General features: G+C 44.1%; 1 protein-coding gene across 1 annotated transcript; it reads right to left on the reverse strand.

Annotated features, from left to right (window-relative positions):
• Nucleotides 1–68432: 68432 nt before the first annotated feature.
• synpra (synaptoporin a) lies at nucleotides 68433–205916 on the reverse strand. The gene is made up of 6 exons (XM_068052267.1): nucleotides 205835–205916; nucleotides 204667–204857; nucleotides 198987–199111; nucleotides 134495–134693; nucleotides 78907–79098; nucleotides 68433–68803 (listed from the first exon to the last, which is right to left on the reverse strand). The coding sequence occupies exons 1-6, from the start codon at nucleotides 205914–205916 to the stop codon at nucleotides 68489–68491; spliced, it is 1104 nt and encodes a 367-aa protein (XP_067908368.1). The 3' UTR covers nucleotides 68433–68488.
• Between the last annotated feature and the right edge of the window lie 82442 nt (nucleotides 205917–288358).

Here is a 288358-nt window from a genome sequence, read left to right on the forward strand (position 1 = left end):
AATAAGCAAGCTTTAAAGTTTGCCATTGTGACCACTGACATCATTTCCATGCATGATGTGCAGTTGCACGAATGATGTCACTTGGTCAATGGCTCAGTTTGCTGCCAGTCATACTGGAGAGACAGATGTTACAGAAGCAGAAGACTTCAGACTACATGCAAGATGGTGAGTTTTGTTAGCAAACATATTTATTGAAGTTCACAGATTCTGGACGCGCCCAATTATCAATCTCCGCCTTGGTCTCCCTTGTTCGCTGCTCGTCACATCGGTCCTCCATTACTGCACTCTGATTTTCCATACGTGCTTGTCCTTGTGTCCTCATTGTCTGAGGATGTCTCATGCTCCCGTACTACTTCATCTTGCAAGTCCTCCCCACTCTGTAGTGTGATGTTGTGCAGAAGGCAGCAGACTACAACGATATGCGCAGCCCTGTCTGGTGCATACTGTAGGGCTCCACCAGATCTATTGAGGCAGCAGAAGTGCATCTTTAGCATACGAATGGCCTGCTCTATGGTAGCTTGAGTGGAGCTGTGACAGGCGTTGTAATGCTCTTCAGCATCAGTGGGGGTGGTTCCCTCACCGGCGTCAAAAGCCATGTCATCAAGGGGTAGCCCCTTATCCCCAAGAATCCACCCGTGAAGGTGAGAGGGGGGAGTGAAAAGCAGTGGCACCTGGGACTGGCGCAGGATGTATGAGTCATGGCAGCTGACTGGGAAGCAGACCCACACTTGCAGGAAGCGCTTTCTGTGGTCACACACTAGTTGGACATTGATGGAATAAAACCCCTTTCTGTTTATGAAGGCAGCTGGTTGGTCCACGGGAGCCTTGATGGCCACATGTGTGCAGTTGATCACACCTTGGACCTGTGGGAATCCAGCCCCAGCCCCAAATCCAATGGCCCTCTCAACCTGACTCTCAGGGGATGTCCTGTAGCAAACATAGTCGTCGCCCTCCTGAACAGAACATTGGTCACCTCCTTGACACAGTGGTGCACTGCGGATTGAGAGACCCCACACATGTTGCCAGTGGATACCTGGAATGATCCAGAGGCATAAAAGTTTAGGGCCACAGTAATTTTGAGGGCCACAGGCATAAGGTGACCACCAAAGCCCATTGCTTACAAATCATCATTCAGCAGTGTGCAGAGGTGTGTGATGGCCTCTCTGGACATCTGCTGTTGTCTCTGACACTGGCGCTCCAACATCTGCAGGTATGTCATCTGAGTCCTATAGACTCACTGGCATCTCTGGGCTCCTCTGCACCTTGTTCTTGCTGCTGCCTGTGTCTAGGAGTTGCCTCTTGAGCTGCACCTGACTCTTGAGCCACACCTGCCTCTTGGGCCCACCTCCAAGGCCTCATCACAGCAAGGGAATCTAAGAAAACAGGGTGAATCAGAGCAACCTCTGTCCTCCTTGTATCTTTGATTCCTTCAAAAGGTCAAGTACACCTTATGGGCAGAGGTTTGTGTTAATTTCTGGTTCAGCAATATTCCGGCATGAGCTCTATGCTATGGCCTGATGTTGCCCTCACAACCTTTAAATAAGTGCGAGCCAGGATGACCATCGGAATACCATTGGAGTTGCCTGCACTGCAACCCCAACAAAAGCCGCCTATACAGTTTCCCAGTTCTGCCTCCACCCCCAAACAGTTTATCCACTTGCAGAGCTCCCCCTTCACCCCCGTCAACTGTATTCACTTGCAGAGTTCCCTCTTCCCCCCACAATGATATCCACTTGCAGAGTTAAAACCACCCCTCACATCTGCGGATTAGCCTTAGTGGCAATGTCCGATTTTGAAAAGAATTCAACAGCATAGCAAGGCATAACTTACCTAACCTTTGCAGGCACCAAGTCTTTGGCCTCGGTGGCACCAGCTTTTTAAGGATGGGAAAGTGAAAACATGTGAAGCAAAAGATTGCCAATGGATGGTAGAATGTCGACGAATTGCATTCTAATTAATGTAAAACATTATTTAACATATTTAAAGTACGGTCCTGGTCGCAGAGCGGCAAAGATGCCACCATGGAACTTCACCGCCTCCGGAAAATCAAAACCCGGCATTACAGCGTCAGGTTCTGTGGCGGACAATTCTCCTCTGATTTTCCAGCATCCCCTGCCATAAAACCTGCCTTCAGGCTGAACACAAAATCCAGCCCACAGCTCTTCTCTTTCCCCAGAAAAGCCAAAGATTTGTAAATAATGAAATTTTCATTGCCTCGAATAAGAAAATCTGTGACTCATTTCCCTGACTCAAAACCTATCACTAATGTCATATGAAATGACATTGTATAAACTGACATAAATGCCTAAATACAGGCACATAGAGTCATAGTCATAGATTCATACAGCACAGAAACAGGCCCTTCGGCCCATCGTGTCTGTGCCGTCAAACACCTACCTATTCTAATCCCATTTTCCAGCACTTGGCCCAAAGCCTTGTATGCTATGGCATTTCAAGTGCTCATCCAAATACTTCTTAAATGTTGTGATGGTTTCTGCCTCTACCACCTCTTCAGGCAGTGTATTCCAGATTCCAACCACCCTCTGGGTGAACATTTTTTCATCAAATCCCCTCTAAACCTCCTGCCCCTTACCCTAAATCTATGCCCCCTGTTTATTGACCCCTCTGCTAAGGGAACAAGTTTCTTCCTATCTAACCAATCAATGCCCCTCATAATTTTGTATACCTCAATCATGTCCCCCTGAGCCTTCTCTGCTCTAAGGAAAACAACCCTAACCTTTTCAGTCTCTCTTCATAGCTGAAATGCCCCAGCCCAAGCAACATCTTGGTGAATCTCCTCTGCACCCTCTCCAGTGCAATCACATCCTTCCTATAGTGTGGCGCCCAGAACTGTACACAGTACCTCAGCTTATATTTTGAACTGTAGGTATTACTCACTGTGAATACATACAAATACTTCTGGAGGATAATATAACTTCTGCTTCCAATTATTTTAGTTTTAAATATTCTTAGTTTTGTAAACTAGGAGAACATGATGCAATTAATTGAAAGAAATCTGAATTCATACCATCTGAGCATCCTGATTGCAGTTGTAGTCGTCCTGCTGTACAAACTGCAGCCCAGTCCTTTTACGGTACCAGAAACTTCCCCGCGACAGTCTGTATTATGGAGTGTAGCCCATGGCATCTTATGTTTCAATGGTCATTTGCACACTACTCCAATAAATTATTCTGAGGCTTTCTCTAAGAAAAGTAATGCTTGTACAGTGGTTTGCAAACAAGCTTTGAAAGGTAACAGATCTCAATTAATCTCAATGAAGTTGCCGCTGTGCAGTAAGACAGGTCAGTGTTGACTAACAATGTTTGGGAACAAATCATTCAGCATAAAAGCAGTATTTTAATACACACATGGGTAGACAACAAATACAAAAATTCTATTCTACATGGGATTACAGGTATAATTGAATCTACCATAAAATACAGTGAAACATCTTACTGTAGTTATATTCAATGTTAAAAACTGAGGGGGTGATTTTCACTGAATATTTTAAGTGTTAAAGAGCCTCTGAGGTAAGCTGAAGTGAAGGTTTAGCCTGCGTTTAATGCAAGAAGCTATCATAGTAAAGGGGTTGAAGCCGGTCACGAGGAACAGGCACCCAGAGGCTTGTTAAACAGCTGATTACCACTTAATGTGCCTGTTCGTACTCATTAAAAAGGCTGCACAACATTTTGGTGGCTAGTACTTCAACTAATGTCCTTTCCTAACAAAAACCAGCTGATTGGACTAAGCACAGCAGTGATGTCAATTTCAAGCACTATTAACAGGATACTCACCTTTCACTGTTCATTGCTGCAGAAGTTGTGCTGATAAGATCTTAAGCACATCAATTTGCTGATATTTTAATTCAAGCACAATTTGATGTTTTTATCAATTTTCTAATTAATCAGGATCTACTGCAACCAGTATGGTATGCTGAGTTTAATCAGAATATAAGACTTACGAGTTATACAGCAAAAATATACAACTGTGACAAGTAACGGGTACCAGTCCAGGTCGAAAAAGGATGGCTTCTTATTCATCTTTCTCTTTTCTGCTCAGTGCCTCGCGTCTTCATGACTTCTCAAACTACTCAAGCATGTGAGCATGGTCCTATCCATAGGAATTTCTCTCCGCTATCTACTACAATTGTTGTATGATTGCCTTTAAGAGTGATATAATTTGAAGATCTTAGTATGCTGATGAGATAAGTACCAGGATATAGTCATATGACTCGGAGCCAGAAGAACACCAAGAGGAAGGTTCTGTAAATAGTTAGTTCTGTGCTGTACATAGAGTTTAGCTGTAATAAACCTGTTTTGAGATCTTTACCAACTGGATTCCACGCATCTCATTTATGTTGCATCAGACAACGTAAAAGAACTCATTACATGGTGGCAGCTGTGGTGAGAAGATGAAGTCCAGGTTTGAAGACCACAGGTCAAACAGCTTTGAAAATGACTATCCTACAGCCACTAGAGAGAAAGTTCAAAAAAATACTGGCTCAAACAGTAAAAATGAAGAAATTTACCTCAAGCTGTAGAAGACAGAGCTCAGGACGACATGCTGCAAATAAATCAGGTGAGTCATTGTGCCAATGGGCAAGGGATACTGCTTTAAAAAAAAATCGAATCCTTCAAAAAATTGGTCACTTTTCAAAAGCTCCATGTAAAAAAAAGGGAAAGACCAAATTCCCTTCCCAGGCTGATCGAGGTGGGTGCCAATACAGGAGGCATCCATTAGAAAAAATGTGGGAAAACCCCGATCTCTGCAGAACCTCATCCACCTAGCCAATGTTTTTAAAAAAAAACATTCAACCACTCGTGCACGAAGAAGAGCTTTCATTCACAAAGCCACAGTCTTAAAAAACTCAGAAAACCACTTGAGCGTGAAGACCATCAACAAACTTCAGCAGCTCGTGAACAGCTTTGTAAACAGAACAGGCTTAAGTGCTGGATGCAAAATAAACACACAGCACTAGCAAACACCTGCTCCTGTCAATCAAAGCATCTAGTTTAAATAACAGAGAGTTTATTAAAGGGGAACCAGTGCAGAGCCACAGAACAAGTCTTAAAGCAAATTTTAAGCGAAAGAACATCAGAAAGATGGATACCAAATTCCCCTGCATGAACTGGAAGGCCATGAATCTCTTATCTGAGTTCAAATTGTTCCAACAAAAATGCAATTATGCCTCACAGACCAAGTCATTGCAGAACCAGAAAAATAGGCTGTAAAAATACCAGTAGCAGTTGGAAATGAGGGATTACATAGAATCAACACCTCTGGATTATCTGAAGAGGACCAGAAAGATACCGCAAAGCTATGGAAAGTGCTAGACGATCAGCTCCGATTGAGAGGGAATTTTAGAATTCACCGCCTGGAATTGATGTCGTACAGGCAACAGCCATGGGAATCAATAGACCAGTTCATCAGTAGATGCCATAGCAAGGGCAACGAATGCTATTTCTCAGAAGGTGAGATGTCAGAGCGATGAATGGAGTTGGTGATTTTATCAACACCCATTGAAGCGCTTCAGAAAGACCTCATGGGGGAAAAAAAAGGTCACAGCATTGATGTGCGGCTGGAAAATGGCAGGAAATATGAAGCCATTGTAGCTGGACAACAGCACCTGCAAGTACTAGCTGCAGCCAACAGTATCAGCACTGTAACCAGGTCAAAAAGAGCAAGCAAGCTGTGTGGTAAGTGTGGTTTGTTCCACACATGGTAAAATTGTTCTAATTTCAAGACCTGTGCAAGGCGTGCAGTGCAAAAGGACACTGGGCCAGTCTATGCATGAAATCTGGTAGAAGTCATAGTAGAACACATGCAAACAGAAAACAGGGCAACAGCAGCAAGGAAAGCACCAGAGTCCTGTGCAAATGCAAGCCGATACACAAAGTCCACAGCGTAACAGACCTGAGACAAGATTCAGAGCGGAACCATTCCCAGTCAGAAGATGAGCAGGCATTCCGTATTTTGAACCTGATACATCGTGTTGACAGAGTTAAACAACTGGAGGCTTTCGCCACTATTAACATCATGTGCCCAAAGAAAGCTGGCAAACATATACTCAAGATTAAGACTGACACCGGCGCTAGTGCAAATATCCTACCAGTCTGAATCCTGAAAGATATGTATCGGAAATCAATGATACCACAGACAGCTGTCAAGTTATCTGCATACAATGGGTCACTCATCCCTTGCAGTGGCATATTAACAATGCAATGCAGCTTTGGCAAATCAGCATGGAAACCACAAACATTCTACCAAGTATACACGAGCGGACCAGCAGTGGGCAGGACTACCAGCATACCACCATCAACATCGTAACTATCCACGAGAGCATTGCCAAGGGGAAATCTCCAAGGACCGAAACCCACTCGCAGAGTCTGGCCAACATCAAACAGTGCAGTCTGGAAACCCAGCAACAGCACAACTATGCCGCACCTTCATTTCTGCTCTCTAGAGAACTGCCAGCACCACAACAAGCCAGAACAGACAAGTATCTCCATAAGACCAAGTAGAGGGTGGCGCAGTGGTTAGCACCGCAGCCTCACAACTCCAGCGACCCAGCTTCAGTTCTGGGTACTGCCTGTGCAGAGTTTGCAAGCTGTCCCTGTGACTGCGTGGGTTTCCTCTGGGTGCTCCGGTTTCCTCCCACAGCCAAAAACTTGCAGGTGATAAGTAAGTTGGCCATTGTAAATTGCCCCTAGTGTAGGTAGGTGGTATGAGAATTGAGGGTAGGTGGGGATGTGAGAGGGAAATGGGATTAATGTAGGATTAGTATAAATGGGTGGTTGATGGTCGGCATGGATTTGTTGGGCCGAAGGGCCTGTTTCGGTGCTGTATCTCTCTATGACTCCTCCCCAACAAGTCCTCAACCTTGAGCCCCAAACCTTCAGATGTGGAGGATGAGGAGAGACGAAGGACATGCAATGTCCTGAAGAGGCAGAGGAGGAATGAGTTGAAGGATTATCTATTGGCTCTTCAAGATGAGGTGCCAGAACTTTCCAAGAATGACAAGGCCTCAAAAGTGATCATCTTGAGAAAAGGAACTGATTATGTTAGCAGGTTGAAAGCAGAGCAACAGAAACTGAATGCAGAGAGGGAGAAATTTCAGAAAGAACAGTAACAGATGAGATACAAAATTCTGGAGCAAGAGTTGTCAAACCACTGAGATGATATATGGACTTTTGAGCCTATATAGTTATGAATTTTATAATCTATATTCCATGTAAATAATTTTGACATTATCTAATGTTCTGTGTTTTTACTTTCAGCGTATGAGATATATCTTTGAAAAGAAAGGGGATGTTGTATGATTGCCTTTGAGAGTGATATCTCTTTAAGATCTTAGTATGCTAATGAGATAAGTACCAGGAAGTTCTCGGAGCTAAGGTCACTCTGCAACTGTAACACCTAGAGGAAGGTTCTATAAATAGTTTGTTCTGTACTGTACATAGAGTTTAGCTGAAATAAACCTGTTTTGGGATCTTTAGCAAACTGGACTCCACACATCTCATTTGTGTTGAATCAGACAACATAAAAGAGCTCATTGCAACAATGGTTTTCTTCAAAAACCTATCCTTTATACCCTTTTTCAGGGGTGGACCTGGGTGTTATATTGACAGGATTTAATTGTCCTGTAAAGGTGCATCTTAATATAAAGTGTCCAATGGTGCTGTAAGCATAAACAACTGATTAACAGGGAAATGCGAACAGCTGTTCATAAGGCCTGCTATTAAGCCACTCATAATGGCTTAACCATTCTAATTCCTTATCAGCCTATTGAATCATGGAGTGATTCACTGAAGTAACTTCTATTTCCACACACTAATTAATTTTTGCACTTCAGCAAGCATAATTAATTTAATTAGGCAAAATTAACTGAAAATCCTAATACAGCTTTGAAGTATGGTTATTTGTTTTACGTATCTATCCCATTCCTCTCCCACTACTGCAGAGGGCTCGTCTGACCATGGACCCTTTCAAGGCTAAGTACAGTTATCATCCCCGAAGAATATTCATTCTAGAGAAACAAAATCTTAAGCAGTTTCCTGTAAAGCAAAAATTACAGCTCTAATCTATTCCTTTACTTATTTCTTTAATTTAATCAGATCCTCCCTTAATTCATTTTAGTCAAAATTCCTTTCAGTTGTTTCCTCATAGCCTCATATCCATTCTTCCAATCCTCACTTTCTTCTACTTTGTTCTGTACCTTCTATCATTTACTTTAATCTTATAATGCTGCCCAACCTGGAATTGGGGTAGTGGGGGTCTGGGGGGGTGGTGTTGAGGGATGCAAAATTCATTACTATCTTTTCCAACATTCCTTGCCACAAAATCCTTGACTATTGTTGCACCATTTTGCTGTAAAATTTCTCATAGGTGTAGTTACACAAGTCTTTTGGAATTTGAATTGCTAACAGATTAAAATATTACTGGACAATTACATATTTAACATTATTGTACAGACTCCCATGAGTATGGTTTGCTATTAAACCATTCTCAGGGCCTTCCATTATCTCAGGACATGATTTTATTCCCTCATCCCACAAATCATTGTTTTTCTTTACCTCTCTTTATTTCTTGATCTGCACAGAACTTGTTTAGCATAGTTTCCAGAGCTCAGTTTTCTCTTTCTACAACCCCAGATGACTGTGGGTGTTGAGAAGTATGGAATTTGTGTTAAATACCAATTATTCACGGTAGATCTGTAAAAATTTGGCCATAAAATGTGATCCCTGACCTTTTGCAGGAGAGCTGCTTATTCTAAATTATTGGCGTGCCGTAAGTACATATGTTTCAAACAACATATCATGCATGGACTTAAAGATTCTCCAGCTCTCCCTTTACCATCTCCATCCATCTTGTGGATCGTTCTTGCTAAGTATTATTTCTCCCTAGCTAAAATCTCCAGATTCTGTCCCTCTTTAATTTTACTCCCTCTGACAGATAGCAGTGTGTTTAATTCTATCTGATTATTTTAAAATTAGTTTCTCTATGGAGTATTTGTTATTTTCTTGATACACAAGAACTACCCAGACTGTCTCACTCTACTGGTCACATTTCAAGTTGTGCTGTTGTCAAGTAACTGAGCATGTCTGGAATGTGTTCTTCAGTGCAGGTTCACCATGCATTTCTGCATGTTAGTTGCTTCACATGTAACAAATCACATCTGCGCACTCATACCAGTGTCCTAATATCATAGCATACGTGCCATGTGATACAAGCCATTGCTAGTGCTTCAGATGATCTTCTCAAAAAATTGGAGATCTTTGCTTATCTCCCCCTGCATTGTCTTGATGTCTCAGGTAGTGGCCAGACTGTCAAATGTGGTTTTCTTAAAAAGTTCATGGGAAGGATACAAATATTCCCAAGAGAAGGCTATTAATTTACAATTCTAAATTACCCTTTCCTAACTCTCGCTGGTATCTGCATTGATGTCAGATTGATATGTTCCACTGAATTACACCCAGGTGAATTTGTTTTTTAAATTTCCATTTGGTGCTGTGTTTTTCCAGTATCTATCTTCTATCCTCAGTGGGGATCCCATTAATTACTATTCTATTTTATCATGGAGAAACTTTACTGCCCACGTGGTTCCAGTTATTAGCACATTTTGTTTATTCTTTATTTTAGCCAATTTTTTATTTCCCAAAAATAACCCATTTATCATTTTAAAATTACCCCAAATTCAACTAGTAGTGTTGTTGGACTGACAGCTTTTGTCAGTGTTCAATTTTATTTTCCCCGCCAAAAGAAATTTTCTTTCTTGATACACAAGAACTACCTAGACTGTTGTTCATTAGTTCTGTTTTCTGGAAATGTGGTTATCTCCTTAAATTTCAGGTAAAAATTCCCTCGCAAGTGCTTGAAGTAGCAATTCATATCAATTTATCCTATCAATTCCAATCTCAGGACAATGATGCCCACGTTTGGTGGTTTTACATCAGCGTGCTCACAACTGTTTTGGAGATGACTTCCATGTCTCCACTTCTTCAGCACTTTGTCTTGGATGATAACGAATGACCCTAAACAGGTTAAGGTCAAGTCTTTGAAAGGAAATGCCTTAGTCTAAATCATCACTATGTTGTGACATTTGATGCCAGATAGGTTCTTAAATTCTCCTGCTGCACTAAGGGCTGAATTTTGTGAGGCCAGCAGGAGGAGGAGTGGAGGCATGGAGGCCCAGAAAAGAGGGATGCACACATTGACCCAGAGACTCGACATTGTGACATTGGTGCTGGATAATGTCAGTAGTGCGAAAGCTCCAAGGCAGTGTCGCTTCCCCAACGCAGTGGGACTGCAATTTAAATTGGTAAACAGCTTGTTCTAATACAGTAGCATTAAAGAGATTGCAATTCTATGGGAGTTTTGAATTTAGTCAACGGTGTGTGGGGATCATGTACCTTCTAATCCCCAGCTATTTAAATGTGGTGACACCAAGGCAAGGCCTCAGTGACGCTAACAGCAGGCAGCCATGTGGAGCAGTAGATAAAAGATGAGGGGGGAGCAGAGGCCATTGTCGGTCTGCAGTGCTGGGCACTCTGAAAAGGAGTGCATAGTATCAGGTGTAGGATTGGGAGGGCGTAACATAGGGAGCCAGAGTCCAGTGGCCATAATATCATGTGCCAGGGCTGGGTGGCAATAGTAATGGGTGCCAGGGGCCGGTGGGCTATATCTCAGGTGACAGGGTCAGGTGGGCATAATATCGGCTGCTGGGCTGTCTACAAGGGTGGGCACTGAGGGGCATTAGCACGTTTATCGAGGGGATTAGCAAAGGGAACAGTGCCAAGGCAAGTTAATCTCTGCAAGGATAATGCTTCGGAGGGCTACTTATCGGCTAACATGGGTCTCATACACCCTGTCTTTGTGGACCCCTTTGCAACAGCGACTCAGACGGAGGGAAGGCCAGGATGCAGCTGCACCTGCCCGTGAAGCTCCATGAGGAGAGTGACAGCAACCAGTGATGTCAAGAAGTGCCTACCTGTGCCAGAGAATATACCACGGTCGCCTTAGCTACCTCCAGATGTCCGAATGGTAGTGTCAGCAAAGACTGCGGCTCTCCAAGGAGGCTGTCAGTGACTTATGCGCCATGCTACAGGATGGGTTGCGACCTATGGGCCTGAGTGAACACCCAATGATTGTGGCCCTGAAGATCACCCTGGCACTCAGCATCTACGCATCTGGCTGTTTCCAGGGATCCACCAGAGACATGTGTGGGGTTTCCTAAGCAGCAGCCCACCACTGCATCAAGGAGGTGACCGAAGCCCTGTTCAAGAGGGCCAGCGACTATGTGAAGCACGAGACCAACCAGGACTGTGAGGTGGAGAGAGCCATTGGCTTTGGAGCCATTGCTTGATTCCCCAGGTGCAAGGTGTGATTGACTGCACGCATGTGGCTATCAAGGTTCCTACTGAGCAGCCAGCGGCCTTCAACAGTAAGGGTTTCCATTCAAAGTTCAACTTTTCTGCGACCACCAAAAGCATTTTCTGCAGGTGTGCGCCCGCTTCCCGGGAAGCAGCCACAACGCCTACATACTTTGACAGTTCCAGATGCCACAGCTTTCCAGGCCTCCCTGCTCGCCTTCAGGGGTAGATTCCTGGGGTCAAGGGCTGCCCATGGAAGACTTGGCTACTGACACCTGTAAGGAGCCTCACACTGCAGCAGAGGAGAGGTACAACACTTGCTGCTGCTCCACCCGAGCGATGATCGAGCAGGCCATTGGGCTACTGAAGATGAGATTCCGGTGCCTCGATCGATACAGTGGAGCCCTGCAGTATGCCCAGAGAGGGTCTCGCAGATCTTGGTGGTCTGCTGTGCTGTGCACAATCTAGCGCTGCAGAGAGGGAGGCCTTGCTGAAAGAGGACATGATTGACCGCCAGTTCTCAGCTGACGAGCAGGATGTGGAGGAAGCTAATGAGCAAGCAGCACTGGATATTGAGCCCCTTGTTCTGCAGGCCAGGCACATTGTGAATCACACAGGGAGGCAAGAGACAATCTCTTACATACTCACTTCCTGCCACCCTGATGGCCCCTCAAAGTGAACTCAATAAAGACTATTCTGCCTGTCGCCTCCTTCCTATCTCAATTCAGTGCCTAGCGCCCAACTTCACCACGCGCTCTGGCACATCTGAGACACTTACCAAAGGTGGCCTGTGCCTACACTGGCAGCCCAATGAGGGAGATAGGGTTGAAGGCAGCATCTCAGAATTCAGGCATAATAGAATGAGCATTTCACAACAATGAATGTTAACTCTATTTATGACAAAAGTGCAGAAAACAATATAAAGGCCAAATGCAAAACACCCATGAATCCCCAAGTGGTAGGTGCTCTTCTTTATAAGTATCTGAGTGCTTCTACAAGGTGTGAACCCTGCACTAGCAGCTGGGCTGGAGGCAGGCTGCTGATCAGGCTGATCCTTGGCCTGGGATGACTCTGGCAGGTGTCCTCTGGCTGCCTGAGACCTGGAGGGCTCCGGCTACCTGAGGGCTTCCTGCACAGGTGCAGGACTCTTCTCAGTTGTTGTAGCTACTGGAGTTGGGCTCACTGGCAGAGGGGCTGAGAAACTGCTGTCCACACTCAAACTGGCCTGAGGGGAGCCCCCAACTGTGGAGATCAGCTGCTCCTCTTCCCTTTCAAGGCTCACTTAAACCTCCCTTCTCACCTTGCCACTGCTGCATTGAGCTCATGGCCAAGGAGATGGTGTTCAGGTTTGTGTGCATCTGTGGGATCTGGCTCTCCATGAGTGTTGTTATCCTCTCGATGGAGGAAGCCATTTGCTCACATGCCTGAGACATTGCAGCACTCATGGCATGGATGGACTCATCCCATTGTCTGCTCATGGCTACGCATGACCTCTGTCATCTCCGCCAGATGTTGCCTTACTGAAGTGATTTATGACTTTAACCCCTTATAGGGACTAAACCAGATCAAGTGTACATCCCTGTGTGTCTCCTTCAGTCTAAACTAGACAGATTCCCACAGACACTTGTTTGGGTCCGAAGAACTGAACTAGTTTTCCCTCAAAGAAAGAAAACTAACAGAGAATATTACCATCTCTCAAATAGCCTATTTTTTTTAACAATTATAGCTAAGTCATAAATATCCCAGATATTATAAGGGTCTGGGAAACTCTCTTCAATAAGTATCTCCCCACTTAAGGAGACACAGAGACAGAGTTCTTGTAGTTGTATACAGAATGTTACATGAGATGATTTATTAACTTTTATAAATTTATTAAAGAATTGAACATGCAATATACTTTAAGTGGTTAAGTATACTACAACATCAAAAATTACTAAAAGATGTATAACATAATCTTATTTCTAACATAGAATCCAAAAGTTCAACCATGACAATGTTACAGCAAAATATCTTAGAATATCCATCAAAATTCAAAGTAAACTGTTACCTTAAATTCCCCGAGTAAGCCTCCTGCTCAACAAGACAGAGCATTCTCGGTTAAGAGAACAATTCTCTTGTCACGCAGTCAGTCATTCTTACCATGGGTTGAGAAGCATTGATGAGGAATTCAATACCTCTGATTTTTTATTCAAAACTCTCATGTTTATACTGTTTCTAATAGATTGTCTCATCTTCGGGAATGTAGGTGTTACTTCTCTGTGGATGTTCCTTCCTCTTTCGTTATCCATATATGATTATAACATTCGCTATTATTCCCAATTAATTATTTGCTGAGAAATCCCTTCTCATGAAATTGTGAGCTTTTATCTGTTCAAAATGTTTGTAGTGCTTTATAATAACACTAAGACTTTGTTTTATTGGTTACTTAACTTCATAAATGTGTTTTATACTTAAAAGTCTTTCAATCAAACTTGAACAGTAACTGTTTTTTTGGGTTAAATTGGGTTTATGTGGCATCTGTTTTTGTAGGTAACATTCCATTTTGTGATTGATCATCTGTGATGGTTCTTTGATGCTACCTTGTACCATCTTCTTAAGTCAGTCTGTCTATATCATTATCATTATCAAATAATTAGGATTATAACTATCAGTATGAATCACATATAGCATGTCTCGGTATGTTTCATCTTCTAATTCCAATGTAGTCGAGACATTGGAATGGATTTTTAAACTTAAAATGCGTTTCTGGTACACATTCCATTGTAGCAGGAATGTTCATGGATTTTTAACTCCGCTCTTGAAAGGAATTCCAGTGAGTCTTGAAAACTGACCATTTATTTAATCTTTAATTCCAAGAGTTATAATATATTAATTATATCTAAATTCTACCTAATTAAGCCTATTATACCTATATTTCATCACATTACCTCTGCAACTCCAGCATGCCTTGCGCTATTGACACCAGAGGTTCATGCTCAGCATGGGCCTGGTGTGGCCTCCCACAGTCCGCCCGCCGACTATCAGAGGCCTCGGCTGTCTCAGCCTCAGCCAGCTGCTCGGGCATGTGTGTGGTGCATTCACCAGCTTGTGACCCTGAATCTAAGCCTGAATGCATACCCCCTGAGGTGAAAGTATCTGTTCTGGTGGAAGGTGCAGGAGAATAATGTGTATCCTCTGACTGTTCCTCCTCCTCAGACGGCTGATCCCCTGTCACAACATCAGCATGAGCTTCCTGCAGTTGACAACCTGCATGAAAGAGCACAAATATTTGTGGGTTAGTTTGTTCAGGTCTCCTCATGCCATCCATGCATGATGTGGATCTCCAGAAATCTGCTGGAGGACTCATAAACACAATCCTCATTCTCTTGTGTGGAGACTCCTGTCTCGCCATCTGCTATTAAACAGTCACCCTGGGCCCCTGCTAGGTCCTGTGCCTCCTCCTCATCTGATGACAGAAACCGAAGATCTGAGATGCCTCCGCCAGTCCTCTAGGTCTCGCTCGTGTTATGACCCATTTGTCTTGGAAGTAGAAAGAGGGACATAGTAAGACTTCTCAAGAAGAACAACAGGACACTTATGCTCATGACAGCCCCTCTTCTCCTAATAGGGATTCCTATATGGCTCTTCCCCAACGTCCACTCTCAGGAGACATAATGGGGATGAGCTGTGAAAGAAGGTGGCCTATCGCTGTGATACAGCCATGCATCTGCCAGGATGTGGTGAAGTTTAACCCTCTTGCCACTGCCTTTGTGGTCACTCCTCCCCACGCCCTCCCCCCCACCCCCCCCCCCACCCCATGTTGCTCTCCCTCCCACATAGCCACATGCAAGCCCCAAACAGGAGAGAGGTATGGAGCACTCACCTTGGCGGAACAAAGGAGGTCATTAACTCTCTTGCAACACTGGACCCAGTTCTGTGGGGTGATCCCATGGCTGCTGACCTCCTCTGCGATCTCCATCCAGTCTTGCTTGGTCAGGCTTCTTGCCATCGCTTGGAAAGAAGACCTCCCTCCTTTCCCTTGAAGCCTGGAGGAGAATCTCCAGGGAGGCATTGCTAAATATGTGGCAATGGGACCCACTTCCAGGTCTGCCGCCGGGACCCACAACAGGGTCACAAAATTCATCCCTCAGCATTCACGTGGAGACCTGTTTAAAAGAAAAAAGAATCAAGAATCTGCTGTGACTCTGTTTAAGAGCCCAATGGGTTAATTTGTCCAATTATATCTATCAATTTGGAAAATTAAATTTTAATAATGCCCCCTCTATGTATAAATTTATCGAAACTTAAAATTGAATAATGCCGTATACATATAAATCCACATTTAGCACTATAAAAGTTGTTATGCAGAAAGGGTTAACTTCTCTGCTTGTTTGCAAGAGGGCAGAGACCTTTTTTTTTAAACTTGTCCAAATTTTATTTTTTATTGGAAATCCATTAAAGTAGCAGAAATCATTAATAACATCATTAAGCTTTAAAATAATTCTCACCAGGGAAGATGGCATTTTAGATTAAACTCCAATTGTTTTAAGCTTTTTAGAATTTTTAAAACTCTATTCCAATTAAAGCAAAGTATTTTGAAAGCTCAAATTGAATTTCTACCAGAGACCTGAGCAGAAGTAATTTCAAGGCTGAAGCTTTTCTTTTATAAAACAAATTCTTTGGTGCCTGTCACAGTTGCACAAGTAAATTTTAATCAAAATAAACTCACACCAGCATCTTTAATTTAAAATGTTTTTTTAATCCCAATTCTGGGTGCACAATCTTAAATTGAAATGAACACACTCAACATGTTTCATTTTTCTCAGCACAGCCGCTGGCAGCATGTTAGATCAGCTCCAGTGATAGTTTCAACTTTTAAATTTCTTTTCTTTTTCCCGTTGAACTTTTGTCTCAGCTGTTCTTTTTGATTCCCTAACTCTCTGTTTCCCCCCTCACTTGCTGAATTCCCAGAGCTTTTGCTGCAGCTAGCAGCTTACAGCTTAGATTACATTTTTTTCTCCAGCTTCTGATGCTCTTTTGCCCTCTCTATTTCAGCTCTCTGACAGTTGTTAAACCTCTTAATTTTCTTTGCATGTATCTGGGACTCTACATCACCCCAGACCTTAGAGCAATTTTTCCTGTCGACGTGCTTCAATCCAATCACCTCCTGACCCCCTGGGATCCCTAACCTATCCCCTAGGTTGTTTGCAACTTCTTCCGAAAAAACAGACCTTCCATTTGTTTTTGGTTACAGCAACGAAACACTCCCACTGTAACCTGTAAGCCACAAGATTTCCTACCTGATCGCAACACCTGACATCTTAAAACATGTATAGACGGCGTCTGTCTTAATCCTTATCAACAACAATAACCCATTTACGGCTCTTGGCTGGTTCGCCAATTTGTTAAGACTTTAAGCTTGCTTATTTGCTGATATTTTAATTTAAGCACAATTTTGTTATCAATTATCTAATCAATCAGGATTGACTGCAACCAATGTGGTGGGTATGTTGAGTTTAATCAGAGTTTAAGACAGGAAATGATGCACTATGTATAGCACAAACATAAAACTGTGACAAGTAACCAGTACTAGACCAGGTAGGGCAGGAACATAAGCTGATATGAGTGGACAGCTTCCCTTCTTCTTTCTCTTCTCTTTTTGGTGCCTTACATCCTCATGATGTCTCAGGATACATAAAATGTTAACATGGATCTACCCTTCTCTCCACTGTCCACTGAGATGGCTTCCTTCAAAAACTAATCCTTTATACCCTTTATCAGGGTGGATCTGGGTGTTATATTGACAGGATTTTATTGTCCTGTAAAGGTTCATCCTAATATAAAGAGTCCAATGGTGCATTGTGTTCTTTGTTTAAACCATGGAGTAAAAGCCCACCCTTATGTTATCCACCTTCCATGAGCTTCTATAGCCTTTGCACGTACCTTCTGACTTTGATCAACCAGGCCTTTACACCATCTTCATTTATCTCATCCTATGCTGTTCCCCATGATCAGTTCCATAACTCCCTTGAAACATCCCATCTCCGTCCTTCAAACTAACTTTCAGGGGCTTCATTGTTCGTATTTGTCTGTTATCAGTTGTTCATGCTTAGAGCCTTTCATAAGGCTTGCTAAAGCTGTTCATAATAGCTATCCAGTCTAACAGTTCTAACTCTTTATCAGACTCTTAATCTACTATAAATTCCACTCTCAATCATCAGCAAAGTGTTGGAAGGTGTTATTGACATGCTATCAAGCGGCACTTACTCAGCAATGACCTGCTCACCAATGCTCAGTTTGGGTTCTGCCAGGGCTACCCGGCTCCCAACTTCATTACAGCCTTGGTCCAAAGGTGGACAAAAGAGCTGAATTCCAGAGATGAGGTGAGAGTGACTGCCCTTGACATCAAGGCAGCATTTGTCCGTGTGGCATCAAGGAGACATAACAAAATTGAACGCAATGTGAATCGGGGGAAAACTCTCCACAGTTTGGAGTCACAAAGAAAGATGTTCGTGGTTGTGGGAAGCCAATCATCTCAGTCCCAGGACATCGCTGCAGGAGTTCCTCAGGCCCAACCATCTTCAGCTGCTTCATTATTGACCTTCCCTCCATCATAAAGTCAGATGTTGGGATGTTCACTGATGATTGCAGTGTTCAGCAACATTGACAACTCCTCAGATACTCAAACAGACCATGACTGCATGCAGCAAGACCTGGATAACATTAAGGCTTGGACTGATAAGTGGCAAGTAACATTTGTGCCACACAAGTGCCAGGCAATGACCATCTCCAACAAGAGAGAATCTAACCATCTCCCCTTGACGTTCAATGGCATTACTATCGCTGAATCGGCCACCATCAACATACTGGGGTTTACCACTGACCAGAAACTGGAGCAGCCACATAAATACTGTGGCTACAAGAGTAGAGTAGAGCAGGATTTTAATGTGCATTTAGACTGGACAAATCAAATTGGCAAGGGTAACATGGCAGACAAATTTGTAGAGTGCATCAGGGATTGTTTCTTAGAACAATACATTGCAGAACCTACTCAGGAACAGGCTATTTTAGAATTGGTAATTTTAGAGTTAGGATTAATAAGAGATCTCGTAGTTAAGGATTCTCTAGGGGGAAGCGATCATAATATGGTAGAATTTCAAATTCAGTTTGAGGGTGAGCAACCCGGGTCTCAAACCAGTGTCTTCAACTTAAACAAGGGCAATTACAGAAATATGAAGAAAGAGTTGTCTAAAGCGGGCTGGGAAAATAGACTAAAGGGAAAGTCAGTAGATGAGTAGTGGCAAACTTTTAAGCAGATATTTCATAACACTCAGCAAACATTTATTCCGGTCAGAAGGACCACCCATGGATAACAAAGGAAGTTAAGGAGAGTATCAAATCAAAAACAAAGTGGTACAAAGTGGCGAAAGCTAGTGGTAGGCCAGAGGATTGGGAATTTTTTGAAACCAGCAGCGGATGACTAAAAAACTAATAAAGAGGGAGAAAATTGATTATGAGAGTAAATTTGAACTATTTGCCATTCCTTCACTGTCACTGGGTCAAAATCATGGAACTCCTTCCCTAACAGCACTGTTGATGTACCTACACCAGATGGACTCCAGTGGTTCAAGAAGGTATTTCACCACCACTTTCCCAAGGGCAATTAGGGATGGGCAATAAATGCCAGTCTTTGCCAGCAATGCTCACATGGAGTCATTCACTAAAGTAACTTCTATTCCACTTTCACACACTAATTAACTTTCCCATTTTGGCAACCATCTTAATTAGGCAAATCTAACTGAAAATTGTAACAGAACTTTGAAGAGTGGTTATTTGTTTTAAGTATCTATCCAGTTCCTCTCCCACTATTGCAGAGACCTTGTCTGGCCATGGCCCCTTTCTGGGCTAGGTACCGCTGGCATCCCCTAAGAATAACCATTTCACTAGAAATTTTCCGAGGCCTTCACCTAAAAAGAGTGCTGTGCTACTCCACCTTCTTGGACACTTTATAGGAATTTCCAGGAGAAAGTGAGTGCTTGGTCATCGGTATCTTGCTAGGGGACTCCAAGTCTGGGCAAAGAATGGGAGCAAGATACGAAGCCAGGCTGAGGAGCACCAGCTGCTGCAGGAGAGAGAGACTGGAGGGAAAGGTGCAGCCCTTCCCAGTCATGGGTACAGGACTGTGTTTGAAAATCTTATTTTAAAAAGCTCTCACAATACCACCTGATGTTTACAAAAAGTAATAAATCAGAAAAGCTTTACATTACAAAAGATTAAAAGTACCAAACGCAGTTTGTCTTGTTTCCTGTCACATTAACCTTTTATATTCACATATAGCACCTGTTCAGGCATGTTAAGTGGTAAATGCTGGAAGTTGTGACTATTGTGGCTCTCATGTTAATACGTGTATTTTGGCATCTCTCCTACAAAGAAGGTTTCGGTGAAATTTTGATTATGTTATCACAAAAAAAAATCGTCCAACAACTTATTTCTGTAATTGAAATTCATCAGGTCCAAAATAAGGTTTCAAACAAAATTTAAAAATTAAAAACTACATATTTCACAGTAATTTTATTAGGAAATGTATTTTGTACATTTCAGTGTCTTCTTCGAAGGGTTCACTTGAAGGTTTCAGCCTATGTCAAAAACCTATACTTTGACTAAATTTTTTTTTACCTCAGACAAACTGGAAATTGAGGAGTTTAAATTGGATAGCCGCTGAAAACAGATGTGTGGATCACGATGCACAATAACGCATGTCCATCGGATCTTCATGCTGTCTGCTTATTTACATGATTGCTGCATGCAGCCTGTACTAAGTGCCCTGTTGATTGGCTGAATGCCTCAGCGGGGGACCCAAAATCGATATTTGCGAGTAGTACTTGCAGCTAACCTGCACTGTTTAAAGAGCTGGCGCACTGTGGCCGGAGCAGGTGCTGGGAGTCATTTTACAAGTGCCTCTAACCTGGGAACAAGTGAAGAACAGCTCAATATGGGAGAGAGCAGGCTCCAAGGTTTGCTGACTCTGTATCAGAGGTCTTGCTGAAGGAGGTAGACAGGAGGAGAGAGGTCCTGTATCTGCACAGGCCACAAAGCCTTTGAGACACATGGTAAAAAGGCAGTGGGAGCACTTAGCTGTGGACATCAATGCCAGAATTCAAGCTCTGGGGCCTGGATGCAGTGCCACGAGAAGTTTAATGACCTCACTCAAGCGATCAAGGCCGGTGAATGTATCTTCAAATGCCATAAACTACCAACTGCACCACTAGCTCAGCTACTACTCAAATCACCACACCTCCATCACTCACCTACCAACAATTTATCAATCAGGACTCATAACTAACATTCATAGCTTCACCTCATCTTCAACATTTAGCACTGCTGCAAGCCTCATACCCACATCTCACACCTTGCCCACAATGCCAGCTATTCAACCATGACGGTGACATCACCCAAACATATTGCACCATGCTCACTGACACACTTCACTCCCTCTTGCCGGCCAAAGTGATGCACAACCGGGGCAGCAGCAACTAACTGAAGTGGGGACAGGCATGGCTGCATTTCCTCACCCCAGTGGAGCAGGCGGTACTGGCCATTATTGAAACGGCCATTGTAGAGCCCGTGGCTAGTTGTGGGACTAAAGCAGTTGAAGATAACGGTATCCTCATACCCAATCCTCCTTTTTACACCCCACATCTCCCTCATCCCACAATCTCTCTGACCTACAAGTTGCAGATGGTGTAAGTGTGCACCTATTAACTTTCATCACATCACGGCCCCACCATAGCCTTACACCTTTGCCTTTCTTTTTTCAGATACCCAAGAAGAACAACCTGGCCAGGCAGTGGAGAAAGTACAAGAGAGTGATGATGAAGACACATCATCACTTTATTTAACACTCACAGTCACCAGCTCAGATACTGAAACATCACGTATCTCAGAGAATGGATTAGAGGTGGGAGCTGCACATGCTGGGCTGAATTTTATCAGCTCTCTCGGGAAAGGCAGGGAGGCATGGCGGTGCATAAGATAGCGAGAGAAGGCGGGGGTGGGCCTCTTCCCACCACTGCTAGTGTTTTACCAGTGGCTGATGGGAGCCCCGCTACCTGGGAAAGCCTCTAGTAACTCCCTGTGGGCTGGTGGGTGTGGTGCTCACCTGCTTGGGCAATCTGTGGCCCATGGAGGGCCCCCAGCAGCAAAGGCCATCCCTACGCTAACACCAACTCCCCTCCCTCAATAACCACCCCCCCCACCACTCACCGGGGCCTGCCTGACGGGCCCTGGTGAGCCTGTCACACTTATCTGCTCTCTGAGGCTCCATGGCAGCTCCTGGTCCTGGGCCTCCTGCAGTACCAGCAGTTGCATCCACTCCTAGTGGCGCTGCTGAGACTACTGAGTTTCTAGCCCTCTGATTGGCTGGCAGTTCTTAGAGGCAAGATCCCCGGTGCCAGGCTGTTAACTGCCTCAGAGCTGTAGAATGCGTCTGGGCGTCCCCCAAAACGGCAGACGTGCGGTTCCCTTTGCTTTTCTGGCCCAGTGTCGAGACTCCCACCACGTGCCCCAAAATTTGTTGAATTGTAGCAACAGCTAGAAGAAATTAACCAGCAACTAATCTGTAAGTAGTTGATCCCTTTAAATAGCATTAGTGGGGGATCTTTCTTGTTGTTTAACACATGCTCAGCTGTGCGAGATTGAGGGGGAGTTAGCTAAGGTTTTGAGCTGCAAAATTCCAGTGTTGGTGTCAAATCAACATTGCCTGCTAATTGACATCATGATTTGCCTGCTGTCTATACTTCTGGTAGATATTCATTGAATGCGAGCTAACGCCTGCACCAAGATGGCATTTTGGAACTCTAAGGGCACTCATAGTTCCCAAATAACAGGCACTGCTGAGCCCAATTTCTCACCCGGAGTTCTCAAGAGGTATCAAGAATTTTTCTGTTATGAGATGCTCCGTCAGTAAAGGCGTCCAATTAATGTGTTGCTTTATAGTTTCTACCATTCATTTAGTATATTTAATTTATTCCATCTTGTCCCATTTGTCATGGGTTTCTTTGTGTTATCTAGAAGTTTTATTAACAGCTATACTGATATACACAACGCAGAGCAAACTATATACAAAATCTTTGTCCAGGGTGTTACAGTGCAGACTGACCATGTCTTCTAGTCACATGGCTACATCCTGGTCCTTAGCTCATTAGCATACTAGGTCCTTCACTGAGACATCACTCTTAAAGCGATCATACAACATCCCCTTTCTTTCCAAAGATAAGTCTCGTACACTACAAGTAAAAACACATAAACTTGGACGATATCAAAATTATTTATACAGGGATAGAGATTATGAAATTTATGAGTGCAAAAGCTTAAGAGTCCATATATCGTTTTGGTGGTTTGACAACTCTTCCAGATATTGTTACGGTATAACTGTCTGCGGATGTGGATTTCATCCTTGGCTGTTTTTGGTTTGCAGGCATCTTGTCAATGTGTTGGTTGTTGTCCTGTTGTTCCATCACACCCTCATCGTCAGAGTGTGTTTTTTTGAGTCTGCTGTGTGCAATTAGAGTATTGCACTCTTCTCTTAATTGGCTTCGGTCCCTCCTCAACACTGCTCCGTTAGATGTTGTAACTTCATAAGACCTAGGCTCACTGCATACTTTGGATACCTCCGTGGGTAACCATGTTCTCATTGTGGAGTGTATGACCCTGACCTTTTGTCCTACATGTAGCTGAGGTAGTTCCACCCCTGCATGTCAGTCATGAACCATCTTCATTCTCCTTTGTTTTTCAAGCAGTGTCTCCTGCATCTTGGAGAATTTGGACAGATGATGGCTTGGCAGAATCGTTCTCACTTGTCTGCCAAACATGATCTCTGCTGGTGACGGTAAGCCCATATCCATAGGTTTAGCTCTGAGGTGGAGCATGGCAACATGAAGATCTTGTTTTGTTGTCCTACACCTTAGGATAAGCGATTTAACTGTACGAACCATTCACTCGGCAAGCCCGTTAGATCTAGGGTAATGCGGTGAGGACGTCACATGGTCTATGCACCATTTGGCACACATATCCCTGAAAGGTCTGTGGCTCATTGTCAGAAATAACTTCTTCAGGTGCACCGACCAGATTGAATACAGCACTCAATGCATCTGCCACAACCATGCTTGAAGTGACTTTTACCTGTCTGACAATTGGACATTTGGAGAAATAGTCAGTGACTAAGATAAAGTCGTCTCCATTCACAGTAAATAGATCAGTGACAATTTTGGACCAAGGGACTGATGGAATCTCGTGAGGGTTTAGAGATTCTTTACGTTGTTGTGGCTGGTGGCTCTGCATGCCTCACATATCCTCACTAATTTTTCACTGTTGATCCCTGGCCAATAAAGAGTGGGCTGAATTTTATAAGCCCACTGCCGAAATCAGTGGGGTGGGCAAAAACAATGGCGGCCCACCCGCGCAGGCCGCACGCCAAAGAATTGCCATGATTTCAAGTGCAGCAGCTCATTTAAATAGAAGGGGCTGGCTGCCCCCACCATCACGTGGGGGAGGGGGGGGGGGGGTCTCTGTCCCCGGCAATGGCGTCAGCTGCCTGTGCACAGGCGCTGCTCCCATTTTTAAAAGGCTGTTAGCACTAGGGGTAAATTTAAATATTTAAAGAAACATTGAATGAAAGAAAATAAGTACATTTCTTTTGCCCCACTCGCATCCCCCCAATATCAATTAAATTAATTATTTGCCCTTTCCCCCCAACAACGTGACCTTCCCCCCCCCAAAACTACAAACTTTCAACTATAACACTTCCCACCATCCCTTACATCCATGCCGTTCATTTGACCCTGTCCCCAGCACTGAGAAACTTACATCCTCCCCCCACTCCCCACCAGTGTTGCGCCTCGTTTACCTGGACGAGGATCCAAAGGCACTGTAGTGCCGGCTGTCGGGGTGAAGATTGCGGCAGCACTTCTGAGGCAACAGGAAAGTCATTAATGTAGGTAAGTAAATTTATTTGAATATTTAAATTATGGTCCCATCGCCCAGTGGCGAGGGTTCCTCCACGAGGCTTTGCCTCCGCCGGCAATATTGTGATGGGCCTGCTGGCGTCAAGGTCCGTGGTGGGCCTCATCCAGGGGAATCTTCTTGACCCCCCTGCCACGGATCCAGTCCAGTGTCTCCTGCCCATATGGCCTTGGTGAAGTTGTGACAAGATGTCCTGTCAGAGAGCTTTGGGCACAATCACATGTTTTCCTTTGAAGGTGACGCCTCTCAAGATACCGAGTTCATCTCTATAAGGCCAAAAGCACTTGAGGGTTTCTGGCACCTCTTTTACTGTATCAGGCCAACCTTCTATGATGATTCTCCACAGTGCCTTCAGTTGTGGGTCATTGGCTCTTTCTGATTACAGTTGGTCATATTTGAGCTGACCAAAATACAATCAATCAATTTTAAGCACATCTTCCACCTCGATGTTCATGCTGTCTACCTGTAGGTCCAGTGGGACTTCTTCATTCTTGTTCGTATTTGGCAATCTGCTCTGCGTATCCAAGGTGACCATTTTGGTACCCGGTTTGTCGTAGACGTTGAAGTCGTACCTCTGTACTTTCACTAAAAGTCACTGTAGTCGAGGTGGTGCGCTTGTCAATGGTTTGCACCAGATCATCTCCAGTGGTTTGTGGTCAGTTTCCACAGTGAAATGCATACCGAACAGGTAGGTGTGGAACCTTGTGATCCCAAACACCAGAGCAAGTGTTTCACACTCTATGTTTGAGTAATTAGATTGTGCTGAGGATAATCTTTTGGATCTGAATGCAATTGGTTTGCCATCCTGAAGAATGCATGCTCCTAGCTCTTTCTGTGAGGCGTCGACTTCCAGGATTGTCTTCTTCTTTGGATCATAGCACTGCAGGATATAGGTTTCTGCTGACAATGCTTGTTTGAGAGACTCAGATGTATGCTGATGATCCTCCTGCCATATATATGGTATGTCTTTCTTTAAGAGATCTCTCAGTGATGATGGTCTTATGGGGTAGGCATATGCCTTACATCTGCGACTTTGCCTGGGTCAGGCGGATTCTGCAACTGGAATAGATGGAGCCAAAGAAATTGATCTGACTTACATTCACCTGGCACTTCTTGCTGTTAAAATGAGCCCTTTGCGATGGGAATCGTCTGAGGACATCACTGCAGGAGTTCTCAGGGTAGTGTCCTAGGCCCAACCATCTTCAGCTGCTTCATCAATGACCCTCCCTCCATCATAAGTCAGAAGTGGGGATGTGCGCTGATGATTGCACAGTGTTCAGCACCATTCGTGACCCCGCAGATACTGAAGCAGCCCATGTCCATATCCAGGCTTAGGCGGATAGGCGGCAAGTAACATTCGCACCACATAAATGCCAGGCAAGAGAGAATGTAACTATCAACAGCATTACCATCGCTGAATCCCCCACTATCAACATCCTGGGGGTCACCATTGACCAGAAACTGAACTGGACCAGCCACATAATGCTGTGGCTGCAAGAGCAGTACAGAGGCTGGGAATTATCACCTCCTGACTCCCCAAAGCCTGTCCACCATCCACAAGGCACAAGTCAGGAGTGTGATGGAATACTCTCTACTTGCCTGGATGGGTGCAACTCCAAGAACACTCAGGAAGCTCGACACCATCCAGGACAAAGCAGCCAGCTTGATTGGCACCCCACCCACCACCTTCAACATTCACTTTCTCCACCACCAACATACAGTGGCAGCAGTGTGTACCATCTCCAAGATGCCCTGCAGCAACTCACAAAGCTTCCTCCGACAGCACCTTCCAAACCCACAACCTCTACCACCTAGAAGGACAAGGACAGCAGATGCATGGGAACACCATCACCTGCAAGTTCCCCTCCAAGCCACACGCCATCCTGACTTGGAAATATATCACTGTCGCTGGGTCAAAATTGTGGAACTCCCTTCCTAACAGCACTGTTGGTGTACCTACCCCACATGGACTGCAGCGGTTCAAGAAGGTAGCTCACCATCACCTTCTTAAGGGCAATTAGGGATGGGCAATAAATGCTGGCCTAGCCAGTGACCCCCACATACCCCGAACGAATAATAAAAAAGATTTTGATCATGTTCTTCTTTGCTTTTGCCCATTACCACAATATCATCGGCAATGCATATACATCCAGGCGTGTTTTCTATAATTCTGTCCATGTGCTGCTGAAACAGATCTTGACTGACAGATAAGCCAAATGGTACTCTCTGGAAGCAATATCTTCCAAATGGTGTTCTGAAGTTGGTGACTTTCTGAGATTCCTTATCCAGGTGTACTGACCAATATCCATGTTTGGCATCCAACTAAGAGAAGAATTTGGCTCCTGTGAACTTGGGATTCAATTCCTCTAGTGTTGGAATCTTGTGGGGGCATCTCTTTAGAGAGAGGTTTAGACGCCTCAGATCTAGACATACCTTGATTGTTCCATCCTTCTTTAGTACGCATGTGATTGAGCTGCACCAGTCTGTGTGATGATGCACATGACAAATGATGCCATTGCATTCCAGGTCATCTAACTCACGCTTAAGCTTTTCTTGTATGTGCAGCTGCGCTTCCTTGGAGGGTCAATTTACGACCTGCCTGCGCCTGTGTGGGAGTAGATAGCACGCAAATTTCATGTTGCCTCCTCATTTAAATGATTGGAGCGTGCAGTCCAGCATAACTTGTGCTGCTGGCTGCATGCTCAACATGGGGCCTAAGTGCGTGCAAGGCTAGTACCTGTTCTAGTTAGCCTCCAGCTCTTAAGGGCAGCTTGTTCCTCTTAAAGGAAAGCTACACTGGATAACAGAAGGTGGTTACAAATCGATATTGATGCAAATCTGAAAGAAGATTAAGAAGCACCAGGCCAGGAAGAGTGTTCTCAGGTTCACAGGTGCAGCGCGGAGGCCTTAGTGACTGAGGTGGACAGCAGAAGAGGTCATAAGAACATAAGATATAGGAGCAGGAGTAGACCATACAGTCTGTCAAGCCTGCCCCGCCATGCAATATGATCACGCCTGATCTTGGGCTTCGACTCCACTATTCCGCCCGCTCTCCATATCCCTTGATTACCTGGGAGACCAAATGGTGATGGCCACTGAATGGATCTTCACATTGCATCTCATACCCACCGCATCACCAACTTCTCATACTGCTCAATGCACCACAGCTCCATCACTCATCCATCAGCATTCACTAGCACTCAGCACGTAGGCCTGACATTTAGACACTCCATCACACCCTCACACACACCTATCAATGATGCCAGCCTCATACACACCTCCTATTGCCTCCATGTACCTCCAGCAATTCAGCTATGGAAGCCCCATCACCGAAACACATTGCGACAAAATCACTGACATTCTGAGCTCTCTCTTGCAGGACAAGGTGGCCCAAAACAGGAGGGGGCACAAGAAAAACAGTGATGGGTCAGCTAGACTCCATCCACTGAGCCAGATGGAGGAGATGGTGTTGCAAATCATGGGACTGGCAACGATGGAGCCCATGGCATCTGGCGTTACCGAGACCATTGATAATACTGGTAAATTACTGCTTTATGCTCCTTCGCAACTCCCTCCTCATCCTCATTCTACTATCTGGGATGAAGTAAATTCTGCAGATGGTGTGACCATCTTTCTTCCTCATTCCCCCCACACACTCACCCCAACCTTACCCTTCTGCTTTTATGCTTTCAGATACCCAAGAACTTTCAACTGGCCAGCCCCAGCATACCCAGGAGGAAGATAGAGAGCAACCCTACACCAGTGATGAGGAAGCAACCTCACACTAGCAGCCACCAGCTCAGATACATATCTTAAAGGTGAGTATAGTCGGAATCTGCACTCAGTGAGTCACAGGGCACAAGTGAGCTGCAGCCAAGCCAGGGAGAAAGGATAGCTTGTATGCGGGCCCACTGGAGGGCAAGATCAGAGACATGTTCTGCTACAGGAGCGTCAGATGAGGACTTTACGAACATATGAACATACAAATTAGGAGTAGAAGTAGGCCATTCGGCCCCTCGAGCCTGCTCTGCCATTCAATAAGATCATGGTTGATCTGTTTGTGTTTTGAATTCCGCACTCCCATCTACCCCTGATAACCTTCGATTCCCTTGTCTAACAAGAATCTATCTACCTCCGCCTTAAAAATATTCAATGACCCCACCTCCACCACCTTCTGAGGCAGAGAGTTCCAAAGTCGCACAACCCTCCGAGAGAAAAAATTTCTCCTCATCTCTTCCCTAAAAGGGCAACCCCTAATTTTAAAACAGTGGCCCCTAGTTCTGTACTCCCCACAAAAGGAAACATCCTTTCCGTATCCACCCTGTCAAGACTGTTCAGGATCTTACAAACTTCAATGAAGTCTCCCCTCACCCTTCTAAACTCCAGTGACAAAAGCCCAGTCTGTCCAACCTTTCCTCATAAGACAACCCGCTCATTCCAGGTCTCAATCTAGTAAACCTCTTCTGAACTGCCTCCAACATATTTATATCCTTCCTTAAATAAGGAGACCAAAACTGCACACAGTATTTGAGATGTGGTCTCACCAATGCCCTGTATAACTGAAGCATAACATCCTTACTTTTATTTTCAATTCCTCTCGTAATAAAGGATAGCATTCCATTCACCTTCTTTATTACCTGCTGTACATGCATACTAACTTTTTGTGACTCCTGCACTAGAACACCTAGACCCCTCTGCACTTTGGAATTCTGCAGTCGTTCTCCCTTTAAGTCTGCTTTTTTATCCTTCCTGCCAAAGTGAACAACTTCACATTTTCCCACATTATACTCCATCTGCCAGATTTTTGCCCACTTACTCAACCTATCTATATCGGTCTGCAACCTCCTTATGTCCTCTTCACAACATAGTTAGCCTCCATTTCATCACTCCCCTGATCTAAGTCATTGATATAAATTGTAAAAAGTTGAGGCCCCAGCACCGACCCCCGCGAACTCCACTCGTCACATCCTGCCGATCAGAAAAGGACCCATTTATGCATACTGTCTGTTTTCTGCCAGCCAGCCAATCTTCTATCCATGCTAATATGTTACTCCCTACAACATGAGCTCCTACTTTGCACAGTAACCTTTTATGTGGCACCTTGTCAAATGCCTTCTGGAAATCCAAGTACAGTACGTCAAACGGGCTCCCCTTTATCCACAGCACATGCCACTCCTTCAAAGACCTCCAACAAATTGGTTAAACATGAATTCCCTTTCACAAAACCATGCTGACTATTCCCAATTACCTTGAGTTTTTCTAAGTGCCCAGCTACAACCTCCTCAATGATCGATTCTAACACCTTCCCTACGACAGATGTCAAGCTAAATGGCCTATAGTTGCCTGTTTTCTGCCTCCCCCCTTCTTGAATAGAGGGGTTATATTTGCTACTTTCCAGTCTGATGGAACCTCACCAGAATCTAGCGAATTTTGAAAAATTAACACCAATTCTAACGAATTTTGAAAAATTACCGCCAACTTTGATAGGGTGGCGTACAGAACACTGATGAACATGCACACTGAGGTATTTGGTACATTGGGATCCCTGCCAGACAGCCTTCAGTCACTATCAAGAAGCATGGAGGAATACGGTTCCAGCCAGCACAGGGCATCGTGCAGAGATTGGAGCCTGTCCTTTCCAGCGTGGAAATGGTGACCAACTCACAACAAGCACAAGCAGACCCAGCTGTGATGCTGCATCTGGGGGCTGATGACTTAGCTTCTACTGCAGCACAGGCAATGGAAGCTGTAGTGGAAGCTCAGGTAGAGCCACGACGGTTCAGACTGCTGCCATCATGGCTGCAGATCTCAGTGCTCAAAGGGGCTTTCTGGCTTTTACAGTAGTCCAGCAATCTGTCCTCCAACAGATTACTAGGATTGCTGAGGTGCTGCCCTGGGGGAGTGGCAGTGGCTCTGTGGAGCACGAACCTGCTGTCCTCTCTCAGGATGACAGCATTCATACTCCCACCACTATTCCTCCTCCAATGTACTTGCTGTTCCCTCTCAGCCAGCCCAGACTGCTGCCACCTATGCCAAGGTGGTACAGTCCAAAGCCACTTCAGCCACTGTGGTAGCACTGTTTAGGATCAATAGGCCAGGCAAAGGCACCTACAAAACAGGTACTAAGGGAATGCGTAAGGGTGAGTAGTTCATTTCTGTTTGCATAGTTGGTTGTGTTGTTGGATAAAGATGGTTTTTATTGATGGCTTTTATTGTTGGGTGGTGGCCAAATGGACACTGTGTTGGGGCATCTCAGACAGATGTGATGATGGGTGTGTTGTGTCCATGGTAGTCAGGGGGAGCAGTTTCATTGAAAACAGAGTCTGATAATGAGTTCTCTGACAGCCTGTCCAGTCAGAAGTGGTCTTGAGTGCCTCCTCCCTGCCTGTTCCTCCTCCTCCTCCTTCCGAGGTGGCTTCCTGATTCCTGGAGGCAATGGCTGCATCCTCATAACAGCAGACTACCACAAACTTTGAGACCTGCTCCGGCATGTACTGTGTGGCTCCCTTCAAGTGGTCAAGGCAGCAGAACCATTGTTTCAACAGGTTGATTGCCTGCTCACTGAAGTTTTGTATGGCTCCTTGGCTCTCTTTACATGGTGGAATGGTGGAAGGATTGGGGGTCATCAGCTATGTGTAGATGGACGTAGCCCTTGTCCTCAAGTAGCCAGTCTCTGGTTCCTCAAGGAGGCCCAAAGATGGTGGGTAGGGCTGACTGGCACAGGATGAATACATCGTGGCTGCTGCCAGAATAGTGGGTATTCACCAACATGATGTTCTTGGTATGGTCACACGCCAACTGCATGTTTACAGAAGAGAACCCTGTACTACTCGTTATTGTCATAGGGGCCTGCAGAGCCACGTGAATGCAGTCGATGGTACCCTGCACCATCGGGAATCCTGATTTCCTGGCGAAGCCATGTATCCTCTCATCCAGCTTGTCCCTCCTGAGCAGGAAGATGGTGTACCGTCCTCATTAGGAGTAGACCTCAGCGACCATGTCCGACGTTGTAGATGTCTCCTGCTCCTGTTTGGAAGAATCCGGACACATAATGATTTAAGACAACAGTGACTGTCAAGACCAATGGGAGGTCTGTCTCTGCCCTGGTGTGAGGCTCCTGGTCAGGTTGTAGGAGGTGGCACCTCTTGGATGACCAATGAACTTGCGTTGCAGTAGGCATTATTCTTGTGTCAGGTGGAGGGAGGAGAAGTGCTCCCGAAAAATCCTTGGTGGGAAAGATATTCTGTGCAGATTTCACCTCCATCTCCCTCTTCGCAGAGCTTGCCCTGTCTGCAATCTCAACTCCATCTCATGGGCACTGCAACCACAGCCCCACACCTCGGGCAGCAATTCCTGTGTCTGCCCTCATTTTAAACACCAACTTTCAAAAAACACCTCCAAAAACACAGCACAGCACTTCCACAAACTCAATCTAAGCAGAAGTAGGTCAAAGCACCTCATCTGCAAGTTAGTGCCTGGCCTGAGTGCTGGGTCCCTGTTGCAGCTGAATGCCTCCTCACTGGGGAGTAACAAATGAAAATGCTTAATGGACCTGTGTGGTTCAAATTTGCAAATAGAGCATTAAAGCAGCAGGAATAGCTGAGTAATGTCATGACAGCGCCAGTTGGGAGGCTTCTGGCGCATGCAGAGACATCCATACGAGTGCCCTTTCCAGCATGGTGCACCATGGAGGTGCAGCATGCCACTCGGAAGGCCTTCTTCTCCCACAGTCCAGTCTCCGGGATCAGAATTTCATGCCCTCTTAATTGTTTTTGTAAAAATTGAATAATTTGAACGAGATTAAAAACAGTTCAGTGATAATTATAGACAATTATTTATGACAATGTATGAGAGGTGTTTTTAGAATTTTACACATTCTACAGAACTCATTTATAACAAATCAAAGCATACTAGATTATTTAACAGATTCTGTGCAGATTGGTACTCCTCAGAGATTTGTACACAGACTTAATTCATTCTCATTACTTTGCTGATCTTTCTAGCTTCTAGTGATATATAATTCTTTATTGCCTTTGATCAATATGTGAAAACTTTTAAATAGAAAGACGATTTTAAACTTGCTGATCAAAGTCATCCAGTTTAGGTCAGATATCTTTATGTCAGATCTTTGGTACTAATATCCGAATGAGCTGGCAGCTGATTCTTCTCCAGTTTTGGGGGGGACAATGTATAGAAGGATGGTATCTTTAGAATATGGACCATTTGATTTATCCCATCCACATCTATACTTTCAGAAAATCTGGAACATTGAAGAATAGGTTAAGTAGGCAAGTTCAGGAAAAGGGAATAAAGGGACATAGGAACACCAAGGGCACATAGGTTTGGAACTACTGCTTATAAAATGGCTAAATACCAACATGGATTGGATGGGAAGGACAACTTTTCCATGTTATGATTTCTATTAATGTGGGATGCACATCACATTCCCATTTTTTCTCCAAAATATACAGGTTAAATTAACAAACAGATTTATTTACAAATCGAGTAATATACAGAAGCAGTAAGGCATATAAAGACACTAAAACTGCAATACTTCAAATAATACCATTTTAGGACATATTTATTACATGCCTAATAATTGAGAGTAAGTATTTTGCAGAACCCCATGATGCAAAAGTGCACATGATGCTGCAATTCATCAATCCATGGAGTTTAGATCTCTAGAAAGAATTGAAGCTGAGAGACTAGAGCTGCAATTTGTTGTCATGGATACCTTTCAAGTTACAAGACAAAAGTCCAAAGGCAATATGGAAGCACAGCAGAACTCGTGTATTGACGAGAAACTGTAAGCATTAGCATATTAAGCACGGTTTATCCTCCTCGGTTCCCTCCTGAGATCTTCATCACAGACTACGATCTTCAGCCAATTCAATTCCATTTCACATGATTTCAAGAAATGACTGAGTGCATTGGACACAGCAAAGGCTCTGGGCCCTGACAACATACCAGGTGTAGTGCTAAAGACCTATGTTCTAGAATTATCCACACCCCTAGCTAAGCTGTTCCAGCACACCGACAACACTAGAATGTACTCGACAATGTGAGAATTTGCCCAGGTGTGTCCTGCCCATAACAACACGACAAATCTAACCTAACCAATTACCATGTGATCAGCCCACTCTCAATCATCAGCAATGTAATGGAAAGGGCTATCAACATTTACATACTAATAACTTTCTGACTGATGCTTTGTTTGAGCTCCTCCATGATCACTCAGTTGCAGAACTCATTACATTCTTGGTCCAACCATGATATGAGAGCTGAATTCCAGAGGTGTGAAAGTGACTGCCCTTGACATCAAGGCAACATTCAATCGATTGTGGCACAAAGGATGACTTGTGAAACTCTAGTCAATGGGCATCAGTTTAGGAAACTATCTAGTGGCTGGAATCATATTTAGCAGAAAGGAAGATGGTTGTGCTTGTTGGAGGCCGATCAGCTCAGCCACCGGACAATGCTGCAGCAGTTCTTCAGGGCAGTGTCCTAGGCTCAACCATCTCAGCTGCTTTGCCAATGACTTTCTCTCGATCATTAAGTCAGATGTGGGGATGATTGCACAGTGTTCTGTTCCATTTGCAACACCTCAGATAATGGCAGTCTTTTCCTGTATGCAGCAAGACCTGGACTTGGTCTGATATGTAGCATGAAACATTTGTGCCACACAAGTGCCAGGCAATGACTATCTCCAACAAAAGAGCCTAACCGTCACTCCTTGACATTTAATGGCATTTCCATTAACAAATCCCACCACCATCAAAATCCTGGGAGTCACCATTGGCCAGAACGTCAACTGAACCAGCCATATAAATGCCATGGCTACTATAGAGCAGGTTAAAGGCTGGGTATTCTGCAAGTGGCTCACATCCTGGCTCCAAAAAAGCCTTTCCACCATCTACAAGGCACAAGTGAAGAGTGAAATGAAATCTTCTTCATTTGCTTGATAAGGTGCAGCTGCAACAACACTCAAGAAAGTGACATCGTTCAGAACAAACATTTCACCCACTCCAACACCAGCGTGCCATAGCTGCAGCGTGTATTATCTGCAGGATACTACGCAGTCACTCTCCAAGGCTTCTTCAACAATACTTCCCAAACCTGTGACCTCCACCATCTAGAAGAACAACAAGAGCAGCAGGTGCATAGGAATACCATCTATCAAATTCCCCTTCAAGTCACACACCATCCTGATTTAGATATGGATTGCCATTCCTTCATTGTCACAGGTCAACATTCTGGAACTTGCTACCTAATGGGATTGTGAGAGTCCTCGGACAGTGGTGGTTCAAGAAGGTCTACTTCTACTTTCTTAGGGCAACTAGGGATGGGCAATAACTGTCAGCCTTGCCAGTGATGCCAACTTCCCAAGAATGAAAAAAAAACTGTCATCCTGCAGATATTTGTCTTTAATGGTTCAACCATCAGAGTAATTGAATTTGACTATCTCACAGTCTGTTAGTTCAAGTATTTGAATTAGGTTGCGACAGCCACATAATTATTCTAGACATAATTAATTTAGTTAGCATCTAGGACAAAGGATCTGTGTCCTTACATACAAAACAAATAACCTATTTTGAGTCTCGTAAATAGCCAGTCTCCAGTTTCTATTTTCAAATTTGAAACAATAGTGTAGTGATTATGGTACTGGCATTATCAACCCAAGGTTGCGAGTTCATATCCCAATTTATAAAATTGCATTCAAGAAATCTGGTGATTTTTGGACTCGCACCAGAAAATGACCATTAAAACTGTTGAATTTTCATAATAACTCAATTGGTTCACTAATGTCCTTCCACCACCACCACCCCGCCCCCCCCCCCCTCCCCCCCCACAACAATCTGGTCAGGCCTACATGTGATTCCAATCCCACAATGTGCAATTGACTCTTAAATGCCATCACGTCCATCAAGAATGGCAATAAACAATATGCTACCAGTGTTAACAGGACAAATTATCCCTTGCCTTATATTTATTTTCATCTGTAGGACAAAATAATGCTTCCAGTGTGAAATCTGTTTGCATAGTGTGACAATGAACTCACAATAATTAAAAGCTGCTCTTCAAAAAAGTAATTAACACATCGATGCTATCACATCTCAAAAGATGGGACATGGAACAGGCTAAAGTAAGGGAGGACATAAGTGGCTGGGGAATAAATAGAGTTATAGAACAGGAGTGTAAAAAGATGGTTAAAAATAGCGTGAAAGGAACTGCTATTAACAATTAAAGGTAAACTGTCTGTACAGCAATGCAGTATAGTGTCCATAATAAAACAGGGGAATTGGAGGCAATAATGCATTGCAAGGAACCCTATACAGTTGGGATTAATGAGACATGGGGACATGGGCCAGAGTTTTATGCAACACCACCCCCCCCCCCCCCACCCCACCTCGGGAGCAGGCTGGAGGCGGCGAGGGGGGTGGGGTGGGGGTCGGGCGGGGGTATAAAATCGAGTGGGAGGTGGGGGTGCCGTTCTCGTCACCTACCCGCACCCTCCTGCCATTTTTCCAGCAGCAGGGGAAGTGACAAATGAGCCACCCGCCCCAGGTCAATTGAGGCCCTTAATTGGCCAATTAATAGCCACTTAAGGGTCTCCTCCCACTGCCACTGGTATAATACCTGGTACCTGGTGGCCTCCTTGCGGGCTCGGTGGGGGGCCCTCCTGATCGGGCACCCTGTACCCCACAGAGCACCCCTCAGCAGCACAAGCCACCCCCACTAGAGCACCTCCCCCCGCTCTCTTGATTGATCCCCACCCGCCTTGCCGGGGCCCAGTCAATTGTCTCTGATGATGCTCGAAACCCCACTCACCTTTGTCGGGGCTGGCATGCCTCTTGCTCTCTGGCTGGGTGCATTCCCAGCAGTGGCCACCACTCCTGGTGGCACTGCTGAGACTGAGGAGCTGTTGGCCCTCTGATTGGCTGGCAGCTCCTGGAGGTGAGACTTACTGCCACAGAGGGGCTGAAGTCCCCACCAAGGCCCTGGGCCACGCAAAATTGTGCATCTGCCATGACGTAAAATTCTGAAATAATGAAAGGGAGATGGAGGAAGAAATATGCAAACAAATTAGGGAAATAAATAATAATCATAGAATAATAATCATGGGGATTTCAACTACCTTGAAAATAATTGGTCAGAAACGGTGGCTAAAGGAGTAAGGGAATGTTCCTTGCTGCAATATGAACAGGATTTCTTTCTAACCCAATATGTAAGAAGGCCACCAAGGGAGGATGCAGTACTGGATCTGGTAATGGGGAATAAACAAGAGAAGTTAAAGTAGGGGAGCAGTTATTCAATAATGACCTTAACATAATATGGTTTAGAATAATATTTGGGAAGGATATAAGTATGACCAGGCCCAGGGTAATAGATTAGACTAAAGCTGATTTTGAGGGGCTAAGAATAGAAGTTGGGAAAATATAATAGACAACAATATTGACAAACAATGATGTAGGACAGCAATGGGAAACATCTAAAACAGTGTTTAATGGAGCCCAGTAAATATATATTCCGCTGGTAAATAAGAAGAAATCCAACAATAATGAGTCACTATGGATGAATGAAGACATAAGGGACATTTTGTCAAAGCTTTTCATCTTGCACTCATCAGGACAATTCAAAAGAATACCAATATAAGGGAAAGCAACAAATTTATACTGTATGAGAAGTGAGTGATGATTGGTTGGCAAGTGGACTCTAACAGTTAACCGCCAAGCTTTGTTTGAAATTTAAACCAGGCAGCTTGACTCTGATTGGTCAAGGCATTGCCCTGAGGAAACATAGTGTCCAACATTAGATGTGATTCCACGATTGGACAACATTTGCTAAATAATCCTCAGTGTGCTAAGAATTATGCTGACAACCAATTTAAGATTGTCAGTCAGGCTCACAGTGTGGTGCATTTGCGTGTACTGGAAGCTACATATATTAATAGACAGGGCCCTGTTCTTTGCAGACAGAAAGAACATGTACACACATTGTGCCTGTTTCAGTTATACAAAATAAGTGACAGACATTCGATGGTTTGTTCCTCAGGGCAATGCCTTGACCAATCAGAGTCAAGCTGCCTCATTTAAATTTCAAACAAAGCTTGGCGGTTAACTGTCAGTCGCCATAAATTGGTGTATTCTCCATGGCAATGCCTCTACCAATCAGAGTCCACTTGCCAACCAATCAGCACTTTTTTCTCATACATTATAAATTTGTTGCTTTCCCATACATGGGTGTTCTTGTGAATTATCCTGATGAGTGCAAGATGAAAAGCATCAGTTTTCAGCAATACTCAAGTTCTGTACTACCAAACGACTAAACAGTGGCGGCACAGTGGCGCAGTGGTTAGCACTGCAGCCTCACAGCTCCAGTGACCTGGGTTCAATTCTGGGTACTGCCTGTGTGGAGTTTGCAAGTTCTCCCTGTGTCTGCGTGGGTTTCCTCCGGGTGCCCCGGTTTCATCCCACATGCCAAAGACTTGCAGGTTGATAGGTTAATAGGCCATTATAAATTGCCCCTAGTATAGGTAAGTGGTAGGGAAAGGAAGGGACAGGTGGGGATGTGGTAGGAATATGGAATTAGTGTAGGATTAGTATAAATGGGTGGTTGATGGTCGGCACAGACTTGGTGGGCCGAAGGGCCTGTTTCAGTGCTGTATCTCTGAACTAAACTAAACGACATAAGGCAAAAATCAGGGGCAAGGAATGGGTCACACAGTAATTTAAGAAGAGAGCATGACAAAGGCAAATGCAAAGAGTCAAGGGGAGAAGTTAACAAAACAATTAGGAAGGTAGAGATGAATAAAATATTATACAGCACATAAATAAACAAAAAGACATTTGGGATGGGATTAGGGCCACTAAGGGGCAGACAGGACTAAATCACAGGCGACAATAGTGAAATGGCAGAAATATTTAATTTTGCTTCAGTATTAATCAGGGAGACAGATCAGGTGGGCATGACATTTGAAGATTTGATTAGAAATGCATTGATGCACAAGCGCATTTGTAATGAAATGAGGAGAAATATTTAATAAACTAAAGAGGATCCAGTTGGATTGATTCTGCATAATTTAAAAAGAGATAACAGTGGCACTAACACATATATTTTATAATTGTTAGAAGAAGGTGTTGAATTGGTGAGAAAACAAACATCTAGAAAGGAAAAATATAATGAGTAGTCAACATGGATTTCAAAAATCTTGCTTGACCAACTTCATTGAATTCTTTGAAAAGGTAAATGAGAGTAGACAAAGGTAATATAGTAGAGGTAATACATCTAGATTTCCAAAAGGCCTTCAATAAGGTAACATGTAACAGACTAATGAATAGGATCAGAGAATGTGGAGTAAGGGAACTGTTACTACCCTCACCCCTTCCCCTCCCTCCCAGAACTGTGACAGGGTTCCCCTTGTCCTCACTGTCCACTCCATCAGCCTCCACATCCAAGGGATCATCCTCCGCCACTTCTGCCACATCCAGCATGATGCATTACCAAACGTATCTTCCCATCGCCTCCCCTGTCAGCATTCCGAAGGGATCATTACCTCCGTGACACCCTGGTCCACTCCTCCATTACCTCCAACATCTCGTGCCCTTCCCACGGCACCTTCCCATGCAATCGCAGGAGGTGTAATAACTGCCCTTTTACCTCCTCTCTCCTCACTATACAAGGCCCCAAACACTCCTTTCAGGTGAAGCAGCGATTTACTTGCACTTCTTTCAACTTAGTATATTGTATTCGCTGCTCACAATGTGGTCTCCTCTACACTGGGGAGACCAAACGCAGATTAGGTGACTGCTTTGCGGAACACCTCCACTCAATCCGAAAGCATGACCCCGAGCTTCCGGTTGCTGCCCATTTCACACACCCTGCTACTCTCATGCCCACATCTCTGTCCTGGGATTGCTGCAGTGTTCCAGTGAACATCAACGCAAGCTCGAGGAACAGCATAACATTTACCGATTAGGCATGCTACAGCCTGCCGGACTGAACATTGAGTTCAATAATTTCAGAGCATGACGGGCCCCCTTTTTTATTTTTAGTTATTTTTTATTTTTTATTTTTTCTTTGTTTATTTTATTTTAGTTTGTTTCATCTTTTTTTTTACCATGTGCCTGCCCACTGTTTTTTTTCATGTTTATGCTTTGGGCCAGGACTGTTAATTTTTATGTCAATTAACACCCTCTTTGTCTTTCAGCACCCATTAACATACTGTTTGCCTTTGCTCCATGACCTTCTGGTCAGTTATTCTCTGTGCCCGGCCTATCATCACCTTCCCTTTTGTTATCTCTTGCCCCACCCCCACTTTATTTGCTTAAACCTTTTACATTTCTAACCTTTGCCAGTTATGATGAAAGGCCACTGACTTGAAACATTAACTCTGCTTCTGTCTCCACAGATGCTGCCAGATCTGCTGAGTATTTCCAGCATTTCTTGTTTTATTTCTTCTTAAACCTTGTTCGCTGTAGGGGACTTTTCTCTCTTGGGGTTCATGTGTCTTCGTTGGATTCAGAGGCTTGGAAGAAAGAGATGGGAGCAGACAGGAGAGATCTTCTTAGTCCAGGAACCAACAGCCACTCTCAGTTCAAACTTTTTGTACAAATCAGAAAAACCCAGCTTGCCAAGCAGGTTAGTCATGTGACTAACTGGTCTGACCACGTCTTGGATTGTATCACCTTAGCAGTCTCTGGAATGCTCCTCTTGGTGATCAAGGTCCATTGTGGGTTGAATGTGTCAGGGAATGGTCCTTTGTACTTCCAATCACTGTCTGTTAATATGCAAATGTCTTTTCCAGCCACGACTGATCTGTTTAACAAGTTCTTTCTTCACTCCAGTAACAGTTTAAAATCAATGTTCATGGCAAAATTAATGTGCCTCATTCTTAGCAGGTGGGGGCCTAGCATGACACCTCTACACCCAGCAGAATTAAATGCGATTTGAGAAAAGGCACATTTCATTAAAAGGGTCGAGAGAAAATATAAGCTGCAGAAAAAAACCCATGCATTTCTCTCATTCATTCACAAATCCTAAAACTTATTAAAATCGCCCCTTTTTGGCATCCCAATAAACATGTGGTTCTTTTTTGGGGAAGTTTCTCTTCTGTTTGCTCATTTCCATGGCTGCCGAGGGTCTTTGTTCCTGCTGAGGTAATTTTTTTTCCCCAGGAGAGTCAGTAGTGGGTGGGTCTATCCTGAACTCTCTTTCAGTGCTTTGCTGAGTCATGCAAATGCTTTTGACTTTAGGGGGATGGGTGGTTTTCTTTTTTCTGACTGTGGGGGAGGATTCTTTGCTACTCTCCCCTTTGTCCCAGAGGACACTCCTGCCTGCAAATATTTGTGCAGACTCTACTGCATTCCCTGATGGCATGTCGACTAGGTAAGACATCACCCTCATGGTTTCTCTGCCCCCTAGAGGTCTTTCCTTGTCTTTGTAGGTTGCTGTAAATGCTGTTAGCAACTCTTGTGGGGTGCTTCTAGTGGCTGCATTTACATCGGAGGTTATGGCCAGTCAAACCACTGTCTTATACAGGCTTTGGTCTTTCGTACATCGGAATGTACAGCCACTCTAGTCTCATGAGCCCTTCTTAATATTTCTCTCAAGTACCTCTGTGGCACCACTAACTGGTGAACTACTGTCCACTCCTTGCTCTCAGGTCTGTGAGGAGAACTCCATTTCCTCATCAGTGCCTCATTCTTTGAATAGTAGCAATCAGGGACTCCCTCTGCTTCACTTTCAGACTGGACAGCCTGTGCTAACTCTTGCAATATTGAGTCAGCTCACTGAGGCTCAGTTAGGGAAAATTCATTTAATTCATTCCCTGGGTCTTCTAACTTTCCAAAGAAAGTCTCGGACAGGCAGACCTCATGGTCATCTGCCTGCAATGCCAATGCAATCTCCTCTGGGGGAGCTGGTTTGATCATGGCCTGATCCATTACACATTCAGGGAAACTGCAGGGGTCCGTCTCCCGCCACTGCCCTGTCTCTCTGACATCCTGCGGTCTTTCACGACTGGGGGGGGTGCTACCACCTTCACCCCTGCCAGATCGTTACCTAGGAGCAGGTCAACCCCATCCACAGGCAAACTAGGGGCACTCCCTACAGTCATCGGTCCCGCAACTAGGTCAAACTCCAGGTGCACCTGCTGTACAGATACAGGCATACACTGCCCTCCAATACCATTCACCACCATTATGGTGTTCACTGCACTCTCTGGGGGAAAGGTCAGACCTTTTCCCAGTAAAAGGGATCTAGTGGCCCCTGTGTCCCTGAGAATCACTATGGACTTGCTTGCCCCACTTGAAGGGTATTGGGTTACTCTCCTTTCAGACACAAAACCCTGATAACCTTCAGGAATCCTATTAAATTTTCCTGCACTTGCAGCCGCAAGCTTCCTAGGTCCCACTCATACTGCAATTAAAGCCAAAGCTTGTTCTGCTGTGCTTTCCATCAGGGTCCCGTCTTCACTGAGTGGGTGTGCCCTGATTAAACCTGCTTTATTACAACAGAAGCACACAGGTCTCTGGGTCTCACTCTTTCTCACAGCACCTTCCTTTTTGGCTAGAGGAGGGCCCCCTGTGTTTCCTGCTTTTCTTTCTCTCCCATGACTGCTTGGGCTCCTATCACCTTCCCACCCTTTGTCTTTTTCGGATTTGTGGTGGTGACTAGGAAAGGTTCTCCCCTGGGAAACCAACTTATAAATTAAAGCAAACTCATCGGCCAGGCTCTCTGAACCCACTGCTCCTCTACATGGGTCTTTATGGAGAGTGGGAGAGAGTGTTTAACTTCCTCTAACAGAATTACTTCTCTGAAATTCTCATAGCTGAGCTGTACTTTAACAGCCCTCAGCCACTGGTCAAAAGCCAGCTGCTTACATCTTTCAAACTCCAGATAAGTTTGATTAGCTTGCTTCTTGAAGGTTCTAAACTTTTGGTGATAGGCTGCAGGTACTAATTCATATGCCCCGAGGATAGCATTTTTTGTCAGTTCATAATCTGATGAACCTCATCTGGCAACAGGGTATGAACCTCATGGGCTTTTCCTGTTTGCTTGCTTTGTAATAAAAGAGGCAAGATCTCAGCTGGCCATTTTAGTTGCCTTGCTAGTTTTTCAAAGGAAAAAAAAATGCTTCGATATCGTCCCCACTGAATCTTTGAATTAGTGGAGCTAGTTTTAACAATTTTGTACCCAGCCCTGAATTACGCTCATCCATATTGGCCATGCTTTCACTGGGGTTACTCTGTCGCCCCCCTAGTTAACTCAAGCCGCTTCAACTCTCTTTCTTCGCATTCCTTCCGGAATATTCTTTCTCTCTCTCTCTTCTCTCTCTCATTCCTGCTCCTGTCTTCCTCTCTCTCTCTCCTCTCTTTTTCTAAATGTTCCTTCTGAAAGGCTCTTTCTTTCTCCCTCTCCTCTAATTCAAGTTTCCTCTGTTCCAATTGTATCTTTGCTAGCAGTACTCTGTCGAGATCTACTTCTAACCTTGTTTCTGCTTCTTCATATTCAAGGGAAAAATGGTTGGCCACTAGCCTTAGGAGTTCAGACTTCCTAGCCGTGTCATGTACAGTGATCCCACACTGCTCAGCCATTTTCCTCAACTCCTCCATATACAGTGCTTTTAACTTATCACAAGTTACTTCACCATCACTTGGGGAGCTACTAGCTTCACCTGCAGACATGTCCATATTCACGCACACACAACCACAAGAAAACCTATATTGAAATCTTGCTCTTTTTTGGCTGGAAACAATTTAACTTCCCACTTCCAATTTCTCTCATTTGTTTGTGTGTCAATTCTGGATGCTACCACCCAAATTTCTGTTATGAGCAGATGAGAAAGGTGTCTAGAGGTTCCTCTCAGCCATCACCTGGTCTTAACCTAACAGGGTTTAATTTTAAACACACTGTGTTTTTAGCTCCCCCTTGGTGAATTCTTGTTCACTGCTTTCCAATTTCAAGGCAAAGAAACCAGCACAAACAGGCTTTCTTAGGTTTAAAGAAGAAAGATTGAAATTTATTAAACTTAAACTCTAATTCGGTTGACGCCTATGGATACACAACATGCCCCACGCTAGCATGCATACACGATACACACATGCAAATAGAGACAGAAAAGAGCAGAAGAAAAAACTAAAGTGAAAGGTTTGAGGCAATATCTGAAGAGTTATTGTTAAGGTTCTTCGAGCTTACTGTAGAGTCCTTGATTGTAGGTAGATCTTGCTTTTCACTGGGGCCCAGTATTCTTCTTAAACCTTGTTCACTTGGGGTTCATCTGTCTTCAGTGGATTCAGAGGCTTGTGAGAAAGAGATGGGAGCAGACAGGAGAGACCTTCTCAGTCCAGGAACAAAAAAAATCTCAGTTCAAATTGTTTGTACAATTCAGGAAAACCCAGGTTGCCAAGCAGGTTAGTCATGTGATTAAGTGATCTGACCATGTCTTGGATTGTATCACCTTAGCAGTCTCTGAAATGCTCCCCTTACACACAATAACTGGTGATCAAGATCCATTGTGGGTTGAATATGCCAGGGAATGGTCCTTTGTCCCTTCAATCACTGTCTGTTAATATGCAAATATCATTTTCAGCCACGGTTGATCTGTTTAACAAGTTCTTTCTTCACTCCAGTAACAGCTTGAAATCAATGTTCATGACAAAATTAATATGCCTCATTCTTGGCAGGTGCAGGCCTAGCGTGACAGGACAATTAGCAGAATAAATAGCCAGCTGGCTGAAAGACAGAAAGCAGAAAGTAGGGGTAAAGGGTAGCTATTCAGAGTGGTAGAAGGTGGAAAGTGGGGTCCCACAGGATTGGTATTGGGACTACTGTTCCTTACAATTTATATTGATGATTTAGACTTTCAAATCAGAACCACAATTTCTAAATTTGTTAATGGCATCAAATTGGAAGGGATAATCAACACAAGGATGACAATAGGGGATTGTAATTTGCTTCTTAATGGACAGTATGCCTAATAGATTTGAATGCAAATTCACATCTATATTTACTCCTCTGGATCTTAGATGTCCTGCTGCATAATATAGAGATATGGGAAAAGTAGAACCATTATTTCTGTTTCTCATGCTGATTCGGATAAAAATGATTATCTTTAGTATCATCATGATGCAGTTTTAAAAAACATATTTTCAGGACATCTTTTTTAAAAACTAAGTATACTGGCCTTGAAATGCCAAACTGTTTCTGCGTTGTTTCAGTGCACAATCAGGGCAGGAGAGAAAGAGTGAGCCGAAGAGAAAACAGTGCCAGAGACCCACAGATAAAAGTGGGGAGTCAGCGACAGAGAGAGAGAGAGACTGAAGGAAAACACTGCTGGAGCCCAACAGAAAGAAGCATCAGCGGGGGTCAGAGAGAGCACTGCAAGAGGAAATTGTAATGTATTCCAATGTTATGAGCATGTCCAGTGTGTGATGACATCAGTAAACATGTGATCTGGCCATCTTGGTGTCTGCTTTCTTTATAAGTTCCTCCCAATATACAACAGATTTTGGTGATGAAATGGGATGAAAGTGCAAAATTATTTGCAGCAAAGAGCAATAGAGACCGTGATGAACAAAATAAGATAGCTCTCAGTGGCCTACCTGCTAGGATGGAGGGGATTTTCCATTAGATTTTGTTGCGTCTCATTGTTTTTGAAAACGTGTGGCTGCACTCAGTTGCATGGATTCTGCAGGATCCAAGTGTCCATTATATTCAACTACCGACTGTACTGGCTTTGATAAGTTTGTTCTGATTAAACTGACTTAGCTTCTGTATCACTGTTACAAACAGCCACAGTAAAGTGTTTACTGGGTCACTTACTTTTGAAAATAGGACAAAATACCCACTGGATATATCGGAAGGCGAAGAATGTATGAAAGAGCTCGAGAACTATTCAGTTCATACATTGAAAGGATGGACATGTTCTTCAGAACTAATAATATATTAGAACTCATAAGTGAAAGTGAAGAGGCCCAGACTCAGAATAAAGTAATTCTTGAGCTCCAGAAAGCAACTTCGCTAATGGAGATTGGCCCAGATGTGTATACCATGCTAATAAACATTCTTACTCCCAACAAGGCGAGAGATATGCCAATCAAAATAATTATCACCAAGCTGGAGGAACATTTTAATCCTAAGCCACTAGAGATAGCAGAAAGCTACAAATCTGGAACCAGAAACCAGAGAAGTAGTGAAACAGTTGGCGAGTACATTGTGAACTGAAGAATTTATCATTACATTGCACTTCGGTACATTCTTAGACCATGCATTATGAGACAGATTCATATGTGGATTGGTGGATGAAGGAACCCAGTTGAAGTGAACAGACACACAAAATCTTATGTCTGAGCTTGAGTGTAAGATTGCTTCTACCATGGAGATATCTTTAAAGAATGCTCGGGAATTAATTGTCAGAAGGCGTCTGCCAATCTAAAGTGGGGAAACATGATCAGACGAGTGCTGTCGATCAACGTTTAGTGAATTGTTATCACTGTAATGGTAACCACATGGTACAGGCATGTTAGCACAGAAATGCCAAATGCTTTAATTGTCAGAAGATAAGCCATATTGCAACTGCTTGCCAAGTGAAGGCTAAAGAAGAACGGAGAACTCTTTTTGGTATTAATGGAAAGCAGTGGCACAACAAGGGTGGTGTTCACAATCTTGAACTGAATGCAGTGTGCTTAAGTGAAGAGAAGCCGGTGCTATATGGCATTTATGCCACTACAATCACTGAAATGACACAGACTTTTGTACAAAGGTTTTCGTAAGTCAAAAGTACATCAACATGCACATTGATATGGCTGCAGATTATTCCATAATGAGTAGAGACACATCTGAGAGCTAAGTCAGTGACATATCTCTAACAGAGCACAGTTCAGTTGAAAATCTACTCTGGTGAGATGTTAGAAATGTGTGGACAAATAGAGTGCAATGTCCAATATAAGAGATAGTTCCTCAAGTTTCCATTGTTGTAGTGAGATATGTCAACAAAGCAGTATTAATGGGCAAAGACTGGTTTTGTAAGCTGACAGACTGGAAGTATGTTTTCCAAGTTGAGACAACCAAGATGTTTGATCAGCTATTGAGTATGTACAAAAATATTTTCGAGAATAGCTATGAAGGTATAATCGGTGTGAAAGTGCACATCTGAATCAGGCCTGAGGCAAAACCAGTACATTGCAAGGCTAGGCCGGTTCCTTATGCTCTCAAAACACAGGTTGAAGAGGAACAAAAGAAGCTGGTTGGAGTCGTACCTAGCGCAAAGGAAGATGGTTGTGGTTGTTGGAGGTCAATCATTTCAGCGGCAGGACATCACTGCAGGTGTTCCTCAGGGTAGTGTCCAAGGCCCAACCATCTTCAACTGCTTCATCAATGACCTTCCTTCAATCATAAGGTCAGAAGTGGGGATGTTCACTGATGATTGCACGATGTTCAGCACCATTATCGACTCCTCAGATACTGAAGTAGTCTGTGTAGAAATGCAGCAAGAGCCGGACAATATCCAGGCTTGGGCTGATAAGTGGCAAGTAACGTTTGCGCCACACAAGTGCCAGGCAATGACTATCTCAAACAAGAAATCTAACCATCTCCCCTTGACATTCAATGGCATTATGATCACTGAATCCCCCACTATCAACATCCTGGGAGTTACCATTGACCAGAAACTGAAATTTGTTTGACAAATTTGTTATAGTTCTTTGTGGATATAACAGAGTGGATAAAGGAGAACCGATAGATGTAGTGTATTTGGATTTTCAGAAGGCGTTCAATAAGGTGCCCCATAAAAGGTTATTACACAAAATAGGAGCTCACGGTATTGGGGGTAATGTGTTGGTATGGATTGAAGATTGGCTAACACATAGAAGGCAGAGAGTCGGGATCAATGGGTCTTTTTCAGGTTGGAAAGCCGTAACTAGTGGGGTGCCTCAAGGATCGGTCCTAGGGCCTCAACCATTTACTATCTATATTAATGACTTGGAGGAAGGGACAGAGTGTAGTGTATCCAAATTTGCTGACAATAGAAAAATAGGTGGGAAGGCATGTTGTGATGAGGACACAAAGAATCTGCAAAGGGATATAGATAGGTTAAGTGAGTGGGCAAGAACTTGGCAGATGGTGTTCAATGTGGGAAAATGTGAGGTAATCCACTTTGGTAGGAAGAATAAAAAGGCAGATTATTAATTAGATGGAGAAAGACTACAAAATACTGCAGTACAGAGGGATCTGGGTGTTCTTGTACAGGAAACACCACAAGTTAGAATGCAGGTGCAGCAGGTAATTAGCAAGGCGAATGGAATTTTCGCCTTTATTGCTAGGAGGTTAGAGTTTAAAAATAGAGAAGTCTTGTTACAACTGTACAGGGTGTTAGTGAGGCCACACCTGGAGTACTGCGTACAGTTTGGTCCCCGTATTTAAAGAAGGATATACTAGCATTGGAGGCAGTACAGAAAAGGTTCACTAGGCTGATTCCTGAGATGAAGGGGTTGTCTTATCAAGAACGGCTAAACAGGTTAGACCTCTATTCTTTGGAGTTTAGAAGAATGAGAGGTGATCTTATTGAAACATATAAGATTCGAAGGGGGCTTGACAGGGTAGACGTTGAGAATATGTTTCCACTAGTGAGGGAATCTCGAACAAGGGGACATAGTTACAGAATAAGGGAACACACATTTAAAACTGAGATGCGAAGGAATTTCTTCTCTCAGAGGGTGGTGAATCTCTGGAATTCTCTTCCTCAGAGAGTTGTGGCGGCCAGGTCACTAATTGTATTTAAGGAGGAGGTAGATAGATTTTTGAAATCTCAGGAAGTCAAGGGTTATGCGGAGCAGGCCTGAAAGAGGAGTTGAGGCCTGGGACAGATCAGCCATCATTTTATTGAACGGTGGGGCAGGCTCAAGGGGCTGAATGGCCTACTCCTGCTCCTACTTCTTGTGTTCTTGTGTTCTTATGAACTGGAGTAGCCATATGAATACCGTGGCTACAAGAGCAGGTCAGAGGCTAGGAATCCTGTGGCAAGTAACTCACTTCCTAACTCCCCAAAGTCTGTCCACCATCTACAAGGCACAAGTCAGGAGTGTGATGGAATACTCTCCACTTGCCTGGATGGGTGCAGTTCCAACAACACTCAAGAGGCTCAACACCATCTAGGACAAAGCAGCCCACTTGATTGGCACCCCATCCATAAACATTCACACCCTCCACCACTGACGCACTGTTGCAGCAATGTGCACCATCTACAAGATGCACTGCAGCTTCTTAGACAGCACCTTCTAAACCCGCGAACTCTACCACCTAGAAGGACAAGGGCAGCAGACGCATGGGAATACCATCACCTGCAAGTTCCGCTCCAAGCCACACACCATTCTGACTTGGGATTATTTGCTATTCCTTCACCGTCGCTGGGCCAAAATCCGGGAACTCCCTTCCTAACAGCACTGTTGGTGTACCTACCCCACATGGACTGCAGCGGTTCAAGAAAGCAGCTCACCACAACCTTCTTACTGGCAATTAGGGATGGGCAATAAATGCTGACCTAGCCAGTGACACCCAAATCCCATGAATGAATAAAAAAAAAGCTAGAGAAGAACGGTGTGCAGTGAAAACTGATCACAGTGATTCGACAACCCCAATTGTAGCAGTGCCCAAGTCAGACAAATCCTTAACACTCGGAGGTGACTACAAAATCACAATCAACCAGGCAGTGGATGATGAGCAGTACCAACTACTGACCTCTCAAGAGTTGTGTGCCGAGTTAACGGGATATGTAGTGTATTGTTCATGCATTGATCATTTGAAATGTAGTGTATTGTTCATTTGAGGCCACTGTACATGATTGGTGTAGCATATGCAGTGTGCCACTAGAGGGCGTTGATAATAAAGTTTCAGTTTACAGCAGCAATCCATAAGGTAGTGCCTGTGTTTCTTCCAGAGATTTATAATAGCAAATCAACAATATGAGGTCTTACAATGGCTATGAGGACAGAATCTGCATTTACTTTATAGCCAGTTGTAATTTGCTGTGCTTTCAGTTGTGAACTCCAGGTAATGCAGAATGTCAAATACAGACAGTGTTGGGGTTTGTGCACAGCAGGCCTTGTTTCTTTGTGCAGCTAATACAGGACAGGCATTTTGTCTCAAACACTAATGCAACAGTAGTTTGGTTTGCTTAAACCTTAGAGAAGAATTTATTGCAGGATTATTGCACCATTATTACTTTTGACAATGTCAATGTGATTGTGCCTGCGGAACGCGATCCTGGATCCTTGATCACGCACTATCGCTGCACTGATAATCAAGATGATGATGGCTATGCCCAACCTATCACATTTTGACGTGCACTCTGAGCCCTCATCTGTGTTCCCTCACTGGCAGAAGTGACTGCGACGATTCGAGACCGCAATGGTGGGTTTTAAAAATCGCCGATGATAAGAAAAAAAGAGCCTTACTTCTCCACTACGGAGGTGAAGAATTGGAAAATATTTTTGAGACATGCCTGTGCAAGATGACGGAGCAAAAATTGCACTAGTAACTTATTTCACGCCCATGAATAATGCAATATACAAAACAATTATTTTCCGATGAACCAAGCAAGAAGCAAATGAGATAATTAATCAATATTGCACACGATTGAGACAACTGGCAACCAGATGTGACTTTGGTGATGTTGAGCAGGAAATCAAAACACAAATAATTGAAGGTTGCCTCTCTAGTCAAATATGCAGAAAAGCACTCGAGAAAGACAGAAAGCTGCCAGAGCTGCTGGAGTTAGCAAGATCATTATCCCTTTCCGAATCCAAAACTGCTGAAGATGTGGCTGCCAACAGCAACTGCCACACTTCAAGCTCAACTCCTGTGAACCACCTGCAAAACAAAGACAACAAACTCGCAAACAGGATCATGACTTGTTCAAACAATGCTTTCACTGTGGCCGTGTTTTTCCACACCAGACATTATGCCTTGCTGCTGACAACTTAACCATTTTGCTCATGTTTGTCACTCATCAGCAAAATCAACTGTTAAGACCAACACTACCAAAGGGTGCCACGTAAGCATACCACAACAAAAGGGTGAGAGAATGAAGTCAATGTAGAGAAAGATGACCCTGAATATACTTTTGTGCTCTCTTCCGGACATAAAACCAGCCTCATGTGACAGTGACCATTGGCTGCTTGAAAGTAGATGCTCTCATCGATACAGGAGCATCTGTAAATGTCATGGCAGATAAAATGTTTAACAAACTTCAGGACTGCCCCATTCTTTGCAAAGCAGGGAATACAAAAATCATCCCCTACAACAGTAACAAAGCAATGAAAGTTCTTTGTACTTTTGAAACGCCAGTCGCATTCAAAGACGCCAGAACGTATATTGTATTCTATGTCATATCTGGAGAAAGTGACACGCTCATCAGTTTTCACACAGCAACAGGGGCGGCACAGTGGTGCAGTGGTTAGCACCACAACCTCACAGCTCCAGGGACCCGGGTTCAATTCTGGTACTGCCTGTGTGGAGTTTGCAAGTTCTCCCTGTGACCGCGTGGGTTTTCGCCGGGTGCTCCGGTTTCCTCCCACAGCCAAAGGCTTACAGGTTGATAGGTAAATTGGCCATTGTAAATTCCCCCTAGTGTAGGTAGGTGGTAGGGAATATGGGATTACTGTAGGGTTAGTATAAATGGGTGGTTGTTGGTCGGCACAGACTCGGTGGGCCGAAGGGCCTGTTTCAGTGCTGTATCTCTAAATAAAAAAAATGAAATAAAACAAATCTGTACATGATTAGTCACATACACAGTTCCTACGCAAACCAACAACATATTGGACACGATGGGCTGAATGGCCTTCTGTGCTGTAATTTTTCTATGGTAACAACGTTCTTGAACTGTATGCTGACCGTTTCACAGGTTTCGGCAAACTGAATAGTGCAGCATGCAAACTGCATGTAGATCTGCGTCCAGTCAAGCGTCAACATAGACGAATATTGTTTCATGTCAGAAAGCAGACAGAGAAGGAATTTCAGTGCTTGCTTGACCGCGACATCATTGAGAGTGTTAGGGATGAACCCACCCCTTGGGTCTCAAGTTGTCAACAAACCCAAGAGCAAGAACAAGATCAGAATCTCTGTGTCGCTATGCAGTCACCAAACCAAACAATACAACAAGAAAGACATTTGACACTGACAATTGACAATATCATAGAGAAAGTAAATGGTGCCAAACGTTTTGCTAAACTGGACCTCAATGTAGGCTATCATCAAATCAAGCTTGCAGGAGAATTGACATAAAAGCAAAATACTGCGGATGCTGGAAATCTGAAATAAAAACAAGAAATGCTGGAACCACTCAGCGGGTCTGGCAGCATCTGTGGAAAGAGAAGCAGAGTTAACGTTTCGGTTCGTTCTGAAGAAGGGTCACTGACCCGAAACGTTAACTCTGCTTCTTTTTCCACAGATGCTGCCAGACCTGCTGAGTGGTTCCAGCATTTCTTGTTTTTATTATAGGAGAATTGACATATCTTACAGTGTTCTCCACTCACATTCGTCTCTTTCGAGACAAGTAGCTCAACTTTGGAGTCAACTCAGCAGCTGAGCTATTTCAGCACATGATTCAGTCTGCACTGCAAGAACTTGAGGACACGCTGAATATTAACAATGACATTCTTATCTACGGTCGCACTGAAAGTAAACCAGAGATGCGCCGACATGCATGTTGACAACATCTTAGAGAATGCATCCTCATCTTGAACAAAGACAAGTGCCTGTTCGATCAAAGCTGAATTGAATTCTTTGGTCATGTATTCAGTGGTGAAGGAGTATCACCTGATCCATGGAAAGTCAAAGCCATTGAAAACGCTGCAGATCCTATGAACGTGCATGAAGGTTGGAGTCTGCTTGGGCTCATCACATACAGTGGTTGTTTCATTCCTGACCTCGCTACACTGTCTGTCCCCTATGCAATCTGACAAAAGAGGCCACCAAGTGGAAGTGGACAAAATTGCACAAGCAAGTTGCACACTTGATCAAACAACGGTTGTCAGAAAGTTGTACAAATGCCTACTTCGACCCTGAGACACCACCCAGATGCGAGCCCGGTTGGCTTAGGTGCAGTTCTTGTGCAGAAAGACAAGACACATAACCCATCAATAGTCGCAATAGCAAGCAGATTAATAATATCCATAGAGCAACGATATTCGCAAACACAGAGGGAAGCACTTTCAATTACATGGAGTTCCTACACTTTCATCTCTAGTTGTATGGAAGTGAGTTTGAAGTGATAGCCAATCATGGGCCACTAATGAGCCCGTCCAACAATCCGCAGCGCAAGGATGGACAATAAATGCCGAACTAGCCAGCGAAGCTCACAAGGGATGTGCGGGGAGCAAGCTAGGACAGAAGGTTGGCCATGCATATGACATGATCTGCCGTTGTCTCAGCCCTTGCTACCCACTTTGCAGCCACTGCCTGAACATGTCGCAATCCCTCCCACATGGCCACATGCAAGCCCCAAAGATGAGATGGGTATGGAGGACACACCTTGGTGGAATGAAGGAAGCCACTGACCTTCTTGCGGCACTGGACTCAGTTTTAGAGGGTGACCGCACGGCTGCTGACCTCCCTCTGCGATCATCATCCAGGCTTGCTTAGTCAAGCGGGAGAAACAGGAGCTCCTGCCTTTCCCTTGCAGCTTGGAGCATAATCTCCAGTGAAGCACCACTGAACCAAGGGGCCACCCTGTGTCATCCATCTGACATTGTCCATCCTGGCTGCTGGTCAGCTCCTGTCCATATGAGGCCTTGGTCAGCAGCACAGTGTTTCTAGTCAGGTGGGGCAGCAGCACAGCAGCACAAAGGCAAAGCAGCATCAAGCTCAACAAGTTTTTTTTTTAGATTAGAGATACAGCACTGAAACAGGCCCTTCGGCCCACCGAGTCTGTGCCGACCATCAACCACCCATTTATACTAACCCTACACTAATCCCATATTCCTACCAAACATCCCCACCTGTCTCTATATTTCCCTACCACCTACCTATACTAGTGACAATTTATAATGGCCAATTTACCTATCAACCTGCAAGTCTTTTGGCTTGTGGGAGGAAACCGGAGCACCCGGAGAAAACCCACGCAGACACAGGGAGAACTTGCAAACTCCACACAGGCAGTACCCGGAATCGAACCCGGGTCCCTGGAGCTGTGAGGCTGCGGTGCTAACCACTGCGCCACTGTGCCGCCCCTGTGGCAGCAGTTCAAGCAGGGCTGGAGGTGTTTTAAATATGGTGCCAGCACCTGTGTTCATCTCAGCTAACAACACCAATGGTGCTTTGTCCTCCAATGGGACAGGCCCCACACTGCCTGCATTCAAATGGGCTGGCTGCCATGTGAGTGGGGTTGGCCAGCTGCACACATGACATGCAGCGACCCCACCCTCATTTGGTGCTGCCGCTGGGACCCGAGATAGGTTGATAAAACTCAGCCCCTGATTTTAAAAAGAGTCAACAAACAGACTTTGCATGGTTGGACAGAGATTTTTTAAAATTAGTTCATGGGATGTGGACATCGCTGGCTAGGCCAGCATTTATTACCCTTCCCTAATTGCCCTTGAGAAGGTGGTGGTGAGCTGCCTTCTTGAACAGCTGCAGTCCTTGGGGTTTAGGTACACCAACAGTGCTCTTAGGAAGGGAGTTGCAGGATTTTGATCCAGCGACAGTCAAGGAATGGCGATAAAGTTCCAAGTCAGGATGGTGTGTGTCTTGCAGGGGAACTTGCGGGTGGTGGTGTTCCCATGCATTTGCTGCCCTTGTCTTTCTAAGTGGTAGAGGTCATGGGTTTGGAAGGTGCTGTCGAAGGAGCCTTGGTGTGATATTGCAGTGCATCTTGTAGATGGTACACTGTTGCCACTGTGCGTCAGTGCTGAAGGGAGTGAATGTTGAAGGTGGTGGATGGGGTGCTGATCAAGTGGGCTGCTTTATCCTGGATGGTGTCGAGTTTCTTGAGTGTTTTTGGAGCTGTAACTGTCCAGACAAGTGGAGAGTATTCCATCACACTCCTAACTTGTGCCTTGTAGTTGGTGGACAGGCATGGAGGAGTCAGGAGGTGAGTTATTCACCACAGAATTCCCAGCCTCTGACCTGCTCTTGTAGCCAGGCGTTTTATGTGGCTGGTCCAGTTCAGTTTCTGGTTAACGGTAACCCTGAGGATGTTGATTGTGGGGGAATTCAGCAATGGTAATGCCATTGAACATCAAGGGGAGATGGTTAAATTTGCTGCTGTTTGAGATGGCCATTGTCTGGCACTTGTGTGGGTGAATGTTACTTGCCACTTACCAGCTCAAGCTTGGATGTTGTCCAGGTCTTGCTTTGTATTCTGAGGAGTCGCAAATGGTGCTGAATATTATACAATCATCAGCGAACGTCCCCACTTCTGACCTTATGATTGAAGGAAGGTCATTGATGAAGCAGCTGAAGATGGTTGGGCCTAGGACACTACCCTGAGGAACTTCTGTAGTGATGTCCTGGAGCTGAGATGATTGACCTTCAACCACAGGTCTAGAACCAAAGGACACAATTTCAAAATAAGGGGGAAGCCACTTAAGATAGAGATGAGAAGAAATTTCTTTACTTAGAGGGTTGTGAATCTTTGGAATTCTCTACCCCAGAGGGCTGTGGAAGCTCAGTCACTGAGTATGTTTAAAGCTCTGATTGACAGATTTCTGAATACAAATGACATGAAGGGATATGAGGGTAGTGTGGGAAAAAGGCATTGAAGTACATGATCAGCCATGATCATATTGAATGGTGGGGAAGGCTCGATGGGCTGAATGGCCTACTCCTGCTCCTATGTTCCTGACCATCCTCCTTTTTTCCAGGTATGACTCCTACCAGCAGAGAGTTTCCCCCATGATTCCCATTGACTCCAGTTGCTAGGGTTCCTTGATGCCATACTCAGTCAGATGCTGCCTTGATGTCAATGGGCAGTCACTCTCACCTCACCTCTGGAGTTCAGCCCTTTTGTCCATGTTTGGACCAAGACTGTAATGAGGTCAGGAGCTGAGTGGCTTTGGCAGAACCCAAACTAAGTGGCAGTGAGCAGGTTATTGCTGAGAAATGCCGCTTGATAGCACTGTTGATGATGCCTTCCATCTCTTTGCTGATGATCGAGAGTACACTGATGGGGCGGTAATTGGCCGGGTTTGATTTGTCCTGCTTTTTTGTACAGGAAATATTTGAACAATTTTACACATTGTCGAGTAGATGCCAGTATTGTAGCTGCACTGGAACAGCTTGGCAGTTGTTATTTTTCCAAGTGTGCATATTCTTAAAGATTTGTTTGTTTTTGAAGTTGTGTCGTTAGTGTACCTGGAAATAGTTCATTACACTGTTTCCCCTTTTCATTTTTTAACATGGATTCCTACATTATGAACATGCCCAGTGCATGATGATGCCATTAAACATATGATTTGGCCATCTTGGTGTCTGCTTTCTTTACAATATATAACACAAATCAACAAAAACAATCAAGGAGTTATGTCACAGCACAGCAGGTAGGTGATTGGTTATTTGGAGAGCCCCCAGGTGAGGAGTGTGTAGCTGATGGAGTTCGGTAACAGAGCAGCAGAGCGGAGTGAGTGTGAGCATCAGGGAGCAAGTTAAAAAAACAAAAAGCATGATTTGTGCAAGGGAGGGAGCTGACTGTTGAGTTTTTTTTATATGCCTTTTATTCGTCTTTACTTTATTTCTGTTAAGTTTAGTTAATTTAATAAATAGAGGCATAGCAGGGACCCTCAGTCACATGACATGTACATTCATGTAACATGTGGGGACTTCATTGGCTGGAGCAGTTCACACTACAGGTTTCAGAGCTTGAGCAGCAGCTGGCATCACTAAAGTGCACGCACGATGCTGAGAGTTTTATGGATAGTTTCTGGATGTGGTCATCCTTCAGCCTAAGGGTGTGCAGGCAGAGAAGTTATGTGTGATAGCCAGGCAGTCAACAAGGACCAGGCAGGTAGTACAGCAGTCCCCTGAGTGCATCTCACTCTCCAACCAGTATTCAGCTCTGAATACTGGTGAGAGTTATGATTCATCTGGGAGTGCAGCCAGAGCCATGTCCAAGGCACTATGGCTGGCTCAGCTGTACAAGGGGGCAGGAGGAAGATTGGGAAGGCAATAGTGAAAGGGGATTCTCTAGTTAGTGGAACAGGCAGGCGTTTCTGTGGCTACAGATGTGAATACAGGATGGTATGTTGCCTCCCTGATGACTGGGTCAAGGATGTCACTGAATGGCTACAGGCTACTCTGAGGGTAAACAGCCAGCAGTCCTGGTCCATATTGGTACCAATGGCATAGATAGAAAGAGGGATGAGGTCCTGCAGGCAGATTTTAGGGAGCTAGGAAAGAAACTAGTAAGAAAGACCTCAAAGGTAGTAATCTCTGGATTACTCCCTGTGCCATGTGCTAGTGAATACAGAAATAGGAGGATAGAGCAGATGAATGCGTGGTTGGAGAGATGGTGCAGGAGGGAGGGCTTCAGACTCCTGGGACATTGGGGCCAGTTCTGGGGATAGGTTGCAACTGAACAGAGCTGGGACCAATGATCTTGCAGGATGGTTTGTTAGTGTTATTGGTAAGGGTTTAAGCTAACTTGGCAGGCGAATGGGGACCAGGAGGTAACATTAGACAGGAACAGCAAGGTGCACCAAAGAGCTGGGAAAGACAGAAAGCACTAGAGTAGGCAATAGTAAGGTATTCGGTGGGGTCAGAGTAAGACGAAAAGTAATAAGGCATAAATTGGGTTTGCTGAGCTTGTATGTGAATTCATGGAGTGTGGTAAATAAGTTGAGTTGCCACTACAGGTAGCCACATGGGAATATGATGTCGTGGTGATAATGGAGACCTGGCTTTAAGCAAGTGAAGGGGGGGGGGGGGCGGGTGTGGTGGTTGATGGCAAAAAGAACAAAAGGGAAGGTGTGTGATAGGGCAGAGGGAAGGAGAGATTAAATAATATAGATGTCATGGGACAAAGGCAAAGAGAGTGTTAATGTTTGTGGTGAAAGACATAGCGTTAGTCCAGAGAGTATTAATGGCAGAATAATGAGCAACTTTGTCCAAAAGCACAACATGAAAAACAGGCACATGGCTAAAAATACAACAAAATGAACTAATTTTAAATTTAAAAAAAAAATTTTTTAAAGGCCAGACATGCTCTGAAATTGTTGAACTCAATGTTGAATCCGCAAGGCTATAGAGTGCCTAATCGAAAGATGAGGTGCTGCTCCTCGAGCTTGCATTGATGTTCATTAGAACACTGCAGCAGGGTATGAGAGCAGGGGGATGTGTTGAAATGGCAAGCAACTGGAAGCTCGGGGTCTTGCTTTCGGACTGAGCGGAGGTGTTCAGCAAAACGGTCACCTAATCTGCATTTGGTCTCCTCAAAGTAGAGGAGACAACATTATGAGCAGTGAATACAGTATACTAAATTGAAGGAAGTACAAGTAACTAGCTACTTCACCTGGAAGGAGTGTTTCGGGCCTTAGATCGTGAGGAGAGAGGAGGTAAATGGGCAGGTATTACACCTCCCGCAATTGCATGGGAAGGTGCTTTGGGAAGGGGACAAGATGTCGGGGGTGATGAAGGAGTGGACCAGGGTGTCATGGAGGGAATGATCCCTTCGGAATGCTGACAGTGGAGGGGTGGGATGGGAAGATGTGTTTGGTGGTGGCATCACGCAGGAGGTGGCGGAAATGGTGGAGGATGATCATTTGGATGTGGAGGCTGGTGGGGTGGAAAGTGAGGACAAGGGATAACCACGTCACAGTTCTGGGAGGGAGGGGAAGGGGTGAGGGCAGAAGTGCGGGAAATACTTCAGACACGTTTGAGGGCCCTGTCAATCACAGTGGGGGGAATACTGGTTGCAGAAAAAGGGAGACATGTTAGAAGCTTTGTGTGGAAGGTTGCATCATCAAAGCAAATGCGTCGGAGACGGAAAAACTGGGAGAATGGGATGGAATCCTTACAGGAAACAGGGTGTGAGGAAGTGTAGTCAAGGTAGCCATAGGAGTTACTTCCTGCTCTCATCCTGAACCGGAAAACTTCATCAACTTTGCTTCCAATTCCAATCTTCCAATTCTCCGAGATATAGGGGTGGTGCCAAAGGGCTGGAGAATTACAATTGTTACACTATTGTTCAAAAAAGCATGCAAGGATCAGCCCAGCAACTACAGGCCAATCAGTTTAACCTCAATAGTGGGAAAGCTTTTAGAAATGCTAATTTAGGACAAAATTAACAGTCACTTGGACAAATGTGGATTAATTAAGGAAAGCCAGCATGGGTTTGTTCCAGGCAAATTGTGTTTAGCTAATTTGATTGAGTTTTTTGATGAGGTAACAGAGAGAGTTGATGAGGATAATGCAATTGATATGGTGTACATGGAATTCTGAAAGCTGTTTGATAATATGCCACATAACAACCTTGTCAGCAAAGTTGAAGCCCATGGAAGAAAAGGGACAGTGACAGCTCAATATGAAGTTGGCTGAGTGACAGGAAATAGTGGTGAACCAGTTATTTTTCGGACTGGAGGAAGGCATATAGTGGGCTTCCCCAGGGACCAATATTTGGACCACTGCTTTTCTTGATCTATATTAATGACCTAAACTTGGACATGCAGGGCACAATTTCAAAATTTGCCGATGACGCAAAGCTTGGATATATTGTAAACTGTGAGGAGGATAGTGCTAGACTTCAAAGGTGGACACATGACAGATGAAATTTTATGTTGAGAAGTGTGAAGTGATACATTTTGGAAGGAAGAATGAGGAAAGGCAATATCAAGTAATACGTGCAATTCTGAAGGGGGTGCAGGAGCAGAGGAACTTGGGAGTACATGTGCACAAATTGTTGAAGGTGGCAGGGCAGGCTGAGAAAGCAATAGGTAAGGCATACAAGATCCTGGGTTTTATAAATAGAGGCATACAGTACAAAAGCAAGGAGGTAATGGTCAACCTTTACAAAATAGTGGTTCGACCTCAACTGGAGTATTATGATCGATTCTGGGCACTGGACCTTAGGAAGGATGTGAAGGCATTGGAGACGGTGCAGAAAAGATGTACAAGAACAGTTCCAGATATGAGAGACTTTAGCTACGTGGATAGATTGGCAAAGCTGGGGCTATTCTCCTTAGAGAAGAGAACATTGACCGGAGATTTGATAGAGGTGTTCAAAATCATGGGGGGGACTGGACAGAGTAGATTGGGAGAATCTGTTCCTTTTGGCGGAAAGGCCAAGAACCATAGGACACCAATTTAAAGCGATTGGCAAAGGAACTAGAGGCTTCATGAAGAAAACTTTTTTACGCTGCAAGTGGTTGGGATCTGAATCTGTCCGAGAGTGTGGTGGAGGCAGATTCATTGTGACTTTCAAAAGGGAATTGTATAATTATACGAACATACATACGAACATACATACGAACATAGGAATTAGGAGCAGGAGTAGGCCGCTTGGCCCATTGAGCCTGCTCCGCCATCCTGATCTGATTGTAACCTCGACTCCACATTCCCGCTTACCGCGATAACCTTTCACTGCCTTGCTTATCAAGAATCCATCTACGTCTGCCTTAAAAATATTTAAGGACTCTACTTGCACTGCCTTTTGGGAAAGAGAGTTCCAAAGACTCACAACTCTCTGAGAGAAAAAAAATTCTCCTCATCTCTCTCTTAAATGGTTGACCCCTTATTTTTAAACAGTGACCTCTAGTTCTAGATTCTCCCACAAGGGGAAACATGCTTTCCTCATCCACCCTGTCAAAACCCCTCAGGATCTTATATGTTTCAACCAAGTCACCTCATACTCTTCTAAACTCCAGTGGATAGAAGCCTAGCCTGTCCAACCTTTCCTCATAAGACAGCCCACCCATTCAAGACTTGCAGGGCTACAGGGAAAAGACAGGGGAGCAGGGCCAGCTGAGCTGCTCCGCACAGAGATCCAGCATGGACATAACAGGCCAAATGGCCTCCTTCTGTGCATTCTTTGATTGTATTCTCTGATACTATGAACCAGCTGTTCGCTCTGTTTGATATAATTAATGCTGTATAACACATAAATGTGGAGATAAATTCAACCTGTTCTAAATGAGATTTAATGGCATTTTGTTACTAATGGCCCAACCAAGCTGTGCCACACTAATTGATATAGTAGACATTGCACATTTGGGATTTGTAGGATTTGTGTTTTATAGGCTGTGCTGTGAAATATTAGAATGCTACTTCTTTGCAATGTAGCCATAAAAGGCACATCAGTTTGTAACACTGACCATGTTGCCTAGTAATCAAATGCAATCAAACTATTTATCTTGTGCTTTTGTCAGTTGAAAATAGGTGAACTGTGATTTTTTTTTTACTAGAAGATAGCCGTACAAATATATTTACATTTATTACTTATAGACAACTAACCAAAATCCCAGGGTTAACAGTCTCATTTCTATATGGAGTCTGCAGCAACGATAGATCATTATTGCCAGCAGGAGGATCCCATAAAATAACTGAAGCCAATGTTGTTAACACAAGCATTCCTTTTTCTCATACTTGAATTGAGCTGTTTTACTAAGTTTTCATTCTAACTGATAATTTCATCGTTCATTAAGCTGCTGATGAGATGACACTAGGAGATTGTAACATGGTTTTGAATGTACAGTATTCCTAATAGATACTAATGCAAATTCATATCTATATTTAGTCCTCTGGATGATAGATGTCTTGCTGCATAATATAATGATATGGAAAAGTGGATTTTTAAAAATTTCTCATGCTGATAATATTTGGATAAAAATGAATATCTCTGTTATCATCACAAAGAAGTTTTAAAAATCTATTTTTCAAAAGCTAAGTATACTGGGCTTTAAATGCCAAACTGTTTCTGCATTACTTTAGTGCATAATCAGGGCAAGAAACCTTTTTAGGCATCAAAAATGGGCATTTCTGCTCCAAAATTCCTTCTCCTTTTTGTCCCTTCCCATGATCTTTCCAACAAGCCCCAAGGGATCTAATTTATATAAATTATAATGAGGGCCAGTGGCACTGCAGCCACAAGTTTTCATTGCAATAAACTGTTTCTATTGTAAATATGTTATTATAACAAGCTGTTTCAACATCCTATAGCTAAAATGTAGAGAGAAAAAAGCTCAAATCTCAGTAAGATCAGAACAACTTTGTCCTGAGTTTTTGTTAATGATGTCCATCTTCATTTCTTTGTAATTTGTTAAATCTCAGATAAGGGCTTACTATAATTTTGTATCTTTGGCATAGAGAGAGCCGGCTCTCTCTGAAGGTCAGAGCTCTCTGCACAGTCGGGAGTCCGTGAAGGTCAAATCTGATCATCACTAACTTTGTGGAAGATACAGGTTGTATTAATTGCTTGTCATTTAATGTAACACTGTAGCAGTCATATAAGAACAATAATAAAAACAGGAAGTGTTGGAAATACTCAGCAGGTCTGGCAGTATCTGTGGAGAGAGAAACAGAGTTAAGGGGCTGAATTTTACTAGCTCCCGATGGGGGGGTGGGGTGCAGAAAATTCTTCTGGGAGAGGCCCGCCACGACCCCCGATGCTAGGAAGGCCTTGCCACATTTTACCGGCGGTGACAAGGCCTCTGTGTGGCCTCCCCGCCACTCAGCGGCAGGGCCTTCATTTTAATATGCTATCATATTACATGATATTACAATTAAAGAATAATTACCTACCTGGCAGCGACAGCCGTCCCACGCTGATTTTGCGGCCGCCGGCTAGAAACCCCGCACCTTCGGAACTCCGTTCGGAGTTCTGAGGCATGACACTGGTGGGGAGAGGGAAGAGTGAAAATTTCAGGGTGGGGGTGTGGGGAGGGAGTGGGGAAAACTGCTCCGATTGGGTGTGGGGATGATGGGAAAGGGTTGAGGGTCAATGGTGCTGAAGATGGGGCGATGTGGTGAAAGGTCATCATTTTAAAAATTGGTTTTCCGGGGGGAGGGGTTATTTTATTTATTGATAACTCTGTGGCGGGGCGGGGAGGGGGGATGGTTGGAAAGTATCACTGAAATTTTATTTTTCATTTCAAGGGCGGTGTCACCTTTAAATATTTTAATCTACCTGAAGGGCTTGAAGCCCTTTACAAATGACATTGGCGCCTGCGCGGTGGCCGCTCCGCCCCCTCCATTTAAATGAGTCCCCGCGCAAAATATCCCGGGGTCTCAGCACTGTCGGATCCACCCGGACACACCACCGAGATCAGAGCACACCGCCTTGATTTGCGGCATGCTTGTAAAATTCAGCCCAACATTTCAGTTCTGTGACGGACCTGAAACGTTAACTCTGCTTGTCTCTCCATCGTTGCTGCCAGACCTGCTGAGTATTTCCAGCATTTTCTGCTTTTATTTCAGATTTCCAGAATCTGCAGTATTTTGCTTTTATATAAGAACAATACTCTCAGTAGTCAATGTATATGAAAGTTAGTTGTTTAAAACCAGTTGGGTCAGAATGATGCAGAAGTTATTGCTGTAGGACTAACAATACTTTGTTGCAATTCTAACCATGGTAAATCTGCTTTCATTGGCACCCTTGGGTATGCCAGGGTTTAAGATTTAAAAATAACAAATATTAAGAGATTGATTGCTTTTAATCTGAGGAAGTTGGAGAATAATTGGTTATGACCGAGTTATCAATGGTAGCCAACCCCATAAGCAAAGGAAATAAGAATGATATGCACCAGAGAATTAATGTTTTACAATCCTCACAAAAGTGGAAAATCGTTAGGGCTGTGCACCCCCTTGATTAAGCAAACAGAAAACCTAGAACAGCTAGGGGAGTTTGTTAAAACACTAACCAAAGTAGTAAATGTATGTTAAAGCTCGTTGTTTAAAACCACTCAGGCCTGAATTACACAGAAGTTATTGTTTCAGGACTACTAACAATCCTTTGTTGCCACTTTTACCACAGAAAATCTACTTTTGCTATGCATGATAGGTGTGCTCATTTTCATGCCAAATATATTGGTGCTCAAACACATACAATCTAAATATTTGCAATAAGTGTATTTTCATGGGCCAAATTTCTCTCTGAAGAGCATATATTTTATTTGCTGGGATAATAAGAAGTTATGCAGTACATTCATACTGTCATGCAGCTTTTGTGTTTTAACATTTTACAGTAATTCTATTTCTTTGCAACAAGCAAACATCACTACTGTTAGTAACTCATCCCAAGAGACTGAACTATGCATCTAGCTGCCCAGTATCAAAAAGCAATGAATGGTGCAGTGTTCTGACAGCGAAGAAGCTGGCTGGCTTTCAATGCCCATTTGAAATCTGAGATTCGCATAGTGTAATGTGAAAGATCAGGAATATTATAGGCTTTCTCACCTACACCTGCTTTGTGTGGAATTTGAATGTCAAATGCACGATGAAGCTTTCCCATTAGGGTAGATCCTGATTTTGTGCATTAGTGTAATACAGGTAATAGTGAATCGCCAGCCTGTTTTACATATCTTCTGACGCCATCACCACTTTTAGATGATCGCACAAACTCAGGATCTACCCAATCCAGTTCAACATGGCCAGGTCATTACCTTGAATTGCAGAATAGGCATCAAGTGAACAATTTCACAGATACATGATTTTCTGGCCTCAGATCACAGAATTCCCACAGGTAATCTACCTGAAGGGATTGAAGCAATAAATGCCAAATACTTCTTCACTCTGTAACCTAGATGTGTGTGTGTGTGCGTGTGTGATTCTTGTGTGTGTGTATGTGAAAGTTGGAGCTTAGTTTATTATTTTTACTTAGATCGGATTTTGATTTTTAAGTACAATAAACTAACCTTTTTCTTGTTTAAACTCAAGAAAATCTGTCCGATTGGTTCTTTTATGATCATAGTACTTAAAAGGGTTAAACACTCACTGAATTGGTAAGCACATCCACTGTTTAAAAAGAAAAAAACCCTGTTGAGGTCAAACAAACAGGGACAAGAGGGGTGCCTTTTGACCACTCCTCACCTGATCATAACAATATATTATTTCTTATAAAGCTGCAGAGGTCAAACTAAGTTAAAGATTAATACTGTACTGAGCTTTTTTTATTTTCAGAAAACTAGTTAGAGGTTACAATGTTGGAGGAAATAGTGTTGGAACGCTTATCGCTACTCAAAGATCCATAAAGAAGTTTGAAAGAGACCTCCTCATCTAGAGTGCAGTTGGTATTTTTTGATTCATTCTGAGACAATAAGGAGGCTGAAAATTTCCTCAATCATTTTGTCAGACTCCTACTGCAAATCTAGCAAGAGTCCAGCAGAACCCACTAGAAAAAGGCAGGGACCTGGTAATGCCAAGTCCCAACCAAATCCAGGATTTCCTGATCAGTCTAGTAAGAAACTCCACATGCTCCTTACAAGGCCTATACGTCCAAGGAATTGTAGGTTGTGGCTCGACACCCTACTTTGAAATTCCCACTAACCTGGTTGGTCCGTGGCATAAGCGGCCATGATGGGCACAATAGCACATCACGGAGGGCCAAGCAACTTCCCCTTAGTGGTGGGTAGGTGCTGGATTTCAGGTTGCATTGGGCAGACTGGTGCCAGAATACAATTTCAATTTAGTAATAGAAGCCATGCTCTCTTTCCCTCTCTCTACATATATTAATTCCATCCAGTTTAACCATTGTAAAAAGATTAGAATTTTGATCATCCTCTACAAATATGATTACTATTATATATTAATAGAAAATGAAATTATATTGCTTTGCTTTTACATTTTGTGATGTAAAAATCTGTTGAAAGTCACGGGCTGATATTTGCTGGAACAGCACATCTCACAGCATATGCTGTTAGGTGGACTTGTTCGTGCAACAATCAGCTCAAAAATGTTATGCCCCTAACTTGTTGGAAATGTGAGCTGATAACATTGTGGCAAGGGCAACAGTGCATCTGGGAGCTTAGTGAAAGGCGACAGCAACAATGTATTTCCTTAATCAGTGAGATTTAAGGATTGAGAAATGAACAAAGGAGTGAGAAGAAAGGTGAATTAAAGGGGTGGATTAGAGTCAAATCAGGTAAAGAAAGAGAAATAAAGAAAGGGAATGAAAGATTGGCTTAAGAGAAAAAAAAGACAGGAAAAAAAAGTAAAGTTTAAAATGACATTTTAGAATCAACAACAATCCACCCTCAGAAAGAATGAGATTCAACAATTTCAATTTTTCACTTTCTGGGCCAAAAATGTTGATTAGCAGTCATTATCAATTATCATATTGATAAAAGGGTACTTACCTCAATAATTACTAGACTTAACTTCCTGTGGTGAGTTCAATGGTCAACTAATGTGCAAATCCAGCAAATTCTTAACAATACTGGAGCGACTAAGGTGCTTGTGCGAAGTAAACAGTGGTGTAGCATAAATCAAGCAGCAAGTTCTGGAGATTCATGACTTTCACTCTATCTGAATCTCCAGAACTTGCTGACCAATTTGCACATAAACTGCAGTGTACGTCCTTCACATGCCATTAACTTTTCAGCAAATGTTTTTAAATTTACTTTTGACAGAAGCCAATGCTAATAATGAGCACACTACCTTAACTTGAATGCAGTACTGTACTTTAATTTGATAATTTGAAGTGGAAATCACAATGTACTGTACTTTTAACAACCAAAATAATCATATATAGATACAATGAACATCAAACAATGATACTGTTGCTTTACACCAATATTAAAACTTCTGAGAAGGTTCAAACAAGTACATAATTCAGCTAACAACATTTTAGAAAATATATGCAGAGCTTTTGATGCGAGCAATTAATAAAGATTCATTTAAGTTTAAATTTCTGTATTAATCTGTAAATTACTTCATTAAAAAAAATCTTATCTCAGCCAAATGCTTTCTGATTTGTCAGATTATTGAATAATATATTGGTAAAAACTGAACAAAACAAACTGGATAAAATTCTGATCATTTTAGGCAACTTTGGTCTGGGCAGTAAATAATTCCCTGGTTAAGAAGAAGGTTTCTTGTAGCGCTATAAATCATGTTAAAATAATTGGGTTTGATAAAGAACAAACAGAAAATTTTGGTCCATAATTTGCTGTAGCAGGACATCTAAGGGCATCTGTCATTAGTTAGCCTCGCCCATAAGTGTTAGGTTTTTATTTTTTTGGGTGGCAGGTTGCTGAAAATGTGAGCTGACAATGGTGCAGCGAGGGAAACAGGGCATCTGGAACCTGAGTGAACTGGGCAAGCAACATGTGTATCTCCTTAACCAATCAGATTGAAGGAATGTGAAATTAACAATGCTAAGAACTGAGAAGGAAGTGTAAAATAGAGTGGATGCATTTAATGTCAAATCAGGTACAGAAACAGAAATAAAGAGGGAAAGAAAGATTGGATTAAGAGCGAGAAAATAAGAAACATAAAAAAAGTGAAAATAATTTTAAAATTTCACATTTTTAAAATCTCCAACAATTGAAGCCTCCACACTTGAAATAATTTTCAGCGTCAGAGAGGGTGACTGGCAATAACGAACAATTATCACATCGTTAAGAGGGAATGCCGACTGAAATGGACAAGATTTAACTTCAGTGGTGAGATTAGCTTGTACCTAATGCACAAATCCTGTAATTTCATGCCAGTTACCGTATTTCAATGGTGAGCCAGACAGCGAAATGCTGTTTTTGTGAAATTATTGGTGGAGCATTGCCTCTCGGAAAACAACTTTTGTATTTTCAGTTTAACCCTGAATCTGTCCCTTCCCTGAAGTTGCTGTACCATTTGTGCATAAATAACAGCAAGCACTATTAGCCTCACTGTTATTTTGACAGCAAATTATGGTCCATTGTGTGCTGTTTTTGAAAATACAGTCTCTTTGTATGTTGTTATGCTGACATGAGGATTATAATGTATGTATTTTGGAAATCATGCAGCTAATTTTAAGGTTTATCAACTGGATTACATTGTCCGGTCAATGGTTTTGATCACAGATGGTAGTGATTACTTTGAATACATTCACACACTCACTTTGCAATCATTACCACAACACCACAGTAGCATAATTTAAAAAGACAGGAAGGAATCATAGTTACTTTGTGCTTTGATAACTACAGCTTATGCCAAAAGATCGAGCATAATATATTAACTGTTTTACACACATACAGATTCAGTATTTCTACAACCACTATTTCATTAGTGTGACAACACAGTGACACTACACTGCAGGCAGGTACATAACTTACTGTACCAAGGAATAACAGGGAGAAATAGCAGTGGCAAGTTTTAGAAGCTGGTTGTATTTACGTTCATAAAAAGTTAAGCATTTTCCATAGTAAGGACCTTTTCAGTATTTTAGGGTTATCTGATGCAGTTTTTCTCTGCTGTAGTGAATTTAAAGATATATTACAAAAACACCACCTGCATGCTGAAAAAAATTCACACTTACACCTCCACTAATAAATAACACATATAAAGTAAACAAAATAAGGGTTTTTGAACAAAATGCAATTTTTAAATTGAATATAGAAATGCAAATTCCATTCTATTGTAATACCTGTAGGTACAGCATAAAAAAAATTTTTGTTTTACTAACTATAAGGGTGAGATCTTACCCACAGTAAAGTGGGCCATAATATACGAGCTGTAACAACATCATGCACAAGCTATTTTTAAGTACACACAATGCAATATTTAGTAGTCACACAAGGGCCACTTATTTATTCCTCATGAAAATCCAAAAAGATTAATTCAATTCTAACACTATTTGCTCAGACGGAATCTACCACAGATGGCAGGAACAAACAGCATGCAAGCAAAACACATTTTGTGCATTTCAACAATTTTACAGGTTTTACCATTTCAATACAACATAAAAAAGACACTAACCATGGAGGGATTTTATAAAGTGATATTTACTTAAGGTAACCATCAATACTTACATCACCATGCTAGTATTTGAACATGTGGACATTATTATTAACAAGTGATTGAAATCACTGCCACTTTCTACTGATATTTCTCATTATCAATATCACAGTAATACCTAATGCCTTATTATGAATTGGCTCTAACAGAAAGCTTGGTGCTATGGCGATCTCTGATAAAAGATCCACAAATACCAGACCTAGAACACGTTACATTTGATTGGTAAAAGAGGTTGGAGGATTCTGGCCATAACCACCCTGACTGTATCCTCCAATCTGGCCATAGGAAGCTTGTTGCCCATAACCTGGTTGCTGTCCATAGCCTTGTTGGTTGTATCCAGCAGTTTGACCGTAGCTTTCTTGATCGCATGCCCGCTGGTTGTAGGGTTGGTTGAAGCCACTTGGAGCTGGCTGCTTTTCCATGGTGGTTTGAGAGTGTCGCTGACCTGAAGTGTGCCAGCCAGTCTCCTTGAACACAAACCAAATATTTCCAGCCCACAGAATAAAGTTAAGAAATCCAAAGACCTAAGGAAGAGAGAAAATGTGCAATTTGTATAGGTTTTATTTTTGTTGTTAATAATTTTTTTTGTAATCTTAAGCTAATAACCATTGTGGTTCCGAGGACAAGTTGAACCTGAGAAGCAAAGCTCTTAAGAGAGATCTAGGACAGGCATCTCCATATGAATAAACAATGCTTGATGGCAATGGACTGTCACTGTGTATGTAGAACCAGCAAGATTGGCATTATCACTCTTAAGTGATGAACTATAAGCAAGTTGTCTAAGTTGCTCTCAAGTGTCACAAGTGCCATTTCACCCTGCTTCACTTAGTAAAATCCCCAAAATACCATTATTACCAAGTTCAAGGTGGTGGGTTTGTATTTTGACCATGCTTGGTAATCTTAACTACCAGTTAATTTACAAACAAGAATTTCTTTCTTGTAAGAATGAAACTGAAGATAAGGACTTTAAACAAGTCAGCATCACGAGTTTATAGTGAGTGACTGAACTGCTACACTATCATATAGCTGAGTGTCTATACACATGCATAATATATAAATACTTATTTTAATTTTCTTAACAATAAATCTTCTCTAGTACTCTAACTCTAAAATATAGCTTCAAAGATAAAAGTATATAAAGCATAAATAATTATTTGGAAAATAAACTAGTCTTTGTTGACTGTGTACATTCATGATTCCAAGTGAGACTGAGTAGCTCCACCACCTGTAATTGCTATTATTACACCATCAACCAAATCAGACCTTGTAAGACAACCAAAAAAGTGCAGGACAGCAGGAAAACAGTGATGCCTTTACAAAATTACTCCCAATATGTACATACTGTAGGTGTTATGTGACCTTTAAAACAATTTACCACACTACTTAACAAGTGGAAATGACAAATATAATTTTAGCTCTCAGCATAATTATCTTTAGGAATTGAAATAACACATAATTAATTATTTCCATTTCCACCAAATCCCTACACCAAATTCTAGTTGTCTTGTTATTCAGTCAAGAATTCAAGCAGTAATTTTGGGCATCTAATATTAAAGTTGATTTCTGTTGTACAACTGTACGAGATATGGGAATTAGTGGAATACTAATGAGCGAGACTGAGGTGGCCCTGCGAGGAGACAGAAACCGGAGAGCGGGGGTTCCAGCGGCTTAAAAGAGGCTGCGAGAGGCTAGGGAAAGAGCAAGACCAAGGCAGACCTGCAAGGGGACAGGCACCACTCAGCGGGAGTTCCAGCGGCTTAAAAGAGGCATACTCTCTCACACTCTCACAGGGACAGCGAGAGAGTTTCACAACTGACGTCACAGTTCAGAAAGTGACGTATTGCAAGGGGAGGCAGCTGATTGGTAAGTAGGAACAGGTGGGTATTCCTACCCTTTTTCACTACTTTCAATAGCTGAAGTAAAAGTAAAGGTAGGGATTTTAGATCGTAGTAGGAAGTGTTTGGAGTGGAATAAGGTCCCTATCGTAATTAGTACTCTAAACTAAAGGGAGTAACTAAGGAGCTTAATCTAAGGCTAAGTCATGGCAGGAGAACTCAGCCCCATGGCATGCTCCTCCTGTGCTATGTGGGAAATCAGGGACACTTCCAGTGTCCCTGGCGACTATGTGTGCAGGAAGTGTGTCCAGCTGCAGCTACTAGCTGACCACATTGCACAGCTGGAGATGTGGACGGACTCACTGTGGAGCATCTGTGATGCTGAGGACATCGTGGCTAGCACGTTTAGCGAGGTGGTCACACCGCAGGTAATGGCTGCAGAGGCAGAACAAGGATGGGTGACCACCAGGCGGAGTAGTAGATGCAGGCAGGTAGTGCAGAAGTGCCCTGTTGCCATCCCCCTCTCAAACAGATATATCACTTTGAATACTGTTGTGGGGGTTGGCCTCCTAGGGGAAAGCAGCAGCAGCCAAGTTCATGGCACCACAGATGGCTCTGCTGCACACGAGGGGATGAAAAAGACTGGGAGAGCCATACTGATAGGAGATTCAATTGGAAGGGGACCAGACAGGCATTTGTGTGGCCGCAAATGAGACTCCAGGATGGTATATTGCCTCCCTGGTGCTAGGGTCAAGGATGTCTCAGAACGGCTGCAGGACATTCTGAAGGGAGAGAGTGAACAGTCAGAGGTTGTGGTACACATTGGTACCAACGACATAGGTAGAAAGAGGGATAAGGTCCTGCAACAAGAATTTAGGGAGCTAGGTAACAGATTAAAAAGCAGGACCTCAAAGGTTCTAATCTCTGGATTACTCCCAGTGCCACGTGCTAGTGAGTATAGGAATAGGAGGATAGAGCTGATGAATGTGGGCTAAGCAGGTGGTGCAGGGGGGAGGTTCTTTAGTTTCCTGGATCACTGGGTCTGTTTCTGGCAAAGGTGGGACCTGTACAAGTCGGACTGGTTGCACCTGAACTGGAACGGGATCAACATCCTTGTTGGGAGATTTGCTAGTGCTGTTGGGGGTGTGGGGCGCGGTTTAACTAATTTGGCAGAGGGATGGGATACAGAGTGGAGGTACAGTAGGGGGTGATGCACAGTCAAATATAGAACATAAGAGCAGGGAGGTTATGATGGAGCTATATAAAGCGCTAGTTAGACCACAGCTGGAGTACTGTGTACAGTTTTGGGCACCACACTATAGGAAGGATGTGATTGAACTGGAGAGGGTGCAGAAGAGATTCACCAGGATGTTGCCTGGGCTGGAGCATTTCAGCTATGAAGAGAGACTGAAAAGGCTAGGTTGTTTTCCTTAGAGCAGAAAAGGCTAAGGGGAGATATGATTGAGGTATACAAAATTATGAGGGGCATTGATAGGTTAGATAGGAAGAAACTTTTTCCTTTAGCGGAGGGGTCAATAAGTATAGATAGGCATTATGGTCGGCATGGATGCGGTGGGCTGAAGGGCCTGTTTTCATGCTGTACGACTCTATGACCGGGGGCATAGATTTAAGGTAAGGGGCAAGAGGTTTAGAGGGGATTTGAGGAAAATCTTTTTCACCCAGAGTGTGGTTGTCATCCGGAACACACTGCCTGAAGGGGTGGTAGAGGCAGGAACCCTCACAAAATTTAAGAAGTATTTAGATGAGCACTTGAAACGCCATTGTATACAAGGCTACGGGCCAAGTTCTGGAAAATGGGATTAGAATAGTTAGGTGCTTGATGGCTGGCACAGACATGATGGGCTGAAGGGCCTGTTTCTGTGCTGTATAACTCTATGACTCTATGACATGTTTTTGAGAGGACCAAGACGAGGATATTATTCTGTTATTGATGATCATTATTTCAGTGTAAAAGAACCTTAATTCATGAAGCCTATTGGCCTGAGTCTTCCTTTCCCATAAGTTGAATATACCTAGTAATGCATTACTGTCATCTGGTACAGTATTCAATCTGTGCACATTAATAGAAGAAAATGTGAGAACAAAAAATGAGTACAGCATTGACAATTCCCATAAATGCAGTGGCATGTGTACATGATCTATAAGGAACAAGTTGTGAGTTGTTTCTGTAAAATTATTGGTGATTTGTATCCTGATATTTTTAGATATGGAAGAGATAATAACTATTTTCACTAATGTGAATTTTCATTCTAAAGAAAATGCACAAGTTAAAATTAGGAACCAGGTGGGACAGGAGTTAAAATCAAGTGGACTATTTGTTATTCCATTCCCATGCTACCCCCAGCAGGTTTAACCCTGCAGTTTTTTGCTTGCGGTTGATGCGCCCACTTGACTCAGGCAGGAGCCTCATTAATATATACTAATTAGGTTTCCATTGCATACATGTCTGACATCCAGTACTGGATAAGTCAAAATTTCCTCCAACTAAATTCTGAGAAGGACAAAGCCATTGTCTTCCAACTCTGCAACAAACTTTTTCCCTAGTCACCAAATCCATCTGTCTTCTTGGCCACTGTTGGAGGTTGAACCAGAGCATTCAATACAAAAACAAGAAATGCTGGAATCACTCAGCAGGTCTGGCAGCATCTGTGGAAAGAGAAGCAGAGTTAATGTTTCGGGTCAGTGACCCTTCTTCGGAACTGACAAATATTAGAAAAGTCACAGATTATAAACAAGTGAGGTGGGGGTGGGGCAAGAGATAACAAAGGAGAAGGTGCAGATTGGACCAGGCCACATAGCTGACCAAAAGGTCACGGAGAAAAGGCAAACAATATGTTAATGTATTCACACCTAATCTGTACTAATGCTTTGTCTTTCAACACACCATTAACATATTGTTTGCCTTTTCTCCGTGACCTTTTGGTCAGCTATGTGGCCTGGTCCAATCTGCACCTTCTCCTTTGTTATTTCTTGCCCCACCCCCACCGCACTTGTTTATAATCTGTGACTTTTCTAATATTTGTCAGTTCCGAAGAAGGGTCACTGACCCGAAACGTTAACTCTGCTTCTCTTTCCACAGATGCTGCCAGACCTGCTGAGTGATTCCAGCATTTCTTGTTTTTGTTTCAGATTTCCAGCATCCGCAGTATTTTGCTTTTATCAGAGCATTCAATACCTTGGCTTCCTATTTGACCCTGAGATTAGCTTCGACCCCATATCTATTCCATTGCCAAGACCGCCTACTTCTACCTCGGGAACATCACCTATCTCCACCACCGTCTCAGCTCATCTGCTGCTGAAATTCTCTTTGTTACCTCTGGTCTCGACTATTGCAATGCTCTCCTGGCCTGCCTAAATTTGCATCCTCCATAACCTTGAGTTCATCCAAAACTCTGCTGTCTGTATCCTAACTCGCACAAAGTCCCGTTCACCCATTAGTCCTGTGCTGGCTGGCCTACATTGGCTCCTGGTATGACAGTGCCTCGAGTTAAAACTTCTCATCCTTATTTTAAAACTCCTCATGGCTTCGCCCCTCTCTATCTCTGTAAGCTCCTTCAGTCCTACAACCCTCCAAGATCTCTGCACTCCTCCAATTCTGTTGTATTGCACATCCCCTATTTCAATTGCTCCACCATTGGCGGCCTTGCCTTCAGCTGCCAAGGCCCTAAACTTTGGAATGCCCTCCCTAAACCTCTCCATCTCTCTACCTCTCTCTCTGCCTTTAAGATGCTCCTTGCAACCAAACACTTTGACCAAGCTTTTGGTCGCCAGTCCTTATCTCTCCTTATATGGCTGAGTATCAAATTTTCTTTGTTAACAGTCCTGTGAAATGCATTGGAATGTTTTACTCTGTTAAATATGCTATATAAATGCAAATTGTTGTTGCTGTACATGAAACTCCGATGGATAAGGACATCCCACTTGGTAAAGGCAGTTAAGGAAGAAGTGTAAAGGTAAAAACTAAAAAGTAAGTATCAAACTTATCTTTGTGGGGCCAGGATTCCTCTCCTTCCCACCTGGGAGACCCTGCTGAGCCCCCTTCCATGACTTACTGGAGTGCTGGCAGATGGGCAGTTGTCTCTTTACTCTTGCTTCAGGTGGGTGGCTGGCTGACAGGTTGCAAATGAGACCTGCCGTTAATATCAGCTGGATCTCCCATGGAGACACTTGGGTAGACATCCTGAAATTCCTGCAGGCTTCCTGCCCAAGAGCTTATTCCCCGTGTGCATCTCAGTGGCCCACTATGTTCATTTGACTTATCATAACTTGGTACCACAGAAGATAAAGAAAAGTCAATTGCAGACAGGGAAATGCATTATGTGACCGAAATCTACTTATCACAGAATTGTTACAGCACAGAAGGAGGCCATTCGGCCCGTCATGTCTGCACCGGCGCTCCGAATGAGCAATTTAGTGTCATTCCCTTGCCTTCTCCTGTAACCCTGCACATACTTCCTTTTCAGATAACAGTCTAATTCCCTTTTGAAGGCCTGGATTGAATCTGCCTCCACCACACTTCCAGGCAGCACATTCCAAATCCTAACCACTCGCTGTGAGAAAAAGTTTTTTCTCATGTTGCTTTTGCTTCTTTTGCCAATCACTTTATATCTGTGCCCTCTCGTTCTCGATCCTTTCATGAGTGGGAGCAGTTTTTCTCTATCTACTCTGTCCAGACCTGTTCACCCTATCTCTACAAGATCATCCAATGGCAGACCAAAATATGGACATATCCTCAACAATAAATGATTTTATCGTGACTGATCCAAGCGGATTGATATTGAGCTCCTTGGGCACAACAGGCATGGACTTTAACCGGAAATGCAAAGGAAGTTCCACAGATTATCAGGATGGGATGGACACTGACAAAGAGGACCAACACAGCAGGATGGAATGTACGGACCAGCATGGGAGAATGAAAAATGCCAGAGAGGCACATAGCAAGATTGATTCTGAATACCTCTATCAAAGCTCCTCTCAGCCTTCTCTTCTCCAAGGAAAACAATCCCAACTTCTCCAATCTATCTTCATAACTGAAGTTTCTCATCCCTGGAATCATTCTCGTGAATCTTTTCTGCACCCTCTCTAATGCCTTTACATCCTTCCAAAAGTGCGGCATCCAGAACTGGATGCAATACTAAAGCTGAAGGTGAACTAGTGTCCTTTACAAGTTCAACATAACCTCCTTGCTCTTGTGCCTGATGCCCCTATTAATAAAGCCTAGGATACTGTATGCTTTATTAACTGCTCTCAACCTGTCCTGCCCCTTCAATGACTAATGCACATACACCCATGTCCCTCTGCTCCAGCATCCCCTTTAGAGTTGTATCTTTTATGTACTATTGTCTCTCCATGTTCTTCCTACCAAAATGAATAACTTCACATTTCTCCACATTGAACTACACCTGCCACTTATCCACCCATTCCACCAACTTGTCTATGTCCTTTTGAAGTTCTACACTATCCTCCTCACAGTTCACAATTGTTCCAAGTTTCGTATCATCCACAAATTTTGAAATTGTGCCCTCTACACTAAGGTCTCGGTCATTAATATATATCAGGAAGAGCAAGGGTCCCAACACTGACCCCTGGGGAACTCCACTACCAACCTTGCTCCAGCGCAAAAAACATCCGTTAACCACCACCCTCTGTTTCTTGTTACTCAGCCAATTTTGTATCCATGTTGCTACTGTCCCTTTTTTTCCATGAGCTATAACTTTGCTGACAAGTTTATACTGTGGCACTGTATCAAATGCCTTTTGGAAGCTATTGTACACCACATCAACAGCATTGACCTCATCAACCCTCTCTGTTACCTCTTCAAAAAACTCGAGCATATTAGTTAAACATGAAACAAAAACAAGAAATGCTGGATTCACTCAGCAGGTCTGGCAGCATCTGTGGAAAGAGAAGCAGAGTTAACGTTTCGGGTCAGTGACCCTTCTTCGGAACTAAGGTCTCGGTCATTAATATATATCAGGAAGAGCAAGGGTCCCAACACTGACCCCTGGGGAACTCCACTACCAACCAGTTCCGAAGAAGGGTCACTGACCCGAAACGTTAACTCTGCTTCTCTTTCCACAGATGCTGCCAGACCTGCTGAGTGAATCCAGCATTTCTTGTTTTTGTTTCAGATTTCCAGCATCCGCAGTATTTTGCTTTTATTTTAGTTAAACATGATTTTCCCTTAATGAATCTGTGCTGGTTTTCATTAATTAACCCACATTTGTCCATGTGACTATTAATTTGGTCCTGAATTATTGTTTCTAGAAATTTCCCCACCACCAAAGTTAAACTGACTGGCCTGTATTTGCTGGGCTTATCTTTGCATCCTTTTTTGAACAAGGGTGTAACATTTACAATTCTCCAGTCCTCTTGACACCACCCTGAGTCTAAGGAAGACTGGAAAATTATGAACAAGTGCAAGTTAATGTGACTTCTGATATTTTATTCTCCTTTGACTTCTTCCTCTATGCTTCTCCCTTTTTCATTCCTCTTGACCATTTATTCATCAATTTTTCCCTGAAGTGTTCTTTCATTTTCTTCTGCATATATTTCTGCATTTTTCTCCATTTCCCAGCCTGCCATTTTAAATTACCTATCACCACAAACTATTGACAGCCCTCATTTCAAGGAAAAACAGATAAATCACAATAGAAATTGCATTTGGAAAGAACTTTTTTTAATTGATGCAGCATATTATGGATGCTTGCTGCATTTTTGCACATTAAAGGAATTTCTCAGGTCTGTTGCACTTAAATTGAACTACATCGTTCTTTGACTGGAGAATATCCCATTCTTGACAGTAAATAATGTAATTTTCTCAGTAATTTGAAACTATATACTTTGGAAACTATCTGAAGTTGAAATAATACAATTTGAAATGCAGACAGTTCTTTTCAGTGTCCTTTAAACAAGTCCACCTCCCTGGACTACAGTCTACCAAGATAACAATAATATAAAAAGTACTCAAACACAGCAAGCATATGCTGCACAAATCACATTAATTTAATATTCTGATCTGTTCTGAACTTTGTTATCATAATAGCTTATGTTGAAGTATAAGCTGTGTTAATTAATGTAGCAAGCCATTTCCTCTTCCATATTACTCTACAAGACATCTGGCACATTTAGTGGTGTAAGGATTCAAGCTTACTAAATTAGCAGTGGTGTTTAATCATCTCTGTAACGGCACCATTTTATGATATTATCTAGACTGGTATATAGTTTCTTGAAACTGCATTCAAGATTAGTTACTAATCAGACAAGCATTTTCTTTCAAGAAAACAGATGTTTGACCAGATTGAATTAGTAAGACATCATGCCTCTGATATCTCCACCCCTCCTTTCTCTGGGAACTGAACAGCACAGTGAGCCCAAACTTTGCTGTATCATTCAGGTCTCGGAGTGTCTGTATTTCATGGGTTGGGTCATTTGCAAGACTCTGTCACACCCCTGGTGCAAATCTGTTCCCTGAAAGAGACCATACTGTGAATCAGGGGTGGGAAAACAGGTGCAGGCCTCTCAGGCCCTTGGTTACAGTACTGGCTGCTTCCCTCGAGACCTTCTGGCTGGTGTGGCTGCTGTTGGAGAACAGCCACAAGACCTCTTGGCCAAAAGACCTATTATAGATGCAGCCCCAGGTTCACCTTGTGCAATATAAAGGGTTTGGAGATCCAATATAATGGTTCCCCATCTCTCTCCCTCTCTGTAGCACCGGGAGCTGAGTGTATTCAGACATCCAGCTTGTGGAATACTTGAAGAAGAAAAACTGCAGATCATAAAGAACATTGCCTCAAAATTCTTTGTGAATTCCTCTGGTCCTATGTCATAGATTGGTGAGTTGAGGATCTTTGCCTACGGTTCTGCATGAAGTATTTTCTAAAACTCAGCTGTGCCATTAGAGCAGGAAAGAAAGAACATAGAGTAACTTTAACGCCAGTGGAAGACCATCAGAATTTCCATCCATCTCGTACAAGGCAAATGATGGCCAGGTAGTGCAGCCAGAAATGGCCCTTGCTAAGCTGGGAGTTAATGTTCCTCAATTTCAGTGGGCCCCTGCATATAGTGATAGTCCATACGCTGAGTGAGGGGTTCATGTGGGCCTCACTAACGGAAACCCTGGACTCTGAAGATACAGAGGAACCCTTTTTGGAAAATTCTACAGATGAACCCTGGTGCTTAGTAGACCAAGGGGAGCATGGTGGGGTCTGCAGGCCAGGACACACCCCATCGCCCCTCACTTCTGAGGATGGGCAGAGACCAAAGTTTCCATGGCCTTGGGACACATGGGTTCCAGAGATTTACCCAAAGTAATGCTGTTCCCATTTAATCCAAGCTCAGGAAATGTCCTCCCATTGACCCCATAAACACAATGGTGTCCCCCAGCATAAGTGCTGGGATCATAATCTGTGGATTTGGGCCTATCGCTTTATGAATAATCTTACTGCTAAAGTGACAAATGTTAAACTGGGGTTCCTTTTTTTGTTATGTTTTGTATTGACACCCCTCCATTTATTTTTATTGTCTTTAAATCACTCAACCATCCACTTCCCAATTTATTGTTATTCCCTTCTTTCCCCACTGGCCCACACACACATGTAATTTCTTGACCTTTAATCCCAGAACTTTGCCGGTGTTGATCAATGCACAACTACCAAGAGCTATGCAAAAATTATACCTAGTTACTCTTTATTCTATCTTTCCTGCTGCAATGGTACAGCTGAATTTGGGAAGTTACTTCAAATATACATTAATATTAGTTTTCAACTTACAACAGATGTATTTAATCCTGACATTGCAGGATTTCTGACAGGCAAGCATTTATTGCCCTGCTGTTTGCACGCTGACATTAGCAAAAGCACTTCATCGGGATCCGTGGCAACCTTGACATCAGAGAGTCCTTTTGCCCAGGCTGATGATCCCACAAGCCACATGAATGAGAAGACCACAGTCACAATGAAATCCTGGAAAAGATTTTTAAAACAATCACTTAAAAATTGCATATGTCTTGTCTTAAAAACACACAAGTGCTGCACATTGTCAAACATGGTGTAATCAAATAAATTCCATTCATATTATAAATATGGTGATATTAATAAATGTATAAATGTAGAGTTTTGAATCCTTGAGCATCCATCTGTTCCCATGCATAAACAGGGAGGAAAACTGGCCCATAATCTCCTCCAGTCACTTGATCCTTTGCTATTCAGTTTGCTTCTTTCCAGTTGCTATGGTGACTGTGGAAGTCTCAAGTTTGACCATGAAAACTGTGACGGCAACAGAAGACACGAATCTGAAAAAGAAAAACTAGGAGAAGAGAGACATAGAAAGAGAAACTGGAATTGATAAACAGTGAACGAAAACCTGGTTAAAACAGCATAATCACAAAATTGTAATACAGTCTAAAGACTGGCGTCGGTGTATAAGCCACTTTTGTGCTTATGGTATTTGATACAAGAACTGCTTAATTGCATTCTATTCACTCAAAATCAATACTTTAAAAAACATTATATAGTGAAACACTGCTGGATTATGAGCAAAAACATGGCTGTTGATATTGGCAGGGGTGGGTGTGGTAAGAGGGCAGTGAAGTGGGTGCGTGGAACTTCGGTCAGGTAACCTGGATGTCCAGCTTCCCTGCAAGCTGTGAAATTTTAAACTCCAGAATGTGCAACATTTTTTATATCAGGATCCCCACCTGATTGACAAGCTTGACAGGGAGCACTCCAGAACAAGCTGCAGCTGTAAGTAACCTCCAGCTGCTAGAAGGAACATGGGGTGGGGGGGCAGAGGGGGGTCCGGTTCCTCGCTCTGGGGGGTTGGGGGGAGTCCCTTCCCAGGGAAGGAGGTAATCTTGGGGGCACCTGGGAGGGAGGTGGCTGGGGAAGCAGTGCTGCTCCTATTGCCCCACAAACAGTGCTGCAAGGTATTTAATTTTTCTCCTAAGCTATCCTTGTCTCCCTTGAGCTGCTGGCTTTCCTGAGGCCTGAGAAATCTGGCTGATCAGGATCAAACATGTAAAGCATATATAAGGCTGGGAGCTTCATATTTAATATTCAAATGGATAACCTGCCTCCTGGGAGTGAATTAGCTGCCCACCTCCCTGTCCAGCCTCCGTTAAACCTGGATGTGAGCAGGTTGGAGTCGAGTTTGAGATTTTTAAAATGTTAACATCTAACCTGACCCCAACCCACATGTTTATTCAGGGTTAAAATTACCCCATTGTTCCTACTCAAATTTTTGCAAGAATTATAGTTAACTTTAGAAGAAAATCCCTATGACCCTGAAATTCCATAGGAGTTCTAGCAGTCTTTCACTGTAATGGGCAAGAGATCAGCAGACACCTGTTAAAAGTGGAAATTAAGGACCTATCTAAGCAAATAATTCAACTTCAAAACTGTAGGACTAGAGTACACCCACAGCTCAATGATAGTTGTTAGTAATCTATCAGAAGCTTGGAAACACAGTGTGTTATTTTAGTCAAAGACATAAAGATGATTCTTCAGGCTGTCAAATATCAAACAGCAAAACAGCAGAATGAAAGGAAATACATCAGACCCTACTGTCCTTGCAAACTATTGCCCTCTCTCAACCTCCTGTCTCTCTTTAAAGACCTTGAACATGTTGCTTCTCACACCCATGCCCAACTTTCCCACAATGCCACATTTGAACCCCTCCAATCAGGTTTCTGCCTTTGCCACAGGACAGAAACAGCCCATATCAAAGTCACAAATCACATCCAAGGTAATTGTGACCATGGTCATTAACAACGAGCTCAGTAGACTCAATGTGGACATTGCAGCACTTCAGGAGACTCGCCTCCCCGCGAGTGGCTCTCTAGCAGAGCAAGACTACACCTTCTTCTGGCAGGGCAGGGATCCTGAAGAACCAAGACAGCATGGAGTGGGCTTCGCCATCAGAAACTCCTTGCTCAGCATGATAGAGCCTCCCTCAAATGGCTCGGAACGCATACTGTCCATCCGACTGCTCACCACCTCTGGTCCAGTACACCTACTCAGCATCTATGCTCCAACACTCTGTTCCGCACCTGAAGCTAAAGACCAGTTCTATGAACAACTCCATAACATCATTAGCAGCATCCCCAACACCGAACACCTATTCCTGCTGGGGGACTTTAATGCCAGGGTTGGGGCCGACCATGACTCATGGCCCTCCTGCCTTGGGCGCTATGGCGTTGGAAGGATGAATGAGAACGGGCAGAGACTGCTTGAGTTGTGTACCTATCATAACCTCTGCATCACCAACTCGTTCTTTCACACTAAACCCTGTCACCAGGTTTCATGGAGGCACCCAAGATCACGTCGTTGGCACCAGCTAGACCTCATTGTCACAAGGCGAGCCGCCTTAAACAGTGTTCAAATCACACGCAGCTTCCACAGTGCGGACTGCGACACCGACCACTCCCTGGTGTGCAGCAAGGTTAGACTCAGACCAAAGAAGTTGCATCATTCCAAGCAGAAGGGCCACCCGCGCATCAACACGAGCAGAATTTCTCACCCACAGCTGTTACAAAAATTTCTAAATTCACTTGTAACAGCCCTTCAAAACACTCCCACAGGGGATGCTGAGACCAAGTGGGCCCACATCAGAGACGCCATCTATGAGTCAGCTTTGACCACCTACGGCAAAAGTGCGAAGAGAAATGCAGACTGGTTTCAATCTCATAATGAAGAGCTGGAACCTGTCATAGCCGCTAAGCGCATTGCACTTTTGAACTACAAGAAAGCCCCCAGCGATTTAACATCCGCAGCACTTAAAGCAGCCAGAAGTACTGCACAAAGAACAGCTAGGCGTTGCGCAAACGACTACTGGCAACACCTATGCAGTCATATTCAGCTGGCCTCAGACACCGGAAACATCAGAGGAATGTATGATGGCATGAAGAGAGCTCTTGGGCCAACCATCAAGAAGATCACCCCCCTCAAATCTAAATCGGGGGACATAATCACTGACCAACGCAAACAGATGGACCGCTGGGTTGAGCACTACCTAGAACTGTACTCCAGGGAGAATGCTGTCACTGAGACTGCCCTCAATGCAGCCCAGCCTCTACCAGTCATGGATGAGCTGGACATACAGCCAACCAAATCGGAACTCAGTGATGCCATTGATTCCCTAGCCAGCGGAAAAGCCCCTGGGAAGGACAGCATTACCCCTGAAATAATCAAGAGTGCCAAGCCTGCTATACTCTCAGCACTACATGAACTGCTATGCCTGTGCTGGGACGAGGGAGCAGTACCCCAGGACATGCGCGATGCCAACATCATCACCCTCTATAAAAACAAAGGTGACCGCGGTGACTGCAACAACTACCGTGGAATCTCCCTGCTCAGCATAGTGGGGAAAGTCTTTGCTCGAGTCGCTCTGAACAGGCTCCAGAAGCTGGCCGAGCGCGTCTACCCTGAGGCACAGTGTGGCTTTCGTGCAGAGAGATCGACTATTGACATGCTGTTCTCCCTTCGTCAGATACAGGAGAAATGCCATGAACAACAGATGCCCCTCTACATTGCTTTCATTGATCTCACCAAAGCCTTTGACCTCGTCAGCAGACGTGGTCTCTTCAGACTACTAGAAAAGATCGGATGTCCACCAAAGCTACTAAGTATCATCACCTCATTCCATGACAATATGAAAGGCACAATTCAACATGGTGGCTCCTCATCAGAGCCCTTTCCTATCCTGAGTGGTGTGAAACAGGGCTGTGTTCTCGCACCCACACTTTTTGGGATTTTCTTCTCCCTGCTGCTTTCACATGCGTTCAAATCCTCTGAAGAAGGAATTTTCCTCCACACAAGATCAGGGGGCAGGTTGTTCAACCTTGCCCGTCTAAGAGCGAAGTCCAAAGTACGGAAAGTCCTCATCAGAGAACTCCTCTTTGCTGACGATGCTGCTTTAACATCTCACACTGAAGAATGCCTGCAGAGTCTCATCGACAGGTTTGCGTCTGCCTGCAATGAATTTGGCCTAACCATCAGCCTCAAGAAAACGAACATCATGGGGCAGGATGTCAGAAATGCTCCATCCATCAATATTGGCGACCACGCTCTGGAAGTGGTTCAAGAGTTCACCTACCTAGGCTCAACTATCACCAGTAACCTGTCTCTAGATGCAGAAATCAACAAGCGCATGGGTAAGGCTTCCACTGCTATGTTCAGACTGGCCAAGAGAGTGTGGGAAAATGGCGCACTGACACGGAACACAAAAGTCCGAGTGTATCAGGCCTGTGTCCTCAGTACCTTGCTCTACGGCAGCGAGGCCTGGACAACGTATGCCAGCCAAGAGCGACGTCTCAATTCATTCCATCTTCGCTGCCTTCGGAGAATACTTGGCATCAGGTGGCAGGACTATATCTCCAACACAGAAGTCCTTGAAGCGGCCAACATCCCCAGCTTATACACACTACTGAGTCAGCGGCGCTTGAGATGGCTTGGCCATGTGAGCCGCATGGAAGATGGCAGGATCCCCAAAGACACATTGTACAGCGAGCTCGCCACTGGTATCAGACCCACCGGCCGTCCATGTCTCCGTTATAAAGACGTCTGCAAACGCGACATGAAATCGTGTGACATTGATCACAAGTCGTGGGAGTCAGTTGCCAGCATTCGCCAGAGCTGGCGGGCAGCCATAAAGACAGGGCTAAATTGTGGCGAGTCGAAGAGACTTAGTAGTTGGCAGGAAAAAAGACAGAGGCGCAAGGGGAGAGCCAACTGTGCAACAGCCCCAACAAACAAATTTCTCTGCAGCACCTGTGGAAGAGCCTGTCACTCCAGAATTGGCCTTTATAGCCACTCCAGGCGCTGCTTCACAAACCACTGACCACCTCCAGGCGCGTATCCATTGTCTCTCGAGATAAGGAGGCCCAAAAGAAAAAGGTAAACTATTTCTCCTAATCCTTCTCACCCTCTGCAGTTTTTGACATGGTTGACCACACCCTCCTCATCCATTGTACAGCTGGGTGGGACAGCCCTTGTCTGGTTCCATTAATGGCTTTTCTGTCCACTCCTGCACTGTAAACTCTGGAAGCCCCCAAGGATCTATCTGTGGCCCTCTCCTATTTCACCACTACTTACTGCCCCTCAGTAACAACATCCGAAAACACAATGTCAGGTTCCACATGTATGCTGATGACACCCAGCTCTCCCTCACCACGACCTCACTCAACCACTCAACTGCCTCTGACATGTCACGCTGCTTGTCTGACATCCAGTATTGAATGAACAGAAATTTCCTTCAGCTAAATATTGGGAACACTGAACACTTTGACCATGCCACAAATACCATTCCCTAACCACCAACTCCATTCCTCTCCCTGCCAATCTGAGGCCGAACCAGACCATTCTCAACTTGACTGTCATATTTGACCCCGAGATGAGCTCCTGACCCCATAGCTGCTCCATCACCAAGACTGCCTACTTCCACCGCCATAACCTTGCCGGTCTTCACATATGCGTCAGTTCATCTGCTGCTGAAATCCTCATCCATGCCAATGTTTCCTTTCAACACAGCCATTTTAATGCTGTCCTGGCCGGCCTCCCATCCTGCACCCTCTGTAAACTTGAGCTCATCCGAAACTCTGCTGCCAGTTTCCTAACTCGCACTGAGTCCTGTTCACTTATTACTCCTGTGCTCGCTGGCATACATTGGCTCGCGGTCAGGAAACACCTTGATTCTAAAATTCTCATCTATATTTTCAGATCCTTCCATGGCCTTATCCCTCTCTATCTCTGAACTTCTTTCAGCTCAATAATCCTCTGAAGTCTCATTGTTCCACCACTGGGGCCATGCCTTCAGCTGCTTAAGCCCTAAATTCTGGAATTCCCTCTGTCTCTCTACCTCTCTTTGGTCATATGTCTTAGTATCTTCTTAGGTGGCTCAACATCTAATTTTGTTTGATAATGCTCCGATAAAGCACCTTGAGACATTTTACAATGTTATAGGCACTATATAAATGCATGTTGTTGTATTGAAATAAATCAGGTACTGCAGGGAGTGCGTTTTGAGATGAAACATTGGCTGACAACATGGTCAGTTATAATTTATGCCATTATCAAGGCAAGATGGTGCTATCACTGATGCAAAATATTGCAACTTTTCTTGAATCAATATCGAAACTGTCCATAACTGTCCATGTTATATATTTATAATATTTATCTATTTTTATATATAGAGTCAATTTAAGTTTAGTTACTGCTAGCCTCCTCTCCGAGATGAGAAAGGATACATATTATGTTCTGGTATGCAAAACATCATTTTAGTGGCATTAAACTTATGCAAACTACTTGACACAGGCTGTTTGCCTTGTTTGGGAACCAATCAAATTAAGGTAAAGAGCTTGGTAACATGTGCAAATAGCCTGAGGTCTTACACGTGGATGGTGTCAGGAATTTAAAGAAATCTGCAGGGACAAACTAGGGTGCACAAACCTAACCCTACATGATGTGGAGGTAGGAGAGACGCCTCCTGTAAAACAGAACCCTTATTGCCTAGGTCCCAGGAAATCGACCCAGGTTCCAGAGGAAATTCGGTATATGCTGGAAAACAAGCTGATTGAGCCCAACCAGAGTAGCTGGAGTTCCCCAGTTGTGCTGGTGCCCAAGCCCGATGGCTCAACAAGGCTCTGCATTGATTACAGGAAGGTTAATGCAGTGACCAGAGCTGATTCCTACTCAATTCCCCACCTGGAAGACTGTATTGATACAGTATGGAATGCCACCTACATAACCAAGATAGACTTGATAAAAAGGATTTTGATAGGTTCCCTTAGCACCCTGAGCCAAAGAGATCTCAGCTTTTGTCATCCCAGATGGCTTATTCCAGTGATGCCTTTTGGATTACGAAATGTCCCAGCAACCTTCCAAAGGCTCATAAACCAGGTAGTGGCTGGCATAACCAACTCTGTAGTGTACCTGGATGATCTGTTAGTATACAGTGAGACCTGGAGGACCACCTGGACCAATTAGCAGCCCTTTTCTGAAGGTTACAGTCAGATGGCCTAGTGGTAAACCTTGCAAAAAGTGAATTTGCTAAAGCTCAAGTAACCTAATTAGGGTATGTCGTAGGTCAGGGGCGAATGCTGCCCAGAAAAGCAAGAGTACAGGCGCTGACAGATTTCCCCGTCCCGTCGACCAACCGGGAAATAATACGATTTTTGGGGATCTGTGGGTTTTACTGCAAGTTTGTCCCAAACTTCAGCACTATAGCTGCCCCACTGACAGAGGTACTGCAGAAAAGTGTGATCAGAGAGGTGACAAACAGCTTTCAAGAGGCTATAAGCCATTCTAACCAATGAACCAGTGCTTGCAGCTCCAAATTTTAATAAATCCTTTAAAGTGGCAGTTGATGCTAATGTCCTAGGGTAGGTACTGTCTTGCTCCAAGATGATGAGTCCAGCATTGAGAGACCAGTTGGGTACTTCTCCAAAAAATTAAACTGACACCAAAAGAGGTATTCCACTGTGGAAAAGGGAACACTGGGAATGCTGCTAGCTCTTCAGCACTTTGAGGTCTATGTCTAAAATGGATATAGGAAGATTATAGTCCATACCGATCATAACCCCTTAACCTTTGTGGAGAAATACAAAAATTAAATGCAAGGCTATTTTGATTAGGCCTACTTTTAACCCTATCACTTAAAAATTACCCATATAGCAGGAGAAAATGTGACAGTTGATGCGCTGTCCAGAGTTAAACACAATACAGAATAATAGCAGATGAAAATTAAACAGAGCCTAGCTATGGCAATGTGAATTTGAGAAGTTATTGTTTGAGAATGAATGTGTGTGCACAGTTTCGTTTTTACCTAAGACCTTATAATGTAATACTCCTGTCATCACATTTCATTCCGCGTGGTGGGGAAGTGTCAGGAAAAACATGCTATACTGAATGAGGATTTTTAATTCATTGGTTGAAAACCTACATTAAACTTTTAAAAGGAAAGCTGGAATCCTACATGCAACTTTTAAAAAACTGGCAGCTAAGATGGCCACCACAATTTGCACTGAAATACCCTCACATTCCAAGACATCGAAGTGGAGACATGTGTCTAAAAAGCTCCCACCCAGGACAATGGCTTGAACAGTTGAGTAAATTAGCTAGAATCACCCTCGTTAGCAAGACATTCAAAGCCATCTTGGAGCATTCACTAGTGGAGACGTACCTCCAGGAGGTAAACATTGAAACAATATGACCTGAGAGAGATTTGGGATTATTAGACTTTGGACCTCATTAAAGTAAAAACCAATACTGAGAGAACCATGTGACAGTCTCCTCAGGCTGTGAGAACTTGGAATTTTTGTTACACACAGCAGACAAGCTTTGAGAGCTAACCACTGCAGGACCCCAGTAGAGTTGTCTCTCTCTCTCTCCAGGTAACACTGCAAGTTTTGAAACCTGTCTGCAACTGCAGAACATCCAATCCTACCATTGCTACAGACAGAGACCCTGGGAGAGAAAGCCACCTACAACACTGTCTCCAAGAAAACCCTAAACCAGGTGGACCAGTTGCAAGCGCACTTCTATCTTCCAGAGACTTCAGAACCACTAATTCAGCCGGAAGACAACTGAATTACCAGACCCCACAGACTGTGGATTATTTTTATTTGTTTTGGACTCTAATTCAACCAAACTATTCTTCATCACTCTGTAACCTATGTGTGTGTGTGTGATTCTCACACGTGTCTGTGTGCGCGTGTGAGAAAGTTGGAGTGTAGTTTATTATTTTCACTTAGATCTGGATTTGAATTTCAGTACAATAAACTAACCTCTTTCTTGTTTAAACTCAAGAAAACCTGTCCGATTGGTTCTTTTATGATCATAGCACATAAAGGGTAAAACACTCACTGAATTGGTAAACACATCCACTGTTTAAAAAGGAATAAACCCTGTTGCGGCCAAACAAAGAGAGAACAAGAGGGGAGTCTTATTACCCCTCCTCACCTGATCATAACAATGGAATTTAGGAAACCATTGTGTTAAATTGACGAATTTGTTTGAACTATATGCAACACATTTTTTTCCTTCTATAGCCCAGTTTTCAATTTCAAAGGGTACAGGACAGAATGCTCGCTCTTTGTCAGTTATTCTCAGGTACTGAGGTATATTTGCTAATGACAGACATTAGATAACTCCATAGATAGATACAAGACATTCTGGAAATACTCAGCAGGTCTGGCAGCATCTGTAGAGAGAAAAGCAGAGTTAACGTTTCAGGTCAGTGACCCTTCATCAGAACTGGTAAATATTGGAAATGTCTGATGAAGGGTCACTGACCTGAAATGTTAACTTTGCTTCTCTCGCCACAGATGCTGCCTAACCTGCTGAGCATTTCCAGCATTTCTTGTTTTTATTTCAGATTTCCAGCATCTGCAGTATTTTACTTTTATTGATTATCCATAGATAGATAGATAGACAGACAAAGATAACTCTAATTAAAATCATTCAAAAACACGACTTTCATAATGCAAGTAAAAAAAATGCATACTGCAGTTATGTGTTAAACACTGACTACATTGTACAGCGAGCTCGCCACTGGTATCAGACCCACCGGCCGTCCATGTCTCCGCTATAAAGACGTCTGCAAACACGACATGAAATCGTGTGACATTGATCACAAGTCGTGGGAGTCAGTTGCCAGCATTCGCCAGAGCTGGCGGGCAGCCATAAAGACAGGGCTAAATTGTGGCGAGTCGAAGAGACTTAGTAGTTGGCAGGAAAAAAGACAGAGGCGCAAGGGGAGAGCCAACTGTGCAACAGCCCCGATAAACAAATTTCTCTGCAGCACCTGTGGAAGAGCCTGTCACTCCAGAATTGGCCTTTATAGCCACTCCAGGCGCTGCTTCACAAACCACTGACCACCTCCAGGCGCGTATCCATTGTCTCTCGAGATAAGGAGGCCCAAAAGAAAAAAAAGAAAAAGAATATTCTGATCATATTGTTGTTCTTATTGCAAGGCTTCACTCAAAAAAAACAAGAGGGACACAGATAAATATGACTCATTTACCTTTTTGTTATAATATGCAAAGAAGAACAAAATTATTTCCTTACAACTGAAGAACAATTCACAAAAATATTCTGAACAAAAGCAGACAGTGCTATTAACCAACTGAATCACTTGCAGTTAGAGAAAATAGCAACTACTTTGACATAATGCCATTGACTTACTGATATCAGGTGACTTCTTGCTTATTAGAGGAATTGGTACGCACAATATTTCAACCTGAAGATACATTTGAAGTAACTTTTGATGCAGATTATGTTGACCAGAATCAGTTTCTCATCTATCCTCTAGATTTAAATGTCAGATTCAATTATGTACAAATGGTTCTTGCTACTAAATACTGCATATTAATTGATGTAGTGTACAATTTTGCAGTATCCATGATATCAGAAAAATACATCTCAGCTTTGGCTCAGTGGTAGCATTCTTGCCTTTGAGTCAGACAATTGTAAGTTCAAGACTCATTCCAGAGATATGAGCATATTATCCAACCTGACACTCCAGCACAGTACTGAGGGAGTACTGCACTGTTGGAGGTGCCATCTCTGAGAGGTATTAAATCAAAGCCCTCTCTGGTGGACATAAAACAAACTATAGCACTATTTAAAGACAAATAGGGGTGTTTTTCTGGTGTCCTGTTCAATGCTGGAATACATCCCAAGAAATAATTTTTAAAAATGAATGCTGGAAATATGACACTGCTTGAAACACTGCTGCACATGGCAATACATGATATTTATGATGCTGCAAAATGTGTGATTAAATTTAATGAGAGACTAATGAGATAAGGAATGAATAACAAAGGATATCAGACATGTGCTTGGGCTGTGACCTCACTTGAGCCTTAGCCTATTGCCTTCATGCCCAGAATCTTCTCATAAGGAATTGAGATGCAGCTTTGGTGGTCCTATCTAGTCCTATTTACATGGACTGTATCTAATCCTGTGCAGTCTTCTACTGCAAGCAACTAAAAGAATATGTTTTGGAAAAAGGAATGAGAGATGTATATGTGCTATGTAAGGTCCAGATCACTAGTATCTTACTGATTATGTATTGACATGTAGCATTCAGGTTCCTTGTGTTTGCAGTGTACTTAGTGCTTGTTGCTTGCTGCATTTAACAGCTGATGTCGCTATGGCAACATTAGACAGTGGGCAGGAACAACATGACTCTTTGTATTTAAAACTTTACATTGTTTGCTTATTTTCTATCATGCTCTCAGTGATGAGAGAGATTGAATTTGTTTCATTCATATGTATTGGTGGGGCAGGGATGGTGATTAAGGAGTCTGGGATGTTGGCAGATAGATATGAATCTGTGAGTATGGCTATGTCAGGCTGTTGCTTGACTAGTTTGTGGGACAGATCTTCCAATTTTGGCACCATCCCCTTACGTTAGAGAGAAGGACTTATAAGGGTCGACTGTGCCTTTGTCATTACCAATGTCTTTCTGAACAGCACTAACAGTATCTTCACAATAACCATGGCTCTCAATTTCTATTTTGATTTCCTACAGACTCATTCTGGGAATGCGTGCAGTGTCATTCAGTTCTCCAGAGCTAAATCAAGGAGGGGACAGGTGCTTTATTCAATAAGGCCAACATTTTCATAACATTCACCACCGAATAGCAATAGCAAGGGATGGCTGCACAATCTAATGCATTTCTAGCTTTGCATGGCTACAAGTGGTAATTGATTGAATCCATGCAGCCATTCAAACCTCTGCCCAAAATAAACGACCTACATGAACAGAAGGGTTTTACTTACAGTATTCTTGTGGCCCGTGTCCGTCAGAACAGAAACATGAAGCTCAATGCCTAATTCATGACAACTCCCAGAATGCATTTATTTTGTGCCAATCATCTGCACTAGCCTTCTTTGAAGGAGCAGGTAGAGTGGATGGATGGCTGCTTGGAGGCCAAGTATACCTTCTTCAGCCAAACAACAACACCATTACAGCAGCCATTAACAAAACATGACCATGCAACACCAGGATCATTTCTAAGTAGTGCTTCAAATGTTTACAGTAGAGTCCCACCATAATATCTCCAGGATCAATATAATACACTGCATGCTCCAGAACTTTGTTCTGCAGAGGTTCTGCCCACGCATAGAGGAAGAGCAGAAGACACGCCAGGGCAGGAGGGAGGCAGTGAGAATGGGGAAGAAGCTAGTGAAACTCTAGTGACTGATGTGCCAGATGCTGGGTAGCATTCTGTTGACCCTAGGCTTCCTTGAACTGTGCATTGTAAGGGCCCTGCATGTCTGAGATTTTAATGGTGACTGGTGTGATCTGCATTCAGTCATCAGGCACTTCTAGCAGGTCCCATAGATTCTGTCCTCCTCTCCCTGATTCCTTGCAATAGTGCTTCCAATTCTTGGTCCATAGAATTGGCTTTCCTCACTCTATAATGTCCAATTCAGCAGCAATTTTCTTGAGTTAACACCTGCCTTTGCTTACACACTACAATTGTAGCATCAGCATGAAGTAGCTTCATATTACAATAACACTGTAGTTAAAGTATGAATGCAGAGTTAGGGCCCTCCTAACATCAGAGTGAAGCAGAGTTTGGGTTTTGACACTCTACATGCAGCAAATTTAGGATTAGTGCCACACTGCACCTCTCTTCACTGATTCTAAAGATGTAGTGTGATTGCCCTGTTATTGCTCCTATTTTTAGTTGACAACTTGAGGATTAGTGCTTGTCCCTTTTCACTGGCTCTGCAACTTTATGGGAGATATAGCCCGCATTTTAGCCCACAGACGGAAAACTACAAAATCTTGAGCAAAACAGCAGGCTTTATTACTTCAAAAAACCCTCCATATCACAAGTTCACCCTGAATAATGCATGAACAGCAGCTTCTAGATTTAGCAGCCTTTTCATTTGCTTTCATTTTATTACTTTGTTGAATGTTTCTTTCAACAGTAAGTCCTGACATCATTGGCATTATTGACTTGGAGGAGTTACTTCACCTTACAGGGAATTCAATCAACATGCACAGTAAAACTGATAAAACCACTGAAGCATTCTTACCTAATGACTGTATTTACTGACATTACTTCAGCTTCCTTACACTGCAGTTTCAACACCCCCCAATCAAACAAAAGTATTTGAAAATTTCACAGAAATAGACAAAGAGGTGGGAGAATGTCGTCTTGATCCCTATCTTGTTCAGCTGAGCCATGCTGCTCTGCTACTGACTGAAGGAAATGGAATCATACAGCATAATACAGAGGTGCAAAAATGTATGAGAAATATAATTCAATACTAGGATCCTCTATAGGCTGCGAATAGCCAAAACATATGAAAGAATATCTCTTCTCCCATATGCCCCACTACGCACTTTGAGTGAGCGGAAGACATGGGGTGGATTTTTAAAGCCCACAGAGTGCGGGTGCAGGGGCACGTGTGATTTGAATATTGCAGTTACTGAGGTTGGCAATGGGACTCGCCGCCTCGGGAACATGGACGCTGGCAGTGAGGGAACAGGTCGGGGGCACGCCTCCAATTATTTGCCTGTTGAGCTCATTGAAGAGTTCATTAACAGGCTTGTCAGCAGCAGTTTTAATTTTTAAAGGGAATGTAGAAGATGCCATGGGGGGAGCACGACAGGATGTTCAAGTTATGAACACTGTGGCAGGGGGAGCCATGAGGGCTATGGGAAAGGCATTCAGCTGTGGACCTAGATGGCATCTCGTAGTCGGCAGCTCATCAGGCCATCTGGCAGGTCACAGATGCCATTTTCAGGAGGGCGTGGTACTACACCCATTTTGACACAGATGGGCCTGCGCAGGCACAGAGGGCATTGTGTTCAGCCTTCATCGCTGGATTCCCTCAGGTGCAGGGAATCATTGCTTGTGCCCTTGTGGCCATGAAGGCACCCAGCGACTGGTCAGTGAGATCCATCAACAGGAATGGCTTCCACTGCCTCAACATCCAACTGGTCCTCGAACACAACAAGATCTTCCTCCACATATGTGCTCGCTTTCCTGGCAACTGCAATGACTCCTTCATCCTCTGCCAATTCAGGCTGCCTCAGTACTTCACTCCATGCCCCAAAATGCATGGATGGAGGGACAAGGGAAATCCCTTGAAGAGATGGCTACTGACCCCTCTACAGGAGTCCCAGACAGAGGCACAGAGGCGAAACAACTAATGCCACCTGCTCAGCAGGACAACCATTGAGCAAACCATCGGCTCTCTGAAGATGCGATTTCAGTGCCTGGATCGGTTGGGCAAGGGTCTCTGTCATTGTGGTGGTTTTCTGTGCTCTCCATAAAATAGCCCTCCAAAGAGGTGTGGATCTTGAGGACAGTGAGGCCCTGGAAGGAGACATCTCATCGGGGAGGAGCAGGAGCTAAGACAGGAGGAGGAAGAGGGGGTGCAGGGTGATAACACTGAATAGAGAGGTGTCCCTACTGCACAATGAGGTGGCCTCCTCCTGCCACCCTCTGGGAAGAAGACCTTCCTCCTCTTCCTCACAGCCTCCAGCATTAGATCCAGGTGGGCATCGAAAGGGGAATGAGGAATTGAAGGAAATTAGTATTCGTAAGAAGGTTGTATTGGAGAAATTAATGGGGTTGAAGGTTGGTAAGTCCCCAGGACCTGATATTCTACATCTCAGAGTGTTGAAAGAGGTAGTTATGGAGTTGGTGGTTGCATTGGTGATCATCTTCCAAAATTCCATAGATGCTGGAGCGGTTCTTGCAGATTGGAAGGCCGCAAACGTCACCCCACTTTTTAAGAAGGGAGGGAGACAGAAAACAGGGAATTACAGACCTGTTAGCCTTGCATCAGTCATTGTGAAAATGATCGAATCTATTCTAAAGGATGTGATAAATGGACACTTGGATAATAATGATCTGATTGGGCAAAGTCAACATGGATTTATGAATGGAAAATCATGTTTGATGAACCTGTTGGAGTTTTTTGAAGATGTTACTAACAGAATTGATAAAGGGGACATGGTATACTTCGATTTTCAGAAGGCTTTTGATAAAGTCCATCACAGGAGGTTGGTTAGCAAAATTAAAGCACATGGGATAAGAGATAATATACCGGCATGGATTAAGGATTGGTTAACAGGCAGAAAGCAGAGAGTAGGAATAAGTGGGTCATTCTCGTGTTGGCAGGCTGTGACTAGTGGGGTACTGCAGGGATCAGTACTCGGGCCCCAGCTGTTCACAATATATACAACGATTTGGATGTGGGACCAAATGTAGTATTTCTAAGTTTGCGGATGACACAAAACTAGGTGTGTTGTGAGGAAGATGCAAAGTAGAGCATGGCTACCCGACCCGAACCTGACGGGACCTGACGACATGTGTTGGGTCCGGCATTCGGGCTCGGGTCGGGTCGGGCTGGGTCGGACACAGTGACAGCCCAATATATCAAGGCAGGAAACACTCCGCATTAGTCTGCAGTGAGCGATTCCATCAAAGGTAGAGCACAACCTCTTTAATATAATCAACTTTATTCCGGTGGTTGGGTCAGGTCGGGCTCAGGAAAAAATGAAAGGACTTGGGCCGGGTCGGACTCGAGTCGGATGTGGTTCTTTCGGGCTTGGGTCGGGTTTCATTTGCAGACCTGAGCAGGCCTTTAATGCAAAGCGGCTTCAGGGGATTTGGACAGACTTAGTGAGTGGGCAAGAACATGGCAGATGGAATATAATGTTGAAAAATGTGAGGTTATCCACTTTGGTAGGAGGAAAGGTGCAGAGTATTTCTTAAATGGCAAGAGATTAGAAAGTGCAGATGTACAAAGGGACCTGGGTGTCCTTGTCAATAAGTATCAATTGTCAATGGCACAGAACCATGGTTAGACCGCACTTGGAGTACTGTGTGCAGTTTTGGTCCCCTTACCTTAGGAAGGATATTATTGCCATGTAGGGACTGCAACGAAGGTTCACCAGACCTGTTCCCGTGATGGCGGGACTGTCCTATTAAGAGAGAATGGGGAAACTGGGCCTGTATTCTCTGGAGTTTCGAAGAATGAGAGGTGATCTCATTGAAACCTATAAAATACTTAAAGGGATAGACAGAGTAGATGCAGGTAAGATGCTTCCCCTGGTTGGGGCATCTAGAACCAGGGGACACAATTTCAAAATAAGGGGGAAGCCACTTACAACAGAGATAAGGAGACATTTCTTTACTGAGGGTTGTGAATCTTTGGAATTCTCTACCCCAGAAGGCTTTGGAAGCTCAGTTATTGAATATGTTTAAAGCAGAGATTGACAGATTTCTAAATACAAATGACATAAGGGGATATGACGATAGTGTGGGAAAAAGGCATTGAAGTGGATGATCAGCCATGATCATATTGAATGGCAGGGTAGGCTCGATGTGCTGAATGGCCTACTCCTGCTCCTATGTTCCTAAGCGAGGGTCTGCTCTGCCCCTAGTGCCAGGCTTCCAGCTCCCCTGTGACATCTCGCTTCAGGAAAACCAGCAGCCTCAGTGATGGCTGCAGGGGAAGTCTACATGAGCCCCAGATTTGATCTGACCCACTGCCAGAGGATAGGATACCCATCTCATAGTGTCATAGAGTCATTTAAGCCACAGAAGGAGGCCATTGGGCCCATTGAGTCCATGCCAACGCTCCACAGAGCTATGGAGTCATTCCCACTCCCCGGCTCGATACCCGGAACCCTGCAAGTCTATTTCTCTCAGGTGGTTATTCAACTTCCTCTTGAAGTCATTGATCATCTCCGCTTCCACCACTCTTGTGGGTAGCGAGTTCCAAGTCATTACCACCCGCTGTGTAAAAAAGTGCTTCCTCATATTCCCCCTGCATCTTTTTCCCAAAACTTTCAGTGTCCCCTAGTCCTTGTATCATTTGTAGTGGGAACAATTTTTCCTTGTATAACGTATCTAAGCCTGTCATAATCTTGAACACTTCTATTAAATCTTCCCTCAATCTCCTTTGTTCTAACACACCCAGCTTTCCCAGAACTCCTTCCTGAAGTTTGATGACCAGAACGGGATGCAATACTCTAGTTGGGGCATAACCAGAGCCATATCAATTAAGGGCTTACTCATTTGAAAATTGCAACCTGAATCAGCTTCCCAGAGGAGGCAGGTTTCTGCCCCAAAACCAGACCCGGTTCCTGTTTCCCGCCTCCATAATGAAAATCCACCCCATGATGTGGGGGTGGTAGGGGGGAACGGGAGTTCAACTGCCAGTCCTGCCAATTGTAGGACCCCAATTGCAATTTTAATGTACAAATGGGCATAGCATGTGCCATACACACTAGTCCCTGTTCTACAGGACGCTGAGCGGCTTAACTGGCAGTCCTTAAAGGGACCACTGGAGGTCACTTAGGAAAAAGATTTTGTTTAGTGTAAAAACATTTTGTGGGTCCAGGAAGAATGGTAAAAATCTTCTGGCCTGCTGCTGGCCCATTCTCACTGCCACTCCCCTCCACCCGGCTTCATGCAGAAACCAGTAGATTTTATGTGGCCCAAAGCCAGCGAACTGCAGTAGAGTATTCGTGTGGTGCTTGCAGATTGCCAGTGAAATTCAAATGAAGTCCAAACCTACAAACAGGTTCAGGCCTCCTTGTGCACTGTTGACTTCATGCTGATTTTGGGCCAAGATTGAACATCCATCCCATAGAGTGTCCCATGGCCTCAAGTGCAGGAAATTATGGATACAATACAGACTGTAATACCAATTGAATAGTGACCCATACATATCTCTAGATGACTAAATTGGCTGTGGCTCATCTGTGTCAAAGGTTCTCAGTTCAGGTCCCATTCCAGGACTTGAGCACAAAAATTGAGGCTGGCACTCCAGTGCAGGGAGTGCTACACTGTTGGAGATGCTATCTTTTGGAAGAGATATTAAACTGAGGCCCTATCTTCCCTCTCATGTTGATGTAAAAGATCCCTTGGCAATATTTTGAAGAAGAGCAGGGGAATTATCCTTGGTGTCCTGGCCAATATTTATACCTCAACCAACACCACAAAATCAGATAATCTAAGAATTATTGCATTGCTGTTTGTGGGAACTTGCTGTGTGCAAATTGGCTGTCGTGTCTTACATTACAACAATGATTACACTTCAAAAAGTACTTCATTGGCTGTAAAGTGCTTTGAGATGTCCAATAGTCATGAAATACCCAAAAGATGTAAGTCTTTCTTTTGGGGAAGGCTAACAAGGCAAGGGAACACACAATAAATGGTAGGACACTGAGAAGTGCAGAGGAACAGAGGATCCTTGGAGTGCATGTCCACAGATTCCTGAAGGTGGCTGGACAGGTAGACAAGGTGGTGAAGAAGGATACTTGTCTTTTTTAGCCGAGGCATCAAATATAAGAGCTGGGAGGTTATGCTGGACCTGTATACAACACTAGTTAGGCCACAGCTGGAGTATTGCATGTGGGTCTGGCCACCGCACTCTAGGAAAGGTATAATTGCATGACAGAAGGTAGAGAGGAGATGTCCGAGGATGTGCCTGGATGGAGAATATTAGTTATGAGGATAGATTGGATAGGCTAGAGTTGTTTACTTTGGAACAGAGGAGGCTGAGGGGAGACAACTGAAGTGTAAAAAATTATGAGGGGTCTAGAAAGTGTGGATAGAAAGACTCTATTCTGCTTGGTTAAGGAGTCCATAACCAGGGGGCATAGATTTAGGGTAAGAGGTAGGAGGTTTAGAAGGAATTTGAGAAGAAATTTTTTCACCCAGAGGGTGGTGGGGATCTGGAACTCACTGCCTGAAAGGGTGGTAGAGGCAGAAACCCTCATAACATTTAAAAAGTACTTGGATATGCACTTGAAGTGCCATAACTAAAAGGTAAACTAAAAGTAAACCAAGAGCTGAAACGTGAGATTCGGCTGGATAGCTACTTGTCAGCCGGTGCAGACACAATGGGCCAAATGGTTTCCTTTTCTGTTGTAAATTTCTATGATTGAAGTGCAGTTAGCCAAACAGATTGGCTGTGCAGTCAAGCTACTGACTTACATTGATCATAAATCTATCACCCTCTTCCATATAACACAGCGATGCTACCAGTCAAAGGTCCTTGACCTACTGTTGTGATCAGCCAAGTAGAATACTTGAAACTGCAGAATGCCCCTCCACTCAGAGTCTGTAGAGGCACGTTCAAATTAATGTTGCTAACAATGTTAAATTTCTAGTAATTGTTGACTGAAGGAAAGAGGATTTTTAAATGTCATGAAAAACCAGTCATTTATTTTCTTTTTCCATTAAAGGCATTAGTTTCTATTTCTTGAAACTAGAAACGAGTTACAATTTCAGAATTTAAAATAAACACAAACCTCAGGTGCTGCAAAGCATCTCTTAAGTTGAAAACTTTCATTTTCTAGAGTGTTCTGGCACTTATAGTGCTGAATTTTATGCAGCTGGCAGGAGTCCCGATGCTGGGCCAAAAAAGCGAGAGGAACCCCGTCTCGGCCATTTGGGGGACTCCTGGCTGCATTTTACGGCGCGCAGGCAATTTACTGACCAGTGCCGGGGTCGCCATCCCGGGATTGGGATCCTGCCTCCAAGAGCTGCCGGCCAATCAGAGGGCCAGCAGGCTAGCAATCCCAGCAGTGCTACTTGGAGCGATAGCCACTGCAGGAACTGCAATAGTCACCTGACCAGGAACAGCCATCGGGCCCCAGATCAGAGTTTAAGTGGGGGGGGTGGGCTCTTCAGGGCCAGTCAGGCAGGCCCTTGTGAATGGGGGAATGGGTGGTCGAGAGCAGGGAGGGTGAGTGGTGGCACAGGGGTAGCCTTTGCAGCTGACGATGGCTCATGGAGGAGGGCCCATCCCCAGCCCACATGGAGGTTGCCTAGAGTTAATGGGCGGCCTCCTCACATGGTGGAGGCCCCCCCCACCCCCGCCACTAGTAAAATGCCAACGGCAGCAGGAAGGAGCCCTTAAGTGGCCATTAATTGGGCACTTAAGGGCCTCAAATGGCAATTGGGCGGGAAGGCCATCCTCAGCCTTCCCCGCCCTGGACTAAATTCCACGGCGCTGGAAAGGCAATGGGCGCTCCACCTCCCCCCGCCCCCACCCTCCCCACCTTCCCTCACAGTTTTATGGACTTCCCTGCAATCCTGCCCATCCCTAAAGGGCTCATTAAATTCAGCCGATAGTCTCTGACTCCTGATTTCCTTAATTAGTGTAGAAACTGGTTTTACATTTTGGGGATTTTACTCTGGATATTTTCCTCAGGTTCAGCATTTTAGACCACTCCCATTGGCAACCTTCCACTCCCTATGACCAGGAGCATGCCATTACCTCCTCAGTACCAAAGTCATTTGTAGAAAATCCAGAGATGGAACAGAAAGCTTTATTCACTGTGTTTCGGATGCTGAATATATCACCTGCCCTCGTATGATCTTTCTTGATTTCAGAAATGGTAGAATAAACACTTTAATAGATCTTGGCTTAGGCTGTAAATTGTTGACTTCATCTATTAAAAAGTAAATAGATACGTGTACAGAGGAGATGACTATTGATTTATAATAGTTATCGGCTTATAATCCTCAGAGTCTTTCTACCCATTTATTGTGGCTTCCAGCTCTTCCGCAAAATTTCTCTATTCTGCAGAGTGGGTTCCCTCTTGCTGGTAATGATCCTGCTGGGAGCTCACACCCTGCATATGAAATGACTCCCAAACCAAATTAGAGCATTATCAGAGTTCCGTGCGGAAGTCCTGCTCGGTTGGAACATCACCACTGGGTGTAGAATCTTGTTGATGTCTGTAATCAAAATAGGCAGGTCTACCTTCTGTGGGTGAATCTTGTTTTTAGCTACATAAATACTGTGACATAAAGAAAGGACACAATACCATGATACGTTTTAGACAAAAATGCTTCATTTTGTCATAGGTGGCTTACCTTGTGCCAATTCACTTATTAAAATATTTTGAATATGGTGTAATTTAATTTACCTAGAGCTAGTAGTAGCCCATTAAATTGAGTCTTTAATTCAATGTAATCAGAATTAATTAATTAGACTTCATGTGATATAATGCAATTACAACTAACCAGTTGGTAATTTTAGAATATTACGCAATGCTTATATTGTCTAAAATACATCATAAATTGCATCAAAATGGATGATTAATCATGTCAGTGTATAGTTTAAAGCAGTTGGCAGAAAACATAATCAAATATATATCTGAAAAAGATTTTGCTACAGAGTACAAGTTACACATTTCAAATGAGATTTATAGCCTTGCATGCATATTAAGCAGCTGAAAACATGCCAATAAAAATACTGGCCTGGATTCTGCCAGTTAGCTTTGTCCTTGATAATTGGCACTTTAGTTATTGTGTGCTAATCCATTACAGCTGGGTTTAATAGCTTGTAGAAAATGCAGATGTGTAGTAATTACTGTCAGTGATGTATTGCCATCCATCAGTGGGAGCAAAGCAATGTACGTGGTAAATATTCATCTGACAACCTTTGACCCCACAACTGGTCTTGTTTTTTGGAATGTGAATAACTACTTAATATCAGCCTGTGATTCTGGCTTATACATGATAGTTTATGAAGCAGAATGCCACAGCGGAAGTGTGCTAGGGCTATAATCCAGAGGCTAATGGATTAACACCATTTTTCATGCAGATTTCTTTCAAAGTGATTTCTTGTAAGGCAAGCACTTCCCTTTTTGCCTAATGATATGTGCATGCTGGTAACATTAGGGATCAGAGGGAGAAATTAGTTGGTATAGTACTGCTTCGAGTGGCACTACACAGATCATGTTAGTTCCCTGGGGGCAAGCAGCGCCGCAGGTAGAGTCCCGCGTGCTGCTTATCTCGGGGGAACCAATGTAAGTCTGCGGAGTTCCACTTAAAGCGACATGACGAGATTGAATTTTTCCCCCTCAATATTTTATCATCGGCATGTTTTTCAAACCCAATCTTAACATTCCCCACCTTCTTGATTTACCTCAATTTCTTACTATGCTTTGCTTGCATTATGGCTATTGACCCTTAAACGAGGTTTCTCATTAAGAAAAAGTGAGCCCTCACTATGGCCAGGATTTTACAAAGCTCCTGATGTCCAGCTCCGTGGCTGGGGGGGACGGAAGATCATTCCGGCAGCGGCCCACCATGGAGCCCAACGCAGGAGGGCCAGGCCCCACCTTCCCAGTGGCAACGAGGCTCCATGGCGGTCCCCTTGCTGCTGGGCGACGGGACCTAGATTAAAATATTCAAATTAGCAGAATGCATACATTTAAATAAAATTGACTCCAATCTTACTGTTGGGCCGCGATCTTCTGAGCAGTGGCTGGCACTCACGCACCTCCACTTTCCTGTCTGGGGAAAGCAGGTGCCACAGTGGTGGGGAAGGGGAAAACTTAAGATTTTTCATGCAGGGGTGGGGTGGCGGGGGAGAATGGGGTCAAATTTACATCATTAGTATAGTGGATGGCAGGAAGGGGTGACCTGTGCACTTTGTTCAGTTTGGGGAGAGGAAGGTCAAGTGTGGATGGCAAGTACTTTGGTGGGGAAAGGGCAGCAGATTTGTAATCAATACAATGGGGCTATAACTTTAAAACTTTAATTTAGCCGGCAGGGCACAGGCAGCTAACGCCATTACAGGCGTCGGAGAGCCCGTCCTCTCCACGTGATTGGAGGGGGTCCGACTGGCATATTATCGTGGGCCACTGCGAGGAAGATCGTGGCGGCATGGCAGCGTGGGTCATCATTTTGCAGCATAAAATCCAGCCCTATGTCTTGTGACATCTTTGCATTTTTAGTCTGGCTTTCCTGATTTTCTTTGACTAGTGCCATGGGATCTTTTACATCCACTTGAGCAGTTAAGCAGAGCTTCTGTTTATAAAGAGCACTTCATCTTATTAATAGCACCCTGGCAATGTAGCACTCCCTTAGTACTACAGTAAGTACCTTGAATTCATGATCTTCTGACTTGTAGGTAACAACTCTACCAACTGAGCCAAGGAGTTGGCCTCTGAGAAATGGAGAGAGGCACAGGGGTATAGTGAAGAACATCAGAGAGTTGGGCTGAGACAATTGAAAGCTATGCCACCAATAGTGTGAAGAGATGGTGTTTTCACAGAAAACTAGAGTCAGAGGACTGCTTGCCTGTCAACTCAACATGTGATTGTTATTAAGTGTTTTCTATCAGAATATGGATATGTATACTTGTGGATGATAAAGTGGTAATCTAGTCTTTCCATTATTTGTAGAACTAATACTTTATTTAAAAATGCAGGTTCATGTTCTGAGGAGGTAATAAGCCATTTTCAGCCTAATTTTCAGCATGTGCACCTGGCTTTCCCTAACTGTGCTTCTGACAAGCAAAGCTCCCCTTTAGGAGCACAAAATTGGACAATTACCTTTATTATTATTGTCCTATTAATCATAGATACAAGAGGGTAGCTTTTCTGGTCCCAGAGAAATTCAGTTCAAAATGGGTAGACACTGGTGCAAAGCAAACTAGAAATGCAGACCCGCGGTGTCGCGGGGCCGGTAAAATTCAGCCCACTGTTATTAAACTGTTTTTCATGGCGCTATTAAGTTAATAAATTTACCACTATAATTAGCTTTTAAAGTTTGCTCTGAAGCCCCGGTTCAGGATTGACAAGATTTGTTTCATGTGCTACTGGCCACACATTTAAAATACACTCATTATAAATAATGCAGATTGAGAAGTAGCTTCTATTGGAAATCATGATGTGAGGCAGAGGCTCAATAGCTGCTTTCCAACAATATAAAAATCTTATCTGATCTTAAAAAATAAACTTATCACAGGACCACAGAAAATGACAAATTTGCTTCAAGTAAATGCTTATCCATTATTGGAATTATTTTCATTTGTTTTCATAAATCAGTTCAAAATGGGTAGACACTGGTGCAAAGCAAACTAGAAATGCAGACCCGTGGTGTCGAGGGGTTTTATTTTATAAATAACGTCTTTAACTGGATGTTGAGCCAAATTACATCGAACTCACATACCTTCCAGCAGCTTTGGCATAGACATGAAAACAAACCCTTCAACTAGCCACGTAGGCATTAAACTAGTGATGTGGATCAGCTACCAGTTATATGAACCACCAATTTTCATTTCGCTTGATGTCAATGCAAATAAAAATCATGTGGTTTCTATAATATATGGCCAATCCACAGTCCCAGTTTTAGGCCTTTGGGCAAATTGAAAGTATAACACTTTATCTCTTAGTGGGGAAAGGATATGGTGAATGAGACCAGGAAAATGTATGAGCATAGCTGAAAAACATAAAAATGGGAGTAAAATCAAATGTAAAAGTTGCCACTCTGAAACTGTTACATAGTAAAGCCTTTGTTTGAACATACTCTGTGAAGTAGTGACATAGCCAAACACTTCAGCCACTCCTTTCTATTTTCCTATTCAATTCTGTGCAAATTAATGCAATATTACATTGTTGGTAAATGACAATATGTGTACATAATTGGCCTGTTCTAACGACATAATAGCATTCATTTATTCTAGGAGGTTGTGCACTGAATTCTACCAGCCCCTTGACTTCGGGGTCGTGGCAGGGGGGCCCGTAAAATACTTGTGGGAGAGGTCAGCCACGACCTCCGACACCGTGAAGGTTCCGCCACATTCTATTGGCGGCAATGAGGCCTCGGTGCAGCCACCCCCCCACCACCCCCCACCGCCGCCAAGCAGCGTGGCCTTCATTTGCTTACTCAAACTTATTCAAAAAAATGTTAATTAACTTATCTGGACCGGGCGGCTGTCCCACGCCGATATTGTTGCCGATGGACGGAGGTCCCGCGCCTTCCAAACCCCATTTGGGGATTCAAGGCGAGACACTGGTGGGGAGGGGGGAGAGTGAAATTATCAGGACAGGGGGGGAGCAGGAAAAACACTTTTTATTGGCTGCGCGAGAGTGGGAAGCAGTTGAAGGGCAAATGTAACGAGGTAGGGGGTGGAAAGTTCGGGTTGGGAATGAAATAAATTATCAACATGTAGGCCAATAAAAAACAAATGGGGCGGCGGGGTGCCTTGGAAAAGGGCCTCCAGTTTTAAATTACTTTTTTAAAGATGATTCACAGAAATGTACCTTTAAAAATTCACTTTGTTCCTCAGGGCTTGCAGCCCTTTAAAAATGACACCGGCACCTACACGGTGGCGCCAGACACCGCTGCCGGGGATCGAGCGGACGCCCCCTCTACGTCATCCGGGGCGGCCACTCCGCCCGTCCCATTTAAATGAGCCCCCACGCGAAATATTTCAGGGGCTCAGCGATGGCGCATCGGCACCTGAAGGCCGCCAACTTCAAAGTAATAAAATACAGCCCTATGAAGCTGAATATACAAAGCATCCAAGAGAGGAGGAAAATATATCCTTCTGCAAGGATGCATTTAATGCCTATTTTGCTTTTTGGCTTGATGTTGCTGACCAAGAGGGTGAGGACTGAATTAGAAACAAATTCAAAAGTAAGCAAATACTTGACAGTAAAAGTGACAGCAGCACTGAACATGAATATTGCTCTCATTTTAAAACCTGCTGCCACTTCCTAGGGCCCTGGGCATGTTATAACCCGCTTCGGTAGATTGCTATATTAAATTATTTTGGCTAACAGTTGCCTTTTTATAGCAGAAGATTACAAATTATTTCATAGAAGTAAGACAGCAGCAGCTCGGCACAGAAAGAGGCCATTCAGCCCATCATGTCCGCACTGGCTGAAAGAACGAGCCGCCAATTTGGCAGAGGGCAAACAAAATGGCAAGGAATGGAATGTCACCGCTGTCCTGGCCCCCTCCATTTTGTCTGGGGTGGAGAACGCCCAGGACAGTCTTCCCGCCCCAGGCCATTTGAGGCCCTTTAGTTGCCAATTAATGGCCACTTAAGAGAAGCCTCTGGCCTTCGCTCAAATTTTGTGGAAGACGGAGGGGCCTGCCACCACTTGGAGATGCTGCCAGGTTTCACCTGGCAGCCTTCTAGCGTGGATGGGGAAGGGTCACTCCTTTGGCAGAAAATCATGGTCCCTGGAGGGGCCCCCTCGGCAAGACCGCCCCCACTCTCACCAACCTCCCCCGCCCCACCAACCCCGTCACTGGTGCTTGTCTGACTGGCGTCGGCGACCCTGACCCCACTCACCTGAGTCCCGGAGTCTCCTCCATCTGCAGAACTGCAACCCTCCTTCAGTACCAGCAGTGGCCGCTACTCACAATGGCGCTGCCAGTACTGCAGAGCTGCTGGCCTTCCGAATGGCTGGCAGCTCTGAAGGCAGGGGTTCATCCCTTAAAGGGACTGAGTCCCCGATGGTGGACAGTTAATTGGCTGCCCACCGTTAAATTGCAACAGGTGTCTGAAGGAGGGCCGAGGCGTTTTCTCCCTTGTCTTCCGGCCCGCTGCCAGGATCCCCATTGCCGGAATAAAATCCAGCCCTGTGAGTCTTACCAAAATCTAGTCACAAGAGTGCGTTCAATGATTTCACAGGCAGTCTGTGATACATACACCTAAATAGCATTAGTCAATCTGCCTGGATGCTGCCACTGGATGTTGTTACAAACTCTTGCATAGGAGGAGAGAGATAACAAGGTAACATTACGTAGAATTACACAGCACAGAAACAGGCCATTTGGCCCAATTGGTCCATGCCAGTGTTTATGCTCCATAGGAGCCTCCTCCCACCCCTCTTCATCTAACCCTACCAGCAAAACGTTCAATTTCTTTCTCCCCCATGTGCTGATTTAGCTTCTCTTTAAATGCATCTGTGCTATTTATCTCAAATATTCCTTGCAGTAGCGAAATCCACACTGTAAGCACTCTCTGGATAAAGAAGATTTTTCAGGATTCCCTGGTGGATTTATTCGTGACTATTTTGTATTTATGCTCCCTAGTTTTGATCTCCCCCAAAAGTGGAAACATTTTCTCTATGTTCTCACAAAACAGAGGATTGTAGAAAAGCCTGAATGTTAGTAAGAATTTTTTAGGGGGGAAAATAACAGAGGGTAAACCAAGCAAACCTAATTAGTGTAGAATTCCAGGGCGTTCACCTGGTGGCCTGCTATTACATCAGTTCAACAGGAGACAGAGAAATAGTGAGAATAGCCACTTTCAACTGTACTCTGAGGCTCCCATTGATCCCCCACCAAAGTTACAGCAACAGATTGGGTGAACCCTGGTGGAATTTTATGGTCATTGTTTCTGTGTACAAGATTACATTCTTACTTGGTTGTCCAACAGCCAGATCAGTATAAGGCTATTCCGGATCTAATCTTTAGTAATGACCCAGCTAAGGTGCATAAAGTAGAATTGGGCAGCATCCATAATCCAGTGATCAGAATTTTATTAAACCTGGAATGCTAAAGAAGGGTGTGAAAAATTCAGCAATACAAAAATATTATATTTTAAAGAGGAGACTGTAAGGAGATATAAAATGAGTTTTTAAAAAAGTTAACAACATTGTGTGTGCCTAGGCAGGTTTTAACTCAAGTTTTTCCTTGTATTTGTATTTTTTTAATTTCAGTCAGCATCCTAGTGAATCTGGGCTGTACTTTTTCAACAACAACAACTTGCATTTATAAAATGCCTTTATCATAGTGAAACATCCCAAGGCACTTCACAGAAGCATTATCAGACAAAAATTGACCCCCCGAGCCACATAAAGAGCTATTAGTACAGGTGAACAAAAGTTTGGTCAAAGAGGTAGGTTTTAAGGAGCATCTTAAAGGAAGAGAGAAAGATAGAGAGGTGGGGAGCTTTGGAGAGGGAATTCCCGAGCTTAGGGCCCAGACATAAGAAGGTATGACTTCCAATGGTGGGACAAAGGACGTTGGGGATGCACAAAGGCCAGAATTGGAAGAATGCAGTATTCCCAGAGGGTTGTAGAGAGGAGGTTAAAGAGATAGGGAGGGGTGAGGCCACGGAAGGATTTGAATGCAAAGTTGAGAATTTAAAATTCGAGCCATTGCTGCACCGGGAGCCAATGTAAGTCAGCGAGCTCATGGGTGATGGATGATTGAAAGGGAGTACCACAAAACAGCTACTAAGATTCTAGATTTAGGCAAGACTGACTTCAATGGGATGAGACAGAGACTGTCCACAGTAACTGGGCAAATCTGTTAATGGGTAAAACGACAGAACATCAGTGGGATGTGTTAAAAAATAATGTGATACAGAACCAGTTTATACCCTAAGGGGCAAGAACTCTACTTTCCAAAAAAAACAGCAAAGGACAACTAAAGAGGTAAGAAACAACATAAAACTAAAAGAAAAAGCATGCAAAAATGGAAAAAATAGCTCAGATCCTAGTGACTGGGGAAGATACAAAGAACAGCAAAGGGTGACAAAACAGAAAGTAAGAGCTGCAAAAAGGGAGCATGAAAAGAAACTTGCAAGAGATATCAAAATCAACACAAAAAACATTCACAATTATATTAGGAAAGTGTGGACTCTTGAAAACTGGTAACAGTGATATTGGCAATGAAAATAAGGAAATGGGAGACATATTGTGTCAATATTTACAGTAGAGGAAGAGTTCAATACGCCAGTCATCCCAAGGAAACTAAGATTGAATCAGAAACAGGGAGCTGAATGTGCATCACCATCCTTCCCCCAGGCCATTTTCCCAGAGGCAGGATGGGGGTCAAAAAGGCTACCTTCTGAATTAAAGGCCTGTTAAGGCCTATTGCCAAATCCAATTGGTCTGGGGGCTCCCCAAGGCATCGGGGATTCGGCCACCTACCTGGAGGTCGCCTCCTGGCAGCAGACCGGGGGCCGGAGCTCCAAGCAGGCTTTAAGTCCCTCCTCGTCTGCCTAGCTATAGTTGTGGCTGCAGGCTGCCCAGTGGAGGGGTTTCCTCTCCATAATCATGGCCCAGTTGCTGAGTCCATTTTTTAACTTAAAAGTTAAAAAAGTTGGAGAAAGGGTGCCTCAAAATGGAGGTGCCCCCTCTCTCTCTCTTACCTGAACTGCAGGCTGCTGCTCCTTCTGAGCGAGAGGGCCTCCTATTGGCCTTCCAGCTTTGAGAGCCCACCCGCCATCCTTAATTGGATAGCAAGCCCATGTTCTGGCCACTAATTGGCCAATTTGGGGAAAATCAATGCCGGGTGACCGTTTCCCACACAATGGGCTGAATGTTACCAGCCCCTCGACGCCGTGAGTCATGTCATCCGGGGCGGCCACTCCGGGGGGGGTGGGGGCCCGTAAAATTCTGCCGGGAGAGGCCCACCTTGACCCCAACGTCGAGAAGGGCCCGCCGCATATTATCATCTGCAGGGGGATATCAGTGCGTCTTCCCCGCCGCTCTACGCGGCACCCCAATTACCAAATGTAAAACGCTACTTACCTCTCCTGATTATGCATCGCACCGCCTCTCACTTCACACTTCTGCATTTTACGTTGAATGGGTGGCTGTCACATGCTGTCCTATTCACGAACATGAAAGCCGCCGGGACTTCAGAAGTAGGAGTACTGGACAGTGAAGTTAAATCCAGATATACAGGGGTCTGAACTCTGCATACTTGATGGGGGGGGGGGGGGGATGCTGTTACAAGGGTCTGAATTCTGCATACTTGAAGGGAGGAGGGAGGGGGAGATTACAGGTGTCTGAGCTCTGCATACTTGAAGGGAGGAGGGAGGGGGGGATGGGATTATAGGGGCCACGTCTGCAGAGGCGTAGGGAGCCACTGCGATTCCGCCCTCCGTAAAGGTTGTCCGCTCTGTGCCATTGATTGTCTCTGTCAGTGAAGGAGCAATGGCACTTGAGTCACCCTGTATGTGGGGAGAGTGCCAGAGATGGTAGGCGTGTGAAGCTTATATGTCTGGTGGGCCAATCGATGCAGCTTGTGCAATCTTTATGTGGTCATGCGGTGTCACTCTTAGTGGGAGCTAAGACAGGCAATGCCAATGCCATGCCACATAGCTGCTGCATGAAAGCACCTGATGTACCACTCAACATCAATCTCTGTCCTGTCAGGAACCTTCGAAGAAGTGAAGGAACTGAGTTGAAATGCAAATTGAAGATGGGGATGGTTCACCCTATATTCATTGATGTGCTTCTTGTGTGGATCCATATGCGCTGCAGGCAAAACCAACAGGCAGTTGCAGCACACATAGAGGCCCCCAGTTGCGGGCAGCAGCCCCCAGTTGCGAGCAGCAGCACGCAAGGAGAGCTCGCCACTACAGATCGCATCTACAGGTCCCGCATGACATACCTGCAGATGTCAGAGTGCCAGTGTCAGAGGCTACTAAAGGATGTCGAGGGAGGCGGTGACATATCTCTGTGCCCTGCTGAATGATGACCTGCAGCCTCGGGGCTTAGGGGGCCATCCTATGCCTGTGGCCCTCAAAGTTACAGCGGCTCTCAATTTTTACGCTTCTGCATCATTTCAGGGGCCCACCAGAGACCTTTGTGAGGTCACACAGTCAGCAGTGCACCGCTGCATCAGCGAGGTCGCCAATGCCATGTTCCGGAGGGCCGGTGACTATATCCACTTCATGATGAACCCTGAAAGCCAGGCCCAGAGGGCCACCGGTTTCAGCTCCATCGCGGGATTCCCACAGGTGCAAGGGGTCATAGTTTGGACCCATGCAGCATTCAAGGCTCTTGCCGGGCGACCAGCTGAATACATAAACCATAAGGGCTACCACTAATTAATGTATTGCTCGTATGTGATCACCGGAAACGATTCATGCAAATCTGTATCCGCATTCCACGCAGCTGCCATGATGCCTTCACCCTGCGCCAGGCCCAGCTGCTGTTGCTGTTCACTGAAATGGCTCAGATGGAGGGGTGGCTTCTTGGAAGCAAGGGCATACATGGCTCCTGACACCAGTGAGCCACCCCACCACTGCTGCAGAAGAGAGATACAATACCAGCCACAGAGCGACAAGAGCCACCAATGAGCAGGCGATTGGCATGCTGAAAATGTGATTCTGCTGCTTCGGGTGGTGCCCTGTAGTATGAGCCAGCAAGGGTAGCTCGCATCGTTGCTGTCTGCTGTGCTCTGCACAACTACACACTCAATAGGGAGCAGGCCTTGCAGGATGAGGAGAGACATGAGCAGGACTCATCCTTAAACGATGAGGACGCTGAGGACTTACAGCAGGAAAGACACATGGGAGGACAGAGAGCATCCCGGCGCCGCATGCAGGGCGAGCAGCGAGCTAGGGATGCACAGCAGCGCCTCATTGATCAAAGGTTTTCCACGCCATAGGAACCACCATGGGCTCTGCAAGCCACACAGCACCCTTGTTCACCTGTTGTGCAGCAGTTCGCATCTACAACATCTTTGCGTCCACCATTATTGGCTGGAGCAGACTGAGTCATTGTCCATGTTACTGCATCCGTGGAGGTGTACATAAGTGATACTGGCATGGCAATGATGTTATTCCATACATTGGCAGTTCTGAAAGGCCAATGATGTAATGGGAGAAGCCACAATCGGTACATGCTGGCACACTTCATTCACACAGTAAAAGCAATACACGTTAGTGAAGCAGATTTTGATTTCGGCCTTTCTGCATTGTTGTGTCACCTATGCAGACCCACTTGTGCCACGGTCCTTTTGGAAATACTTTCAGATGCTCCTACGCGGTGCCACTTCTGCACTAGCAGCTTGACTGTAGGAAGGCTGCTGATATGATTGCCCTTTGGCTGTGGATGACTTTGGCGGTTGTACCCTGGTTGTACCCTGTGCGCATGAGGCCTAGAGGACCCCCGCTAACTGATGGAGTGATCATTCATCCTTTTCCGGCATTGGACCCTTTGACGCCGGATGGCCCCATAGCTACTCACTTCCCCTGCCATCTCCAGCCAGGCTGCCTTGCTCAAGCGAGAGGGCCTCTTTTTACCATTGCTAGGGAAAAGGACCTCCTGCCTTGCCCACACAGCCTGGAGGAGAGTGACCAGGGAGGCTTCGCTACACTGTGGGGCCACCCTAGAGCACCCCTCTGTCATGCTCGGCTTTTGGTGTGGTCCTTTAAATGCAAAGATGACTCCACCATATAACTGCTCGAACTTCTGGCTGCAAGGTTTGTCTTGCACATTTTGAAAACCAATGCAGGATCAGTGAGGAAATCTGTGCTGTTGTCATGGTTTTTCATCTATTACAGATTGACACATGTTCACGAACACTTTGCTTCTGCAGCAACTGATCATAATTATTGGTGTAATATTTCTAGTTGGCAATGCAGCGAGAATATGAACATACTTTCTTGTTTTTTTACAACGATCATTTAATTGCAGTTACATGTCTTTTCACATAACTGTTTGCAGAGAAATGAATACAGATTCCAAATGCATATTAGTCTGGCTTTTCACAGTCAGACGATTAGAAGCCCATTGTATGGAGATATTCTTCAATTATGGTTTTATTTCTGTTGCGTATTTGTCTTTTATGGTACATTTAAGTCTCATGTCCTGGAATGTGCAAAATTAAGATTATTCACCCAGGTGCAGCACGCATACAAGAAGGAATGCTACACTTGAGTGGAAGAAGAGGATCGCAACTTCACAGGACACTGGGACATAGCAGGGTAAGTATGTGGCAGAAAAGCAGAAATTGTTGGGGAAACTCAGCAGGTCAGACAGCATCTGTGGAGACAGAACTTGGTCACAGACCTGAAAGTTAACTCTGCTTCTCTCTCCACAGATGCTGCCTGACCTGCTAAGTTTCGCCAGCAATTTCTGCTTTGCTGCCAGATTGACAGCAGCCCCACTCTTCAACAGTGAGGTAAGTATTTCTTTGGCAGCTATCAGGAAACAGGTGCTGGGGTGCTTCAAATACATAGCTGACAAAAGGTCCCTCACTGCGCCGGATGTCCCGCCTCTCCCCATGCAATATGGGGGTGGGGGGCGTCACATCGCATTGATGCTAATGAGCCCCGTGCATAATATCGCGGGGGCTCTGTGGTGAGCACTGAGTGTGGGCACACCACCGAGTTCAAAATGTGCTGCCGCGAAGTGTGGCGCACTAATAAAATCCAGCCCAATGTGGGGTCATGACCCCCATTTGACCTTACATTGGGGTCCCAACACAAAACCCTAAATCCTGCCCAGGGACTCTCCAAAATTAATCTAAGGAAAATAACAGTAATGAAGAAAATAATGGCACTGAAGAGTGACAAATCCCCAGGACCAACTGGTTTCCATCCCAGGGTTTGAAAGGAAATAGTTAAGAACTTTGCAGGTGCCCTAACTATAATCTTCCAAAGTTTCTTGATTCAGGAACCATTCCTTTAGATTGGAAAATTGTGCATGTCACGCTATTATTTAAGAAAGGTGAGAAAAGGAAACCAGAGAATTCTGACCAGTTAGCCTAACATCTGTTGTTGTGAAATTGCTGGAGTCTCTAATTAAAGATAGGGTGTCTGAACACCTTGAAAATTTTCAGCTGATCAGAGAGAACCAGCATGGATTTGTAAAGGGTAGGTCATGCCTCATGAACCTGATTTAATTTTTTGAAGAGGTGACGAAAGTAGTGGACAGGGAATGTCTATGGATGTTATTTATATGGACTTCAAAAAGCTATTTGATAAAATCCCTTATAAGAGACTGTTAGCTTAAGTTGAAGTTCATGGAATTGAAGGCAAATTATTGACCTGGGGTCAATTTGCCAATTAGTAAATTGGCTGAGTGATAGGAAACAGAGAGTAGGGATAATGGATGGAGGCTGTAATTGGCAGGATGTGACTAAAGGATCTGTGTTGGGACCACAACTACTGTATTTATTAACAATAAGATGATGGATTAGAAAACTACATATCCAAATTTGCTGATGACACAAAGATAGGCAGCATTGTACGCAGTGTAGATGGAAACATAAAATTACAAAGAGATATTGGTAGATTAAGTGAATGGGCAAAACTGTGGCAAATGGATTTCAATGTCGGCAAATATGAGGTCACCCACTTTGGACCTAAAAAGAACAGAACAGAGCACTTTCTAAATGGTGAAAAGCAAGAAACAGTTGAGGTCCAAAAAGACTTGGGGGTCCGGGTACATAGATTATTAAAATGTAATGAATAGGTACAGAAAATAATCAAAAAGGTTAATAGAATGCTGGCCTTTATATCTAGTGGACTAGAATACAAGGGGGTTGAAGTCATGCTTCACCTATATAAAGCCCTGGTTAGACCACACCTGGAGCATTGTAAGCAGTTCTGGACACCACACCTTAGGAAAATATATTGGCTTTGGAGCGAGTGCAGTGTAGATTTACCAGAATGATACCCGGAATCCAAGTGTTAAATTACCAGGAGCGATTACACAAACTAGGGTTGTAAGGTTGTATTCTCTGGAATTTAGAAGATTAAGGGGTGATTTAATCAAAGTTTTCAAGACATTAAGAGAAACAGATAGGGTAGATAGAGAGAAACTATTTTTGCTGATTGGGGAGTCTAGGACTAGGAGGCATAGTCTAAGAAGTGGAGCCAGACATGTCAGGAGTGAAATTAGGAAACACTTCAACACACAAAGGGTGGTAGAAGTTTGGAACTGTCTTCAACAAATGGCAACTTATGTTAGATCAATTGTGAATTTTAAATCTGAGACTGATATATTTTTGTTATCCAAAGGTATTAAGGGATATGAACAAAGGCAGGTTATGGAGTTAGGTCACAGATCAGCAACGATCTCATTGAATGGTGGAACATGCACAATGGGTTAAATGGCTTACTGCTGTTCCTAAGTTACTATAGATGCACTGAATGATGGACTGCATGACTTAGAGATCATCTGGAGTGGCCAATCATATTGCAAAATATACAGGGCAGCATCTCAAATGGACTGAAGGATATTTGGTTAATTGTCTCACAGGGATGTGAGGTTCTTTGATCATCAGTAACCTGAACTGCCCTCCTAATACTGGTGCAGAAGTTGGAGTGCACACCTCAGGGATGTGTCACCTTATGGCAGCAACACAAAGGAACACTTCATCAACTCCCTGTGGAAACCTTTATCCCATAGGACCAGGCTGCCAGGAAGCCGATGACAAGGAGACAACCTGTTCCCTGACAAAGAGCTAACTTGTCCCCTGACAAAGAGCCAAGCTGTCCCCTGACAGAGTTAACCTGTCCCCTGAAAAAGAGCCAGCCTGTCTCCTGTCCATCTCAGGACTTGGGAGACCCTGCAAGAAAAGCCACTTCCATCCCAAGAGGTTGTAATATCTTGCAGCAGCTCAGGCCTTCAGGTGACATGTGGATATGAATAGGGCACAGAAAAGGTTGTATGGTAACAGGAGGAGTGCATGATGACAGAAAAATAATGTTTTGTAAATAGTTGTCATAAATCACTGGAATATTTGATATAAAGACTGTTGGGTATTTGGTTTGCTTGTATGATAATGGGGAACAGGTAATATGCTCATGTTGAGGCTCAGGATTAAAATATGATGACTAACTGAGAGGAGTAAGGAATTTACTTAAATCATAGAGTGGTTGGTGAGAGGAGGAAGATCTTTGATGGGCTGAGGCTTCTAAATAATGTATTTTATTCATCTGTGAACGTGTGTTGAATGAATTTGTTGCTCAGAGGTCTAGCAGCCATTGCCACTGCACCTGTTTCATCTTCTTCATGGGCCAGGTCTACAGTATCAGCAGTGTCATCATCAGGCTCTTTGGCATCCTCTGGGATATCTGCCATCCATCCTTTCCTCATTGCACACAACATGCTGCCATCGTCCACAGATCATGATGGATGCAGGCTGCCAGGCATTCCCAGAGTTATCCCAACATTGAAGGCTTTCATTTAAGCATCCCAATGGCTCGCTCAATTCTGGTCTTCATCTTTATGCAAGCATCATTGTAGCACTCCTATGCAGCACTGGAGGTCCTAACAAGAAGCATCATTGCTCATGGGGATAGCAGGCATCCCTCATCACCAGGCAGTCATCCTGGCCCTTTGCTTCTGCTCTTTAAATAAACCTGTGAGGCTAGGCTGATGAAATATAAATGCATCATGACAGCTCGCAGCTTGTCATGAATTCATCAGCAAGAAAGCTATGCCTGTCATCACACATAAGCTGCACATTCAGCAAATGGAAACCGTATATAAATATGGGGGTTACAGTTAGGGTACACAATATCACATGGGTGAAATTAATAGGCCGGACAACCCTGAAGAGTCGAACAATTCTGAAAATATTATGGACCTCTCAGTCATCTGCGTGGGAACACAAGTGAATTGCATAAATTGAGCTGCACTGGAATCATGAGCATTGGTGACTTGCCTGATAGAGGAGTGCACAGCAAACTGGTTTAACTGCCGAACATTCCCTGTGGCTCCCTGGAATGATCTTGTGACATGAAATTTGACAAATGTGTTACTTTCTGTGCCACAGTGAGAGTCGTCTCTGCTATGGACTTTGGTGGCAAATCAGGTTGCATCAGCGAACAAAGCTCCTCTAAAACTTCACGACTGAGTGGAATCTCCTGAAACAGAGCTCCTGGAAAAATGCACATTCAAAGAATGCGATCCCTGTTCCCTCCTCCAACTGCTGTCACTCACCTCCCCGATCACCTCTAGTATCCCTGACCATCGCTATCTCTTGACCCATTCGTACCCTTCCAGACCCAAATGAACCCTTCTTTCCTGGTCACCCTTCCCCACTTCATCACTTACATGAGGTGTCACAGCTGCCTGATTTTCAATCCCATTTGGCCCACGAGCTGCCTATCGATGTCCACAGCTCACAGGTTCGATGGAAATGAGCCTCGAGGCCCAATATCAAATGCACCTCGGGCTTCACCATTCAGATATAGGGATTGTCCAAAAATAGGCAAGCCCAAATTTATTATTCATTAGTTGATGTTCCATAGTGTTTCTCACAAAAACTCCCATTTCTTACAACTGTCTTTGTCTTATAATCCTTATTCTTTCTGTTTTGCTCTCTGTTTTAGTTTGTTTTTCATTCTTTGTCCCTACCTGTATGGCTCACACAATTTCTTACTACTACCATTTATCTCAGTTTTTCTTATTTTCTCTCTCTCTCTTTCTTTTCCTGCATGTCTCTTCTTCACCATTTCTTTTCTCTTCTATATGTTTTCAATTTCCCTGTTGATGTTGTAAACCTTTTGTGACAAATGATCCCTACCTGTTCCAATAACATTTGTCAGTGGTTAATATTTGGATGATATATTTGACAGCCTAGTGACAGAGGTGAGTAATATGCCCACCAGCAGAAAAAATGAACTAGCTGGCAGCTTCACTAAAATTAATATAGAAATGCAGTCAGACAACTATAACTGCCTAAGGTTTATGGAGCATAAAGCTGCAAAATAGAATGTCTCCTCCAGTTACATTAGTGATTTTCAGTGGAAAACAAAAGATTTTTTTTACACATTTCTTATTGACAATATATTTGTATGATCTTTGTTATAATATAAAATGAAGTTTCTTTTGAACAGATAGGCTCTGTTTGAAATTGAAAGCAGGAAAAGACTATCTGGATACCACCTTTAGAGAAAGTGGTTTATTTGCATTCAAGGGGTGAACATTATTACGACCGACCACTCCAGTCAAAGCCCCCAATCAAAATATATGATTCTGATTGTGGTGGTACCAACGCACTGTTAATTCAATCCCGCCACTCCACAGATCGGCTAACATATCATTTAAAACTTTCCAAATTAAAGAAAGACCCAGCCAAATTGTATCATCTATTAACCCCCGAATTAAGCTAACCAAACCAGGTGTCTTTAAATCAACAAATTAACTCTTTAATTAGAAGAACTAAATTCTTAAACACTATGAAGATATAAACAACATTTAAAATAGAAAAAATTAGAGTCCTTGCAAATTTACAGTCCAATGTTGCTTGAAGTCCTCACAGAATGTTGCTTTCCTTCTCCAGCGAATTTGAACAATTAACGACTTGCAAAGACTTTCAACAGAATCAATCCAACTTTAGAGTTTTTTTGAGGGATAAAAGATTGTCACAGTCTAACTTCCCTTTCTTCAATTTAAATTACCATAGATCTCTGTTTTGGCTCTATGTTTTAGAATTTTGAGAGATAATAATTAAACAGACTAAAATCCTATTCCTTCAGTTTAAATGGTTGAGAGCTCTTTCTTCAGGTGACAACACCAGCTGTGTCTGTATGTCTCTATGTCTGTGTTGTGTTAGAACAAACTGTCTTCAACTAAAAGCCAGTTCAATACTGAATTGTAACAAATGTATCGCATGAGTCTCACTCCCAGTGGCTGTTTCTATGGTAATGAGAATGCACCCTTTGAATCGCAGTCTCCAAATGGCTGTGGCTAAGGCACTGAAAATGCACCTTCCTATAACTCCTGAGGCTTGCTGGTCCTTCACTGATCCCTTGCAAGCCTTAAAGGCAAACCGCATATTCCGAAAAAAAAACTACAGGACCATGACAACATAAGAGGGGAGAAATTGGCTTGTGTTGCGTCACTTCTAGAATACTATCCTGGGGGCAGGCAGCACTGCCGGCCGCTACCTGCATGAACCATGTATGTTCTTAAATGATTTACCTCTTGATCTGATTTATACTGCCCACTACAATGGACTTCTGCAGTAATTTATTACACAACTCTGTTACTTTCCAAGCAAGAAAGTTCTATTAGCCCTCTCTTTTTATTCCTAACTTTCTCATTTTTAACTTGTGTTTCCTGGATCCTTCTCGTAAATGCCAATTTGCTTGGATTAGCTTTGCCGATCCCTATTGATAATTCGGAAAACTTCACTGTGAAGACATTTCTTCATAGAGAACAAGTCAACTTTCTTTTACAATTTAGATTCGTGATACCCAGAATTATGCTGGCTGCTCACTTCTTACCTGCTCAGTGGAAATTACAAATGCTGAATTTGAAGACTATAAGCTGCAATTTAGCTGGAATTAGCCTCAATATCTAATTTTCACAGTATTGGAAAACTACTCCATAACACCCGCCATAATCATCAGCCATAGCCTTCCTCCCAAATGCCAGCAATTCCAAACTCTTGAATCTCCCCTTGCTGGTACTATTACCCTCTCTTTTCTCTCCCTTCCCACCCATCTCACCCTGTTTCATCTTTTAGTAGGTGCCCACCATTCCCCTCCTCTTCACCCTTCTCTCTCCTTCCTGTTGTGCCCCCTCCCTCTGTTCCTTCCTTCCCTCTTTCTCTCCATCTTCCATTCTCCCTTTCAACCCCTTTCTTCTCTCCTTCCTCCCTGTCTCCTTCCTCCCGTTTCTCCTTGCTCTCACCACTCTCTTCCCGCCTCTCTCCCTCAACCCTTTTCCTCCTCCCTTTTCTGTCTCATCTGCCACTTCTCTTTCCCTTCCCCTGCCTTGGCTCAATTATCTCCTATCCTCTAACTTTGCTTGACCTGAAAAATGCACTTGGTCTTGACTCCCCATGTGTAACACCAATGTAGATTGACTATTAATATAAAAAAAAGCTTTCGTTTTTGCTTATTACAATCAATCTGACCAAATTGCATAAGATTGGATACTTGACGTACATGCATGTTTCTATGCGATTCTCTCAGTTAGTAACACAACATAAGTATCCTTTAGATCAAGCACAGTGAACTCCATTCCAGTGTCATGTTTCTAACATATTCTTTTAATTAAGGGCGGCACAGTGGCGCAGTGGTTAGCACCGCAGCCTCACAGCTCCAGGGACCCGGGTTCGATTCCGGGTACTGCCTGTGTGGAGTTTGCAAGTTCTCCCTGTGTCTGCGTGGGTTTTCTCCGGGTGCTCCGGTTTCCTCCCACAAGCCAAAAGACTTGCAGGTTGATAGGTAAATTGGCCATTATAAATTGTCACTAGTATAGGTAGGTGGTAGGGAAATATAGGGACAGGTGGGGATGTTTGGTAGGAATATGGGATTAGTGTAGAATTAGTATGGATGGGTGGTTGATGTTTGGCGCGGACTCGGTGGGCCGAAGGGCCTGTTTCGGTGCTGTATCTCTAATCTAATCTAATATTCCACCTAAACCCATTAACTGTATGACAAGCTAATCCATTCTACAGTGACACAGCTCAGTTCTTTCGGGGTTGGAGAGTTAAGATTAGTACTGTTTCATGCTGAAGCATTTTATTCTCTGGTGATTACATTAAGATTCCCTTACCTCATCTGATTTGTTAGCTTCAATAGCCACCACTAATTAGCAATCTTCAATATTTATATTTAAACTAGATTAAAAGCTTGCTCTCCGTGGACGTTACTATCCCAGGCACATTACCAAAGAGTTTTCAAAAATGACAAAAAATGATAGAAAATAACCTCCACTAATAGTAATGTTTAATTGAAGTGGAAACATGTATAGAAAATTGACTTATTGGCAAACTATAGACTTTGATTTAACTCTGTAACATACCACCAATTTTATTTGATTGCTAGTATGGCAGATAACAACATTTTGAGATTGTAATATTTATTGCAAAAAATCTTTTAGCATGTCTGAGTCAAGGTTAGTCTGTTCCTATGCATTACTTTCTGTTGCTATGTGATTGTATAAGCAGAATACAGTGTTTTTTTCCTCCAATTTTTGTCCTGTCTTCAAGGCAATCACTCATACTAGGTGAGAGATCCATAGGGACAGGCATCCCTGTGCTACCTCCTTGGATATGGGGGTGTTGCCAGCGACTGAAGAATTGCAAATGTTACATCCCTGCTTAAAAAAGGGGAGAGGAAACCTAGCAACTACAAGCCAGTCAGAGACAATGGGCTGGAATTTGTTCCCAGCCCGATGTCGGGTTTCATGGCGGGGGGCGAGGGAGGGGGGGGGGGATGTGCGGTAGACGGAGAATTGGAGTGGCAGCGGACCGCCAGGGATCCTGAAGCTGGGATCGCAGGGCCCAATCTTCTCAGCAGCGTGGAAACTCCATGGCAGCCTCTCCGCCACTCTGCAGCGGGACCTAGTTTAAATATTGATATTACATGCTTGTATTAATTAAAATCTAATCTGCAGCGATCTTACTTTCAGTTTCTGATCTTCAGTGCTTGTGGCACTCACGCACCTTCTCTTTCCCATCCGGGGAAAACTGGCACCGCCGAGGTAAGGAAGGGGTCAACTCTGCACTTTGTGTATAGGAAAGGGGGAAGGGGCAACTCTGCACTTTGTGTATAGGGAAGGGGTGAAGGGAGCAACTCTGTACTTTGTTGAACTGTCTGCAGGGCTAGCAGCCTTTTAAAAATGACGCCAGCACCTGCTTCCGCATCGGTGATGCTGTGAACGGTGTCGCCAGTGCTGTCCCCACCATATGATTGGGGGGGGGGGGCGGCCGCCATGAATATGTAAAGTGGCCGCCCGCTGCAGAATCACACTGGCGTGCTGGCGCAAGTCCCGTGAGGGACGGCTGCCATTTTCTGCGCACACTACAAGATCCAGCTGAGTAATCCAGGACAAAATTAATTGGTATTTGGAACAGTATGAGAATAATTGAGAATAATAAATGAAACTCCGCACAAATTTGTTAAAGGCAAATTGTGTTTAACCTACCTGATTGAGTTCTTTGAAGAGAGCGGGTTGATGAGGATATTGCAATTGATGTTATGTATATGAGCTTTCAAAAGGTTTTGATAAAGTACCACATGATAGACTTGTTAACAGAATAAAACCCATGGGATTAAAGGGACAGTGGAAGAATAGAGACAAAATTAGCTAAGGGACAGAAAGCAGACAGTAGTGGTGAGCAGTTGTTTTTTTAAAGTGGAGCGGGATATACAGTGATGTTTCCCAGGGATTGGTATTAGGACCACTGCTGTTCTGATATAAATTAATGACCTGGACTTGGACGTACAGAGCATAATTTCAAAGTCTGCAGTGATATTAAATTTGGATATATAGTAAACAAGGAGGAAGGCGTTAATAGATTTCAACAGGACATAGACAGACTGGTGAAATGGGCAGACACATGGCAGATGAAATTTAATACAGAGAAGTGTATTAAACATTCTGTTAGGAAGAATGAGGAAAGGCTAAATGATCCAATTTTAAAGTGGAAACAGGAAGATGGTTGACAAGACTGTTAAAAAAAAATGGGATCCTTGGCTTTATTAATGGAGGAATAGCATCCAAAAGCAAGGACATTATGTTAACCTTTATATAACACCGGTTAGCCCTTAGCTGGAGTATTTTGTTCAGTTAGGGCACCACACTTTAGGATGGATGTCATGGCCTCTGACAGAGTTCAGAACAGATTTACTAAAATGGTACCAGGGATAAGGGACGAAAATAAAAGTAAAATACTGCAGATGCTGGATATCTGAAATAATAACAGGAAGTGCTGGAAATTCTCAGCAGTTCTGGCAGCATCTGTGGAGAGAGAAACAGAGTTAACATTTTGGTCTGATGAAAGGTCACAGACCTGAAATGTTAACTCTGTTACTCTCTCCACAGATGCTGCTAGACCTGCTGAGTATTTCCAGCACTTTCTGTTTTTATTCCAGGAATGGGGGATAAGTTATATTGAGAGATTGGAGAAATTGGAGTTGTTCACCTTACAGCAGAGAAGATTAAGAGTAGATTTTCTAGAGGTGTTCACATTCATGCATAGTTCAGATAGAGTAAATGAGGAGTAACTATCTTTAGTGGCAGAAGAGTCACTAACCAGAGGGCACAGACATAAGGTGATTGGCAAAAGTCCCAGAAGTGACGTGAGGAAACAATTTTTTTGACAGCAAGTTGTTGTGATCTGGAATGCACTGCCTGAAAGGGTGATGGAAACTGATTCAGGGCTGGATTTTACAGGCCCCACCCCAGATGTCGGGAGTCATGGCGGGGGGGTGGGGGTGGGGCAGAAAATGTCTCCAGGAGAGGCCCGCCACGGACTTCGACGCCGGGAAGGCCCGGTCCGATACTGCCGGTGGCGGCGAGGCCTTGTGGCGGCCCCCCTGCTGTTCAGCGATGGGAGGCCAATCTAAATATTTAAATTCATTAAAATAAATGAATTAAATATTTACCCACTGCCACTGTCCATCCAGCTCCGATGTTGTAGCTGGTGGCCAACACTCCTGCACCTTCGGATCTCTGTTCGGAGATGTGATGCAGGACACTGGTGGGGAGGGGGGAGCAAGTAAGTATATCAGTGCGGGAGGGGGAGTGGGATCAAACTAATATGATTGGTGGAGGGGATGGTGGGAAGGGTTAAAAATAAAGGTTTGTGAACTTTGGAGGGGGAAGGTCAGGTACACAGATAAGTATTTTTGGGGGAGAGGGCACGGAATGATGTGTATGTTAATTGGGGGGATGGGAGAGGGGCTAGAAACATTCATTTAATTTTTTTAATAAAGTTTAATCGGATTTTTCTTTAAATATTTAAATTGTCATCCGGGGCTCGAAGCCTTTTAAAAATAGTGTCAGCGCCTGCGCAGTGGCGCTGTGCGCCACTTCCGGAGATAGAATGCCCTCCATGTCATTGGGGGTGGGGGGGGCAGTCCCTCCCGGCTATTTAAATGAGCTGCCGCATTTAATATCGCGGCGAGTGGTGCGCATAGTTTACGGCCACTGCCAAGCTCGGCGGCGGCAATGTAAAATTCAGCCCTCAATAGTAATGTTCAAAATAGAATTGGATAAATACATGAAGGGAATAAAGTTAGAGGGCCATGGAGAAAGAGCAGGGGAGTGGGATTAATTGGACAGCTCTAGCAAAGAGTCAGCACGATGGCTGTATGTGCTCTATCTTTGCATGACTGTAAGTACCATTCTTCATTTGGGAAGCTCGACAGTGAGCACTGGCAGCGTATTCACCAACAAAGGGAATTAAGCCTCAACCTGTTCCCTGTCTCATACAATGTACAACAGCACACACCCTAAAGTAGGGGCCAATGGATACCCTTATTATATCCAAAAGCCAGTGAGGCCAATTGTGTGGGCACTCCACTGACTCCTCTGAGATCAGCTATAGGCAGGAATTGAACTTGGGACATTCTTGGCTCAATCCTAGATTGGATGAATTATTCCACTTGCTTATCGAGATAAATGCAGACGAACTGTTTATCGGCTGTAATGTTAAATATGTGTTGAGTCACTAAGGGAAACACAGCATTGTCGTATTTTGTTTCAGAACATGTTTATCGTGTGGATACAACTGCAAACTATTTTAGTAAGAACTTGTCTCCTAATTTTATATAAACCTCTTTGTCACCTTTAGACAGCAACTAATTTTCCTAAACTAGGGGATCAACACGAGGGGATGAGGCAAAAGAGATAGAGATGGATCAAAATTAAATCAAAGACAGTGACAATGGTTAACAGATCTTGAGGAAAAGACTGTTCAACCTCACAATTAAACAATAGGGGGTTGATCTTAACCCTACTTATTCGGCAGAAACCTGGTAGTTAGGCAGTTAAAAATTAATCAGGTGATTTACACCCTCCTGGATCAAGCAATCTTCAATTATAACCTGTTCTTATGAGAAGGTGGAAAAGGCACCTGGCTGAGTCCTGCATGGTTCTTTAAGTAAGCAGATCGGGGTCCGATAACGTGATCGTGCTCCGACTGCGATTTTAAATTTTGACCTGAGTCGGGAAGCCTCTATGGCTTTCCTGCAAGGTAAAGTCAGATGATGAGCATTGGAAGCAGAAGAGACCATCCGTAAGATTTTTACTTTGAGTTTAGAAAGTTGAGGGGTGAGCTAATTGAGATGTTTCAAATAAAAAAATTCAATAGAATAGATACAGAGAAGCTATTTCCTCTGGTGGGGGAATCCAGAACAATTTTAAAGTTAGAGCTAGGTCATTCAGGAGTGAAATCAGGAAGCACTTTTTCACAGAAAGGGTACTGGAAATCTGGAATTTTTCCCCCGAAAGGATGCAAACGTTGGACCAACTGACATTTTCAAGACTGAGACCAGCAGTTTTATCCAAGGGATATGGATCAACAATAGGAAAACGGAGTTGAACTACAGATCAGTCATGATCTAATTAAATGATGGAACAGGTTTGCTGAATGGCCTGAATATTCCTGCATTCCTAATTCTCCAATAATATTATGGAAAAGTTCTACGCCTTAAATGTCTAATCCCATGAATCATAAAATAGAAAATGTTAGCAACAATTAAAACATGACAACCATCAGACCCCATTTTCTGTTGTTATGGTGTGAATAATCTTGCAACAATTTAACTTCTGCAAACTGTCTACAAAGATATTTTAGTAGGCAGTTAATGCTGAGTAATGTTAATATGCTTTTTAATGTGGTTGGTAAGTTTTATTAACGCTTCCAAACAATTTAATGCCTTTGCACAGCAGGAGAAAGGCAAAAAAACTATAAATTCACTAATTAGGAAGAATTTTGCAAAAATGTGAATAATTATAGGACAAGAGATGACAGGTGATTGAAATGAGTACTGCACTCCTTTACATTCTGCAATATTATCTTTTACATAATTATAACACTTACTGTAGTTTAAGGCAGCTGATGGGAAAAAGAATACCACTCAGAGTTACTGCTGACAGAAAGTGTAGGTTTGCTCTATGTAATTATTTTTAATGTCTGTCATATAATCAAATTATATGTTAATTCTGCACAATTTAGGTGACATAGTTTCAAAGAGAACAGTGCACCATTCTATGTCGAGTCGAATGTTAACTTTTTATATTTTATCATAAAATGTTCATTTGTGGATTTTGAATCTTCCGTCTGGCAGAAACAGGCGATAGTGCCCCCAGCAAACATTGGAAATACATAACTTGGCCTCGATCCCGCCATCACTGTGGCCGCGGTAATCCTCCCCCCAAGGCCGACTGCTGCGTGTGTGGAGAAAATCCTGCGTCAATCCATTTAAAATGCAAATTGAGGTCCAATAACATGCATAGGACCCTGACTGCCATTTTAGGAGAGTACCTTGGGTGGACCATATGCCACGCATGCTCTATCCACTATCAGCAGGTAGTCCAGCCGATGACAATCCCACAGCTAAATGTGTGCAATTTTGTGGGACCAGGAGAAACAGAAGTGCTCCTCCAGGTTCCATAAAAATACTGCGGTCCTTTGTGGCCCTCCCCCCCACCCCACTTCAGTCTTGTTCTCTGCTCCTTCCAGGACCTACCTGCAGATAGTGAGGTGCCAACCGCCCAACATTCTTGTGGCCCAAAACTAGCTGCCTCAGGATGCCCCTGCGGTGTTTGCAACTTGTTGGACCAATTCAAATGAGACCCAGGCCTTAAAATTGTCGCAGTCTCTTCACCGCTGGAATGGGTGTCTAGCCACTTGCACTGCTGGTCTGCTTCCCAAAAGACAAATTCTGCCCCAGGTTTCCAAATAGAAAGACAAAATAGCTGTGGATGACAAAGGCCATCTATCCTGTTTTAGTTCATCCACTAAAAATCACCTACAGATCCCCATTATAGTTCTTTACACAACTCCAGAATGTAAGTGCTTTTCTCATGCCCCATAACCAAAATTGGACAGGGTACTCGAGATGCAGTTAACTAATGTGCTACACAGATGCATGATACCCTCTGACTTGTACTCTACTTTTTTCCTGTATAGTTCGTAAGTCCCAGCCTACAAAACTCAATAGCAATTCAAATCAACGTGCAACTGAAAAACAATGGTAATACAGACCTATGATCAAGGCCACTGATTCAAGGTAGCTGAATACATTTATTTTTATTACAATAGATTTCAGAATATTTATTACTGCTTTTTAATCACATTCTGCAATGTCGTGCTTTTCTGTGAAAACTGAAATCCAATGACCTCACCTATGACATATGAAAAGTAGTTACAATGAGAGTGCAGTGGGATATGAACTTGATACGACTTAAGCTTCAGCGATAACCAATATTCCATCAGTTATATTATGGGGTGAAAAAAATCAGGCATATCAAATTTTGGTAGTGGTGGATTTAGACATTTTTGAAGAGAGATATAAGATCTGATGCTCTGGAGGCATGGTGCTCCAGGAAATTTTGATTTTTGACACTTTATGCTACATTTTCCATTACTTTGAAGTGTACTGTGATTTAGTATTTGAAGCCAAAATAACTTATTCTGAATTGGTTTATATATATAAAATCTTAAATTGAATATACTTGTTATACAGTTGACCATTGATCTTCACACATCAAAATGTTCAGTGAATGCAACACAGAAGCACTACATGTAAGCAGATGTCACAACTGAAGGAGGTGATAATGTAAATAATAATGAAAATGTAAATTGTAATAGTCTATAGGCTGATTACAAAATCATAACATTATTGAAACGGACATAAATGATTTAACATTTTTAATGCAAAAAACATTGATGCAAAGAACACAGAAGTTATTATTTCTTAGCACACCTCAATTGCAGGAAGATGTTTCAACGTAATTTAAATGAAGGAAAATATAATAACTATTCAATAAGTGATGGCACAAGACCCAATTAAATAAATTTTAAAATATTTTTACCAGTCTGCTCTTCCCCATTCAACTATGATTCCCCAGTTTACAAAGGCATTCTGTTGTGACCATGGAAACTTTCAATATGCACCAGCAATAATGTTACTTAATGTGGCAGGTAAGCAGAGACACAATCACATATAAAGAGCTGGGGTGGGGAAGACCAGCAGTTCTGGAACTTCATGCAATGTTGTTGCCTACCTCTGTCAGCACACATACACATAACATTAACCTTGCACTTTTTAAAAATTCTTTTATGGGATGTGAGCATCACTGGCAAGGCCAGCATTTATTGCCCATCCTAATTACCCTTGAGAAGGTGGTGATGAGCCACCTTCTTGAACAACTGCAATCCGTGTGGGGTAGGTACACCCACAGTGCTTTTAGGGAGGGAGTTCCAGGATTTTGACATAGTGACAGTGAAGGAATGGCGATATAGTTCCAAGTCAGGATAGTGTGTAACTTGGAGGGGAACGTGCAAGTGGTGGTGGTTCCATATGTTTGCAGCTCTTGTTCTTCTAGGTGGTAGAGGTCACAGGTTTGGAAGGTGCTGTTGTAGGGACTTTGGTGAGTTGCTGCAGTGCATCTTGTAGCTAGTACACACTGTTGCCATGGTGCAATGGTGGTGGAGAGAATGAATGTTTAAATTTGTGAATGGGGTGCTGATCAAGCAGGCTGCTTTGTCCTGGATGGTGTAGAGCTTCTCAAATATTGTTGGAGCTGCACTCATCCAGGCAAGTGGAGAGTATTCCATCACACTCCTAACTTGTGCCTTGTAGATGGAGGACAGGCTTTAGGGAGTCAGGAGGTGAGTTTCTCACTTCAGAATTCCTGGCTTCTGACATGCTCTTGGAGCCACAGCATTTATATGGCTGGTTCAGTTAAGTTTCTGGTTGATGGTATCCCCTAGGATGTTGATGGTTGGGGATTCAGTGATGGTAATGCCTTTGAATGATGGAGATGGTTAGATTCTCTCTTGTTGGAGATGGTCATTTTCTGTCACTTGTGTGGTGCAAATGTTACTTGCCACTTATCAGTCTAAGTTTGAATATTGTCCAGGCCTTGCTGCATGCTGGCACGGACTGCTTCAGTATCTGAGGAGTTTCAAGTTTTACTGAACAATGTGAAATTATCTGCAAACATCCCCACTTCTAACCTTATGTTGGAGTGAAGGTCACTGTTGAAGCAGCTGAAGATAGTTGGGATGAGGACACTACCCTAAGGAACTCCTGCAGCGATGTCCTGGAGCTGAGATGATTGGCCTCCAACGACCACAACTATCTTCCTTTGTGCTAGCGATGTCGCCAACCAATATTAGAGATTTCTCCCTGATTCTCATTTACTTCAATTTTGCTAGGGCTCCTTGATGCCATACTCAGTCAAATGCTGCCTTCATGTCAAGGGCAGTTGCTCTCACCTCACCTCAGGAATTCAGCTCTTCTGTCCATGTTTGGACTAAGGCCATAATGAAGACCGGAGCCGATTGGCCCTGGTGGAATCCAAAATGAGCATTAGTAAGCAGGTTATTGGTGAGTGAGCACCACTTGAAAGCACTGTTGGCGACACCTTCCAGCACTTTGCTGATGATTGAGAGTACACTGATGGGGCATTAATTGGCTGGATTGGATTTGTCCTGCTGTTTGTGGACTGGACATACCGGGGCAATTTTCCACACTGTTGGGTAGATGCCAGTGTTGTAGCTGTACTGAACAGCTTGGCTAGGGGTGCGGCTAGTACTGGAGCACAAGTCTTCCGTACTACAGCAGGGATATTGTCAGGGCCCATAGCCTTTGCCTTATCCAGTACCTTCAGCTGTTTCTTGCTATCACATAGAGTGAATTGAATTAGCTAAAGATTGGCATCTGTAATGCTGTGGAACCCAGGAGGAGGTCGAGATGGATCATCCGCTTGACACTTCTGGCTGAAGATAATTGCAAATGCTTCAGCCTTATCTTTTGCATCGGCATGGCTCCACCATTGTTGAGGATGGGGCTATTTATGGAGCCTCCTCCTCCGGTTAGTTGTTTAATTGCCCATCACCATACACAACTGGATGTGTCAGGACTGCAGAGCTTTGAACCAATCTGTTGGTTGTAGGATCACTTAGCTTTATGTATATCTATGGTACCCTGACTTACCCAGAAAAAAGTCTGTGTTTTGGTTTAAGTAAATGAGCTCGGCCCAGCTCTTACAGTGTACCTTCTACAGAATATTTTGTTTTTTTAACAGTTCAGAAGTTTTCTGTTCCTCAAATAATGAGAATTAAAATGAAAAGGGAAATTTTCCATTCTCAATCACAGATGATCCATGTACACTGGACATAGAGTGGTTGGAAAATCAGGCACAGAGTCCAAGTTCTAGAAATACACCCAGAGCGTGCTGCCCGGAATTTCCTAATTGGATAGTGCTGGGGCATCAGTAGGTTCATGCTACTGGAGTGGGTGAGCCTCACTGGAGCTTTGTAAAACATGTTAATGAGGCAGTAGATAATGATCTGCAGCACAGAAGCTGTTAAAACTATGATGTATGTTAGTATTGCAAGTGACAGGAAAGCAATGCCTTTAAAAAAAAACACAGGTTTAGATCTAACGACATTTCTTTCTTTTGGTGGCTTTTAGGCCAGTTCTCAGTTTGGGACTGATTTTGCTGTTTATTTGTCTACGCTATTCTAGGGGGCTGCCTTTAACTTGAATTAATAAAAAATTAAAACATACATTTTAGCAAATCAGAGGCAACTCCATAGAATAGTACATGCAGATAAATAATTGACAAAAATCAGTTGCAGACTGAGAACTGACCTAAAAGCCATTGATAGCTTCAGAAATACAGTAATGTGGTTCTTTGACCAAATCCATGCAAGGAAAACACTCAGAGTAATCCAGTTTCTCAGAGGGGTCCGAAATCAAGTGTTAGACACTCATCAGCATGAGCAAGGGGCCGAATTCCTGCACACCTGAAAATTTTGTGAGGCTAATGTGACATGGGACATTTTTCAGGCATCCTAGAACACAGGGATATCCCAATTTGACAAAATTAATGTGGGGTTCAACGTCTAGGATGGAAAGCAACAAAAGCGAAGGACAAATAAAAATGCAAATAATAGAGGTAAAACACAAAGCAGTCTCCAATGCGAAAGCAGTGGGGGAGACGGTGAAGAGAAACGATTACCTGAGGGAGTTGGTGGGGGACCTGTTCTATTTTCCTGGTAGCTCCTCATTAATATAGTGCAGATGACTTGTCAGCGTGAAACACGTTTCCCAAGGGCAATTTGCCGATTAAGAGGTGGGAAATCAGCTGCCCCCTTGCAGATTATGGGTCTGCATCAGCTTAAAGTGGAGGTGATTTTTTGTTGCTGTCAAAAAGGAAAGAGCCCTGTGCAGCTAGAGGAACATGACTGGGGAAAGAATGGTTCAGCAGGGCCTTGAGATTTCAGATTGAGGTCATCCAAACTTTGCTGGCCATGTCCTTACTTGCACAAAATCCCACTTAACGTTCGCCGTTGTGGTCGCTGACCTAGATTTTAAAATTCTCATCTTTGTTTTCAAATCCCTCTTGGTCCTTGACCCTCCCTATCTCTGCAATCTGCTCCAGCCCCACAACCCTTCAAGATATCTGCGTTTCTCTAATTCTGGCCTCTTGAAAAACCCTGATTTTAATTGCTCCACCACTGGTGAGGTTATAAATGATTACTTTTCATTGGTGTTCACTATGGAGAAGGACGATGCAGGTGTAGAGATCAGGGAGGGGGATTGTGATTTACTTGAACATATTAGCATTGAAAGGGAGGAAATATTAGCTGTTTTAGCGGGCTTAAAAGTGGATAAATCCTCAGGCCCAGATGAGATATAACCCAGGCTGTTATGTGAGGCAAGGGAGGAGATTGCAGGGGCTTTGACACAAATTTTCAATTCCTCTCTGGACACAGGAGAGGTACCAGAGGACTGGAAGACAGCGAATGTGGTACCATTATTCAAGAAGGGTAGTAGGGATAAACCAGGTAATTACAGGCCGGTGAGTCTAACATCAGTGGTTGGGAAAATATTGGAAAAAATTATGAGGGACAAGATTAATCTCCACTTGGAGAGGCAGGGATTAATCAGGGATTGTCAGCATGGCTTTGTTAGGGGGTGATCGTGTCAAACTAACTTGATTGAATTTTTTGAGGAGGTGACTAGATGTGTCGATGAGGGTAAAGCAGTAGATGGATTTCAGTAAGGCTTTTGATAAGGTCCCACATGGGAGATTGGTTAAGAAGGTAAGAGCCCATGGGATCCAGGACAATTCGGCAAGTTGGATCCAAAATTGGCTTAGTGGCAGGAGCCAGAGGGTAATGGTCAAGGGCTGTTTTTGCGATTGGAAGCCTGTGACCAGTGGTGTACCACAGGGATCGATGCTGGGACCCTTGCTGTTTGTAGTGTACATTAATGATTTAGACGTGAATATAGGAGGTATGATCAGTAAGTTCGCAGATGACATGAAAATTGGTGGTGTTGTAAATAGTGAGGAGGAAATCCTTAGATTACAGGGAGATATAGATGGGCTGGTAAGATGGGCAGAGCAGTGGCAAATTGAATTTAATCCTGAAAAGTGTGAGGTAATGCATTTTGGGAGGACTAACAAGGCAAGGGAATACACAATGGATGGTAGGACCCTAGGAAGTACAGAAAGTCAGAAGGACCTTGGTGTACTTGTCCATAGATCACTGAAGGCAGCAGCACAGGTAGATAAGGTGGATAGGAAGGCATATGGGATACTTGCCTTTATTAGCCGAGGCATAGAATATAAGAGCAGGGAGGTTATGATGGAGCTATATAAAATGCTAGTTAGGCCACAGCTGGAGTACTGTGTACAGTTCTGGTCACCACACCTTAGGAAGGATGTGATTGCATTGGAAAGGGTGCAGAGAAGATTCACCAGGATGTTGCCTAGGCTGGAGCATTTCAGCTATGAAGAGAGACTGAAAAGGCTAGGGTTTTTTTCCTTGGAGCAGAAAAGACTGAGGGGGGACATGATTGAGGTGTACAAGATTATGAAGGGCATTGATAGGTTAGATGGGAAGAAACTTTTTCTCTTAGCCAAGGGGTCAAGAACCAGGGGGCATAGATTTAGGGTAAGGGGCAGGAGGTTTCCGGGGGATTTGAGGAAGCATTTTTTCACCCAGAGGGTGGTTGGAATCTGGAACGCACTGCCTGAAGAGGGTGGTGGAGGCAGGAACCCTCATTACATTTAAGCAGTATTTAGATGAGCACTTGAAACGCCATAGCATACAAGGTGACGGGCCAAGTGCAGGAATATGGGATTAGAATAGTTGGGTACTGTATGGCCGGCACAGACACGATGGGCCGAAGGGCTGTTTCTGTGCTGTATAACTCTATGACTCTATGGTGGCTATACCTTTAGCTGCCTAGGCCGTAAGCTCTGGAATTCTCTCCTTAAAGCTCTCTGCCTCTCTATCTCTCTTTCCTCCTGTAAGCAGCTTCTTAAAACCTATCTCTATGATCAAACTTTTGGCCATCTTCTCTAATAATGCCTTATGTGACTCAGTGTCAAATTTTACTTTATAATGCTCATGTGAAGTGCATTGGACATTTTATGATTATAAAGGCGCTATATAAGTATGTTGTTGTTGTTGATGATAGAGATTCTGATGGACCAGGTTCATGAGTGAACAGAAGTCCTCTTCTCCTTGGATGGTTGGCGAGTGTGGTGAAGAGGCGTGGTGAGAGGCGGCACTGTATGTGAATGTGTGTTGCATTTACAGGAGAAACGGGCTACAGTACAGAAAGAAATTTAATGATCTCACCATGAATACCAAGATAAGACTCATCTTCCCATTTTCTTTCTGCATAGCCTGGCAGGAGCCAACTTTGCCACTGCACAATCAACTACTTCCTTCTCTGCTTTCCATGGCTATTGATAAAACAGCAGGGAAGGCTTCTGTGTTCCACCTTGCTTCTTTCCCACACATCCACGAAAGCTGGATCAAACTGTCCATCAGATACAATTGGATCTTCTCAGGTCTGAGCTCCGAAAGGTTGCCATCCATGAGCATCACTTAAGTCCTTGATTGAACGAGCTGAAGCTTCCCTCCTCCCATATTGCAGCCACAGAGGGAAAACCTCATAGAAGTGCCAGAGTAGGTAAAAGAACTCTTCAGTCAGACACTCAGGGCTCATACCAGAGCAACAAATTATGTATAGACCTTGCTGTAAATCATCAAAACCATAATGCTATTTGAAACCAACAATGTTGCTTGAGTGGCTGATAATCTTACAACGTGAGGTGACATTGATCAATTTTGGTATTTGGGTAGATACTGTTGTTTGTAGGGTAGAAGGACTATATTAAATTGTGCATAACTATTAAAGCAGGATCACACAGATTGTTCAGCTGAAGTACATTTCAACTAGCTGCTGCGAAACAACTGTTGCTGGAGGTAACCTTTGAACCACTTTCACTGCTTCTTCATCTTCCATGTCATTAGTTTTCTCTCCCTCATCATGCTGAAGCCCCTCAAATGGTGGCTCCATGTGTTGTTTTCTCTGACAGCAAGGTTATCACTATAAAGTGCACAATGATCATATGGGATACTCTATGTGGCTTGTATGAACCTCTGTGTTGTCAGGCTGCTTGCCCAATATCCAGTCATGGATAAACTGCAGTTAAACATTGGGAAAACTGAAGCTATCATCTTCAGTTCACACCATTGATTCCATCCTCCTCCTTGGCCACTATCTCAATCTCAGTATTCTATTCAAGCACAAGCTGAGTTTCCAACCCCAGGTCCTCTCCATCTCAAATATTGGCAACTTCCATGTCTGTAGCATCACTAGCCTCTACCCCTGCCTTAGCCTATTATCTCCTGCTGAAACCCTTATCCATGCTTTTGTTACCTCTGGATTAGAATATTCCAATGCTCTCGTAGCTGGTCTCCCATTCTACACCCTCTGGAAACCAAAAAATACAAAAGATGATGGACAGGGTAAGACCAGCCTGTCCCATACATCCTTGATACTTTCAGCGTCATGATTTATAACATCTACCACCTACCAGCAGCCATGTGATCTCCTAAGAATGCAAAAAAAGCGATTAACAAAAAACAAGCCCAATTTGGGAGGAAAACATCTGGAAACTTCCTCTCCAATCTCCTTAGGCAATCAAAACTAGTTCAGAAGAACATATTGACCATGATTTACATTGTTTATCATTCTGCCTACCTTTTGTATGCTATGATCTCTGCTGCAGCCAGAAATTGGTCCAGCTCTCTTTGAAGTTGTGCAGTGAATCTGCACTCAATGCACAAGCCAAAAGCTTGTTCCATTGGTTCACTATCCTTCAGCTCATTCAAAACTCTGCTGTTCATATCCTATCCTGCAGTAGTTTCCTATATCGGCTTCTGGTACTCAAAGCCTCAAATGTAAAATACTCTTCCTCATGTTTAAATCCCTTCATTATTTTGTTCCTCCATATCTCTGTAGCCTCCTCCAGTTCTACAACAAAAGCCCCCCACCCCCACCCCCACCAAAATTCCTCCCACAAAATGGCGTTAAGTGGTTAAGGTCAGGAAGTCACATTGATGCCACACAACCACAAATTGCACGTATTCATAAGGCTCCCACCAGCTGTCAATGAAAAATCTGGCCAGCAGGAATTCTCCCCCAGGAGAACCAAGCAAGCTCTGCAGCAGTGTGCACTGGACAGGTCAAAGTGACACTTCATTTTCGACTTCCACCCAGCAAGTTTTTGAGTGGAAATTGGGTAGTAAGATGACAAAAATTGCCCCAAAAACCTTTCATAGGACCCTCTGAATGAAATACAGAGCACAAGTAAACTAGAATAATAAAATATATTTAAAATGATATTGCACAGTGATATTTTAAATATATTCTCAAATGGCCATGGAATTAACTTTCATCTTAAGAAATTGGGAATGTAGATGACTGGTGTCCCTTAATTATTTGGTTCTCCACACAGTCTCAGTGATTTCTAAAATATTGAAATAGGCTGTATAGACTCAACACAAGGCTAGAAAAAAGAGAGACATTTTTAACAGCAAAGAAATATACTACTTACAATCAGAGGGCCCCTGTTGTTTTCACGGTATTTATTCTGAAAGAAGATATAAACAACTGTAGCTGCCAGCGAGTAGAGGAATGCAAAGACAGCAATGGTGACAAAGAACTCAGCGGATGAAGAGTAGTCGCCTATCAGAAACAGCCTCTCCTGTTTTTTTTCTTCACAAGTGGGTGCATCAAAGTACACTTGGTGTAACCTGGAAGTGCATATAATAAAGTATCAGCATTAGGTGCAGCATCATTGTGTTTCTGAATCTTTTCCTGAAGGTATTTTTTAGTTACTCTATAAAGTCTTCAAGCTACGTATTTGTTTCACAGTACACATAACTCATTCGGGGCATTATTTTAGTTAGAATACTTTTTCTCTGAAGTACATCACTGTGTCAGTCTGTCCGTTGGATGTGGGGAAGGATTTACAGCAAACAGGTGTATTTTACACAAAACAACAAAGCAACTATAGGCCGAATTTAACGTCCCTCCCTCACTGGGAGTGGGCTAGGAGACGGGTGGGCCGTAAAATCAAGTGGGAGGCTGGGGGTGTCATTCCCGTCGCCAACCCACCCCCGCTGCTATTTTACCAGTGGCAGTGGAGGTGGAAAACAGCCCACCCGCCCCAGGCCAACTGAGACCCTTAAGTGGCCAATTAATTGCCACTTAAGGGCCTGTTCTCACCATTGCTGGTACTTTCCCAGCAGTGGACAAGCACCTCAGCACCTGAGGAAGCTGCCTAGTAATACCTGGCGGCCTTCTTGCTGGCTGGTGAGGGGGGTGCCTCCTGATCGGGCACCCTGGGCCCCATGGAGGGCCTCCCAACAAATTGGCCACCTCCCCTAAAACAAAGCCTTCATCCTAGACTTCAACCACTCCTTCCCCTACACCTCATTGGGGCCGAGAGAATTGTCCCCGATGAGGCTCGACCCCCATTTACCTTTTTGGAGGCCGGCATCCATCATCCCCTTCTTACTGTGTGCAGTCGCAGCAGTGCGCACTGCTCCCAGTGGCACTGCTGGGACTGAAGAGCTGAAGGCCCTCTGATTGGCTGGCAGCTCTTGGAGGCGGGGCATTCTGCCTCAGAGGGGCAGAAGGCCCGGCTGAAACCAATTAAGAGCTTGGGTCAAGCAAAACAGCAGCATGGCTTCAAGGCCTGGCAGAGCCAGTCTCTCAACTGACTTTTCAGCTGGTAGGTGGGGCCACTGCCTCACCGTTAAATTCCGGCCATAGTCTATTTACAGAATCTATTTAAGAAGTCTCTATGCATTGCAGCAAACAGAACTCATGCATGATTAAAACTGCAGCAACTTCTCCTGACAAAAGTGCGGTGCTTTCTTCAGCAAAATGGAGCGAATAGAGGATACTTATATTTAAATCAAGAGTGTAAAATCAATTCCTGTCACTTAGAGCAGTGCAGTCTCCAAGTGTGATTGACTGGGGAATTACTCAAACATCTCCGTTCTGATTGGGAATGGTGGTGTCACAAATCAGCTACTTTTCTCAGGCGCCTTTATTTCCATAGTACTCAAGTGCTAATAGTTGATGACTGTAAGATTGCACTTTTAAGCTTGGTTCTAAATTTAAAAGCATGAATAAAATTCCAAACAACTCATCTGTTGTCTCTTATAGGGAGGATAGAGTTAGGGTTTGTATGAACCTGAGACCGTAGAATTTTTGAGAGACTAAATCAGAAATTACTTGGACGTGATAAATGGTTTTGATTTCTCCTACACAGAAGAAAACTGCCCCTGTAAGGACCCTGGGCCATGGAGGGAAGTTGTCATGAGTGACTTTATTGAAGGTACAAGGCATAATTCATTGGATGTGTATCTATGAAGGACATCACTGCTGTGAGAGATTTAGTTTAGGCAAGAAGCTGGTTCCTAAGAACTGCCTGGTATTGAGTTCTCTTTCTTTGAAGGTGAGGTGTTACATGTAAAACTAAATTTGCTATGCTTTTGTGTCATTTTGTTAGTGTTTTCAGTAGAATAGTTATTTTATTTTTATTTAGAGATACAGCACTGAAACAGGCCCTTCGGCCCACCGAGTCTGTGCCGACCATTAACCACCCATTTATACTAATCCTACACTAATCCCATATTCCTACCACATCCCCACCTGTCCCTTTATTTCCCTACCACCTACCTATATTAGGAGCAATTTATAATGGCCAATTTACCTACCAACCTGCAAGTCTTTTTTGGCTGTGGGAGGAAACCAGAGCACCCGGAGAAAACCCACGCAGACACAGGGAAAACTTGCAAATTCCTCACAGGCAGTACCCAGAATTGAACCCAGGTCGCTGGAGCTGTGAGGTTGCGGTGCTAACCACTGCGCCACTGTGCCGCCCAGTTATAGCTATTAGCTAAATACTGGAGATTAGGAAATCCGGGTTTGAGGAGAGACAAAACACTCTTAGGTTGATGGCATAAAGTTCTGACCTGAAGTAGGGACAAAATGAAAATACCTTGAAAATTAACTGGAATATTGTGGCATCAGTTGAATCAACAATGAGACCGATTAAAATAGAAAGAATGGGAGGTTATCTATATACTTTTACGACATTTATTTAAAAATATTTATTTTGTTACAAAATCTTTGTAATATGACTGTATAACTGTGAAACCTATGACATCATGAAAATGAAAAAGAAAAGGTATTCAATTACTGTTCTGTTTTCTACGTTTACATTTCATGTTCCCCTTGGTGGAAACTGCACCATATGATATTTCACCATCTTCTTTATTCCTGTTTTATCCCGACTGTTACTCCAACTGACAAAGTGAGGATTATCTTCAACTTCTTCATACCGACAGTAATCTGATCACCACCTGTTGTAGAGCCCGTCCAATTTTGTTGTAGAGCCTGTCCTAACCATCTTATCTCCCTGTGCTGCTGCCTTCAGTGATCTATGGACAAGTACACCAAGGTCCCTCTGACCCTCTGTACTTCTTAGGATCCTACCATCCATTGTATATTCCCTTGCCTGGTTAGTCCTCCCAAAATGCATCACCTCACACTTCTCAGGATTACATTCCATTTGCCACTGCTCTGCCCATCTTACCATCCATCTGTATCGTCCTGTAATCTAAGGCTTTCCTCCTCACTATTTACGACACCACCAATTTTCGTGTCATCTGTTAACTTGCTGATCATACCTCCCATATTCATGTCTAAATCAATAATGTATACTACAAACAGCAAGGGTCCCAGCACCGATCCTTGCGCGATACCACTGATCACAGGCTTCCACTCGCAAAAACAACCCTCGACCATCACCCTCTGCCTGCTGCCACTAAGCCAATTTTGGATCCAATTTGCCAAATTGCCCTGGATCCCATGGGCTCTTACCTTCTTAACCAATCTCCCATGTGGGACCTTATCAAAAGCCTTACTGAAGTCCATGTAGACTACATCAACTGCTTTACCCTCATCTACACCTCTAGTCACCTCCTCGAAAAATTCAATCAAATTAGTTAGACATGATCTCCCCCTGACAAAGCCATGCTGACTATCCCTGATTAATCCCTGCCTCTCCAATTGGAGATTATTCCTGTTCCTCAGAATTTTTTCCAATAGTTTCCCAACCACTGATGTTAGACACACTGGCCTGTAATTACCTGCTTTATCCCTCCTACCTTTCTTGAATAATGGTACCACATTCGCTGTCCTCCAGTCCTCTGGTACCTCTCCTGTGGCCAGAAAGAATTTGAAAAATTGTGTCAGAGCCCCTGCTATCTCCTCCCTTGCCTCACATAACAGCCTGGGATATATCTCATCTGGGCCTGGGAATTTATGCACCTTGAAGCCCACTAAAACAGCTAATACTTCCTCCCTTTCAATGCTAATTTGTTCAACTATATCACAATCCCCCACCCTAATCTCTACACCTGCATCGTCCTTCTCCATAGTGAACATAGATGAAAAGTAATCATTTGAAACCTCACCTATGTCCTCCGGCTCCACACACAGATTGCCACTTTGGTCTGTAATGGGCCTTACTCTTTCCCTGATTATCCTCTTGCCCTTCATATACTTATAAAATGCCTTGGGATTTTCCTTTATCTTACCCGCCAGTGTTTTTTAATGTCCCCTCTTCGCTCTCCTAATTACTTTTTTAAGTACCCCCCTACACTTTCTATACTCCTCTAGGGCCTCCGCTGTTTTCAGTGCTCTGAATGTGCCATAAGCCTCTTGTTTTTTCCTTATCCAATCCTCTATATCCCTTGGCATCCAGAGTTCCCTGGACTTGTTGGTCCTACCCTTCACCTTTATGGGAACATGTTGGCTCTGAACTCTCACTATTTCCTTTTTGAATGACTCCCACTGGTCTGATGTAGACTTTCCTACAAGTAGCTGCTCCCTGTCCACTTTGGCCAGTTCCTGTTTTATCATATTGAAATTGGCCTTCCCCCAATTCAGTCCTTTTATTTTCGGTCCCTCTTTGTCCTTTTCCATAACTACCTCAAATCTTAGAGTTATGGTCACTATCCCCGAAATGCTCCCCCACTGACACTTCTATCACTTGTTCGGCTTCATTCCCTAGGATGAGGTCCAGTACCGCCCCTTCTCTTGTAGGACCTTTTACGTGCTGGCTCATAAAGCTGTCTTGTATGCACTTTAAGAATTCTGTCCTCTTTAAGCCTTTTGCACTAAGACTATCCCAGTTGATATTGGGGAAGTTGAAATCCCCTACTATTATTACCCTATTATTTTTACACCTCTCTGAGATTTGCCTACATATCTGCTCCTCTATCTCTCCCTGTTTGGAGGCCTCTAGCATACTCCCAGCCAAGTGATTGCCCCCTTTTTGTTTTTAAGTTCTACCCATATGGTCTCATTTGCGGAACCTTCTAAGATATTATCCCTCCTTACTGCAATAATTGACTCCTTGATCAACAGTGCAATGCCACCTCCTCTTTTACCCTCTCCCCTGACACGCCTGAAGATTCTATATCTGGAATATTGAGCTGCCAGTCCTGCCCTTCCCTCAACCATGTCTCTGTGATAGCAATAATATCACATTCCCATGTGCTAATCAACGCCCTCAATTCATCTGCCTTACTAGAAAGACTCCTTGCGTTAAAATAGATGCAATCCAGCCTTGCATTATTCGCTTGTGCCTTAACAGGCCTATATTTGCTCTGCCTTCTAGACTGACTTAGTTTCTCTTCTATATTTGACTGTGCATCACCCCCTACTGTACCTCCACTCTGTATCCCATCCCCCCTGCCAAATTAGCTTAAACCAACCCGCACACCCCCCCTGCCCCTCCCCGACAACAGCACTAGCAAACCTCCCAGCCAGGATATTGGTCCCGTTCCAGTTCAGGTGCAACCCGCGCATCTTGTACAGGTCCCACCTTCGCCAGAAACAGACCCAGTGATCCAGGAAACTAAAGCCTTCCCTCCTGCACCATCTCTTCAGCCACACATTCATCTGCTCTATCCTCCTATTCCTATACTCACTAGCACGTCGCACCGGGAGTAATCCAGAGTTTACACCCTTTGAGGTCCTGCTTTTTAATCTGCTACCTAGCTCCCTAAATTCTTGTTGCAGGACCTCATCCCTCTTTCTACTTATGACGTTGGTACCAAGGTGAACCACATTGTGCATCTAAATTGCTTCTTTTTTTTGGTGGACCAGGGTGCTTTTTCCTTGCTAAAAATGTGGCAAAATATCTCCAGAAAATGGCAGAGACATGGTACATCCAGGATCCTGCCAGTCTCCCGGACCTTTGGCAGGGGTCCAGTGGAATCCCTGTTATTATAATCAGGTGATGAGGGGTTGAAGGGCTCCCCTCTTACCCCTCTCCTTGTTTGACCACAACAGGTTTATTTCTTTTTGAAGTGGATATACTTGCCAATTCAGTGAGTGTGATCTCATTGAAAGCATCCAAAATACTTAAAGGGATAGACAGGGTAGATGCAGCTAAGATGTTTCCCCTGGTTGGGGAGTCTAGAACCAGGGGACACAATTTCAAAATAAGGGGCAAGTCACTTCGGACAGAGTTGAGGAGACATTTCTTTACTCGGAGAATCTTTGGAATTCTCTACCCCAGAGGGCTGTGGAAGCTCAGTCATTCAGTATGTTTAAAGCAGAGATTGACAGATTTCTAAATAGAAATGACACAAGGGGATATGAGGATAGTGTGGGAAAAAGGCATTGAAGTGGATGATCAACCATGATCATATTGAATGGTGGGGCAGGATCGATGGGCTGAATGGCCTACTCCTGCTCCTATGTTCCTATGATCATAAACAGAACCAGTTGACCAAGTTTTCTTTAACAAAGAAAGAGGTTAACTTTATAGTACTTAAACTGATTTAAGTAAAAATAAAAAAAACGCTCCCACTTTCACTCACACACACACACACACACACACACACACACACACACACACACACACACACACACACACACACACACACACACACGTTACAGAGTGGGGAAGGATAGATTGGTCAAATTAGAGTCCAGAGAAATAAAGGAGGCCTACAGGCTGTGGAAGTTGGTGACTCAGCTGGCTTCAGGCAGAATTCGGTGGTCGCACAACTTTCCTTTGGTGGTCCTGAGGCTTCCGGTTTGAAGATGTGGATGCTGTTTTGGTGGTTCTCCGGGACACAGCAATGTGGTTGATTTATTTCAAGAGGGGGTCTCTGTCTGTTCTTTCCAGAAACTTCTCAACTCTCAGTAGCTCCCCCCAGGCTTAAGTAATTAAGCACAGTGAGCATCGATTGGTGAACAGAGTAACACAATCAAACACCGATCAATTAAGCCACTGAACACTACAGTCTGAAGCAGGGAATATGCCTTGATGTTCATGGTCAGCAGGCAGAGTTCGAAGCTTGCAAGGTTTGAGTGGTTTGTCTCCACCAGTTTCCAGCTGGTGAATTTTAAAAAATCATCATTCGACTTAGCACATTTCTGTGACACTGTCATATTTCAAAGTAGAGATGTCAACCTCAGTTGTATGTGCTAATAATGACTAATCTTAACACAATGGTAATATTGATAAGAATAAAATGCAGTTTTCGTCTGTCCGCACTGTTTTAATTGATTAGTTTAAGGGGTGCATCTGTTGGTTTAGGACCTTCCCTGTTTATTCCAGGTGTCTTCTATCAAATGGATCAAAAATTGTTACATTCAGTACACTCGGTACCTGAATGTTACAATAAAATGTTACAATAAGGGGTGCGTCTGTTGGTAGCTTATTTGGAAGGCAGTGCCTGGGTTTAGTTTTCAGTGTCATTTTCAACTGGCGTGGAGTTAAGTAGTGAAAATGAAATCTTGTTTTAGCGAGATGAGATGCATGACAAATTTTATAAAATGCTGTTTCAGGGAAGTGGTTGCTAACTGCAATTTTTAAAAATCCCAAATCCATTTACAGCATTAAATTAAACTTTGAGATATGAGAATGTCATCCACGTGGGCCACGTTTAGTTTTTGGCCCATTTTCAACTGGGACGGAGGTAAGTAGTTGAAATGAATTGTTTTTTAGTAGTATGAGATGCATGACAAATTTGCAAAAATGATTTTTAGGGAAGTGTTTGCCAATTGCAAGGAAAAAAACAGCAGAAGGTCAGCTCCATGGGGTACCAACTCTCTCTGGCTATGGTCAGGCGAGATGTCCCGTTCCCCCGACTGCTCAAGGATTGGGTGAGCGCTTTGTGGAACATTTCTGATCAGTCCGCAAGCATGCCTCAAGCTTTCAGTTGCTTGCCATTTTAATTCACCACCCTGCTGTCATGCACACATTTCTGTCTTCGGACTGCTGCAGTGTTCCAATGAAGTTCGGTGCAAGCTCGAGGAACAGCACCTCATCTTCCAATTAGCCACTCTACAGCCTTCTGGACTCAACATTGAGTTCAACTACTTCAGACCATGACTGCCATTTTGATTGTTTTTTACCATGTGCCTGTCTTAAATTTGTTTTTTGCTTTCGAACAGAGGTGTTCATTATTCTGCCATTAACACTCTCTCTCGACAAATGCTTTGTCTTTTCGGAGTGACTCCTGACAACACAGAGCATGCGCAGAGCGATCGCCGATGTCAGCAGTGTGTGCAAACATTTCCCAGCTTGCCAGTATGAATGCGTTTATGCGCGCGCTAACGTTACCATGCAATAACGTCCTCGCTCCTCAATAGCCGCGATTGCCGCTTCTATTCTGCCTAACAGTATCCCGCTCCCTCCCACCATCCCCACCTCAACTGCTGCTTTCAATTTTCTGCTCCCGACTACTCGCCGCTTACTCCCCGCCTTGCCGCTTCTCCCACTCCCCTTCCCAGTCGTTCGTTGCCCACCTCACCACTTCCTCCCACTTCGGCCGCTTCATCCCGCCTCGCTGTTTCACCCCCCCCACCCCCCTTTGGTCGCTTGCTCCGACCAACCTCCCACACCCGCCGATTCTCTGAGCGGCTGAGGGGTAACGGGGCGGCGCAGGGAGTGAGCAGCCGAAGTGGCAAGGTGGGTAGCGAGAGGCTGAGGCGAGATGGGGCAACATGGGGAGTGAGCGGTCGAGGGAAGGAGGCGGGGTGCGAACAGCCGATGGGGGAGGCGGGGAGTGAGCAGACTTACGTGGGAAGGAGCGGCGAAGAGAGGTGGAGATAGCGGGAGGGAGCGGGGTACTGTTGGAGGTAGGATGGAGGCGGCGATACATATGAACATAAGAATTAGGAGCAGGAGTAGGCCACTCGGCCCTTCAAGCCTGCTCCACATTTCCACCTACCCTGATAATCTTCCATCCCCTAGCTTATCAAGAATCTATCTACCTCTGTGTTAAAAATATTCAAAGATTCTGCTTCCATCGCCTTTTGAGGAAGAGAATTCCAAAGACTCACGGCCCTCTGAGAGAAAAAAACTCTTCTCATCTCTGTCTTAAATGGGAGACCCCTTATTTTTAAACAGTGACTCCTAGTTCGAGATTCTCCCACAAGGGGAAACATCCTTTCCACATCCACCTTGTCAAGACCCCTTAGGACCTTATATGTTTCGATTAAGTCGCCTCTTACTCTTCTAAATTCCAGCGGATACAAGCCGAGCCTGTCCAATCTTTCCTCGTAAGACAGCCCACCCTTTCGAGGTATTAGTCTAGTAAACCTTCTCTGTACTGCCTCCAAAGCATTTATATCCTTCCTTAAATAAGGAGACCAGTACTGTACACAGTACTCCAGATGTGGTGTCATCCCTGTATGGCTCAAGCATAACCTCCCTACTTTTGTATTCAATTCCCCTCATGATAAATGATAACATTCTATTAGCTTTCCTAATTAAGTGCTGTATCTGCATACTAAACTTTTGCAATTCATGCACTAGGACACCCAGATCCCTCTGCACCTCAGAGCTCTGCAATCCCTCACCATTTAGATAATATACTTCTTTTTTATTCTTCCTGCCAAAGTGGACAGTTTTACACTTTCACACATTATACTCCATTTGCCAGGTCTTTGCCCATTCACTTAACCTATCTATATCCCTTTGTAGCCCCTTATGCCCCCTTCACAAGTTACTTTCCTACCTATCTTTGTGTCATCAGTAAATTTAGCAACCATACCTTCGGTCCCTTCATCTAAGTCATTTATGCAAATTGTAAAAAGTTGAGGCCCCAGCACAGATCCCTGTGGCACACCACTTGTTTCATCTTGCCAACCAGAAAATGACCCATTTATGCCTACTCGCTGTTTTCTGTTCGCTAGCCAATCTTCTATCCATGCCAATATGTTACCCCCTACATCATGAGCTTTAATTTTCTGCAATCATCTTTGATGTGGCACTTTATCAAATGCCTTCTGGAAATCTAAGTACAATACATCCACTGGTTCCCCTTTATCCACAGCATATGTAACTCCCTCAAAGAACTCCAATAAATTGGTTAAACATGACTTCCCTTTTACAAAACCATGTTGACTCTGCGGGATAACCTTGAATTTTTCGAAATGCCCTGCTATAATGTCTTTAATAATAGCTTCTAACATTTTCCCCAAAACAGATGTTAAGCTAACTGGCCTGCAGTTTCCTGCTTTCTGTCTCCCTCCCTTTTTGAATAAAGGAGTTACATTCACTATTTTCCAATCTAACGGAACCTTCCCTGAATCTAGGGAATTTTGGAAAATTAAAACTAACGCATCACTAGCCACTTCTTTTAACACCCTAGGATGAAGTCCATCAGGACCCGGGGACTTGTCGGCCCACAACTCCAACAATTTGTTCAGTACCACTTCCCTGGTGATTGTAATTTTCTTGAGTTCCTCCCTCCTTTCCATTTCCTGACTTACAGCTAATACTGGGATGTTACCTGTATCCTCAATAATGAAGACCGATGCAAAATACCTGTTCAATTCATCTGCCATCTCCTTATTATCCATTATTAATTCCCCAGACTCACTTTCTATAGGACCAACACTCACTTTAAATATCTATAGAAACTCTTACTGTCTGTCTTTATATTTCTAGCTAGCTTTCTCTCGTACTCTAATTTTACCTTCCTTATCAATCTTTTAGTCATTCTTTGCTGTTTTTTATATTCTATCCAATCTTCTGACCTGCCTCCCATCTTTGCGCAATTATACGCTTTTTCTTTAAGTTTGATACTATCTTTAACTGTTTTAGTTAACTACGGATGGCAGATCCCACCCTGGGAATTTTTCTTTCTCATTGAAATGTATCTATTCTGTGTATTCTGAAATATCCCCTTAAATGTCTGCCACTGCATCTCTATTGAACTATCCATTAACCTAATTTTCCAGTTCAATTCAGCCAGCTCTGCTTTCATGCCCTCATAATTGCCCTTATTTAAGTTTAAAATACTAGTCTTGGACCCACTTTTCTCTCCCTCAAACTGAATGTAAAATTCAATCATATTATGATCGCTGCTACCTAGGGACGCCTTAACTATGAGGTCATTAATTAATCCTCCCTCATTGCACAATACCAGATCTAGTATGGCCTGCTCTCTGGTTGGCTCCAAAACGTATTGTTTCAAGAAATTATCCCGAAAACATTCTATGTATTCTAAGCAATTGCAGCCATTGAGGGAGTTTGGGTTTTATTCTTTTTTTGTGTCAAATTGAGCAGTGCCATCTTTATTACTGGCAGCTGCCTGAAATGTCGCAGACAGTGACATTTCAGTTGAAGAGACCTCATTTGCGCATATACCAGTACTACGCCACCTAGTGGTTGGGTTGTCAGCAAACACAGCCTTGTCTTTTACTATGGCTATTACTACTCCCTTTGTTATTTAATCTCTCCTGCCCTCTGCCCTATCACAGACCTTCCCTTTTGTTCTTCTTTCCCCCTTCCCTCTTTCACTTGCTGAAAGCCTATTACATTTTTAACCTTTGCGAGTTCTGATGAAAGGTCACAGACCTGAAACGTTAACTGTTTCTCTCTCCACAGATGCTGCCAGACCTGCTGTGATTTTTCAGCACTTTCTGTTTTAATTGCAGATTTCCAGCATCTGCAGTATTTTCCTTTCATTATTATGCTGCACAAAGTCTCCTCTCATCCTCCTAACATAGGGGGTTTGGGGATTGAAGCCGGGCACATACTGTCCCCACCCCCAATAAATACATTTGGAAACACAAACCCCAAGTGGTATTTTCTACATTAATTGTGGAACTAGGGTTGTCCTCTGTGGCTGTAGCATGGTGGAGATTTGGTTGAGAAAAAGAACAGCGGAAGGTAAGGAGAGCCCAATAACAAAGTTACCCTGGCTGGAGGTATTGTGTGAGGTACAGCATGGGGGTGGGCAACAGCATGGAAGAGGAGGTATGGCATAGGGGGAGTCAATGGATGAGAGGAGAGAATGGGAGGGGGAAAGGGCAAGGGGCGGCACAATGACATCTGGGGTGAATGACAGCATGGGCGGGGATGGCATCGGGGGGCGATGGCATGGAAGGAGGGGTGGCATGGGAGGAGGGAATACAGGGGAGGTATGGAATGGGGGATAGGAATGGGATGGCATGGGAGGGATGAAATGGGGGATGTGGATGGCATAGGAAGAAGGGGTGGGATGGGGGATATGTTGGGGATGATATGAGAGGGATGAAAAGAATGGGATGGGTATGACATAAGAGGGATGGCATGGGAAAGGTGGAATGCCATGGGATGGGGATTTACAGAAATATTGTTGCAATATACTAATTCCACTGCAAATGTTTTGTTGGTCTCTGCTAATTATTAAATAAATGCAATGTGAAAATCTTAGTATAAGGATGCAATATTATCATTTGTGTCTGTTGTGTAGCCACAATCCGCTCCAGGTGGTAGTTTGGTCATGGAATAAAGCTGGAAACTGCTCTATTCTCTGGAGGGTAATATCTTGAAATTCTTCCCGTGTTTTCACTGCTTTAGATAAAATATCACTTTGGGCCACATAGTGCAAAGCCATTTTCTTTTACTATTTGCAAGCATCATAGGATAGACTGTAATACAGTTCCCACCACTTACAGAATTCACACTTAGCATAGACAACCATCCATATTGGGCAAATGACCCTAACCATTTGTCATTACCATAGGAGTTAATTACAAAGGCGCCACTTAAAACAGATTAAATGGGTCAGTTATTTTGTGCAGTTCAATAGTATTTACCCTGAATTAGCATTTAAAAGCTCTGCGGATTTTAGGCAAAATCAGAACTTCAATCAGCTGTTGGTGCCATTAACAATTTCAGGAGGCAGTCAGAAAGTGGAGACTTCAGGTAGCTTCAACAACAACTACAATCTGCATCTATTTGGTGCCTTCAACACAGCAAAATGCCCCAAGGTGCTTCAGTCAGCTGTTCACACTGCAAACAACAATGGGAGTTATTTTATTGTTTATGTCTTCCTTTATTTTGGTGCAGTCCTCTACATTATTAGCTACACAGATTTGCATAGAATTACAGCACAGAAACAGGCAATTTGGCCCAACTGGTCTATGTCATTGTTTATGCTCCACACATGCCTTCTCTAACCTTACTTCATCTCATCCTTTCAATATATCCTTCTATTCCTTTCTCAGTAACGTACTTATCTAGCTTTCCATAAAGTTTTAAATAAGCTTCCCCTTAAGCGCATCTATGCTATTCACCTCAAACACTTCATGTGGTAGCAAGTTCTACATTCACACCACTCTGAGTTGCAGGTGGGGCATTTGCAAACAGCTTTGAAAGATCCATGAGGAGAGTTGGAATTAGTAGAATACATTGGGCCAGATTTTGTGGTGAGCAGCAAATGAATGGCACGCTTACCAATGGACATTCTGTGGGCTTTTGCACTGGACGTTGCAGTTATTAGAAATCAAAAGCAGTGCAACACCCTTTAAAGAGGATCTGAGACCTGTGTGACGGCACATACCAACAGGGTGTTTACTTAACAAATCAGATTGAGGGATCCTTACTGAGATGCACAAGGCAGGATTTTTAACTCACTCAAAATACATTCACCTTCACAGAGTTAAAATAAGGCCCACAGTCTAAACCAGGAAGTGTAAGATAGAATATTTAATTCAATAACAAATTATGCACAGAAAGCAAAATAAAGAGGGGGAAAGAATTATGGGGTAAAGAGAAGGGGTAAAGAGAAAGTCAAAGAAAGAAATTAAAAATTACATTTTTTAAATCCACAACAATAATTATACAAACATATGAATTAGGAGCTGAAGTAGGCCATTCGGCCCCTCTAGCCTGCTCCGCCATTCAATAAGATCATGGTTGATCTATTTGTGTCTTGAATTCCACACTCCCATCTACCCCCAATAACCTTCAATTCCCTTGCCTAACAGGAATCTATCTACCTCTGCCTCAAAAATATTCAATGACCCCGCCTCCACCACCTTCTGAGGCAGAGAGTTCCAAAGTCGCACAACCCTCTAAAAGAAAAAGTTTCTCCTCATCTCTGTCCTAAAAAGGTGACCCCTAATTTTAAAACAGTGCCCTCTAGTTCCGGACTCACCCACAAAAGGAAACATCCTTTCCATATCCACCTTGTCAAGAACGTTCAGGATCTTATATACTTCAATCAAGTCTCCCCTCACTCTTCTAAACTCCAGTGAAAATAAGCCCAGTCTGTCCACCCTTTCCTCATAAGACAACCCGCTCATTCCAGGTATCACTCTAGTAAACGTCCTCTGAACTGCCTCCAACGCATTTACATCCTTCCTAAACAAGGAGACCAAAACTGCACACAGTATTCGAGATGTGGTCTCACCAATGCCCTGTACAACTGAAGCATAACATCCTTACTTTTATTTTCAATTCCTCTCATAATAAAGGATAGCATTCCATTTGCCTTCTTTATGACTTGCTGTACCTGCATACTAACTTTTTGTGACTCCTGCACTAGAACACCTAGATCCCTCTACACCTTGGAATTATGCAGTCATTCTCCGTTTAAGTAATACTCTGTTTTTTACTTCCTGCCAAAGTGAACAACTTCACATTTTCCCACATTATACTCCATCTGCCAGAGATTTTTGCCCACTCACTCAACCTATCTATATTGGTCTGTATCCTCCTTATGTCCTCTTCAGAACATACTTTCCTACCTATCTTTGTGTCATCTGCAAATTTAGCTACCAAGCCATCGCTCCCGTCATCTAAGTCATTGATATAAATTAAAATTTGAAGGAATAAGACTCCACACTTGTAATAGTTAACCTTCAGCGCCAGAGTGGTTGTTCGACAGTAATTATGCTTATCACTTGTTAAAAATTCACTTATACTTGAATCGACAAGACCTAACTTTTTCTGGCAAGTTTTGTGGGTATCCATCATGTTAGTACCACAATTCATGCCCTTCCATGTGTTTCAATGCTGAGTTTCTCAGCGAGCTACCAGTATAATGCAGCTTTTGGAGCAATAGGACAACTCGGACAGCAACTTCCTGATATCTGCTGACATGCAGACCCCCACCTGCCAAGAATGAGGCATCTTAATCTTGTCATATTAACATTGCTTTTAAACTGTTGCTGGAGTGATGAAATTACTTGTTTGAAGTTCACCAGACACTGGGCTGGAAGAACATTTACATACTAAGAGATGCTGCTTGTGGAGACAAAGGACTATTCCCTGCTCCAATTAACCTAAATGGATTTTGATCACCAGACACCGAAGGTGTAAGGAAGCATATTCCAGGGCCTGCAAAGATGATACAATCCACAAAACCAGGACTGATTAAACCAGTTGGTCACATGACTAATTGCTGGTCCGGGTTTTTTTGAACTAACAACAGGACAGTTTGAATTCAGAAGGCAGTTTTGCAACTGAAGCTGAAACAAGCGAGAATCTGGTCTGGCTGCCTCTCTCGCTTTCTCCCAAGCCACCGGACCCACGGAAGACACGTAAACCTCAAGAGAGAAAAGACTCCTACATCGGAACAAGTTAAAGCGTGAATTGGGCCCCAACGAATTGCAAGACTTACTGCAACCAAAGATTCCACATTGAACTAAAGGACTGTAACTACCAGATATTGCCTCAAACTTTTCCCCTTTATTCTTTTCTACTTTTTCTGTCTCTATCTGCTGTGTGTTTAACGCATATGCATGCTAGCGTGGTCGCGTCGCATATTCGTAGTCATTTACTGGATTAGAGTTTAAGAGTAATAAACTTCTACCTTTCTTGTTTAAATTTAAGGAAACCTGTTTGATTTCTTTGCCTTACAATTGGAACAGTGAACAAGGGTTCACTCAGGGGGAGCTAAAAACGTGGTGTTTAAAAATTAAACCCTGTTCCAGTTAAACCAGGCAAAGGCTGAGAGGGAACCCCTCAACTCCTTCTCACCTGATCGTAACAGAAATTTGGGGGCTAGCATCCTGGATTTTACCCACAGACAAACAAGGAAATTGGAAGTGGGAAGTCAAATTGTTCCCAATCAAAAAAGAGAAAATATTTCAATACAGGTTTTCTTGTGGTTGTGGCTGCTAGAACACTAACATGTCTGTGACTGAAGCTAGTAGCTCCCCAAGCCAGGGTGAAGCAACTTGGGATAAATGAAAAGCACTGCCTCGGGAGGAGTTGAGGAAAATGGCTGAGCAGTGTGGGATCACTGTATGTGGCAAGGCTAGGAAGTCTGAACTCTTAAGACCAGTGGCCAACCGTTTGTTCTTTGAATCTGAAGAAGCAGAAACAGGGTTGGAAGTAGACTCTGACAGGGTATTGCTAGCAAAGCTACAATTGGAACAGAGGAAACCTGAATTAGAGGAGAAAGAAAGAGAGAAACAGGAGAGAGAGAAAGAAAGAGCCTTCCAGAAGGAACGTGAAGACAAAGAGAGGGAGGAGAGAGAAAGAGAAAGAACCTTCCAGAAAGAATGCGAAGAAAGAGAGCTGAGAAGACTTGAGTTAATTAGGCGGCGACAGAGTAACCCCAGTGAAAGCATGGCCATAATGGAGGAGCGTAATTCAGGGCTGGGTACAGAATTGTTAAAACTCTCCCAATTTTTCCCAAAATTGAATGAGGGAGACTTGGCAGCATTTTTTTGTGTCTTTTGAAAAACTGGCAAGGCAGTTAAAGTGGCCAGCTGAGGCTTGGACCCTTGTTATAGAGCAAATTAGTAGGAAAAGCCCATGAGGTTTATTCCATGCTGCCAGGTGAGGGTTCATCAGATTATGAACTAACAAAAAATACTATCCTCAGGGCAGAAGCCTATCACCAAATGTTTAGAACCCTCAAGAAGCAAGCTGATCAAACTTACCTGAAGTTAGAGAGAAATAAGCAGCTGACTTTGTCCAGTGGCTGAGGGCTCTTAAAGTGCTGCTCAGCAACGAAAATCTCAGAGAAGTAATTTTGATAGAAGAATTTAAAAACTCTCTCCCCCTCTCCATAAAGACACATGTGGAGGAACAAAAGGCTCATAGAGCCCGGCAGGCAGCAGTCCTGGCCAATGAGTTTGCTCTCATTTATAAGTCGGTTTCCCAGGGGAAAACATTTCCTAATCACCCCCACAAATCCGAAAAGGACAAAAAGTGGGAAGGTGATAGAAGCCCAAGCAGTCCTGGGAGGGAAGAAAAAGCAGGAGACACAGGGAGCCCTCCTTCAGCCAAAAAGGAAGGTGCTGTAAGCAGGAGTGAGACCTGGAGACCTGTGTGCTTCCATTGTAATAAAGCAGGGCATTTAAGAGCTGACTGCTGGAAACTAAAGAGAAAACCTGTAGGGTTAATCAGGGCACACCCACTCTGTGAAGACATGACCCTGATGGAAAGCACAGCAGAACAAGCTGTGGCTTTAACTGCAGTAAGAGTGGGACCCAGAAAGCTTACGGCTGCAAGTGCAGGAACATTTAATAGAATTCCTGAAGGTTATCAGGGTTTTGTGTCTGAATGGAGCATAACCACATACCCCTCGAGTGGGGCAAGCAAGCCCATAGTAATTCTCAGGAACACAGTGGCCACTAGATCTCCTTTACTGGGAAAAGGCCTGATCTTTTCCTGAGAGAGTGCAGTAAACACCAGAATGGTGGTGAATGGGATTGAAGGGCATTGTATGCCTGTATCTTTACACCGGCTGCACTTGGTGTGTGACCTAGTTTCGGGAACCGGTGACCGTAGGGATTGTCCCTAGTTTGCCTGTGGATGGGGTTGACCTGCTCCTAGGTAATGATCTGGCGGGGACAAAGGTGGTAGCCCCCCTCAGTAGTGAAAGAAAGACCGAAGGAGGTCAGAGAAACAGGGCAATGGCAGGAGACGGTCCCCTGCAGTTTCCCTGAATGTGTAATGAGTGAGGCCATGAACAAACCATCTCCCCCAGAGGAGTCTGAATTGGCACTGCAGGCAGATGACCTGTCTGTCTGTCTGTCCGAGACTTTCTTTGGAAAGTTAGACCCAAAGAATGAGTTAAATTAATTTTCCCTAGCTGAGGCTCAGCGAGCTGACCCAGTATTGCGAGAGTTAGCACAAGCTGCGCAGTCTGAAAGTAAAGCAGAGGGAGTCCCTGATTGCTACTATTTAAAGAATGAGGTACTGATGAGGAAATGGAGTTCTCCTCACAGATCTAAGAGCAAGGAGTGGACTGTGGTTCACCAGTTAGTGGTGCTGCAGAGGTACCGGAGAGAAATAGTAAGAATGGCCCATGAGATTGCAGTGGCTGTACATGTTGGTATACGAAAAACCAAAGCCCGCATATGCCAGCAGTTTGACTGGTCAAAACTCCACAACGATGTGGTGGAGCACTGTAGGAGTTGCCACATGTGCCAGGTTGAGGGGAAACCCCCGACCTAAAGTGAAATCTGCAGCCCTAACTCCTGTATCGGTGTTTGGAGGACCCTCCAGCAGAGGGCTGGTGAACTGTAAGGGACCCCTGCTGAGAACAGAAGGGGACAGGCAGGCACAAGGCTGGCAACAGGTTAGAAAGGAATGGGGAAAAAAGGGACCAAGAGGGGAGGTTAAAGGAAGTCTAGGAAGATTCCCGGATGGAAACCCCTACTCTCCGGTCAGCCAACCCTGCAATATTTGAAAAGTTAGACCCCACATCCTCCTATGTAAATGCAGACAGTGGAAGCACCCCACCAGGGTTGCTAACAGTAGTTACAGGAACCTGCAGAGACAAAGAAAGTCCTCAAGAGGGCAGAGAAACCATGAGGGTGATGCCTCACCTTGTCGACGTGCCTCAGGGAGTGCAGCAGAATCTGGACAAATACCTGCAAGCTGGAGTGTCCCAGAGGACAAAGGGAAGATGAGCAAAGAATCCTCCTCCACAGACAGGAAAAAAGGGAACCAGCCATCCCCGAAGGTGAAGAGCCCTTGCATTACTCATCAAAGCACTGAAAGAGAGTTCAGAGTGGAACTGCCCACTGCCACCACCCCTGAGCAGAATTCCAACCGAGGGCTAATTAAACCCAACCCTCCTCCTGCAGACTTCAACAAGAACAAAGACACCTTAGGCAGTCATGGAAATATGCAAACTGGAAAAACTTCCCCAAAAACCACATGTTTATTGGGAAGCCAAAACAGTCTGTTTAAAGCAGCACTGCTACCAAGAAAAGACAGGCTGTAACAATTGTTAGGGTTCTGAATGAATGAGAGAGATGCATGTATGTTTTCCTGTCCTTATCTTCTGTCTAGTCCCTTTTAAAGAAATGCTCATTTTTTAAAAATTGCATTTCATTCTGCTGGGTGTGAAGGTGTCATGCCAAGAATGAGGCATAGTAATTTTGTCATATGAACATTGATTTTAAACTGTTGCTGGAGTGAAGAAATGACTTGTTTGAAGATCACCAGACACTGGGTTGGAAGGACATTTGCATACTAAGAGATGCTGCTTGTGGAGACAAAGGACTATTCCCTGCTCCAATTAACCCAAATGGATTTTGATCACCAGACATGAAGGTGTAAGGAAGTGCATTCCAGGGCCTGCTAAGATGATACAATCGACAAAGCCAGGACTGGTTAAACCAGCTGGTCACAAGACGAACTGGCTGCTCTAGGTTTTTTTGAACTAACAACAGGACAGTTTGAATTCAGAAGGCAGTTTTGCAACTGAAGCTGAAACAAGCAAGTCTCTGGCCTGGCTGTCTCTCTCTCTCGCTTTCTCCCAAGCCACCAGACCCACGGACGACACATAAACCTCAAGAGAGAAAAGACTCCTACATCGGAACAAGTTGAAGCGTGAACTGGGCCCCAACAAATTTCAAGACTTACTGGCAACCAAAGACTCCACATTGAACTTAAAGGACTGTAACTACCAGATATTGCCTCAAACTTTTCCCCTTTATTCTTTTCTACTTTTTCTGTCTCTATCTGTGTGTGTGTTTATCGAGTATGCTTGCTAGCGTGGTCGTGTCGCGTATTCGTAGTCGTTAACTGAATTAGAGTTTAAGATTAATAAACTTCTACCTTTCTTGTTTAAATCTCAGGAAACCTGTTTGATTTCTTACAATTGGAACAGTGAACAAGGGTTCACTAAGGGGGAACTAAAAACATGGTATTTAAAAATTAAATCCTGTTACGGTTAAACCAGGCAAAGGCTGAGAGAGAACACCTAGACCTCTTCTCACCTGGTTGTAACACTGCGTTTAACTGAGCATTTGTGGACATCGAAAGTTGTCTTATTTACCCTTTGAGAATGATAGCCTCACCATCTCATCTACTGCAAAATCCAGGCCATTATTGTCTCTCCCAGTTCTTCATTTTAAATTTAAAACCTTGTGAATAGATGTCTCAATAGATTTTATACAATGACTAATCTTTTCAGCAGTTAAGCTAATTACTGCACTATGTGATCCAATTTTATACTGGAATCATTTCTCTGCTCCAGAGAGAAAATATTGAAATTTCATAAAAAGGGGGATAATAATTAAACAAATAATCTCATTACACAGCGTGCCTTTAGTAACTTGCAAAATAGGATATGAAATATGTCTCAAACAAAAGCACAACATGGAACAATTTGTCGGCAACAGAACATGGGAGAAATCAAAACTATAGGCCACAGATTCCTGGGGCTAGGAGAGAAGTTTTGCATTGGCAGGAGGGAGACCAGAATTTTCAGTAAATCCTGAATGTATTACGGGTTCTGCCTCTTTTTATCCCACAGATGGGCAAACATATTATTATGTGACACAAATGAGAGAAATACATCATATGATATACTTCCTCATTTATGGCTTTAACAACAGTAGCTTAGGGGCATCTTGCCGTAATTGTCAACAGAAGAAAACTGAGGAGTTTTAAAAAGTTGATCTATCTCCAAAAGCCCTTAATACTGCAATAAAGTGCCACATAAAACTGCATTCCTCCCACTCCTTACCCAAGTGGATGTCTCACCGGTGTTGGAAATGGCATGGGGACCCGCCCAAAATGCTTAAATGACCCTAACCCGAGAAACTTGGATGTGGTCAGAGCCAAAGGGGACAAACATCCTGCTCCATGCTAATATCAGACCATGCCAATTGTAACTCCAGCCTCCCACAGCTCAATTGCCATGTACAGCCATTGCCCAGTACTAACAGCATGACAGAAATACATACAGATGACATTATTTCTCAGGCTAGCAACACCTGCATGTCTTTCTGCTACCCCCTTGACCCCCAATGCTTGTACATGTGGCAGTAAGGAGTCAGGGTCAGGACCATGCAGCAGCACAAGGTTCAGTGTGCAGCAGGCTGCAGTGAAATGTGAGAAATCTTAGTCATAAGAGGCTCCTCTTAACACACAGCAGTCAGTTAACTCACATATTCCTGTTACTCAAGCAGCACCCAGGAAAAGCACTAGATTAAGTTTAAGAGTTCTTACTTCACAAAAATAGCATCAATGGAAACAACATGGTAAGAGGCACTAGGCATGCACAATAAAACTACTATGGTGCTAAAACTGTTCAGTGTACAACTTTGTTTTTTGAAAGATGTGGAAGTTGCTTACATTGGGTAGCAAGAGTGGGATCTTTGCGAAGGGGCTGAAGATTACAGCATCCTTGTGGAAGGAAGGGAAATTGATGTAAACAGGATTATTAATAATAGGCCAGATATTGTAGTCAACAGAAGGTCTCATGTGCGAGAGTGGCACAAATGCCTGCAATGGTTTGCCCTCTGCAGCCTCTTCAGGCCAGTGCCTTTCCTTTTGTTCAGGCCCTCACTACCTATGAGTACCTCCCTCCCACAGGGCCTCTGCAATAAGGTCTCATGCAAAATTAAAAGAGTAAAGATTTGTTTGAAGTGTATTTAAAAAGACCAAGAGTTGTATAACCTCAGATTCTAAATAATTCTAATTTGTAAATGCATGGGCTTGATCTTCCCAGAAGGGGGGAAGTCTCAAAGTTGGGGAGTTTTTCGGGTGGCCAACATGCTTGGGTGGGAGGCAGGACTTCCCCCAAGATATTGCCAGGAGGAAGCAATCAAGAGTCACAGGCGGGGAGGAGACCAATTAAGGAAGGCAGGAAGGCCTTCCACGCTGCCAGCTCAATCCCGTCTCAGTCTCAGAAGTGCCACTGAGAGGGGTGACTGCTGCTGAGGCAGCAAGGGAAATGTGGGGGTGCCTCCAATCTGAAGTGCCCTCGCAGTGGTGGTAGTGAGGGTTTTTTGCTGGGGCCCAGCCGGCAGGCCCCAACGATCGAAGGTGAAATCCCTTCAGTGGTGGCATTGGGGCTGCAACAGAGGACTCTACTGCCCCCTCCTTGGGCCATGAAGCCTCTGGCTCCAATGGCTCCCCTCCCGACCCCGGAAGGTGCAGGGACGCCAACTCCTTGCAGCCAACGGCCTCTTGACCCGGTGCCATCAAAATGCCAGCGACTGGGAAAAAGATTTTTAATTGGGCCTTTAGTTGTTGAAATTGGCAGCCCACCTCTGGTTGGCGGGTAGCCGAGCCACTACTGTTCCTGCTGCTGGGAAACATTCTACCGTCCTTTCGACCTCCTAGCCTGCCACCTGGGGCCAGTAAAATTCCACCCCTCGGGTCTCATTCCTACTTTTGGTTTTGCTATGCCAGCTGTAGATAGTTCTATTAAATTAATAGAGATGGAAACTAGGAAGGAACATTCAGAAGGTTTTTAGCATACCAGACTAAACCCTTTCCAAGTACAGCTTCTGGTTTTAATTTTTATTTTTACAGCTCTATGTATGTTCAGGAGACTATTTAAAATATTGTATGTGGATTGGAGATAATGTTTTACTCATTATTTTTTCTGCTTTTGTTGTAAAATGATTTTGCAGGAGAATTTTGTGCTCATTAGGTATTGATGATGGTGAGGCAGATAGAATGATCTTCCAATTTGTGTGTACAGTGGCAACATCAAACACTCCTAGGTCAAGTTGCTTGTGGTGAGACACAAAATAAAGCTTCTTCTTAAGAGCCAATTTTCTGAATGCAAATTCTGCCTTGGAGCCTTGCCCACTTACGAATCAGGATATCGTGGTTGTGCTCCCCATGATTTTCAGTCAATTAGTTTAGTGAACAGAAAATCATGGGGAATGTGCTCAAACGTTTCCTCGTGGTGAGCTACATTCAAAAAGTTTGCCTTTCTATGTTTAACGCAAGCTCAAAAAAACCCTCTACACCTAGATGCTATTCCCTTTTCCCAAATCATTCTCCGATTTGTTCTGCTTTCTCAATCAGTGCTAATTATTATCAAGTTCTGGCTATTGTGATCTGACATCTGATAAGCATGAATTGAGGCAGCTCTGCTTATTTTAGAAAAACCTTGGCTACTTCTCTTGCATTGCTCTTGTGGCACTACTCCACCTGGGTCACACTGTGTTTGGCTTTTGCCACCAGGAAGCAAGGCCATATAAGGCTTAGCATCAAACCCAACTGAGAATTCAGATTATCGTAACATCTATGCCTTTAAAAAAAATGGTTACTAAATGTATCGATTATCCACAGCAACTGTATTCAGGGGTCAATTTTAAACTCAATAGATTTCGAGCGAGTAGAGTGGTGAGTAGGATGAGTGCAGAACTTGCAACTGTTGGCTTGAGGCCCTGGGTATTTTATCTTCTCGGCTTCATCTACATGTTGCTGCAAAATGGGCAGAAAGCAGCAGTTGGCCAGCAGACGGGAATGGATGTTTGGATGCTCAGAAGCTGCCAATTGGCACCAAAGGAAGGTTTGCCAACAAGCATGTAAGTTTCAAGGAAGGGGTTGTGGTGGCGGGGGTGGGGGGGTGGAGGGGGGTTCTAGCATGAGGGAAGGGGACAAGACCAACATGTCCAGAGGAGAAAGAGTTCCAATTATTTTGTAAGGTCTCTCTGACCTCCTGATTCACCTTCATCTGACAGGAAAGCCATGATGGCTTCCCTGCTCAGTCCTGAGTTAAAATGCAATCAGGGTCCCACTGATGTGACAGACCCTGATTTGCATAGATTGAGGCTCTCTCCTGCTTCCCGCAGGCATCTCAGCCACTGAACTGCAGTGAGCAGTTAAGATAATGGCCAGCGAGATTCCAACAGGAATTGGGAAGTATGGTCGAATGCTCCACTTTAAAGGACCACTCTCCTGATTCCCCAGGGTGGGATGGGTAAAATTCTTCTCTGTAGTGTTTACTTATTTTCAAAATCGCAATTGCAGTTGGATACACAGCCCCAACACTTACTGGGTTTTGAAAAATAAAGCAATTGTAAAAAGTATTTATGATTCTGTAGAATGATGACTAGATATATTCACATATTCTTACAATGACAGTGTTAAGGCATTTATCTGCTGCTTGTGAGATTTGCCCAATGAAGAATAAATTTAAAAGAACAAAAAAGCAAACAAAAGTGAAAGACAGACATTTATTTTGTTTCTATTCTCTACAACATTCTCCTGCAATAACATTCCTCACCTTGACAGGATGCCCCTTGTCTTCCCTTCTCTCCAAAATTGGGAAAAAGAAAATACATGCTGCATCAATTTATATTTCTTGCACATTCTATCCATGCCTGATGTCATACAAAATATCGACTTAAGGTTTTGTTTCTGCCTGTGTTTCATAAACTTTTGAGGGAAGACAGTGATTTAAAAAGTGCTGCAGTGGAAATGATACCTGAGCTATGGGAAAGTTTTTTTTACTATTGGCATCTTTTGAATATTTTAGAGCAATTCTAACCATCAAAGAATGTTACTTTATTTCAGTTGACTTTCTATTTTTCTTTCTATTTTGTTTTTCTATGTATTTGGACAGTGATTACAAATGACTACAAGAACTGGCTTGAAAAGCTTTCTGAGTTGGGTACTTAGAGGGAATTGAAAGTACATCAGTAGATATTGGGCAGCATAAGATGGCAGCCCACACGCGTGGGCTTTACTCCACGGAGCCAACGCAATATTAAACGCGACAGCTCATTTACATGACCACCGTTGCCAGGGACAGACCACCCATCCCCCACTATACCCTGATGACATGGAGCGGGGCGAGCGATCTGTCCCTGGCAACAGCGTCTGGCACCACTGTGCAGGTGCCAGCACCATTTTTAAAGGGCTTCCAGCCCTTACATTTAATTTCAATATTTAAAGGAATAGGCACTTTACATTTTATTTGAACAAATGAAAGAAATACTTACTTGCTCCCCACACCCCACCACTGTCCCGCATTGGATCTCCAAATGGAGTTGCGACGGTGTGGGACTGCCAGCCGCTGCCACCAACATGGCAGGAGTGGGTAAGTATTTAATGCATTCATTAGCAATTTTTTGACTATGGTAATGTTGGTCCTGTCGCCGAGCGGCAGGGGCACCATCACGAGGCCTTGCCGCTGCCAGCAATATGGGGTCGGGCCTTCCCGGCATCGAGGCTCGTGGTGGGCCTCTCCCAGAGGCGTTTTCCAGGCCCCACTGGCTCGACCCCTTAAGTCAGGGGGGTTGGTAAAATCCAGTCCATCATTAACCTCGGGTATTCAAACCTCTGTTACACCTATGTCTATACAGGGCATGCATGATATTATTATTACAACTGAATAGGGTAAACTGTATGCTGCAAGGTGAGATTCCCAGTGCTGAGTTTGCTGAAATGGAGAATTAATGCTGCAGTATTAAGTCGCCTGCCTACAACATACATTTCTGTCCAGTGAGGCTGTATACAAGGGGGTACCACATGAGTAGTAATCTGGCAGAGCAGATCACCCAGCAACAGAGGCTGTCCAACTTTTAGCCTGTTGAAATCAGATGATTTCTATAATATGTGGGTAATCCACTCTTCTAAATTGCCATCCATGCAATGAAGAAGAAAAATTACGCCCAGGAGTCTTGCCTTGCAAAATTTATTCTTACATATTAATTCAGCTTCCTCCCACTGGGGCTTAGTTATTTCTTATGTACCAGTCCTACACACATAACCCTTCAGCAAGTAAGTAGAAAAAAATAAATCTTTTTGTGTTGCTGCCAGCAATTTTTTCTTTTATCTGAGATTTCTGTATTTTCTGTTTTAGTTTTTTTCGTTAACACTTCCCTGTACTAACCATTTAAATATTCATGTTTTATGTGCAACATTTATCATAGTTCACATTAAAGTAAAGCAGCAATACATTAAATGAAGGCTTTGTCTTATGTTTGATAAATAAAGCTAACACTGTGAATATAGCAGCTGGTTTTTCCACCTAAAGTGGCAAATCATAGACAGACAGTTATAGTTCATCTGTTGAAAGTAGCATGCCTCATAACAGGATAGAAGATTTTATGGAATAGTCTGCTTTGGACACTGATGCAGGTTACTTTCTTAATGCAATTTCAACTTAGCGAGGTCTCTGTAAAAGTAAATAATATTTTGTCAGCTTTGAACTGACTTATGCACTTTGTTCTTTTAGCCAGAACTATACAAATTGCTTCTAAGGCTCTGCCAAATCAACTGTAAAATAAAAGCTATTCCCAAAAGATTAGTAAAATAAGCAAATAACAAGTGTACCAATTTCTTGGAATTCATGACTTACGAATATATTAATATCCACATGCAGACACAATCTCACTACTAGTCTAACAGTGAATGAAACCCTTGAATGGTGCATTTGTATTATTTTAGGGAATGTGGCAAACAAAGGGATAATCAATGAAAGACCAAAGTTGGCGGTCCCGGCGGTGGGCCAGAAGGTGGGGAAGAACCTGCCTCAGCCCAACGTCAGAATTTCGTTGCAATCAATGGTAGGCAGCCAATTAACTGCCCGCTGTCGGGGATGCGCTCCCTTTAAGAGACAGCTTCAGCTTCCAGAGTTTTTCTGATTCATTCATGGAATGTGGGCGTAACTCGCTAGGCCAGCATTTATTGCCCGTCCCTACTTGCCCACGAGAAGGTAGTGGTGAGCTGCCTTCTTGTACTGCTGCAGTACATGTGGGGTAGGTACACCCACAGTGCTGTTAGGGAGGGAGTTCCAGGATTTTGACCCAGTGACAGTGAAGGAACGGCGATATAGTTCCAAGTCAGAATGGTGTGTGGCTTGGCAGGAACTTGCAGGTGGTGTTGTTCCCATGCATTTGATGCCCTTGTCCTTCTAGGTGGTAGAGGTCACGAGTTTGGAAGGTACTGTCTAAGGAGCCTTGGTGTGGTGCATCTTGTAGATGGTACAGACTGCTGCTACTGTGCGTCAGTGGTGGAGGGAGTGAATGTTTGTGGATGGGGTGCCAATCAAGTGGGCTTCTTTGTCCTGGATGGTGTCGAGCTTCTTAAATGTTGTTGGAGTTGCACCCATCCAGGCAAGTGGCGAGTATTCCATCACACTCCTGACTTGTGTCTTGTAGATGGTGGATAGGATTTGGGGAGTCAGGAGGTGAGTTACTTGCCGCAGGATTCCTAGCCTCTGACCTGCTGTTGTAGCCACGGTATTTATATGGCTACTCCAGTTCAGTTTCTGGTCAATGGTAACCCCCAGAATGTTGATAGTGGGGGATTCAGCAATGGTAATGGCCATTGAATGTCAAGGGGAGATGGTTAGATTCTCTCTTGTTGGAGATGACAATTGCCTGGCGCATGTGGGGCACGAATGTTACTTGCCACTTATCGGCCCAAGCCCGGATATTGTCCAGGTCTTGCTGCATTTCTACACAGGCTGCTTCAGTATCTGAGGAGTCGCGAATGGAGCTGAACATTGTGCAATCACCAGCGAACATCCCCACTTCTGACCTTATGACTGAAGGAAGGTCATTGATGAAGTAGCTGGAGATGGTTGGGCCTAGGACACTACCCTGAGGAACTCCTGCAGTGATGTCCTGCAGCTCAGATGATTGACCTCCAACAACCACAATCATCTTCCTTTGTGCTAGGTATGACCCCAACCAGCGGAGAGTTTTCCCCCTGATTCCCATTGACTCCGGTTTTGCTTGAGCTCCTTGATGCCATACTCGGTCAAATGTTGCCTTGATGTCAAGGGCAGTCAATTTCACCTCACCTCTTGAGTTCAGCTCTTTTGTCCATGTTTGAACCAAGGCTGTAATGAGGTCTGCAGCTGAGTGGCCCTGGCAGAACCCAAACTGAGCATCACTGAGCAGCTCATTGCTAAGCAAATGCTGCTTGATAGCACTGTCGATGACACCTTCCATCACTTTACTGATGATTGAGAGTAGACTGATAGGGCTGTAATTGGCCAGGTTGGACTTGTCCTGCCTTTTGTATACAGGACATACCTGGGCAAATTTCCACATTGCCAGGTAGATGCCAGTGTTGTAGCTGTACTGGAACAGCTTGTCTAGGGTTGCGGCAAATTCTGGAGCACAGGTCTTCAGTATTATTGCCAGAATATTGTCAGGGCCCATAGCCTTTGCAGTATTCAATGCCTTCAGTTGTTTCTTGATCTCACACGGAGTGAATCGAATTGGCTGAAGTCTGGCATCTGTGATGATGGGGACTTCAGGAGAAGGCCAAGATGGATCATCAACTCGACACTTCTGGCTGAAGATTGTTGCAAATGCTTCAGCCTTATCTTTTGCACTGATGTGCTGGGCTCCCCTATCATTGAGGATGGGGATATTTGTGGAGCCACCTCCACCAGTTAGTTGTTTAATTCTCCACCACCGTTCATGGCTGGACATGGCAGGACTGCAGAGCTTAGATCTGATCCGTTGCTTATGGGATCGTTTAGTTCTGTCCTTTGCAAGCTGCTTACGCAGTTTGGTACACAAGTAGTCCTGAGTTGTAACTTAACCAGGTTGACACCTCCTGGCATGCCCTCCTGCACTCTTCATTGAACCAGAGTTGGTCTCCTGGCTTGATGTTAATGGTAGAGTGGGAGATATGCTGTGCCATGTGGTTACAGATTGTGGTTGAGTACAATTCTGCTGCTGCTGATGGCCCACAGCACTTCATGGATGCCCAGTTTTGCATTGCTAGATCTGTTCAAAATCTATCCCATTTAGCACAGTGGTAGTGCCAAACAATACAATAGAGGGTATCCTCAATATGAAGGCAGGACTTCATCTCCACAAGGACTGTGCAGTGTTCACTCCTATCAATACTGTCATGGACAGATGAATCTGCAGCTGGCAGATTGGTGAGGACAAGATTAAGTATGTTTTTCCCTCTTGTTGGTTCTGTCACCGTCTGTCGCATACCCAGTCTAGCAGTTATGTCCTTTAGGACTTGGCCAGCATGGTCAGTAGTGGTGCTACCAAGCCACTCTTGGTGATGGACATTGAAGTCCCCCACCCAGAGAACATTCTGTGCCCTTGCCACCCTCAGTGTTTCTTCTGTGTGGTGTTCAACATGGAGAAGTACTGATTCATCAGCTGAGGGAGGGCGGTAGGTGATAATCAGCAGGAGGTTTCCTTGCCCATGTTTGACCTGATGCCATAAGACCTCATGGGGTCTGGAGTCGATTGAGGACTCCCAGGGCAGCTCCCTCCCGACTGTATACCACTGTGCCGCCACTTCTGCTGGGTCTGTCCTGCTGGTGGGACAGGACATACCCGGGGATGGTGATGGCAGTGTCTGGGACATTATCTGTAAGGTATGATTCCGTGAGTATGACTATGTCAGGCTGTTGCTTGACTAGTCTGTGGGACAGCTCTCCAAACTTTGGCACAAGCCCCCAGATGTTGGTAAGGAGGACTTTGCAGGGTCGACAGGGCTGGGTTTGCTGTTGTTGTTTCCAGTGCCTTGATCGATGCCGGGTGGTCCGTCTGGTTTCATTGTTTATTGACTTCGTAGCAGTTAGATACAACTGAGTGGCTTGCTAGGCCATTTCAGAGGGCATTTAAGAGTCAACCACATTGCTGTGGGTCTGGAGTCACATGTAGGCCAGACCAGGTAAGGGCAGCAGATTTCCTTCCCGAAAGGACGTTAATGAACCATTAATGACCGCTGGCCAATCAGAAGGCTGGCAGCTCTGCAGTACTGGCAGCCCCACTGGGAGCAGTTGGAGGCCCTAGAACAGGTGAGTGGGGTCAGGGTCACCAGGGCCTGTCAGGCCCCAGCGACGGGATTGAGGGTGCTGTTAGTGAGGGTGGGGGGGGGCCTTTCCAGGGCAGCCATCACCACCTGGATTGCCCCCAATAGGTGGGACAACCCCCTTGCCGATCCCACTGAAAGGCCACCAGGTTTCACTTGGTGGCGTGTCCATGCGGTGGCAGGACCTCTGTCCTCCACAAAATTGGAGTAGAGCCAGGAAGAGGCTCTTCAGTGGCCATAAGGGCCTCAATTGACCTGGGGCGAGAAAGCCATCATCAGCCTTCCCTGGACAACATGGCAGGGGGCCCAGGCAACATTGGGAAAGGCATGCCATGCCCTTTTGTTTGCCCCCGCCTCTTTTTAAAAAAAAAATTTTTATTTAGAGATACAGCACTGAAACAGGCCCTTCGGCCCACTGAGTCTGTGCCGGCCATCAACCACCCATTTATACTAATCCTACACTAATTCCAAATTCCTACCACATCCCCACCTGTCCCTATATTTCCTTACCACCTACCTATACTAGGGGCAATTTATAATGTTTATAATGGCCAATTTACCTATCAACCTGCAAGTCTTTGGCATGTGGGAGGAAACCGGAGCACCCGGAGGAAACCCACGCAGACACAGGGAGAACTTGCAAACTCCACACAGGCAGTACCCAGAATTGAACCCGGGTCACTGGAGCTGTGAGGCTGCGGTGCTAACCACTGCGCCACTGTGCCGCCCTATGTCCATGTCCATTGTGGCTGCTCCTGCCCCCAGGCAGGCAGGGAGGGCTTCGCTGGCCTGCCACCAGAATGTGCCTTCAGGCACTTAAACTAACCCCCACCACCTGCAGGACTTTCCAGTCGGCCTCCTTTAATTGTCCTTAATAGGCTCTTAATGAGCCTATGTTTCTCTCTGTTCTCTCTCTCTATGTATCTCTCAAGTCTGTTTCTCTCTCCACAGATGCTGCCAGATCTGCTGAGTATTTCCAGCACTTTCTGTTTTTATTTCTTAATGAGCCGTGTTGACTACCCGCTGCATGTGGGTGGGTAGCCCTGCCACCCACGTCCCCCCCAACCCTCCTATCCTCCCTCTGCAAAAATGGCCTGGAGGCAGGATACAGGGGAACAGCCTTGCCAGTCGATGGGGCTATTTTTATCTCCCGCACGCCTCTATTCCAAGTCCCAGCAGGTGCTCAAAATCCTGCCCCCGTGTTACAGAGAACATAAGTGCTGACATTTCTACACTGGACCTCCCATTGGGAAAGTTTACATGGCAGTTTTCATTGGAGCATGTGACCCATGGCACTGCACATAGGCAGTATAGTGGTTGAGTGAAGGGGTGTTAGAGGGAAGGTTATAATTTGATGAAGGTATGCAGATATAATTTAGTTCCTATTTTAGAGCCATATATTCTGTCCTAATTTTATAACGCTATGATTTTTAACTCATTACTTTAAATCTCTATCATCTTGTTCAGATGGTATATGCTATTTCTGGATATTTAGTGGCAAAACAGTGATGGATAAAAGCAGAAAGTAGAAGTTGGAAAAATGTATTTCATTCTGTGATTCTTATTTATATATATTATAGCCTCTTTGTCTTTTCTGGAATTTCTTTGCAATCTATTCTCCTGTGTAGCTCTAGCACTTAATCTCAATCCCAGAAACTATTAATGTGATTTGAACTCACACAGTCCTAACAAAAACTGGGAAACAAGCCTGGGGAAATTAATTCTAAAAATGTTGCCTTGACTGCAATTTTTATTGGTACTTGAAGGTCTACATTGATGATTCATTCATGATAGATCTTATCATACAGCCATACATCATGACAAGCTGTTTCACTTTGTTCAGAACAGTAAAACCAGAGGGCATGTCCTATTTTGCAGAAACAGTGAACAGGTTGTATCGTGCAACTACCTGGATGGTAGAAGCTGAACTTGATTGATTGTGGCCTTTTTTTTTCCAATTTTGCTATGATTTACACATATATACAATTATTCTTTAAGTCAACAGATTGATAATGCTGTCCAAAGTGAAATAAATATTGTTATGACAGTGCTTCTATATTTTTTGTTAAGTTTTTTTTGAGGACTCATGTATTTTAGAATTATGGACAGTGGGCTGGATTTTATACAGTCCTCGATGTCAGGATCTGTTGCGGGGGTGGGGGGCATGAAGATTGTCCCGTATGACGCCTGCCACAGATCTCGACGCCGGCAGGGCCCCTCCCGATATTGCCGGTGACGGTGAGGCCTCGTGGCAGAACCCCCGTCGCTCGGCGACAGGGCCATATTTAAATATTCAAATAAATTTACTTACTCACATTAATGACTTTCCCGTCACCTCCTGAAGTAACGCCGTGATCTTCACCCCGGCGGCTGGCACTGCTGTGCGTTTGGAATCCCGTACGGGGAAACGAGGCGCAACATTGGTGGGGAGGGGGGATGAGGTAAGTTTATCCGTGCGGGAGGGGGGGATTAGGATCAAATTAACGTCATGGGTGTAGGGGATGGTGGGAAGGATTATAGTTGAAGGTTTGTACAGTTTGGTGGGGGGGAAGGTCAGATTGTGAAGGTAAGTGTTTTTTTGGGGGGGAAGGGCAAATAATTAATTTAATTGATATTCGGTGGGGGTGCGAGAGGGACAAAAGAAATGTATTTATTTTCTTTCATTCAATGCTTCTTTAAATATTTAAATTTACTGGTAGGGCTAACAGCCCTTTAAAAATGGAGTCAGCGCCTGTGCACAGGCAGTTCATGCCATTGCCAGGAACGGACAGTCCGTCACCTCCACGTGATCGGTGGGGGGCTGCCCGCCACGGCTATTTAAATCAGCTGCCGCACTTGGAATCACGGCGGCTCTTTGGCGTGCGGCCAAACTGGGAAAACTGAAAAGGATTCCAAGGATCTTTTTTTCACTTGGGTCACTGAAAGTACACTGAGAGGTCTTTTTTGAAAACAACATTTACTGGAATCACCTATCTTCAGATAAATACCCAGCAGGGGCTTTCTGAGGTGGGGCAGGTGTTTACAGAGAAGTGACAGTCAAGATTTACAGGGGTCAGGAGGCTTGACTTGAGATATTGTTTCTGATTTCACTTTGGACAGTGTGTTAGGGTCTGAACTGTTCGAAAGGCTGTTGGAGAAAACCAGCCAAGAGAGCAGTCACCATCAGCACCCTCTTCCATCTCTTTGAGAACTTCCTGAGAATCAAGTATAAGAAATAGAGAAACTGATGCTGCAGTTCTCCTGAAACCCCTGATGCCATATTTCTCCTGGAAAGCCTGCCAAACTGGTCTTCAATGTCGCCTGAAAAGAACTATTCTGGAAAGATCCCACTGACAGTCATCTGCACGTATTTGGAATACCAAAGCAAAAAAAAAACTGACACCTTTCCATATCTTCTCTTTTTTCTTCAAGAATTAGCAGGTATTTGGCCAAAGTATTCTTTTTTGTCTTTTTTGTAACAGAGCTCTCAAGAGAAAATCTCTATTTTCTGGTTAACTGGTATTCTGTGTGTGTGTGTTTGTGAGGGACTAAGGTAAAAGGGAACTTTCCTATTTCAATCTGTGTGCTAATGCTTTGGTTCGTTACTGGTTGTCTTGTTTTATAATAAACTGATAATTTTGTTGTTAATTAAAGAAACCTGGTTGGTGTATGTTATTCTGAGATAAAGAGTATATGATTGACTGCATCAGCAACTGGGTAAACATTTAAATATATGTTGTGGCCAGTGGAGAAGTGGACTCAAAAAGAAAGTGCACTCCTCCCACTAACATCTGCAAATCACTGGTTATTATTTGCTACTCCCATTAAAGCAGCAGAGCTTAAAATTGCATTGCTTTTAATTTGATAAACTATAAACTAACGGCTGATCTTAGACATCTGATGATGGTTACTGTTTACAGTAAGTTAAGAATTATACAATTAAAAGTACATGAACTGCTGATTTGATAGTTTGGATACTAGTTATTTTCACACCACTGGCTTGTTGAATCTTTTTCACAAAGTATATAAGATGTGAAAATGACTCCATAGCACTGCTGATGCTGGCACTACAGAGGCTCCGATGCCAGAAAATGGCGCTGCCCATGCTTCCAACTGCTTCTAGTGCAGGCCACGCAGCACCCCAGGATGGGAGGGGTACTAGCGCGGGTGTGCCATGCATACACCTGAAGGTTCAGGAGTCGCGCTATCATGATGTTAAATAGTTGGTACAGCTGGTTTGACTTTAGCTTCTGGAATTTAATCTGTGCATGTCCAATGAAAATCCATGAAAATCTATTTCACTCCCAGCTGAAAAGACCTTCAGTGGCATGAGTACCTGCCCCAACACTGCACCACTAGCAGTTTCTAAAGGGCCAGACACCAACTTTCAGGTGAGGTGCTTTTGACTTACTTCTGCCTAAGCTGAGTTTGTGACAGTACTGTTGTGTATTTTTGGAGGTGTTTTGGCTAGCTGAAAAAGGGCGAAGGCTGCAAAGAGGGAAAGCTCTGCGAAGAGGGGTCTACACAGAAGGCCCTACCCACCAAGGATTTTCAGGAGCAGTTCTCCAGCCTCCACCTGACTCAGGAACAATGCCTGAAGTGTTCAACAAGGAACTGTGCCACCTCCAACAACCTGACCTGGAGCCCACACCAGTCAGTGGACGTCAAGGTCACACTAGCGTTGAACCTTTATGCATACAGGTCTTTCCAGGCAGGAGTGGATGACATCTCAGATACATCCAAGTACGCTGTCCATCGGAGCATCTGGTAGGTCACAGATGTCATCTATTCCAGAAGAGGAGAGTACATTGTCTTCTCCCTCAGCAGTGACAAGCAGGATGAGAGGACACATGGCTTTGATAGGATAGCAAGATTCCTGATGGTGCAGGGTGCCCTCAACTGCTGCACGTGGCTCTACGGGGCCCCCATGCTAAGGAGGTCTAGGAACCACTAGGGCTACCATTCTATAAATGTATAGCTGGTGTTTGACCACATCATACCAGTGAATGCCTGCTATCTTGGCAGCACCCACAATGTATTCATCCTATGCCAGTTGGGCCTTCACAGAAAACCAAAGGCTGGCTGCTCGGAGACCAAGGCTACCCCCTGTACATGTGGGTGATGACCCTCCTCTGCCATGTGGCCAAATGAGAATAGCTGGCATATAATGAAAGCCATGGAGCCACAAGAAACATCATGGAACAGACAGTTGGCCTGCTCAAGCAGTACATGCCAGAGTGGGTTTCGAAGCTCGTGGTGGTCTGCTGCGTCCTCCATAACATTGCCACCATGAGGCCATGAGCACGCAAGGAGGAGGAGACAGGAAGGATGCATCCTGGACCAATTCTCTGGATGAGCTGTCAGAGAATGCCATCTCAATCTGCACTTTCAATAAAACTACTTCCCTTGACTGCCATGGATCCACCATTCCCCACTGTTACATCCATCTGAGAGGCCCCATCACAGCATCCATTTGGCCACCATCCAACAATAAAGGCCACCCACAAAAATCTTTTAATTAACAGCTTTATCCAACAATACATCCAATTATACAAACAGAAATGAACTATTCATCCTAGTGCCTGTCTTGCAATGCCTTTGCCTGTCCTAGTGCTCCTACGTAGAGCTACCCCAGTGGCTGCAGCATTGCTGGTGGAAGGCTGCTGATTTTCACTGGCGTAAACTGCAGATGGCCTTGCAGGAAAACGTTGAGCAGCTCTGGCCTCGAGGGCCCAGCTTCAGACTGCACCATCTTGGCATGAGCTGCTGCAGTCTGAGCTCGCTGGGTTAAAAGGCACAGCAAGGGCACTGGCGGAATGGCAGCATAAACGCCGTCATTCTGAGAGAGGACAGCAGGTTAGTGCATTACAGAGCCACTGCCACACGCACAGCATCTCAGCAATCCCAGTAATTTGTTGCAGGACAGATTGCTGAACTGCTGTGAGAGCCTGCTTGCCTTTTTGAGCACTGAGATCTGCAGCCAGCAGTCTGAGCGTGCATCTGAGCTTCCAATGTAGCATCAAGACATTGGATGCCTTCCTCTTGTGCTGCTGTGGAAGCTGAGGCAGCAGGCACCAGATGCTTCATCATGGTTGGGCTTGCTATTACTGTCATGGAGTTGGCCACCATTTCCATGGTACAAAGGATGAGCAACAAGCCTTGCGCGATGCCCTCTGCCATTTTGGAGCTGGAATCCCCTATGCCCCTTGACAGTGACATGCCTGCCAATGCACTAAGCATTTCGGTATTGTCTTCAGCATTCTCCTGTATGCTACCCCATTGAAGTCCTCATCTGAATCCCCTGCAATTGGTCGCCTGCGACTTCACTCTCCATGGAGCTAGCACATGAACCGTCCTGTCCCCTGCCCTGGCTGCAGCCCACTACTGCCTGGTGATTCACTATCTACAGATCCCAAGTCTATATTAATTTCTAAGGTATGCATAGTGCCAGTATCTAGTTTGTGGCTGCGAGTTTCAGTGCAAGTGACGGTACTTCCTCATTACTGATGTAGGGTTGCTCTCTCTCTTTCTCCTCAATGTGCTCTGGCTGGTCAGGCAGGAGTTCTTGGGTATCTGAAAGCATAAAATAAGAAGAGGAGAGTTGGGGTAAGGGAGGGGGGGAAGGCAGGAAAGCAAGAAGTCCATGGTCACACCATCTGCAGCTTGCACATCATCCCAGAGAGCAGGATGAGGGTGAGGAGGAAGATGAGAAGGGGCATAGGGCAGTAACGTACTGACATCCTGGACAATCTCGGTCTTCTGCTGGGTACATTTACACCTCCTATAGACACATCTTTTGTAACTTTACTTGTCCCTTTACCATCTCCTTTGCTTTGCACCATCATCTTTTTATGATTTAATCTCTTCTGTCTTCCACCCTAGCTTCCCTTTTGCTCCTTTACCAAACCACCAACCCCCTCTCGCCCAACCTTCTTTATCTGGGTCTGTACTTGCCTAAAACCTGTTACATCTCTAACTTTAATAAAAGCAAAATGCTGCAGATGCTGGAAATCTGAAATAAAAACAGGAAATACTCAGCAGGTCTGGCAGCATCTGCGAAGAGAGAAGCAGAATTAATGTTTCAGGTCTGACCTTTCATCAGAACTGGCAAAGGTTAGAAATGTAATAGGTTTTAAGCAAGTGAAGTGGGGGTGGGGGGAGGAAGAGAACAAAAGGGAAGGTGCGTGATAGGGCAGGAGAGATTAAATGCCAAAGATGTCATGGAACAAAGGAAAAGGGAATGCTAATGGTGTGGTGAAAGACAAAGCATTAATCCAGAGAGAGTGTTAATGACAGAATAATGAACAGCTCTGTCGAAAGGCACAAACATGAAAAAACAAGCTTAAGGCAGGCAAATGGTTAACTAAACAAATAAATAAATAAAATAATAAAAAAGGCCAATCATGCTCTGAAATTATTGAACTCAATGTTGAGTCCGGAAGGCTGGAGGGTGCCTAATAGCAAGCATAACTCTGAGCTTCTGGTTGCTTGCCATTTCAATTCAGCATCCTGCTCTCACACCCACATTTCTGTCCTTACTCCGCTACAGTGTTCCAGTGAACATCAATGCAAGCTCGAGGAACAGCACCTCATTTTCCGATTAGGGAGGGAGAGAGCTGCAGCCACAGGAAGCGGGGCAGCAGCAACCAGAGGGGCACCAGGGTCATGAGCCTGGAAGGGGGCAGGGAGGAGGAGGGCACAGAGGGGCACACAACAAGCCTCTTGCCCGCAAAGGACATTACCCCTCTAGAGAGGGTATACTGTTGGAGACTCAACTTCCTACAAATGTCGGAACAGCAGTGTTGCTGAAGACTGCACCTGTCCAGGAAGACCATAACCGAGCTGCGTGCCATGATGGCAGATGAACAGAGCCCTGTGGGGAGAGGCGGGCACTCAATGCCGTCGAAGGTCACTGTGGCACTGAATTTCTATGCCTCAGGATCATTACAGGGATCTTGGGGATATCTGTGGAATCTCCCAGTCTGCAGCTCATCACTGCATCAAGGTGGTCACCAATGCCATGTTAAAGAGGGCCAGTCAGTATGTTTTCTTTCGCACTGATCTGGACAGTCAGGCTGAGAGGGCGTGAGGCTTCAGGGCCATTGCTGGATTCCCCCAAGTGCAGAGTGTCATCGACTGCACGCATGTGACCATCAAGACTCCCACAGACCAAGCAGTGGCTTTCATCAACAGGGAGGGCTTCCATTCATTCAATGTACAATTGGTTTGCAATGACTGCAAACGGATCCTTCAGGTCTATGCAAGGTTTCCTTACTCTTCTTCTTTGGTATTCTGCCTTTCAGCAGGTTCTTGCCCCATTCTTACATCTGTTGTCTTTGGCCCTTTTCTTTAGATACCCGTATTGTCCTTCCTTCACCATATGTAGCATTGCTAGTCCCTTACCCTACATACCACTACATATTAAGGCAATCCCAGGTGCCCAACCTTTCCAGGCCTCCCATGCGCCATGAAGGATGAATACTGCTGATAAGGGCTACCCACTGAAGAGATGGCTACTGAGGCCTGTGAGGAACTCCAGCACAGATGCAAAGGAGAGATTCAACAGCTGCCACAGGACAACTCCAGTGACCATCAAACAGGCCATAGGCCTTCTGAAGATGCAGTTCTTTTGCCTGGATAGATCTGGTGCAGCCCTTCAATATACCCCAGCAAGGGTCTCACGTATCGTAGTGATGTGCTTGTGCGATAGATGGGAGAAGCTTCGAACAATGAGGACATCTTGGAGTGCAATGCCTCCTCCGACAATGAGGTTATGGAGGGAGATGATGACCAGGCATAAGAGGATGAAGACTCTGAGGGACAGCAGGGAAGGTGCGATGAGAGACGTGGAAGAGAGGCTCGAGGTGTGCTAATAAAGGCACGTTTCACCTGTATCTTAATTACACACTCATGTCAATCCAATAAATCTTCTACCATCAGAAGACCTGCTGTTGCTTCCTTGAATGCCCTTACTACTTTCCTGCAGCCATCATCACATGAGGCAGCAGCATGGGAAATGCCATGACCTGACTCGGTGTGCTCCTTCCCATCACACACTTTGCGGGAGCCAGTGGTGTTTAAAGAAGTGAAGGATCCTTTCAGTGGTGCAAAATTTCACAATTTATTTAAGACATGTACACATCAAGTTGACATCTAATTTCAGGTCCAAGTGCAACCCAAGTGCAGCGAGGTAGACGCACTTGCCGATGCTCCTATTTTGTGCTCCCCCTTTGCTGTCAGCTGAAGTGGAGGCAGCCTGCTGACCTTTCTGCTCCGTGGCTTTCGATGAGCGTGGCAGTCATCGTCTAGCTGCCTAAGCCCTGGAGGGCCCTGGCATATTGAGGGCCTCCTCCACAGGTGCAGGAAGCCTCTCTTTCTCCATGGCTTCGTGAGGTGCTGGTGTCACCATCAGAGGGGCTGAGGACACAAAGGGTGCCCTGGGAGGAGCCTCCAGATGCTGCAGACAGACACTCCTCCACTGTTTCTGGGTATGCTTGGCCCTCCCTGTTCACCTGTGGAGCATGAGCACCTGACAATGACTCCAGGCATCCCGTCCTCCTCTCCCCCAGCCTTTGCTCCACAGAGCTTATGGAGGTGCAGATGGCATGCAGGTCCGCACTGATCTCAGGCATCCACTGGGTAGTCTGCTGGATGTGGTTCTCCATGAGGGTTGCCAATCTCACGATGGAGGAAGCCGTGCACATACACACCAGAGTCATGGGAGCACTCATGGCCTGGATGGACTCCTCCATCGTCCGCGCATGGGTGCCTATAGCCTCTGGAGGCTCTGCTAGATGGTCCTGCACTTCACGCTGTAGCTCCAGAACAGTCGCTTTGAGGAAGACTCCAGAGGCATGTCATCAGCCTGAAACTGAGCCTTGCTGGGCCCTCCCATAGTCCTCCAAGTGTGAAGGAGATCAGCTGTCAATGCCTCCGTTAGCTGTACGGGTGCATATGTGCTCACCAGAATGTGACCCCGTTACTAGCCACGAGCAACTAGCCACTGACGTGTGAGTATCTGCGCTGGTGGAGGGGGTGGGAGAATGATGTGATGGTCTCCTTCTCCTCCTCTTCCCCCTCAGAGGTGGGAGACTGTTGCTCAGGCTCAGTGGCTGGCCAGTATTGTATATGACCTGCAAGGGAGATAAGACTGATGTGCGGCAATGTGCTTTACAATACATCCTTCTGACTACTTATCATCTGGAGGTCCATGTGAGTAGTGGCGCACACATGGGCACAGTACTTTGTGCTCGCCAGAGGTTCTTTTGCACCCATCCACTTACTCTCTCGTGGCTCCACACTCGTCTCACCATCTGCAATAGCCTGGCCTGCCTCCATGCTAACCAGCTGTAGCACCTGTTACGCCAATGTGTTTTGTTGAATGATAATTTTCTTTAATCCACTGACTGGAGATCTGAATTTGTATTTCAATGGACTCAACCAACCTACCTTTCCCCACTCTGTAACCTATTTGTGTGTGTGTAAACCTCCAGAGAGTGTGTGTGAGAGTGCAAATTGGTGCATCGTTATTTTATTCATTCAGTTTAGGTGCAATAAAGTTAACCTCTTTGTTAACTCAAGAAAACCTGTCCAATTGGTTCTTGTTATTATCATAGCAAGTAAGTAATAAAACACCTACTGAATTGGCCAGTACATCCACTTTAAGAAAGAATTAAACCTGTTGTGGTCAAACAAGGAGAGGGAAAAGAGGGAAGCCCTTCAACCCCTCCTCACTTGATCGTAACAGAATTTTGGGGACTTACGTCTGGGATCAAACCCAAAGACAAACGGGAAATCGGAAGCGGGAAACCAAATTGATCCCTCACAATAATTTAAAAACTTCAGTACAGGTTTTCTTCTGGTTTTCAGTGATAGAGTACTAAAATGTCCACATTCAAGACCAATACCTTCCTAGAATAGAGTGAAGTAACTTGGGCCAGGTTAAAAGCCCTATCTCTTGAAGAGTGATTTCCCGAGTGACCGCGAATCTTGTTACACAAGAGGATTTGGAGACAGAGTCAGCAGCAGACAACGTACTGCAGCAAGTAAGTCAATACCTCAAATCTGAGTGGCCTCATGATATAGGGGAAGAACTGATCCCATTTTACAGAGTACGCAATGAACTCGCATTATTTAGCGATAACTGTATTGTACACAGCACTCGGGCAGTTATCCCAAAGACGCTACAGCAACATGTATTGCATCTTGCCCAGGAAGGACATCCAGGTGTTGTTGAGATGAAACAACGATCCCGTGAAGTAGTCTGGTGGCCAGGAATAGATTGCTGTATTTAAGAGTTCATTAGGGACTGCGTAGCTTGTGCACTCAGTGAAAAATTTGTTAAAACATGTCCTGCACCTCTACAACCAACCACATGGCCAACAAAACCAAAGCAACAACTTCAAGTTGGTATGTTTAAGAAGTGCAAGCGGCCCTGAGGAATCAACATTTTTTGTTTGTTGTTCACGATCTCCACAGCAAATGACCAGAAATTGCGACAAATTCCATTACAACCACGTCAGTCATCAACATTCTGGACGAGCTATTTACAAAATGGGGTTTGTTGGAGACCATCACTACAGACAATGGACCGCAGTTTGTTTCAAGTCAATTCATGGAATTCCTAGCCAATTACAGAATCCATCACCAGCTGACATCACATTACAACCCGCAATCGAATGGTGGCGTTGAATGGTTCAACAGGGTGATAACGGAAAGTTTGAAAGCTAGTATGTCAGAAGGGAGAATATTCGAACAGTCTGTTCACATCCTATTCCACACATACCGATCCACCCTACACTCTCTGACTGGCAAGACACCAGCTGAACTTATGATAGTTCATAACTTTCGCATGTGACTGACCATTCTTAAGTCACCACTACCAGTTAACGAGGAGGTCAGAGCGAAAGCAGATGAAATCGCAAAGCAACAAGATAAAACAAAAGCATACTTTGACAAACATACAGGAGCAAGGGAATCACAGTTTAAAGTTGGAGATCGGGTTCTAATCAAATGGCCAAATTGTGACCACAAACTTGCTTCATCAGTATCAAGTCCAAAGCAGATTAAATGTTTGCTCGGTGCAAATGCTTATCTGTTGGCTAACAACAGCAAGTGGAATACGAGACGTTTGATAGGGTGCAGACCAGGATATTTTGAGGATAGTGGTTATGAGGATACATTTCCTCTTCCTATGACTGATATTGATAATCTGTCTCGTCAAGCTAATCAAACAGACCCACAACCTCAAATTCATAAATCTAATCGAACAATGAAGAGACTTTCCTATCTAAAGACTATTTCTATACTTAGAGAAAACAGACAAATACTTCAATTTAAAAATAATGTATTTTGTCAAAAGGGGGAAAAATGTAGTGTTTGATCGATCGGGGTTTGATTGTATCAGTCTGTCCACTATCTATGTTCACTGTGTTTGATTGCTTAAGCCTCCGAGTGGAGCTGCAGAGTGAAAGTGAAACTAAGACAGAAAAACTGCTACAAGCTTCCACAGAACACACTGCTCTGATTGTACTGAAATCCTGTAAGAACCTTTATAGTTGAAGCCTTGTAAATAAACCTGTTGGTTATTTAACACAAGTGTGATATCTGCATTGCTCTGAGTTAAATCAGATATTGCAGACTAAAGCCAGTAACCTAGCAAAACACACCTCTTAATGTCGTGTGATCACGGTCTGGAGTAAACTTTTTAGTTTAGTTTAGAGATACAGCACTGAAACAGGCCCTTCGGCCTACCGAGTCTGTGCCGACCATCAACCACCCATTTATACTAATCCTACACTTATCCCATATTCCTACCACATCCCCACCTGTCCCTATATTTCCCTACCACCTACCTCTACTAGTGGCAATTTATAATGGCCAATTTACCTACCAACCTGCAAGTCTTTTGGCTTGTGGGAGGAAACCGGAGCACCCGGAGAAAACCCACGCAGACACAGGGAGAACTTGCAAACTCCACACAGGCAGTACCCAGAATTGAACCCGGGTCACTGGAGCTGTGAGGCTGCGGTGCTAACCACTGCGCCACTGTGCTGCCCAGATACTTCTCCCCCTCCCTTCTGTGTCAATTTGCACTTCAGCTCAATGACTCTGAACCGGAGAGATTCAAGGCAGAAACATTCGACTGCAAATGTATTTGCTTGGGACAGTCTCACAGCTCACAAGCTCCCACATACTGCAGTTGAGACAGACAAGCTGCCCTTCTATATCTTAGTCTGGATTATTTATATCTACATTTTAGTTTGTTGTAATTTTTTTTCTTTTTCTACACACAAACTTGTACTGAGCACTAAAACATTGACCAAAAAATTTAAATACTTAACTGCCTCAAGCTTACATGAAGTAAAAGGCAACATCTCCGAACTTACTCCTCCCCACACCAAATTTCAATTCTCACCAAATTCCCAACTTTTACACTCTGTTTATGATGCACTCTGTTTATAACCACCGTCTCCAAAGATGCTGCCTGACCTGCTGAGTATTTCCAGCATTTTCTGTTTTTATAACAGTTTTTTGAGCTTTTATAATTTAAACTGCAAGTAAATTCAACATGCATTCACTTAGTCATAGAGTCATAGTCGTACAGCATAGAAACAGGCCCTTCGGCCCACCGCGTCCATGCCGACCATAATGCCTATCTATACTAATCCCACCTGCCTGCATTAATTCCATACAGGACTTGCTTGCTTTAACCTCTACATTTGCCTCAACTATCTCATCGGAGAGACTGCTACTTTGGGTCCCACCTCCCTGCCAGACTAGTTTAAACCCTCCTGAGTAGTACTAGCAAACCTCCCCGCAAGGATATTGGTCCCCTTCCAGTTCAGATGCAACCCGTCCCTCTTGTACAGGTCACCTCTGCACCAGAAGAGATCGCAATGATCCAAATAGCTGAAGCACTCCCGCCTACACCAGCTCTTCAGCCATGCATTCATTTGCCTTATCCTCCTATTAAGAAAAGGAAAATGATAGCCTAAAGCTTAAATTCAAATGCTGAATGTACAATATTGCAATACATTTTTAGGAGAAAGGAGGAAATGTTGAATTTTTACATGAACAATGGAAATAAAAATGACATTTGGACTTTCCACAGACCAACACGAGTGTTACTTACCAAAAAGCAGTTTCAGATGTCACTCTTTCACACCCAATCCTCCAGTGCCTCCATTTATAAAGGCATTCCAACTTCCACCCCCAAATCACAGAGCCTGACCTCGATATGTACAGGGATGCAGTAGAGGGACCGGAGGAGGAGTTCTGGACAGGAAATCCAGAAATATGGCTTTCCCGGATGTTCTGCTGAAATTATCATCAGGACACTTATTAAATTTTTTCTATCAATAGGCTGCCAGCCAGTCAGATGGAGAGATCGTGGTCAGGCACAAGGCTGTAGCAGCACAGCTGAACGGAGGGAGGGAGAGATCTGGGGGTGGTGTCGGGGGTTGTGGTTGGGCCTCAAGGTCAGGGGGTAGAGAACATGGTCAGGGGGTAAAGAGATCATGGTCGGGGAGATCCGATCAAGGTCGGGGAGATCCGATCAAGGTTGGGGACAGGAAAAGATCATGGTTGGAGCATAAGGGGAGAGCTCATGGTCAGTGGGGGGGAAGTGATCATAGTCATGGGGTAGAGATCATGGTTGGGGGTTGGGATAGAGAGACTGTGGTTGGAAGCGGAGGGGGGAAAGATCGTGGTCAGTGGGAGAGCAGACATCGTGATTGGGGGAGAGATCATGGTCGGGGTGTGGGCTGGAAGAGATCATAGTCAGGATGGGGGGAGAGAGATCATGGTCAATGGAGGTGCCGTGTAGAGATCATGGTCGGTGGGGAGAGAGTTCATTCTCAGGGTGGGGTGGAAGAGATCATGGTCAAGGTGGAGGGAGGGAGAGAGATCATGGTTGGAAGGGGAGAGACATCATGGTTGGAGGGCGAGAGAGATCATGGTCAAGAGTGGGAGAGATCATGGTCAAGAGAGCAAAAATCATGGTTGGAGGGGGAAGAGATTGTGGTCGTGGGGGGAGATCATGGTTGGCGGGGGAGAGATCAGTTTGTGGTTGAAAGTTGTTGGTCATGGGAGAGATTCTGGCTGGGGGAAGGTGTGTAGATGCAATGAGTTTGAGGGGGTGGACTGAGCGGCAGATTGGCGGGGAGTTGGAGAACACAGGGGTTCTGGGGGAAATTGGGGTAGTAGGAAATTGTGGAAGGGCAGGGACTGGCCAATTGTGGGAAGGGAAGTAGGTAAGCTTGCAGGGCCTTGAGGAAACCCTCCTACTCCTCCTGACTCACAAGCAGTGCTGTAATAGCTCCTATCTTATAGATCTGACCCTTCTCACCTCCTTTTACCCAATGAGTTTTGCGAGACTGGGGAAACTCAATCAAAGTGGATAAAAAAATAAACAGCCTGTAAAAATGGAGGCAAACAGCCGCCTTAAAAGTTTTTCCTGACAAACCCACTTCCTAAAAGTGGATTGGTTGCCCACCGCCTGACCCATTTTCATTAAAACAGAGGTACGCAAGTTGGGGTATTGTTTGGAATTTATAAAATGTTAATTTCTCACCTGCACATTACCCACCTTTTTTTGGAGGTTACAATTACCCCCAGTGGGAGGAAAAGGAATTTGATAGCCACCTGTATCAGGTATAAAGTTGGCAGTGCAGTTGCCTGAAGCCAGTGTCATTTAAATTCTACACTCTTGTTTCTCCTGGCCCTAAAAGTCAACTTAAAATCTCTTTGCCCTTTTCTGAGTAGCCTCCAGCAGTCCCTGACCTGGAGGAGTAGTCAGTGGCTGGGAGGTGGAGGGGTGGATAAGCCATTCCGGCCTCAGGCTGGAGGGGTGGAGAGGCCATTCAGGCTTCAGGTTGGAGGGAGGCCGTGATGGAAAGGCAAGGTAGAATTTTCAACTCTTAGTCCCTGTGGAAACAGGGAGAACAGTAGCAGGTCGGAAACCCGAATGGTTAAGCAACGGGCTCTGCCGTGGCTCTTTAATTGAGTCACGGCATTAGCATCCTGGTTATGGGTTCCCCAACCAATCAGCGCGCTGGAACACACGCCAGATCTGTCAAAGGAAGGATTTCTAACTAAAGGGACCGTAACATGGGTCAGAAAGGCTCAACGGGAGGATTCCTGAGGTTGCAGCAACTACAGGAATGGATAGGAGACCTGGGAAGGCTGCTCCCTGGGTCTCTCACTCTTACCTGGAGGTCCTGCTGTGGGATCTGAGGGACTGCCCGCTCCACATCATCAGGCGGCGTGGTCCGTCTTGACCATGTAAATGACATGCCGAAATCAGTGGCAAGCGTGTAAAATGTAGCCCTAAATGTTTTTACTGGCCTTTTAAATGAACTTGTGTATATAGCTCAGTCCATAGCAACCCTGGATTCCTAATTTAGATGAGGAGGTAAATAGATCACTCAGTATGAAGTAACTTGGGAGATTCTATGTATGCCAAAATGATATCATTGCAACTGCAATTGCAATGAAGCTCCCATCTACCTTCCCCTTCACCACCATTAAATTCAGCACCTGAAATATGAGTTATATGCAAAATAGGGAGGAAATTCATTGTAAATTATTTCTATCCCGTATCCCAATCATTAGCATCAACTTGACACCCAGATATTTTCTGTTAACGTTAGAAAATTCTTTTCTCTGGAATCAGTTTTTCTCTGGAATGAGTGTTTTTTAATCAACAAGAGAATATGAAAAATATCAACAGTTGTGGCTTTGTTTTGCACTCTATGCTTCAAAAAAGTATATAAAATTGGAGGGGGAGGGGGCAGAGAGGAGAAAGAATGCCTTTCTTCATGGCCATTTCAGTTTATTTTCCAAAAAAACAAGTTTAATTTAAAACCTCGAATTATCAACACTCTGCTTGTTGGAAAATATTAATAACAGTGAGGCAGTGATTCCTATTGCTAACAATCATGAGAAAAGGGAGGGTGAGACAGATTGAGAGAGGGAGGAAGAGACAGACCGAGAGAGCGAGAGAGACAGAGAGAGAAGAGCATGACAGAGTTAGATGGGGTGATTTAAACTTAGTGATCCTCTGGGAGTAGATTGGGGCGGGGTATAGGGGAAACCCAGGGGATGGGAGCAATCCCATGGGGGAATAAGAGACCGGTAGGGGAGGGGGTGAGAAATCGAAGATTGCAGGCCCCAGTTGGGAGATTAGTGGCCTCAGGGGTGGGGGAAGGTTCGAGGCCTCAGGTAGAGGTGAGAGGTCAGAGGCCTAAGTGGTGGTGGGAGGGGTAATATTGATCAGAGGCCTTGGAGGGGGTGGTGGGGGAGGAGGATCGGAAGGATGAGAGGTATGTTGAGGCATCTACGCTGGGTCCAGCAGTTAAGTGGAAAGGCGCTTACCTGCTGGATCAAACAGCCCTTGCCTCCCTGGAGCTGCTGCCATCAGGTTAAATTTAAAAACATGCATAAATATGAGGCAAATTATAAAGTCATTATAATATTACGATATTTAACTTGCCAACCCACCTCCTGGGAGTGGGTTGGTCACCTGCAACCCCACCACCCCCCCACAACCCCATTAAAACCAGAAGTGGGCGGGTTGGAGGCAGATTAGGGTTGGGATTCAGATTTTTAACACTTTAACCTCCCACCCGACCGAAAGCAGTCCATTTTTGGGGGTTGAAACATTCTGCCCCAACCTCAACGTCTCCCCTCTTCCTTGTTGGCAAGGATGTCAGCCACCCTTTTGCAGCCCACCATCTATAACTATGGTGGGGAGGAAGGACCTGCTTTCCACTGCTATTTTTGCTAAACCCTGGGACTCCCAAAAAGATGTCAGTAATCCTTGGGTAGTAACTAAGTAAGGTGGTACATTTGATCATTTGCTGGATGGAGGGAAAGGGCCAATTGTGGATTCCTCTCTTTCTCTATAGGCCCCAAATACTGTGTAGTAGTTTTCAGGGCTGGTCTTCCCTTAAAGGCTGTCACTTCCTCTTCTAATGCTACAGCAGATGCCCTGCTAATGACCACTGCATTTTCTGATTTCATGGTGGTGGGCTCCCTATTTTTGGCGGAGATTCCACCCGATCACTGCCCTGCATCTTTAATGAGGCTCATCAAGTCTTACTTCACCGATATTGGATGCATGAAGGAAAGCCAGCCCATTGTGTCTTTCCTCATTTCAATTTGATTAAATAAATACAAATAAGACAAATTTAGAAAGCAATCAAATCTTCTTTGAAGGAAATGGAGGTGATGGGGAAGAGGAAAATCTGTTGTGTTTAAGGGGCCTTCCAGCCTTTTTACACTTGCCCTTAGTGAAATATGAGTAGTAGTAGGTGTGAGAGAGGAGGGGAGGAAGTGGATGAAGAGTTAAGGGTGAGGTGAGTAACAACAGAGTAAGAGGAAGGGAAGGATACTGTTGAGCAGGTGTTCAAAATGGAAGAGGTAGCCAAGTGATGGAAGTGAGGGGTTAATGGAATGGGGCACGGCAGTGGGCAGGCAAAGGTATAGGGTACATGATGGGAATGAGGGCAAGGGGAAGTAAAAGTGGGGAGAAGAGGGGAAAAGGACATGAACAAAATGTAGCCTGCAGCCATTGTGTCTCCTCTCCTTGCACATCATCCTATGCCACACCACACATTTCTCATCTGAAAGGAAAGGACAGAGATAAACAGAAGCGGACAAGGAGAAACAAAGGAAAGAAAAAGGAGAGAAGCCAAAAGGAGAGAGAAATGGCGATAGAAAAACAGAAACAAGGAAGAGAGAGACTTTTGAACTTATTGGGTGCAAAACTACAGAAGGTCCACCAATATTTCGAATCGTGCATAATTTCCAATGCAATAGGAGCATTATTTCATGGATGAAACAACAGATGCGATTAAATTGTGATGGGTTTGATGTTAATCGCATACAGGAAATTGCCATGCAGTGTGAACTGTTAACTGATAATTAACTATTGTTATTTCTATTTTTACTACAGTTAATTGTCATGTTTCTTGGCTGTGGAAATCTCACGAACAGCAACAGAATGAATAATATTTCTTAGAATTGTTTATTTTGGCTCATACAATTGCTGACAGTTAGCAGTAGCAGAAAAAAGCTCTCACCGAATGCAGTGTGACAGCCCCTTGGATCTGATAGCTATCACAGTACTTAAATATGCAAAAATTATGTATTTTTTAAATTTTAGTTTTAAAATAATTTAAGCTAACACAAACAAATAAGCAGGCAAATTTTTCTTGTGGGAGAAAAAAATTAACAATCTTTATTGTATAATTTAATGACTGCCAATCAAACTGACAGTTGTGAGCAATTTCATGAAACGCACTCTCATTAGAGACAGGCGTAGAAAACCAGCCAATCACTGGTCTTTTATTGTTCTCTGGAACAATCTCTGCCTTCTATTTATTAACAACTTAATGTCCATTTAGTAAATGGGAGTATTTTGTGTTTACACATGTATATATATTCAAAACAAATCAGGGAGTGATTAGATCAGGAATATCAATGTCAAAATTAAATGAGAAACCTGTTTTTGAAGGAACCGCACATGTGCATTGAAACGTATTGCTGAAACCATCATCTATGCCATTATTACCCCCAGACTGAACTACTCCAACAATCTCCAGCCGGCCTCCCATCTTCCACCCTCTGTAAACTTGAGCTCATCCAAAACTCTGCTGCTCGTATCCCAACTCGCGCTAAGTACCGTTGTCCAATTACCCCTGTGTTCACTATCCTACATTGGCTCCAAGTCCAACAAAGCCTGAAATTTAAAATTCTCATCCCTCTGTAATCTCCTCCAGCCCTACAACCGTTAGATAAATGAAATCTTCAGCTGTTTGTGTGCAATGTGGAGCATTTACTGTGTGAGTAGCCTGTTATGTAGTTTCTAGATTATAACCAGCATGTAAATGCCATGTAAAAATGATAAACTCTGATAATTAAGGGCAATGCTTGCTCTTTGTTGATGTATATGCACTGTATTGCAAATTCGTTCACGGAGAAATCTTCAAACCTATCCTTATGAGCAATATTAGGGAAAAGACAATAGCAGTTGCCATAGTTACAGCTGTGACAATCATTTTCTTTTGCAGTAGACAGAGCCAACATGAATTTTTAATTAAGATCAAATGGATATTTATTTATATATATATATATATATATATATATAATATATATGCAACAGCCCCAACAAACAAATTTCTCTGCAGCACCTGTGGAAGAGCCTGTCACTCCAGAATTGGCCTTTATAGCCACTCCAGGCGCTGCTTCACAAACCACTGACCACCTCCAGGCGCGTAACCATTGTCTCTCGAGATAAGGAGGCCCAAAAGAATATATATATATAAAAATATGGGAGACTTAAATAAAGTAATTGTTACAATTTTTTTTTAAAGCAGATTTTATAACACTTGCAGTAAGATATACATGATATACGTACACAAATATTTAATATATTTTATATGATGCATTTTCCAATATCACAAGAGGCTTGAAAGCAAAGAGCATCCAACTAAGATAGAATAGAGCTGATTTTAACTTGCCAAAATCAGCGTAAGGACATCAAAACTGCCTAGTTAATGCTGGCAATCAATCCATTACCACTTTCACAAGAGTCTATTTGCTTGGTGGCCGAAGTGCCTGCCTGTCTCTAGCGGTGGGCCTCTTTTAATATGCAAATCCTATGACTTGCATAGGACCATGATAGTCATTTCAGCATAGAACTATTTGGAGTGTGTACAATGCACTTTGCTAGCAGTTCCACTGGTGAAAGAGCTGAGGGGGCACTGCAAAGTTAATTTTTAACTGTTTTTTGTGAAGACAGGGGGAGTAGACTGCTTTTCCAGATCACAGAAAAATAATCTGGGTCTCTGCCACCCAGTTATCCCTTCCTCTGAGATCATGATCCCTCTCAGGGCTTACTTAGACCTAGCCTGACAGCCTCCCAGAGGGTCATAAAACACATCCAAAACAAGGTCATAGATAAACATGAAACACCAGTATAAGCAGAAATTAAGGTTTAGAGTTCACTGCATAGAGAGTAGGAATCAGGTTAGCTTATGTAAAGACATTCAGGATTCCAGCCACCCTTTTATACTGTTAAGTGCAAATATATGAGAAATTTATATTTGTAACATCATCAGCTTCACATAAAAGTCAGACACGTATTTGGTGCAATCCATTAAGTTATACGACTGCATTTTACAATTAATGTGACATACTGGTTTAATTAATTGACTTCTGCCTTTGTTTAAAGAAAGCACAAAAAAGCTGCATTGCGTGGCAATAAATTTCTTTGAATATATGATGACAATTTGTAAAACACATCTGAATTATTCATAGCACTGTTGCATTGTTATTGGACAGTTATATACATTTACATTGTTTGGAAACAATATGGGGTACATTTTCATCTTCACTGCCATGGCAGTAAATCCAGATTTCAGGGGAATGGAAATCAGGCGGGTTCTACAACAAACAGATGATCTGTTTTGCCAGCTTACCACCTGGGTGATGAACCTTTGTGCAACTGAGTGAAGAGGGGTCCAAGGGCTTCCCTCTTTTCCCTCTCCTTGCTTGACCACAACAGGTTTAATTCTTTTTCAAAGTGAATGTACTGGCCAATTCAGTAGGTGTTTAGTTATTTACTTGCTATGATCATAACAAGAACCGATCAGACAGGTTTTCTTGAGTTAACAAAGAAACAGGTTAACTTTATTGTAGCTAAACCAAACTAATAAAAATAATAAACAACGTGCCAACTTTGATGCGGATGATTTTTTCCAACTGGGTTTCTGATTGTAGCCAGTGTGTGCAAAGGTGGTCAGTCAACAAGCAGGATTTGAAAGCTTTCAAGCTGGAATAGAAAGAGATAGAGAGAGAGAGAGAGGGACTCCACTTAGGATCTGCTCATGTCAGAGTCCAATTGCTTCACCTTTGCTGCAGAGAAAACATCAGCTTAAAACCACAGATGGGGAGGGGCTTGTCACATGACAGTCACTCTGATTCAAACAAAGAAGTTAGCAGTATTTCTCTGGTTGCTCAGAGAATAGGTAATTCCTTTAAGCTTCCTGGGTCTTGGTTCACACTGGGGACTGAGGAGACATTTCGGCTTTCTCCTCACAAGCATTGCAGCGTAGGATACAGTGTTGCAAATTAGGTGATCATCTTAAGCTGCCAGCAAAAAAATCATCCTTTTAGCTGGTCTTTTCAAAATGTCTTTAAAAAAAAATAGAAATTCAGATCTCTAGTCAGTGGACCAAAGAAAATTACCATTCAACAAAACACAATGGCATAACACTGCTCCTCGCCCAGAGTTGAAGTTCAGGGGCTGAGTTCTCCTCTTAGTGGGTTAATGGTAAAGTGGTAACACAGCCTGCCCAAATGAATGCACTGCTAACCCATGGCAGTGTGTTCCTGGGGCTCTCATTCGTAGAATAGGATGGGTTTGGAGAAGTAATACTGCTGCTGATAGCTTTATTGTTGGTGAGAAAGAGGGATTTTCAGCCTCTAGAAGGCTCCGGTCAGTTAAAGGGCATTGAAACTTTTTCATAAGAAAGCCCGAGGCATCAACAACTGGAAATCTCCTAGATTCTCAGGCATATTCGTGGAAACCCTTTGGCAGTTTTTGCTATTCGTAAAATTGAAAGAGTTATTATATGGACTTTGAGTGGTACACCCATTCTGGGGAAGGTTTAGATTAGATTAGAGATACAGCACTGAAACAGGCCCTTCAGCCCACCGAGTCTGTGCCGACCATCAACCACCCATTTATACTAATCCTACACTAATCCCATATTCCTACCAAACATCCCCACCTGTCCCTATATTTCCCTACCACCTACCTATACTAGTGACAATTTATAATGGCCAATTTACCTACCATCCTGCAAGTCTTTTGGCTTGTGGGAGGAAACCGGAGCACCCGGAGAAAACCCACGCAGACACAGGGAGAACTTGCAAACTCCACACAGGCAGTACCCGGAATCGAACCCGGGTCCCTGGAGCTGTGAGGCTGCGGTGCTAACCACTGCGCCGATTGTGTATCTCTCCTGAATAGAGCATCACAGACCTTGTTGTTGCAGTTGCCTGAAAAATGTAGCAGAAGCCATCAACTGCTGCTTGGAAGGACCCAGTTGCCAAGAAATTCAAGGCAGCAGTGTCCTTGATTAGTACAGACAATGCTCTATCGGGTAGAAGTGGGCTGCAGGTCTTTAACCAGCAGTTGACAAATTTCCTCAATAACCTCCAGGGGGAAGCATAACCTTCTGAGGCACTGATGGTCAGAAAAGTTAAAGTAAGGCTTTCTTGGTCTACAGACTCTGGTGAGTGGTTATGTGCACATAGGGAAGAGACCTCCTGTGTGAAGTCTCACTCTAATAGCCTCTAATCTAGCTTCTTCCATCTCTGCATCCTTCTCCCCTTCACAGCATATAAATAGAGGGATTTCCATTGGGAAAAATGTTGTGTTGTGGTGCGTTCCTGATTTTGATAGGGTGTGTTGCTGCATCCTCACAGGGAGGGAAACGCATTAGATAACCTGTCCACACAAAGGCTGTAACAGGTATGGAGCCTGCAGTTGCCGTGCTTATGGCTCTGGAGCATGACAGGGAGATGGAGCACAGGCTACAGAGAGGGAAAGCTCTGCACGATGCCCCCTTTTAACTTGGGGCTGGACTCCTTCATGTTCCTTGACAGTGACAGGAGGCTGTCAGGCAGGTCAGCCAATGCACCCAGCATCTTGGTGTGCATGCTCATTAGCGTTCTCCTTTATGCCACTCCATCAAGGTCCTCATCTGCATCCTCTGCATCAGAATTCACTTGTCACCTTGCTGTCTGGGGAACTTTAACTCCTTCTGCCCTGTTGAAACCGGGAAAAATTAAAATTAAAATCCAAGCAGTAGGTTTACTGCTCTGTAGCTATTTTAATGCTGCTGTTTTCTGAAGTAGTTCGGTGCCTACCTGCTTGACAGGAATCTCATGAATACCTGCAAGCCATGGTCCTATCATTGGGAACCCAATGCAATTTTAACTGCCTACTGAGCAACGCATCTAACCAGTATAATTGGAAGCCCAGTCAGCTAAGTTGAAAACTTATCTACGTGGAGCCAGGAGGAGTAGAAGCGCTTTTCTGGGTCACACAAAAAACGTTTGGGCTGTTGATCTCCCAGGTACCCAACCTTTCCCACCTGCGAAAACCCCCCTGTGATTTGCCTGACTGCCAGTCTGATGGCCTCTAGATCACCAGATCTTCACAGGCCCAAGGTGGACAAACTTCCTCCGGATGCCCATTTTGGCTGGGAAGGCTAATGATAGAATGCAACGACTATCTCAAACAAGAGAGAATCTATCCATCTCCCCTTGATGTTCAATGGCATTACCAGTGCTGAATACCCCACTATCAAAATCCTGGAGGTTACCATTGGCCAGAAACTGAACAGTTTCAGTACATAAATGCTGTGGCTACTAGACTAGGTCAGAGGCTGGGAATTCTGCAGTGAGTAACTCACTTCATGTCTCCCAATGACTGTCCACCATCTACAAGGCACAAGTCAGGAGTGTGATGGAATACCCTGCCTGGATGGGTGCAGCTCCAACAACACACAAGAAGCTCAACACCATTCAGAACAAAGCAGCCCGCTTGACTGGCACCCTATCCACCACCTTCCACATTCATTCCCTTCACCACCAATGCACAGTGGCAGCAGTGTGTACCATCTACAAGATGCACTGCAGCAACACACCAAGGCTCCTTCAACAACACCTTCCAAACCCGCGACCTCTACCACCTAGAAGGACAAGGGCAGCAGACGCATGGGAACACCACCACCTGCAAGTTCCCCTCCAAGCCACACACCATCCTAACTTGGAACTATATTGGCGTTCCTTCACCGTCCCTCGGTCAAAATCCTGGAACTCCCTTCCTAACAGCACTGTGGGTGTACCTACCCCACATGGACTGCAGCGGTTCAAGAAGGCAGCTCACCACCACTTTCTCAAGGGCAATTAGCGATGGGCAATAAATGCTGGCCTAGTCAGCAACGCCCACATCCCACGAATGAATAATAAAAAAAATATGCTAATTAGGGCTAGGCTTGAGAATGGATCAGGCCTTTCATTGCAGCTTTCCACCTATGAGTTAAAAGTCTGCTGATAGTTTCCCCCTCTTTTTACACAGAAAGAAGTAGGATCATAACACACAGAAGGTGACCATTGGGCCCATCATGCCTGTTCCATTCCCCAAAGCACTGCAATTGTTCTTCCTTTTCAAGTATATATCCAATTCCTTTTTGAAAATTAGCACTGAAAGTGGATTTGTACTCATTGTTGAAGCTGTAAAGGGAGAGTTTGCTCCACACTTTTGGTTCTTCAATGACCAGCATCTGAACATTCCCCATAGCTAGGGCCTGGCTGTCTGATTTTTGGCCACACTGTCTGAGGTCAAAATCAAACTGTCTCTTACACATCTCCTTCACATCTTGCTGCAAACATTAGTTCCTCTGAACAACACAAAAAACCCAGCCCACATAACATTTTAGAGTTTGTAATGGCTTTAAATGTAATAACAAGCTGAAAATAAATAAATCTTTTCATGTTTTTCAATCTTTTCCTTTTTTTGCAACAGTTGTGCCTCAAAATTGTTTTTTTAAATTTTCTATTTAGCTCCCTGGATATCATAGTTTTATTTTTATTCATTCATGGGATGTAGGCGTCACTGGCCAGGCCAGCATTTATTGCCTATCCCTAATTGCCCTTGAGAAAGTGGTGGTGAGCTGCCTTCTTGAACCGCTGCAGTCCATTTGGGGTAGGTACACTCACAGTGCTGTTAGGAAGGGAGTTCCAGGATTTTGACCCAGTGACAGTGAAGGAACGGCAATATAGTTCCAAGTCAGGATGGTGTGTGACTTGGAGGGGAACTTGCAGGTGGTGGTGTTCCCGTGTATTTGCTGCCCTTGTCCTTCTAGTTGGTAGAGGTCGCGGGTTTGGAAGGTGCTGTCTAAGGAGCCTTGGTGCATTGCTGCAGTGCATCTTGTAGATGGTACACACTGCTGCCACTGTGCATCGGTGGTGGAGGGAGTGAATGTTTGTAGATGGGGTGCCAATCAAGCGGGCTACTTTGTCCTGGATGGTGTCGAGCTTCTTGAGTGTTGTTGGAGCTGCACACATCCAGGCAAGTGGAGAGTATTCCATCACACTCCTGACTTGTGCCTTGTAGATGGTGGACAGGCTTTGGGGAGTCAGGAGGTGAGTTACTCGCCTCAGGATTCCTAGCCTCTGACCTGCTCTTGTAGCCACAGTATTTATATGGCTACTCCAGTTCAGTTTCTGGTCAATTGTAGCCCCTAGGTTGTTGATAGTGGGGGATTCAGCGATGGTAATGCCATTGAGTGTCAAGAGGAGATGGTTAGATTTCCTCTTGCTGGAGATGGTCATTGCCTGGCACTTGTGTGGCGCGAATGTTACTTGCCGCTTATCAGCCCAAGCCTGGATATTGTCCAGGTCTTGCTGCATTTCTACATGGACTCCTTCAGTATCTGAGGAGTCACGAATGGTGCTGAACATTGTGCAATGATCAGCAAACATCCCCACTTCTGACCTGATGATTGAAGGAAGGTCATTGATGAAGCAGCTGAAGATGGTTGGGCCTAGGACACTACCCTGAGGAACCCCTGCAGTGATGTCCTGGAGCTCAGATGATTGACCTCCAACAACCACACCATCTTCCTTTGTGCTAGGTATGACTCCAGCCAGCGGAGGGTTTTCCCCCTGATTCCCATTGACCACAGTTTTGCTAGGGTTCCTTGATGCCATACTCGGTCAAATGCTGCCTTGATGTCAAGGGCAGTCACTCTCACCTCACCTCTTGAGTTCATCTCTTTTGTCCATGTTTGAACCAAGGCTGTAATGAGGTCAGGAGCTGAGTGGCCCTGGCGGAACCCAAACTGAGCATCACTGAGCAGGTTATTGCTAAGCAAATGCTGCTTGATGGCACTGTTGATGACACCTTCCATCACTTTACTGATGATTGAGAGTAGGCTGATGGGGCTGTAATTGGCTGCGTTGGACCTGTCCTGCTTTTTGTGTACAGGACATACCTGGGCAATTTTCCACATTGCAGGGTAGATGCCAGTGTTGTAGCTGTACTGGAACAGCTTGGCTCGGGGCGCAGCAAGTTCTGGAGCACAGGTCTTCAGTACTATTGCCGGAGTATTGTCAGGGCCCATAGCTTTTGCAGTATCCAGTGCCTTCAGTCATTTCTTGATATCATGTGGAGTGAATCGAATTGGCTGAAGTCTGGCATCTGTAATGCTGGGGACTTCAGGAGTAGGCCGAGATGGATCATCAACTCGGCACTTCTGGCTGAAGGTTGTTGCAAATGCTTCAGCCTTATCTTTCGCACTGATGTGCTGGGCTCCCCCATCATTGAGGATGGGGATATTTGTGGAGCCACCTCCTCCAGTTAGTTGTTTAATTGTCCACCACCATTAACGGCTGGATGTGGCAGTACTACAGAGCTTAGATCTGATCCGTTGGTTATGGAATCGCTTAGCTCTGTCTATCGCATGCTGTTTACGCAGTTTGGCATGCAAGTAGTCCTGGGTTGTAGTTTCACCAGGTTGACACCTCATTTTGAGGTATGCCTGGTGCTGCTCCTAGCATGCCCTCCTGCACTCTTCATTGAACCAGGGTTGGCCTCCTGGCTTGATGGTAATGGTAGAGTGGGGGATATGCCGGGCCATGAGGTTACAGATTGTGGTTGAGTACAATTCTGCTGCTGCTGATGGCCCACAGCGGCTCATGGATGCCAGTTTTGCATTGCTAGATCTGTTCAAAATCTATCCCATTTAGCACGGTGATAGTGCCACACAACACGATGGACGGTATCCTCAATGTGAAGGCGGGACTTAGTCTCCACAAGGACTGTGCGGTGGTCAGTCCTACCAATACCGTCATGGACAGAAGCATCTGCGGCAGGCAGATTGGGGAGGACGAGGTCAAGTATATTTTTCCCTCGTGTTGGTTCCCCCACCACCTGCCACAGACCCATTCTAGCAGCTATGTCCTTTAGGACTCGGCCAGCTCGGTCAGTAGTGGTGCTACCGAGCCACTCTTGGTGATGGACATTGAAGTCCCCCATCCAGAGTCCATAGTTCCAAAGAAGCAGAAAGAAAACTACAAATCTCATGATACATCTCATATGGACTCATGCAAAGAACTTCTCCACAGGAAATAGAATTCTGAACCTTTCGTATCTGGTTGTTATGTGTCACATAGTGTCTTGGTGCACTATGGATATTTTACTTCCACAGGAGGCAAAGAAAAACAACACCCATGATGAATCATGCACACATACACGCTCTTACATATGCACAAAACAGAAGCTAGAAATCACAGATCCCAGTATTAGGTGGAATTTCCAAACGTAGGACTAAAAATTAGATAAGGCCCATTAGTGGGCGCAGACATCATAGATAGAGTCATAGAGAGATACAGCACTGAAACAGGCCCTTTGGCCCACCGAGTCTGTGCCGACCATCAACCACCCATTTATACTAATCCTACATTAATCCCATATTCCCTACCACATCCCCACCTTCCCTCCATTCTCCTACCACCTACCACCTACCTACACTAGGGGCAATTTACAATGGCCAATTTACCTATCAACATTTCACATTTCATGATGTGCCATTACTCCCCGCCTGATGGAAGTGATGCACCAGCACAGAAACCTCACACTGCCTGCTCATCTCCATGCTTGTGGTGTGCACCCCAGTGCTAAATTCGCTGCTGAGTAGCTGAACGCTCAGCAGGGGGCCCAGGTTCATGCAAGGCTCGCAGCAATTAAAGCAAGCTTACGAACATTCATACGAATTAGCAGCAGGGGTAGGACACTCGGCCCCTTGGGCCTGCTCCACCATTCAATAAGATTATGGCTGATCTGATTGTAACCTTAACTCCAAATTCCCGCCAACCCCCGATAACCTTTGCTTATCAAGAACCTATCTACCTCTGCCTTAAAAATATTCAAGGACTCTGCTTCTACCGCCTTTGGAGGAAGAGAGTTCCAAAGACTCCCGACCCTCTGAGAGAAAAAAGTTCTCCTTATCTCTGTCTTAAATGGGGGACCCCCTTATTTTTAAACAGTGATTCTTAGCTCTAGACTGTCCCACAAGAGGAAACATCCTTTCCACATCCACCCTGTCAAGACCCCTTAGAATTTTATATGTTTCAAAATATGTTGCATTTCTTAAAGCCAGCTAGCACCTCTTAATGGAGAAGTGTATTATGGCTGCAGCAGGGGTTAGAAGTGGATGGGAGAGACTTTCTGAGCAGGAGGAAATTGGACCAATGGAGCATTAGGCCAGAGTGAGAATACCCAGGTTCTCATATGCACCACTGGAGGCTTTAGTGCAGGAGGTGGGAAGGAGGAAAGAACTCATCTTTCCACAGTGGGGACAGCAAGTACTCCCGACACACAAAGGAAAGGCAGTGGGAGCAGTTAGCTACGGAGGTCAATGCTAGGAGTCTGGCTCCAAGCACCTGGATAGAGTGCCAGCAAACTTCAATGACCTCACACAAGTGGTCAAGGTCAGTGATGCATCTTCAAATGCCATCTCATATCAAAGGCAACACCAACCTTGCACACGGCTCAATGCACCACACCCCACCTCACTCACGCATCAGCAATCAGGACTCATGCCTAACACACAGATGCTCCATCTCACCCTCACACATTTACTAATGCTGCCAGCCTCATACCCACATCTCGCAGTTTCCACATACTTCCAGCTGTTCAGCTATGACAAGCACATCACCCAAACACCTTGCAATACACTAACTTACACTGCTTCTCCTCTTTTGCAGGACCTGGTCACACATAACAGGGGGCAGTAGGAGAAGACCGGCAAGGGACAGGCATGCTTCCATCGTCTGAGCCACTTAGTGGAGATGGTTCTGCAAAACATTGGACTGGCAGTGATAGAGGCAGTTGCAACCCCCATCACCAAGAACTTCCATGATGACAGCATGTTACTGCCTTATGCACCTTCTCAAATCCTACTTCAGTCTCATCTCGCTTTCTGCCATGAAGTGTGAATTATCCATGATGTGGCCATGGAGCTCTTTCTTTCGACCCAAACCCGTTTCCCTCAACCCAACCCTCCCCTATTGCATTTGTCCTTTCAGATACCCAAGACCTGCCACCTGGCCAGCCAGTGCAGCCTCGCAATGATGGGTGTGAGCAATAGTAGACACCTCATGAAGAAGCACCGTCACTTTAGTTGAAATCCCAGCCACCAGCTTAGATACTGGCACTCCGCATACTTTAGCAGGAAGCATAGAGGCGGGATCAACACATGGTGAGTCACCAAGCATGAATGGCTGCAGCCAGGCCAGGTGGAAAGGATAGTACATGTGACGATTCCCCAGGGGGTAAGGTCGCAGATCTTAGTTCCGAAGAAGGGTCACTGACCCGAAACATTAACTCTGCTTCTCTTTCCACAGATGCTGCCAGACTTGCTGAGTGGTTCCAGCATTTCTTGTTTTTATTTCAGATTTCCAGCATCCGCAGTATTTTGCTTTTATTATAAGGTCGCAGACAGGTTCTGCTGCAGAGGTTTCAGGTGAGGACTCAATGTGGCAGCATATAGGAGAATGCTGATGAGCATGCAGAGAGATTCTTGGTTCACTGGCAGGCCTGCCACAGACCCTGTTGTCGCTATCAAGGAACATGGAGGAGTCTGCTCCAATTTGGCACAGGGCTTCACACAGAGCTTGGAGCCTATCCGTTCCAGCATGGAAATAGTGACCAACTCCATGACGGCGCTCGTAGACACAGCTGTGATGCAGTGTTCAGTGATCAATGGCTCACTTTCCATAGCAGCACAACCGGAAGCCACACAATGCCTGAGTGCTACAGTGGAAGCTCAGTCCGAGGTCATGCGATCCATGCTTGTTGCCCATGCAAGCCCACCTTGGTGCCATGCAGGCTCAGACTGCTGTCATCATGGGTGCAGATATCAGTGCTCAAAGCGGTGTGCAGTCTCTTGCAGCAGTGCAGCAATCTGTGTTCCTGCAGATTACTAGGATTGCCTGCTCTTCCTGCTTTTCTCTGATTAGAGGTAAGACTACGAAGTCCCCTCTACAGGGGATTTGATGTAGCGATGTACAGCGAACTGTGAGATGTTGGCAACATCTTCAGCTCCAGCTGGAAGGTTCCACTAGGGTAGAAATTGAGGACCATGGTGATTTTCACAGCTACTGGGAGTCCAGTCCTTGCCTTGCTGTGCATCTGCAGGTCTGATTGTTGGAGGTGGCACAGTTCAGTAAGCAAATTCTTGGTGAATCGTAGCCACGCAGACACTGCTCCTGGCTGAGGTGAAATTACACAAAGTGCCCTCTGAAGATCCTAGGTGCATATGGCTTTGTATTGAGAGCCCTCCTCCACCTTTCTCTGTGCACAGCTTCCCCTCTATGCAGCCTGTGCTCCAACTCCCTCTCATGCTATAGCCCAAGATAGACTGCAACTATAGCCTTCATGAGTGGTAGCAGACTTTTTGCTGACAGGTCTTCAAACTCCACCAAGCTCCTTGGAAAAGTCCAGCTCCACTCCCTTCTGAGAACTTCTCCAACACCACAATACACAGAACCTCCAGTAACTCTGTCGCAGCAAACGAAAGTCAAAAGCACCTCACCTGAAAGTCCCATGCTGATTCTTTTAAATAGTGCCAGTGGGGGTCCCTCGTGCAGCTGAATGCAGGTTCAGTTGTGAGTGTTTAAGCGATGGCATTAGCATGACCTGTGAGGTCCAATATGACAATTCGTGCACTAAACCAACATTAGACACTGAGCCTTAAAGACATGTTATATTTTGGATATGATACCTTTGAAAGTTGTGACATATTTATATGTAAAACCTTTAATTAGATTTAGTCCTTCATATTGAAGAAAATGAGGCATCGAAATATACACAAAGTTGACTCACCCTCGACACAGCATATATAACATGATTAATTCAACAGAATTTAACAATTTCTATTTCATGGATAAAGATTTCTCGCTGTCTTCAACAAGAATTATGTGCTGCTACAGTCCTGGATGGTGAGTTGATTACCATCCTTTCTAGTAGTTATTCCAATACAGGCTACTTTATGCATGAGATCTATCAATTTTAAATGTAACCAAATGTACACTCATCTCAAATGCAACATCAGGATAGTATAATTGGTTAACTCGCTTCTGAAGATTATTAAGGAGGTAATCCATTAAAATTCTGAAGCATAATGAATTTACATTGTAGAACAAGGGTGTCCAATCCTTCGTGTGAGGGGCCACATTACAATTTTTGTCCTACATAGGGGCTGGTGGGCAAATTTCGGAAAGATAAAGGCATTAGAAATTCGTCTTATTATTAATCAAAACAACAAAAAATGTGCATTTTCGTGAACAAGCTTTAAAGGAAAAGACTAATTTATTAACTTACTTTCTCATAACTGTGTTGAACACTGATTTAGTGAGATACCTGGCATTGTTTTTGACTCTAGACACTCAGTGCACCCGACAGGAAACATGTCCATTACTTTCTTTTACTGAAATCCCAGAAACAACGCACCCTGACCCTTGGTTTTAAGTACAAAGGGCTGGATTTTATATTTCTTTAGAAGGCAGGTTTTTTGATAGGGAAGGGCCGGAGAATTGGTGTGGAGTCGTCCACCATGGAACCCGATACCGTAAAGCTGTTTTCTGATTTTCTTGGAGGTGATGAAGTTCCGTGGCGGCACCTCCACCATGACGTGACGGTATCATAATTTAAATCTATTACATACTGTTTTGCACGAATTTGTATCTAATTCACTGCGACCCTACCAGGCATTCGCAATCTTCTGCATGACGTGCGGCACTCATGTGCCTTCACTTTTCTGTCTTTGAAACGTTGGCGCCACTGAAGCAAGAGTCATCAGTGTCTGCAAAGGTTAGGTAAGTTATCCGTTGTTGTCTTGTGGAATTTTTTTCACATCGGCAGATGTGAGGGAAGGTAGGGAACTCTGCTAATGGATACTGTTGGGTGGGGGGGGGAAGGAGGGAACTCTGCAAGTGGATACTGTTGGGGGGTGGAAGGAGGGAACTCTGCAAGTGGATACTGTTGGGGAGGGGGAAGAGGGAACTCTGCAAGTGGATACTGTTGGGGAGGGGAGGAGGGAACTCTGCAAGTGGATACTGTTGGGGGGGAGGAGGAAACTCTGCAAGTGGATACTGTTGGGGGGGAGGAGGGAACTCTGCAAGTGTATACTGTTGGGGGGGGGAAGAGGGAACTCTGCAAGTGGATACTGTTGGGGGGGGGAAGAGGGAACTCTGCAAGTGGATACTGTTGGGGGGGGAGGAGGGAACTCTGCAAGTGGATACTGTTGGGGGTGAGGAGGGAACTCTGCAAGTGGATACTGTTGGTGGGTGGAAGGAGGGGACTCTGCAAGTGGATACTGTTGGGTGGAAGGAGGGGACTCTGCAAGTGGATACTGTTGGGGGGGAGGAGGGAACTCTGCAAGTGGATACTGTTGGGGAGGGGGAAGAGGGAACTCTGCAAGTGGATACTGTTGGGGGGGGAACTCTGCAAGTGGATACTGTTGGGGAGGGAGAAGAGGGAACTCTGCAAGTGGATACTGTTGTGGGGGGGAGGGTGGAACTCTGCAATGCAACATCAGGAGACGCCGTTAACAGTGTCACCAATGCCGTCCCCGCCACGTGATTGGGGGCGGGGGGGGAGCATCCACCATCATTATGCTAAATAGTTGCCTACCGCGCAATCGTGGCAGCGTGGCCGCAAACACCACAGGCGGGATCGCCACCATTTTGCGCACTCACCGCCAATAAAATCCAGCCCAAAGTAACTATACGGTTTTAATAAGGAATATACCCTTCGCACTAAATGACACAGTGGTTCTTTCAGCCAATATATGATTGCATTAACCAACTCATGCATGACCGTTATGGTTGCTACTCAAAAATTCAAGTTCAGAAAGCTGCAGTTCGGCAAGTGTTCGTGTACACACAAACTGCTACAAAGGCTGTTTCAAATATAGGAGGCAGACCGAAATTGTAGTGACAAATCCTGGATTAGCCAGAGGAGTGAGAAAGGTCAGTAACAGAATGAGTGAGATCCCTTCAATGCCAGCTTTCAGGAGGCTTCTTCCTGCACTAGGTTCAACAGCACGACCATAGATGAGTGGCTTTGGTGAATTGATGCTCAGTTGACAAGCTCCTCTTCCCATGTCATGCAGGTATTCGTGATCAGAGCAACCATAACAATCCAGAAAAAAACACATCAGCAACTCCACAACAAGGGCAAGGTGAACAGCCCATGGAGGACAAAACAGCCACTAACCTGAGCTGGCCCACTTTACACAGGGGGATGTTGACCCCCTTTTTCAAATACAAATCACTTTCCAGCGCCTTACCCGAACAATTCCCTTGTTTATGATCAATCTAAAGTGTGCAGTCCAGGCATAAACTATGTCAGAGTTGGACAACAAGACAGAAAGGGACTGAGGCCTGAATCCTAGTCGTGGCAGATGTAAGGTTCTTCAAAATTTATAAGTTACGAAGGATTGTCGGGCTAGATAGAAACCTTTGGCATGCCAGACTCTGGCCCACGGGCCGTAAGTTGGACAACCCTGTTGTAGAACTTCACACAAATCTCTCACAGTCTGTTTCTGATCTCATAAATGAAGGATTTAAGGGTATCTACTTTGAATTATGCTATACCCAACACAGTATGAACTTAAAAGCATACCTGAAAGGATAAGAAAATCCTATCTCAATGTTCAGGTTACTTTCTGATTTGTTCGCACAGTCCACACTGACTTTCAGTGCTCCTGAGTAACCACCACATGTTGCAAATGCAAAGATTGCAAAAATCTGTCAAGGGAAAAAGAAGCATTTAGTTTTAACATAATTTGTCATTTTAAACTTAAATGTCTAGCACATCACAATATGTTTTCTACTGACAAGGCTAAATGAAGAATATAAGCTGTGAACATTTGTAACATGACTTATTTTTGGAAAATATTTGGATGCTAGCAGTCAGAATAGATTGCATTGTGTACTTATGGAACTGGCTAGTGCTCCTGGACTTATTCATGGATCTGAGGCTTCTGGGAATGGGAGCTGAAGAAGAAATCAGCATCGTAAGTATCCAACACGCATATTTCCTGCTCTGAGCAATGCAAATCCAGTTATCTTCTTCACAAATCATTTTAAAAATGTAGCTTCTTTTTCAGAATGAAATACTTAGAGGGCACTACAGTTACAATATACATTAATCATCAAAGGTTTAGTCTAGGAAAATTCTTTTGTGCATCCCCTACCAACAATTCTAATGTGAATGGCAAAGCACATTAGTTCTTATGAGTCAGTGTGGAGAACAACAATGTGAATCCAAAACTGGATATACAGTATTACGACCGAGGCTGGAGGAGTGCATTGTCTTTCTCTAGTTCCACTTTTCCACGGGTCACAACATATATTTATAAGTTTTACCCAGTTACTGATATGGCCAATTATATACTCTATTTTTATTTCAGAATAAAATCCACTAACCAGGTTTCTTTAATAAACAACAAAATTATTAATTTATTATAAAACAAGACTTATTCAATAAAGATGCAAAGCTTATAAACGCACAAGTTGAAATATTTAAGTTCCCTTCTAAATTAACCCAATACACGCACACACACACACACACACACACACACACACACACACTGGTTAAAGAAAAAATAAAGAAGTTTTCTCTGCAGAGATCTCTTTATAAAAAGGACAAAAAAAGCTTTGGCCAAATACTTGTTAGTTATTGAAGAAATAAAGGATAAGATATGGGATGTTCTCCGCCAGCCTCTTTGGCCTGGCGTCCAGATACACACAGATGGCTATCACTGGGATCTTTTTGGAGCAGTTCTCTTCGGGCGATGTCGAGGCTTGGTTAGCAGACTTCTTAGGAGAAATACAGCACCAGGGGCTTCAGCTATCACATTTGATTCGCAGGGTTTCTCAAAGAGGTGGAAAAAGGATGAGCTGGTGGCTTCTCTCTTAGCAGGTTTACTCCTAACTGACTCAAAACAATATCCAAAAACAAAACCAACTCTTGACCACCATAAATCTTGACATGTCACTTCTCCGTAAACAACTCCCCTAGTCACCAAGGTTCCTGCTGTTTACCTTAGCTTAAAACATGTGACTTCTAATTAGGGTTTGTTTACAAACAAAGCCTCAAGTACTTCCAGAGACCTTTAAAAAAAACCAAAGTGCAGCATCTATGGAATCTCTTCAGTCTTTCAAATGAATCAATTTCCACAATTTTTAACGAGTCCTCAAAAAATATTTAAAAATGGAAGCACTCTCATAACAACATAGAGACAAATAAACTGCAATTTGAAATACATTTTAATTCCATTGTATACTCAAGAAGTGATAACATGCAATTAAATGATGGGTAGCATGACTGACCTAATTTCTTCCTTCACTTTCTTCCATGCCTATTTTTAGTAATCATTTTATGAATAATTTGTCATGTTATGTCTCATTTACCAATGAGACATAGTGCAGTGTTATGGAAAACATAAGCTAAAAACTATGTCATCTGGCATCTTATTGAAACTTTTGAAACTTGTAGAATATTTAAGAAACATTAATGTATGACAAACTAAATGAATATGATGCAATAAGTTTAAAAAAAGGTGAATTACAGTTTGTGTTTTTTCCCATTTCACTCTACTTGAGTTCCTAACAAAAAAGCATTTATTGTAGCAGACCTGCATTCCCTGTAATCTGAAACTTAAAGTCAAATTTGAGGTGTTGTATATAGGACATTATACTGAAAAATTAACAATCATCCTTTAATCCTTATATTAAACACTGGAGTCCCATATGGGATGCCTATCCAGTTCAGTTTAAAAGGCAGAAAAACACCACACTGTCAGACCATCTAGTTTAAGTTAACGTTAGTGGTTAAATTCATTTACAAGAAATATAACCTTAAGAATTAAGAATATGACAATATTTTAAGCTATCCTGAAAACAATTAAAATAAAATATCAGTGTACTTTCCAAAATCATTTTACTGAGCCTCTGATGATTGTAAGGAGTGATTTAGTCCTACTGCCATAAAGTGGAAATTAGCAGGTGAACAGCAAAGAAGAATGGGAAAAGTCAGCAGCACCTGTACCATTCCAATTCAGGCTTCAACACTCCAGATGGAAGAAACTTTCCCAAACTAAGCACACAATCATGTTATTAATGAATTCAAGTTCAGTGGGCTCTGGATGTTCTCATGGGTTTCAGTTGTTTTTGAGACTTGATTTGCAAGTCAAATAGTTTAGCTCTGGGAATAACACCTCTGTGTTTGGTGTCTGTAAATTTCACATATATTAAACAGTTCAAAGACATTAGGGGAATTCTAATGCATTTATCTTGTGACTATAGATAATGACTTTCCTCTGGGATACCTGCTAGCCCAGATAGAAATACAGACATCCCTGTAACATATTTACATGTTGTCCTAGAAATTCATTAGTGCTGTTCCATTTGTCAGGTGCTCAAGTGTCCAATACGGTGGAAGGCATGCTGGAAGTGTACTGCCTACTAAATTGGATTAGGCTACCCCATAGGTGCTCAGAGTGCACACCAGAAGTGTTAAAGGCTGATTAAAATATCGAAATCTAAATTTTCTATGCTTGTCGCAGGACCCTTTTGTGACATTGGTCTGTCCCAGAACCTGACTTGTCACATGATAAATTTGCACAACAGCTTGTGGCGCTAACACATAGGAACATAAGTAGACCATTCAGCCCCTTGAGCTTGATCGCCAATTAATTAGATTATGACTGATCTGAATCTTTATTCACTTACCTGCCTAGGTTCCATATCCTTTAAAACACTTGCCAAACAAAAATCTATCAAGTTCAGTTTTGAACTTTTCAATTGACCTAGCCTCAACAGTGTTTTGAGTCAGAGCGTTCCAAATTCCCACTACCCTTTGTGTGAATAATTACTTCTTGTACAGCCTAGCTCCAATTTTAAGGTGATATTCCCTTGTTCTGGACTCTATCACCAGAGGAAATCGTTTCTCTCTATCCTAACAATCCTTCAATCATCTTAAACACCTGAATTCTATAAATCCTTAATCAATACTCGGAGGAAGTAAAGGCCTGCTCAGGTCACAAAAAAACCTGACCCGAACCTGACAGAACCACATCAGACCTGAACCTGACCCGGCCCGAGTCCCTCCATTTTTTCCTGCGCCCGACCCGCCTCGAGCCCGACCCGGACCTGACCCCGATCCGACCCAACCCGAGCCCGACCCGACCACCGGAATGTTCCCTTTACCTACCTTGCAACTCCCAATCATCAGGAAGCTGCAACATGAGCGTGATGATGTCATAGAGACGCTCACTCGCTCACTGCGCAGACTCAAAGTTTCCCTCCTTGACGTCCTGGACTCCAGCTCAGTTAGGTTTTTTACTTTCAACACTTCTTGCTGTGAGTGTCCAACCCAGACCAGGCTCGACCCGGACCCGGACCCAGCCCGACCCGACCCAAGCTCGAAAGTTAGACCCGGAAGAGCATCGGATCCCGTTGGGTTTGGGTTGGGTAGCAGGCCTTTAGGAGGAAGTACAATTTAACCCTGTAAGCCCTGCTATCATTATGGTGAATCTGTGCTGCACCCCTTCCAAGGTCAACATAACTCCTGAGGTACAGTGCCCAAAACTGAAAGCAATACCCCAGGTGGGTTTTGACCAAGTTTCTAAACAATTGTGCCTGGGGTTTCCATTCAATTGTGGTGTATATTTCGGCATATTTTGCCCAGAATCAGTGTAACCGATACAAAAGATCATAAAATTTTAAGCGCAAATTGTGCTCAGTTCAAATCAGTTTCCGTGATCCTTTGAGCTAATTTTAAAAGCGTTGTGTTAGAAGCAGGTCCCACCGATTGCCGATATGCAAATGAGTTTGAGTGGAAATTCGGGGTAAAAAAAAGTTTCAAAATGGGCACAATTCTGTTTGCAATTTGAGTTGGAGTCGTTGATTGTGCCCAAAGTGGAAACTCTACCCCAAAAGCATAATTTCCTCCCCATTGTATTCCAGCCCTCTTGAGAAAAAAATGAACATTACATTTTTTAATTAGGGGTGGTCACCGAAGCTCTGTCCCAAGACTAACAGATACATATCTTTCCCCATGGATAAACTTAAGTAGAATGAGAAAACATTAGACTTTGCCCACATTACAGGCTACAGCCACAGAGTAGGGATTATGTTTATGTCATAATGGACTAAACTTCAGTCCAATGATTTTTAGGGCAAACAGCATTCTAAAGGTGCCAAATAAAGTCCTGAGCAAGAGTTTTCACAGAATGATTATTCTAAGAGTTTGCAAAAAGGAAACTCAGAAATATCTTCCATAAATGTATTACAAAGCGATTATATCTGTCATCTTTGACAACATAATTTGCCTTACTAAGATTCTTTCCTTTGCTATCAAATAGCTCATGAATAGATACTGTGGGCTACATTTTCTACCCATTAACTATGAATGGATGACAATTTTGTAGCCATCGATCGAAGCATAATTGGGAAGTCCATCTTTAGAAAGACCTCTATCATTAAGTTAAAATGTTCTAATTATCTTACCAATGGAAGAAATGCTCAAACTTACTTTATATTTCCATACTGTTCATTTTTATATAGTAAAATTTTTATTGTAAAAATAGCTTCATGGTTCTCATGTTAGTTAGTTGCTTTTCATCCCCTACTGCAACAGTTGTCTCATGATTTTTTTAAAGTTTGCTTCTATTATATCCTTATTTATTCATTTTTAATATAAAGAATGCCACCAAGGTATTTTTGTCCCTCTTGAAATGGAGTGATCAGTTGGAAGTGCTTCATCCAGTGGTCTAACTGAAAATCTGAATATCAGTTGAGGTTTGGATCCAAGTAATGATTTTTAGCTCCCAATGCCACCCACCATTCTGTGGCCGACTGGGCAGATATTTAACTGATTGTGAAGCATCAATCAATCATTTCTATCACTAGTTTCTAGGAGGACCCATGAGAGCAGTTGTTTTCCCTCCATTCCAATGGGAAACATTTAACTTTTTCTTTAAAAACGCAGAAATTCTGACCTCAAACATTATAAACTGGGCACATGGGAAATTCTAGATACAAACCCAGAGGAAAAATACAACTAGCACTGGAAATGCATTCCTGAAGACACTAGGAATAGGTACCCAGCCAAATTGGTGTATGTTCCTCATTTGATTCAGGCTGGCTCATTGCCAACATTACTCACGCTTTTATCGGCAGCTGGCCAAATGCGGGGGGTTGGGCAATCAGGTTGCCAGTGACACCGTTTAAAGGCAGCCCTCACCTCTGAAAGGAGAGGTCTAATCTGCCTTTATTTAACTGAAACAGTGTCGTACAGTGTAAATGACAGGTGCAGCAGGTGCAGGGAGGGCCCCCTGATTCTTGAATGCTGCACTGGAGGATTTGGTGGAGGAGCTGATCAGAAAGAGGGAGATGATCTTGCCAACAGGAAACCAAAGGATTTCAAGGCAAGTTGCCTTGCACCATTGGGCAGCGGTGGCTAAACAGGTCAATATGGGAAGCATTGCTGCAATGCCACAAGAAGTTTAATGATCTGAGCAACAGCAACAACTTGCATTTATATAGCACCTTTAAAGTAGTAAAACAACCCAAGGTACTTCACAAGAATGTTATCAAACAACATTTGACAATGAGCCACATAAGGAGATATTAGGGCAGAAAAGAGGTAGGTTTTGAGGAGTGTCTTAAAGGATGAAAGAGAGGAAGAGAGGTGGAGAGATTTAGGGAGGCAATTACAGAGCATAGGGCCTTGGCAGCTGAAGGCATGGCCATCAATGGTGGAACAATTAAAATTGTGTCTGTGTAAAGGGCCAGAATTGAAGGAATGCAGATAACTCTGAGGGCTGAAAATGCAACACTCCTTCTCACATCCCTCTTACTGTCTCCTTAGCCCTACACCACCTATAGTCAAAGCACTCACCAGCTTCCCTCCCCTGTTTCTATCACTCTCCTCCAATCATAGCACCATACTTCACTGAACCACCTCCTGCTGTTACTGACACATTTTGAACCTGCTACTGTCTGCACAATTACTTCTCCCACTTCCCCACACCTTTGTCATCTTTCATGTATCATTGCCACTATTCTAACACAACTTCAACCTTTCATTAGGCCACAGTCCCTCAGTCCCTTTTTTGTTGCAGGTGAAGCTGGCACATAGTATCAGTGAACAGGTACAGTCAGGACAGCCACCATCTATCCAGATCTTCTCCCCATTAGAAGAGGCAGCATAAAAATTGTGGGAAGGCAGCACGTCAGTAGCACTGCAACTGATGAGGCTGGAGATACACCCTGATGGGTCTTTGGCTACATTTTTCAAATTGCTCTCTCACGCACCATGCATGACAAAGTGATGATGCTTTGAGCCTACTCATCCGTTTCTGATAACCCTTGATAGTAACAGCTAACCCTTTGCTCGCTCTGCTCTTTCCAAGTTCATCAGAAGTAGAGGGTCCAGATAGATGCACTGTCATAAAACCTTACTCTTACAGGCACCAACTTTTTCCGCTGTTAGAGCTTTGACAGTTAGCAGGGTTGGTGGCCCTTGCTCTTCCTCTTTCTTCATGGCTTCCGGTTGATTTTGCTGCTCCTGCACTTCCACTTCTTCCTCCCCTGGTGGCTATTAGGGTTTCCTCCTTCACAGGGAAAAGTTATGAAGCATGCAGCATACCACCACGAATCTGGAGACTCATTCAGATCCATCCAAGCAGTGAAATTTCTGTTTGAGAATGCCAATTGTTTGTTCAATCAGATGTAGGAACATGAGTCTAATTGCAGTGCTCCTCTCCATCTGTGCACACATTCCTGAGAAGTGTCATAAGCCATGTGCTCAGGGGCTACTACTTGTCCTCAAGCAGACACCCTGACACCCAATGGTCTGAGTAGAACAGACAGCAATTTGACCGATGCAGGATAAATACATCCTGAGAACTTTCAGGAAATTGGGCAAAGAACTGCATGATGCAGCTGCCTGCCATCACATGCCAGCCGCACATTGAGTGCATAGAAGCCCTTCCTGTTGATGGAGAAACAGATGTACTTGTTCTTAGCAAGGGCATCCACTTGATGCAGTAATGCACTGCAAATTTATTGGCGTTGCTGATGCCATCTGTTGCAATCTGGAATGACTATGAACAATGTTCCCTCTAAGCTATGTGGCTGCGCAGCCATACAGCAATCTGAAACTTCTCATGCAAGTCACATATATGTTGTCCTTTTTAAGTTACAGCACTTGCGTAGCTGCACAAAAAATTGGTGATGCACTACAAAAGAAATTAGAGGGTACGTTGATTACGAGGTGTAGAAATTCAAGGCCATAGTCACCTTTAGAACCACAGGCAATGAAGTGTGTGAACTGGTGTTGAGCTGCAGTTGGTGTGGCAACATGCGACATTGTTCTGTTCCAGCCTTCCTGGCGAAGTGGACATACCAAACACACTACTCCTCAGTTAAAAACAAATAAGATGCTCTGTTTCTGTAAACACATATGATGTAAGGTCTCTTATGCCTTCCCTTCTTCTTGCAGTAGTTGTGAGTCTCTGCGATCTGACTTGCTGCTCTTCCACCTCAGCATTCACCAGCTCCAACAGCAAAGTAGCACAGTCATGTTGGCAGGGTATTTGTTTTTGAAGAAGCCTCGGCACAGAGATTGTCCTCCAGCTTCAAAAGATCAGTGTCAAAAATATTTTAAACTCAGTTATATAGGCTTAGTGAGACTTACCTAAATGCAACTGAGGATCCCTTTAAACATCACTAAGCAGCCTCCTTCTAGACTGTTGGCATCAAGGATTGATGGATGGGTTTAATAATTAACATATAAAGTGTGCCCTCAGTTTAATTTTGCAGTAGGGTCCTTAAGTAGACACAGGACCCTAATTTTTAATATATTCAGAAGGTGCCATTATTTTCTGGTGACCATGCTGGTCACTAAACATCACCTGGACGAATGTAGCAAACTGTGTACTTCTGCGGTAGATAGGGCACAGGAGATCGTTACCTGAAATTCGCAGGTCCAATGGCGATTTTATCTCTGTAATCTTATGCAGCCCTGCAACACCATCATCCCGCCTCCCCTTCACCCAATCTCTTCATTCCTCTGCTTCTGGCCTCTTTTGCGTTTCCCTCTCCTTGCTTCTAACCATGAGCATCCCATGCTTTCAGACCCATACTCTGGAATTATCTTCTTGATCCTTGCCACCACTCCACATTCCTCTCCTTTTTTTAAGCCCCTCCTTGAAACCCACCCTTGTGACTAGGTTTTTGATCACAATTCCACATCTCTGCTTTTTTGGTTTGGCATCTGTTTTATTCTTATGCTTCTGCAAAGCACCTTGGGATGACTTTCAATGTTAAATGCATTACATAAATGCAAACTGTTACTGTTCTCCTTATTAGTTTAGTGTCTACAGGAAAGGTGCATACCATTGTTCCATTCTGGTTGGAATTTCAAGTAATAGGGTTTGGTGAGTCAAAAATTAATTTCGAGGAGAAAAGAGAAAAGTTCTACTTCCAAAGTCTCAATTATTTTAAAAATCCAGCTGTCGCCTGAGTGAAATTCATCCATGTATCATTCAGCATGAGCGAATTAATGATCCTATATGTTTTGTTCAATATATTCATTTTTTTTTCATTCGGGGGATGTGTGCGTCGCTTGTTAGGCCAGCATTTATTGCCCATCTCAAATTGCCTTCTTGAACTGCTGCAGGCCTTGGGGTGTCGGGACATCAACAGTGCTGTTAGGAAGGGAGTTTCAGGACCTTGACCCAGCGACGGTGAGGGAACAGCGATATAGTTTCAAGTCAGGGTGGTGTGTGGCTTGGAGGGGAACTTGCAGGTGATGGTGTTCCCATGCATCTGCTGTCCTTGTCCTTCTAGGTGGTAGTGGTCACGGGTTTGGAAGGTGCTGTCTAAGGAGCCTTGGTGCATTGCTGCAGTGCATCTTGTAGATGGTACACACTGCTGCAACTGTGCGTCTGTGGTGGAGGGAGTGAATGTTGAAGGTGGTGGATGGGTGTCAATCAAGCGGATTGCTTTGTCCTGGATGGTGTCGAGCTTCCTGAGTGTTGTTGAGCAGCACCCATCCAGGCAAGTGGAGAGTATTCCATCACACTCCTGACTTGTGCCTTGTAGATGGTGGACGGGCATTGGGGAGACAGGAGGTGAGTTACTCACCACAGAATTCCCAGCCTCTGACCTGCTTTTGTCGCTATGGTATTTATATGGCTGTTCCAGTTCAGTTTCTGGTCGATGGTAACCCCCAGGATGTTGATAGTGAGGGATTCAGCGATCGTTATGCCATTGAATGTCAAGGGGAGATGGTTAGATTCTCTCTTGTTGGAGATGGTCATTGCCTGGCACTTGTGTGGCGCAGATGTTACTTGCCACTTACCAGTCCAAGCCTGGATATTGTCCAGGTCTTGCTGCATGTGGACATGGGCTGCTTCAGTATCTAAGGAGTCGCGAAAGGTGCTGAACATTGTGCAATCGTCAGCGAACATCCCCACTTCTGATCTTATGATGGAGGGAAGGTCATTGATGAAGCAGCTGAAGATGGTTGGGCCTAGGACACTACCCTGAGCAACTACTGCAGTGATGTCCTGGGACATAGATGATTGACCTCAAACAACCACTATCATATCATATCTTACAAAATATTAAATATTTATAGCAGTATAAAATGTCAATAGTCCAGTAAATGAAACATGTTAACAGGCACATTAAACAATGCTTTAACATACCAGCTATAATTTTGTAATAGGGAATACAAAGAAACCAGCAGTTATTAAAATGTGCTGTTTTCTTGAGGTGCAGTGCATGGATGAAGGTGACTATTTCACAGGGGCCATTCAGGAGTGACAGCTCAATTAATGGCCATCTTGTTACCACAACACATGGGCTATATCAAATACAATCTGAATGTAGTGGAAAATTGAAAAAAGAACAGAAAATGTGCAAGTTGATCGGCAGTTGAAAGAGAAAGATAGATTAGTGTCGTGGGTGTGGTGCTTCATTGGTAGCAGTTCTGATTTTTTCTGTCAGATGTTAATCGATCTGCTGAATTTCCAGCATTTTGTCTTTGCATTTCAATCGCCAGCAATTATGGTTTCTCTTTCGATCTGAAGTGCAGCTCTTCTGCATTATATACACAAAATGATACCATTAAAATGATCAGCAGGTTAAAAAATGTAATTTATCCAGGAAAAAACCTATTACACTTTACAAAATTGAATTTGAAAATGAATGTTTTATTGAAATCCACAGTATTCCAGTTCCCTATAGAGCTATAACAATATTGGAAAACATTATAATTTCCCTACCAATCCATGTCAACCCTAATAAATTAGTAATAAACTGTAGCTCTGTGAAATCTGCAATAAGCAAAATTACAAATTGAGAATTCCTCATCTACAGGATGTAACAGCTGAAATCACTTCATTGCAGGACTCACTTAGCAATGGAATGATAGAGAGATGGAGATGGAAATGCATTGGTGGAATGAAAGGCAGAGGAAGAGGGAATTAGTGGAGAGTGGGGTATTGGGGTGGTAGAGGATAGAAACTAGAAGTGACGATATGCTTTGGGGTGAGGGAAGAAGGAGACTGGCGACATTAACTGAGGGAGAAGAGTGCCAGCAGGAACTCGGGGAAAGATAAAAGAGTGCCAGTTTGAACGGTTAGAAAGGGAGAAGAGTAGCAAGTTATATGGGAGGTATTTTGTATGATGTAATCAATGACAGTGAGCCAGATTTTAACTCTGTGTACGTATTGTGTTTTATAAAGTATATGGGTTTTGAGTGAGCTAAAACTGGGCCCAATGTGTCAAGTATAGGTGATCATTTTGAGGTTGTGCAATGTGGAAAATGGATAATAGCAAATCGGCAGCCAGTTTTATATCTCTCCCGATTTTTATTTCCTGTGACTTCAAACTTCCAATTCCAATTTGCTATCACCCACTTTACACAGAAGGAGGAGGGGGAGGTGGAACATGATGCAGCCAAGGCACCAGCAGCGGCGCACCTTGCAGTCCAGGATGCCCTCATTATTGCCAGGTTCACTTAGATTCCATCAGTCCATCCATCTGATAGCCACATTCAAAAGCCACTATTCCCCTCCCCATCCCAGCCTTCCCTAGAAATAACCAAACATCCCTTTCGTAGCCACCGATTGCTGAGTGTCAATTCTTGTCTTACCATTCATCACACAGGATCATAGGAACATGAGTAGGTCATTGAGTCCCTCAAGCCTATTCCACCATTCAATGAGATCGTGGCTGATCTGTGACCTAACTCCATATTCTTTAATACTTTTAACTAACAAAAATCTAACAATTTCAGTTTTAAAATTAACAATTGCAATTTGCAGAAGAGAGTTCCAAACTTCTACCACTCTTTGCAAGAAGAAGTGTTTCCTAATTTCAGTCCTGAAAAGTCTGGCTCTAATTTTTAGACTTTGCCCACTAGGTCCTAGACACCGCAACTAGTGGAATAGTTTCTTTCAATCTACCCTATCTATTCCCCTTAATATTTGAAAACTTTAATTAAATCACCCCTTAACCTTCGAAATGCCAGGGAATACAACCTTAGTTTACTCAATCTCTCCTCTTACCTTAACCCTTGGAGTCCAGGTATCAGTCTAGTAAATCTACGCTGCACTTCCTCCAAAGGTAATATATCCTTCCTAAGGTGTGGTTCCCAGAACAGCCCACAGTACTACAGGTGTGGCCTAACCAGAGCTTTGTATAGCTGTAGCATAACTTCAACACCCTTGTATTCTAGTCCTCTAGATATAAAGGCCAGTATTACATTCGCCTTTCTGATTATTTTCTGTACATGTTTATGAGATTTTAATCATCCATGTACCTGGACGCCAAAGTCTCTTTGGACCTCCACTGTTCCTAGCTTTTAAACATTTAGAAAATACCCTGTTCTATCCTTTTTGTGTCCAAAGTGGATGACTTCACATTTGTCTACATTGAAATCCATTTGCCACAGTACTGCCCATTCACCTTTTTAGAACATTACAGCGCAGTACAGGCCCTTCGGCCCTCGATGTTGCGCCGACCTGTGAAACCATCTGACCTACACTATTCCATTTTCATCCATATGTCTATCCAATGACCACTTAAATGCCCTTAAAGTTGGCGAGTCTACTACTGTTGCAGGCAGGGCGTTCCACGCCCCTACTACTCTCTGAGTAAAGAAACTACCTCTCACATCTGTCCTATATCTTTCACCCCTCAACTTAAAGCTATGTCCCCTCGTGTTTGCCATCACCATCCGAGGAAAAAGACTCTCCCTATCCACCCTATCTAACCCTCTGATTATCTTATATGTCTCTATTAAGTCACCCCTCCTCCTCCTTCTCTCCAACAAAAACAACCTCAAGTCCCTCAGCCTTTCCTCGTAAGACCTTCCCTCCATACCAGGCAACATCCTAGTAAATCTCCTCTGCACCCTTTCCATAGCTTCCACATCCTTCCTATAATGCGGTGAGCAGAACTGCACGCAATACTCCAGGTGCGGTCTCACCAGAGTTTTGTACAGCTGCAGCATGACATCGTGGCTCCGAAACTCGATCCCCCTACTAATAAAAGCTAACACACCATATGCCTTCTTAACAGCCCTATTAACCTGGGTAGCAACCTTCAGGGATTTATGCACCTGGACACCAAGATCTCTCTGTTCATCTACACTACCAAGAATCTTCCCATTAGCCCAGTACTCTGCATTCCTGTTACTCCTTCCAAAGTGAATCACCTCGCACTTTTCCGCATTAAACTCCATTTGCCATCTCTCAGCCCAGCTCTGCAGCCTATCTATGTCCCTCTGTACCCTACAACATCCTTCGGCACTATCCACAACTCCACCGACCTTAGTGTCATCCGCAAATTTACTAACCCACCCTTCTACACCCTCTTCCAGGTCATTTATAAAAATGACAAACAGCAGTGGCCCCAAAACAGATCCTTGCGGTACACCACTAGTAACTAAACTCCAGGATGAACATTTGCCATCAACCACCACCCTCTGTCTTCTTTCAGCTAGCCAATTTCTGATCCAAAGCTCTAAATCACCTTCAACCCCATACTTCCGTATTTTCTGCAATAGCCTACCATGGGGAACCTTATCAAATGCCTTACTGAAATCCATATACACCACATCCACTGCTTTACCCTCATCCACCTGTTTGGTCACCTTCTCGAAAAACTCAATAAGGTTTGTGAGGCACGACCTACCCGTCACAAAACCGTGCTGACTATCGCTAATGAATTTATTCTTTTCAAGATGATTATAAATCCTGTCTCTTATAACCTTTTCCAACATTTTACCCACAACCGAAGTAACGCTCACAGGTCTATAATTACCAGGGCTGTCTCTACTCCCCTTCTTGAACAAGGGGACAACATTTGCTATCCTCCAGTCTTCCGGCACTATTCCTGTCGACAATGACGACATAAAGATCAAGGACAAAGGCTCTGCAATCTCCTCCCTAGCTTCCCAGAGAATCCTAGGATAAATCCCATCTGGCCCAGGGGACTTATCTATTTTCACACTTTCCAAAATTGCTAACACCTCCTCCTTGTGAACCTCAATCCTATCTAGCCTAGTAGTCTGAATCTCAGTATTCTCCTCGACAACATTTTCTTTCTCTACTGTAAATACTGATGCAAAATATTCATTTAACACTTCCCCTATCTCCTCTGATTCCACACACAACTTCCCACTACTATCCTTGATTGGCCCTAATCTAACTCTAGTCATTCTTTTATTCCTGATATACCTATAGAAAGCCTTCGGGTTTTCCCTGATCCTATCCGCCAATGACTTCTCGTGTCCTCTCCTTGCTCTTCTTAGCTCTCCCTTTAGATCCTTCCTGGCTAGCTTGTAACTCTCAAGCGCCCTAACTGAGCCTTCACGTCTCATCCTAACATAAGCCTTCTTCTTCCTCTTGACAAGCGCTTCAACTTCTTTAGTAAACCACGGCTCCCTCGCTCGACAACTTCCTCCCTGCCTCACAGGTACATACTTATCAAGGACACGCAGTAGCTGCTCTTTGAATAAGCTCCACATTTCGATTGTTCCCATCCCCTGCAGTTTCCTTCCCCATCCTACGCATCCTAAATCTTGCCTAATCGCATCATAATTTCCTTTCCCCCAGCTATAATTCTTGCCCTGCGGTATACACCTGTCCCTGCCCATTGCTAAGGTAAACCTAACCGAATTGTGATCACTATCACCAAAGTGCTCACCTACATCTAAATCTAACACCTGGCCGGGTTCATTACCCAGTACCAAATCCAATGTGGCATCGCCCCTGGTTGGCCTGTCTACATACTGTGTCAGAAGACCCTCCTGCACACACTGGACAAAAACTGACCCATCTAAAGTACTCGAACTATAGTATTTCCAGTCGATATTTGGAAAGTTAAAGTCCCCCATAACAACTACCCTGTTACTCTCGCCCCTGTCGAGAATCATCTTCGCTATCCTTTCCTCTACATCTCTGGAACTATTTGGAGGTCTATAAAAGACTCCCAACAGGGTGACCTCACCTCTCCTGTTTCTAACCTCGGCCCATACTACCTCAGTAGACGAGTCCTCAAACGTCCTTTCTGTCGCTGTAATACTCTCCTTGATTAACAATGCCACACCCCTCCCCTCTTTTACCATCTTCTCTGTTCTTACTGAAACATCTAAATCCCGGAACCTGCAACATCCATTCCTGCCCCTGCTCTACCCATGTCTCCGAAATGGCCACTACATCGAGATCCCAGGTACCAACCCATGCTGCAAGCTCACCCACCTTATTCCGGATGCTCCTGGCGTTGAAGTAGACACACTTTAAACCAGGTTCTTGCTTGCCAGTGCCCTCTTGCGTCCTTGGAACCTTATCCCTGACCTCACTACTCTCAACATCCTGTACACTGGAACTACAATTTAGGTTCCCATCCCCCTGCTGAATTAGTTTAAACCCCCCCGAAGAGCACTAGCAAATCTCCCCCCCAGGATATTGGTACCCCTCTGGTTCAGGTGAAGACCATCCTGTTTGTCGAGGTCCCACCTACCCCAGAAAGAGCCCCAGTTATCCAGGAAACCAAAACCTTCCCTCCTGCACCATCCCTGCAGCCACGTGTTCAACTCCTCTCTCTCCCTATTCCTCGCTTCGCTATCACGTGGCACGGGCAACAACCCAGAGATAACAACTCTGTTTGTTCTCGCTCTAAGCGTCCACCCTAGCTCCCTGAATTTCTGTCTTAAATCCCCATCTCTCTTCCTACCTATGTCGTTGGTGCCTATGTGGACCACGACTTGGGGCTGCTCCCCCTCCCCCTTAAGGATCCCAAAAACACGATCCGAGACATCACGAACCCTGGCACCTGGGAGGCAACATACCAACCGTGAGTCTCTCTCGTTCCCACAGAACCTCCTATCTGTTCCCCTAACTATGGAGTCCCCAATGACTAATGCTCTGCTCCTCTTCCCCTTTCCCTTCTGAGCAACAGGGACAGACTCTGTGCCAGATACCTGTACCCCATTGCTTACCCCTGGTAAGTCGTCCCCCGCAACGGTATCCAAAACAGTATACCTGTTGTTGAGGGAAACGGCCACAGGGGATCCCTGCACTGCCTGCTGGTTCCCTCTCCTTCCCCTGACGGTAACCCATCTACCTACTTCTTTTACCTGAGGTGTGACTACCTCCCCATAACTCCTCTCAATAACCCCCTCCGCCTCCCTAATCTATCAAATCTCTTTGTAATTTTATGCTTCCATCTACACTGCTTCCATACAATCTATCTTTGTGTCATCAGCAAATTTGAATATGGGCCTTTTATCCCATCATCTAAGTTGTTAACGAATACAGTGAATAGGTGAGGCCTCATCACAGATCCATCCGGGCACCACTGGTCATATCCTGTCAATTCGAGTACCTGCCCGTTACCCTGACACTCTGTCAACTTCTGCTCAGCCAATTTCCTTGCTAGGTCAATAATTTGCCTTCAGTTCCATGGCTTCAACTTTAGCTAACAGTCTCTTATAAGGATTTTATCAAATGCCTTCTGGAAGTCCATATAAATAACATCCATAGATATTACCCATCCACTATTTTAGTCACCTCTTCAAAAAAATTCAATCAGATTTGCCAGGCATACCGATCATTTACAAATCCATGCTGCCTCTCTCTGATCAGCTGAAAATTTTCCAGGTATTCGGTCACCCTTGCCTTAATTATAGACTCCAGCAATTTCCCAAAAACAGATGTTAGGCTGACTGGTCTTTAATTCCCTGGTTTCCCTCTGTCACCTTTCTTAAATAATGGAGTAACATGGGCAATTTTCCAGTTTTACAAGTGAGAAGACCACTTGCCAGTCAGCAACCAAAAATGGGCAACATGGTAACAAACGGAAACAAATAATGTTTATGTGGCTCAAAAATTAAACAAAATTTACCAATCTAACATTGTGTAACACACCCATGTGCATACCCTTGTGCAACTACCAATCTTTACTTTTCTTCTTCCTTAGCACTTTTACGTGGTGCAACACCTATGACTTCAGCAGAGGTAGAGACAGGCTGCTCAGAGCCCTGCTCTGACTACTGAGGCCCTTGGCTGGTGACCTCTGGGTTTCGGAGCCCATGATGGTCCTAAGAAAGACTGCGCTACCTGTACATGTGCTGGAGTTGAAATTGACACATATGGGATCTCATCATGTTCACTCAAGCTAATTGGTTGTGAATCCCATAAATAATAAGTTAATGCAGTAGCTGGATTAAAAAGCCACTGACAGATATGCTGCACTTACATCTGGGTTTCTCGCACTCTACCGGACATCACCCACCCCTTCCCAGAGCATCAGCAACTTAAAATCCAGCCCATATATTTTTGAAATATGCAATTTTTAAAATTGCATTTTTGTTAGTGGGAATTAAAAGCCAGCAGCTCACAACAATGCTTCGGGAATACTGAACTTTGATTCCTCTCAAGCAGCTAACAACTCGTTAACTGACATAAATAAAATGCTGACTATACAGCAAGGACAGTACAGTAGTCATTTGATAGTACAGAACTTGAGTATTGCTGAAAATTGAGACATGTTGTCGAAGCTTTTCATCTTGCACTCATCAGGACAATCCGCAAGAAAACCAATGTAAGAACATTGCACCGATCTTGATGCCCTTCTAAACTAAAACCTTCTGCACTTCCGGGGACCGTATCCCTCTATTCCCTTCCTATTCATGTATTTGTCAAGATGCCTCTTAAACGTCGCTATCGTACCTGCTTCCACCACCTCCTCCGGCAACAAGTTCCAGGCACTCACCACCCTCTGTGTAAAGAACTTGCCTCGCACATCCCCTCGAAACTTTGCCCCTCGCACCCTAAACCTATGTCCCCTAGTAACTGACTCCTCCACCCTGGGAAAAAGCTTCTGACTATCCACTCTGTCCATGCCACTCATAACTTTGTAAACCTCTATCATGTCGCTCCTCCACCTCCGTTGTTCCAGTGAAAACAATCCAAGTTTATCCAACCTCTTCTCATAGCTAATGCCCTCCAGACCAGGCAACATCCTGGTAAACCTCTTCTGTCCCCTCTCCAAAGCCTCCACATCCTTTTGGTAGTGTGGCGACCAGAATTGCAAGCAATATTCTAAGTGTGGCCTAACTAAGGTTCTGTACAGCTGCAGCATGACTTGCCAATTTTTATACTCTATGCCCCGACCGATGAAGGCAAGCATGCCGTATGCCTTCTTGACTACCTTATCCACATGTGTTGCCACTTTCAGTGACCTGTGGACCTGTACGCCCAGATCTCTCTGCCTGTCAATACTCCTAAGGGTTCTGCCATTTACTGTATACTTCCCACCTGTATTAGATCTTCCAAAATGCATTACCTCACATTTGTCCGGATTAAACTCCATCTGCCATTTCTCTGCCCAAGTCTCCAACCGATCTATATCCTGTTGTATCCTCTGACAATCCTCAGCACTATCCGCAACTCCACCAACCTTTGTGTCGTCCGCAAACTTACTAATCAGAATGGAGGCATTGCCATCGAGAATGCACCAGTTTATGGTGACTGGAAGCTACATATATTAATACACAGGGGCCTATTTTTTGCAGTCAGAAAGAACATGTACAAGCATTGCACCTGTTTCAGCTAAACAAAATAAGTGACAGCCATTCGCTGGTTCATTCCTCAGGGTAATGCCTTGACCAATCAAAGTCAAGCTGCCTGGTTTAAATTTCAAACAAAGCTTGGCAGTTAACAGTTAGTCACCGTAAACTGGTGCATTCTCCACGGCAATGCCTCTACCAATCAGAGTTCACTTTCCAACCAATCAGCACTCTCTTATACAGTATAAAGTCATTGTTTTCCCTTACATTTGGTGTTCTTGCGGAGTGCCCTAACTAGTGCAAGACAAAAAGTTTCCACAACATGCCTCTATTTCAGCAATGGACAGTAGAGTGTAAATCAAGGTAAACTGTATAGTACTCTGGTCAGAGCAGACTAAGTACTATGTTCAGTTCTGATCACTAATATGCAAGGAAGATATTAAAGTGTTGGAGGCTATGCAGCAAAGAGCCATGAGACTGTTTCCAAGTTAAACATCAGAGTTAGAAGGAAAGAGAAGAGGAACATGGGCTTCTTAGCTTTCAAAGCAGATGTTTGACAGTATAGGAAATGGAAATCCAAATGAATACTTTAAACTGATTTTCGAGAGTTGGACATTTGATGACAGGTTCAAACTATAAAAGGGAAATTTAAGACTGATATCAGGAATTTCTTCTTCACACAGTGAAGGATCAATAAATGAAATGGATTCCCAGATAGAGTATTTGGATGACTCAATGGACAGACTTTAAGGTATTTTTGGATGAATTAATTAAAATAGGCTGAATGATCTTGGAAAACTGTAATTATCTTGTGATCTTGTGAAACGCAGGCAAGTTTGTTAGTCCTATTTACACTGTGCAATTGGAGTAGAGAATGACGTAAAGCATGCAGAGATTTAGTGGTGATGTACTGTATATATCTCATGAAATCAAGTAATTCAGACTAATAGGGTAGGCACACTTTGAAATGGAAGCTGATATAGCAGCAAGACCCAACTGAGGAGTCATTTGCCACATTGTACTCAACAGTGAAAAGTGGCCTGGGCATGGAGTCCAAATTTACGCTGACATCTTTCACATGAATGATATTCTGATTCAAAATTCACCCATTAATTGAGGTCATTAACTTCTGGTCCAACCTGGAGTAAAATATTCACTTTAGATTTAACTGTGTAACCACAGAATATTGCAAAATGTTCCTCAGTAACAATAAACAATTAACAAGCAAAAACTTTTCAATTCTGGTAATGTTAACTAAACCATGTTTGGATAGAAATTATGGCCTGGAAAATCCACTAGAATGCAAATCCACCGGAGACACAGCGAGAGAGAGAGGAGCACAGCGGTAGCGGAGGTTTAAAAAGTGCGGCAAAAGCCCAGAGTCGGAGACAGAGACAGAGTGAGAGAGAGGGATGCATGGCGGGAACGGAGGTTTAAAAATGGCGCCAAAAGTCCAGAGTCGGAGACCGGAGACAGAGCAAGAGAGAGAGGAGCACGGCGGGAGAAGAGTAGGGAAAAACTGAAAAGTGACATCAGGGTGACAGTGGGAGCAGGGAAACAGAGGGCCACTGGGGTGAGTATACTGGTCAGCTTTTAACTTAATTTAAATCAAACATAGCATAACACTTGATCGATTTATTTATATATAAACTAAAAACTAAAGCAAATTTTATAATTTATAATACAGAGCATGAGAGGGACCAGTAGTCAGTGTATTAGTTTAAATTAGGACAACTTAATACATAAGCTGTATTAAGTATTTTAGGTTTTATCAGTGTTTGTAAGGTTTACTAATAGTAGTAAGGTTTATTAGTATTGGCAAAGCTTTATTATCATTGGTAACGTCTATTAGACTCAGAGTGCAGATTAAAAGCTGAGTGTGGAGATTCGTGTTTGGTGTTTGGTGAGTGGCGAGTTTGGTCAAGGGGGCAGAGGTGCTCCATTTTTCCCTTTTTTTTGTACTCTTAACCCTCCAGCATTTGGTTCTTGCTTTGGTGCAGTGGAAAGAGCTGTTTGGTGAGTACCTGGTAAGCTGTGACATCACAGGCAAGCACAGGTAGGTGATTGGTTTGAGAAGAAGCTACCTGTTTGGTGAGTATCTGGTAAGTGATTAAGGTCCATTCTAATCCTAATGTTTAAAATAGTAAAGGAACTAGTGGTAATCTTAATAAAATATATAAAAAAAGGAAAATAAATAAATAATTGAATAAAATAATTAAGTAGTTAATTAAAACATATTAAAGATGGCAGGACAGGTGATGTGTCATGGCTGCAGCATGTGAGAGCTCCTGGATGCCAGTGTGATCCAGGGCAAACACGTCTGCAGTAAGTGTTTGTGGCTCGAAGAGCTTCGGCTCATAGTCACTGAACTGAAGGCCGAGCTGCAGATACTGCAACACATCAGGGAGGAGGAAAGTTACCTGGAGATTTTGTAAGGGGTCGCCCATTTAAGACAGAGATGAGGAGAAATTTTTTCTCTCAGAGGGTTGTGAGTCTTTGGAATTCTCTTCGTCAAAAGGCGGTGGAAGCAGAGTCTTTGAATAGTTTTCAGGCAGAGGTAGACAGCTTCTTGATAAGCAAGGGGGTGGAAGGTTATCGGAGGTAAGTGGAAATGTGGAGTAATCAGTTCAGCCATGAACTGATTGAATGGCAGAGCAGGCTCGAAGGGCCGAGTGGCCTACTACTGCTCTTAATTTGCATGTTCGTATGTTCGTATGTAAACCCAGCAATTATGCTAAACTTTGTGGAGTTGGGGCAGGAACATCCAGAAACAAGCCTTTGATGATATGGGGCCACATTTGTGTCACCTTCCTCCAATGACCACATATGTGAGAAAAGCTGGGTGTAGCAGGTCAACAAGAGGAAAGGAGGGACCAGCCCCCTCATTCCTCTCTGAAAAGTTGCTGAACGGGGTTCAAGCTTTAAAAATTTCAAAAAAATTATTGTTCCCTCCAAAATGTTTGGGGATTCAGGCCCCGGTCTCATTTCACCCCTAAAAGAACTTCTCAGAAACTGAGGTTAAAGGCAGGGATCTAGCACAGCTGCCACACTTACAGAGAGGGTCCATGTGAATGGCCACGGATTTTCAGATCTAAGCAGAACTCCACTAACCAGAGATGAGCTGTCCACTAGCTCTTTCAACCTATACTACAGAAGCTTTTGCTCATGCCTTCTGTATTGCTAAAATTAGTAAAGACAGGAATTTCAGCCCCATTATGCCTTTTTTTGCATTTGCTAAGTAACTTGCTATGATTTCCCATTAACACACACTTGTGATTGATATTATACATATTAATGAAACACTAAAAATAACTCCACTCATTTTTAATCTACTTTCTTCAGCAGAATTTAATAACATAGATAATATACAATTATTAAATTCTCTGGGGCTGATTTTCCTTCCGTTGTCGGGAAATCAATTTTGGGACTGTTTCCGGGTCCCAAACACACTCTGGGGTGGGGTGGGGGTGGGGGAGATGTGCGGGGGATGGTGCGAGGGGGCAAGCAGTCACAGGCCCTGATTTTCATAGGGACAGCCTGTTAATTGACTGGACGATGGGTTGGGTGGTCAATTGGCAGCTGCTGAGGTGGGACTGAGCGAGTGTGGGCCCAATTTAAACAGACTGTGGCAGCCATTACTGTGGCTGTCATTTTACTCAGTGAATTGCAACAGCAGCCATGGAGGAGGAAAGGCAGAGGACTGGAACCTGGGGCAGGCTGCCCCTCGCTTCACAGATGATGACCTGGAGGCCCTCCTTGAGGCAGTGAGGGAGAGGAGGGAGGTTCGCTTTCCAGAGGGTGGCAGGAGAAGACCACCCTCCCAGCAGGCATAGACTGAGATTGCTGAGACTGTTAGCAGAAGAAGTGTGGTGAGGAGGGACTGGGTCCAGAGCACTCCACCCCATCCGAAAGCGTGCCAAAGACTCAGCTGCATTGGGAAGCCTCAGCACTGTAGAAGCTTCTCTTTCTCTAAGGCTAGTTCTCATGATCTCTTTTTGTGTCCCCTGCACCAGGACAAGCGCTGGCATCAGAGATATCAGTGCAAGCACCATCACATCTTACAAGTGCACCCTCCACCAGCTCATGTACTATCACCTAGTTGAGTCCTCACACGCAGATAGGATAGCAGTGAGCAGAAGGAGGTGAGAGAAGCAGAGGCCACTGTGGGCAGTCCCCCTCGGAGGATGGATGATAGGCACAGCCATACTGAGATGGGTGCAGATGTAGGGCCTTGGTAGTCACAAGAAAGGAGGCTCTACTTAGACAAGCAGAAACAGGTGTGTTCCCACATGTCAGAGCTCCCTGAGGCAGTGCGCGATCATGGGCTGAGAATGGAGGAATCCAATTAGCTCATGTGTGTGACCCTGGCTCAGGGCTTTGAATGCATGTGTTCCTCCACTGAGAAGGTGGCCAACCACATGGAGAGCCATATGCTGCAGCACCTGGAATGGACGCAGGAGCAGTGCACAGACATGCACAGAATGCATGCCACACTCTGGTAGCCTTAACTGGTTAGTGGTGCTGATGATGCAGAGATGTTTGGAGTGGATGCTAGTTGCACCCCAGCTGGTGCTCCCTCCAGCTATCCAGAGCACTAACCTAGGGCTGAGGCATTCACTGAGAGGATGAGGATGCCACCCCCTCACAGTGCCATTATCATCATCAGCCTCCTTGACCCCTCTGACTGAGGGACTATCTGTGCAGCAGGGTCCAGGGATGGCGGCTGCCCCTATACTGATGCCGGTGCAGCAACCTCTGGATCAGACTCTTACACGACGAGGACAACTGCCACGTGCATCTCAGCAGCAAGAAGAGACAAGTGAGCAGGCTGCCTTCACCTCATCTGAGGCTACAAGGGGAGCACCCTGTAGAAATGGCTGTGAGCAGAGGTCACCACATTGGGCAGAGCACTGAGTGGTTCACTGGGGTTTACCTCGCCTGTAAATGTGCACTTCTCTTTTTCAATGCTATGTAATTATTGACACATGACACCAGACGTGTGAGCTTCCTTTCTTGAATGGCGAGACTGGAAATGAGGGAAGAGGTGGTGTAGGGAAGCAAGGGTCCTTGAAGGGAGAGCTGTGAAGCCTCTGGATGCATGGGCATCCCTCATTGGTAGTAAGATTGGATCTATTCCAGGCTGAGTCTTCAATAGAAGTGTTCTCACAGGCAGCCAGACCATGCCAACCTCCTGGGTTAGAAGGGCTCAGCTGAAATCTGCCTGGATCAGATGATCCCTGACTTTGATGGCATTCTGACAGGACCCTCGACACCCATGCCGGGCCCAGGCACCTCCCTGTGCAGCCGGGGCATCTCTGTGTGCTACATCTTCCTCCTCCTCCTTTTCTTCCATGTCATGCTCCTCCCCTTCCTCTGATGAGCTGTGTCATTCAAGGGCCTCACCCTCTTCAAGGTCCACTCCTCTGTGGAGGATATGTTATGAAGTGCACAGCAGGCCACCACAATGCGCAATACCCCTGCAGGAGTGCATTGCAGGGCTCCACTTGAACGGTCCAGGCACCGGAACTGCATCTTCAGAAGCCCAAAGCTATCTGCTCACAGGTGGGCCCTGTGAGCAGATGGATTCGGTTGAAGTCCCCCTGTGGCTCCATATCGGGGCCTTGTAAAGGAGTGTGTATCCATCTCTTCAAGGGATATCCTTTGTCCCCAAGAATTTCTCCACATAGTTTCGGGGTGGAATGAAGAGCTGCAGCACCGTGGACTGCCGAAGGATGAAGGAGTCATGGCAGCTGCCAGGAAAGCGAGCGCACACTTGCAGGGTGCAGGAAGTTCTTGTTGTGATCACAGACCAGCTGAACATTGAGGGAGTGGAAGCTCTTCCTGTTGATGTCTCACTGGCCGGTCACTGGGTGCCTTGATGGCCACATGGGTACAGGCAATGACGCTCTATACCTGGGGGAATACAACGACGGAGGCGACACCCACTGTCATCTGTGCCTGTGAGGCCCCATCAATCTGGAATTGGCATTAGTTACCTGTGAGAAGCAGTGTTGTGCAGCCGTTGGTGAGATAACACCAAGGTCCGCAGCTGATCCTTGGAAGGAGCCAATGTTGAGTAAGTTGATGGCCACAATGACGTTGATGGTTTCTGGCAGGGCATAGTGAACAGTGCTGCGAGGTGTGAGGTCTTCTGCTATGAGGGCTCAAATCTCTGTGACCATCTTCCTGGAGAGTCGCAGTTTCCTGCGACACCGGTTCTCTGACAACTCAAGGTAGCTTTGTCTTCAAAGGTGGTTCCTATGCTGACAGTATGGCCTCTGTTGCCTATGTGCCCCTTGTCTCTCTCCGCTGTCCTCCTCATGCTTGCGCCTCTGCCTCACCTGCAGAAGATGTTGAGCCTCATCGCCACTTGACCCAAAATCAGAGAGTCGTGCTCCCATTACCAGATGTTGCCTTCCTTGTACTCAGCTAGACTCTCAATAATGTCTGTAGGTCTTACCCCCTCCAGTTATCCTCCCCACAATGCCAGGAGGGTGATGCCACCCTACACTATCCGAGCATGGGGCGACCACGCTCCCTGCAAGTGTGCACATCTGATATTACCTGTGTGCCAATGGCTGAATGCCACTCTCAGCCGTTCTCCCTTTTATGAGCCCATCTAATTTCAGGGGTCAGCCATGACTGGCTCCCTGCAGTGTTGCCACCTCCATGCATCTGGCCCAGCATGCAATCCCTGTACCCCAACCAAAATCCAAAACTATCCTTCTACGAGCTCTCAATGATCTCCTTATCTAACTTAATTGACTTTATTGCTAAATTGGGCAGAAACTTGTCAGTGGCGGAAAAGGCAACAGGAAACCGCCATGCCAGCCTGCGCCGCTATTTTCAGCACCTGCCCGCCTCTGTTCCCACCCCCAGCAGGACCTAAAAATCCTGCCCTATATGTCGGCATCTTTCTGGAAAAAGTTAGATCTCTCACCTTCATGAATAATTCTTTTTATAAAATTAAGAACTATAAAAAGTAGAGATGAGAATATATATAGCAATATGTTTTACCTCAGAATGATAGCACTTGACCTTTAGTTTTATAGCTGCTACTTCAATTTAACCTTCAGAGGAATAATAAATAAATTGCTTTTCTGGACCGAAGTACATTGCAAAGAAATATTCTGAACATGGCAAATTCCTGTGCAACTCTTGTTAGTTTTTACATTTTTTATGAATAATTAACTCCAAGCATCCTGTTACTGTTATTTAATATGAAGTAATGATATACACGATCCTCCAGAGAGTTTAGCAGAATTAATTCCCCCTATCCTACGCTACACTCGTGTGTACACAGATACACTTGTAACACCAAAGAGGGCAGAAACCAAATGGATTTTCCACACCAACCTATTGAAAACTGTCTTACTGATACATGAAAAACTAAAACTTTTTTTTTGCAAAGTACATATTTCTTTGGCCTCCTTGTCTCGAGAGACAATGGGTAAGCGCCTGGAGGTGGTCAGTGGTTTGTGAAGCGGCACCTGGAGTGGCTATAAAGGTCAATTCTAGAACGAGTGACTCTTCCACAGAGCGGCACAGTGGTTAGCACCGCAGCCTCACAGCTCCAGGGGCCCGGGTTCAATTCTGGGTACTGCCTGCGCGGAGTTTGCAAGTTCTCCCTGTGACCGCGTGGGTTTTTGCCAGGTGCTCCGGTTTCCTCCAAAGACAAAGACTTGCAGGTGATAGGTAAATTGGCCATTGTAAATTGCCCCTAGTGTAGGTAGGTGGTAGGGAATATGGGATTACTGTAGGGTTAGTATAAATGGTTGGCTCCTGGTCGGCACTGACTCGGTGGGCCGAAGTGCCTGTTTCAGTGCTGTATCTCTAAATAAATAAATATAAATAAAGGTGCTGCAGATAAAATTGGTTGTCGGGGCTGTTAGACAGTTGGCTCCCCCCTAGCGCTTCTGCCTTTTTTCCTGCAACTGCTAAGTCTCTTCGACTCGCCACACTTTAGCCCCGCCTTTATGGCTGCCCGTCAGCTCTGGCGATCACTGGCAACTGACTCCCACGACTTGTGATCAATGTCACAGGACTTCATGTCACGTTTGCAGACGTCTTTAAAGCGGAGACATGGACGGCCGGTAGGTCTGATACCAGTGACAATGTGTCCTTGGGGATCCTGCCATCTTCCATGCGGCTCACATGGCCAAGCTATCTCAAGCACTGCTGGCTCAGTAGGGTGTATATGCTGGGGATGTTGGCCGCCTTGAGGACTTCTGTGTTGGAGATACGGTCCTGCCACCTGATGCCAAGGATTCTCCGGAGGCAGCGAAGATGGAATGAATTGAGACGTCGCTCTTGGCTGACATACGTTGTCCAGGCCTCGCTGCCGTAGAGCAAGGTACTGAGGACACAGGCTTGATACACTCGGACTTTTGTGTTCCGTGTCAGTGCGCCATTTTCCCACACTCTCTTGGCCAGTCTGGACATAGCAGTGGAAGCCTTTCCCATGCGCTTGTTGATTTCTGCATCAAGGGACAGGTTACTGGTAATAGTTGAGCCTAGGTAGGTGAACTCTTGAACCACTTGCAGAACCTGGTCGCCGATATTGATGGATGGAGCATTTTTGACGTCCTGTCCCATGATGTTCGTTTTCTTGAGGCTGATGGTTCAAATTCGTTGCAGGCAGCCGCAATCCTGTCGATGAGTCTCTCAGTGTGAGAAGTTAATGCAGCATCGTCAGCAAAGAGGAGTTCCCTGATGAGGACCTTCCGTACTTTGGTCTTTGCTCTTAGATGGGAAAGGTTGAACAACCTGCCACCTGATCTTGTGTGGAGGAAAGTTCCTTCTTCTGAAGACTTGAATGCATGTGAGAGCAGCAGGGAGAAGAAGATCCCAAACAGTGTAGGTGCGAGAACACAGCCCTGTTTCACGCCACACAGGATAGGAAAGGGGTCTGATGAGGCACCGCTATGCTGAATTGTGCCTTTCATTTTGTCATGGAATGAGGTGATGATACTTAGTAGTATCGGTGGACATCCGATCTTTGCTAGTAGTCTGAAGAGACCACATCTGCTGAGGAGGTCAAAGGCTTTGGTGAGATCAATGAAAGCAACGTAGAGGGGCATCTGTTGTTCGCGGCATTTCTCATGTAGCTGGTGAAGGGAGAACAGCATTTCAATGGTCGATCTCTCTGCTCGAAAGCCACACTGTGCCTCAGGGTAGACATGCTCAGCCAGCTTCTGGAGCCTGTTTAAAGCGACTTGAGCGAAGACTGTCCCCACTATGCTGAGCAGGGAGATTCCACGGTAGTTGTTGCAGTCACCGCGGTCACCCTTGTTCTTATAGAGGGTAATGGTATTGGCATCGCGCATGTCCTGTGGTACTGCTCCCTCGTCCCAGCACAGGCAAAGCAGTTGGTAGAGTGCTGAAAGTATAGCAGGCTTGGCACTCTTGATTATTTCAGGGGTAATGCCGTCCTTCCCAGGGACTTTTCCACTGGCTAGAGAATCAATGGCATCACTGAGTTCTGATTTTGTTGGCTGTACGTCCAGCTCATCCATGACTGGCAGAGATTGGGCTGAAAAACTAAAAATTGTTTTTTGCAAAGTACATATAGGTATAATTAAAAAGAACAACTTTTTATTTCCAGAGATTTATATATTGGATTGATCAGAAATGTCAGAATTAATAACAGGAAGGCTTAAATTTTGCCCAAGTACACAGAGGCAGTTTTACAACATAGATTCATAGGCCTAATATTAACAGGGAAGAGGGGAGGGCAGGGGAAAGGCTGAAAAATTTAGGAGTTCATTGACAGTCTTTTGTTCTTTTTCTCACCCAGCAGCTGGTTAAATGGATAATCTAGCTGGTGGACAGGACTGATCACCAGTGGGAGAAGGCCACAGCCGGAGACCCTTGGGGACGGTCCAAGGCCATCAGGAGGGGTGAAAGAAGCTGTGATTGGGAGGCAGGAAAGAGGAATGGGTCGAGACGCCATAAGTGGGAGGGGCAGAGAAACAGGCAACCTAGAAAGATTGGGGGAGGGGCAGGCTGGCTATGGAGGCTGGGGAAGGCTGAAGACTTCCTTGAGAGGCCTGGGGGAAGCACACCTGCTCCTCCCAGCCCACATGGAGTGCTGTAAAAGGTACTTTGTGGGGCTGGCAGCTCCTGCTTTTCTTTCACTACCAGATTCCTGACCCCTAGAAAACACATGCAGCAAAAGTCAACTTAAAATCCGGCTCCCAATTGCACTGTGGGAGCCCAATTTAAATATGTTAATTGGACGGACCAATATCCACTGCTGTGAAAAGACAAAGGACTCCACATATTGAGGATAAGGTCCCCCTATTTAACTCTTTAAACCTGCACCCACTCCCAACCTTCTCCCGCCAGTCATTGAAGAGGTGAATATCAAGATCATAGAATGAGAGCACATAGCAGGATGCCATTTGGTTTATCGTGCACAAAACAAAAAAAAAATCCTTTTTTTCCCAGTTAACCGGTTTTTGGATCTAAGTGCGTGTGCATGAGGGCTAGGGAAAAAATAAGGAGCTTTAATATCTTAATTCATAAAAAGATTTACTTCATTATTGGTTAAGACTTGGTTTTATAGTAAATGGTTAATTTTATTGTTGACTAAAGAAACCTGATTGGTGTGCTTTATTCAATGACAAATAGAGTATCTAACTGGCTGTTCCGGTAAGTGGGAAAATTTATTGTGATCTGTGGAGAAATGGGACTGAATTAACAGTGCACTCCTCCCACCTCAATCATAACAAAGTACATATCTAATTCCTTTTGAAAGTTACTATTGAATCTGCTACCACCACCCTTCCAGGCAAGATCATAACAACTTGTTACACAAAAGAAACTCAATTTTCCTCTGGTTCTTTTTCCAATGATCTTAAATCTGTGCCCTCTGGATATAGACCCTCTTGCCAGTTTCTCCTATCTATTCTATGAATACCCTTCATAATTTTGAACACCTCTATTAGATCTTCCCTTAACCTTCTTTGCTCGAAGGAGAACAATTGCAGCTTCTGTAGTCTCTCAACATAACTGGTGGGGGAAAAGTTAAATTCTATTGTGATTAAAAGTAAAGAGAAACACATAAATAGCATTGTAATCTGGCAAAATCTATAAAGCAACATTTTATTTATGTAATTAAAAAAATCTTTCATGGTGGGACAAGTGAGGAGATGTACAGCATCAACACTTCAAAGCGTTCTCCTGATTGAAATGAAAATGCAGGTGAGTGGAGGGAGCATCATAACTCAGGGCAGTCTTTGGGGATCTACAGAGTTTTAGTATTCTGGGGTCCAGTAGGCTGATTACGACTGTATGAAATAATTTTTTTCCCAAATTTCCTTGTTCCTTCCAGAAGCCAGCAACTCTTGCTGGGTTATAGTTCCACAGGCTCAACCACTGCATTACACTACAGAGACTTTAGACAGGTCTTTTGATCATGAGTGGCCTCACAGCCAAACCCATCCTGTCATCAATCAATATCTATTCATAATGCACTTACCAGAAAGGGCCACTGGATAACAGTTGATTTTTCCCTCCCCTCAAGAAATGAGGCCAGTTTTAATGCTCCTATTGGTGCTCAGCTCAGATTAGTTCAAGAATATTCTGGATGAATAGTTAGACAATGCCTTTACCAACAATACTATTTTGATTTTTATCAGCCTTATTATTTGAGTACTGCAGAGCTATTAGTGATAACATCTTATCAGGATTCACTGCTGCACAAATTATAAATTCTGTAAAAAGGTCATAAAAAACGTATTTTGCTAAAGGTGCTTCAGTTTCCAGATGATAAATACTTTAGTGGTCTGATTACACTTACAATTTTTCCATGTCATTTCATACGAGAGCTCCTTTTGGTTGATCAGATATGCAATAACGTTAAATCCATGGAGTTACTGTGAATGGGATAAGTCACTACTTTCGACTATAGTATTAGTAGTAATCAATTCCATGATGAATGCAAACTAGTTAGTATATTTGACAACTCAGAAATTAACTGCTAAAATGATTATGAACAAGTCTACCTATTCTCATTGCAGAAAGCAACGCAGGATGGCATGATGTATGTGGATACAATGTAAAAAAAAAACACATAAAGCATGCAACAAGGAAGGTTTTTTTAAACTATCAAACCTATTCCTGAGGAAATGTTTTACAGTTTCTGCCTGTCATCCAATGATATATCAAACAAAATTCTAGAATATCCCTATAATCTCCACACATTGAACATCCTTTGCCAATTGCTTACACTGACATGACTTTTCAAAGGCCGAGCAACTCAGGAATTGTCATTTTTCTCATAGGATTTAATCATCTCCATCTATTCTTATCCTTATAACCCTGAATGCTATTACCAGCCAGGTATTCATTCAGATTTTTAAAAGGTATTTATCAACATAGCATAAGCTATGTTTGTTATGTGCCTATCCCACATCACCGCTACTCTGTGTAGGAAAGTCAGTTTTAACCCTAAATCTTGCTTTGATGGCTATTCATTTTAAATTGTGCTCTCAGTTCAAAGAAATCTGTTTGCATCTACAACATCCATTTCCCTCACAATTTTGTATAACCTGAATAATGTCTTCTTGCTTTTTTCTCATTTAATCAATATTACATCTAGTTATGACAATCACTTCCTCTTAAAGGTATAGCGTAGCTAAGTATGATGACAACCAGTCACTAGCTGGATATTGAGTAGCCTGCACAATGCTGAAGTAAAATATGAGTGCTTCAGGGCTCATCCAATAATTTTCCAATTGTAATATAATTGTCAGGAATCCTGAAGAATATATTCTGCAGTGCACCTGACATCGTGATTGATACACCCGAGGCGCAAATTTATGAATGTGCTCTCCTCACAATTTCCCATCTATTACAAGCCAAAAGTTGGTGCTAGGAAAATTGCCCCTCTGATGTAATTACAGGAGATATGTGTAGGCAGCCATCTGTGAACACCGATATTACAGTTGCAGAATTGTTGGATGAATCTCTGTACATTCACGAGTGCACTGGTAGTCAAAATAGCAGTTATGGTAACAGACAGATTGCGTGCCTGCAGACTTTGCTTTAAACAGAATTGCAAACAGTCTTGCTATATAAAGGAGCTTTAGTCGTGGTTTGTAGTATCATAACGGAAAGGTTTGAATACTATTTTTTGTTGTAGAATTCTGTCTGATAAACATATTAGTAACTTCTGCATACTTTTGAAAGGAACCCAGAGATTAATTTGGGGAATTATGCCTTCTGAAGGTGGAGGAAAATCAAACGTTTGAGAGAAGACATGCTGTTATTAGGCTAAGAGACAAATTAGTGTTGCCAATGCATAATGTTGGAATTTTCCGACAAAGTAAATTTTGTTTAGAACGCCAGTACTAAAATTGCTGAAGTTTGTTTTCTGTAGTTGTGAGAATATTTTCCAGTTCAAATCCTATTCAGCTTTTTAAGTCCCTGTTAGATGTCATTTAAGGGGACCTCTAGCTAAACATACCATTCTGCTACTAGCCATGTTTACCTCTGTTTCTCTCCAAAAAAGGGTTGCTAATTCCGACACAGTTAAGATGTAGAGCTTCGTAGTAATCCACTTCCAGTCAGTTTGCTTTGGTTGACTGCATCAGCATGGAGGGAGCAGCTAGCACCAATTGCAATGAGGAGCATGGAGGAGGAAGAGGAGTCGACAGCCTGAGAGTACAGAAGCCATCAGAAAGAAACATAGAACATGCCCCTATGGTAACCGCCTAATGTACTGATTCTATCCTGGACTTTTAGATGATTAACAGCTGAGAAGATTCAAGCTAAGTAGGGAGATTATCACTGATAAATGCCACCTGTTAGAATAGCACCCACAAAGTTATGTCAGCATTAAACTTCAATGGTAAAAGTACCCATCACGTGATATATTTGGCCTGAGGCAACATGCAGACCACATTGTCATCAGAGATGTAATGGATGCCTTGTTATATTTAGCCACCTACAATTGTGCATCCTGTGTAATAGCAGTAGCAGCAACAAAAGGGCAAAAGCACGTTTTCTCAACTGTAGCTTTATTCAAGGTGCAAAGTTTGGATCTATGAAAATCATACTGTGGAAATAATGAACAGAACTTACTGTTGAAAAATGATATGTGATGCTTACATGACAATGCACATGAATGGTTAGTATTAAGGCAGAAAGTTAGTGTTTTCATATAGACTGGAGGTATATATCATTACTTTTTCATCACTCCCAGGAGATTACAAGATTGTTGGTGAGTGGTAACCATTAGGGATTGTGTTGCCTAATTGCAACAGGCTGAATGGAGTGGACTTGATGGGCCAGCTGGCCTTTTTCTGTCTTGTGTTTTCCTGATGCTCATATGTTCCCATGACTTAATCTTTTACACCATGTCTACAGTCTAGCAAGAGGATTCAGTAGTTTTAACATATTCTGAACACTGTCATATATGATACGTGTTCAGTAGGATTCAATTGCAATTAAGATAATTATTCAACTTTGCTTGCCACTTGCCACTTAAACCCATCTGCCCCATTTTGCAGAGCTTTATCAGTTCTCAGCAAGTCTAATGGAAAGAACTCCAACTGGATGTGAAATAGTCTGCTTCAGGTCAAGGGAAGGGAAAGGAAAACAATGCCTTTTAACTCATCCTCTCAGGTCTGTTTGTGCTGGTTGATGAGGGCATGGCATTGAGAGTGATTAGGAAGAAATTCATTGCATGCATTGTTTTGCCCTACCACTTGAGGAGGCAATGTCAATCAGCAAATAAAAGGACACTGTAAGGAGAATCAATGAGCTCTATGTGAAAATCCTTTGAACCAGAACACAAGCTTATAAAGTGAGGAAAGTTTGATGCAAATGCAATTTAAGGCGTAACTACAATTCATTTCAACTCATTAACTTATCCCATAGACTACAATCTAGAACCTTGGTGATGTCAAGGATTCTTAAGATGGTTCTTTCAGCTGTCGAGTAACATATATTGGATGTCAATGGAATAATCACAAAATAAAAGCTTGGTTTCCTTCTTGTAAGGAATATACAGGGTAGGTTGTGGCTTTAAATGAGATTAAAGAACATTATGATCCTCAATGAAAATCACTTAGATTGCTTTCATCAATTTTCTCAAGGCTTTTGGCATAGTGGCTGGAATTTTACAGGGATGGTTGAAGGCCCGCCGCTAGGGCTGAAAGTGGAAGATGATCCTGCTTAGGCTGGCGGTGGGGCCAGGGGAGGCATATTGCCAGTGGTGGCCAGTTAAGTGGCTGCTGCCGGGGCCGCCGTCCCAATGAAGGCTAGCAGTTTGCCTCCAAGATCTGCTGGCCCAATCAGAGGGCCCGCAGCTCAGCAGCCTCAGCAGTGCCACCGCTAGCAGTGGTCACCCCACCACTCCAATGTTGCTTGCGCCATTTTGCCAGCCTTCCTGCATCCCAGCCCATTGCAAAATTCCAGCCAGTGCATTGAGAAGGAAGGAAGCTATTGGAGTACATGGCTGAATTTTGGATTTTAGCCAAGTTGTTGATCCTGATCCAAGATCTATGCTAGCTTAGATGGGAGACATACTTTAACTCTCTCTCTCTCTCTCTCTCAATTAAGGAGTAGGGCAAGGTTCTCCACTGTCCTCCATCATATTTGATATTTTCACTAATGATGTGTATCACAACTGCAAGTCACAAGCTATTCTGCATACCTCCTTCCAACATGCTGGAAGCAAATGTTTGTTGCATAGCTGAAACTCAGACTTGGGACAACAGTTGTTAGAATGCATTGGTGGGGGCCTGGTCTGAGAACAGGTATTCATATATTCATGGTTTGGTACCGAACATGATTGTATTGCAGAATAGAATGCAGCTATTGCTGAACCTCTGTACTTGCAGCTGGTGAAATCCCTGTTCCATCTTGGGTGAGTATGTACATTCTGTGGTTTGAAGGATGGTGATAATGTATTGACACCGTTTATGGTCAGATTGACTGCTTGCCATGCTTCTCTTGAGGAGCTCCTGTTATCTACTATCATCTAGCAATTATTCAACGCCCTGGTCAGTTACCTGCTGACTGGCTAAATAACCTCCTTGGACAGATCTGAAGATAGGAGACCAGAGCCATGTGAACCCTCCATAAAACATGCATTTTCATATGAGTTAGACAGGTCTTTGATAATTGTTTAGCCAACCTGGCTCATTACTGGGACCAGACAGAACCGTCCTGTCACTGAGAGTTGGGAATTCTTCTGATTCAGCTACAGATAATGTGGCAAGTCCACAGGCTGTGGGCAGCTTACCAATGTTCTGATGGTAGCCTGTTCAATTATAGCTGTTTAAACTCCAGTAGGAGCCCAGAAAACCCCATGTGAGTCCATAGCAATTGGATATCACCAACCTATACCTCTGCTTTTTTATACTTACGTGGATGGCTGTGTTCTAATGGGGAATGTATCCATGTCATATCAGGCACTTAGAAATTCTACCTATGTGGAATGCTCAATATTTTGATTGGAGAATCAGACAGGGTGATGTGTTCCCACAAATGTCAGATACCTGACTAACCAAAAATAGCCACTGACAATGGAATTAAAGACTTTCAATAGAGGAAAATGAAAATGCTCTGTTTCAGTCATGTGTATGTACCTAAACAGAGCAAGGTAGCTAGTCTGATTGAACTTTCTTCATTTCTTTTCGTCAGGATGAATTTTATTTAAGGTGTGTTGTTCTATCCCTTTCCGAAGATTCTGCCGAATAAACGTTTTACTTGCATTTAGATACTGACAAGCAAAGTTCTGTCTTCCCTTGACTGGAGAACTGGAAGAATAATTCATTGTTGTTTGTTCAAACCATTTTAAAAACATGTAGATATTTGTCATCCCTATCTAATTGTAACCATGAAAAAATGTAAACTCTTTTAATTTATGCTGAGAGGAAGACCATAGAGCAATGGCAAATTAGTTTGCCATTAGTTCCTTTTAATTTCACAGCAATAAAAAATAAAGATAGAGTGTTTTAACTGCTAGCATACTGCAGGCAAGTTGAGTTGTTCAGGCACAATCCAGTGCACCGCGCCACTACCAAGGTCAAAAGTTGAGGCGTTGTGCATAGGTAGTGGAAGCCAAGAGGAGGCAGAGGCAAGAAAAATAAATGTAAAAAGTTTTGAGGAATAATCAACATTTTAAAAATAGGTAGATTATCTTAGATGGAATAAAATCCAAGTTAAAGTGACAAAAGAAGCAGCATAGGAAAAGGAAAAAATGTACAAGAAGTGAAGTTGTTACTTGTTTCAGCTTCACAATATGCGAGCTAAAAACAGATAAAACGAGCCCATCCAGAAAGACAGTCAATTCCATACTGGATGTTAAGGGTTAATCTTTTATTTCATTTACAAGACCAACTAAAATATGTTGCAATAGAATTAACTTTACACAAAGCTAGAGCTGGCTAAATTGTTAATGAAGTCATAAGTCGATAATACCTTGTCGAGGTTTATAAGATGATGAAGAGAACAGATTGTGTTTCAGTTGACAGTTTGTTCCAATTAAATAGGTTAGGGTGGACCGGGGTCACAATTTTAAGTTCTACAAGGTCAGAATTAGTTTAGATGTCAGGAGATGATTCTTTTCCCAAAGAATACTGGACCTCTGGAACAGGCTGCCAACTCATACAAACATACGAACATAAATACGAACATACAAATTAGGAGCGGAAATAGGCCACTCGGTTCCTCTAGCCTGCTCTGCCATTCAATAAGATCATGGATGATCTATTTGTGTCTCGAATTCCACACTCCCATCTACCCCCAATAACTTTTGATTCCCTTGCCTAACAAGAATCCATCTACCCCGCCTTAAAAATATTAATTGACCCCGCCTCCACCACCTTCTGAGGCAGAATGTTCCAAAGTCGCACAACCCTCTGAGAGAAAAAATTTCTCCTCATCTCTGCCCTAAAAGGGCGACCCCTAATCTTAAAACAGTGGCCTCTAGTTCTGGACTCCCTCACAAAAGGAAACATCCTTTCCACATCCACCTTGTCAAGACCATTCAGGATCTTATATACTTCAATCAAGTCTCCCCTCACTCTTCTAAACTCCAGTGAAAAGAAGCCCAGTCTGTCCAACCTTTCCTCATAAGACAACCGGCTCATTCCAGATATCAATCTAGTAAACCTTCTCTGAACTGCCTCCAACATATTTACATCCTTCCTTAAATAAGGAGACAAAAACTGCACAGTATTCGAGATGTGGTCTCACCAATGCCCTGTATAACTGAAGCGTAACATCCTTAATTTTATTTTCAATTCCTCTCGTAATAAAGGATAGCATTCCATTAGCTTTCCTTATGACTTGCTGTACCTGCATACTAACCTTTTGTGACTGATGCACTAGAACACCTAGATCCCTCTGCACCTCAGAGTTCTGTGGTCGTTCTCCATTTAAGTAATACTCTGCTTTTTTATTCTTCCTGCAAAAGTGAGCAACTTCACATTTTCCCACATGATACTTCATCTGCCAGATTTTTGCCCACTCACTCAACCTATCTATATTGGTCTGCAACCTCCTTATGTCCTTTTTACAACATACTTTCCTACCTATCTTTGTGTCATCTGCAAATTTAGTTACCAAGCCATCACTCCCCTCACCTAAGTCATTGATGTAAATTGTAAAAAATTGAGGCCCCAGCACAGACCCCTGCAGGATTCCACTCGTCACATCCTGCCAATCGAACAAGGACCCATTTATGCATACTCTCTGTTTTCTGCCAACCAGCCAATCTTCTATCCATACTAATATGTTACCTACTACGCCATGAGCTCCTACTTTGCACAATAACCTTTTATGTGGCACCTTGTCAAATGCCTTCTGGAAATCCAGGTACAATATGTCAACAGGCTCCCCTTTATCCATGGCATATGTTACTCCTTCAAAGAACTCCAATAGATTGGTTAAACGCAATCTCCCTTTCACAAAGCCATGCTGACTATTCCCGATTACCTCAAATTTTTCTAAGTGCCCAGCTATAGCCTCCTTAATGATCGATTCTAACACCTTCCCCATGACAAACGTCAAGCTAACTGGCCTATAGCTACCTGTTTTCTGCCGCTCCCCTTTCTTGAATAGAGGGGTTATATTTGCTATTTTCCAGTCTGATGGAACCTTTCCAGAATCTAGCGAATTTTGAAAAATTAACACTAATGCATCTACTACCTCATTAGCCGCCTCTTTTAAGACCCTAGGATGAAGCCCATCAGGACCCGGGGACTTGTCAGCCCACAGCTCCATCAGTTTGCTCTGTACTGCTTCCCTGGTGATTGTAATTTCACCAAGTTCTTCTCTTCCTTCCACCTTCTGATTTACAGCTATTACTGGAATGTCTTTTGTATCCTCTATAGTGAAGACAGAAGCAAAATATTTGTTCATTTCATCTGTTATTTTCTTATTATCTACTATTAACTCCCCATTCTCACTCTCTAGAGGACCAACACTCACTTTACTAACTCTTTTCCTTTTTAAATACCTGTAGAAACTCTTGCTATACGTTTTTATGTTTCTAGCTAGCTTCCTCTCATACTCTAATTTCTTTCTCCTGATTAACCTTTTAGATATTCTCTGCCGTTCTTTATATTCTGACCAATCATCTAACCTGCAATTCATCTTTGCACAACTATATGCAGTGGATGCCTATTTGCTGAATTCCTTCAAGCGAGAACTGGACCTGTTTTTGGTTGCGACAGAGATCACCTCTTACAAAAGGTAGGTACTGCATGGAATTTAGGGCCAGAGTGAGCGCCTGGACTAAGTTTGATCGATTGTCTGGGGGTTAGAGAGGAATCTTCCAGATTTTCACCCCCAAAATATGTGTGTTTGGGCTGAGTGGGAAGGTAAAATGTAAAAGAATTCAAACCCAAAACCAACCCACCTCAAACCCGCCTACTTCCTGTTTTAAGGGAGGTGGGATGGCAGCGGGCAACCAACCTGCTCCCAGGAGGAGGACCAGTTACTTAATTATTTTAATAAGGCTATGCACCTCAGATTTTGACCGGAATTTTTCGTTGGGCGTGGGTTCCCATCCACCGGCCAAAAAGTCGGTGGCGAGCCCGCCTCCGTCGAGCCTGGGGAGCCAGACTGAATTTTATGTTCCCCAGGCCTTTAATTGGTCTTGGGTGGGACTTCCACCTCCTTGAGGCAGAAGATGAAGGATGGTCCCGGAAAAAAGGTAAGTTTTTAGGGCCTCGCCGGGGACAATTGTTTGGGCCCCAGCAAGGCAAGGGGGGTTGGTTAGGGGGGGCAGGGGCAGTGTTGTGAGTTGGGGGCAGTTGTGGCTTTGGGGGCAGCCCTCCATGGGGCACCGGGTGCCCGAACAGAAGGGCAACACCCAGCCCACAAGAAGGCCGCCAGCTTTCATCAGGTGGACTTTTTGAGGTCTCAGCCACCCGCTAGACAACTGTAAAATACCCGTGGCGGCGGGCAGCGTCCTTTGTGCCAGTTAATTGGCCACTTAAGGGCTTTGATTGGCCTGGGCGGGTGGGTTGTTTCTCGCTGCCGCCGCCCCACGTAAATTAGCGACGGGAGCAGGAGGGGAGAACGGTTCTCCTGCCTCCCATTCAATCTTACCCCCCCCCCACCCCGCCACCACCACCAGCCCGCTCATTTGGAGGGGGTGTAAAATTCTGGCCACTATCTGTATTTTAGGCTAAATCTTGGCCAATTGGGTTTCCTGGGCCTCACGAAACCAGGCAGTTAAAGGGAGGCAGGGACTGCTACATGAAACTGATAAGTGCTTTTCCAACGCTGCTTGTGGGCTAGGAGGAGCAGGATTACTTCGTCTGGCACACCAAGCAAACCCTAAAATCTCCCTAACAATTGAGCACACCTGTGCTTACTGCATCTCCACACCTTCCCCGTCATCACGATTCTCCTCTGACCCCCCTATCTCTCTGTCTGATCTCTCTCCGACACCCCATTTCTTCCCCAACCCTCCACTTCTTGGTCTGATCTCTCCCCATCTCCCCCAACTCTGCCTCCAATCTCTCTATGACCCCCATGATTATCCCACTGCCCTCCACACCATGATGTACCCAACTCCCATGCCCCCTCACAATTTCTACACTGAGCAACAAGAAGCTTACCTGCTTCTGGGCTATGCCCTCTTCTGCAGTATTCCCTGCCTGGCAGGGAGCTAAGCCTGCTAATTAGGCTGGCTTCTGGACAGGGAACCTACTAAAAGATAAAAACACACAAGCCAATACTGTAAAACTCCACAGTGTTTTGGAAGACCAGAAGTCCTCCTCCCAGCTTGGAAATCTCATCCCAGTAAATATTGAGCTCTATTTTCTAGCATAAATCACCATATTCAGTAGATGAGGAGTTAAAATTGTCCAGTGAGGAAAGAAATGGTGCTCCAACTTGGGGTCTTTAAACTTTTAAAAATAAAGTATACAAATTGTGTTGTTTAGAAGCTGATTATTTGGTGATTTCTCTAGCAGTATCATTAATGTGCAGCAAAACTGGGACAAGTGAGTACATTGTTATAAAGGAACTAATAAGTGCCGAAGGTTTATAAAATCTAAGCTCAAAACTGGTAGGGAAATGCCGACTATTGCATTTTTCTAGCAAGCAGACATCCGAAAGTAAGAAAGAGCAATTGGATTCATTTTACCTTAAATTGCACACTTTGAAATTTAGATTATCTAAATCCAGAAAAAAAAGACTGATTGAGAGTTCCAGGATATTTACGGCACTGTGTGGATGGATATTCCGAGCCTTTTGAAAACAGGCATTGCACAAACCCAGATGGTGCAGGCTTGATGGACTTTGCCTGCCCACCAATTTTGTATGTTTGTAAATGTAGAACAAATGAGATGGTACCAATGCAATATTTGAAATTAAAAAAATTAAGTCTTGATGATCATGGTAATTTTCTGGACAGTCACTTTCTTGCACCAGAAGACCATCAACATAGACGTATGTAAATCTCTGATGTTACGAACAAAATGGTATAGTACATGCACTGAGCAAACAACACAGTAATCAAAATTTGGTCTTGTGTGAATGTCACTAAATTGGCAAAATTATGATATTTAGATTTGGTGATTTCTTCTTAGCCCAGTAATGCCCATCGTCATACAACTTGAATCACTATGCTTACAGCTACTCAGACTTTTTGAGGGTTTTTGTGTGGCAACTTGCTTTCATTGAGCATCTAATCCATTGCAGCGCCCTCTAAAGAGAATCTGTGGCATGTGTGAGCGAGCAACCATTCAAATTGAAAAATCTTCACTGAGATGCACAAAGTCTAAACCAGGAAATTTAAATTACAATATTTAATTCATTGTAAAATCAGGTGCAGAAAGTGGAATAAAAAGGAAAGAAAGATGGGATTAAGAGAGAGAGAAAAGAGTATGAAAGAAAAAGTTTTAAAAATTATTTTAATTTTAATTTTTTTAAATATCCAACAATAATTAAATTCCAAAGGAATGAGACTTCACACTTTAGAATTAAATTTTTAGTGCAAGAGAGATTGTTTGGCAGTAATTAAGACTTATCATGGTGTTAAAAATGCACTTACACCCGAATGCATTAGCCCTAACTTTTTCTGTTGTGTTTATTGGGTAACTAGTGGGCAAGTAGCACAACTTCATGCCCTTACATGTATTTCAATGTTGAGTCTCTTGGTGAGGTACTGGTAGAGTGAAGCTTGTGGAGGAGCAGGGCAAATTGGACAGAAAATTCTAGATTTCCGCATTTAACTGCATATGTGCGGACTCCGGGATGATACTGTCCAATTTACTCCATAATAACGGTAAGCACTGTTAGTTTCACCGTTATTCTTAAAGCAAAATCTGGGTCAAAATATATGCTTTCCTCCTGAGCAAGATCATTACCGAGCAAATGGGTTATCTATGATGTGCAGCACACAGAGAAGAGCACATGTGCATGCAATAACTGTTCATTTAGTAATAAAAAAGCCTCAGAATTCTCACTGCTAGCAACAAATGGAGCATTGCCTTTCTTTAGCAGAGCATCTTCCCCCATAAACATGTTAGCAAGTCAACTGTGCCGATTGGATGTACAGCTTCCAACTGAAACTAGAGAAATACCAGGCAGACTGGGCTTCAATGGCATAATCCCCTTTCCCAAGTGCCACCTATGAATGAGGGACAGAACACGGACATGAGGGGGAAGTTTGGGCAAACAACCCAAACCCATGCCAAGCTCCATACGATCATCATCCCAATCCAGCATCACCCTAAACCAAGGTAGGGACGATTTTAAACATTCTAATATCTGATTATCTCCTCCCCCAGACCACTGATGACAGATTACCATCATCTTCAAAGTGTACTGTCCAAGTATGTACTATCAAACCTGGAAATTTAACACACTCCTCCATGCTCCTGCAAACATGATAAATAAAAAGGTACCTAAGGGTGTAAGCCAATATTCAGTGGATTGGTGCCGCAGTGCATTGCAGTAAAACACCAATACTGCTGTCATTTTTAGTTGCAATTTCATGAAACTGCTGATGTAAAGTACAAATTAAAGCAAAGATATGAACAGCAAAACAATGCTCACCCTTCTCTCAAGTGCTGCCAATGCTGATAAGTGCATTATTTCTACATGCTGCCTCTAAGGTTAAACTGTTATCATGGCAGAGTCAAATTGTTTTTGGTGTGTAGGTCACATTATCAGAAATGCATAAGTCAATCTTCCAGGTAGCATATGAAAAAATATGCGTTGATAAAGAATAATTTAAAGAAACTGGCCTCCCAGATTCTTTTGTGGAGCATTCCTAACTAACTATTTTTCAGATAATGCATCCAAGATGAAATATTGATGATGAATTACCATTTCTGTGGTATATTACAATCATCACCATAACATCTTGCTAAGCGTGATCCAAAACACACAGATAAACTTATGTTAAAGAACTGACACCTTCTGTTAGGCTAGAAAGCATGAATTTCAGTCACAAGCTTCCTTGAGTATACAAGTCACCCCTTCCAATATTGTGACCTTGACAATGAAGTTCAAAATAAAACTGATTGTAAATGGACATTTTGGTTCTTTTTATATTGAGTTTTACTGTATTTTTCAATCCTTCCTTATTGCTGTTCTCTGTGACAAACTAGTTCCAAACTGTCAAGCTTTATGCAAACTACATTAAATAACAAAATGATTTCAATATATCAGCCACAAATGCGGACTGCAACAGGTTCTAACACTTATTTTTAGCTGGCATATTATTTTTTACATAGAGTGTGCATTGTTAGCTGCTGAAAGAAACTCGGTATATAAAGTAGTACTCTATCTATTAATTGCAAATATGCCTCAGTCTGGAGACTTAACGCCATCTAGACACATTTGCAAGCTATGTCATTGTTTCATCCATGAATTAAAATGCACTTAGAAAAATATTGTGAGGGCTTCTAAAATGATTAACCATTGGCAAACCACTGCTTCTGAGGGAAAACCACAATCCTTATCTTTTTCCGTTTATAGTTTTTAGATATTCAACCTCAAGAGATTCTATCCTTCTGTATAGTAAGAATCTCTGTACAGCAATGTTCACAATGAGCAAATTAGCAAAATAACATTCTAAATGAAACAGCATATCGTTCACATTTTTACAAGTCTCAGTTAAGCTGGTAGAAAAATTAACAGTCATTAATTTAATATATGAAACATATAAAACCGAAGTAGCTGGCAAGGAAATGTAAAAACATTTACCAAAGTCAAAAGAAAACAATAAAACTATCATAACACCAACAGTATAAATTACTTGCTTCTAAACAAGAATGCAAATATAGTTACAGCACTGTTTCTCTAATAGACCACAAAATATTTAATTAAAGCTACATTGCTTACAATTTCTTTTCAGATGCTAAAGGATTTAGCTTTTACTCACCGGAGCAAATATCACCATACACATTTACAGAAAAAATTATAATCCAATTTCACTCCACAAACAAACAGGCTCTGGCACATACTAAAATTAAGGGTTTCAAAATCTTTCTGCTGGACAGTAGCTCTTGGACCCACTTTAGGAATGGATGTAGAGCAAAAAAAATCAATGTGAGACAAAGAAAGATATTATACCAACTCAGGCAGCTGCCTCAGTTGTATTTGTTGAGGGCAGAACAGTCACATTAGAGAAGAAATGCTGCAATCTTACTGGAGGAATCAGAGTCTGCAAAAAAAATGGGCAGACTTTTCAGAAACCACAAAGCTCACGACAGCTTATAAAGTTGATCAAACGCAAGAAGGTACTCAATTCACCTAGTGCAGTCTGCAATAATAATTGGCTCGGAGAACTTTCCTTGCATCAAAGTAGAAATAAATTTGGTGTGCTAATGCATATGAATTCATCTTTATTCAACAATACAATATAGAATGTTACATTTTGTTTTGAGGACCCAGTATAGCCGACTAATAATTCACTCTGCATGAAATATTCACATTCATTCCTGAATGCCTGCTGCACAATGCTATACTGTAAGGTTGTCTACGAGGTTAGTGCTGTTAAAAATATTATTCAGTAGAGAGAAAGAACAAACAGAATATATCAAAATAGACTGGTGACTCTGCACTACTTAATGTTTACAGCTGCTACCAGACATGTATGTCTAGACCAAATTTTTTATACATGTACATTATAGCATGCGTTCAGTGCCACAATTTAAGGCTTTTTAATGAATGACAGTGGAGTGTACATTTGCTTTCAACAACAGTACACATATTTATTTCTTGTCAGTGCCAAGTGAATTTTTGATTGCCATAATTATTTAATTTCAAATGTTGAATCTTAGGACAGATGTAAAACATCTGTATATTAAAATTGTTGCTGGTACTATCCATCAATGTCTTCAGTGCAGAATAAACAACAATCACAGAACCAGGAGAAAAAAAATCATTAATTTAATAAAGTCAGCTCTACAAAGTATAATAGGTCACCCAATTGCAAATTGGTCTGAACTAACCATCTATAATCTCCAGCCCCTTTTACCCTCCATGTAGCTCATCCTCATTTATTATCCTAACCAATACAAATAGCCCAGGTGCCCATTGCTGTGTCACTTAATGTACTTATTTTAATTAGCCTAATTCTTTCTTCTGTTTATAAATTTACTACATGATGCATACTTTTTCAAAAGCTTAGCTCATGAGTGAAAATAGATTATAAATCCATTGGAACAATCTGTACACCATGGCCACTGGTAAGTTTTCAGATTGATCGACAAATGTAGTTATTTAACTATTTCTTCACAGTAAATGTATTAATGGACTATCTTCTATCATCAATAATAGTTCAACTCAACACGTTATCTACAATTCTGGCTAGAAAGAATTGCATTATGTTGTTATTTTCCTGACAGAAAATGTTTATATTACATGTGTGGGGATTCAGATTGCTGAACTAATTGTAATCAATAATCTAGCATTGGCATAATTTATTCAACTGTGGGGACTGGGACATTTTATGCCTCTCTTGGTCTCTGCAGTTACCATAGAGCTACTTATATTTGACTAACTTTGAAAAGAAACTAATTTCAATTTCTAACCCTGTGACTTTGGAATGTAAACATTTTATATATATTATAAGTACGTTTACATTTTATTATTGGCAGATGTCTAGTTAATAGTCTGTTATTTGAATCATTTATTTAGCAATTCCAACAGGAATTCACTTCCTGCTTAAGTTTCATGTTCTGGAGCTGTCCCTAAGCTGTCAATTAAAGAACTGAAGCAGCAAGTGCAATGCTATTACTGGTACTCTCTTGATAACTCTGTCATTAACATTTACTTAAATTGTAAGGTTGCAGGCTTCAGTCAAGAGGTTGTTGAAGAGTAAGCCAGTCTAACTTCAAGGCATTTAATACCCTGTCACTTTATTTTATTGCTGGCAATTCATCTACAGCCTCAAAATTCTTGGCAACACCTTTCTCCTTGGTGAACATCATTACTCTTAGTCTGCAGTAAAGATTTTTCAGTATTTAGTTAAAATTACAATTACATGATCATAAAATCTAAATGAGTATAGAGCCACTAAAGGATAGTGCAGGGCAGACTAAAACTGATTCTCAGGTTACGACAGAGCTGCTAAATTACTACCTTGAATCAGCCTATACTCCTGTAGGTGATGTTTATATTCCAGATTGGGGGTTCTTTGTATTGAATAGCATTATTGATATTAAAATAGATAGTAATGTTAAGTAGTAATGCATTTCCTATACTAGAAAAATAACTACACTTCAAAGGTACTTCATTGGCTGTAAAGCACATTGAGAGATGCTAAGGTCATGAAAGGTACTATATCAGTTCTAGACTTTCTTTTCTCTTTCCTCTTGGATAGATTAGGAAAGTTCAAAATTGAGAGGGCTCCAGGTCTGGATAATAGCCATCCAAAGCTGATTAATGAGGAGCATAGTAATAAGAGTTCAGGAGGACTGGCGGCAGACTGGTTAAATAGATAGAAACATGGCAGATGAAATTTAATGCAGAAAAGTGTGAAGTGATGCAGTTTGGTAAGTAGTAGGATAAGTGGCAACAAACTAAATGAAACAACTCTAAAGGGATGCAGGAACAGAGAGACCTGGGAGTGTCAGAGGTTAAAATGGAAGCAATGTGAAACAAGAACCCAACCTGTCTCGAACCCGCTACTTTTGGTTTTAATAGAGGCAAGATTAGGGGTGGGTGACCAATGGTGGGAAACATATTGGTCATTTAAATGTCATAGTGAGGATGGGTGCCCTCATTTTAATAGTCATTCTATTTTTAACTCCAGGTGGCGAGTTTCCCAGGCCTTGGAAACTCACCATCTTTAAGCATGTGAGAGGGGTGAAATCTATATGGTAAGTGCCTTAACAAAACTGTTTCTGGGCAGGGAGAAGCAGGATTATTTCCTCCAGGCCCAACAAGCTACCCAGTGAATGGACCCCCTCCCTGCAAATCTGGCTGCTCACCCTGACCACATCAGAACCTCCCCCACCAACCATCAACTACTCCCTTCAACTACCAACTGCTCCCCTCGACCACCAACTGCTCTCCTCGACCACCAACTGTCCCACACCCCGACCACTACGGGATTGCCCACTGCCGTGTTTGGGACCCTCTGAATCACCATATGATCTCCCCTGTGATCCAACTTCTCCCCCCCACGATCTGGATCCCACCCCATCGGGCCTCCCTCCCCCCACCATGATCAGGACCCACCCCACCATTTCTGTCACTTCCCCAATACACCTACCTACTCTCGTAGGCTTCAGCCCTGTGAAGCAGGCTTCCTGGCTGAAAGGTCTCCAGTCTGTCAATCATGTTGCCTGTGGTCAGCAACCCCACTTAAAGGCACCCTGAAGTTAAATTCTGAAACACATTCAGGAAACCCGTTCTTTCCTGGAAGCATCTTACTAGTGGTGTCCCCCAGGGGTTGGTCCTAAGCCTGAAACTGTTCATTGTCTTTATCAATAACGTGGACAATGGTACTAGGACTATGGTTAGTAAGTTTGCAGATGACACCAAAATCTGCGCAAGCTGCATGGGCGAACACAGAACACACGTTATGCTAAACCTTTATAAAACACTGTTTATGGCTCAGCTGGAGTATTGTGTTCAATTCTGGGTACCACACTTTAGGAAGGGTGTCAAGGCCTTGGAGAAGGTGCAGAAGATATTTATTAGAATGGTACCAGCGATGAGGATCTTCTGTTATGTGGAGAAACAGAAGAAGCTGGGGTTATTCTCCTGACAGCAGAGAAAGTTAAGAGCAGATCTGAATCAGGTGTTCAAAATCATGAAGCGTTTTGCTAGAGTAAATAAGGAGAAACCGTTTCCAGTGGCAAAAGGGAGGGGTAACCAGAGGACACAGATTTAAGGTGATTGGCAAAATACCCAGAGGTGACCTTTTTCACACTGTGTGTTGTTGTGATCAGGAATGTGTGCCTGCAAGGATGGTGGAAGAAGATTAAATAATAACTTTCAAAAGGGAAGTGGATAAATATGTGAAGGGAAACATTTGAGGGCTTTAGGGAAACAGTAGGGGAATGGGGCTAGCAAAGAGCCAGCACAGAAAATTGGACTGAATGGCCTCATTCTGTGTTGTATAATTCTATGGGACAGATCTTTTGTGAGCCCCTTGCATGCATCTTTGGCAGTTAAATAGATTTCAGGATAGTTCCCTCAGACTAGAAGCTAGTGCACATAGCTCCTATTTTCAAAAAAGATGACAATCAGAGCCAGGGTATGGTAGCCTGGCATCCATTATTGGGAAGATGCTAGAAACGATCGTAAGAGATGCCCTTTATGATTAATTGGAAAAGTAATGAACCATAAGAAATTCACAATCCAAACTTATAGAAAAATAAGTTGTGCCGTGCAAATTTGTTAAGAGCTATTTGAGGAAAATACTATTGTAGCGAATGAGGGAAATCTGGTAGATATTGTCTTCCTGGACTTTCACAAAGCCTTTGATAAGGTACCCCATATTAAGTTACTTCACAAGGAATTTGAAATGCTGGTTTAGGAATTAGCTCCAATCGTGCAGCCAGAAATCTATAGTTAACCAATATGGTCCAGCCTGGAGGCACATTATTAGTGGTGTCCCCTAGGGATCAGTCCTAGGCCTTCATTGTCTTTATCAATAATGTGGACAGTGGTGTTGGACTATGGTCAGTAAGTTTGCAGATGATACCAAATCTGTGCATGCTAGTAGGGCCAACACTCAATACATGTATCATTTACAGGGATGAATACTGAAAGACATTGAGAGAGAGAAAGATAGTCATAGAGTTTTACAGCACAGAAACAGGCCCTTCGGCCCAACGCGTCTGCACCGACCATCAAGCACTCATCCTAACTAATCCCATTTCCCCGCACTTGGCCCGTAGCCTTGTATGTTACGGTGTTTCAAGTGCTCAGCTAAATATTTCTTGAATGCCGTGAGTGTTCCTGCCTCTACCAACCCTTCAGGCAGTGTGTTCCACATTCCAATCACCCTCTGGGTGAAACAATTCCTCCTCAACTCCTCTCTAAACCTCCTGCCCCTTACCTTAAATCTATGCCCCCTAGTTATTGACCCTTCCGCTAAGGGAAAAAGTTTCTTCCTATCTATCCTATCAATGCCCCTCATAATTATGTATACCTCAATCAGGTCCTCCCTCAGCCTTCTCCGCTCCAAGGAAAACAACCCCAGCCTATCTAGCCCATCTCTTTCCACAGATGCTGCCAGACCTGCTGAGTGGTTCCAGCATTTCTTGTTTTTATATCAGATTTCCAACATCCGCAGTATTTTGCTTTTATCCCAGCCTATCCAGTCTGTCTTCATAACTGAAATGCTCCAGCCCAGGCAACATCCTGGTGAATCTCCTCTGCACCCTCTCCATTGCAATCATATCTTTCCTACATTGTGGCAACCAGAACTGTACACAGTACTCCAACTGTGGCCTAACCAGTGTTTTATACAGCTCCATCATAACCTCCCTGCTCTCATATTCTATGCCTCGCATGACACACTTGCACTAGCATCAGAAGGTTCATGACTAATGTAGAGAAACTAGTTAAACTTAACAGGGTTTTGAGTTCTACTAATAGAAATAGTCAGTATAAACCAAAGGTATTTTGTCACTCTATAGATTTTTGGTCAGACCGCGGCTGGAATACTATGCCCAGTACATGGCAGGTGATGTAATGGCCTTGGAAAAGTTCTGGCGGAGAGCTACAAGAATGATTCCTAGCTTAAATAATCTCAGTTATTCAGATAGGTTCAAGGACCTTGATCTACTTACTTTAGATAGCGTACCTGTTGATAGATTAGTCAGCTTAAAAGATTGGCGAACGCCAAGGGACGAGTTTAAACCATATAGGAGTAGAAATAGACAGGATATTAGGAGGTTCTTCTTTTCTCAGGGTTTAGTGATCCTCTGGAATACGTTGCTGGCTGGTGTAGTGGTGCTAACTCTCTGCATGCCTTCAAGAAGGAGCTGGACTGGTTCTTGACTGGGCCAGAGATCACATTATATAGGTTAAGTATCTTGAAAGGTGACACCTGGTCCATGTGACCTCCTGGAACGGTTTCAATCACCTGAAGTGGTCAGAGAAGAAACTTCCAGACAATTTTTTTCCCTTAGCGGCCCTCATTTTTTTTCTTAATTTTACTTCTTCCAGGAGAAAACATAGCTGTGGGGTGGTGAGGGCTGAAGGGGGAGGTGGGTTGCAGGAGACAAAGGGAGGAAGAAAGTGTTTCGTCATGATGCTCCAGCCCTCTTGAATGTGAGCAGCTTGATGGACTAGCTGGTTCTTTCCTGCCTATCAATTTTGTATATTCATATGTACTTAATTTAGACACATGCAGTTAGAGAATATATATGGTTAGAACTAACAGACAAATTTTAGAACTGAAGTAAATAGCTAACCAGTATTTACAGAAAGGTTATTGATGATTCTCACATCTGCAGTAATCAATGCTTTGCAATATACACTTCATCACCATGCTTTTAAACATTAGGCTTTTAATGAGTCACGGAACAAAAAATTTAAACCAGATCAATTACATTTATGAGAATTTATTCTAATGCTACACTCTCAGAATTTGTAACAATAGCATGTGTTTAAGGGCAAATACCTCTGTAGGAGGACGAAAGTCACCTCACGTGAACTTATTAGATATAAGAAATACAATAGTTTCATTTAAAGCAGTCAATGAGCAAAGAAAGGCCAAAAAATTTGGCTCTGTAGGGCCACTGGTGTGGGCACTACAGAGCCCAGAGTGCCAAAAATGCACTCCAGCCACTTCTGGCACAGCATGCCACGCTTGTAAAGGTGCCAGTGCAGGTGTGTCGTGCGTGCGCCAAAAATGCGCAGAGTGGGTGGATCGTGACATCACTCAGATCCTCATAGTGATTTGGCACCTGACCTGCCATTTCAGAGCTCGCTTAAACATTCTCAGCTGAGCATGTGTTCTGCTGAATGAAGAAATCCCCACCCCAACTAGTGCTAATTAAAGGCATCAGCATGGAACTTTCTGGTGAGATGCGTTTGGCTTTCTTTTGCTGCTGCAGAGTTAGTGGAAGTTCTGGGTACTGTTTTATTGGAGGAGTTCTGAAAAGTTGTCTGAGTCAGAGGGAATGGTGCTGCACTTTTCCAAAGAGGTCAGTGTAGTTTGAAGACCTGTCAGCATTCAATGGTGCTATTGCTGCAGTCCCTCACGGGTTGCAGGGATGGAGTACAGGCAGCAGAAAGGGGAAGCCGTGTGGAGGTAGAAGAAGGGGTCTCTCAATAGAAGATCATACCCACCTGGTGTCTTTAGACAGCAATTCTCCTATTTTCATCTCTCCAACAGCAGAGTCTGAGGTGGCTGTGCTTCATCAAGGAGGTGGTCACTGAAGTGTAGCATCTTCTCCAACCGGAACTGCAGTCACAGATCAGGGCAAGCAGATGCTACCAGTGGCCGTGAAGAATACTGTGGTCTTCAATTTCTATGTTGGTGGACCTTTCCAGGCTGGAGCAAGCGTCATTGCCAACATATCAGCTTGCCATGCATCACTGCATCCGGGGGGGGGTCACTGAGGCCCTGTACACAAGGACAGAAGACTTCATTGTCTTCTCTCTAATCAGAGAGAAGCAGGAGGTGCAGACATGTGACTTTGCCAGGATAGCGGAATTCCCAATGGTATAGGAAGCTATCCACTGCATGCACATGGCTTTGCGAATGCTTAATAGAAATGGGGAGATGAGCTGGCATACTATTACTTTAACATCCAGTTGATATATGACCATGTTGGTGAATACCCACTATCCTGGCAGCAGCCATGTTGCTTTCATCCTCTGCCAGTCAGCCATTCCCTTCATATTAGAACCACAACGAATCAGAGGCTGGCCACTTGCTGACAATGGCTACCTGCTCTACACATGGCCGATGACTCCCCTCTGCCAACCGAAAACATTTGAACAGCATATGTACAATGAGAGTCATAGGTCACAGGTATGTCATGGAGCAAACCATCCACGTTCAAAATCAGTGGTTTCTCTGCCTGGGCCGCTCAGGGGGAGCCCGACAATACTCACTGGAGTGTGTCTCCAAATTCATGTTTGTCTCTGTGCTACAAAACCTGGCTGCCATGATGGCACAGCCCTTGCCACCAGATTTTCAGCGAGGGTCTCAGGAGGAGGAAGAGAAGGAGGAGGAGGAAGGGAGGAGGCATCCAAAATCCTTCCCTTTAGACAGGCTGTCCATGAGCGGTTAATCAGACTCTGGAACCCCTAAAATCACCCACATCACCGCTGCTCCATAATTCCCCACCCATCCATCCCTCTGCTATGGACAATCACAACATTCTCTTGGCCAAAATCCTGAAATAAAGACACCACAAAAAAAAATCATCCTAACTTTATCCAACAATACTTCCAATAATACAAATAAAACTGAATTATTAACCCTTGTGTCTTCTCTTTGTGCCTGTCTTGTGGATGTTTTTGCCTTGCCGAGTTCTCCTACGCAGTTCTATACCTGTGGCTGTAGAATGGCTGGTGGAAGGCTGCTGACTTTCAGTGAGGGAGACTGCAGATGGCCTTGGAGAACGTCCTTGTGCAGCTGTGGGCCTTGAGGGCCCAGCTATGGACTACTCCTCTCTGACATGGACAGCAGCAGTCTGAATGGCTGGCTGAAAGGCAACAGCAAGGGCATTGCGGAGTGGAAGTGGTGGGAGCACGAATGCTGCCCTCCAGAAACAGAACAGCAGGTTGGTGCACCATGGAGGCACTGCCACTCCCCCGGGGTGACACCTCAGCAATCCGAGTAATCTGCTGGAAGACAAATTGGGCTGTTGTGAGAGCCTGCATGCCCCTTTAAGCACCGGTATCCGCGGCCATGATGGCAGCAGTCTGAGCCTGCTTGAACATATGAATTAGGAGCAGGAGTAGGCCACTCAGCTCCTCAAGCCTGCTCCACCATTCAACAAGATCATGGCTGATCTGATTGTAACCTCAACTCCACATTCCTGTCTACCCCCAATAACCTTTTGCCCCTATGCTTATCAAGAATCTATCTACCTCTGCCTTAAGAATATTCAAAGACTCTGCTTCCACTGCCTTTTGAGGAAGTGAGTGCCAAAGACTCACGTTCCTCCGAGAGAAAAAATTTCTCCTCATCTCTGTCTTAAATGGACGACCACTTATTTGCAAGTTCTCCCTGTGTCTGCGTGGGTTTTCTCCAGGTGCTCCGGTTTCCTCCCACAAGCCAAAAGACTTGCAGGTTGGTAGGTAAATTGGCCATTATAAATTGCCACTAGTATAGGGAGGTGGTAGGGAAATATAGGGACAGGTGGGGATGTTTGGTAGGAATACGGGATTAGTGTAGGATTTGTATAAATGGGTGGTTGATGGTCGGCACAGACTCGGTGGGCCGAAGGGCCTGTTTCAGTGCTGTATCTCTAAACTAAACAGTGACCCCTAGTTCTAGATTCTCCCATAAGCGGAAATATCCTTTCCACATCCACCCTGTGACGACCCCTCAGAATCTTCAATGTCTCAATTAAGTTGCCTCTTACTCTTCTAAACTCCAGTGGATACAAGCCTAGCCTGTCCAACTTTTCCTCATAAGACAACCCACCTTTTCCAGGTATTAGTCTAGTAAACCTTCTCTGAACTGCTTCCAACACATTCACATCCTTCCTTAAATAAGGAGACCAGTACTGTACACAGTACTCCAGATGTGGTCTCAACAATGTTCCGGATAACTGAAGCATAACCTCCCTACTTTTGTATTCAATTCCCCATCGCAATAAACGATAACATTCTATTTGCTTTCCTAATTACTTGCTGTACCTGCATACTAACCTTTTGCAATTCATACACTGGGTAGGACACACAGATCCCTCTGCATCTCAGAGCTCTGCAATCTCTCACCATTTAGATAATATGCTTCTTTTTTATTCTTCTTGCCAAAATGGAGAATTTAACATTTTCCCACATTATACTCCATTTGCCAGATCGTTGCCCACTCACTTAACCTATCTATATCCCTTTGTAGCTTCCTTATGTCCTCTTCACAACCTACTTTCCTACCTTTCTTTGTGCCATCAGCAAATTTAGCAACCATACCTTTGGTCCCTTCATCCAAGTCATTTATATAAATGATAAAAAGTTGAGGCCCCAGCACTGATCACAGAATCACAGAATTACGGTATCGTTACAGTGCAGAAGGAGGCTATTCGTAACTGTGATCGCACCGGCTCTCTGAAAGAGCAACTCCCTCAGTTCCATTCCCCTGCCTTCTCCCCATAACCCTGCACATTCTTCCTTGTCGTATAACTGTCTAGTTCCCTTTAGAATGCTTCAATTGAACTTGCCTCCACCACGTTCTCAGGCAGCACATTCCAGACCTTAACAACTCTCTGCGTGAAAAAGTTTTTCCTCATGTCATTTTTGCTTCTCTTACCAAATTCTTTAAATCTGTGCCTTCTGATTCTCGATCCTTTCACGAGTGGGAACAGTTTCTCTCTATCTACTCTGTCCACACCTCCCATAATTTTCAATACCTCTATTAAACCACCTCTCAGCCTTCTCTTCTCCGAGGAAAACAGTCCTAATTTCTCCAAACTATCTTCATAACTGAAATTCCTCATCCCTGGAACCATTCTCATGAATCTTTTCTGTACTCTCTCCAATGCCCTCACGTCTTTCCTCAAGTGCGGCGCCCAGAACTGGACGCAATACTCCAGCTGAGGCCGAACTAGTGTCTTATACAAGTTCAACATAACTTCCTTGCTCTTGTACTCTATGCCTCAATTAATAAAGCCCAGAATACTGTATGCTTTATTAACCACTCTCTTAACCTGTCCTGCCACCTTCAATGACTGATGCACATATACATGTAGGTCCCTCTGCTCCTGCACCCCCTTTAGAATTGTACCCTTTATCCTATATTGTCTCTCCATGTTCTTCCTACCAAAACAAATCACTTCACACTTCTCTGCATTGAACTTCGTCTGCCACCTGTCTGCCCATTCCACCAACTTGTCTATATCCTTTTGAAGTTCTACACTATCCTCCTCACAGTTCACAATGTTTCCAAGTTTCGTATCATCCGCAAACTTTGAAATTGTGCCCTGTACACCAAGGTCTAGGTCATTAATAGATATCAGGAAAAGCAAGGGTCCCATCACTGATCCCTGGGGAGCTGCATTCTAAACCTTCCTCCAGCCTGGAAAACATCCATTAACCACTACTCTTTGTTTCCTGTCACTCAGCCGATTTCATATCCATGTTGCTACCGTCCCTTTTATTCCACGAGCTACAAGTTTACTCACAAGTCTGTTGCGTGGCACTGTATTAAATGCCTTTTGAAAGTCCATGTACACCACATCAACAGCATTGCCCTCATCAACCCTCTCTGTTACCTCCTCAAAAAACTCCAGCAAGTTAGTTAAACATGATTTTCCCTTAAGAAATGCATGCTGGTTTTCCTTAATTAACTCACATTGGTCCATGAGGTGATCCATGAGGCACACCAATCATTACATCTTGCCAAACAGAAAATGACCCATTTATGCCTACTCTCTGTTTCCTGTTAGCTAGCCAATCTTCTATCCATGCCAAAATGTTACCCACTAACACCATGTGCTTTTATTTTCCGCAATAACCTTTGATATGGCACCTGATCAAATGTCTTCTGGAAGTCTAAGTACAGTACATCCACCGGTTTCCCTTTATCCACAGCACATGTTACTTCTTCAAAGAACTCCAATAAATTGGTTAGACATGATTTCCCTTTCACAAAACCATGTTGACTTTGCCTGATTACCTTGAATTTTTTGAACTGCCCTGCTTTAACGTCTTTAATAATAGTTTCTAACATTTTCCCTATGACAGATGTTAAGCTAACTGGCCTGTAGTTTCCTGCTTTCTGTCTCCCTTCCTTTTTGAACAAAGGAGTTATATTGGCTATTTTCCAATCGAATGGAACCTTTCCCAAACCTAGGGAATTTTGGAAAATTAAAACTATCTCACTAGCCACTTCTTTTAGGAACCTAGGATGAAGTCCATCAGGACCTGGGGACATGTCAGCTCGCAGCTCCAACAATTTGCTCAGTACTACTTCCCTGGTGATTGTAATTTTGTTGGGTTCCTCCCTCCCTTCCATTTCCTGACGAACAGCTATTTCTGGGATGTTACTTGTATCCTCTATGATAAAGACAGCACCACCTGCAAGTTCCCCTCCAAGCCACACACCATCCTGACTTGGAACTATATCGCTCTTCCTTCACTGTCGCTGGGTCAAAATCCTGGAACGCCCTTCCTAACAGCACTATGGGTGTACCCACATCCCAAGGACTACAGCAGTTCAAAAAGGCAGCTCACCACCACCTTCTCAAGGGCAATTAGGGATGGGCAATAAATGCTGGCCTAGCCAGTAACGCCCACATCCCATGAATGAATAAATAAAAAGACCGATGCAAAATACCTGTTCAATTCATCTGCCATCTCTTTATTTTCGCTTATTAATTCCCCAGACTCACTCAACAAGCATGGCTCTCATGACCTCAGACTGAGCTTCCAATGCAGCATTCAGATGTTGGGTGGCTTCTCCTTGTGCTGTTATGGAAGTTGAGTCATCGCCTACCAGACCCTGCAGCACAGCTGGCTCCATGAATGCTGTCATGGAGTTGGCTACCACTTCCACATGGGAAAGCATGGGCTCCAAGCTGTGTGAAGTCCTGTGTTAAGTTAGATTTGGACAGTGACAACAGGTTCTGTGGCAGGCTTGCCAGTGCATCAAGCATCTCGATGTGCCTGTCCATCAGCATTCTCCTGTACACCAGCCCATCTAAGTGCTCGTCTGAGTCCTCTGAAACAGACCTTTTCGGTGACCTCGCCCTCCAGAGAACTAGCACACATGCTATCCTTTCCCACTGGCCTTGCTGCAGCTCACTTGTGTCCAGTGACTCACCACATGCGGATCCTGACTCCATACTACCCTCCAAAGTGCAACAATGCCAGTATCTGAGCTGGTGGCTGTGAGTGTCAGATCAAGTGATGGTGCTTTCCATGAGATGCCTGTTCTTGCTTGCACCCTTCAGGGTGAGGCTGCACTGGCTGACCAGGTGGCAGGTCTTGGATCCCTCAAAGTATAATTGCAGAAGTAGAGGGTAGGGTGAGGAAAGGTGCGGGGCAGGTGGGTGGAAAGCAAGAGGTCCATGGTCATAGCATCTGCACCTTGCACTTCATGGTAGGTAGCAGGATGAGGGTGAAGTGGGATTTGAGAAGATGCATAAGACAGGAACATACTGTCATTTCAGTGACATTGGCCAACGACCTCAGTCACAGCCAGTCCAATAATTTGAAGCATCATCTCCTTCAAGGGGCTCAGGAGCTGCAGACATGCCTATCCGCCAAGGTGAGTCTTCCATACCTGTCTCCTCTGTGGAGCTTGAATGTGGCTACATGGGAGGGAGCGCTACATGGGGATGGAGTGACCAACCAGGAGATAGCAAGGGGGTGAGATATCAGCATATCCTTTCAGATGCATGGCTACAGCTCGGTGACAGGCTGCCTTCTTCAAAAGCTCACTCCCATTAAGTCCACTCAGAGCGGATGTGAGGAGGAGCCATTTGTAAGCCACCATCGTGGGACAAGGGGCTGTCACCAGTATAAGTGTCCTGTTGTTCTTTGTGTGAAGTCTAACTGTGTCCATCTTTCTGCTTGCAGGAGAAACAGGCCCATAACATCAGGGAGATATCGAGGACCGGCAGTGGAATTGCTGATCTGCGTGCTCTGACACCGGCAGAGGAGGAGGCCCAGGGCAGCTGAGTAATCAGGGGTGGTGAGTGCCACTCGAGAGTGAGGCGACATTATGTTCATGAGTCCTCCGCCACACTTCTGGAAATCCACATCACACATGGTTGGCATGAGGAGATAGAAACAACCAAAGCCACTAATGTTTGTGTTCTCTCATGCAGGTCTCGGAACATCGGAGGCAAGCTTAGTTGCTCGGACAGGGGGCTTGCGTTGACCTCTGAGGAGGAGGAGCTACAGTCAGAGAATGCACCATCACATCATTTCCCTACACCCTCACCAGCACAGATACTCTCAGGTCAGTGGGTTTGCACTCAGGCTTAGATTCAGGGTCACAAGCTAGTGAGAGTATCATACATGTGCTTGAGCAGCTGACGGAGGCTGTGACAGGCAAGGCCACTGACAGAGGACTATGGGAGGCCAGGCCCATGCTGAGCCCCAACTGATGACGAGCCTCTGGTGGCAGCAGCACAGAATATGCAGAGATAGGTAAGAGAACATCTGGCGGAGCTGCCAGAGGTCATATGCAGCCATGCACAGACGATGGAGGAGTCCATCCATGCCATGAGTGCTGCCATGTCTCATGCGTGTGAGCGCATGCTTTCCTCCATTGAGAGGTTGGCGGCCCTGATGGAGAGACAGATCCCACAGATGAATGCAGACCTGCATACCATCACTTTGGCCATGAGCAGCACTGACAAGGTGAGAGAGGAACGAGGAATGTAGAGTGTCCACCAGGGCCTCATCCTTCTCAAGTTAGCAGGGAGTTTCAAGTGAGCCTTGAAATGGAGGAGGAGAGGCCACCTTCCATATCTGGGGGCTCCCTCAGGGTGCTATGACTGTGGACAGCAGCTCCTCAGCCTCTCTGCCAGTGACCCCTGCTCAAGCAGCTGGGCCGACTGAGGAGGGTCCTGCACCAGTGCAGGATCCCCTCAGCCAGAGGGACTGTCCAGGCTTCAGGCAGCCAGAGGATACCCGCCAATGTCATCCCAGGCAAGATACAGCCCAATCAGAAGCCTCCACCTCAGTTGCCAGCACAGGGGTCGCACCACATAGAAGCACATGAAAGCATATTAAGAAGAGCGCCTAGATGCACTTGGGGTTTCACGGGCATCTTAACTTTGGCCTTGTTATTGGTTGCTCCAATTGTGTGAATAAATGAAGGTCAAAATCAGTGTTGTAAATGGCTCATGCTTTCATTGCTGCCTTGTCAGATGAAACCTACACTCTTGCTCCCTTATTGGGCTGCCAGTGTAGGCTTAGTTCACATTTGGTCAGCTTCTCAGCTGTGTCAGATGTGGTGAACTTGGCAGCTGGGCACTGGAGAACGATAGGAAGGAGATGACAGGCAGAATACAATGAGGCGAGTCTTTATTGAGCTCACTTTGAGAGGTCGTCATGCTAGCAGGAACTGAGTCTGTATGAGATTGTCCCGTGCCCCACTTGTGCATCTCTCAATGGCCATGGACTCTGATGCAAGGGATTCAAGATCCAGTGCTGCCTGCTCAGTAGCCTCTTCCACATCCTCCTTGTTGGATGAGGACTGGTGATCAATCATGTCCTCTTCAAGCAAGGCCTCCTCCTATGCAACGCTAGATTATGCAGAGCACAGTAGAACATCAAAATGGCCCAGACCCTTGCTGGGGCATATTGCAGGGCTCCACAGGATCAGATTGGTGCATAAGTCGGCGAGGGCCTCCCTGGAGAGCAATAGTCTTCGCTGCCGCTCGGACATTTACAGATACAGGTAGTTGAGGTGAGTCCAGTACACTCTCTGGCATGGGGAGGCCCTTCTTGATGTGGCGGCTGCTGCCGTTCCCCTATTCGAGCTTCACCAGCATGTCCAGCTGGATCCTGGCCCTCCCTCTGAGCAGCTCCTGTTCAGCATGGGGATCCACAAAGACTGGGTGTACGACACCGATGCCAGCTGGGCTTTGGCCCTACCGTGAGCTGTCCTAGGAGAGACAATCTTGGGACCTTCCCCTTGCTATTCCTCTCTGAAGATGTACTAATGCCCCTCGGTACCCACCCTTGCAGAGAGTCCAGCACCCTGGGCTGACAATGGCCTCTGCTCCTCACTCTTTCCCTATCCACTGATGGCACTGAGGCCTCGCCTCAGTTCTGCCACCTTTAAATAGCCAGGGATCTGAAGAGACAAGATGCTCATACGCCATTGACTAAATTGGAAATTCCCTATAAAGTCAGCTATACTTCAATGAAAATTCATTCTAACTAGCTTTTCAGCAATTCAAATTGCAGTCCTGCCGCGTTGTGGCAGCAACGCCATCTTGGAGCTTTCACGCCACTGATAAAGTCCAGAACCAATCTCACAATGTCGGGTTTCCGGGTGAGCAAATCCACCCTGATTTTTCGGCCCCCCCACGCCTCCAATCCCACTCCTGCTGGCAGATAAAATTGAGTTTGCTGTGTGCACTTCATACCACAGCATTGAGGAGACGAGTGCTGCAGGCACAGGTTCTTGCCCTGAAATGGAGCAGCTGACCAATTTTGTGTCTTACCCACCTCAATCTGAAGGGGCATGGCACGCCATGAACTGCAGCCCCGCACCCAAAAATCAGTGGGATTGAATTTCATGCCCTATAAACGAGCTGAATTGAAAATATTAATACAGGAGGCAAAGAACCGTTCCAAGAAAACATTAGCAGGCAACATTAAATTGAATTGTAAAATGTTTTATAAGTATACAGACCACAAAATTCAATTTCCCTGGTTTTTGGGTGTGGTGGGGGGCTGCAGTTCATGGCATGCCTGACCCATTCAGATTGAAGTGGGTAAGGCACAAAATTGGTCAGTTCCTTGCACTTTCCAAAATCTTCCTGGTTATTAACTGAATCTTGCTCCTGACATTTGTCATGAGCCTCCCTTTTCTATTTTATTTAAACTTTTGTTTCCTTTGTCAACAGGGGCACAGTAGCTTTGTATGCTCTAGCTTTTTCCTTCAAAATAATGCACTAGTTTGTACCTGACATATCTCTTCCCTGAATGCCTTCCATTGCTCTGTTGCTGTTTTCCCCTCCTATCTACCTGTGCGAGGTTTTTTCTTATATCACAGAAATTCGCTCTGAAATCACTGACATTCAGGGGTAACAATTAGCAAACAGCGTATGAACGAAGCAAGAGGCACCAGGATTGCTCAGACACTAGTACAGAGCATTGTGCTCATTGTACTCTCCAAAATAATAAGAATCAAGGAAATATTGATAGGGTGAGATGAAGAGGGTGGGAAGAGGCTCATATGGAGCATAGAGTTGTTGGACTAAATGGCCTGTTACTGTGCTGTATGTTCTATGTAAGTCAATGTCAATCACTCCATGGCCTTCTATGTCCTACCTATGCAATCTTGTCCAGTTTAATATCCCGACACACTCCCTCAACTATTTTAGTTTTAGTTTAGAGATGCAGCACTGAACAGGCCCTTCGGCCCACCGAGTCTGTGCCCACCATCAACCACCCATTTATACTCATCTTTGGCCTCCTTATCTCGAGAGACAATGGGTAAGCGCCTGGAGGTGGTCAGTGGTGTGTGGAGCAGCGCCTGGAGTGGCTATAAAGGCCAATTCTAGAGTGACAGGCTCTTCAACAGGTGCTGCAGAAAGATTTGATTGTCGGGGCTGTTACACAGTTGGCTCTTCCCTTGCACCTCTGTCTTTTTTCCTGCCAACTGCTAAGTCTCTTCGACTCGACACACTTTAGCCCCGCCTTTATGGCTGTCCGCCAGCTCTGGCGAACGCTGGCAACTGACTCCCACGACTTGTGATCAATGTCACAGGATTTCATGTTGCGTTTGCAGACGTCTTTAAAGCGGAGACATGGACGGCCGTTGGGTCTGATACCAGTGGCGAGCTCGCTGTACAATGTGTCTTTGGGGATCCTGCCACCTTCCATGCGGCTCACATGGCCAAGCCATCTCAAGCGCCGCTGACTCAGTAGTGTGTATAAGCTGGGGATGTTGGCCGCCTCGAGGACTTCTGTGTTGGAGATACGGTCCTGCCACCTGATGCCAAGGATTCTCTGGAGGCAGCGAAGATGGAATCAATTGAGACGTCGCTCTTGGCTGACATACGTTGTCCAGGCCTCGCTGCCGTAGAGCAAGGTACTGAGGACACAGGCTTGATACACTCGGACTTTTGTGTTCCGTGTCAGTGCGCCATTTTCCCACACTCTCTTGGCCAGTCTGGACATAGCAGTGGAAGCCTTTCCCATGCGCTTGTTGATTTCTGCATCGAGAGACAGGTTACTGGTGATAGTTGAGCCTAGGTAGGTGAACTCTTGAACCACTTCCCATTTATACAAATCCTACATTAATCCCATATTCCTCCCACATCCCCACCTGTCCCTATATTTCCCTACCACCTACTTATACTAGGGGCAATTTATAATGGCCAATTTACCTACCAACCTGCAAGTCTTTTGGCTTGTGGGAGGAAACCGGAGCACCCGGAGAAAACCCACAGAGACACAGGGAGAACTTGCAAACTCCACACAGGCAGTACCCAGAATTGAACCCGGGTCGCTGGAGCTGTGAGGCTGTGGTGCTAACCACTGCGCCACTGTGCCGCCTCTAGTCTCCTATGTGTTTCCCTCACCCTTTGCCTCACCATTAGTGATAGAGCCTTCAGTCCTACTGCTTTGCATTCTGGATTTATTCCACTTAAAATTCTTCACTTTAGTTTCAATCTTTCTCTTTTAAAGGCTTCTTCAAAATATACCTCTTTAACTGTGCTTTCAGTCATCTTCCCTACCATCTTTGATACTCCCTTTTTGGTGTCCACTGCACTTTTTTTTATTCATTCATGGGATGTGGGCATCGCTGACTAGGGCAGCATTTATTGCCCATCCCTAATTGCCCTTGAGAAGGTGGTGGTGATCTGCCTTCTTGAACCGCTGCAGTCAATGTGAGGTAGGTACACCCACAGTGCTGTTAGGAAGGGAGTTCCAGGATTTTGACCCAGCGACAGTGAAGGAACGGTGATATAGTTCCAAGTCAGGATGGTATGTGACTTGGAGGGGAACTTGCAGGTGGTGGTGTTCCCATGCATCTGCTGCCCTTGTCTTTCTAGGTGTTAGAGGTCATGGGTTTGGAAGGTGCTGTCTAAGGAGCCTTGGTGCGTTGCTGCTGTGCGTCTTGTAGATGGTATACATTGCTGCCATTGTGCATCGGTGGTGGAGGGAGTGAATGCTTGTGAATGGGATGCCAATCAAGCAGGCTGCTTTGTCCTGGATGGTGTCAAGCTTCCTGAGTGCTTTTGGAGCTGCACCCATCCAGGCAAGTGAAGAGTATTCCATCACACTCCTGACTGTGCTTTGTAGATGGTGGATAGGCTTTGGGGATTCAGGAGGTGAGTTACTCGCAGCAGGATTCCTAGCTTCTGATCTGATCTTGTAGCCATGATATTTATATAGCTACTCCAGTTCAATTTCTGGTCAATGGTAACCCCCAGGATGTTGATAGTAGGGGATTCAGCGAGCGTAATGCCAAGGGGAGATGGTTAGATTCTCTCTTATTGGAAATGGTCATTGCCTGGCACTTTTGTGGTGCAAATGTTACTTGCCACTTATCAGCCCAAGCCTGGATATTGTCCAGGTATTGCTGCATTTCAACACGGACTGCTTTAGTATCTGAGGAGTCGCGAATGGTGCTGGACATTGTGCAAACATCCCCACTTCCGACCTTATGATTGAAGGAAGGTCACTGATGAAGCAGCTGAAGATGGTTGGGCCTAGGACACTAGCCTGAGGAACTGCTACAGTGATGTCTTGGAGCAGAGATGGTTGACCTCCAACAACCACAACCATCTTCCTTTGTGCTAGGTATGGTGAGTTTTCCCCGATTCCCATTAACTCCAGTTTTGCTAGGGCTTCTTGATGCTATACTTGGTTACTTCCTGTAAGGTGCCGTGTGCCACTTTGTTCTGTAAAAAATACTATGTATCTGTTGGTTTTGCTCATGTTGCTTTGAAACTGGGCTGCGTTAGCTGCCACTTCAAAAAAAATTGATTGCTTTGTGTCTCTTGAGTGAAAACAAAATTGTGTGGGGAACTTAAAAAATCTGATCAAGTTTATTCAATGGAAGAATTTGTAAATGGATTTCTACTATGACTTTTGTAAAAGTGACGATTTCCACCTCATTAAGTATAAATTAATTTTCTGATCAGAACTATTACCGCGTCATTAAACAAAAGAAAATACAGGGAAGAAGTGGTAAGTTGCAGCAGGTAATGGGAGACTCACAGGAGCTCAAGGCAGAAATGAATCCTGTTCATGTCAGCTCTGTGCTAGCACTCTGGTAGCGTAACACCATAGAAATGCACATTCTTTTTTTCATGCCAAGTGTTGCCTATTTTCCATAACTCCTTGCTCTATATTACATTTCTTGGATTGTTGGTTTTATAATTTTTTACATCTTTGATTTGATGTGTATGTCGTTTTAGTATCTCTATTTCCAGTTTCTCCATGGCATGCATCACTACTTAGCAAAGAATGCCAGATGATCTAATTCAAATTAAATAGTTCCATTAAGGAGAAAGCAGCAGTAAAGCGAAGGAGGCAAAGAGATTGATGACAAGGCAGCAGAGAAAAAGAGATTGCTAAGGATACAAACTAAACTGTGGGGCAACATGAAGTGGCACATTAACAAGTAGGTGAGGACAGATAAGAGACAAAGCAGAACATGGAATAAAAAACAGTGGAGATTAGAAACAGTGTGAGTCCCTTTCCATGGAGGGTGCATAGAAGTATTCGAAGATAGTTCCAACAGTAGCACGTGAGATTCATACTTCAGCTATTAAAGCTGCACATGTCGGGCTGAATTTGGCAAGCCTGGAAATAGCCACTGGTCTCGAATGCAATGTGGACGGCCAGACCACCACCATCATGTGGCAGGCATCGTTTTACATACTGGAGGTGATGGCCCATCCATCTGACGGCAGGGGAGGGAAGCGAGACGTTCATCACATCATCAGATGACCCCGGAACAGGTGCTGGTGCCATATTTAAAGCCTGCCAGCCCTGCTTTCACTCCTGCCTTCTGAGAACAACTGCCTTCCACAGTGTTGCTTGCTGCCCAGGACCCCTCCACCTGCCCCTGGTGCCTCAGGACCCCTTTATCTGCCTCTGGTGCCTCAGGACCCCTTCAGCTGCCCCTGGTGCCCAGGACCCGTTCAGCTGCCACTAGTGCCTCAGGACTTCTTCAACTGTCACTTGCTGCCCAGGACTCCTTCAGCTGCCACTTGTGTCTACTTGGAGATTCTCCTCCAGGCTGCAGGGAAAGGCAGGAGGTCCTGTTCGCAGGGATGGCAAGAAGAGGTCCTCTCGCCTGACCACGCAAGTCTGGACGGAAATTGGTGAGGAGGTCAGCAGCCGTGGGTCCAGTGCAGGAAGAGAGTCAACGACCTCATTCATTCCGCCAAGGTGAGTGCATTATATCTCTCTCCTTTTGAGGGTTTGCATGAGGCTTCACAGTAGGAAGCGTAACATGGGGAGGGATAAACCACAAAAATGCTGACATAGTGGGGGTGGGGGTGGTCAAGCATCATCTCCTCCTGACAGATGCATGGCTGCATCTCAGCCACAGGCCACCCTCTTTCACAGCTCACCCCCATTAACTCCCCAGAGAGTTGACGGGAGGATGGGCTATATGGTAAAGCCCAGTAAGGGTCGAGGGGCTGCCACCAGCAGGAGTGTCATATTGATGTTTCAGTGAAGTATGACTATGTCCCTCCTTCCACTTGCAGGGCGGCACAGTGGCACAGTGGTTAGCATTGCAGCCTCACAGCTCCAGCGACCCAGGATCGATTCTGGGTACTGCCTGTGCGGAGTTTGCAAGTTCTCCCTGTGACCACGTGGGTTTCCGCCAGGTGCTCCAGTTTCCTCCCACAGCCAAAGACTTGCAGGTTGATAGGTAAATTCGCCATTGTAAATTGCCCCTAGTGTAGGGATGTGGTAGGAAATATGGGATTAATGTAGTATTAGTATAAGTGGGTGGTCGATGGTCGGCACAGATTCAGTGGGCGGAAGGGCCTGTTTCAGTGCTGTATCTCTAAATAAATAAACATGAGGGAAACATCACAGACTGGTGGAGGGATGCCCGACATTAGGCCTCCCTTCACGGTGGCGGAGGAGGCACTCGAACCGGCGGGGACCTAGGTCAGCCGCTCACTAGCGGATGGTGTGACTGGAAACTCCATGCAAGAAGGTGAGGATTGACTTCCATGAACATACAGTTCAACTATGGAGACCCACATCAGGTATGGTTGGCATGACGAGATCTGCTCATCCTAATCCACACATTTGTGTTCTCTTATATAGGTCAGCATCTGTAGCAGTCTCCATCTCTGAGGAGGATCAGCAGTCAGAAGATGCATGACTCTCCTGCACCTTCCATCAGCACAGATACTCGCACCTCGGTGGGCTTGTGATTGGCTGTAGAATCAGGGTCACAAACTGGTGAGAGCACCATACATGTGGCTGAAGGCTCCAACAGTTGGAGAACTGTGGGTATCCAGGCCCATGCTGGACCCCAGGAGGATGATGAGAGTCTGGTGCTGACAGCACAGGGCATGCTGGAGTTGCGGTGAGGGGTAAGGCAACATCTGGCAGAGATGCCAGAGGCCATGTGCAGCCTTGAGTGGAAGATGGAAGAGTCCAACCATACCATGGCTGCTGCCATGTCCCAGACATGCGAGCACATGGCTTTCTCCAGCGAGAGGTTGCCAACCTTCATGGAGAGCCAGATTACACAGATATGTGCAGACTTGCATACCATTGCCTTGGCCACGAGCTCAATGCAGCAGTGGCAACGCGAGAGAATGGCCTGGAGAGTTCCCCTGCTCCTCATCCTTCTCTGCTGAGCCGGGAGGTTCAAGTGAGCCTTGAAAGGGAGGAGGAGAGGCTGTCCTCCAGATCTGAGAGCTCCCCTCAGGACACTCCAAATGTGAACACCGGCTCCTCAGCCCCTCCGCCATTGAGCCCAGCTCCAGCAGCCGTGACACCTGAGGAGAGTCCTGCAGCTGAGCGTGTAGCATGGGTAATACAGTAATCATGGGTGACTTCAATCTGCATATAGACTGGGTAAACCTAACGAGCACTAATGCTGTGGAGGGTGAGTTTCTGGAGTGTGTTAGGGATCGTTTTCTAGAGCAGTATGTTGAGGAACTGACTAGAGAACAGGCTATTTTAGATCTAATATTATGTAATAAGAAAGGGGTAATTAATAATCTTGTTGTAAAAGAACCTTTAAGGATGAGTGACCAGAATATGATAGAATTTTACATTATGTTTGAAAGTGAGGTAGTTCAATCTGAAGCCAGGGTGTTAAATTTGAACAAAGGAAATTATGAAGGTATGAGGGGCAAATTGGCTGAGGTGGATTGGGAAAATACATTAAAAGGTATGACAGTACATAGGCAATGGATAGTCTTTAAAGGAATATTACATAGTTCACAGCAACTATACATTCCTTCAAGGCACAAAAACCCCAAAAGTAAAGGCAGGAAACCATGGATAACAAAGGAAGTTAAGGATTGTATAAGATTAAAAGAAAATTCCTATAAAGTTGTCAGAAATAGTAGTAAACCTGAGGTAAAAAAACAAGAAATGCTGGAAATACTCAGCAGGTCTGGCAGTATCCATGGAGAGAGAAGCAGAGTTAACATTTCAGGTCAGTGACCTTTCATCAGAACTGGCAAAGGTTAGAAATGTAATAGTTTTAAGCAAATATGGGGCATGAGATAACAAAAGGGAAGGTGTTGATAGGACAGGGCCACAAAGAATAACTGACCAGAAGGTCATGGATCAAAGACAAACCATATGTTAAACCTGAGGATATGGAGGATTTTAGAATACAGCAAAGGAGGATGAAGAAACTGATAAAGAAAGGGAGAATAGAATATGAATGTAAGCTAGCAAAAAATATAAAAACAGACAGTAAAAGCTTCTATAGGTAAGTAAAAAGGAAAGGTTTGGCTAAGACAAATGTGGGTCCATTACAGGCAGAGTCAGGAGAATTTATAATGGGGAATAGAGAAATGGCAGAGAAGCTAAATGATTACTTTGTGTCTGTCTTCACTGAGGAAGATACAAGAAATCTCCCAGAGTTAGAGATCCAAGGGATTAGGGGGAATGAGGAATTGAAGGAAATTAGTATTAGTAAGGAGGTTGTATTGGAGAAATTAATGGGGCTGAAGGTTGATAAGTCCCCAGGACCTGATATTCTACATCCCAGAGTGTTGAAAGAGGTAGCTATGGAGATAATAGATGCATTGGTGATCATCTTCCAAAATTATACAGATTCTGGAGCGGTTCCTGCAGATTGAAAGGTCGCAAATGTCTCCCCACTATTTAAGAAGGGAGGAAGAGAGAAAACAGGGAATTACAGACCTGTTAGCCTTACATCAATCATTGGAAAAATGCTAGAATCTATTCTAAAGGATGAATAATAATGATCTGATTGGGCATAGTCAACATGCCCATGGGTACCACAGGGATCAGTGCTTAGTTCACAATATATATCAATGATTTGGATGTGGGGACCAAATGTAGTATTTCCAAGTTCACGGATCACACAAAACTAGGTAAGAATGTGTGTTGTGAAGGAAGTGCAAAGTGGCTTCAAGGGGATTTGGAAAGACTTAGTGAGTGGGCAAGAACGTGACAGATGGAATATAATGTGGAAAAATGTGAGGTTATCCACTTTGGTAGGAGGAACAGATGCACAGAGTATTTCTTAAATGGTAAGAGATTAGAAAGTGTAGATGTACAAAGGGACCTGGGTGTCCTTGTCACTAAGTCACTGAAAGCTAACATGCAGGTGCAGCAAGCAATTAAGAAGGCTAATGGTGTGTTAGCCTTTATCGCAAGAGGAATTGAGTACAAGGGTAGTGAAGTCGTGCTTCAATTGTAGAGAACCTTGGTTAGACCGCACCTGGAGTAGTGCGTGCAGTTTTGTTCCCCTTACCTTAGGAAGGATATTATTGCCGTAGAGGGAGTGCAATGAAGGTTCACCAGACTTGTTCCCGGGATGGTGGAAATGTCCTATGAAGAGAGATTGGGGAGACTGGGCCTGTATTCTCCAGAGTTTCGAAGAATGAGAGGTGATCTCATTGAAACCTACAAAATACTTAAAGGGATAGACAGGGTAGATGCAGCTAAGATATTGCCCCTGGTTGTGAGTCTAGAACCAGGGGACACGATTTCAAAATAAGGGGGAAGCCACTTAGGACAGAGATGAGGAGAAATTTCTTTACTTAGAGAGTTGTGAATCTTTGGAATTCTCCTCCCCAGAGGGCTATGGAAGCTCAGTCATTGAGTATGTTTAAAGCAGAGATTGACAGATTTCTAAATACAAATGACATAAGGAGATATGAGTAGCAGTGGGCTGCTGCCTGGGAGACCGCACACATGCCCCCTGTAGATCCCTGGAAAGAGCCAGACACGGAGAGGTTGAGTGCCACTATGATCCTCAGGGCCATTGGCATAGGGTTTCCCCCAAAGCTCAAACGTCGCAGCTCATCCTGCAGCAAGGTGCATAAGTCCCTGGATAGGTGCAGTCTTCGTTGACAATGGCACTTGGATATTTGGAGGTAGCTGATTCGAGTCTGGTACACTCTCTGGCACAGGTGTGTCCTTCTTGGCATAGCCGGCTGCTGCTGCATCACATCACGGGGAGTACAAAAAGACAGGGTATATGAGACCCATGCCAGGTGACCTTTGGGCCTACAGTGCACTGCTGATGCAGAAACGACCGTGGCTTGGAAACTGATCTTTTGAGAAATCTCTCGGCAGAGTCCCTGTTGGCATTCAAAGGCCAACCTTGCAGATGGCCAACCCTCTCTTTCAACTGTATGAGCTAAAGAAATTGTCACACAACAGTTACGTAATCCATTTCAGGCCTCCCCAACCCATACAAAACCCTTGCACAGCCCCCAAGACCCTGAGCCCCCTTCCACAGACCCCAAGGCCCCTTCCTTGCAGAGCCCCCAAGACCCCAAGCCCCCTTGCACAGACCCCAAGACCCCGAGCATCCTTGCAGAGCACACAACATCCCAAGTCCGCCCCCTTCCAGAGCACACAGCAACACTGTCCTACAGTGGCCTGCTAATCCCCCTCATCACCTATGCAGCAGTGCCTAGGTCTGCCTCCCCATCGAGGCTCTGAAGCCTCTCGCCTTGGTGACATCAAGTTTTAACGGCTGTAAAACGGAAGGCACAGGAGTGCCACTGCCATCCACTAAATCAAGAGCGAGCAATTAAATCCCAAATAATGATTTGTAAATGCATTGTAAACAACCTGTCAGCAATTTAAAATAGCTTCCCGTCGCGTAGGGGTGGCGTTGCCACCTTGGCGCTTTCCCGTCGCTGACAAAATCCAGAACCAACGTCACGACGCCAGATTTCCGTGTGGATGGTTCCAATGCAATTCTCTGTCCCCTCACACCACCATACCCGCATTAAACACTGCATTAATTGGGCCGGTAGAATACATCATTTGATTATTGTACTAAGCTTAATGCACTGACTGTTCATCAGTTATAGCATGAAAATCCTAGTGGAACAGCCAAGTGACACTTACTTCTTCCATTCAGACCAAATAAGTAGATGGGTCAATGCTAAAATAGTGTTGTCCCAACTGCAATATAATGATTGAAGTCAGCATAACAGAAACCACTCTAGTTACTTAATCATGTAACTCCTTCTTCTTTGGCCTCCTTGTCTCGAGAGACAATGGGTAAGTGCCTGGAGGTGGTCAGTGGTTTGTGAAGTAGCGCCTGGAGTGGCTATAAAGGCCAATTCTAGAGTGACAGACTCTTCCACAGGCGCTGCAGTTAAAATTGGTTGTCGGGGCTGTTACACAGTTGGCTCTCCCCTTGCGCTTCTGTCTTTTTTCCTGCCAACAGCTAAGTCTCTTCGACTCGCCACACTTTAGCCCCGCCTTTATAGCTGTCCGCCAGCTCTGGCGATCACTGGCAACTGACTCCCACGACTTCTGGTCAATGTCGTGTTTGCAGACGTCTTTAAAGCGGAGACATGGACGGCCGGTGGGTCTGATACCAGTGACAAAGTCGCTGTACAATGTGTCCTTGGGGATCCTGCCACCTTCCATGCGGCTCACATGGCCAAGTCATCTCAAGCGCCGCTGGCTCAGTAGAGTGTATATGCTGGGGATGTTGGCCCCCTCGAGGACTTCTGCGTTGGAGATATGGTTCTGCCACCTGATGCCAAGGATTGTCCAGAGGCAGCGAAGATGGAATGAATTGAGACGTCGCTCTTGGCTGACATATGTTGTCAAGGCATGTAACTCCAGCTGTTACAAAACTGGTGGAGTTAGACTCACAAGTAATTTATTTTAAGATGCTGGATGAACTGGGCTGTACACACTTGTACACAAGCAAGTATTCTATTAATGTGCCTGCAGAAGCCAACTGGATGTCCAATTGATTACCATTATTTAATATTGAAGTACATTAGACATGCTGAGGGCGAGCCACCTCTTCGGGAAACTGATATGCTTGGTGCAACACTAGTTTTACACCCCACGTGATTTTACTCTCTACTGAAAATGGAGCAATATTGGTTGGGGTGTAAAACCAGCATTTCACCCAATCCCATGGGTTTTCCACCCAGCGATTTAAGTTAAAACCAACCACCATCAAACTTCCAACTGTGATTCACTAATGAGCTTATTAAAATTAATTAATCCAGCTGATTATTTAGCCTCTATTCATTTTCGCTTACATGTCGAATTTTAAGAAAGTATTTCAATATGCACAATTAGCATGTACCTTATCTAAAATTCACCCTGACCGCTTTATCAGGGGCTGTCTCTTATCCTAGTGTGGAAAATAGCGATAATTTTATTGTAATTACAATCCCTTTGGGAGTTCTGTGGATCAGCATTGAGGTAAGGCTTGGATTCACAATCACTAAGTCAAGAACGGCAGTACTGGCTGGTCACTTCAAATTACCTCTATCAGGGAAAGTATTCTCTGTTTGATGTTGTTCTTCTTTAAAGCATCATTTTGCTACAAACCACAGTGAAAACAATTGCCATTCTGTTTAGTGCTCAAGATTAGAACCATGGGCTTAAGGTATATTAAAATGCTATTACATATTTAAAAAGTTAATATGACACAGGAAACCACTAAGGGGAATAAGTGCATACCAGAAATTCACTTATACCTGGAAAGGGTGATAAAACCTTACACTAAATATGCTAATTTCCTGTAACAGTTAGGTGACTGAAACCCAATATGACAATAGTTCAAATGCAATTTCACAATGTCACTCTAATTCAAATGACATGGTACACCACTTCAGTTCAAACCACATGGGAAACACACAAGTGTACTATACATTGTCAGAAAATCACAGGAAAAAAACCCAGTTGCAGCAATGTCATAATACCAAAACATTCAGACAGCCACATCTTTCTGCTGCAAGGTGTCATTGTGGCTATGGTGTTATGTATGCAGCTGTTGGCTGCATAGTCAAATATTAATATATGTGTAGGGATCTTCCAAGATGAGGAAGCTGGCACCAAAGAAGAATATAAAGCAATCCCACCATCTCAGCACATGTCAAGCATCCTAGACTCCCCAAACAAGCTCAGATACATCTACTTCAGGACATATTAATAGGGACAGTCAAGGAGGAGCACCAGGTTAAGGCCTTAGCACCAGTGAGGAGGAGTAAATTCAGGTGGCATCAAACGAACACCAACAAGACCAAGGGAGTGTTATGATCAGATGGGTAGCTGCTGCAGGACCCACAGATTCAGACCTTACAGGGTCATATACTAAGCTACACTGATTAACAAGTAGAATTTCTTCATGAGAGTCAGAAGCACAAATTCAGCTTAAAGAGTATGATGTAGTGGCCATTACAGAGATCTGGCTACAAGCTTGGCATGATTGAGAACTGAAACATCCAGGCTATAGGATCTTTAGAAAGGATTTGGAAATTAGGAAAGGAGGTGCAAGTAACAATGTTGATACCAGACACATTTACAACAGTAGAAAGAAGGGATTTTGATAGGGTGTTCAGGCAGTGGAAACACTACGCTCTAGAATTTTGTTCACCTGCTGGTGCAAACTGGGCACAGGGACTAATCCCTGTTCCTCAATGAGCAGGCCTTAGGCGCACTTGATATTGGGGCTCAGACTTACATATAACATAGAACATAGAACAGTACAGCACAGTACAGGTCCTTTGGCCCACGATGTTGTGCCGAACCTTTAACCTACTCTAGGATCAAACTACCTACATACCCTTCATACTACTATCATCCATGTACCTATCCAAGAGTCGCTTAAATGCCCCTAATGTATCTGCTTCTACCACCGCTGGCAGTGCATTCCACGCACCCACCACTCTCTGTGTAAAGAACCTACCTCTGACATCTCCCCGAAACCTTCCTCCAATCACCTTAAAATTATGCCCCCTGGTGACTTCATTTAGACTGACCAGTTGAGAACACTGTTCCTATAAACAGGCTCAGTGGAACTGTGGGTAGCGTGGTCTAGCCAGTGGTCCTTAAAGGGACTACTGTAGGCAACTCCGGTAGGGGGAAAACCAGGCTTTTTGAATGATGTTTTTGTTTGTTCCATTGTTGCTTGTCCCTTCAGAGGTCTGCTCTCCACTATCACCTGCCAACCTCTCTTGAAAGGAATTCAGTCAGTTTGGCACACAGAAGTAACAGCATGATCTGCCTTGCTGGGGCTCCATGCATAGGTGTGGTTTATAGACTGAGTCAACTTGGACCCCTGACTTTACAATTGCATGGGTTGCACACCGCCCTGACTTTGCAGATGACGGGAAAGATCCACACAGACCAGACATGTAGAAACAGAATACATTAGGTTGAGAGTCAGCCTGGCTGGACTGACCAATGCTGACAGCAGCAGGCCAGTTACAGGGACTGGGATTGCTCAGAGCTACTGAGTGGGTCGGAGCCCCTGTAAATGCATGGGTTGAGTAGTCCCTGCAGAGTGTAAATCCATTTTATTATAACTCAATTACTGAAAAATTCCATCTGTTTATAAAAGAACTGCCAACTCCTGGATCCAATGATGAGCCTGTTAATATTACTGGTTATATGATTCAGCTGCACAAAGCAAATATCTCCCTGAAGATTGCACTGCTTAGAAAATGAGCAAAATATTCCTCTATGAATTGCATTAAACCCTTGGCCAATACTATAGTGATCCCAAACATCTATAGGCTGTGATCCCAGCAGTTAAACTGAGGGTACACTCACTGGTGACCCTACTTGAATTTGTGTGGTCAGCAGAATTGGACCAAATTTTCAAATAATTTTTCACCAAAATGGGCACATCTGCAATGTTCACCTTGCTAATGTAGCAGGAAAATCTGACACATGCCCACCATCATCAGGGACTACCGAGGAAACCCTCCTGAAGACCCATACAGCTCCCTCTTAGATGCCATGTAAGGGGACCAATCCAATTTTTTTTTTTAAAGTGGAACTTTCTTCATGATGCTGGCCTCTTCCCTCAGAGGGACCACTTAAGTCTCTCTAGAGGCCATTATGCCTCAATTTCTGGCATAGTGGCTTCCAGAAAAATGCTTGGTCCCTTCTGAACTGAGGAAGTAGAAACTCCAAGCCCGAGGATTACCCACCCCTCAGTTCTACCCGCTTGGCATTGTATGGGATGGGCACTGCTTACAAGTACTTACTACTTACAACCGGAAACTCCCAGAGTTAGGGGAGATTGGCGTAACAGGCCCCCTAACCTTTTCCAGTGGTTTCACTAGAGTCCCATCAGTAAGAGTCCAGCAGAAACCTTTAGTAAATTCAGGGCCATATGACTTTGCCCTTGGGCAAAGTATACAACAGTGATTTTCCCCTTATATTGAAAAATCATTTAAATGCAGTACGTGATTCTTGAGAAGTAGTTTGGACTACAAAGAAATGTTCCACAATTTCAAAGATACAGCAAACATACGTGAAGACTAAATATATGTAGATAAATTTAAATGAATGGATGGAAAATGGTGGGCTTGAATTGCATTAGTTCATGATGGTCTCTTCCAGTGTATATGTCTCCATTGCAGAACCCAAAAATCTACCCTGCTTAGGCTGTAATAGGAAAGTGCTACAGATCATACATTTCAAATTTCAAGTTTTGCTCAGTGATTTAGTAAATAACATTTTTAAATTCTTGCATTTGTTAACAAAGAAATATTACTTTCCATGATGCAACTTAAAATGAATCACATTTTAATGGCATAATAGACAACAGGTTGGGTACTTTGCTCTAAACTGGACTGGACTGCCCCTCAATTATCTAAGCATTCAGAGGCCATATTTTTCATTTTTCCATTAAAAAGCAAATTACCCTAGTTTTTGTTGTGTAAACCCTGTTTCCTAGTCACCGATTCCATCCCTCTCCCTGGCAAGTGTCTGAGGCTGAACCAGACTATTTGCAACCTTGGTGTCATATTTGACCTCTGGATGAGCTTCCAACCACATATCTACACCATCACTAAGACCACCTATTTCCACCTCTGAAACATCACCCAACTTCGCCTCTGCCTCAGCTCATCTGCTGCAGAAACCCTCATCCAAGGTTACCTCTAGACTTGACTAACCCAACAGACTGCTGGATAGCCTTTCTGTAAACTATCCAAAACTCTGCTGCCTAAGCCACACCAAGTACCAGTTACCCATCACCCCTGTGCCTGCTGACCAACATTGGCTTCCAGTTAAGCAATGCCTCGATTTTAAAATTCTCATCCTTGTTTGCAAATTCCTCGATGACCTCGCTCCTCCCTATCTCTGTAATCTTCACTAGACCTACAACCCTCCAAGATATCTACGCTCTTCCAATTCTGGCCACTTGAACATCTCTGATTTTCATTGCTCCATCATTGGTAGCCATGTCTTCAGCTGCCAATGTCCTAAGCTCTGGAATTCTCTCCCTAAACCTCTTTATCTCTCTCTATCTCTCTTTCCTCCTTTAAGACACTCCTTAAGACCTACCTCCCTGACCAAGCTTTCTGCCCTAATATCTCCTTACGTGGCTTGGTGTCAAATTTTGTTTTATAATTCTCCTTTTGAAGTGCCTTGGGACATTTTACTTTGTTAAAGGCACCATTTAATAGAAGTTGTTTTTGTTGTTGTTGATGTCAATAGTTGCCAATCAATAATACAACTGAGCTTAACTTCCCCTGAACTAGCAGAAATTACAGAAAGCACCAACCAATTGCAACTCAGATAATGTTACTTTTACACCTCAAGTAGCTGAAAAGCCACTTAACTGGTATAATAGGTAAAACATTTGATAATGGAGCTGTGGAGTGTTGTAAAACTTGCATATAAACATTCTATGAAAATAGAGAGTATTCTAATTTTCCCACAAGCCTCAGTGTTCATGGAACAGGAAGCTCCACATTTTCATTATTTTCTAAATTATAAAACTACTGCAGTCTCTTTTCCAGAATACATTTTTCTCTGCTTGTAGAACACAAAGTAAATTATAAAATAATTTGGTTGATTGACTTTGTTTACAAACAGAATCTAAAACAGAAACTAAATATAAAAATGTTACGATGATACAAACAATAATTCGAGATGTAGGTGTAACAGTTTAAAAACTTTAAGCTGCACTGCTGTGTGGCAATACTAACAATTCTTTTGTTCATTAAGTTGGCTAACTTATGTTCTGATCTGGATTTTAAGACTCCTTCTCTGTGTGTAACTGCACATTTTTCAATCGTTAATAGAAATAACACACTGTCGTGCAGGCCCCCACCTGCCAAGAATGAGGCATATTAATTTTGTCATATGAACATTCATTTTAAATTGTTCCTGGTAAGAAGAGAAGGCCTGTTACAAGGGCTGCCAGACACTTAGCTGAAAAATATTTGTATACTAACAGACAGTGCTTATGGAGACAAAGGACCATTACTTGACCCATTCAACCCACAATGGATTTTGATCACCTGATATTGAAGGTGTAAGAAAGAGCATTCCAGAGACTGCTAAGGTGATACAATCCACAAAAGCCAGGACTGGTTAAACCAGCTAGTCATATAACTGGCTGGTCCAGGGTTTTTTGAGCTAGCCACACAGTTTGAACTCAGAAGAAAGACTAGAGTGAGAAGACCTCTCCTGTCTGTTCCCATCTCTTTCTAACAAGCCTCTGGACCCACTGAGGACACATGAACTTCAAGAGAGAAAAGTCTCCTACACTGAACGAGATTTAAGAAGAATACTGGGCCCCAACGAAAAGCAAGACCTATCTACAATCAAGGACTATACAGCGAGCTCGAAGAACAGTAACGAAAACCATCTTCAGATATTGCCTCAAACGTTTCCATTTTATTTCTTCTGCTCTTTTCTGTTTCGATCTGCATGTGTGTATTGTGAATGCCATGCTAGCGTGGGCGTGTCGCGTATCCATAGGTGTTAACCGAATTAGAGTTTAAGTTTAATAAAGCTCAACCTTTTTTCTTTAAACCTAAGGAAACCTGTTTGGCTAGTTTCTTTGTCTTATAATTGGAAGTTAGTGAACAAGGATTCACTAAGGGGAGCGAAAAAACGGTGCGTTCAAAATTAAACCCTGTTACGGTAAGACCAGCTGAAAGCTGAGAGGGAATCCTCGACCCCTATCTCACCTGGTTGTAAAACACACCCTTAATGAGTACATTATTTTCACTAATTTCATCAAATCTATTTTAGGCTGCGATTCAGACTTAGTGTAGTTAACATGCAAATCATAGGCACACTTATTCCCAATAAAGTCCTTATAAAAATGTTTATTCTCACCTTCAAGCCATAAGGTCATGGATTCAAGACCCTCTCTGGGCACTTGAACACATAACCCAGGCTGACATTTCAGTGCAATACTGAGAGAGCGCTGTAGGTGCCATCTTCCAGATAAGGCTGGGGCCTCAACTGCCCTCTCTCTCAGTTGGACTCAAAACTTCCTATGGCATTATTCAAAAGACAGTACTGGAGTTCTCCCAATGTTCTGGCCAACATTTATCCCTCAACCAATGTCACTAAAAGCAGATTCTCTGGTCATTTACCTCATTGCAGTTTGTGGACCTTTCTGTGGTCAATTTCACTGCTTAGTGTTTTGGGATATCTTGAGGTATCATGAAAGTTGTTATATAAATGCAAGTTTGTTCATTTATTCATAGTTTTGAGTAAAACTCATTGTAACAGTACTAAAGGATAAAAAAAGTTTGCTGATCTATTTACTCACAACAACTTTTAAAATTAAGTTGACACCCAGAAGACAGTACAGCATTGAAGTTTTAGGATACTCAACAGTAGAATAAAATCAGTCTGGGAAAATGTTGTTTTATCAGCAATCTTCAAGAAAATTGGGCGTCTGCCAGCAGAAATCACACTGCTTCTGCAAACAAAGATATGTATTTGATCTCCTGTTTCTCAGGAAGTTGATTTTGTTTTTGTGAAGCATTTCAGCTTAATGATAAAATTATGCTAAAAGCTTTCTGAAAAACTTCATAAATATGTTATCTTGAGGTTGATTTTAAGAGGTTTTGCATCGAAAGAATGCTCCAAAATACAAAATGCACTGTTACCGTGACACTGGATTCCAAAGCTCAAAAGAACATCTTGTCTCCACTGTTGTGTCTCAGAACCAATATTAAAGCTCAGAGCAGAAACTCATTAACCTATTTTAACAAATTGGTGGTGAAGAGTTATTTATGTCCCAATTTCTACCAACAGCAAAAGCCGATTTAACAACAGTACAAAAAAAAATGAATTTAAAAGCTATGAGGATGCAAGGATGCTTAGTACAGTTGCCGCTTTCATGATAAGATCATAATAAACTCTGATGCCATTGATATGGCATGAGATGGAAACGACGCAAGACATTTGTGTCATTGAAAACAAAAAACTGGCATTGAGTCATCAAGCTGATATTAAGAGGTGTGACTGTAAGGTTGGTCAAAGAGGTAGGTTTTAAGCAAATTCACAGGAGGTGAAAAGGAGGAGAGGTTTAAGGAGGGAATTCCAGAGCTTAGGCCCCAGACAACTTGTGGATCAGCCAATGGTGAGATAAAGGGCTGAAATTTATAGTCCCAAACAATGGCGATCCGCCTGCGTGGGCCGCACGTCGCAAAGCCACCACGATATTCAGCGCGGCGGCTCATTTAAATAGCCGGGGTGAACCGCGCCGTCCAATGACGTGGAGGGGGCGGACTGTCCGTCCCTGGCAATGGCGTCAGCTGCCAGTGCGCAGGCGCTGACACCATTGTTAAAGGGCTTCGAGCCCTAACTTTCATTTACATATTTAATGAAAAATTTAATTCCAGAAAATTAAATTAATTTATTCTGCCCCTCTCCCACCCCCCTCATTAACAATTAAATTAATTTCTTGCTCTCTCCCCCTTCAAAACACTTCCCTTGCCCGCCTGACCTTCCCCCCCCAACAAAGTACATAAACTTTACACAATAACCCTTCCCACCATCCCCTACACCAATGATATTAGTTTGACCCTGCTCCTCCCCCCCCAGCACTGACAAACTTACCTGCTCCCCCCCTTCCCCACCAGTGTTATGCCTCACTTACCCGGAGAGGGATCCGAAGGCACAGGAGTGCTGGCCACAGACGCAAATATCAGACCGGGACAGATGACGGGGACGTAAAGGTAATCAATGCAGTGATTTAAATTTATTTACATATGTTAATAGCGGTCCCATCGCTGAGCGGCAGGGAATGCTGCCACGAGGTCTCTCCACCGCCGTCAATATTGGGACGGACCTTCATGGCATCGGGGTGCGTGGTGGCCCTCTTCCGGAGGCATTTTCCGCACCCCCACCCACCACGACCCCTGGCGTCAGTGAGTCTGTAAAATTCAGCCCAAAGTTTTCTGATGAAGAAATAGAGAAGGTTGAAGGGAATGTGACGGATGTTGTATATATGGATTTTAAGAAAGCATTTGACAAGATACCACATAAAAGGCTGATTAACAAAACTGAAGCTCATAGATTAGGAGGGTCAGTGTCCAATTGGATAAAAAAATTGGCGTAAGGACAAAAAACAGCAAGTTGTAGTAAATGGTTGTTTTTCAGACTAGAGGATGATAGACTGTGTTCCCCAAGGGTCAGTGCTGGGAGCATTGCTTTTTTTGCTATATATAAATGTCTTGGATCTTGGAATACACAGTAGAATATGAAAATTTGCCAATGACACCAAACTTGGAGGTGCGGCAAACAATGAGGATAATATGAACTGTCTGTACCAGGGCATAGATAGGCTAGTGGAGTGGGCATATGGGTGGCAGATGGAATTTAATACAGACAAGTGTGAGGTGATGCATTTTGGCAGAAAGAATAGGGAGAGGCAATATATAATTAATGGCACAGTTCTAAAGAGCATGCAGGAACAGAGGGACCTGGGGGTGCATGTGCATAGATCTTTGAAGGTGGCAGGACATATTGAGAGAGTGGTAAGGGAAGCATATGGGATCTTGGGCTTCAAAAGTAGAGGCATTGAGCACGAAAGCAGGGAAGCTATGCTGAACCTTTATAAAGCGGCACAGTGGCGCAGTGGTTAGCACCGCAGCCTCACAGCTCCAGGGACCCGGGTTCGATTCCAGGTACTGCCTGTGTGGAGTTTGCAAGTTCTCCCTGTGTCTGCGTGGGTTTTCTCCGGGTGCTCCGGTTTCCTCCCACAAGCCAAAAGACTTGCAGGTTGATAGGTAAATTGGCCATTATAAATTGTCACGAGTATAGGTAGGTGGTAGGGAAATATAGGGATAGGTGGGGATGTTTGTTGGGAATATGGGATTAGTGTAGGATTAGTATAAAATGGGTGGTTGATGTTCGGCACAGACTCGGTGGGCCGAAGGGCCTGTTTCAGTGCTGTATCTCTAATCTAAAAAAAAATCTAAAGCTCTCATTAGGCCCCAACTGGAGTATTGTGTCAAGTTCTGATCATCACATTTCAGGAAGGATGCAAGGGCTTTTTTTAATTCTTCCATGACATGTGGGCGGCACTAGCAAGGCCAGCAATTGTTGCCCACTCCTAATTGCTCTTGAACAACTGAGCAATTTGCTAGGCCATTCCAGAGGGCAGTTAAGAGTCAACCACACTGCTGTGGGTCTGCAGTCACATGTAGGCCAGACAAGGATGGCAGATTTCCTTCTCTAAGAGACATTAGTGAACCAGATGGGCTTTTATGACAATCAATGACACCATGACCGAGACTAACTTTCAATTCCAGATTTTATTAATTAATTGAATTTAAATTCCACCAGCTGCCATGGTGGGATTTGAGCCCATGGTCACAGGGCTTTATCCCAGACTTCTAGATTGCTAGAGACATTACCGAGACATTACCACTACACCTCCACCACCTCCCCTTGAGAGAAGGAGAGGAGATTTACCAGCATGGTTCCAGGGAATGAGGATTTTAGTTACAAGCTTAGGTTGGAAAAGCTGGGTTTGTTCTCCTCAGAACGAAGGAGAGTGAGAAGATTTAATAGAAATCTACAAGATTATGACAGGCTTAGATAAGTTAAACAAGGAAAAACTGTTCCCATTGGGTATGGTATAAGGGCTAGGGGACACAGATTGAAAGTTTTGGGCAAAAAATGCCCCGGGAATATGAGGAAGCACTTTTTTATGCAGCGGGTGGTAATAACCTCAAACTCGCTGCCCACAAGGGTGGTGGATGCAGAGACAATCAATGACTTCAAGAGGAAGTTGGATGGTCAGTTGAGAGAAATAGACTTGCAGAGTTATGGGGACTGAGCGAGTGAGTGGGACTGACAGGATAGCCCTGTGGAGAACTGGCATGGACTCGATGATCCAAATGGCCTCCTTCTGTGCCATAAATGACTCTATGACTCTAAAGAGAGTGGGAGATGTAGAGCAGGCTAGAGTTGGAGGAATTCAGAGATCTTGGAGAGTTGTGGGGCTGGAGGAGATTTCGGAGACAATGATGGGCAAGTCCATGAAAGAATTTGAACACATGAATAAGTATTTTAAATGGAAGGTGTTGTGGGAAATGGAGTCAATGTAGGTCAGCGAGGACAGAGGTAATTAATGGTGAATGGGACTTGGCAAGAATTGTGATGTGGACAACAGAGTTTTGGATGAGCTGAAGTTTATGGGAGTCTAGGATGGAAAGTCAGCCAAGAGAATATTGGAGCATAATAATAAAAGCAAAATACTGCGGATGCTGGAAATCTGAAATAAAAACAAGAAATGCTGGAATCACTCAGCAGGTCTGGCAGCATCTGTGGAAAGAGAAGTAGAGTTAACGTTTCGGGTCAGTGACCCGAAGTTCCGAAGAAGGGTCACTGACCCGAAACGTTAACTCTGCTTCTCTTTCCACAGATGCTGCCAGACCTGCTGAGTGATTCCAGCATTTCTTGAGAATATTGGAGCAGTTGAGTCTGGAGGTGCCATTGAATTGGATGAGAATTATGACAATGGAAAGAGTGAGGTAGGGGCGAAGGCAAGCGGTTTTACAGATAAAATAAAAGGGGCAATGGTGGCATTGTGGTAGTGTCACTGAACTAGTAATCTAGAGACCCAGGCTATTAGTCTGGGGACAGGGGTTCAAATCCCACCAGAGCAGCTGGTGGAATTTAAATTCAATTAATAAATTCAATTAATTAATAAAAAAGTGGAATTGAAAGCTAGTCTCAGTAATGGTGACCATAAGACTACCATCGAGTGTCGTAAAAATGAATCTGGTTAACTACAGCCTTTTAAGGAAGCAAATCTGCCATCCTTACCTGGTTTGGCCTACATGAGACTCCAGACCCACAGCAATATGGTTGACTCTTAACTGCCCTCTAAAATGGCCTAGCAAGCCATTCAGCTGTACAAAACCCTACACAAAAGTTGAAAAGGAATAAAACCAGACAAAACACCCATCATTGACCAAGGCACCAAAAACAACAATGGCAAACCCAGCCCTGTCGACCCTATAAAGTCCTCCTCACCAACATCTGGGAGCTTGTGCCAAAATTGGGAGAGCTGTCTATTCAAACAACAGCCTGACATAGTCATACTCACAGAAACATACCTTAATTCTACAGTGAGTAACCCACCTCCTGATTCCCCAAAGCCTGTCCACCATCTACAAGGTACAGGTTAGAAGTGTGATGGAATAATCTTACTTTTATTTATTTAGAGATATAGCACTGAAACAGGCCCTTCAGCCCACTGAGTCTGTACTGATCAACAACCACCCATTTATACTAACCGTACATTAACCCCATATTCCCTATCACATCCCCACCATCTACCTACACTGGGGACAATTTACAATGACCAATTTACCTATCAACCTGCAAGTCTTTGGCTGTGGGAGGAAACTGGAGCACCTGGTGGAAACCCATGTGGTCACAAGGAGAACTTGCAAATTCTGCACAGACAGTACCCAGCACTGAACCCAGGTCTCTAGAGCTATGAGGCTGTGGTGCTAACCACTGCCCCACTGTGCCGCTCCAGTTACCTGGATGAGTGTGGCTCCAACAACACTCAAGAAGCTCGATACCATTCAGGACAAAGTAGGTCACTTGATCAGAACCTTATCTACCACCTCATACATTCACTCCCTCCACCACAGACGCACAGTCGCAGCAGTGCATACCAGCTACAAAATGCACTGCAGCAACTCAACATGCCTCCTTCAACAGCACCTTCCAAACCCATGACCTATTCCACCTAGAAGGACAAAGGCAATGGGCGCGTGGGAACATCACCCTGTGTAAGTTCCCCTCCAAGCCACACACCATCCTGACTTGGAAATATATTGCCGTTTCTTCACTGTCACTGGATCGAAATCCTGGGACATCCTCCCTAACAGCACTGTGGGTGTACCTGCACCAGATGGACTGCAATGGTTCAAGAAGGCAACTCACCACCACCTTCTCAAGTGCAATTAGGGATGGGCAACAAATGCTGGCTTTGCCAGCATCACCCATATCTCATGAGGCAAATATAAAAGAAGCAGAAAATTTCTGGAAGCACTCAGCAGGTCAGACAGCATCTGTGGAGAAAAAGATGTTTCAGGTTGAAGACCTTTCATCAGAACCCCTCATCGACAATAACATTAACTCAGTTGCTCCCTCCACAGATGCTGTCTGACCTGCTGAGTGCTTCCAGCAATTTTCTGCTTTTTTATTCGTTTCATGAAATGTGGGCAATGCTGGCAAGGCCAGCATTTGTTGCCCATCCCTAATTGCCTTTGAGAAGGTGGTGGTGAGCTGCCTGGTATGCTGAGTGTTCCCAGCATTTTCTTTTTGTATCTCAGATGTCCAGCATTCAAGGTATTTTCCTTTCACTTTAAAGTTTACAGATGATGTGGCTAAGGGGAAGAGTAGGAGGACAAGAATAAACACCAACTACTTGCATTTATTTATTTTTATTCATTCATGGAAAGTGGGCATGCTGGCTAGGGCAACATTTATTGCCCATTCCCAATTGCCCTTGAGAAGGTGGTGGTGAGCGGCCTTCTTGAACCGCTGCAGTCCATGTGAGGTAGGTACACTCACGGTTCTGTTAGGGAGTTCCAGGATTTTGACCCAGCGACAGTGAAGGAACGGCGATATAGTTCCTAGTCAGGATAGTGTGTGGTTTGGAGGCAGCGGAACTTGCAGGTGGTGGTGTTCCCATGCATCTGCTGCCCTTGTCCTTCTAGGTGGTAGAGGTCACGGGTTTGGAAGGTACTGTCTTAGGAGCCTTGGTGCATTGCTGCAGTGCATCTAGTAGAGGGTACACACTGCTGTCACTATGCGTCAGTGGTGGAGGGACTGAATGTTGAAGGTGGTGGATGGGGTGCCAATCAAGGGGGCTGCTTTGTCCTAAATTCTCTCTTGTTTGAGATAGTCATTGCCTGGCACTTGTGTGGCACGAGTGTTACTTGCCACTTATCAGCCCAAGCCTGGATATTATCCAGGTGTTGCTGCATTTCTACATGGACTGCTTCAGTATCTGAGGAGGCGCGAATGCTGCTGCACATTGTGCACACATCAGCGAACATCCTCACCTCTGACCTTATGATTGAAGGAAGGTCATTGAAGAAGCAACTGAAGATGGTTGGGCCTGGGATACTACCCTGAGAAACTCCTGTAGTGATGTCCTGGAGCTGAGATGATTGACCTCCAACAACCACAGCCATCTTCCTTTGAGCTAGGTATGACTCCAACCAGCGGAGAGTTTTCCCACTGATTCCCATTGACTCCAGATTTGCCAGGGCTCCTTGATGCCATACTCGGTCAAATGCTGCCTTGATGTCAAGGGCAGTCACTCTCACCTCACCTCACCTCATAGCGCCGTTAATGTCATACAACATCCCAAGGCACCTCATAAAGGGCATTTCATAGACCTTTGATTGACTTCAGAGATAGTGTTTTTGGGACAGGAAGAGAAGCCATCACTGGAGATTCTCTGGATACAAATGGATACATAAGAGGGGAAGCAAGCAAGGGCAGTCCCACTCAGTTGGACAAGGGAGGAGAGGCATTGGAGGAGGATGGTGTAGTTGAGCATGACAAGAGCTGCAGGGAGATTAAGAAGGATGAGGTGGAATAGTGCACAATGGTTCGAGTAACAGAAGATTTCATTTGTGACTTTGATTGAGGCTGTTTCAGTCCTGTAGCACAGATGGAAAGCTGATTAGAGAGATTCAAACAGAGTTGCAAGAAACATGGTATAGATTTGGGAAGACTTTGAAGAGGAACAGAAATTGTCAATGGAATTTGCAAGAAGAGAGTGGCTGAGGATAGGATTTTTGAGGAGAGGCTGATGGCACCGGTTTTGGAAGGAAAGAGCACAGTACCTAAAGAGAGGGAATCATTTACAATGGAAGCTAGCATCGAGGTCAGGAAGGGATGTTGGTTGATCATCAATTTAGTGGGAGTGGGGTCAAAAGAGTATTAGGTTGGCCTCGTGAATAAGATAAGCTTAGAGAGAGCATGGTGGAGAGACAGGAGAAAAATTTCAAAATGACACAGGTCTAGGAATAGGCAGGAGTAAACCTTGGGTGAGGTTTGGCCTAGTGGGTAAGGGAAAGGGGAAATGCAGCAGAGGCAGCTGAATGGATGATTTTAATCTTAAAATTCATGAGTTCCTCATATTTGTTGGAGGTAAGGGTGGACGGAGCAGGAGAGGGGGTTTAAGGAGATAGTCGTGGAAATAGAAGTCAGGACATCTTTGCATTCCAGATTGATCCTGGAGCAGTGAGCAGTTTTGGTAAAGGGGAGCAAGGCCTGATAACAGTTGATGTAATCCAGCTAGATCTAGCGATAGATGGCTAGTTCAGTTGTGCATCAGATATGTTCAAGTCGACACCCTTTGAACTTGGGGGAGTGTAGATCGGGGACATATTTTGGGGAACAAGCAAGGTGAGAGAGAGAGTAACGGTTTTACTTGGAATCAATGTATCAAATGCAGAGATGAGGAAGTGATTCAGCAAATTGACAACTGCAGGAATATTGTGGTGAATGGAGGGCCTAAGGCTACACAGTTGGGAGTAAAAAAGTGCAATTAAATGTGTTTTAGGGAGAGTTTTTTCCCAAGGCAGACACAGAAAGAGTTGTGTTGGAAGGGAATGGGGGATGTGAGTGGTAAGGGGCACAAGAGGTGATCAAAAATGGCCATGTCTGTGATAAGATGATGGGAGTATAGAAGCTACATGAGCTGGCAAGGTCAAGGCGGTAGCCATGAATATTATTAGGAGAATTTATAAGAAGGGAAGGGTTAAGGGAGAACAGAAGGGCAATGAAATCAGAGAGAGAGAAAAGCAGAGCTGAGTTGGAGTTTGAAATCACCGTTGATGAGGTCATTCTGTGCAGAGGGTGACAGAAGAAAGCAGTGAGGATAACTTGGGGAAAAACTCACGAGTGCGGCTTGGGGATAGGGTGATGGAGAACGAGGATTTTAAAGGAGGTGAGAGTGGTGGAACAAGGTGAGATACTTGAAGAAGGAGAAGGTGCTAGAGAGGTATGGGGAGAGGCCAAGGTGTAAATTGGGGGCGATTGTGTCTTTCTATTACTGTATAAAGCTTGGTCGTAAAATGAAATCCATTTTCATTTCGCACAATCAGACAGATGTAGACTGAATCTTACGCTATCTGTTACTCAAATCCCCATACCTAAATCACGAACAATTTGCCACTTTTCAGCTCTATGATTGGATACAGCACCATGCACTCAGGAGTATTCTACCGCGGGACAAAAAAAAATCCAGAGATAACCTGACTTCAGGCACAACTTCTGCTGGTTGATCACAGAGGAGCATTGTGACATCAAGGAATTCAACCAGACTTGCTCATTATTTTTTCTGGAAATGGATGCACAGTGGAACAAGGCACAAGGTTAGAAAAATTGCAATCATATTTGAGAAGATTTGTTTTTAAATGCCACTTTGTGATGCCACTTTGTGATGCCACTAAAACCTATTTTATCTCTTCTGTTTAAATTTTACATTGCTGGTAAGAATTCCAAAAGAAGAAAACTCATCACATCTATGGTTAAGATCTATACCAGTTCCCAATGGCCATTAAAAAGTCATAATCATGATAATTAGTTTTGACATTTAATTATCATTCAGCTGTTCTCTCTGTTCCTTTCTGAACTGTGGCATCTGCAGCTGGACAACCCATTTCATGGTAGAAAACATTATGCAATTGCACACTAACAACTAAACTGTCTCAATGGCAAGCAGCTTTCTGTTACCCTATAAATGATAAACCCTTGTGTGCACTACACTGCTATCAGCTGACCACTCAATATTCTTCTATCAGAAAAACAGAACATGTTGGAAATACACAGCAGGTCAGGCAGCATCTGTGGAGGGAAAAACAGAGTTAACGTTTTTGGTTGATGACCTTTCATCATCTTCTGTTGAGCTCCGTTCAAACAGTGATGGAGGCCAAACAAGGACAGAGAGGTTTTACTGGGAGTGGAGCGAGGAATTGAAATAGCAAGCAGCTGGAAACTCAGGTCACATTTATGTACTGAATGGAGGTGTTTAGCAAAGCAATCACTCAATCTGCTTTTGGTTTCCCCATTGTAGAGGAGACCAATTAGTGGGTGTGGAGGTTGCCCTGCAATACACCCACTCAAGGGTTTCCCGCATTGTTATGGCCTCCTGAGCTCTGCACAACATGGCCATCCAGAGAGGAGTGGAACTGGAAGAAGTCCATGGGTAAGAATGCACCTCCTTGTCAGAAGATGAGAATCTCGAGGACGATCAACCGGAGGCAGTATCAAGGCAACCCAGAGATCGGACTCGTGGCGAGACACTGACCAGGATGGCAGGGAAGCCCGGGATGCCCTGATCCAGGAACATTTCTCCTGAGCACCGCAGATCCTCCAATGGAAGACTCTAAATCAGGTTGCCAGTTTATACATAGCAGCCCATCTCCAGAGTACAAAGACATATCAAGTTCTCATGAGGTTTAGCACTTATGGCGCAACGAGTCTTCTGCGAGAGCACATGGCCACACGGCACTCTCAGACTTCACACACATCAGGACCTAGTGACAATCTCATGAACCCCTACAACAAATGACATGACAGATGTAATGCTTTGAACACAGCCATTTTACTCACATTAAAGTCCATGGATTTAACAAAAGCTTCATAATGTGCACCCAGGTCAGACCCTTTGTGATGTTAATGCCACTTTTTAGCACTCTTGTGAGAGCTGCTACGTGGTGCTCCCCCTGTGACTGGAGCAGATGTGAAAGCAGGCTTCTAAAGAGGGTCTTCTGATGGCTGAGATGCCTGGGGTAGCCTTTCGCAAGATCGCTGTGCATGTGATGGTACCTGCGACAGATTGCGGCAGCTGCATTTGTGCAGGGACAGAGTTGATCATGTGGGCGTGAGTTTTGTTGTGTGTCTCAGTCAGAGGAATAGAGGGGAAGGCTTCAGAAGATGGGGTCCCTTAGGTGGTGGCACCATCAACATCATCCCTTCCTGCCTCAGCCCTTTCATGGTCCATCTGCACATCTACACTTGCCAGGTACACGAGAACACCTGGTTGGGCGTGCATGCATTCACACGCCATTAATGCAACTGACTGGTCAATGCTACAGAGTGCATCATACAATCTGTTCATGCCAGTCCACTGCTCCTGCATCCATTCAGTGGACTGACTCTTCATGAGGGTGACCACTTTTCAATTGAGGAGCTTATGCACTCACATGCTTGAGACTTTGTGTCCTTATGTCATGAATGGACTCCTCCATATCCACGGCAAGGGACCACACTGCCTCAGGAAATTCTGACAGATGTCCACATATTTCCTGTTGCTTCTAGCATCCACTTTGTATATGGCCCCCAAGGCTCAGCATCTCAGGCCAGGTAAGCAGGACTGGAGCTGCCCTCTGTCCTCCAATGAGGACTGCCCAGAGCGGCGTCTGCCTCCATCACCTGCTCCAAGTCACATGTGCCGTGATGCTTGCCTTGTGCCACCCATTCTAAAGTTGCCAGAGGCCCCACAGAGGTGTGGGTACCTATGCTAGTGGAGGGCGTGCTTGACCCCTGTGACGATGGTTTCTCAGAGTGCAAATCGTCCTCTGAGGTAGCCGTAGCCTCCACAGTCAGCCGCTGCTGATCCTCTGGCATTGACCCTATGTAAGAGAGAAAACATCAGTTACTCGAAGTCCTTCTTCTCAGCAGATGTTTCAGCAGATATCTTTCAGCACATCAAGTGACATCTACTGGAAATGACTTCACAGAGTTGGAAGCTGCTCTGGGCACTTCCATGGACCATTCAATAAACTTTCACCCTCTCTTTGTCGCACACCAATCTCGGCATCGCCGACTGTCTGCACTGTAGCCACCCTTCCAATGTCAAGAGCCTCTTCCTCCATGAGTTTCAGTCAACTTTGCCAGGTTGGCCACCCCATCCCCTGAACGATTGCTCTCACGGGCATTGTGTGCTCACTTCTCCTATAATGTGAGGATGGAGAGGTCAGATACACTTAACCTTCCCATTTGCCCATCATGCTCCACTATCAGAAGTAATGTTCCTGTCATTGAAGTTGTCCAGGGCTTACATTACCATAATCCCAAGATTGCATCGCTTTGCTCCCTTCCCTCAGGTGAGGATTGGCAATGAGCAATAGTCTCCTCATTGTAACTAATCACTGCTTTCCTTGAGG

Source organism: Heterodontus francisci, chromosome 19, assembly GCF_036365525.1.
Source record: "Heterodontus francisci isolate sHetFra1 chromosome 19, sHetFra1.hap1, whole genome shotgun sequence".
NCBI classification, from domain to species: Eukaryota; Metazoa; Chordata; class Chondrichthyes; order Heterodontiformes; family Heterodontidae; genus Heterodontus; species Heterodontus francisci.

Bases quoted from the DNA above. Each gene is read 5' to 3' on its own strand.
- synpra (XM_068052267.1), bottom strand. From the start codon at position 205,916: ATGAAGAAAGAGGAAGAGCAAGGGCCACCAACCCTGCTAACTGTCAAA. The intron at 134,694-198,986 runs GTATGCTTTTAA...ATGCACTTCCAG, and splicing joins GGATTTTCTTATCCTTTCAG to GTTACACCAAGTGTACTTTG. The intron at 79,099-134,494 runs GTAAGTAGTATA...AATCTTTTCCAG, and splicing joins ACAACAGGGGCCCTCTGATT to GATTTCATTGTGACTGTGGT.